General features: G+C 43.2%; 1 protein-coding gene and 1 long non-coding RNA gene across 2 annotated transcripts; both read left to right on the forward strand.

Moving 5' to 3' along the window:
- Nucleotides 1–80,169: 80,169 nt before the first annotated feature.
- EXTL3 (exostosin like glycosyltransferase 3) lies at nt 80,170–237,092 on the forward strand. The gene is made up of 5 exons (XM_030198703.1): nt 80,170–82,610; nt 194,515–194,642; nt 222,904–223,048; nt 224,566–224,694; nt 233,521–237,092. The coding sequence occupies exons 1-5, from the start codon at nt 80,463–80,465 to the stop codon at nt 233,728–233,730; spliced, it is 2,760 nt and encodes a 919-aa protein (XP_030054563.1). The 5' UTR covers nt 80,170–80,462; the 3' UTR covers nt 233,731–237,092.
- Nucleotides 237,093–239,807: 2,715 nt separating this feature from the next.
- LOC115467042 lies at nt 239,808–241,908 on the forward strand. The gene is made up of 3 exons (XR_003941634.1): nt 239,808–240,726; nt 241,287–241,292; nt 241,896–241,908. It is a non-coding gene; the product is annotated as an uncharacterized LOC115467042 (long non-coding RNA).
- The last annotated feature ends 1,885 nt before the right edge of the window (nt 241,909–243,793 follow it).

The raw sequence follows: 243,793 nt of genomic DNA on the forward strand, positions 1-243,793 counted from the left end.
TATTCAGTGCTTCGCCAGCCAACTTAAGCAGCCAAATTGGGCCACTGAAATAGCAGGCCTATGTTTGGCTGCTATAAACTTAACCGGCCAGCACTCAATATTAACTTAGCCAGTTAAGTTATAGCAGCAAAAAAAAAACAACAACAAATATTCAATGTTGGTCACCAGAAATGGCTCGGCATTGAATATCTGGGCTCAGGGCCTCTTAAGTGTTTTTGGAGGGCTAACACAATCCACCACAAGTGTACCAGTTAGAGTTGCATATGAGCCTGGGTCACCTTCTCTACAGTCCACTGCACTGACCAGTAGGCTACTCCCGGGACCTACTTGCTGCTCTAATAGGAAAGGCTATCATATCTGAAGCTGTCATACAGCCTAGTATATACTGTTGCTGTCACATCTTAGGGGCTGTGAGGGAGGATCAATAACCACTGGGGGAGTAAGGGGGATTATGCCTTAATCCCTCTAGTGGTCATTTAAGGCACCTTTTAGTCACTTAGTCATGATTGAAACAAGTCTAGCCAAAACCATCTTAAATTTGGCCCTAGATATTTTTATTTTGTTTCATTATTGCAGAAAAATGTCTTTCTTTTGGTGCCACCCACGTCCCACCCAAAATACACCCCCAACATGCCCCCTTGAAATCTGAACAAACTGTAAAGCAAAAAGTCAGTGGAGGAGTGGCCTAGTGGTTAGGGTGGTGGACTTTGGTTTTAAGGACCTGAGTTCAATTCCCACTTCAGCCACAGGCAGCTCTTTGTGATTCTGGGCAACTCACTTAACCCTCCAGTGCCCCATGTAAGCCTGCCATGAGTGGGAAAGTGCAGGGTACAAATGTAAGTCTAAAATAAGGGTGTCAAAAATCACAACTTGGGCATTTTTGAGAGAAAAGTTCCTTCTGCCACCCTATGACATTTTTTGGACGTTCGGTTTGAAAATGAGCCCCTAAATATACAGCAGCACTTAACTAGACAGTGCTACCGAGTATCAGCTCTGACTTCCACAACATTTGTCAATTAGTGCCGAGATGATCCAGGGGCAGAGTCAGGGAAGAGCTAGTAGTTAAGCAGGTAGCAGCAATGTTCAGGGCCTGTACCCACATAGCTAACTGGAACCACATAAATAGCAGTCTTAACTATGTCTAGTTAGCTATGTGAGGCTGGTACTAAATATCGACTTAACCTGGAATGCTTCCAGAACCAACAAAGACCTGGAAATTCTTTGCTTGTGCCTGGATAGGTCTTAATTTAGTCAGTGGTTTAAAGAAACACTGACCACTGCCAGCTGAATATTGACCCCCGAGACTTTAAAAAGAGTACCAATTTAAAAATAAAGCTCTTTCACATCTATTTTCATCACAGTGTTTTAAAATAATTCTCTCATGTTCCCACTCTGATGACCACATTTACTACTTTGGTTACATACGTAGGGATGGATAGTTTGTTGTGTAATGAGCTTGTTGAGTGAATTCAATATGTTCACCTGTCAATAAAACACTTTTGAGATGTAAACAAAGGGGGGGAGGGAGTTCAGGGATGGGGGGAGTGTTATAAATACTAGCTGATGTTAAGTGAGGAGTTTGACTGTTACAGGATGGTTTGTTTTGTTTGTGACATGTATAAACTGTGCGTTTGTAATGATTTAACATGTGAAAATACCAATAAAAACTGTTTAAACATAAAATAATTCTCCCAATTCTTGTGATACTGGGAACATAACACTTGATGTTACTGATGATTTTCTGATATGTTCATTATACCCTTACCTTTAACACTGGAAGTTATTTTAAAGCACATTAATGTAAACCAAGAGTAATGTAAACCTGCAGCTTGCCATTGAATTTTATGTGGCCTGTGAGACCAAGAGAAGTATACATAGAAAACATCCCACACAAACATTGGGACAAGACTTGTTTGACAGTGTTAGCAACTGTTTGGAAAAACAGAAATAAATGGTAACAGACTATTCTGGTAATAATTTACTGTTCATTCAGTCACCACATTGATTTTTGTTGACAGTGAATTATATGGCTAATGTGTTAATTTTCTGTGCACGGCCTGCTAGGGATAGTACTGATTCATGTGACCCTCTTGTGTATAAGGGATGCCCACCCACAGACTCAGTATAACATAAGAATATGTAACACCCACTTTGAAGTGGTCTAGGTGGCTGCCTAGATTGTGCCCAGGCTAGGTGGACAACAGGGGAACACACTATTTGTTGGGACCAGGGAGGGGCTAGGATATACCTAGGAGGCCAAGCATGCTCTGCTTCAGACTTTCACATGTCACACAATGATGGAGACCACACCAGTTCTTTTGCTGAAAACCAGAACCTCTACTGTCCTTCAACTAATGAGAGTACAGCTTCCAACATTTCAACACAGATGGCCAACTATTTACAATAGCTTTCTCTTCTCCTCCAAAAGCATGAAAAAGTTACAAACAGCTTCTCCTTGTTATACAAACCCACTCACCCATGTGGTGAGGGCTTAACTTGGCTTGCACAGTTCGCTTGCTGGTATACTTAAGCAGATGTTAACTGTGATCAAGATTTAATTAGTTAGTAAACACAGGCTCTTTGGTGGCTAGGTGATAGGCACTATGGCTCTGCAGTGATGAAATTAGCAGATGGTAAATGGTTCTTTCCTCCTCCTGCCTGCTACCTTAGAAGTTACAGGCTGCCTGGATGTCACCAAAGTTATCCTGAATGAATTCCTCTCTGCTTATTCTCTGGACTGCACAGTGGTAGAAAGGTTCCCTTTACTTTCCCACTAAAACAAACCAGCAACTGGGTTTCAGGTCTGCTACTTCTCCCTTGGTCCTTGAATCATTGCTCCTTTAGCAAGTGCCTTGTAGTGTCAACTCGTGGGAGTATGATAGGCTGATGCTGCACTCAGGTTTACTGCATCAGGCGGAACAGGAGAATATTACTTTTATTGCTCCATTAATTCAGAGAAAGGGATTTGAAAGAGTGCTTTCTGTGGTACAACTGAAGTGATTTAAATATTATATAAAAAAAAAAAAGAAAAAAGCACCAAGAGCCTCCAAAATCGGGACAAATTCTTTAATTCCACAACAAAGATCTAAATGGTACATCAATCTCCTACAGTGTAGACCCGTCACGGGCGGTGTTTGAGCGCACAGCGCCTCCTCAGGGGTGGTTGGATATGTGGTTTCTAATGATAAAGAACCAGCTGGAAAGCTTAGGTTCATCAATAAAGAGGAATTTGTCCCAGCGTAACTGAAGCCGAATAGGGCCAAGAATCTGCTGACACATTTAGAGCCTCCGATCCAATCTGTCTAACTCCATCGATGCTCTTCTTGGCGTTTCTTTCGAGAGAATATAGTAAATGCAGTGATGAGGCTGTACTTTCAAAATTCTGAGACTTTAATTTGTGGCAGAAAATTGGGATATTTCCTTACGTAACCAAACAAACACAAGAGCGTAGAATAAGGGCGATTGGCCAGTCCGGGGCCCACAGTCGATGGGGGTGGATTGGGGCGCTGTGAGCAGCTCCTTATCTCTGACAACAGCCTGGGCGGCTGCGGAGGCATCTGGCATAAGACCTCGCTTGCCCATGCTGCTGGAAGAGTTGCGTGTGTCAGGGGTGGGAATGAGGGGAAGCTGAACGAGCAATGGGAAGAAAAATGCTTCTGATTGGAAGCATTTTTTAAAATGGGAACTCTTCTTTAAGCCCCGCGGTAGGACCAGAACAGAGGGTGGCCACCTCAGAGCTGGATCATTCCTGCTCCTCGGAGGCATGCTGATTGCCCACCTTCACACCCTAGAGTCGAAGGCTGGCTAATGTTGCAACTTTGGGGGAAGGGGTACCCAAGCTAGAAGCACCTTCAAAGGAGGCCCTTTGAAGTAGGCCTTAACATTCACTGGGTGGTCAGTGTTAGATCTATGCTCTCAAGTGCAGACCTGGGGGGTTCAGGTTTCTTTATTTGCCCTTGTGGCCAGGCAAGGTATTTTGGCTAATCCATGATTAATGTTTTATTGTTCGGAGAAGATACTGTAACCACCTTTGAAGAGAAGCTGCAGCTTTAAACTCTTCCTCGTCCTTACGATCCCCCAATGTGTTTGTCACACATGAACTTTACCCTACTACGACATCACTCTGTATTTTGTTCATACCGGAATTGGCGATCGCCTTAACGGTACTATGTAACCCACATTGAGCCTGCAAATAGGTGGGAAAATGTGGGATACAAATGTAACAAATAAATATACAGGTACTTTTTGTTTGTCCCTAGTGGGCTCACAATCTAAGTTTTCCTCCATAATTTCTGCTTCCAATCCCCTCCATATTCCTTCCAATCAATTCTCAAAATTGTTCACGGGCAGTTTTGCCCCAGTTAACCTCTTAAGCTTCCTTTACACATTATATATATATATATATATATATATATATATATATATATTAGCCGTTAAGCCTGTAAAAACAGGCGAGTATTGCAGCCCTCCTCTCTCCCCTGGCCTCACCCCTTCCACCGATCCTCCCCCCCCCATATCCAACGACCCTCCTCTTTCCCTTGGCCTCCCCCCTCCCCCCATGTCCAGCAACCCTCCTCTGTGCCCTGCTCTCACCCCAAGTCCAGCAACCATGGCCTCTCCCCCTGCCCTCCCCCCATGTCCAGCTACCCTCATCGCCGCCGCTCCCTCCCCCCTCCGTGCCGGGCCCCCTGCAGTGACCTGACAGAGCCTCTCACCTCCGTGTGAAAGCGCTCTGCTGCTGCCTGCAGCGCTTCCACACGGAGGTGAGAGGCGCTGTCAGGTCAGTGCAGGGGGCCCGATACGGAGGGAGGCGGGAGCGGCGGCGGGGATGGGAGGGGGGTGGAGGTTGTTTTAAGTACATAAGTACATAAGTAGTGCCATACTGGGAAAGACCAAAGGTCCATCTAGCCCAGCATCCTGTCACCGACAGTGGCCAATCCAGGTCAAGGGCACCTGGCACGCTCCCCAAACGTAAAAACATTCCAGACAAGTTATACCTAAAAATGAGGAATTTTTCCAGTCCATTTAATAGCGGTCTATGGACTTGTCCTTTAGGAATCTATCTAACCCCTTTTTAAACTCCGTCAAGCTAACCGCCCGTACCACGTTCTCCGGCAATGAATTCCAGAGTCTAATTACACGTTGGGTGAAGAAAAATTTTCTCCGATTCGTTTTAAATTTACCACACTGTAGCTTCAACTCATGCCCTCTAGTCCTAGTATTTTTGGATAGCGTGAACAGTCGCTTCACATTCACCCGATCCATTCCACTCATTATTTTATACACTTCTATCATATCTCCCCTCAGCCGTCTCTTCTCCAAGCTGAAAAGCCCTAGCCTTCTCAGCCTCTCTTCATAGGAAAGTCGTCCCATCCCCACTATCATTTTCGTCGCCCTTCGCTGTACCTTTTCCAATTCTACTATATCTTTTTTGAGATACGGAGACCAGTACTGAACACAATACTCCAGGTGCGGTCGCACCATGGAGCGATACAACGGCATTATAACATCCGCACACCTGGACTCCATACCCTTCTTAATAACACCCAACATTCTATTCGCTTTCCTAGCCGCAGCAGCACACTGAGCAGAAGGTTTCAGCGTATCATCGACGACGACACCCAGATCCCTTTCTTGATCCGTAACTCCTAACGCGGAACCTTGCAAGACGTAGCTATAATTCGGGTTCCTCTTACCCACATGCATCACTTTGCACTTGTCAACATTGAACTTCATCTGCCACTTGCACGCCCATTCTCCCAGTCTCGCAAGGTCCTCCTGTAATCGTTCACATTCCTCCTGCGACTTGACGACCCTGAATAATTTTGTGTCATCGGCGAATTTAATTACCTCACTAGTTATTCCCATCTCTAGGTCATTTATAAATACATTAAAAAGCAACGGACCCAGCACAGACCCCTGCGGGACCCCACTAACTACCCTCCTCCACTGAGAATACTGGCCACGCAATCCTACTCTCTGCTTCCTATCTTTCAACCAGTTCTTAATCCATAATAATACCCTACCTCCGATTCCATGACTCTGCAATTTCTTCAGGAGTCTTTCGTGCGGCACTTTGTCAAACGCCTTCTGAAAATCCAGATATACAATATCAACCGGCTCCCCATTGTCCACATGTTTGCTTACCCCCTCAAAAAAATGCATTAGATTGGTGAGGCAAGACTTCCCTTCACTAAATCCGTGCTGACTTTGTCTCATCAGTCCATGTTTTTGTATATGCTCTGCAATTTTATTCTTAATAATAGCCTCCACCATCTTGCCCGGCACCGACGTCAGACTCACCGGTCTATAATTTCCCGGATCTCCTCTGGAACCTTTCTTAAAAATCGGAGTAACATTGGCTACCCTCCAGTCTTCCGGTATTACACTCGATTTTAGGGACAGATTGCATATTTCTAACAGTAGCTCCGCAAGTTCATTTTTTAGTTCTATTAATACTCTGGGATGAATACCATCAGGTCCCGGTGATTTACTACTCTTCAGCTTGCTGAACTGACCCATTACATCCTCCAAGGTTACAGAGAATTTGTTTAGTTTCTCCGACTCCCCCGCTTCAAATATTCTTTCCGGCACCGGTGTCCCCCCCAAATCCTCCTCGGTGAAGACCGAAGCAAAGAATTCATTTAATTTCTCCGCTACGGCTTTGTCCTCCTTGATCGCCCCTTTAACACCATTTTCGTCCAGCGGCCCAACCGACTCTTTGGCCGGTTTCCTGCTTTTAATGTATCTAAAAAAGTTTTTACTATGTATTTTTGCTTCCAACGCTAATTTCTTCTCAAAGTCCTTTTTTGCCCTCCTTATCTCCGCTTTGCATTTGGCTTGGCATTCCTTATGATCTATCCTGTTACTTTCAGTTGGTTCTCCACTTTCTGAAGGATTGTTTTTTGGCTCTAATGATTTCCTTTATCTTACTGTTTAGCCACGCCGGCTGACGTTTAGTCTTTTTTCCCTTTTTTCTAATACGTGGAATATATTTGTCCTGAACCTCCAGGATGGTGTTTTTAAACAGCATCCACGCCTGATGCAAGTTTTTTACTCTGCGAGCTGCTCCTTTCAGTCTTTTTTTCACCATTTTTCTCATTTTGTCGTATGCGTAAATTCTAATTATTGCCAATTAGTGCTCATTATAGCTTGTTAAGTGTTGTTATCAACACTAATTAGCTTGTTAAGCCAATTAAGTACGTTGTTAATAGATTTTGGCACAAATCTCTAGGTGCGTTTTATATATATATATATATATATATATATCAAACATATATACGGCAAGTGACCGTACTCACTTGCAAATGCACAGTACAGACTTCCCTCTCTGTCCCGCCCTCACGTCAAGATGTCATGACGTCAGAGGGCGGAACAGAGAGGGAAACGGAGTCGAATTGTCGGACGCTGCTGCTGCCGCCTGGAAAGGAACATCACACATGGAACGCTAATGTATAAACAGCACATCAAGTTAAGTGGTATTTATAGAATAGCACTTAGAGCCAATTCCCATACCCAAAGTTGGGCACCTGTATTTTTGCCAGCTGAATACCAGTGCTGAACATGGAAATGGTGCTATTCTATAACAATTCGCACAGTTTTTTGGAATTCCCCTGCTCCACCTCTGGCTACACCCCTTTTTGAGTTGCATGCTAGGCTATTTGAGCGCCACATTTTACAGAATAACGCAAAGGAAGATGTGCATACAAATTGCAACTAGAGCAAATTAACTGCTGTAATTAATTGTTAACAATTTATTGCAAGTTAATGGTTCATTTGCTAATTTGGGTGCGCATCTTTGATCTGCATACAAATTTCAGCACATTTTTCTGTGCTATATATAGAATCCAGGGGAGGTTATAGAATACTAGTAGTTAGCACCTAAAATTTGCCAATTAAGTTACATGCATAATTGGCACTAACCAATAATCTGCAATATTTGGAGTTAATTGGCGCTAATTTGCAGTTACGCACATAACTTCACATAGTTGATATTCTATAATCTTAGCATTCAAAATCTATATCTTATAACTGCAAGGGGGCTTTTTTTTTTTTTTTTTTTTTACATTTGTACCCCGCGCTTTTCCCACTCATGGCAGGCTCTATGCTTCACATGGGAGGGGCATAGACAGGTAAGGGGTATGCCATACATGCTAAGCTTCTAGAACAGGGCTTTTCAATTCCTATCCTTGAGATCCACAGGCAGGCCAGGTTTTCAGGATGTCCACAATGAATAAGCATGAGAGAAATCTGCATGCACTGCCTCCTCGGTATGCAAATCTCCCTCATGCATATTCATTGTGGATATCCCGAAAATCTGGCCTGTCTGTGGACCTCGAGGAGGTGAACTGAGTAGCTCTGTTCTGGAATAATGTCAGTTACATGCGGTACTGTAACATTTAACCACAGGCATTTACACCAGCCATTGACATGGGGTAACCAGCCGCATCTCAATGTTGGCACATTAATGTCAACTTATGCTAGTATTCTATAATGGCAATTACATGCATAATTGCTGACGTAGAATTTGTGCTTAGCGCATAGCGTCCTATCACCTAACTTTAGGTGATCTGTAGATTTTTATCCCATTGTGTACTATAGTGGACAATCGCAACACAAGCTCCTGCAATGTTCATGCTGTTCTGTTTTCAAATCAAATCAATTTTTGTATACCGCTAATATCCTCTTTCCAGGGTTCAGTGCGGTTTACATTCTAGGTGAGACAAAAGCCGATAATGTTAGTGTGAGGTATGAGAACAATTAGAGACCATTGGTGTAATGTATGAGACCAAAAACATTATAGGAAAGAATAAAGGATGATACTAGGAGGTAGAAGTCAATGGATTGTTATGAAGTCGTCTTTGGGAAGAGAAAGGATTTTAGCCTCTTCCTGAAGCTAAGGTAGCTGTTTTCTGTTCTGATGGCAAAAGGTAGAGGAGTTCCATATTTTAACTCCATGTACAGGGAATAGAGAGCTGAAAATCTTCTGATTTTGAATTGTCTTTTGAAATGGCGACGCTAGAATCAGTTGTTCTTTCAGTCTGTTAGATTGGACCAAATGTAGCGAAGTGGTCTCAGTAGTTCAGAGGTGAAACCCCGTAAGATCTGAAAAACTAAAAAAAAGCAGCTTTGAACCAGAGTCTTTCTCCTATGGGAAGCCAGTGCAGTTTGTTAAGATGAGTGGAAACATTAGTATATCTATTCAATCTGTATATTACAGTCTAGCAGCTTTATTCTGTATGATTTGCAGTTTTTTCTGATATTGACACTTAATACCAAGAAATAGAACGTTACAGTAATCCAAGTGAGGTAGGACTAACATTTGAACTAGTAGTGCAAAGGCTTTTTGGTCGAAGAATGATCTGATAGACGTAGCTGTCTCATTTTGAATAGTGTTTTCTTCCATAGCTGGTTAATATGGGAAGAGAAGGTCCTAGGGGGGCTGACACCCGGGGCGGATCACCGATGCGCCCCGCCCCCGGGTGCAGCGCCCCCCCCCCGGCAAAAGGATACCCCCCGTGAAAGAACCTCCCCGGGTGCACACCGCTGGGGGGGTGCCGCGCGCATCTGTCCTCCGTTCGTTCCATGCTTCTTCTCTGCCCCGGAACAGGAAGTAACCTGTTCCGGGGCAGAGAAGAAGCATGGAACGAACGGAGGACAGGTGCGCGCGGCACCCCCCCCCCCCAGCGGCGTGCACCTGGGGCGGACCGCACCCACCGCCCCCCCCTAGGAACGCCACTGGAGAAGGTGAGTGAAGAATCATGCAATACCCTAGTACTCTGGTTTTAGACTCAGCTATAAAGCTTTCGAAAGAAAGAACACAAAGGAACAGACCTCCACAGTCCAAAGACAGAGCGAACAGAGCAAAGGGGACTCACAAATTAGGCAGACGACGCTCTTAAAATTAAAATATTTAGGGCACAAGACTCGACCAGGGCCGTGTTTCAGCCACTAGGCCTGCATCAGGAGTCTCAAAAGAATGTTCTTGTACAAATATGTACTGTGGTTGCAGAGGAGGAACGAACACCAAATGCATCACTGCACAGTATGCAATAATTCGGCTAGCACCAGCTCCGATACAAATCTCACTCCACAATGCTGACACAACTAAACTCTGAGTTTCTGTGTAATTGATACATGACGTGGGTTTCTTTTTTTTTGTTAAAGCAATACTCATTTTGCACAAATCCACTAAGTGATAGAATCTGAATGAGAGCTCTCACATTATAGCACAGCCAGAGGTTCAACAACATTAAGAACTTTATCTGCTAAGCAGATAAAAGGAAAACATAATTATCCAACACAGTAAATCTGTCACTATTCACATTTTTGTTGAAAAACAGACAACAGAGTAATCCTCCTCCTGCTTCCAAATTATTTGCTCTGAAAACCTTTGCAGAGAGGAACAGCTGGGGCTGTTTGTTTCACCACACCTCAGCACCATGTTCAAACCACAGTGAGGTCACATAATATTGTTCCAGGATGTGTTGCAGCCCACTGATGTTTTGACTGAAGTTGATAAGCCCACACTTTGAGCTATAACAGGATTTTCAGGCTTTTGCCTCTGAGTGTGAATATTGCACTCTAAAAGCCTAGTTAAACAATGTGTTTGGCTCCACAATAATTGTACCTTGTCTGGTAGGCACTGAACATTTTCAACAGGAAAAACATCCTGCCCACTTGCTTCTTCCTTATCCATACTGTGAGGGAGGGGGTCTATTATGAGAAGGAGAGAAAGGGAGTGAGAGTGCCACTTTTAATATCTATAGTAAAAACTGGGACACTGGAAAGGAGAAACTACTACTACTACTTATCATTTCTATAGCGCTACTAGACGTACGCAGCGCTTTATGTTCTGTCCTCCTAAATCTGATTATCTTAAAGTTCAGATTTCACCCTTCAAGATATCCTCTAATTTTCCCATCTTTTGCCCAAATAAATGCCTACTTCTGCAGGCCTATCACAGCTGTATTCTGGTCTGCACCTACGTTAAGATCATTACTTCACTCACTCCTCCTAAGATCTGTAACAGGGGCGTAGCTACTATGGGGCCACGGGGGCCTGGGCCCCTGTAGATTTGGCCCTGGACCCCCCTGCCAATGACTCTCTCAACCTGCCCTCCCGCCGTCTGCTACCTTTGCTAGCGGGGGACTCCAGCCCCCGCCAGCCGAAGTCTTCTTCCTTCGTTTTGTTTCTGAGTCTGACGTCCTGCACGTACAACGTGCAGGACATCAGACTCACAGAAACAGTTTGAAGCCTTGCAGATCAGCCAGCGAGGTCCTCTTCTTCCGGCGCAAGGCAAAGGTAGGCGATGGCGGGCGGGGGTCAAAGTTGTTGGTGGTGGTGCTGGCGGTGGCGGGGGGCTCTAAAATGTTTTACTTGGCATGACTGACCGTGACTAAATTTAGTTGCGTGGACCGGAGCTCAGTGTATTCTATAAACTGCATGGAAATTTTGATTCTATAAAATATGCCTAAATTAAAGCATACTTATAGAATACGCTTTGATTTCCGCATGGAAATTCAGGGGTTCTTTTACTAAAGCTTAGCTCGAGTTATCTGCAGCAGGGCCCATTTTATTCCTATGGGTCCTGCTGCAGATAACTCGAGCTAAGCTTTAGTAAAAGACCCCCTTCAGCATAATATATGGAATCTAGTCCAAAATGTCCAGCTACTTTACTAATAGATCTGGGCTGGAAAAGAATCCAGGAGTAACTTATTGTCTAATTATCTTCATTAAAGTAGGAGTGCTTTGGAAATCTATCATCTGTCTGTAAAACAAATATATAATGGTCAGTTTTTGAAGGACCTCAAAGGGAATGTGCTACAACTTAGGAGAACTCATAAAATGTGACCCTCTACATGACTTTCCACAGTTTTATCTCCTCATGTCTCCATTTACTCAGCAAGGAACTGGATAACAGTATTCAACGTCTCTGATCTCCTTTGGTTTATTTCATGGAGCTCAGATGCTAAATGTGGAAGTCAGGCCCCAGAGATGACTACAAATATTGCATCGCACATGGGGAACCTGTGTGTGAATCAAAGGCTTTGGAATAAAGGAAAATTAGACTGGCAAGGGAATGACCATTGAAATGTTGGCAATACCTTATGGTGCATACAATGAAAATGTAATCTATTGTTTGCCATTTAGTTGCAGGATTGCTGAGAAATAAATCAAAGGAAATTAAAATTATTCCCTCCCACTATATTTGCCTGCATAGATAGAAATCTCAGGAGCATCAGAGGTGTTTAAATTCCTATACAACGTTGCTTGGAATGAAGGAGTAACCTAGTGGATAGAGTAGTGGGCTGAAAATTCTAATCTTGCATCTAGAACTGATGCACCATGTGACTTTGGACAAGCAACGTCACCTCCATTGCCTCAGATACAACCTAAGATCATAAGCCACCTCAGGCAAGGAGCCAGCTAGGGTACCTAAAACCTAAAATGGAGCTTTCTTTGAGCCTTGGTTTGGAACGGGGAGTCATTAAAGCCATTTTTTTATTCACATCTTATATTGCATATTTGAAACTGCTCCCTGTGGTGTCCAAACACATCACAAATCAAACATACAACAACTCAAGAATATGCAATAATACATCTCAGAAAATACAGCCCAAAAACACTAAAAAATGATTAATGCTCTCACATTTCCATCCTTTATTTAACTATAAAGGCACACTGGAACAGATAAGTCTTCAACTCCCTCCTAAACTATATGCAGCTCAACTGGAAGAGCATTCCAAAGCTGTGGTCCCTGAAAAAGCTCTATCTCCATGTTTTGTTACCTTCATCTCTTTAACTCTGGAAAAAATAAGAGCTGTTTCCACTGGAATTGTAAAGAATGACCTGAAACATATGCCTGAAGGTACTAAGGGGCAGGGGTGGACTGAGAGTGGTCTGGGCCCCCCTACTGGATGCTGCCTGATGCCCCCTCCCCGTACCGCCGCCTGCAGCCCCCTACCATCACAGCTGATGCCCCCCGCCATCCCGGTTCTTTCCTGCCCACTGCGCTGCCCCTATTCCCCTGCCCACAGATGCAAATTTCAAAAACTGACATATTTCAATCACTATAAGTTAACAAATACAAATAAAACAAAAAATTGAAAGTATGATGATACCATTTTATTGGACTAAATACATTTTTCAATTAGCTTTCAGAAGCCAAAACCTCTTTCCTCAGGTCAGACAGTATAGTGCTGTTAAGGTATTCTGTTCTGACATGAGAAAGGAGGGTTGGGTCTCCAACATTAGTCAAAAATGTATTAAAATTAGTCCAATAAAGATATCACCTTATTTCCATTTTCTATATTTATTAACACAGCTACCACACTACTTTATCCTAAACTAAAAATAAAATTCATTTTTTCCTACCTTTGTTGTCTGGCCGTTTACTTTTTCTAATTGTGTTGGTCCCAGTCTCTTGTTTCTTCTTTCCTCAATCTCTTCTTAATTCTTGTCAGCGTCTGTCCCTCTCTCTCTCCCCCCCTTTCCATCCAACATCTGCTCCCTCTCTATCTCTCCCCTTTCCATCCAGCGTCTGACCCCTCTCTCACCCCTTTCCGTCTAGCATCTGCCCCTCTCTCTCCCCAGTTCCATCCAACATCTGCATCCTCTCTCTCCCTTCCATCCGGCATCTATCCCCTCTCTCTGCCTCATCCAGTGCCAGTGTCTGTCCCTCCTCTCCCCATTTCCATCTGGCATATGTCCCTTCTCTCCCTCTTATCCAGTGTCTGTCCCTCGTCTCCCCATTTCCATCTGGCATATGTCCCTTCTCTCCCTCTTATCTAGTGTCTGTCCCTCCTCTCCCTTTTTCCATCTGACATCTGTTCCCTCTCTCCTTCTCATCCAGCATCTGTCCTCTCTCTCCCCTCCATCCAGCATCTGTCCCATTTTTCCTCTCTTCCATCCATATGGCTTCTGTTCCCCCTCTCCACGGTTCTCCATCCAGAGTCTGCCCCCCTCCCCCTCCATCCAGAGTCTTTTCTTTCAGCCCTCCAACACCCAACCCCTCTCTCTCCCCCTACCGGACACCCCCACTGCCACTGGTGCACCAGGCTCTCCCCTCTCCCACCCAATATCCCCCTGCCGCAGCCACCACTGCTGCCGCTGCTATTTCAGCAGTGGGGGCAAAAATAGAAAAAAAGATCACGGCCGGGATGTGGGGCTGCCTCTGCCCTGGAACACGAAATTTTGTCAGAGGAAGGCGGGAATGGAAACCGTGAGCAGGAACAGTGTGGCCCCATGCCACAATCTTTTTTTCTGTTTTTGTTGCCACTGCTGTAACAGCAGCACCAGCAGTGGTGGTCGCAGCAGGAGGGTATTGGGTGGGAGTGGAGAGACCGGTGGGCATCCAGGCAGAGCCTCTGGGCCTCCTAGAGCCTCTGGGACCTCGGGCACTGCCCGGTTGCCAGAATGGTCAGTCCGCCCCTGCTAAGGGGCACAATAAGCTCGAGCAATAAAAATCAAGATCAAAACCTTATACTAAATGAGAAAAATGTACAGGCAACCAACATAGAGGAGATATGTTTATACATTGTCAAACCTTCCACCAAATGTGCCATGTTTTGGACTAATTGTAACCACTAACCCTGGGATTCTATATATCTTGCCAAGATTTCTGTGCAGAAATCAAAGCATATTCCATAACAATGTGCATAACTTAATTAGTTAACAAGCTAATCAGATGTTAACCAATTATCAGCATTAATTGGCATTAATTAGAATTTATGTGCGCTACTTGCTAAGCATATTCTGTAATGTGGTACACATAAATATAAGTTATATAGTTGAAAAGTGAGCATGGTTATGCACGTGGAATGGGCAGGTCATGGGCGTTTCTGAAATCTATGCGTGTTGTTATAGAGCACACCTGTTCTGCGCCAATTTGGCATCAAGATTTATACCAGGTGTACTTGGCGTACTTGACCGTGACTAAATTTAGTCGTGTGGACTGGCGCTTAACTTATTCTATAAAGCACGCCTAAATTAAAGCATATTTTATAAAATACTAGTAAAAAAGGCCCGTTCTTGAAGCAAATGAAATGGGCGCTAGCAAGGTTTTCCTCCCCAACCTCCCCTCCCTACCCACCTCTTCGTTGTTGTGAAGGCACTGACGCCATTGCTCCGCACCTCGTCAACGCACGCCACCTTTATCTCCTGAGTCCTTGTTCGTTGTGAAGCCACTGACGCCATTGCTCCCCCCTCGATCTGTGACACCATTGCTCCGCCCTCAACGTCATAACGTTTGATGCGAGAGCGGGGCCCAGAGACAGTGATTTCGGTGGCTTCACCACCACGAACCCTTCGAACCCGAAGGAAGTGCCCGAAGGAAGTGACACTGACGACAGTGTCCTCAGAACGTTGAGGGTGAGTTTTATTATATAGGATGCTTTGATTTCCATGCGGAAATGTCAGCACGATATATATATAGAATCTAGTCCTAAATGTCCCTTTAAGGTAACCTTAATAAAATGTTTCAGTAACACAAGCAAGGTACCAAGGCTTGTATAACTGCCACCAAATTCTCTTCATCCAAAAAAGACCAGAGAACCAAATAAATATTTACGTTAAAAATAGCTGACATATAAAATTAGCCACATCAGGGGCTACTGTGGCCCCCATGGCTGTCCCCTTAATTTGCTTGTTTCAACATCGGAATCTAGTGCTACTATTCCAGAAAATACATTTAATGCTATATTCAGTGTGCTCTCTCTGCCCTGTGTGTCTTGAGTTTCAGGAGTGGCATCATGATGTTTTGAAAGTTGTAAGTAGATTTATTTACTTTTGTTTAACTTTATAAGTTTGAGTCTGTAGTCTCTACAGGTTTTTAGAGTGTGTATGTGTTTTAATGTGTGTTTGTTTTGTCTTTAGTTTAGTTGTGGACACATATAACTACCCTGGAAGTAGGTTCTTTAACCAAAATGCTTGTTTGATGTTAGCATCAGATGTTTGATACAAGTGGCAGTGCTGCATAATGGTTAACAGATAAGTGGTCCCCATTTTTCACACAGATTGGATCTATTAAATAGTATCAAAATTCCATACTACTTATCCCACAGAAAGAAGTGGTTTCTCCCATGTCTATCTCAATAACAGACTGTGGACTTTTTCTCCAGGAACTTGTCCAAACATTTTTTTAAACCAAGATACATTAATTGCTGTAACCACATCGTCTGGCAATGAGTTATAGAACTTAACTATTTGTTGAGTGAAATAATTATTTACCCCTATCCGTTTTAAAAGTATTACCATGTAACTTAATCAAGTGTCCCCTAGTCTTTCTACTTTTTGAACGAGTAAAACCAAAAATTGATTCACTTTTTTTGGTCCATGTTTATTTACTCAAAAATGTAATAAAATATAATGGAACACTTTATTGATTCACTTTTGCCTATTCTACACCACTCAGGATTTTGTAGGCTCTATCATACCCCCTCAGCAGTTTCTTCTCCAAGCTGAAGAGCCCTAACCTCTTTAGCCTTTCCTTATATGACAGGAGTTGCATCCTTTTTATCATTTTGGTCGCCCTTTGAATCTTTTCTACTTCTGCTATATCTTTTTTGAGATGTGGTGACCAGAATTGCACACAATACTCAAGGTGTGGTTGCACCATGGAGTGATACAGAGGCTTATAATGGTCTTTGCCATATTCCCCATCCATTTCCTAATTCCTAGCATCCTGTTTGCTTTTTTGGCCACTGCCACACACTTAGCAGAAGATTTCAGTGTATTGTCTACAATGATACCTAGATCTATTTCTTAGTTGCTGACTCTCACGGTGGACTCTAACATCAGGTAACTATGACTTGGATTATTCTTTCCAATGTACATCACTTTGCATTTGTCCACATTTCATCTGCCGTTTGCATGCTCAGTCTTCCAATTTCCTAAGGAATTCTTGCAGTTTTTCACAGTCTGCATATGTTTTAACAACTCTGAATAGTTTTGTGTCGGATCACACCTATTCATATAGGGATGACGGTATCACAGATTGCATTAATGGAAAAAGCAAGTTTTTTACCACAGCATCTATCTGCGACCTCATGCTCAAGTAGGAATGAAATTCAACACCTAAGATTCTAAAATATTCAGCAGACATTTCCTAGGGTAATATCCAGGCAAGAAAAAGTCATTTGGGATCTATGAACATCATCTCAGTTTTAGTTGCATTCAATTTAAAGTTATTCAGACAACAATGTAGATTACGTACAGCTTTTATTCAACTGTTCTCCAATAGACAATATATCTGAACATAATCATTTTTAACTGAATTAGGTGTACACAAGTGCCTAACGCTGCTTAATAAAAAGGCCCCTATGACAGCCATATTAGAAACATGAATGTCTATTTTTCCTGACGATGTCACAGAGCTCAGTATCCTTTGACAGTTTCACTTACATAGGTGACTTCCATTAATCCCGCCAGTGGAGTGCTGGACATTCAGAGTACTTTTCTGACACCTCTACATCCCAGGTAGCAGGTCTAAATGACAACGCCCATCTTTTTGGACACAGATGTTCATTCCCCTTATGAAATGGGGAATAGACATCTAGATTTTAGGCCTATATTAGTCCCATCCAAAAGACACCCAGGCCATGTCTCCTGCCATGCCTCCTGGCCACATTGACATTCTCAGCTTTGGTTGTTCCCAGCTTTGTAAAATAGGGATATAAACAACCATGCAATATGGATGTCTAAATACTGATTTTTGAACATCTAAAATCTGAACAGCACTTCTAAAATAAGCACCACCGTATATCTGGATTTTCGGCAGGTATCTGATAGAGTCCTTCATGAGAGATTCCTCAGGCAATTAAAAAGTCACAGGATAGGATGTAATGCCTTTTTATAGATTTGAAACTTGCTAAAAGACAGAATAGGACTAATTGGTCAGAATCAATAGTGGAGTGATCCAGGGATCTCTGCTGTTCTGTTTAAGATATTCTTAAATGATCCGGAGAAAGGAGTAGATAGTCAGGTAATCAAATTTGCAAATGACTGTCACTCCCCTAACCTGTTTTCCATGGTCTTCAGCATCATTCCATGCCAGAAGAATCTGTTTAACTTCCTGGGACTTTTGCACTTCCTTTTATAACCCTGCAAGAGGATGGTATATAAGGAAGTTCCTGACCTTCTACCAGTGCCTTTGCAATGGGTCATCTAGCCTGATCTAGTGTATGTTGTAGCTTTGTTCCAGCTTTGTTCTAGCCTGTGTTCCAGCCCTATTCCAACCCTCTTTCAGTCCGTGCCTCCAGCCTCATTCCAGTCCTGTTCCTGTCTGTGCTTTCAGCCTTGTTCCAGCTACTCTCTGGCCATGACTCATTGGGTCAGCCCTCAAAGGGCTCTTTTAAGACTCATTCTCTGATCTGGCCTTTGTTGGGGCGTGACTCACCTGCCACCAGCTGGGGCCTGCCTAGCCTTCGGGTTGGGTAGGCAGTGTAAACCTGACTGCAGTCCAAGGGCTCACTCACCCTGAGCTGTGACAGTCCTGGAGGAAAAAATCCATAAAAACTTATTAACCAGGTAGACAAGGGGGAGCCACTGCTTATCCCTGGAAACGAGCTATGAGAAATTTGATCTACTTTTTCAGATCTGCCAGATACTTGTGATGTGGACTAGCCACTGTCCAAAAACAGATGTTGGGCTCTATGGTCCTTGGTCTGACTCAGCATGGCTTTTTAAAAAATGTTCATTCGTTTGTATGAGAAATCTCCATTTCCTAAAAACATGCTTACAACGCATCAGGATCAGGGTGCACCAGTAGATATTTGATTGGGAATTAGTTATCAATAAAAACCTGTTTTTTTTTCTAAAGAACTAACTTCTGGTGAAAGAGCAGCTGGGTGTTAATATTATTGCTCTGTCAGTGAAGTGCAGATTCTTTATGTCTTTTATTGTCTGTTATTGCTTTATTATACATACTGTTATTTGAAATATTTATCATGCACTGCTTTGGGAGGTCTTTTGGGGACAGGATGGTGGTATATAAATATTTAATATATACATTTTCATATTCTATCTATGCAAAAGTATCATATTTGTGTGGTAAGAGGTGCCAGAATATATCAGTATGTCATCCTGAAAGCAACCGTTAAGAAGAATGACTGTTCTAGGATAGTTGTTAGTGATATCTTCAAAAAAGCTATCTTGCAACTCCATTTCAAACTCAGACCATATGGCATAAAGATAAAATACATCTTGATAGCTGACTCCAAGTGATAACTTTTTGAACATATCTATTATCTCACAACTTCATATAAGGCTGTGTATCGTTATTGATAAGTTGTGTTTTACAGCAGTGTGCTTCCCAGTGATAACTGATAGCAGCAGAATCCTTCAGCCATGACACAAATTCAAGTGATAGGGGATTTGTTTTCTCAAGCACCTCCATCAATATGCGGTGGCTAGGGAAGGCCTGAATCATCATCTCAGTTATAATGCTAGCCATTGATGAGGTTGGTCATTGGTTACAATCATTTCTGCTGAAGTCACTTTCTCTATTTACCATTAAGCAGTAACAACAAACAAAAATGAACAAGTAACTCTCAAATATTTGAGGGACTACATCATCCTGATAATAAACTATGAATTTCATACCACTAACAAAATGAGACACCATGAAGTAAATGATCCAGAAATAGTACAGGACCAAGATTGGATTTCTTGATTTTTATGAAAATGAGCATGAAATCTAACCAAGTATCATCAACTGCCAATATTGCAACTGAGAAAAGCTACATCAGAGGAATAATTATTTATTTTATTTATTACATTTATGACCTGCCTATTAACTAGGCAGGGAACAATAAAACACATAATTATATATATATATATATATATATATATATATATATATATATATATATAACCATATATAAAAAACAGACAAGATAATAACATAATACAGTTCATACACCAAGTATAAGCCTGAATAAGCAGATCCCGGTCAGTTTATTTCATAAAAGCCTAGACGAAAAATTCATTTTCACTCTTTTCTTAAATTCTGAAATGCATGACAGCATCTGAATATTCCCAGGTAGTTTATTCCACAGGAATGGGCCAACAAGGGACAACTCACTTATCACAGGTGTCAATATATCAAACTCGTTTTAATGGAGGTTACACCAAAAGCCGAGCTCCTCTCAATCTCAGGGACAGAGATCTGGTTCATAAAGCTTCAGGTTTCTTAAAGTATTCAGGAGTAATGCTGGTCAAAGTCTTGAAAATAGATAACAACAATTTATTTTTTGTGCTCTAAACTCATTGATCCAGCTCTTTGGGCTTCCCTCAAGCAACTTATCAAGCTCTACCACCAGCATCACCTATTCTAGGTCTATTCCCCCCATAGTCTGGCATTTCTCTCACTCCTGTAATATGGTCTCCTTTCCACTCCCCTCAAGAGTGCTTCCCCTCCCACTGTCTTCCTACCACTCTTCTATTACTGGCAGTGTCAGCAATTAGAACAAGCTGCTTCTAGCTGGTGTCAGAGCTTTCTCTCTGCAGGGTCCCACCTATTCTGATGCAACTTCCTGGAGAAAGTTCTGATGCCAGCTGGAAGCAGCTTGTTTTAATCGCTGCTGAAAATAGGTAGGGAAAACCACAGAGAGGGGGAAGGAAGGGAGAGGGTGAGAGAGCAATGCAGGACTCATGAGGGAAACAGAAGGGAGGAAGAGACCAGATTAAAGGAGTGGAAGTAATGCCAGACAATGGGGAGAAGGAAGGTGAGAGAGAGGGAGTGTTACTGGCCTTGAAAGGGGGGGGTCAATGCTGGAAAAGAGGGAGATGGGGGCCAAGGGGGGGAAGGCAATGCTGGAAAAAAAAAGGAAGGTGGGGCTCCTGAGAGGACAGATGCTGAACATTAGGAGCACCTCTCAGGATCCTGGAATGGGAGTTCTAGCTGCATACCTTCTAAACAAGCGAGGAGGTTCTGGTGGCTTATCACCCCTTTCTTCTTGGTATGAGGCTTAGGTAAGTGGAAAACAACCTCGGAAGAGCAGATAAAGCATTTCTAATACAGCTAGACTTCAAGCTGCCATCCTGGCCAGTCCCCCGGCATTTGGTACTTTTCACCATGGCCTTTTATTTTAACTAATAGGTCTTGAGCTATTTTTTGGGGTGATTCATTATCTAACCCTTGGCCTGTAAACTGTGCTGTACCTGGTTCTATTTAATCTTTACATATCCCCATTTGTCAGAATGATTGAGAATGTCTCTCTTTTTATTTTATTTCTTTTTGCTGACTGTATTCAGCTAGTCATTTATGTTTACCAAAGTCAGCAACTGCTGAGAGGCAGTTGTTTTAGTGATATTCAATTACGTCTTTTCTCCTCCACCTTATAAGGCACTGCCTATCCAACAAAAGCAGTGTTAGACTTGTTAAAGATGGACCAACAATAAAGAACGACAATGTGGATGCAGCAGCTCACAGGTTTGCTTGCTGTGTTTTGAGTGAACGGCAATGAAGGCTGCGCGGGAGAGTAGAAACAGAGATTAATCAAATGTCTTCCTTACTTACAGTGGACTAGATAGGCTCACTTCCACTCCACTCTCTATTTACCTGAAGTCGCAGCAGAGAACCTGTGGGCGGCGGCAGTGAAAGCAGCAAGCAGGCAGGCTCGCCTCCGTCCTTTGCTTCCCTGCCCTCTCAGCGTCCCGCCCTCGTGGAAAGGAAATGACATCAGAGGAAGGCGGGACGCTGAGAGGACAGGGAAGAGAAGGACTGAGGTGAGCCTGCCTGCTTGCTGCTTTTACTGCTGGCAGTTCGCTGCTGCGACTTCGGGTAAATAGATTTCCAGGGGGCAGAACGGAAAGTCAGAAAAAATGTGCCGGTACGCTGTACCGGCGCGTACCGGCACAAAAAAGTACTGGGCATGTCTCTTTTGAACTGCATACATTAGAATTTAGGCTTAGTTCATTACAGAATACACCTAGTGAGTTCTGCGCATAAATTTTAATTATTGCTAACTAGTGCTCATTATTGCTTGTTAAGTGCTATCAACGCTGATTATCTTGTTCAGCCAATCAAGTTATGCGCATTGTGATAGAATACACCTGGATTTCAGCGTGGATCTCTGGGCATATTAAATAGAATCCATCAGTGTGTAATTGCCTGATGCGCCTCAACCCAGCCATGCCCCTCCCATGTTAACACCCCCTTTACAGTTACATGCTACGTTTATAGAATAGCGCCTAAGTGCATTAGCATGCATAACTGCCAACTGTGCCAACTAATGCAACTTAAAGGTCAATATTGACAGTTAAAGCCAATTAGCACCCACTTAAACAATTAAGGGGCTCTTTTACAAAGGCACGGTAGGCTCTACGCTTGCAGCATGCGCCAAAATGAGACTACCGCCAGGCTAAACCCCCTAGCAGTAATTTCAGATTTGGGATGCGCCCATACCACCGGAACAAATTTATTTCCTATCGCATACCACTTTTCCTGCATTAATTGGCAGTTGGCGTGTGCCGAAACTGGTCACCAAGCGTGTAGCACGTGAGCCCTTATCGCTAGATCAATGGGTGGCTTTAAGAGCTCAGGCCGTAAATAGACGCTCAGTGTTTTTTTTTTTTTCACAGGCTCTTTTCCCGGCCCATTGAAAAAAAAGCCTTTTTCTGCAAGATGTGGTAAAAACTGGTCCGGTGCATACCAAAAACACGCGCCTACACCAATGCAGATCACATTTTGCAGCAGCTTAGTAAAAAGACCCCTAAGTTAGATGCTATTCTATAACTTGCATGCACAATTTTGAACACTAGTTGCTAAATTGTGCGCCAAGTTTATAGAATTAGGGGGTTAATAATTTTAATTCAACAATGCACTTTTTTAAAATGAAAGACTTGATTTAAATGTATTTATCGCCATATGTGATATATTTAATATTGACAGGTGTATACCATGAGCACATTGTTCATGTTAGAGGGAATGTTGCCCTATATAAGGACAGTTTGCCATGCCATGTTTTTCAACCCACAAGTAGGCTTGATCCACAGAGGAGCTGAATGTTTGAAAAAAGTGAACTCTTGTTCTATCCTTGAATTTAAATTATGTGTTTTAAATCTTTTTAAGTAGTTGTTTCCTAGTGAATCCAAGTTTCTGACAAACTGACTAAGTGAAGCACTGGGTAAGATCAGATTTAATGCTGAAGTTTTGGAATTTCCCTTATTATTGCATATAATTCATATTAAATGGGTTCTGGTCTTTAAACAAAATGAAATTTATTAGGATTTATTTTCTGCCTTTTTGAAAGAATTCACTCAAGGCAGTGTGCAGCAAGAATAAGTCAAACATAAGGGATAGGAAACTACAGCAATAAAAATATTCAAACAATACATATATTTTCATTTATTTAAGGAACAAAGTTATCTAACACGCATATCACCCATGTGAAAAAGTAACTACCCTCTTAGATAATCAACCAATTGACCAAATTTAATTGATAACTAGATTTAGTTGATTGAACACAACCAGACTTGATTGTCTGCAGCCCTATTGAATCTAAACTTCACTATATATTGAACCTTCTTTGAGAGTAAAGTCAACACCACAAAATTTCTACAAGAACACTATACCATAATTCCAGAAGAAACAAGAAGAAAAATGTTGAAAGGGTTACAAAGGTATATCTAAAATCTGGGATTCCACCGAACCACAGTGAGAGACGTAGAGGGGCATTTTCAATACAACATCTAAGCCCTGAATTAAGACGAACGAGAGAATTTAGCGTAGCGAACTCGCAGCCGACAGGCGCGTGCCGCAGCACCCCCCAGCAGCATGCACCCGGGGCGGACCGCCCCCCCTTGGTACGTCACTGAGTCTGAATTTGGCTGCTAACCGATTAGGTTCCGCCCCCTCCCATGCTCTACCCAAACTCCACCCACAGACTGCCCCAGCACTAACTGGACAGTGCAGGAGCGGTCTGTGGTGATATTCAGCAGCACTGTCTGGTTAAGTACCACTGAATATTGCTACTTAGGTGATCAGAAGCGATTTAACTGGGCAGGAGCCTCTCTTAACCTTATAAAACGCTTTGAACATTGGGCAGTGTGTTGTGTTTACTCAGGTTCCCTTTGTCTAATATTAAATTTTATTTAAAGATCAGAACTATACAGAACTAGCAAGTAACATTTAGGGGCCCTTTTACTAAGCCGTGCAAGCGCCTACATGCACCCAATGCGTGCCAATTCTGAGTTACCACCTGGCTACCATATGGCCCTTGCAGCAATTTCATTTTTGGCACGTGTCTGAAAAATATTTTTTATTTTCTGGCGTGCGTCAGCAACGCATCTCAAGTGGCATTTGACACACATAGGTCATTACTGCCCGATTACCGTGTGAGACTTTACCGCTAGGTCAATGGCTGGCGGTAAGGTCTCAGACCCAAAATGGACACACGGCAATTTTCATTTTGCCGCATGTCCATTTTTGGCAAAAATTTTTAAAAGGCGGTTTTTTACAGGTGCGCTAAAAAAATGATTCTGTGCGCGCCCAAAATACACATCTACACTACCGCAGGTCATTTTCAGCGCACCTTAGTAAAAGGACCCCTTAATTTGCTACAGATAAAATATACAAGAAGGAAAAAGGACTTCAGTGGCTAAGGTCACATCTAAAATGAAACTTGGACTAATGACTTGCCTTTCTTCTTCATTAGTCCTAAAAAAAACCTCCTGTACTTAATTACACAATTTTTTAATTCTTTAATAATTTTTTTTCTTTTTTCAATAGAGTCCAATAATGATCAAATTCTTCCAGGTACTTATCTGAAGCGAACGCTGCTACGCTCTATAGCACGGCTGTTTCATCCCAGAATCATCAGGAGCATTTTTGTCATGCAGCACTTTCAGTACCCTAAAAAACATGTTTAGCAAATTATTCGAAATAATGCCTAGTTGACTGCAAGCTTAAGGTTATAATATTAATCATAACAGTAAAAGAATATAGATAGTTCATGGTGGAGTTTTCTTACCCCACCGTTGACTATGCTCAGTCTTGAGAGTATGCGCTTTCAAAATGGCGCCTCACTTTTAAAAGGACACCTAGAATCCTTGACCAATCGGGAGAAACTATCCCCTATTGGTTTAAGGGAATTAAACACTGAAAAGGTCCTTGTGTGATCCACTTTTAACCCTTAGATCTTCCAGATTGCAGCCTTCTCAATTAACAAAGACAACAATCATCTCAAAAAAAGGCTTTGCACTCAATGTTCATATCTAAACCCTGTGGTTGAAGAGTTTTTAATCTATTTATCCAATACTGTTCAGTGCAACATATATGCAATAATAGGGGAAATCAGGAGGAGGGTGATTTTTTCATAGCACTGTATTAATGCAATAATAGGGGAAATCAGGAGGAGGGTGAACTTTTTCACAGCACTGTATTAAAGTATGCTGGAACATCCAGAATTTTAAGATCTGTGAGTTCTCTAGTTGGAAAAATGTGCCATAAATAAACATTAATGATGTTAAATCTACTTGGCAAAAGGATTCGATGTCTGGTGTCTGACAGCAGTGAAGTCCCCCAAATGTAAATTATTACATTTTAAAGACTAAAACAAATATACCAAGAGCTAAGCACTATAATTCCCTCAATCACTCATTTCATGCCGTGGCCAAAACGAGCACTTTGCAGAACTTTATGCCTGTCTCACAGGAGGTGCACATTATTCCTACAGTACAATGGGAAATACACTTACAAGAGTTAATATTCAGTTGAGCTGACAGTAGTGAGCATTATTTTAAATGCTGCCCACTGACGGCTAAATTAGACCTAAATATTCAATGCTGAGTGGCACTAAATATTGAACTGGTCAGGAGAGGCTCTGCCTGGTTATATCGAGGTGAGTGGATTGCAGAGGAGATATTCAGTTTCACTTAACTGGAAAGTGCCGCTGAATATCCCCTCTAACCACCATGGCACTTGCTAGTTTGTACAAGGGCAGTCTAGGGGCAGTCTATGTGGTACCCAAATAGTTACAAACACTAACAGACAAACTCTGGATGGAATATAAATATCACCTCTGAAAAGAGCAAAGAAAAGGAGGAAACGACCTCTGAAATCGTCTGTGGACGTCAAAAAGTGTTTTTACTTCACAATGCCTCAACAGACAAACATTTCTAATTATCAGTCAAAACGCTTCAACACAATTGTGCAAAAACATTCAATTTTCTTTATATGTGCTTTAATTATCACTTCTGAAAAGTGCAAAAAAAGGAGGAAAAGACCTCAGAAATCATCTGTGGACGTGAGAAAGTTTTTTACTTCACAATGCCTCAACAGACAAACATTTCTAATCATCGGCCAAAAACCTTCAACACAATTGTGCAAAAACAATCAATATTCTTCATATGTGTTTTAATTATCGCTTCTTAAAAGCGTAAAAAAAAAAGGCGGCAAAGACCTCAGAAATTGTCTATGGACGAGTTTTTTTTTAATTCACAATGTCTCAACAGCCAAAAATTTCTAACCATTGGTTAAAAAACTCCAACACAATTATGCAAAAACATCAATATTTTTTATATGTGTTTCAAATACAGTCTCTCTTACAATGTCGCTTAATATCTTCATTTATCTTTCAGTAATATTACAATGTGTTCATGAAAAAGCACTTCCCTTTGTTCAGACCCAAGTGGTCCCATTTCACTAAATGCTTCATCAGGGGATTTGACGTGCTTGAACATGATTCCTTCTTATCACAGCATGCTACTTCTTCCGCTGTCTGACCCAAATAGTTAACCAGACAAAGTTCAGATTGCTATGTATGTGGTCTTTCTTGCCTAGTTAGCTATGTGGGCACCAGCATTGAATATTGTTAATGCCTGCATAATTCCCAGTTCCACTCAGACTCTACTCCTAGACTGCCCTGGTGCTAACTAGCAAGTGCCATGGCTGTCAGAATATTCAGTGGTGCTAATAGCGGTTAGTCTATCTGGGCTTTAAAAAGTTCCTGGAAGAAAAATTCATAATCTGCTATTAAAGCTAGACATGATATTCAGTGGTGCCAATAGCAGTTAGACTATCTGGGTTTTAGAAAGTCCCTGGAAGAAACATCCATAATCTGCTATTACAGATAGACATGGGGAAAGCCACTACTTATACCTGGGGTTGGTAGAATGGAGTCTTGCTACTATTTGGGTTTCTGCCAGTTAGAAGCAGGACACTGGGCTAGATGAACCATTAGCCTGACCCAGTATGGCTATTCTTATGTTCAAATACCCTCCTCCCCCACCCGCTCTGCACGACATAACCAGGCAGTGCCTCTCCTGCCCAGTTAGTTTGTTTTGAATATCAGGCCCACTGTTTTTTGACTGGAGAAATCATTTTGAAGATTGAGCCCATAGTTTAACCTGATGAAACCAATCCAAAACGCACCCCTTTCAACCTGTGTGTTCTTGGTCTTATCCATGTGTAAATAGTGGCACTTGGCGTGTAGACAGTCTATACCTGTAAATACCATTATTTACAAAATAACACGTCAATTTCAAACAGCAATATTATTATAAATATAGGTTCTCATGAAGAAAAGTAAGCATTAGAAAAAGCAAGAAAGGAAAAAGCTTCAAGAAGCTCCCAGCAATTAACAATCAGCTGGTCGAGCAGGACTTCCTCATCATTGGCATTAGAAACCTCCCAATGCAATATAAATTTGTATTCAATTTCAACAGATTTCAAACCTTAGAAATACTTAGCTGCATAATGTCCTTCTCCAAGTCCAACACAGACCGTGAATGAAGATGACCAGCATTTCGATATAGCTGCTTCAAGGTCAAACAGTTGTGGATCTAGAAAACAAAAAATAAAGACACATATAATCACCAAAACAGCTCCATAAAACATTTCCAAAACAATGCTTACTTCACTTAAGCTCTGCTACACCTTGTCAGCCTTTGGAGGATGTTGATGATGCATGTTTATGATATAGCTAGATAATGATTTTTTTTGTTATTTTTGTGTTTATTTTATATTTTGTTATTCAGTTGATTGTCTATGTTTATTGCAAACCACTTAGATTAGTAGATTTTTTAAAATAAATATTATAAATAAGTGTGGGCCCTAGCTATGCCCTGTCCATATTCCACCTATATGTACACCCATCTGTATAATATACACTATAAGAAATGTGTGTATTCACTAGGGATGGGTTGTCATTTGTAACAATATAGGAATATGTCAACGATGTATCCCATATTATTGCATGTCATTAAAAATCAGCAGGAAAAAATACACCCCCCCTCAATTTACTAAGCCGCGCTAGTGGCTGGTGATGCTTAAATGACAACACAGCCCATTTATTAGCGCGGTTTAGTAAACGGGGGTAAACGGGGGGGGGGGGGGGGGGTTGTGTTTTCTTTGTTTGGCAATAATAGTGCACAATGTTTGCAAAGAGGGAATGCTCTTTCCCCAATAGTGCACACATATGCAAACCATCACATATATGTGTGAATTAGTGTGTGATGCACACACTATCAGGAAAGAATATGTTCTATTGCAGATGGCACACTCTTAGTAACATTGCCCCTGAAACAAAAATGAAAAACAAAATAAAACAATGCTGAAAATGACGTGTGAAACAAAATGAAACAAAATTTTTGGGCTGCCAATCCCTAGTATTTACAGAATAGTACTTATGTGGAATTATTGTATATACGTGCATGCATACATATGTATATGCCATCATTCTAAATGTTTAGGCCAATGATCAGTGCTTAAATGCTAGTGTCCACTTTATAGAATCACCCCCTATGTGTTTTGCAGACAACGCAGATGCACTTACCACCTATCTGCTGCATTAACAGGTTATCTGCCGGATTCTATATAGCACGCCTAGAGATCCATGTCGAAACCCAGGCATGTTCTATAGCAACGCACGTAACTTAATTCGCTTATTTATTTAGATTTTTTAGTAGTAGCTCAAGGTGAGTTTATTTCAGGTACTCTGGATATTTCTCTGTCCCAGGAGGGCTCACAATCTAAGTTTGTACCTGAGGCAATGGAGGGTTAAGTGATTTGCCCAAGATCGCAAGGAGTAGCAGTGGGATTTGAACTGGCCACCTCTGGATTGCAAACCTGATGCTCTAACCACTAGGCCACTCCTCCGCCAATCAGCATATTTAACACTTAACAATAATAAGCACTAATTGGCAATAATTAGAATTTATACGCACAACTCACTAAGCGTATTCTGTAATGGACTGTGCCTAAATTCTAATGCATGCAGTTCAAAATGGGCATGGCTATGGGTGGGGAAATGGACATTTCATGGACATTCCAAAATTTACATATGTAGTTATAGAATATGGCTCTCTTTCTTTGCTGTCACTAGGGATGTGGCACCGCCGTTTCAAAGCAAGTGAGCATCACTCATACCTTCCAACCAACAGGTGGTTTGGGAGACTGAGAAGGGAGAGAGATGTTCAGGGCCCACTTGGACAACTAACCAATTTTGGGGTAGAGAGGTTGAGGGAGGCTTCAGAGCCCACTTGTTCCAGCAGGGATCTTTTTTTTATTATTATTATACATCCAAACACCATGGTGCAGGTTCCCCTAAATTAAAACCTTCTGGCTAGATACCACAATCTAGGGAGTCCATCAGCTCTGACCTTGAGCTCCCACTGATTCTCAGGATGGAGGAAAGGGGAACAAAATCCCTCCCATTATAGCAGATTTTGTATCTACCCATGACATCTTCATATCTCCACCCAGCTCCAGATGTGCTCTTGAGAACTGAGACCACCCCCCCCCTGCCCCAATGGTTTACTTGGCACAATAGAGAAGTGGTTTCCATTGCCTTCTGGGAAGTGCAAGACACCACTTTGTAGCTACTGCCTAACATAGGGGACATGAATTGGACTGCAATTGCTGCCAGAACCTTCCCAGCATCAGATCCAATGAATGGAGGGTTCAGTGACTTGCCCAAATCCATAAGAAACTACTGTGGGACTTGAACCTAGGTCATCCAGGTCCTAGCCCACTGCTCTAACCATTAAGCTACTCTTCTATTCTACCTACAACCAAGGCACTCCTAAATAGGAGTACCATTTATGTGTAAGCTCCCACTTGTCACAGTGGCTCTAGTGCAGGGGTAGAAAATTCTGGTCCTTGAGCGCCCCAGACAGGTCAGGTTTTCAGGAGATCCACAATGAATATGCAGGAGATAGATTTGCATACCAAGGAGGCAGTGCATGCAAATCTCTCTGAAGAATATTTATTGTGGGTATCCTGAAAACCTGACTGGCTGGGATGCCTCCAGGACCAGGTTTGGGAACCACTGCCTTAAGAGATGATTTAATCATTGAGGCTGTACACTTGTATATTAGGGAGCAAAATTAGCCACTGCCCTACACATCCGGTATATAGAGAAACAGAGACATAGTGCAGATTTGCAGTGAGAATGCAGCACTACTGTCTCTGGTACTTAAATTAAATCAGTCTGCATTGCTATTTTTAGTTAGACAACACAACAAACATAAAATGGAACTTATAAAGAAATGTAATTCAGGACCAATGAAAATAACGGCTGTGGGGGAAGCTGCATACAAAACGGTTGTCATTGAAAGAAAAAACAAATGTGGCTGGTACCATGGAAGAATGGAGTACAAAGCTGCAGATGCACTTTTATAGAGTGAACAGGCTATCTATAATCCTCTCCAAACATATCTCTTATTGTAGCCTACCAGCTCTGGCAACACAAAGCTACAATAATACTGCGCATTACCAAAGAAATATGAGTGGGTTAAAAAATATATAATTTTAAGAGCAGAAAGCAGAAAATTGACTTGTCAGTGCTGTTGTGTGCTTGTGCTGGAGATTCGTTTATCTCTCTGTTGCCTGTTGTGTATTCTGTTTGTGCCACAGGGACATGAAGCCATCAAAGCTGTAATGGGTAAAGGTAACATTTGCAGTGCAGCACATCTGCCACGTGATATGAAGAGGAAGGAGGAAGCATGTGTACTGTGATCAGCTGGTTGTGTTTCTTGTGGTTTCATGCATTACCAGTATTACCTTTGGACCAGATATTGAGATAGTCTAAATCCCTGGTTACTTACTGCACATGTATTAATTTGCTTCTTGAACTTATTGTAATTTGTGTTATATTCTGTACATTATTATGTTTTATTCACTTTATTGTTTGTTTGTAAGCCACGTTGAACTTGAGTCTATTTCGGGCTAATGTGGGGTATAAATGTCATGAATAAATAAATAAATATTCAAAAGCACAAATGCCACAACAAGGATAAGTCAAATACTCAGTGGCACTGTCCTGATAGTACTGCAGAATATTCTCACAGACTGCCTCAGCGTAATCTGGACAGCACAGGGATGGAGCGAGAATGGAGCATGGCTGTTCTACCCAACTCTGTGGATAGTCAGCAATATTCAGGTCCTGACTAGATAGGTGTGCGGATAAATTTAGGCCATCAAAATGACTGTCCTCATGGACAGTGGCTTAATATCACCACTTCTTTTACAGCCAGCAGCAGTCAGCACTTCTCTACATATATTCAGCGGCGCTGACTATATGGAATGGATTTAAATGCCACAGCTGGCATTTTAAAAACATGCTGTCTGCAATGCTTGACTGTTGACCCATTTAACTGTATCATATATAGTATCATAATAACATAGTAGATGACGGAAGATAAAAGCCTGCATGGTCCATCCAGTCTGCCTAAAACTGTGGTATAAAATAAAATACATATACTTGATCCTCATCTGTCTTTACTATTTTTTACAGATTAACTGGCTGTGCTGCAGCTCTGTCTGTACATTTTAGACTTAGCAGCTCTGTCTCTGAATCTCCCCCACAAATTCAAACTTAGTGGGTGTGACCTGATTCTCTGTTAGAGGGGCAGCCTTCTATACCAGTTTTTCTTGAGAAATCCATCTTTTTTACAGATTAACTGGCTGTGCTGCAGCTCTGTCTGTACATTTTAGACTTAGCAGCTCTGTCTCTGAATCTCCCCCACAAATTCAAACTTAGTGGGTGTGACCTGATTCTCTGTTAGAGGGGCAGCCTTCTATACCAGTTTTTCTTGAGAAATCCATCTTTTTTACAGATTAACTGGCTGTGCTGCAGCTCTGTCTGTACATTTTAGACTTAGATCCCTCCCACCCACCCCTCTACCCACCCACCCCTAGGGTGATAGTTCTTATATACCCTCCCAAGCAACCTAATCTGCCTGCAGATAACTGCTCTGTCTCTGTGTTCAGGCTCTTCACCTCCTTTCCTCCCACATTTTTCAAACATAGTGGGTGTGACTTGTTCTTACTGGGCAGTGCCTACCTGCCTGCTGCCTACCATTCCAATTTTAAGCCTCTAATCCAGCTCTGCCGTTCTATCTATCGCTTAACACCTCAGTCACTACATATATACCCATAACACCTCAGTTACTACTTATGGCCCCTTTACACATTCTCTTCCTTGCCCTGTCCCTTCCTAATCTTTTTCCCCTCCCCCTACCGCTGTCTACCACTGGAACTCACTGCCCACCCATGTCCTCTCCCATCTTGATCACTACTGCAATACCCTACTCACCCCCGTCCCTCACCACCTCACCATCTCTCCTGTCCCCCTCCTCCTTCCTAGCTCTCAACCTTCAACACTTCCTTCCTGCCATTAACCCATCCCCATTCCTCCTAAGCGCATCCCGTCTTCGTCGCCTTCGTCGCCCTACCTCCCCCACCCTCCTCCGCACTCTCTTGCTCCTCCTCCTGCTATCCGCAGGAGACATCAATCCCAATCCAGGTCCCCCACACCTGTCTTCGTCCTATCCATGCAAACGTTTCCGGGATGTCTCCAATCTCATATCTATTCCCCTCCTCCCCCCCTCTTCCCTCCCCTTCTCATGTGCACTGTGGAATGCCCACTCGGTCTGCAACAAACTTCCCTTCACCCACGATCTCTTCATCTCTCATTCCCTTCACCTGCTTGCCCTAACTGAAACCTGGCTCTCCCCTGACGACTCTGCCTCAGTTGCGGCTCTATGCCATGGAGGCTATCTCTTCTCCCATACTCCCCGCCTAGTTGGCCGTGGAGGAGGCGTCGGGTTACTACTCTCGCCCTCCTGTAGCTTCCAACCCCTCCTCCTACCACAGTCTCACTGCTTCTCATCCTTTGAAGTCCACTCCATCCGTCTATTCTACCCGTTGCCACTCAGAGTGGCAGTCATTTACCGCCCCCCTGATAAATCCCTCCCTTCCTTCCTCACCGACTTCGATGCCTGGCTTTCTGTTTTTCTTGAACCCTCATCTCCATCCCTCATTCTCGGAGACTTCAACATACACGTTGATGACCTGTCCAACTCTCACGCTTCTCAGTTCCTCACTCTAACATCCTCCTTCAACCTCCAGCTTTGTTCCACCACCCCTACTCACCGTGATGGCCATTGCCTTGACCTCGTCCTCTCCTCTTCCGGCTCACCCTCCAATTTCCACACCTCAGCTCTTCCTGTCTCTGATCATCACCTGATCACCTTCACACTTCTTCACCCTCCCCCTCAGCCCCGCCCAACATTAACCACTACTTCCAGGAATCTCCAGATTATTGACCCTCCCACCTTATCATCTAGTATTTCTAATCTCCTCCCCTCCATCATGTCCTCCGAGTCTGTTGACGAGGCTGTCTCCGCTTACAATGCCACTCTCTCCTCTGCTCTGGACACCCTTGCACCATCCACCTCCCGTCCCACAAGGCGTACTAATCCCCAGCCCTGGCTGACCCCTTGCATCCGTTACCTTCGCTCCTGCGCCCGATCTGCTGAACGCCTCTGGAGGAAATCTCGCACCCATTCAGATTTCCTTCACTACAAATTCATGCTATCCTCCTTCCAGTCCTCACTATTCCTTGCCAAACAGGACTATTACACCCAATTGACTAATTCTCTCAGCTCTAACCCTCGTCGTCTCTTCGCCACCCTTAACTCCCTCCTCAAAGTGCCCTCCGCTCCCACCCCCCCGTCACTCTCTCCTCAATCACTGGCTGACTACTTCCGCGACAAGGTGCAAAAGATCAACCTTGAGTTCACTACCAAGCCACCTCCTCCTCTTCACCCTTCAACCCTCTCCCTCAACCAACCAACCCAGACCTCCTTCTCCTCCTTTCCTGATATCTCCGAGGAGGAAACCGCCCGCCTTCTTTCCTCCTCAAAATGCACCACTTGTTCCTCTGATCCCATCCCCACCAACTTACTTAACACCATCTCTCCTACTATCACCCCCTCCATCTGTCATATCCTCAACCTCTCTCTCTCCACTGCAACTGTCCCCGACACCTTCAAGCATGCTGTAGTCACGCCACTCCTCAAAAAACCATCACTAGACCCTACCTGTCCCTCCAACTACCGCCCCATCTCCCTCCTACCCTTCCTCTCCAAGACACTTGAGCGCGCAGTCCACAGCCGCTGCCTTGATTTTCTCTCCTCTCATGCCATCCTTGATCCGCTTCAATCCGGTTTTCGCCCTCTTCACTCGACAGAAACAGCACTTTCTAAAGTCTGTAATGACCTGTTCCTTGCCAAATCCAGAGGCCACTACTCTATCCTCATCCTCCTGGATCTATCCGCCGCTTTTGACACTGTCAATCATGACTTACTTCTTGCCACACTGTCCTCATTTGGGTTCCAGGGCTCTGTCCTCTCCTGGTTCTCCTCCTATCTCTCCCACCGCACCTTCAAAGTTCACTCTCATGGATCTTCCTCCACCCCCATCCCCTTATCTGTTGGTGTTCCCCAGGGATCGGTCCTTGGACCCCTTCTCTTCTCAATCTACACCTCTTCCCTGGGCTCCCTGATCTCATCTCATGGTTTCCAGTATCATCTCTATGCTGATGACACCCAACTGTATCTCTCCACACCAGACATCACCGCGGAGACCCAGGCAAAGGTATCGGCCTGCTTATCCGACATTGCTGCCTGGATGTCCAACCGCCACCTGAAACTGAACATGTCCAAGACCGAGCTTATCGTCTTTCCACCAAAACCCACTTCTCCTCTTCCTCCACTTTCTATCTCAGTTGATAACACCCTCATCCTCCCCGTCTCATCTGCCCGCAACCTCGGAGTCATCTTTGACTCCTCTCTTTCCTTCTCTGCGCATATCCAGCAGATAGCCAAGACCTGTCGCTTCTTCCTCTTTAACATCAGCAAAATTCGCCCTTTCCTCTCTGAACACACCACCCGAACTCTCGTCCACGCTCTCATTACCTCTCGCCTGGACTACTGCAACTTACTCCTCACCGGCCTCCCACTTAGCCATCTATCCCCCCTTCAGTCTGTTCAGAACTCTGCTGCACGTCTCATATTCCGCCAGAACCGATATACTCATATCACCCCTCTCCTCAGGTCACTTCACTGGCTTCCGATCAGATACCGCATTCAATTCAAGCTTCTCCTTCTTACCTACAAATGCACTCAGTCTGCTGCCCCTCACTACCTCTCTACCCTCATCTCCCCTTACGTTCCCGCCCGTAACCTCCGTTCACAGGATAAATCCCTCCTCTCAGTACCCTTCTCCACCACCGCCAACTCCAGGCTCCGCTCATTCTGCCTCGCCTCACCCTATGCTTGGAACAACCTTCCTGAACCCTTACGCCAAGCCCCCTCCCTGCCCATCTTCAAGTCTTTGCTTAAAGCCCACCTCTTCAATGCTGCGTTCGGCACCTAACCCTTACCGTTCAGTGAATCCAGACTGCCCCAATTTGACTGCCCCTATCGGACCGACCGTTCACTTGTCTATTAGATTGTAAGCTCTTTGAGCAGGGACTGTCTCTCTTTGTTAAATTGTACAGCGCTGCGTAACCCTAGTAGCGCTCTAGAAATGTTAAGTAGTAGTAGTAGTAGTATTTTTGGGATGAAGACTGTAGAAGTCTACCCGGCATTGGCCTTACTTCCCCACTACTATTTTAGCATAGAGGTGTGGTAGCCGTGTTAGTCCACTCTTAAAGGTTAAATGACACCCAACAAACAGGACTTAATAAGGATCTAGGTTTTCTAACCCGTTATAAACCATAAAGCTGTATTTCTCTGTTTATTTCTCTGTTTATTACCCTCCTCTCACCTACCAACACCCATCCTGTTAGAATATCAATGAAATGCTTTGATGTCCCCATGCATACCCCCACCCTCCCACACTATCAGACTGTCAAAGTAATGCTTTGATGTTTCTCTTATATATACTATCTGCTACCACATTTGCTTATTTCCGATCTGACGAAGAAGGGCAACCTTCAAAAGCTAATCAAGAAATGTATTAAGTTATGTTCAATAAAAAAGGTATCATCTTATTTTCTTTTCCATGTTTTATTTTGTTTGATTTCTATTGATAACCTATTTTAGCATAACATCATAAAAACTGAGTTAGACCAGTCTGTTTGCAACTTGACCAAACCTTTTTTTAAACCATTTTACCACATCCTCCGACAATGAATTCCAGAGCTTAATTATAAGTTGAGGAGAAAAATAATTATCTGACATTTTAAAAATGTGCTACTAATGTTTTGTCTAGATTAATTAGGCAAGTTTTAGTATTATGAAAAACAGAGTTATCAAATAACTTAATGGCACACCCCCTGGTCTTTGTAATTTTTCAGAGGGAAAGAGAAAACAACTTGATTTGCATTTGCATATTCTATTCCATTCAGGTTTGTAAACCTCTATCCTATCTCCTCTCAGTTGTGTCTTCTTCAAATTGAAGAGCCCTAACCTCTTTATCCTGTTCTTCTATGGAAGCCATTCCAGCCCCTTTATCATTCTGGTTGTCCTTCTCAATCAGCTTTGTTTTAAGTAGGGGTCTGGCCCATAATATAATAAGAAGGAAGAACTGCAATGATGTTTTGATTTGACTTTTTTTTTTATTTAGGGGCCCTTTTACTAAGGTGTATAGGCGACTACATGTGTCCAACGCACGTCAATTTGGAAATACCACCCGGCTACTGCGTGCCCTGGGCGGTAATTCCATTTTCTACACACGTCTGATATATGCGGCAGAAAATATTTTTTATTTTCTACCATGTGGTGCTAACTGGGCAGTAATCAGCAGTGTACATGTGCTGACGATTACTGCCTGGTTAACGCGTGAGGCCTTACCACTAAGTCAGGGGCTGGCGGTAAGGTCTCAGGCCCAAAATGAACGCGCACCAATTTTTATTTTGCTGCACGTCCATTTTCGGCTAACAAAAAAAGGCATTTTTTGCAGCTGTGCTGAAAAATGGACCTGCGTGGGTCCAATACACACGCCTACAACAGCGCAGGCCATTTTTCAGCGCACCTTAATAAAAGGAGCCCTTAATGCTTAACTTACACACAGTTAACAGATTAAGCAAGAACTGAAAAACTGATCACTGGTTATGTCTTTTTGAAGTGGCTTCCAGTTGGTGATCTGAGACATGGATTTAGCCATAACTCTGGAATGTTAATTGAAAAAGTGGCATGATGAAGGTTACAAGTAATATGTGTTATTTCCAGTCCCACTGCATATACAGAGAGGGTTATGAATTACAAGCATTACCAGTAGCTCACTAAAGTGCCTTAAGATTACTATCACACATAACTGCTTCTCATGTTAGAGACTTGGCTGTACAGCAGCCCAGACAGTGTGCTTGTGACTCAAATCTGGTGACCCTTAAAAATAATGGGAAGTCAAAATCAGCAGGAGCTGTGTTATATTTGAAAGGTTAATGTAGCCAAAGCTATTAATGGCTCTACTGCAGAATAGATTTGCATTTGATCCATAAACCAGTTTCTGGTTAATCTGGAATAAGATATTCACTGGTGCTGATTTTTATAATCGTGATAGTGCCTTTACATGGCTGAAATACAACCCTTTCATTTCTTCACTATCAGTTTCTGATCATATAAATTGAAGGCACTGACCACTGGCAGCCGGTGGATTACAAACCATGAATGTGACACTCATCTACTCTTCTGTTGCTGTCTATTTTGGCCCCTCAAAAAAACTCCTCTCCTAAACTGATCCTTTGTACCGTCTCTTTTTTTCAATAACTGGCCCATTGCTACATGGAGGAGTAACCTAATGGTTAGTACATTGGCCCAAGAACCAGGGAACTTAGTTTGATTCCCACTGCAGCTCCTTGTGACTCTGGGCAAGTCACTCAAGCCTCTAATATCCCAAGTACAAAATAAGTACCTGCATGTAATACATATACTGCTTTGATTGTAACCACAGGAAGGTGGTATATCAAATCCCTCCCCCTTTCTCATACTGATTCCTTCCACATGCTACCCTCTTTTCCTGTACAGTCCTAGCCCTCTCCTCTTCCTCTATTGCAGAGTGAACCATGGTGCAGGGGTTCTCAACCCAGTCCTTGGGACACACCTAGCCAATCAGCTTTTCAGGTTACCCACAAAGAATGTGCATGAGATATGGACACCCTTGTCAGCTTACCACCTCAAAACTCTCACAGATCAGCTCGCTTGTACTTAAATCTGCATTACCCAATCTATAGTGGCCTCAAGTATAAAACCACCTACGCCTCCACCTTTTCCTATATTAGCGCACAACTGTGGAATGGTCTACCTAAATTTGTGAAACTTACCCCTGATCATCCGACCTTCAAAAAATATCTTAAGACCTTCTTATTTGGAAAAGCTTACGCTCAAGACCTGCCCCACATCTCTTCCTATTGAATTCAATTTCTCTTTCCGCATTTCCCCACCTTTGCTATTACTCTTTAGTCTCTTTCACTTCATTGTCGTTGACTGTTTGTTGTAGAATTGATGTATGATTTCTGTAGATTACTGTAAGCCCCCTTCAGTTTGTCAGTCAGTCACCTCGCCTGGTAGTAAACTCCGGAAGGCTGCTAATGCCTCCCCCAAGAGGGAGGACGCTAAACGAATCACCCACTGCTTCCAAGGCCACCCTGCTGCAGTGGCTACCTTTTCAAAGGCCCTCAGGTAATCTTCAATGTCATCCGTATCTGATAACTTGCCCCAGGAAAGCCAATTAACATTTGGTAGTCCTACCGCAGCTTGGGCTCCCTCGGGTCCTACTGGGGCCACCACTGGATTCAGCCCCTGAGGTCCGCCTCCGCTCCTCAACAGGTCCTGGAATAAATCCAATAGGGGTTGCCGCTGGACCCGGGAGGCGGCCAGAGACTCCTCCATTAGCTTCTGTGCCAGCTCTTGTTTCTGGAACTGATGGGTCATGAATGAGAATAGATCCTTGGGGTCCATACTGTGATCTCCCCTTGATGTTACCTGGAAAAGGAAACAACAGAGAGCACACCAAGTGTGGCCCTTAAATATTTCCCCCGTCCGGATGAGTCACCTACACCCATATCCGCTACTGGAAACAGCAGAGTTGTGGGCTCCTTAGACAAGTTTCCCTCCAATCTCTTCCACATGGAACTCCAACAAAAAATCCCACCACTACCACCACTCTTAAGTCACCAGGTCCCCCTTCTGGTGGTAGGCCCAGACTGCTCCTGCTTAACTTGCCACTCATCTCCTCCAGGATACACACATCCACCACACTCCAGCTCACACATGCCTCCAGTGAGGCAGAGAGAAGAGAGAGACTCCTCCAGCCTGGCCCCGGAGCGCCCTCAAACATGACAAGATAGTATCTTCACACTTGCACTTTCCAGGGTATAAGGACATTTATTGGTGTCCCAAAACACAAAAGTTCACATATGCACAGGTTCAATAGCTTCAATATAAAGAAAAACCAAAAAGAAACGATACATTGCCCCAGTACCTCCTGAGAAGATTTATCTTCCGGTGTGTTCAAAATTCAAACCTTCAGTCCTTCACAGTTTCAACATGACATCAGTCCCCACCTTCCCTTATTGCTTCTCCCCTTGGACTGCTCTGAGCCGTTCCCATATGCTCTTCCAAGGGCCTTTGAGTTGGGGAAAAAAAGGCAGCTACAGCTTGCAATTTACCTCCTCTTGGCGTTCGGGCTAGAGCTGAAGTGTCCATAAGTTCCCCACTATTCTCTCCTCCCTTACTGTGAGGCGCCCACTCCATAAAATCCTCCCCTCCAGATTCTACCAGCTGACTCCCCTCCTCTTGATTAGTATCCATTAGCCAATCACCATCCACCTCCTCTGCACCTGGGGTCTTCCAGTCCTCTTTTCCCTCCTTCTCCGAAAGCCCCTCCCCCTCCGAGATCTCTGGGAGTTGTAGTCCCCTCTCCTCCCTTTCCCAGCAAGCCTTTCTCCCTGCCGAGATCTCTGGGAGTTGGAGTCCCCCTTCCTTCTTTCAGTGTCAGTCAATCCCTGCCCTCCAGGAACTCCACCCCCCAGGGTACTGGGATTTCTAGGACCTATAGTGAAGATTCCCCAGAGGGTGAAGGGCCCTTCTACTGCTTCCCCCAACTCCCGCCTCAAGCGACCCTGGAGGGTTCTCACAGTATTTATTTTTCTTCCACAAGGCTGCACATTACCCATGTTTTATGTTTGGGAGCAGGCGAAGAGCCAGAGCATCAGCATCGGCAACAGCCCTTTTACGTCTCCCCACCCAGTGTGATCCCAGCTTGAAGGCCAGCAGCAGTGCAGTGGCACATCCTCCCCTACGGTTGCCAGGCCCCAGACTATCATATATTATACCATGCAGTTCAAAATGCAACAACAGCCCCAGGCAGGCATGATGTTGGTTGATGCATTGTGTTCTGATGTTCTCCTTTTACAGTCAAACCATGAAGGGAGGGTAAGTAGGAAGAGAGGAGTGGAGAGAGGATAGAATAAGTGAAAGGAAGGGGGGAACAAGAGAGTGAGTAAAAGGGAAGCCAAGTGAGGGAACAGAAGGAAGTATGAAAGGAAGGAGCATGAGTGAGCAGATCAGAGAGGGCATGGCAGGAAACTGAAATTAAGATACTGTGGGGACTGAGTGAGAGGATCAGGAATAGGGGAGTGGGGGGCTATGTGAGGGAATCGGAGGAGAGGTGTGGGGGAAAGGAGGTGTGAAAGAGAAGAGAATGGTGTCAGGAGGAGGGGTACAAGTGGCTCCAAATCCCTTTCCCCAATCCTTGATCCTCTCTCTTCTCCCCCACCCCAAACCCTTTCAAAAATATCAGCCCACACATAAGTAGAAACAATCTTTATATGGGAATCCATTCTTAACAAGAACAAAGGGAATTTTATTGCATAAACGTATCCAGCAAAAAATGTGAAATAGATATGGAGAGAAAAAATCCTCAGGACAAAACTCTGAGGTCTTTTCTTTCCACATTTATTTCACTTTTTTTTTACTGGATATGTTTTATGCCATAAAATCCATTTTGTGCTTGTTAAGAATGGATTCCCATACAAAGATTGTTACTGCTTATGTGTGGGCTGATATTTTTGATGTTTTGAGTTTATAGAGCTCGTCCCTAGTACATTATTGTTATTACAAGGGTCAAATGTATACACATTGCAAATATACCACAATTGTAGCATATAGTTAGAACCTTTGCTCCCAAATTTTTCAGCTTTTGCCACAAAATCTGCCACAGGATATTGGAGTAACTTGGGGTTAATGTGCATTAACACTTGTCATGTACCATGGCAGGGGCACCTCCCTCTGGCCATGGAGTCAAGAGTAATCATGCCTCTCTAGCTGTTCTCTCTCTAGGGCAGTTTAAGAATGACCAAGACTAAAGCTAAACTCTTTCAGGCTTCCAGTTTATTTGAACATGAACTCAAAATAATAAAAATATACTTCTCTTTACACAGGAATCTTCCTTGATAGGATACTGGGGTATAGCTTGGAATTATAAACAAGTCCCCCTTTTATATAAAAAAAAGGCCCACTCATCCCTTGCCAATAGAGGATCCAATCCAGCTTTTTTTTTTCTTACCCTCTTATGGTGCCAGGGTAGTGTACCTCACCTACATTTATCAAAATTAATTGATTTTCACAGGTAACATGCCAACTTCTGGGTTTTCAGCCAGTCAGAAGAGAGTACAAGCCCAAGCCATGCCCACTCCCTGCCCAAGCCACACCCACTTCCCACCCCCCTGGATATCACATATCTTGACTCCATCCAAGCCCTGCCCTTTTTGCATAGCCACACCCATTGCCCCACTTTTTTTGCATAGCTCTGCCCCAAATCCCATCCATTTTGCATAGCCCTGCTCTAAAACCCTACCCCTTTTGGTGATATCACAGAGTGATGTCACAGCCACATCCCTTCTTTCAAGATGGTGGCCACTACTGTATGCATCACATCACTTCCTGTTTCTACTGCTAGCCACCATCTTGGATGGGGTCATGTAATGGGAAGTGATGCCAAAAATAACACCCCGCTACCGCGCCCTACAGCGTTGGCAGAATTTAGTTGCGCATGCTCAGCTTAATCTTTTTTTCTCACAGGGAAAGAAAATAGTAACATAGTAGATGATGGCAGAAAAAGACCTGCACGGTCCATCTAGTCTGCCCAACAAGATAAACTCATATGTGCTACTTCTTGTGTATACCTTACTTGATTTGTATCTGCCATTTTCAGGGCACAGACCGTAGAAGTCTTGCCCAGCACTAGCCCCGCCTCCCAAACACCAGCCCCGCCTCCCAATCTCGGCTAAGCTTCTGAGGATCCATTCCTTATGAACAGGATTCCTTTATGTTTATCCCACACATGCTTGAATTCCGCTACCGTTTTCATCTCCACCCCGTCCCGAGGGAGGGCATTCCAAGTATCTACCACTCTCTCCGTGAAAAAATACTTCCTGACATTTTTCTTGAGTCTGCCCCCCTTCAATCTCATATCATGTCCTCTAGTTCTACTGCTTTCCCATCTCATTTTTGTTTTCTTTCTTTTTTTTTTTTTCAAAAGGATACCTTGTGCTTACTTTTAAAGCTGTTTCTTCACTTTTTTTTCTCACAGGGAAGAAAATAGACATTTTAATATTTTCTTTCAAAAGGATACCTTGTGCTTACTTTTAAAGCTGTTCTTAATGAATGACAGTTGTTTTAGGTTTTAAAACTAAAGAATAGACCGACCATCCTCCTCCTCTTTGCTTTTAGCTTACATAAGAAACCATTGTACTACTACTACTTATCATTTCTATAGCACTACTGGACGTACACAGCGCTTTACACTTGAACATGGAGATACAGTCCCTGCTCGACAGAGCTTACAATCTAATTAGGACAGACAGGACAGGTAAGAGATAAGGGTTAGGACAGACAGGACATATAAGGGATAAGAGTGAGGATGATAAGGTGAGGGTCCTGAACGGGCAAGTGGGGGTTAGGAGTTAAAAGCAGCATCAAAAAGGTGGGTCTTTAGCCTAGATTTGAAGATGGCCAGCGATGAGGCTTGACGTACCGGCTCAGGAAGTCTATTCCAGGCATAAGGTGCGGCAAGATAAAAGGAACGGAGTCTGCAGTTAGCGGTGGAGGAGAAGGGTGCAGATAAGAGAGATTTACCCAGCGAGCAGTCTGACTTGTTAGGCTTTCAATTCCATTCACACAGGGGCAGAAGCCCGTGGGCTGTGCCTGCAAGAGCTGACCCCCCTTCCTGGATCAAGAATTGCTTGAGATGAAAGAAAGTCAAGACAACAGCGGTGAACAGCACGTTGACGTAGCTTGGATAGGAAAGGGAGGTAGATGGGGCAATAATTGGAAGGACAGGTAGGGTCCAATCAAGGTTTATTGAGGAGTGGTGTAACTATGGCATGTTTGAAGGCAACAGGAACAGAGTGGAAAGTGAAAGATTGAATATATGACTAATGGCAGGCTTAAATTCATGAGCATAACTTTTAAGCTTCTAAAGTGAGATGAATTTCTGCTGAAAACATGCTCCTAAGTTTGGCTGAAAATAGGGAATAAATTTAGGAGCCTAATTTAGGTGCACAAATTAAGGAGCTCAGCATTTTCTGAATACAGAGCCCAGCGTTTCCAAAAATACTGTAGACTGCATTTTTAAAGTGACTTCTAATGCCAGAGAGGTTAGCACAATTGGCAATATCCAGATTGTTTAAAGTGTACATATGTCGCTATTGTAAAATCTATTCTGGCCCACCCAAAACCACACCTGCAACATGTCCTTTTGGAAACCATGCATGTTGCATCTCTATGTGTGTAAACAGTAGCTTCTCTAAATTTTACACATTTAAGGCTTTTACAAGTATAATACCACTATTACATATGTGCACGCTGTGCAAGCTTTCTAAAATGACCTCCAATGTCTTCCAAAGTATTTATATTGAAAAGCTTGCCATTTAAAATTAAGTAATGGAGGTGGAGTTCGGTGGTTTGACAGTGCATAGAAGCAAACATAAGTTTGCTGCTTTAATTACTACCCACTGTGTAGGCTTAATAGAAACTGTAAAGTCATGCAGAGGGACTGATTATGTTTCTCGGAGGCTTCATGATATATTTGTCCATTAAAGCTAAGAGTGAAAAGAAGAAATGACACTTCGGAAGCATGCTAATTCCTAGGCACAAAGCTGTTATTAATTTGTTGCCTACAACTTTATGGTCATTTGAACGTTTTTTGCTGAGAATGAAACCCTTTTGGACAATAAGGAGATCTTCATAAGTTCTGTAACAACATTGTAAACACTGCTTCAATATACCATGACAGGACTCATTTTCTGTCCTATAGATTTCAATGATTAATGGAGATTAGGAAGCTTTTTGGAACAGATTGCAGCGTATTAGTTTGGGATTTAGTGAATGAGCACAGATACTTCATCTCCAGGATGATATTGGCTCAACAACAGCTTTCAACATATTGGTGCTTCATCTTCAGCTTGTCAAGAATGTAAATGTGGAGTATAGCTCTCCTTTTGAATCTCACACTTCCCATAAAGTTTTTCTAGTCAAAACAGAACCAAAACAACCAAGGGGTCTTTTACTAAACTGTGGTATAAGGGGGACCGTGTTAGCATCAATGTGTGTTTTTCACATGCACTGAGACCCCCTTTTACTGAAGCGGGTAAAAGGCTGGCCATTTCGGGGGGAGCACTTGCTGTCACCCACTGAGGTGGTAGTAAGGGCTCCTGCACTAACCCAGCGGTAACTGGGTAGTAAGCAGCGCTGCCCAATCACCGTCGGAAATGGTATACACTGGGGGTGGGAACTACTGCTGGGCTCCTGTGATAGCCGAGCGGTAGTTCTGGATTGGCACGTGGCAAGCCTTTTGCCGTACACCAACCCTTTAGTAAAAGGGCCCCTGAGTGCACTCATCACACTGTTGCAAAGGCGATTCAAATGGTTAAAATACGCTGTGTGTCTGAATTTGTATACAGTGGTGGAAATAAGTATTTGATCCCTTGCTGATTTTGTAAGTTTGCCCACTGACAAAGACATGAGCAGCCCATAATTGAAGGGTAGGTTATTGGTAACAGTGAGAGATAGCACATCACAAATTAAATCCGGAAAATCACATTGTGGAAAGTATATGAATTTATTTGCATTCTGCAGAGGGAAATAAGTATTTGATCCCCCACCAACCAGTAAGAGATCTGGCCCCTACAGACCAGGTAGATGCTCCAAATCAACTCGTTACCTGCATGACAGACAGCTGTCGGCAATGGTCACCTATATGAAAGACACCTGTCCACAGACTCAGTGAATCAGTCAGACTCTAACCTCTACAAAATGGCCAAGAGCAAGGAGCTGTCTAAGGATGTCAGGGACAAGATCATACACCTGCACAAGGCTGGAATGGGCTACAAAACCATCAGTAAGACGCTGGGCGAGAAGGAGACAACTGTTGGTGCCATAGTAAGAAAATGGAAGAAGTACAAAATGACTGTCAATCGACAAAGATCTGGGGCTCCACGCAAAATCTCACCTCGTGGGGTATCCTTGATCATGAGGAAGGTTAGAAATCAGCCTACAACTACAAGGGGGGAACTTGTCAATGATCTCAAGGCAGCTGGGACCACTGTCACCACGAAAACCATTGGTAACACATTACGACATAACGGATTGCAATCCTGCAGTGCCCGCAAGGTCCCCCTGCTCCGGAAGGCACATGTGACGGCCCGTCTGAAGTTTGCCAGTGAACACCTGGATGATGCCGAGAGTGATTGGGAGAAGGTGCTGTGGTCAGATGAGACAAAAATTGAGCTCTTTGGCATGAACTCAACTCGCCGTGTTTGGAGGAAGAGAAATGCTGCCTATGACCCAAAGAACACCGTCCCCACTGTCAAGCATGGAGGTGGAAATGTTATGTTTTGGGGGTGTTTCTCTGCTAAGGGCACAGGACTACTTCACCGCATCAATGGGAGAATGGATGGGGCCATGTACCGTACAATTCTGAGTGACAACCTCCTTCCCTCCGCCAGGGCCTTAAAAATGGGTCGTGGCTGGGTCTTCCAGCACGACAATGACCCAAAACATACAGCCAAGGCAACAAAGAAGTGGCTCAGGAAGAAGCACATTAGGGTCATGGAGTGGCCTAGCCAGTCACCAGACCTTAATCCCATTGAAAACTTATGGAGGGAGCTGAAGCTGCGAGTTGCCAAGCGACAGCCCAGAACTCTTAATGATTTAGAGATGATCTGCAAAGAGGAGTGGACCAAAATTCCTCCTGACATGTGTGCAAACCTCATCATCAACTACAGAAGACGTCTGACCGCTGTGCTTGCCAACAAGGTCTTGTTTGCCAGAGGGATTAAATACTTATTTCCCTCTGCAGAATGCAAATAAATTCATATACTTTCCACAATGTGATTTTCCGGATTTAATTTGTGATGTGCTATCTCTCACTGTTACCAATAACCTACCCTTCAATTATGGGCTGCTCATGTCTTTGTCAGTGGGCAAACTTACAAAATCAGCAAGGGATCAAATACTTATTTCCACCACTGTATATGTGTGTTTTGTGGGTCTCAAAAGTTTAAGGTGCATAAAAAGTTAAAAACATTTACGAAGCAGTTACTCTAAAATACTTTCAGCCTAAATAATGTCCCAACTGTGCACTAACATTTAAATGAGCAACACGCAATATTTCCTTGTTTTACAAAAGTTTTACCTGAACCCCATCCCAAGCCCTTCAGCCCAACGTCAATGTCAGACAAGTATTTACACAGTATTCCTATTTCCAAAGTTTACTCCTTTTCCCCAAGGATTAGTCACTTTATGGTAAATTTCTCCCCTTTTCCTGTTTCAGTTTTCTCCCAGACTGGTTAGAGCTGGAAACCATTACCCCAAACCAGATAAGTGCAAATGTCCCAGCTGGAGTACTCAAGCTTTCAAAAGAGTATCCCCCAAAATAGTAAAAATAAAATGTGTGCACACTAAAACAAAATTATCAATAGAAAAGAACTTTTCTGTCTTCACTGGCTTGCTGCGCTCTTGTGTTGGTTAGGCTCCTTAAGGACCAAGAACCTCCTCTCCAGGATCAGAGCTGGAAACAGGATCCCCGGGAACTTGGATGACAGGTAAGTACCTACTCCCTTTCTGAAACAAAACCAAAAGAGGGGCTTCTTCCCTATATGATGCAAGGTCATATGTCCTGGTTCTTTGGCAGGAACCTTATTGAAAGTTTGCTATCCCAGAAAATAAGCATGTTTCCTTAGCTGGTTTCTCAACCCAATTTGTCTGGCAAATTGCTCCTACTGTAGATGCAGTCTGGAAACCAGGAAAGCTTGTCCCTAACCCTTTTCCTAGTACTCAAGCTGACAGGTGCAGGTGTTTTAAACAGGGTAAGTATAGAGAAAAAATATCCGCCAGAAGGCGGAGAACTCTAGACGCCCCACAGACAACAACAAGAAATGAAATAAAAGTGGGAGGGCGACCAAGGATTCCAAAGACTGAAAGGATATATAATAATAAAGATGTTTATTCAGGTATAAAGACTCGACACAACGTCGTGTTTCGGCCGTTAGGCCTGCATCAGGAGTCTTAATGCCGAATGCTTTTGAGAACTATTTGATGAAGGCAAATCCTCAACAAAGGGAGGTCTTTAGAAAGACCGTTGTGAAGGTGAGCGTGCTTCGTTGTCTCCTCTGACACAACGCTTATATAGAATGCTGCCCTCTTATACAGCTCAGCTCTACCAACGCCCCAAAATTCTAAGGTTTCCCCAACAGTCATCAGAAACATTCAGCTGAACCAAAAACCCCCCATCAACAACTAATTCCATTTTACCAGCAAGAAACCCAAAAGAGATATACCGGATAGGAGGAGAGAGATTGGAAAGCTCGGCTTAGGAGGGGGACCGATGGTGTCCGAGGATCAAGGTTTCGAAATAATGTGACAAGGTGGTGGCTGTGGTCAGAAGGATGCTAGGCTGCATAAAGAGGGGTATAACCAGCAGAAGAAAGGCGGTGTTAATGCCCCTCCACATTGTTGGTGAGGCCCCACTTGGAGTATTGTGTTCAGTTTTGGAGGCCGTATCTTGCTAAGGATGTAAAAAGACTTGAACCGGTTCAAAGACAAGCTACAAAAATGGTATGGGATTTGTGTTGCAAGAAGTATGAGGAGAGACTTGCCAACCTGAACATGCATACCCTGGAGGAAAGGAGAAACAGGGGTGATATGATACAGATGTTCAAATATTTGAAAGGTATTAATCTGCAAACAAACCTTTTCCGGAGATGGGAAGGTGGCAGAACTAGAGGACATGAATTGAGGTTGAAGGGGGGCAGACTCAGGAAAAATGTCAGGAAGTATTTTTTCACAGAGAGGGTGGTGGACACTTGGAATGCCCTCCCATGGGAGGTGGTGGAGATGAAAACGGTAACGGAATTCAAAAATGTGTGAGATAAACACAAAGGAATCCTGTTCAGAAAGACTGGACCCACAGAAGCTTAGCAGAGATTGGGTGGCAACACCGGTAATTGGGAAGCAAAGCTAGCGCTGGGCAGACTTCTACAGTCTGTGCCCTGAAAATGGCAAGGTCAGGTGTACATATAAAGTAGCTCATACAATGAGTTTATCTTGTTGGGCAGACTGGATGGACCATACAGGTCTTTATGTGCCGTTATCTACTAAGTTACTATGTTCATTTATTTATTTATTATTACATTTTTGTTCACATCCTGATGTATGTTTCTGTTCATCTTGTTGTCATCTCGCCTTGAATTCCTTTGGGGAGAGTTGGCGGGTTATAAGAACCTGATAACATAACATAACAAACCTGCAGGGCCCCTAGAACCAGTCAGCATCGGGTGCAGCACTGGGGAGGAATGTGGATTCAATGTGTCCTCATCGGCACCAAGGGATGTCGATGCTCGTCATCAAGTGAAGTCCAAGAAGTACAAGAGTCAGTCTTCCTCAATGCATGGTGCTCGGAGCTCCTGGGCATCAAAGACTTCGGCTCCCAAGAAGCATTGGCACCGAGAGGAGCGTTATTGAAGAGGTGCCTTCACGTCAGTCTCCAGGTATCTGGGACCCAGTCTGTCACAGCACCGACAACTCTGCATGCAGGCTGTCTGTTAACCGGTGCCTCAGCCTTTACTGATGTTGGCCCTTGAATGGATCCGGGCCATGCTCCAAGAGCACTTGGCGGGACTCCTTCAGGTGCATAGGCATCGGGGGCACTTGTGCCAGCCTTGGCTCTACCTCTGCCTGCTTTACAAGACCCTCAGCCTGTGGCGTGATCACTGATGCTGGTGCCACATGGGATTCTGAGTCGACACCTATCCATGTTGGTACCTCCTCGATATCTGTATCTCAGCACCATTCCAGGCATGGACATGGTTCCACTCATCCGAGGAAAGTGCAGATTCAGCCCTCCCATGCAGAGTATTTTGCTGATTCCAATTCCGACCATTTATGGAAGTGTGATGATGATGCACAGTACTTCTCGAAGGAGAAGTCTTATGGAATTTCATTAGACCCATCTCCTCCTGAGGAGAAACGCAAATCTGAGAGAGAGAGAGAGAGAGAGAAAGAGTGAGTGAGTGTGTGGTCTTTTGGTGTACATAAAGTACTTTTGACTTTTACCTTCAATCTCTATGTGTGTGCGCCATATTCTTATGAGATCCTGCAGCCAGCTGTGAGCCACACTTCCACATGGGGAAAGATAACTGGGAATAGAGAGTTTGAGCCTGGGATGGGTGCATACACAGTAAAAGAAGTGGAGGTCTTTCTGGGGAGGGGGACAACATGTGTACTTTTAGATGTGACCCAATTTTATAAGAGCCCATATATGTGCATAAAACAGCATTTGTCCCTGGATTGTACATATAGCCCAGGATTCTATATATAGTGCCTCAATTTTTGTGCGGAAATTGAAGTGTATTCTATAACAATGCGCGTAACTTAATTGGTTAACTAGTTAATCAGTGCTGTCAGTTGGAGGTTAATAAGCAATTATCAATACTAATTGACATTAATTAAAATTTACATGCACAACTCGCTAAGTGTATTCTGTAATGTAGTGCGCCTAAATTCTAAGTCGCATAGTTGAAAAGGGGGCATGGTCGGTTTGGGTGTTTCTAAAATCTATGCACATTGTTACAGAATACACCCATTCTGTGCCTAATTTAGCCATTTGGATTTACGCCAAGTAAAACATGCCATAAATGGCAGCAAATACATTTAGCCGCATGGAGAGACGCTCGGCGTTATTCTATATACGATGTACAAATTTAAGTCTTTTCTATAAAATTAAGGCATACTTTACAGAATACACCTAGGCGTATTTTTTTTTCTGCCCGGAATTTTCAGGCACCAGATATAGAATATAGCCCATAGTGCCCAAAATTGTGCATGCATATTTGGGCACATGCCCAACTTGCACCCACAATTTAATTAATGAGCGAATTAGCATCAATAATTGGATGCTAACAATCAATTACTTGCACACAAACCAGGACTAAAAAGCCACCAAATTTATATAAAATACTGATGTCACAGAACTCACCGATATAACTTCACATATATATATATGTCTCGCAATTTTTTGGTCTTAAAGGAAAAAGGGAACTCCTTTGCCTTAACCCTTGTCCCTGAGGAAAGTGACTGAAACCCGCGGAGTCGGGCAGTTCCAGGGAAAGGCGTGTCAGGAACAATGAAAATTTAGCAGTGTTCAGCGAGGCGAGATAAGTGCACAGTTTTTCACCATATACATTTTTTTTAAGTTGGTGTGAGTTTTATAGCACTGTGGTGTTGGGAAGCAAAAGAAAATATTAAAAAAAAAGTTTCCCTAAATAATTTTAGAGTAACCCGATGAAAGAAGTGCTATACCACTTTGTAGCAGCTTCATTGTCTGCAGTAATAGTGGAAAAATATCTGAGGGTACTCTATTTACAAAAAAATATATATATGAAGTTATATTGGTGAGTTCTGTGACATCAGTATTTTATATAAATTTGGTGGCTTTTTAGTCCTGGTTTGTGTGCAATACATTGGATGTTACCTGAGATATTGATATTATTAACAATCAATTACTGGCATTAATTGGCAACAATTTGGATTTGCATGCACAGCTTGCTAAGTGCTATTCTATAAAGATGCATGTGCAAATCTTTTAGAACGTAACTGAAAAGAAGGCATGGCCATGGGATGGGCATGTCAGGGGTATTCACTAAAGATGCGTGCAGAATAACAAAATTCGGGGAATCCACGCCTAATTTACGCATGAGGATTTACACCAAGTTTCAGTCGGTGTAAATCCTCATGCCCAGTTGGGTGCAGATCTCGGTGCTATGCACTATCCTTGAGCAGGGACTGTCCTTCCATGTTAAATTGTACAGCGCTGTGTAAACCTAGTAGCGCTTTAGAAATGTTAAGTAGTAGTAGTAGTATTCTATAAATGGTGCCCAACTTGGAGCGCCATTTATAGAATAGCGCAAAGCGCGCATTTTTTTCAGTGCCCAAATTTGTGCGCCATTTACTGAATCTAGTCCTTCATGTGCAAAGATGCATCCGTAGATGATAACTTGTTCTGGACTGCATCTTTAATTATTACTCCAAAACAGTGATTATATTGTGTTATATGTACAAATGAAGGACTGGGGGCCCTGATTACTATGGCGTGTTAATGTTTCTAACGTGCCTACAATTAGCGTGTGTGCGCTAACTTTGTAGGCGCCTATAGAGATATTGTACGCACATACACAGTTAACCTGCATAAACGGTTAATATGCGTTAAAGACGCTAATGCGCCTATAATGCAGCTTAGTAAACAGGGCCCTAGATTTGCTAAAAAGCAATAGTGCATTAATGCACGTTATTTACCACAGATCCCATTTTAAGCAGTGGACACTATCTACTACAAATGTGTGTTAACGCAGTAGCATACTTTAATAAATCTAGCCCAAAGTATGCAGAATTCTGTTGAATTTTAAAATCTTGAGCATAGAAGGGCCCTACGGCAGCAAAAATGACCTCACACAGGACGCGCTAAAGCGTTCTGTGTTAGTTTTGTCATCTGTGTGCGCTAAAAGTGTGATATTTATTTTTTTGTATTTATTTTTGGAGGAGGCATGTCAGGGGCAGAGAATGGGTGTGGATGTGCAAATCAGTTAGGGCCTCTTCTACAAAGCCGCGTTAGCGATTCCTGCGCAGTAAATGACAGGAAACCCATTCAATTCCTATGGGCTTCCTCTCATTTGATGCGCGAGAATTGTTAGCGTAGCTTTGTAAAGAAGCAGTTAGTACGCTGACATTACCATCAGACTAACAGAAGGTGGTAAGGGCTCCTGTGGTAATTTATTTTAAATGGCTGTGTACTAATGCTAACATTAGTGCATGACCATATATTCTGGAAACTGAAAAAGGCCAAATTTATGGCCCTGCTAGAAATGGGCTTAACACATGGGAAAGTCCTGTATACGCATGCGCTAAGCCCATTTCTCTATTTCTAAGCACAGCTTAGTAAAAATGACACCAGAATTTGTATTTTTTTTTGCACAGAACTCTCTCAGGAGTAAAGAGAACAAACATTATAATCAGTTCCTCAGTTGCAGCAGTGATAAGTGTTTCACATCCACTTCAGACCGAAGGTTGTGCCTCTTCACCAATGGAAATCTAATCACATTTACATCAACATAAATTAAATGAATTGACTTACAATCATTAGATAACAGCTCAGGGCAAACTACATATTTATGCATGTAATAAATACATAAGACACACTAATTTAAAGCATGGAAGGCAATCTAACATGTGATTCAAAGGAATGCAGATTATTCAGTTTGTGTTCACTCACTGTTTCCTTTCATAGAGGAGTCTTGTGTCAGCTCTTCTCCCAAATTGGTCTTGCTATACACATTCAATTCCCAAAATAAAATGTTCAGATATCACTGTTGTATATTGCTTTGGATTAATTCTGCCAGGAAGATGGTTTTAACAATTTTATGAATAAATAAATCTTTATTAAGATGCAGCAAGATATGTAGAACATGCACATATAAAAATAGTGTAGCATGCAATTTTCAAAGCTTGCATCTTTCAAACATTTCTAGCTACTGCTCTCTAAACCCCAGCTCTCTTCCCACAATTTTTTCAGCTGATGTGTCCCCAACTTTGGTTACAAGTTTTTTTTTGACTGTGCTATCATCCTATTTGTTGGTTCTGTATTCAATGTCAATTTAGCTAATCTAGTACTTAATGAAAAAAAAAACATGGAAAATGACAGCAAATAAAGACCATATGGCCTATTCAGTCTACTCATCCATACCATCTTCTAATTTCTATTATCCCTTCCTTTCCTTAGAGATCCTCTGTGCTTGTCCCTTGCTTTCTTGAATTCAGATACAGTCTGGAGGAAGTGATGCCACCAATCGGTATGGCTGCTTGAGTACCTAGCTCTGTGCAAGCACTGCAGTAATTGGCTTTATTGGGCGCGATCCAGTGCCATCGCAGCTGTCCTACCACTGCATCAGCTGTCCTTTTCTACTGGTGGACAGCTAGAGAAGTCCAAACAACAGCAGTCTGTCATCTAGCGCGCTTTGCTTACTATGGCACCTTGGAGGCGAACCGCATGGTGGCCCGGGCCGCGGAGAATGCTCAGGTTGATCAGCTCTATCTTCCCAGCTGGATTAACCCGCATTGGGGGATTTGAGTGGTGACCTAGTTCTGAATCCACTGGGTGAGATTTGATCCTGGCTTCATGAGATTAAGACAGATGTTTAAAGTGCTGCGGATGGAGATCACTACTTTGGGATAAGATCTATGTGGAGAAATAAAAGAGATAGACCACAGATTGGAAGAGGCAGAGTCACATTTGGAGGAGCCGGCAGAGAGTATAGGGGTCTTAGATAAAGATTTAAAAATAACGCAAGCACAAACCCAACAAATATTTGACCAACTAGAAGATCTTGAAAATAGGGGTTGCTGTCACAACTTGTGCTTCCAGGGTATCCCAAGACCCCCACCTATGCTGACAGTGAAATGGTAGTCCAGCGCATACTCTTTGTGCTTCTATCGGATGACCAACAGTCAGTGGACCCATCCACTGTGCAACTTGATACTTGAACGGGTGTATCGAGTGTTAGGAACAGCTACACACAACAAGCCGAAGGATATCATTGCTTGTTTCTTTGACTACAAACTTAAGGAAAGAGTATTGCAGGCAGCTTGCAAAGCTGAGCGTTTTCAATGGGACTCTTATCCTATTATATCAAGACAAGACAGCCGCGGCAACGGGCATCCATCTTTCGTTTTGATAATACGGTCAGGGACGCCCAAATCGAGAAATTTAGGTCGACCTTAGAGATGGTCATCCCCAATTTTCGGCCATAATGGAAACCGAGGACGCCCATCTCAGAAACGACCAAATCCAATCCATTTGGTCGTGGGAGGAGCCAGCATTAATAGTGCACTGGTCCCCCTGACATGCCAGGACACCAACCAGGCACCCTAGGGTCAGTGCAGTGGACTTCACAAATTGCTCCCAGGTGCATAGCTCCCTTACCTTAGGTGCTGAGCCCACCAACCCCCTCCCCCCCCCCAAAACCCACACCTGTACAACACTACCATAGCTCTTACGAGTGAAGGGAGCACCTACATGTGGGTACAGTGGGTTTCTGGTGGGTTTTGAAGGGCTCACATTTACCACAAGTGTAACAGGTAGGGGGGGATGGGCCTGGGTCCGCCTGCCTGAAGTGCACTGCACCAACTAAAACTGCACCAGGGACCTGCATACTGCTGTCAGGGAGCTGGGTATGACATTTGAGGCTGGCAAAAAATATTTTTAAAGTTTTTTTTAGGGTGGGAGGGGGTTAGTGACCACTGGGGGAGTAAGGGGAGGTGATCCCCGATTCTCTCCAGTGGTCATCTGGTCAGTTCGAGCACCTTTTGGAGGCTTGGTCGCAAGAAAAAATGGACCAAGTAAACTCGCCCAAGTGCTCGTCAGGGACGCCCTTCTTTTTCCATTATTGGTCGAGGACGCCAATGTGTTAGGCACGCCCCAGTCCAGCCTTCGATATGCTTCCAACACGCCCCCGTGAACTTTGGTCGTCCCCGCAACGTAAAGCAGTTGAGGACGCCCAAAATTGGCTTTCGATTATGCCGATTTGGGTGACCCTGGGAGAAGGACGCCCACTCCTGATTGGTGTCGAAAGATGGGCGCCCTTCTCTTTCGAAAATAAGCCTGATAGTGACACACCCTCCAGAGCCTCTACTGCACTCCTGGTCTCTCCCTGTTGATACAAGCCACCATAGTGGGGTGGTCTAGTCACCCAGAGAGCCTTCCTGCCAGGCTTGGGAAGAAAAACCTGGAGAGCCAAGTAGATGACTCAGGTCTCTAAGTGACTGATAGGCCACAGTACCTCCCTCAAAGACCACTTGCCCTACACTACCCTCGCAGTGCACTCCCCAGGCTACCAAGCTGGCATCTGTTGTGACCACTATCCCGTGGGGGGGCACCATAGAATTCCCCCCCCCACCATCAAATGAGCTGAATTGTTTCACCACGCCAACACCTCCAGTAAGGTTGGGGAGACCAGCAGGTGGACTTTGAAATCCTGGCTCTTCTCTCCCCTCTTCCTTTCAGTATCTGTCCCAAATTCCTGCACCTGTTCCCTCTTTCCCCACTACCATCCAGCATCTGTCCTTTCTCTCCTCCCCTTCCTTCCAAGGCTTGTTCCTTCTCCCCCACTTCCTTCCAGCACCTCTCCCTTCTCTCTGACCTTTCCTTCCAGCATCTGAACTCACCTCTGTTACTGCAACTGCGCCAAGACCAGCAGTGACAAAACAAAAGACACTGTGGAGCCAATACGCAGATTTGTCTGCTAGCTTTGCCCCAGAACAGGAAGTGATGTCGGAGGGGCAGGGACCGGCAGCCATGAGTCTGCACAGTGCAGCCCTGTGGTGACTGTTCTTTCTTTTGCTGTTAGTCTGTATCAGTAGCAACAGCCAGAGTGGTGGCAGGAGGGAAGTGGGGCAGGTTCCAGTGCAACTGCTGTGCTTCTACATAGATGTGCAGCCGCACAGCTTAGAAGAAACACATCTACACATTTGGCTTTTTGTATTGCGAGCTTTAACGCCCAGTTTTGAGCATCGGCTTCTTAGCTTGGTGAAAGGCAAACCGTAAGTAGACACTTGACAGCTCACACGCAACACCCTCCCCCTCCGTCCCCATTTGGTATTTCTCCCTCTCTTACCTCAAACCCCTGCCCCAATCCAGCATATCTACCTCATTCTCAAACTCCCCACCCTTGTGTCCCACCTTCCAATTAGACAGCTGCACAGGGACAGAAATTTCACCCATTCCCGCAAGTAATCTCCTCCATCTCCACCTGTACCCATAACCTTCAGAAGTAGTTATTTCAATTATGTTATTGAAATACATTACAGCAGTGGCTCCCAAACCTGTCCTGGGTCCCCCCACCAAGCCATTCGCGTTTTCAGGATATCCACAATGAATATTCATCACCTTGCACACACAGGTAAATGTATTCCACTATAGCTGTATTCCCTCTAAAACACACAATACTGCTAACAACTATGCATACGTCAGAATTCCTTTATTAATGTTACAATAACCAAATAAATTAAAATTCTATTAAACTACTAATCTATATGCCCATACCACTCACACTCTTACATACAAACCAACATTCACCTCTCTCATACTGCCACATACCATACATGTATTACAAGCATTAACATTCACATAAATATATAGCGTGGAGGGGCATAATCGAATGGAGTGCCCAAGTTTTCCTGAGGACATCCTTGCAGGACGTCCCCACGAAGGGGCGGGGAAACCCATATTATCGAAACAAGATGGGTGTCCATCTTTCGTTTCGATAATACAGTCAGGGACGCGCAAATCTCAACATTTAGGTCGACCTTAGAAATAGACCATCTCTAGGGACAACTATTTCTAAGGTCGACCTAAATTTTGAGATTTGCGCGTCCCTGACTGTATTATCGAAACGAATAGTTGTCCCTAGAGATGGTCGTCCCCGATTTTCGGCCACAATGGAAACTGAGGACGCCCATCTCAGAAACGACCAAATGCAAGCCATTTGGTCATGGGAGAAGCCAGCATTCGTAGTGCACTGGTCCCCCTGACATGCCAGGACACCAACCGGGCACCCTAGGGGGCAATGCAGTGGAGTTCAGAAAAAGCTCCCAGGTGCATAGCTCCCTTACCTTGTATGCTGAGCCCCCCAAAACCCACTCCCCACAACTGTACAACACTACCATAGCCCTTAGGGATGAAGGGGGGCACCTAGATGTGGGTACAGTGGGTTTGTGGTGGGTTTTGAAGGGCTCACATTTACCACCACAAGTATAACAGGTAGGGGGGGATGGGCCTGGGTCCGCCTGCCTGAAGTGTACTAAAACTGCTCCAGGGACCTGCATAGTGCTGTCATGGAGCTGGGTATGATATTTGAGGCTGGCATAGAGGCTGGAAAAAATATTTAAAAAATTTTTTTTTGAGGGTGGGAGGGGGTTAGTGACCACTGGGGGAGTAAGGGGAGGTCATCCCCGATTCCCTCCGATGGTCATCTTGGTCATTTAGGGCACATTTTTATGTCTTGGTCGTAAGAATAAAAGGACCAAGTAAAATCGGCCAAGTGTTCATCAGGGACGCCCTTCTTTTTTCCATGTGTTAAGCACACCCCAGTCCCGCCTTCGCTATGCTTCCGACATGCCCTGTAAACTTTGGTCATCCCTGTGATGGAAAGCAGTTGAGGACGCCCAAAATCGGCTTTCGATTATGCCGATTTGGGCGACCCTGGGAGAAGGACACCCATCTTCCGATTTGTGTCAAAAGATGGGCGCCCTTCTCTTTCAAATATAAGCCTGATAGTATGCAACATGGGGCCAGGCTGGTACAAATAACATTATAAGTCTGAATGCAATAGTTTACCATTGCTTTTGATACTTGAATTTGATATTTGAAGTGTGAGTAGCTGTTCATAACTGCCCACCCAAGTTCTTAATTAGAAAAATGTCCATCAGGTGGAAAATCCTTCCGGAAGTCAACAAAATAGCATAGTCACCACAACAGCTGCAAATCGCAATGTTCATGAGAAAGATCTGCTTGCACTGCCTCCACTGCATGCAAATTTATCTCACGCATATTCATTGTGCATATCCTGAAAACCCGAATAGCTGAGGGGTCCCCCAGGACAAGTTTGGGAACCACTGCATTAGAGGCTCTGGCAGAGACCCATTTACAAAGTATGCATTCTTCTCAATATTTCTAAAAAGCAAAGGCATTTTAATAATTTGAAAGTATGCATACTTTATAACAGGGCCGGCGGAACACGGTAAGCAAGGTATGCATGGCATAGGGGTACCAACATCCGTGGGGGCCAGAGACTGCCATACTTATCCTCCCCCCACCGCCACAGCAATGCCACCATCCCCCTCCCGCGTACTACTCCCTTGCCGCCTGCCCTGGTGGTGTAGTGGTCTCTGTGGATGCGGGGGCAGGAAAGAATCCCACTCTTCCCTGCCCGCTGCCGCTACTCCATCTCTGGCGCTCTCCACTTTTCTGTGCCACACACAGCCCCGCCGTATTGTAAAAATGGCTGCCATGGCTTCCGGCGGCAGTCTTGGCAGCCATTATGGGAAAACACGGCAGCAGCGCCCTCAGCACAGAAGAGATAAGCGGCGAGCACCGAAGACGGAGTAGCAGCAGCGGGCTGGACAGGGTGGGATTCTTTCCTGCCTCCGTAGCTGCAGAGGCCACTACACCACCTGGGTGGACTCTAGTACGCTGGAGGTAGATGGCGGCATTACTGTGTGGGGCGGGGGGGGGGGGGGGGACAGGTTCTGGCACAGTATAAGTCATCACAAGGACAAAATATAAGGAAACCAATGGATTGCATTAGGTAGGGGCTTAAAGCCAATTTAGTTATGTTAAAACAAATGAGAGATCTGCATGAAAGAAAAATTTTTTAAATTATTTTGACTTATGAAAACCACTTGTCCCTGAAACATTCTCAAAACAGAATAATCCATTTGTACAAAAGAAATGAGATGAAGATGTGATTCCATGTGCCCCAATGAAAGAAGAGTTTAAATTTACTTCCAATCTTTATAACACCAGGCTTCCCAAGGCAGATTACAACAATAGTTAAGATGAACCCATCAGTAAACAGGATATCCTCACTGAAATTTGGCCATATATTACTGTATTTATAGAACAGAGTAGAAAAAGAAGCACAAAATACAGCCTTTATTAGTGCTGTTTCCACCAGCTACAATAATTTTTTAAGCAGTTTTAGTGCTATTCAATTTTATTTCATGATATTTATATCTACATATGGGAAGCTTTCAAATAAACTAAAAAGCTGTCAAGTAAAAAAAAAACAAAAAACCCTTTTGTTCTTCATCTTTTAAGGCACTGGGCTGAAAAAGGGTGCTGGGTGGGAGAAGGGGGGAGGGACATAGAGGCGCCAACTGATAGTTTGCAGGGGGGGGGGGGCACCAGAGACCCAAGCATCGGCCCTGCTTTATAAATGGGTCTCTGCTAGACCCTCTTTGTGTATGTAAGGGTTCAATCTAATTCTTCTTAAAGAATGATGTTACATTACTTAGAACAAATGTAAAAGAGACGGTTCAAAAGTACACCAACGAAACAAAAAAAAAAGGACACAAGGGTCTTGAAGTCTGGAATAATCAAAAGTTCTTTATTAAAGAAGACCCGACACGGGCCTTGTTTCAGCGAGCATCCGCCTGCGTCAGGGGTCAATGAATGTTCAGAATTCCTTAGTGAATAAAACAGACCAATCTCTAAAGAGCAAAACAGAATAATGGCTGCCTTAACTTTACCAATTGTGTGAAGAATGCTGTTGGTAGAGTTCTGAACGTTTAGTGACCCCTGATGCAGGCGGATGGTCACCGAAACACGACTCATGTCAGGTCTTCTTTAATAAAGAACTCTTGATTATTCCAGTCTTGAAGGCCCCTGTGTACTTTTTTTGGTTTGCATTACTTAGAACCACATATTTAATTTGTGTTCACTCTAATTAACTGCATTTTTCACTACATCAAAATATAGAAATCTTTATGCAAGGCCACATCATATATAAAAAGAAAATTCAAAAGAGAAAAGTGGAAGAAAAATGAAATCATTGCATAGCACAACTGCTTAAGAACACATCTGTACCAGAATGACCCACGGCAAAACTAAGAGCTCCTTTTACAAAGCGGCGCTACTGATTAGCGTGAGCTGAATGCGAAGAAGGCCATGGGAACTGGAAGGGCTTCTTTGCATTCAGCACAAGCTAAGCGGTGGACCGCTTTGTAAATGTAGCCCTTAATCCTACAAGAAATTGGAGGAATGAGCTATGGCAATAAAATATGTTGGATCCTGCCAACAGGCCAGAACTATAATCTGAGCAATCACCAACAGAACTTTGCACTGTCTTTGCCTCTATTATTATTTTATAAATTATGTCTTTCTGTATCACTTCTCTTTATCTTTATGCTCATACTCAATGGCTCCATTCATTTAGGGCCCTGTTTACTAAGGCGTGCTAACATTTTTAGAGCATGCTAAAAATTAGCATGTGCTAATGCTACAGACACCCATATATTCCTATGGGCATCTCTAGTGTTAACGCGCGTTAATTTTTAGTGTATTAAAAATGTTAGTACGCCTACAGTGCTGCTTAGTAAACAGGGCCCCTAAATTGCTACACTCAGGGGTGTGCTGGTAAATGTTTAACAACAGGCTCTTTCTCTGGATGTAGCCAGCTCTGCAGTTGGAAGGGCCAGGGGCGGCCGGGGGTGGGGTTGGGGGAGCAACACTTGCCTCTTTCTCCTCCCTCCCTCCCTTCGTGCGGGCACGCTAGGCATACCTTTGCACCACTCCCAATGTCTTGCTCTGAGCAGCATGCTGGAACTTCTTTCACATGCTCGAGAAGTCCCAGCCTGCTGCCCAGAACTGTAAACAAGGAGCGGGGAGCAGCAGTAGTCTATTTACTTGGCTGGCAGGGCTCAGCATCCCCACCAGCAAAGTAAAAGAGAATTCAGCAGGGGGCCCAAGCCCACATTTTGGGAGCCAGTTGTTAAAGTAGCCATGGAGGGCCCTACTTTAACAACCGGCTCCCAAAATTCTTAAAAACTTAACAACTGGCTCTTGCGAGCCTGTGAGAGCCTGCTCCAGCACACCACTGGCTACACTCATTATAAATGGTACTTATTACTCTATTTTCAAGTATGGAAATACATATGAATAACATAAAGCATAAAGTGATACTTTTTTAATTGAACTTAATCCACATAGGTGGCAAATTTGTCACCATTCATGTATGGTAGACGTTTTATTTAGTTGACTTAAGTTATATTCAGAGCAGCTTAATTTCATGCTCCACCTATAACCTATGCTGGCCACCAGTCTGCAATTTACTATAGAACCGGCGCAAATTAAAAACAAACAAACAAAAAAAGAAAATAACTCCCAGTGCATTATTGAATACTTACCACTTTGGTTAAATAACACTGTGCAACAAGTCCTCGCTTCAATAATTCAGCACAGTCCCACCTGCTCTTTGTTTACCGTCATTCTTTGTTTACTGTACAGCGCTGCGTAACCCTAGTAGCGCTCTATAAATGTTAAATAGTAGTAGTAGTAGTGCTCATACTCTCTGATCGGCCTGATGCAGCAAAGCTCACATTGACACAAGAACATACAGCAACATCAGAGGCCACGGCTGCTGCACGTGGAGGTTGAAAAACGGCGCATGCGCCTGTAGATCAAGTGATCTCTGATGTTGCTGGTCCGCGTATCTGTCAGTGTGAGTATCGTTGCATTTGTCTAGGCAGAGAACAAGTGCGCGCTTGCGCTGAATTATTGAAGACAGGAGGAAGCAGTACTTGGACATCTTGGAGAACCCTGGGTGGGTATGTGGTGGTCAGTGTCACCCAAAGTCTCGCTCTCGTACACTCGACCGAGAATCCCGCTAGGAACTACCTCCATCCCCGCGGGATTCCTGCAAACCCCGTTCTCCAGCGTCCCGCCCTCCTGTGACGCTACTTCCTGTTTCCGGCAAGGCGGGACGCCTCAGGGAGAGAGAAGTTGTGTCATAGGGGATGGGGCACGAGAGGAGGCAAGCTGCGGAATTGTTGGTGGGCAATCTCAGGTATGAGTTTGACAGGGAGGGGGAAGAGGTATTGATTCGCGGATAGGGATGAGAGGGGAAGACACGCTAGACCGACGAGAGGGAGAGATGGCAGACCACGGGGAGGGGACTCCGGTCCCTGAATGCGTGTGAATTGGTATCTTTGGATACATCCGTCCAAGTTGGTGGGGGGAGTTGGACTGCCTTGCTCAGAGGGAAGCGAGAGGGTTGTTGGTATGCTTTAACCAGGTTAGGTTTCTGAGCACCTTTGGTATGCTGTGGCCGAGGGGTCGTGGTCCCTTTGCAGCTGCACTACCTGATTTTGGGGATGGAGCAGGAAGAGAGGGATGATAGGTTATGCATCCTTACATATTGTCTATGCCTTTTGAAGTGAAAACACCAACCGATGTGGTCCTTTTTTAAAATTAATTATTGGATGTTACTTTTAGGCTCCAGTCTCCTTGTCAGCTTATATCGTCGTTTCTAAGTAAAGTAATCTTTTTTTTTTTAGAATAAACGGATGAGCAAATGCATTCAGACTTTTTATTGCTAAGAAAATAATATACCAAAAATGTGGCATATTTTTTCTTTGTTTCACTTGTCATTCATTAACTTTTTATTTTTTTAGGGTTATTTTTCACGTATACTTGTAGCAAGAATTCACAGAGCAGGTTCTGGGCTCCTTTTGCAAAGCCGCGCTAGCGATTCCGGCGCGGTAAATTCGACGAAGCCCGTTCAATTCCTATGGGCTTCGTCGCGTTTGCTGCGCCGCTAGCGCAGCTTTGCCAAAGGAGCACTCTGTCTCGTATACCAGTTTCTGCTGGCTCTTATTAATAAGTATGTATGTCTTTATAGTTAATACTTTGTATTTTGTAGAACTTAAAAATAGATGCCACACCAGGGTAATAAATCAAACTGAACACACAAAAAAATCACTATAACAATCCAAAATTCCTTACACTTTTAACTTAAAAAAAATACTGACACGGAACTTCAGCCAAATAACAAATCCACAGAGGGATTCAAACAGATAAGCATAATCATCAGTTACTTATTTGATCAGTTGTTTGTCCATATATGTCTACGATTCAATATTTTTAATCACATTTTTATCTGCCATAAAAACAATTACTGAAGAAATATTTAACCTGGGAGAAGACAACACAGATATGCAGTCCTGACAAAGCACGGGATCATAAGAGGGTCTAGCTATTCTCCTTCTTCCAAAGTCAGACTTGAAACATGTTCTCCAGTATATTCCTCTAAGTTCCTATGTAAAGAAACACACCTGCAGAATACAGGGTCATATCTGCTCTGTTTTGTCCTGGAAAGTAGTTTATTAATGCTTTTTTTTTATATCAGATGAGAATAGTAAATTATGCATATATAAACATACAAATAACTGATCAAACAGGGAACTGAATCATTCTGGCATATGAATGCCTTTTGACATTTACTATACTTTTATCTGAGGTTCCTTATCAACATTTTTCAACAGTTAAGTGTAAGGAATTTTGGTTTGCTACAGTGTTTGTGTTTTTATATCTGGGTTCATGTGAGGTTCTCATAACTAATAGGGTGTGTATCAGTAAAAGTATATATTTTTAGCACATTCTTTTACTTAAGTATGTTTTCTTTTTGAGCTACATTTCTGTTTATCCAGCACATGCTAATGAAGTGTACACAGGCAATAAATGTAAAATTCCTACCTTAACTCTTCTGAATTTGTGTGAGATTTTCAAAGACATATTCACAATCAAGGCTGCAGACAAAGAATACAGTATTTTTTTTAACTAATTTCGGTTTTGGTAGTCATAAAAATGACTAATCAAGTTCTACGATTTTTTTTTTCTTGAATCTTTTCCTTAACAGACTGATAAACACAGTTTTGATAGTTCTGTTTTGGTGTTCCTTTTTCCAATCTGTGATCTTGCCAGTTCACAGACTGTCTGTAGAAGTATTTGTATTCCTGTTTCTTAAACTGCTGTTCTGGAGGTCATTTGATGTTTACTAAGCCGTGTTATAGGCATGTTAACCATGTATGCGCCTACACGGTTAGCATGTGCATGGAGGAGTTGCTTAGTGGTTAGAGCACCGGTCTTGCAATCCAGAACTGGCCGGTTCAAATCCTGCTGCTGCTCCTTGTGATCTTGGGCAAGTCACTTAACCCTCCATTGCCTCAGGTACAAACTTAGATTGTGAGCCCTCCTGGGACAGAGAAATATCCAGTGTACCTGAATATAACTCACCTTACATAGTAACATAGTAGATGACGGCAGAAAAAGACCTGCACAGTCCATCCAGTCTGCCCAACAAGATAAACTCACATGTGCTACTTTTTGTGTATACCTTACCTTGATTTGTACCTGTCCTTTTCAGGGCACAGACCGTATAAGTCTGCCCAGCACTATCCCCGCCTCCCAACCACCAGCCCCGCCTCCCACCACCGGTTCTGGCACAGACCGTATAAGTCTGCCTAGCACTATCCCCGCCTCCCAACCACCAGTCCCGCCTCCCACCACCGGCTCTGGCACAGACCGTATAAGTCTGCCCAGCACCTTCTCCACCTCCCGCCACCGGTTCTGCCACCCAATCTTGGCTAAGTTCCTTAGGATCCATTCCTTCTGAACAGGATTCCTTTGTTTATCCCACACATGTTTGAATTCCGTTACCATTTTCGTTTCCACCACTTCCAGCGGGAGGGCATTCCAAGCATCCACTACTCTCTCCGTGAAAAAATACTTCCTGACATTTTTCTTGAGTCTGCCCCCCTTCAATCTCATTTCATGTCCTCTTGTTCTACTGCCTTCGCATCTCCGGAAAAGTTCGTTTGCAGATTAATACCTTTCAAATATTTGAATGTCTGTATCATATCACCCCTGTTTCTCCTTTCCTCCAGAGTATACATGTTCAGCTACTACTTGAGCTACTACTGAAAAAGGTGTGAGTAAAATCTAAATAAATAAATAAATAATTGTAGGCTCGTTCAAAATGCTAATGCGCCTTAGTAAATAGGGCCCTCAGTTTTTTGGCCAGATATTTCCATCTTTATTACATTTTGAAGATTTTATTTTTGTCCTTGTGTGGTTATAGCTGCTGTTCATTTACAACTGTGATTGTTTTATATTGATACCTACTTCCTTTTTTATTGTCTTTTTAGTAAATCATTTGGCGTCCTTAGAGAATATGATCTCCAAATAAGTGCCTTTAAAAAAAAGAAAACTTTTTAGTGAAACATTTTTCCATATACAGCTACAGTTACACAATACAATTCGAAACAGAGTGTAAAACCATGTTGCAGTATAATGCCCAAACTTTCATAGCTCCCCATCCCTCGCCCTCGCCCTCTTCCCACCAGAAACATCGTTAGTTGTCCAGATCATAGGTAGTTGAATTACCAAGTCAAGAATGGTTGACCCAAATAAGTGCTTTTTTGCTTGAGAGATTAACATTTCTGTGTGTGTTTATGTTTTGACTCAGCAGTTTCTTCTTTGTTCTTTGTGTTCCAAGTTCAGCTGGAGCCAGTATGAGCTTTTATAATTATCTGGGCTTTTCCCCTTATTTTATATCTCCCCTCTCCATCTTCTCCCCAGAATACCTAGTCTGGCTGTTGTAGTTTGTCATGGACCAACATGCATGAGGGCTGCTTCTGAAGCACTGCAATCATGTACCCCTTAATCTGATCTAGGGTATCATGCTTAAGCTGTGTCCATGTTACTCTCTCTACAAGGGCTGTGAATTTTCAGTATCCTTGGTTGACATGAGGAGAAGACCTGACTCGGGGATTAAATTGTGAACTACTCACCACTGATTTTCATTAACTAGTTATGTAATCTTATGATGCTTAATATTAATAGCTCCACTCAAGAAAGCTTGTTTCACTTTGTGCATCATGGTACATGAAGATTATAACTGCTCAGTACAAATTTTTAAATTAAATTCCTTAAATACTAGATTAGAAAACATTTGCATTGCCTGGCCTTTCTTTGATCACAATGTCTGTCATTCCCTGATTTTGTCACTATTTATGACCAGGTTTGACTATTGAAACAGCAATTTCTCGGGAGAGTCTTAACTCGGGCTCAGATGGCATCAGACTCTCCAGAACTGCTATTTGCCGCCTTTGCCATCTCAGTAAGACAGCTCATGTTACGCCTATGCTTCAAAATCATCACTGGTTACTTGTCAAATTTTGTATCCAATTTAAGGTCTGTTATTAGCTTTTCAGGGATTTCAACAGCGTACTCTATCTTACTTATCTGCATTGACTGTCCCATAACTCCCAGCGCGGGTTCTGCGCTCACTAAATGAACATTGTATGATTCCGCCAGGTCTCCGTTCAGCACAGATGAGTCTACCTGACTGACTGCCTTTTTCTTTGTAGCTCCACATCTGTGGAACTCTATGAGTGTTCCTTGAAAAAAGTTGAACAGGCCTATACACTCATATCCCAATGAGTTTTGGCTGGCAAGTGCTCGGTTCCAATTTACCTGAAAGGTGTGCTTTGTTTGACCTGTGTGTGCATGGTTTGTGTTCTTTCCTATTTTATTGTACTTCTCTTCCTTTTATGTTAGTGTGTAAACTTCTCAGCCGTGCCCGCAAGTTCAAGCGATATAGAAAGTCTGGAATAAATACATTTTTGAAGGACTAACATAGAAACATAGGAAAATGTAGGCAGATAAATACCATATGACCTATCCAGTCTGCCCGTCCATGCCATCTACTCTCTGTATCGCTCCCTTAGAGATCCTATATACTTGTCCCGTGCTCTCTTGAATTCAGATACTGTTTTCATCTTCACCACTTCCACCGGGAGACCGTTCCACAAATTCACCACCCTTTCCACGAAGAAGTATTTCCTCAGGTTTCTTTCCACTCTGTTCCCTTTCACCTTCATATGCCCCCTCATTCCAGAGCTTCCTTTCAGTTGAAAGAGACTTGCCTCCTGAGCACTTATGCTGCATAGGTATTTAAGGGTCCTGTTTACTTTAGGTGTTTTTAGTGTTAGCACTCACTAAAAATGCTAGTGCACCTTAGTAAACAGGGCCCAAAATGTCTCCCACCTTTCTTCCAAAGTATACATATTGAGATCTTTGGCTGTCCATATACGCTTGTAACAATTATTTCTATTGGTACTTCAAAAACTCTCTTAGGGTATGAATACCCATTAAAATGAACCATTATTGCACCTTAAAAACTTCAATATGGTGTATTAGTGCTTAGTTCAGTGTCTGTTGCATGTCAGTAAAATCATTAACTGTTAACAAGGTGTTCTACTGGCAATGCACTTTCGTTACTGGCAGTGGTAACATTGGGTCCAATGTCTGTTCCCCCCCATCTGCTTACCCAGTGCAAAGAGCAACATCAAAGGATGGTTACCCTGCCTTGTTCCCCCCATTGCATTGGCTCTTAAGGCCAAAAGAGTGTTGGCTGACACTATTACTACTGATTATTTATATCTACTAGATGTATGCAGCGCTGTACACATTATATGCAGGTACTTACTCTGTCCCTTGAGGGCTCACAAATTTTTTTTTTTTAATATCTAGGTAGTGGAGGGTTCAGTGGCTTGCCCAAGGTCACAAGGAGCTGCAGTGGGAATCAAACTCATGTTACCAGGATCAAAGCCTGCTGCACTAACCATTAGGCCACTCCTCCCATATAACTCTGTGTAACACAACTCTGTTTCTTTACCCCCACATGGTAAACACAAAACAAGTGTATGTTGGATCACCTGGCAATGATTTTGGTCTTCAGAGCAAAGAGTTTTTCCTGCCACCATGTTCTGCTAGGGATCTTTGGATAGAGTAAGTAATGGATTGACATGGGCCTGCTTGGGGGTGGGGGGGTGGTGCATTTCAGGTACTAGTTGCATACTGTGATGCTTCTAAATTTAATTACATCTTAGGAGGCATCACTAAGTAAATCATGTTGCTTAATGTGATTTACATGTTGGCCCACATTTATTCATGGACTGCTTAGTATTTGTGTGCATGCTTAACTCCGTTCACTGGGTAAATCTCTCTGGTCTGCACCATTCTCCTTCACCGCTAACTCCAGACTCTGTTCCTTTTATCTTGCTGCACCATATGCCTGGAATAGACTTCCTGAGCCAGTACGGTACGTCAAGCTCCATCTCTTGGCCTTCATCAAATCTAAGCTAAAAGCCCAAAACGCCTAACCCTTATTCACTTGTTCAGAACCCTTATTTTATCATCCTCACTTTGTTTCAATTATTTTATTGACACCTCAAAATATTGAACATCACAGTAATGTCATTAATACAGATCGTATTAAACTTACAAAATGTAACCATACAACAGTAAAACAGTGTCAAACTTGTATTGGTAATCTCCCTTCCCTCCCCCCTCCCCCAGTGGCTCCGCAGTTACAGGAGTATGTTAAGTGTTCTCAGGATGGGCGGAGACATGGGTCCAGTTTCATCTTTCTTAGTATCTGGAAAGCCACCCGTCTGCTCGTTATCCGGTTCTGACGGAAGAGGCATCCCCTGGTCTCAGAGATATCAGCTCATGTCCAAGACTCTCTACCGCCTTACTGGTACTCTAAATCCAAGTCTCCACCATAGTACGTTACTCCCCACACCCTCTAACCACCTTCCCACCCAACTCCCAAATTCTCCCCTACCCCCTCCCTCCACCTCCCCAGCAAGCAATGTGTATTCCTAACTCAAATTTTAATTCTAGGCAGCCTTCACTTCCTCCCCACTCCCTTCGACTCTATCAGGCATTGATAAGCAGACTACGCCCCCTAGGGCTGAGAATTTGCAAATATGGCGTCCAAATCTGGAGAAATTGTGCTCTGCGTTTAGGTGATTGTTTTGAGTCTCTAGCTTCCCAGGAGGCCAACAAGTGCACTTGGTTACGCCAGTGCCAGTAGGCCGGCTCCTCCGAAGAGGTCCAATATTGCATAATGCACTTCCAGGCTACCAAACTCAGCTTCCTACTTAACATTATGGCAGGGGCACGCAGCGGGGCCCTTGGGTAGTCTAGCAGAAACTGTCTCTCCGTGCCTTGGATTTTATGTCCCAATCGAATCAAAAACCCTCTTACCCGCTGCCAAAACGCACATACCTTGGGGCATTGCCAAAGCGCATGATACAATGAGCCTGGACCCCCCTCCACACTTAGAACAGTCAGAACTGTCCGGCCCCATCACATGAGCCAGTTGTGCCCTAGACATGTAGCCCCGAAGGACCACTCTGTATCCGCATTCCCTCAGCCTTTCATATGTTACTAACGCCCTGATGCCCTTTAGTGTAGCTGTCACATCCCAGGATGCTAACGAGGACCCTAGGTCCTGCTCCCATTTATGTTTGAGGCCTTCATAGTGTCTTTTAGGCTGCCGCCGAACCAGAGCCCCGTATAGATCTGAGACCGAGTGTCTCTCTGCAGTTCCTCAAAAAAGTCTCAAATTGTTTCCCCCATCCGTCCCTTCAGGGCTACCTGGTCCAGCGCTTTCATGTAGTGGTGGATCTGTGCATGAGCGAACCTATTGCCCCAGTCGGCCCCCACCTGGTTCTAAAAAGCCTCGAATGTCATCATTTTCCGATAGCAAATGTTCCAACTTTGTGATGCCCAATCCTTGCCATCTACCAAAAGTCGGATTGTCCAGTCCCGCCTCGAACACTGGATTGCCTACAATCGGTATTTGATCTGTAACATGCAGGTGACCTCCCATCTGCTTCATCCACCATTGCCACACCTCCCGAAGAGGCTGAAGTATCATGCTTTTTTTTAAATTTAGGAGGGAGCTGGCTCCGAGGCAAATGAAAAAGTGCTATTACATCAGAAGGTGCAAACAAAGCTTGTTCAAGAGTAGTAGGTGTGTATTGTTGTGTGGCATTGAACACATCTCCCAAATGGTGTAGCAAGCACGCCTGATTGTTTAGAAACACATCCGGAAGGCCTATACCTCCTTGTTTCCAGCTCCCAACTAACATATTCTGACTAAATTTTGGCTTCTTCCCTGCCCAGCAATACCGGCTAAAGAGACGCATTACCCGTTTTAAATCTTTACGCAATAGGCGGATAGGTAGCGTCTGCAAAACATACAGTCAACGTGGGAACAGCACCATCTGTATTAGGTGTATCCGCCCCATTAAGGACAGTGGGAGGCTCATCCAAGATTCTAATTTGTCTTTAGTGTGCTCAAGTATATCATCCTCACTTTAATATTCCTTTATCTCTTGTTTGTCCTGTTTGTCCTAATTAGATTGTAAGCTCTGTCGAGCAGGGACTGTCTCTTCATGTTCAAGTGTACAGCGCTGCGTATGTCTAGTAGCGCTATAGTAATGATAAGTAGTAGTAGTAAGTTATTCAAATAACTGTTGCATTGGACCATATTCCGCATGAATGCAGGCTGATGCACTAAAATTTGTTAAATGTTTACTTTTGGGTTGGCGCACTTCGAGGATAGACTTCTTAATGTTCTGTGAGAAAATATTACTTTCTTACAAATTTGCAAAATTTCGTTATTGTTCAGCAGAAGAAAATCACTTTCTCCGAGTACAGGCAGGCATGATATTCTCATGTGTGTCATGTCATCCATGGATTCTGGTGCGGATACTTTTATAGTGTACTTAAATCTTTGAGGCAGTGCCCCCACCGTTCATGCGTGGGACCAGCAGTCTAGCATTTTACTCGTAGCAAAGAGGTTGGATTTCTGTTCTCAGTGCGTCAAACTTTTCCTTTGTGATGTCTTCTCTTTTTCAGGATATTTTCTCTCATAATTCTTCTTTTTCTTTATTTCTGTTCTGTTAATTGAATTTTCAAATAACATGTTTTTTTGGACCTTTGAGCCCTTTTGCTTGGGAAGCATCGGCCATTTTCAGGTATGGAACTACTTGAGCTTCCCAGGCCATTGAGTCTTTTGACCTTGCTTTGGCCATTTTTCCCTCCATGTCAGTGAGGGTGCTGAGTAGCTTTAGGAAGTGTACTCAGTGCAATAGGACTACTTCAGGTACAGACTCCCCCCCCCCCCCCCCCCCCCCCCCCCCAATAACTGGTATGTTCAGTGTTTGGGTCTGTAGCACCAGGGCATATGATGTGGCTTCTGCCTGCGCATGCAAGTGAGGACACTTAAATCCTGCAGAGTACAGCATGAAGTACTTTTTGGTTTTGCATTGACTGAGCATTGCGGGACATTTGGCACTCCATGCATAACTTGCATCGACAACCTGTGCACTGATGGCGCATCAACAAAGTCTGGCATCGGACTGTGTACCGTGACCATGTTAGGACTCAACATCCTGTTTGTTGCTGCCACATGCATCGAGGGACCTGTAGCTTAAAAAACCTAAGAAGCATCGTTGTCATTGTTCCTCTAGGTACTCTGCCAACACCTCTCCTGCTTTGATGTCCTTCATGCATGGGAACTGTCTGCTTTTCTTTCCTCCAGCCGTTGAGGTCTTCGAGATATACCTGCACAAGCTGTAACTGAAGCTGCATCCACACTTCTTTTTCAGTCGGTACCGATACCTACTCTACAGGAGGAAATGTGGGCTATGCTAAGAGGAGCTCTATTCACAGTCTATTCAGGCTTACAGGGTGCTTACGCCAGCCTCAGCCCGGCATGTGGATACATCAGAGAGAACAGTCATGGGAGTGGTCCTAGATACCAGCTTGGCATCAGCCGTTGGGGGCACCACAAACTCAAGAGATGCATGCGTCGACATTGGTAGAGGAACTCTCTCCAGCCTCTGAGATGCATCTGCCGCGACATACTTCAACACAGAGCTGATGCTCTGGTGGACACTCTCTTCCATGTACTTCTCAAAGCTAGTGCTTTGAAGAAACAGACTCGGACCTCTCCTGGGAGACAGACCAGGGCCCACAGGACCTCTCAGCTGATGAGACGTATGGCATTCCATCTGATCCTTCTCTGCCACCTGAAAGATATGTCTCCTCTAGAAAGTATATCCGTCCCTGGCTTTGTCCGTGAGATGGCCTCATTCAGAACTCTTTGAAGTTCTAGATCGACACCCTTCCTAGAGAAGGAATCACTGTTCCACATCATACAATAATGAAGAATATGCTAGTTCAAGCTGCTCCAAAGAAAATTGGTACAATGTATAGGATACAAAAATACACTGGGTTTGAAAAAAAAAAATGCAGTTGCCTCACCATTCCTTAGTTGTGCTTTTATTATATGTATTACAATAATTGGCGTGAATGGCTTTGAGTGTAATCTTTCCTATTATATAGTGGCGTTCTTTTCTGAAGTTACTGTTTTGTTAAGACTGGTGGAATATCAAGAAAACTATTGAACTATTTAAAACATACTCATAGTGTGAGATCTTGTGCTTCTACTCTACAAGCAGAGAAGCCAGAAGACTATCATCTTTTGGCAGAAGATGATTTCAGGCCTCAATTATAATTGCATATTAGATTATCAACTTTATTCCACAATTTACTTGACATCTCTCAGAGAGAGTACTCTCTCCTTTGCAGACTTCCTTCCCCCTGAAAAAGCTGACGAGTTTCATAAGCTTCACAGGAAACTTCTAGATTGTTGTAACTATTTGGTAAAGCAAGTCTTCAATGCCTTGATGTTTCTTCACGCATTTCTACCTTAGGAGTAACAATGTGGCGTCTTTCCTGGCTCAGGGTCTCCGACAAATCTGCGGTTGTTCCTTGTGGAGATAACTTATTTGGTAACAATGTCGAGGAAGTGGCCGACCTAATTAAAAAACATACAGGTACAGTAAAAACTCTATCCAAGCCACAGACTTATACATCTTCTAGAACATTTACAGGGAATTTTGGTGCTCAGATTACTATATATCTAAGCATCGTTACACTCCCACTCCTACATAAGTATTGCCATGCTGAGACAGACCAAAGTCCATCAAGCCCAGCATCCTGTTTCCAACAGTGGCCAATCCAGGTCACAAATACCTGGCAAGATCCCCAAAAAATTTCAAAACATTTTATGCTGTTTATCCTAGAAATATTTTCCCCAAGTCCAATTTAATAATGGTCTATGGACTTTTCCTTTGGGAAGTCGTCCAAACCTTTTTTAAACTCTGCTAAGCTAACCACCTTTACCATGTTTTCTGGCAAAGAATTCCAAAGTTGAATTACATGTTGAGTGAAGAAACATTTTCTCCGATTTGTTTTAAATTTACTACTTTGTAGCTTCATTGAATGCCCCCTAGTCCTAGTATTTTTGGACAGCGTAATCAGATGCTTCACGTCGACCTGTTCCACTCCACTCATTATTTTATAGACCTCTATATCATATCTCCCCACAGCCGTCTTCTCCAAGCTGAAGAGCCCCAGCCGCTTTAGCCTTTCCTCATAGGGAAGTCGTCCCATATGATGTAGCCTTCGGAATACGCACCAATACTCATGTTTGAGGCAGCAGTGGGGTCAAAAATCTCAGACTCTGTCTCAGTCAAAACAACAGCCCAGTTTTTGACTCCTCCTTAGAGAGCATTGCCACCGTATAGTTGTCCGTGCCAAGCAATCTACCGGTGGGAGGAAGACTCATCTTCTTTCAATATCCTCCGACCATTGGGTGCTACATACCATACAGCATGGTTGCACTTTGCATTGGGGGAAAAAAAGACCTCCCATCCATTCACCACGATTCTTGTTTCAGCTCCCTCCAGATGACACTACTTTGAGAGGAGCTCTTGACCCTTCTCTATCAGAATGCAATAGAACCAGTTCCTCTGCCAGACAAGGCTTGAGGGGTTTCTACTCCAGATATTTTCTTATTCCATGAGAGATGGGGGGGGGGGAGTGGGAGTATGACTGACTCTCAATTTGTGACTTAAACATGTTTCTGCTCAAAGAGAAATTTTGTATGGTTTCCTTGGGATCACTTTTTCCCATGATGCAATTCAATGACTGGCTTTGCTTTCTAGATCTCAAGGAGACATACACGCACATACATATTCTCCCTGCTCATAAGTTCCTCTGCTTCCACTGTGAGACTCTGCATTATGAATACAAGGTCTTTACCCTTTTTGACTTGGCTTCGGCTGTTTAAGTCTTCATGCCAGTGGTAGCTACAACATTCCAAAAGTGAGGCATACACATCTTCCCCTATCATGATGACTGGTTAATCAAGGCAGCCTCCCTGGAGTTGTCACAGACCTCATTTTGTTCTCCATATGGCTCCTAGAGCTCCTCGGGTTTATGATCAATTACCCCAAATCACATTTTCAACCAGTTCACATAGGGGCTCTCCTCGACATTACTCAGGGTTGAGCCTTACTACCTCAGCTGAGAGTAAACAACATACTGCACCTATGCTCAGGTGTTCAAATCCACCCAATTATTTGCTCATCAGATGTTCTGCCTACTCGGTCACTTGACTTCAATATTCCATGTAACACCATTGGCTCAATTCCACTTCTGAATTCCTCAGTGGATACTTTCCTCAGTGGTCCCAAGCTAAGGGATTGCTCTTGGCCCTTATTCAAGTCGCTCCACAGCTACACTAGTCTACAGTGGTGGATGGTATCCCAGAATTTCACCTGGGGTTTTCCATTTCAGCATCCTCCACATCACAAGGTCCTCACTATGGATGCCTCCATGGTAGGCTCGGGTGCTCACCTCAACGGTCTCCACACACAAAGTTCTTGGTCCCCATGGGAGAAACAATGTCACATCAATCTGCTGGAATTACAAGCAGTCTGGAATGCCCTCAAAGCTTTCCAAGACTACATTCTTGGCCAGCTAATACTTATTTGCACAGACAACCATGTTGCCATGTATTACCTGAACAAAAAAGGAGGAAAAGGTGTCGAAAAGCACTGCAGATATGGACATGGGCAGCTTCTCGAAACATCTTTATGAGAACTGTTTATCTAGCTGGCAAACAGAATTCTGTTGGAGACAAATTAAGCAGAGTCCTTTAACCTCATGAATGGCCCTTCAGCATTTCTATTACGTTGAGACCAAGGGACCATGATTCTAATTGCTTCCTACTGGCTGTGTCACAGCTGGTTCCCTCCTCTCCTAGAGTTATCGTTTACAGAACCATTGAGGTTTATGTCGTTTTTTTCAACCCTAATAACACAGAATGAGGGGTCCCTCCTCCATCCATACTCTTGCTCTCTAGCCTTGATGGCTTGGTTCTTGATGACATAGTCTTGTTCCTTAAACCTTACTGACAGAGCCTCTAGGAATCCTTCTACACAAAAATGCTATCATTTTCAAGTGGAGATAATTTTCCCTTTGGTCTGCAGCTAGAGCACTTGACCCTTTTAGCTGCTCTGTTCCTACTCTTATGGAGTACTTCCTCCATCTTTCAGATTCCGGCCTCAAAACTAACTCGGTCAGGGTACACTTGAGTGCCATTAGCCCATTTCACTTCAGAGTTATTATTATTATTAGCATTAGCATTTGTATAGTGCTACCAGACACACGCAGCGCTGAACACCTGACACAAAGAGACATAGTTGATAAACCAGTTTCTGCTCATCCTTGATGGTGAGATTCATGAAACATTTATTTCATGTCAAACCTCCTATCAAACCACCTCTAGTGGTATGGGATCACAATGTCATCCTCACAAATCTCATGAAAGCTCCATTTGAAACACTCCATTCCTGATCCTTCAAAATTCCTCACCTCTAAGGTATTGTTCTTAATAGCACTTCTGCCAGACGATTGTGAACTTCAAGCCCTTGTGGCAGACCTGCCTTTCACTAAGTTCTACCACGACAAGATTGTTCTCTGAACTCACCCAAAATTCCTTCCTAAAGTGGTATCGGAGATCCACTTCAATCAGTCCATTCCATAGTGCCCCACAGATCAATCCAGAGATTTGTGGGTTATGTCCCTCTACCAGCAGGTGGAGATAGAACTTCAGAGGTTTACTATATGTGGTCATGTGCAGTCACCTTAACTTCAATATTCTCTCTATCTAGCAGGTGGATGGTCATATCTGTGCAGCTCTGGCTCCTGGCCTGGTCCCCTGGGACTAGTCGAACTTCTGGGGTCTGAGGTGTCCCGGTCCTGGGACTTGGGTGCACACCTGGTGGTGCCAGGTCCCTCCCTTCCTCCCTCATCAACCCCTCCTCTCTGCCTAACTGGGGTTTGTGATTCTCACTCTCCTGACTTTAAAAGGAGGCTAAGGTTTCTTTTGCTCCGGCGTCCTCTCCTGCCTTAAAAAAAAAAAAAAATCTGTCTGATTTGTCCAGCACGGCAAGTTCATGCCGGTTTGCAGTACCGGCTGAATGGTGTGAGGACCGACTTGGCATGTGACAGCGATTCCCAAGGGGGTGAGTAGTCATTATCCTATCTGCGCTGGTGGGGCACAGCAAAAGCAGCTCACAGTGTGGGAGCCACTGGGCTGCTGCAGTTTCCCGTGTTGGAGATCCACTGTACAGCCCACCTCCGTGGAGCGGTATGCTCCTTCCCTCCCGGCTCATTTTGGTGGGCGCAGGGCAGTGAGGATTGAGGGCGCCATCTTTCTTGCCACTCCATATGGCAATGCTGAAACCCCAGTGCTCCCCTGGGGCCTGATTTGCTTGCAATTCATGCAGTTTTATATGTAGGCTTTTCAGAAATGTGACTGGGGAACTGGGGTGGATCACTCCCAGTTTCTTCATATTTGATATTTAAGGGCTTCTAAGAAAGGAGGCCTGGGTGGTTTGCAGACTCCTGTGAGAGTCCTCGGGTCTCCTACAGCTTTGAGTCTCCCGCAACTTTCCAGGGGTGAGGTCGGAGACCTGTTAGTCCTCTGCAGCTGTTCTGTGGCAGCGAGAGCCTTAAGCTGCAGCTTGGAAAGTACTGACTATCTGAAAGTCTTCTGGTAGAGATGCCTGTCCTTCACTTGTTGATTTACACTAAGAATATTTCTGGACCCTCCTTGATGAGGTTCAGAGTGTGTGTACATCATTAATGGAGGGGAGAAAGGGATCAGGATTAGGGATCCTACTCTAGGTTTTTCACTCTTTCCCTCTTCCCCTTTCTCAGAGCATGGCAGTATACAGGTTGTTTAGTTAGTCAGGCTTAGGGCTGTTGATGCCATGTTTCCGTGAGAAATGTTACATTTTGAGGCTAGTGCATGCCTCTCAGGTTTCTCTCGGTTTCCATGGTAATCCTGCACCCTCTGTGCTGCCTTGGTGGCATTTGCTCTGCGTGTACTGTTTACATCAAACTAGTTTTATTCGGGAGGGTGGCTGGAACAGTTATCAGAACTCTAGTGTACTAAAGATTGCCCTTCTCTCTCTCTCTTTCCATAGAGACTGGCCACACCTTTGCATACTAGCCTCAGCTACCCCGGTATCTGCAGTGTACCAGGTACCTCTAATTGCTTCTATGGCATTTTTGGCATATTTTCATGGTATGGGGTACCTAAATTTCATGAGGCGAGGTCCAGAAACTACTTCAGTGTAGAGATAGCTTAATAGTTGTTGCAGTCAGCTGAGAGTAAGCACAGAGCTCTAGGGGTGCTGCTTCACGACCCACTGCAGCTTGCTATCTGTAGTGCGCAATGGTGCAACAGCCATATTCTGCTACACTATCTGTCTCTGGTTCTCAGCCACACTTGTAGGCTTGTCGTGGCAGCGCTAGGCATTCCAGATTTGACGTGGCAGCGCATGTAACCACGGCCTGTGTGTCATTGCTCTAGTCTGCTGAGGTTGTAGTACCCCGCCCCAAGAGGACTGCTTTGGTACATCCCACAAGTCTCTGGATTGATCTGTGGGATGCTATGGAAGGTAAAATTCTTACCTGATAAATTTTCTTTCCATTAGTCCCAACAGATCAATCCAGAGGCCCGCCCTTTATTGATCTGGGTTGAGTGTTTTCTTCTAGTTGCCTCAGTTTCATCAGATTCCTTTCAATTGATTTTTGGCTACAAAAAAAAAAAGGCAAATCTAAACATAAAGGAAAACCTTCTGTTACCATCCCGCAGGAGCGGTTGAGGAGCCTACATGGACTTTATGCAGGCAGGAGAGGACTTCCTCTTTCATCTTCCACTGCTTTGGTATCGACAATTCTGAAGTTAAGGTGACTGCACATGACCACATAGAGAGAACTTCAGAGGTTTACTATATCTCCACCTGCTGGTAGAGCGTCATAACCCACAAGTCTCTGGATTGATCTGTTGGGACTAATGGAAAGAAAATTATCAGGTAAGAACTAATTTTACCTTGTACTTCCTGTCGTCTTCCGTAAGCCTCATTCTCATCCTGGAGACACATCACTGCATACCTTTAAGCTAGAGCACACTTGCAGTCTATTATCTGGAGCATACGAAACCTCATAGGTAGTCTTCCTAGCTTTTTGTATCCTTCAATCCTAGCAGTACATTTGGTGATGGGAATCCCTAATCTTTTTCCACTTGGCTGGCTGACTATTTCCTACACGTATGCTTGGTCTGGGTTGATCTTTCATAGTCATGTCACTGCTCGCAATGTAAGAGCCATAGTAGCTTCAGTAGCCCATTCCCACTCTGTCTCCATTGAGGACATTTGCAAGGCGGCAGCGTGGTGTCTTCTATCCATATCTTCAGTGTTCACTACTGTCTGGAGTAGCATTTTAGATGGAATAGCTGGTTTGGACAAGCAGTCGCAAAATGTTTTTACTACATGTCAGCTCCGTCCTTTGGTCCCTTTTTCAGCCAGGCTCTCATTATACATATTTGCCACATTCATTTATTATACTGTGAGCCTGGCAGCTAGTGAGTCCCATATGTGAGAATATCATACTTGCTTGTCCTTGGAGAAAGCTTTTTACTTTTAGCACATGTTCTCAGATGATAGCAGGCATATATTCTTACATCCCTCCCGCCTCCCCTTGGAGTTGTCTTCTTAGCAGTACAGCTGGTCCCATGCATGAGTGTCGGGTGGGAAGGCATCTGCGCATGCGTGGTGGGGACACTGTTTCAAAGATTTAAAATAGTGCACTATGGCAGTGTCCACACTGGGTTCTGTGGATGACATCACCCACATGTGAGACTATATGCTTGCTTGTCCTTGGAGAATACTCACTACAGGTAAGTGTCTTATCTTTATTTTGAGTACTTTTCTGAACCTTTTATGTCTATGGTTGCCAGCCTTCAGGTTTTTTGTACTGAACATTCAGCACTATGTAATCAGTACTATCAGTAGCACATTGTGGGGTGAGACAGATCCATTGATTGTCAAGATATGTAATACCTTATTTGTCTAAGTTTCAGGCAGTGAAATAAGTCAAACAATCTTAATGAATCAAGAAAAATATGCTGTTTTTACTATTTCTTTAAAAATTAAACATTTTTTCCTTATTTAATTACTTTCTACTATTTTATCTTTAGTTATCTAAATAATTGTGACGATCCAATGATTTTATATTTTATTCTGTTGATTTGCTAATCTGAATTAGCATCACATGTTTTACATCTACATTTTATTTTGTATTGCAGGTAGTAAAGGGAATTTAATCACTATAATGCTATGGATATTTATTGATAAAGGATTTTGCATTTTCAATAAAGCTTTTTGCATTTTTTTTTTATAATGCATGTTGTGAAATCTTTTTTTACAATAGGCACAAACAGGGTAGTAGACTCAATGACTGTGACCCCAAATTTGTTTCTGTAATACAGCAAAATTGTACTATTAAATTTCTTATTATGATGGTGTTCTCTTCTAGGAATGAACAAGGACCGACAGTACTGCAATAATAAAGGATGCTGAATGAAGCGAGGCCTCATTTTTTCTTAACTTGTCTTCAACTATGGCTGCTGATTCTCCAGATTTATTGGATGGAAATTAACAATGTCAAGAGTGACACTAGAGCTGCGTCTGATCCCACTGTGTTTCCCTAAGCCAACTTCAGCTTCACGTCACCATGACAGCACTACACCATTGCTAATAGCACTCAGTTTACCGAGATTAAGAGAGCTTCAAATGGTTGGTTTTAATTTTCATGACAGATGTGTTTACAAAAGAAAGGGTTAAAAACCACTGTTACTGTAAAAATAAAAAAATGAAATTTCCTTTCTATTGGCCCTTCATTAATGTACTATAAAGTGCGTAACTAAAAAACTGATGAAGCCATTTTGGTTATGGCTACTGATCCAACGTGATTGGTCGGGCTAACTCTTGGACTCATGACTGGATATACCATGCTGCGGAATGGAGGTGTGGGGAATGGAGGCCAACCCTGGATGTTAAGATGGTCTAGTCGCATTAGGTTAACCTGGCTTAGTTTTACATTGTTTATCATACTAGTTTTCTTCCCTCTGATTGCTCACTATTACCTGACCACAATTGATGATGCTGATGATGCGGGGAAGCGCATTTTTGGACCACGCACAGGGAATGAATTGTGTGAGGTGAAACATGTTCAGGACCTCTGTCGTATTCGGGAGTCTGTTAGTGAGGAGCTACTTCAGCTGGAAGCCAAGAGGCAGGAGCTCAATAGTGAGATTGCTAAGCTGAACTTAAAAATTGAAGCCTGCAAGAAGAGCATAGAGAATGCCAAGCAGGATCTACTGCAGCTTAAGAATGTCATCAGTCAAACTGAACATTCTTATAAAGAACTGATGGCACAAAACCAGCCAAAGCTCTCCTTGCCAATTCGGCTTTTGCCAGAGAAAGATGATTCCAACTTGCCATTGCCAAAATCCAACAGGAACTGCAGGCTGCACAATTGTTTTGATTATTCACGCTGTCCACTTACATCTGGCTTCCCAGTGTATGTCTACAGCAGCAATAAATACTCTTTTGGTAGCTTTCTAGATCCTTTAATTAAGCAAGCCTTTGAATCAACTATCAGAACTAATGTTTATGTAACTGATGATGCAAATATTGCTTGTATATATGTAGTTTTAGTGGGAGAAATTCAAGAGCCCATTATGCCAAAACCTACTGAATTAGAACAGCAATTGCACTCTTTGCCATATTGGAGGACAGATGGACATAACCATCTCATCATAAACTTATCTAGAAAATCTGAAACGCAGAACTTTCTTTATAATATCAGCACGGGGTGTGCCATGATTGCCCAATCCACCTTTTATGATGTACAGTATCGACCAGGGTTTGATATTGTTGTGTCACCTCTGGTCCATGCAATGTCTGAGCCCAGCTTCTTGGAGATACCACCCCAGGTGCCAGTGAAGCGAAAGTACTTATTCAGCTTCCAGGGAGAAAAAATTGAATCCCTCCGATCCAGCTTGCAAGAAGCCCGATCATTTGAAGAAGAAATTGAAGGCAATGCCCCTGCTGATTATGATGACCGAATTATTGCCACCTTGAAGGCTGTACAAGATAGCAAACTGGATTTTGTGTTGGTAGAATTCACCTGCAAGAATCAGCCTAAAGCAAGTCTGCCCACTGAGTGGGCTCTTTGTGGAGAAAGAGAGGACAGGCTAGAGCTACTGAAACTATCGACTTTTGCACTGATAATCACCCCAGGAGACACTCATCTTGTGATCTCTGCAGGGTGTGCCATGAGGCTCTTTGAGGCTCTCGAAGTTGGAGCTATCCCTGTAGTTCTTGGAGAGCAAATCCAATTGCCCTATCATGATATGATACAGTGGAATGAGGCAGTGTTAATTATACCAAAGCCACGTATCACAGAAGTGCATTTTCTTCTGAGAAGCATTTCTGATAACGATCTCCTTGCCATGAGGCGGCAAGGCCATTTTTTGTGGGAAACCTACTTTTCTACATCTGATAGCCTGTTTAATACAGTCTTAGCTACCATAAGGACTCGAATCCAAATTCCAGCTGCTCCTATTCGAGAAGAACCAGCAGTGGAAATTCCTCACCGATCAGGTAAAACTGCTGGTACAGATCCCAACATGGCAGATAATGGTGATTTAGATTTGGGCCCTGTGGAAACAGAACCACCCTATGCCTCTCCTAAATATCTTCGCAATTTTACCCTCACAGCAATGGATATTTACAGAAACTGGAATATGGCTCCAGGCCCATTCCACCTCTTCCCATACACGCCCTTTGATCCTGTTTTGCCTTCTGAGGCAAAATTTTTAGGGTCTGGAACTGGATTTCGACCAATTGGAGGTGGAATTGGTGGGTCTGGAAAAGAATTCCAAGCGGCTTTGGGTGGTAATGTACCCAGGGAACAGTTTACAGTGGTAATGTTGACCTATGAGCGAGAGGAAGTATTAATGAACTCCTTGGAGAGACTCAATGGACTTCCTTATTTAAATAAAGTTGTGGTAGTTTGGAATTCTCCGAAGCTGCCATCAGAAGACCTCTTGTGGCCTGACATTGGTGTTCCCATCATGGTAAGCAATGTGTTTTAAATAATAGCTAACTAGATGATATACTGGAGTCTTCAGATGAAATATCTGGAAAATCTAAATTACTTGTGATTGCACCTCACTGGAATAGAGGAGTAGCCTAATTGGTTCTCATCCAGCTGCTCTCTAACCAAGGAAGCCCAGTTCAAATACCATTGCAGCTTAGATTATAAACTCTCTGGGGGCAGGAAAATATCTACTGTATCTAAAATGTAACTCACCTTGGCTTACAGTTGAAAAAAGCATGAGCTAAATTCAAAATCCCTCCCCTTCTATGAGATCATTTTCTCTGATTAGCTGTTGATATTTAGTAAGGGGTAAGGGTAATTGGATTTGATATACTGCGTTTCTGTGGTACAATCAAAGCAGTTTATTATATGCAGGTACTTTCTCTGTCCCTAGTGAGCTCACATTCTAAATTTTGTACCTGGGGCAATATTTCTGAAAATGTGAGATGAGCACCAATATTCTTTATTGTTTAACCACACTTGCTATACAGCAGTTTCTGACAAGCAGGTCAAAGCAGTTTACATACTAACATTTTGGGAAAATAACATAAAAGAACTCCAGTAAAAAAATAATACATTAATTCCAGAAATTATTAGAAATGAACAATCCAGAAATTAATCAAGCAGGATGAGGAGAGGAAAAGGACAAAAAGTTTCTACCCTGGAAGTGAAATAACTAGCTAAAGAGTTAGCTGAGGGCTGCATGCAAAGATCCTTATCAATGGAGGGTTAAGTTACTTTTATGTAGGACTGCAATTGTAGTACGTGGTTTTGGCTTTCAAATTACTTGAGTTTTCCAAATCTGAGCTCAAGATATTGGTGCTAAAGTGTTCTTTCAGTCTGAGTGTACAAAGACAATGGAAAGTGAAGTAACTTGCCCAGAGTCACAAAACATGTCAGTGGGAGATTTTGGATTTTGAACCCTGGTTCCTTGGTTTGCCACCTGCTTAGATACTGCTCTATTCCTGGTTCTAAATGACATCATGAAGCTTGAATTTTCTTCATTGGCACTAAGTAGGTATGCCTATTATACATGTGTATATAATATATTGCAAGGAGATGTATATACACCATTTTTAAATTTTTTTTTTTTAGGTCTGTATAGTGCAATGCTTGGTGGCACTGTTTTCTCTCTCTGCTATGCATGTGGCTCTTCCTAGTATTTTCAAGCTATGGTTGCAATTCCAATTAACACAAAAAAATTACTTAATCTGTGTTTTTTTCAGCTGATTTCCAGTTAAATATCGCCAAAGCACCATTTTGAGAAGGTGATACTTTAGAATGATTCTGTGTTATGCAAAACTAAGAATGTAAAGAAAAAGGGTGTAGGGCTACAGAGGGACAATTTAAGAAAATGAATAGCAAGTATCTGGTTTGCAGTAAAATTAGAGGAATCTGAAAAGGATGAGAACGTCTCTGAAACACACAGAGAATGGTATATTTCTGCTGCTGTCCTGTTAATGACCATGGTGAAGCATAAGTAGCCCAATATTGTTGTATGCTGCCTTTAAATTCTTTCAGCCTCTAGCCCTTGTGCATGTGGTAGCTCTCAAACCTGACAATTCCTTTGTTGTACAGTAACACCAAACAAATCTTCAGCGGTGATGGGCACACAGCAGTGCCAGCAGAAAAGCTTTTCAATATTATTGAGATGGACATTGTGGAAGCCACTGCTGCCCTGGATAGATAGCATGGAATGTTGCTACTAATTGGGTTTCTGGAAGCAGGATACTGGGCTAGATAGACCATTGATCTGACCCCAGTATAGCTATTCTTGTGTTCTTATGAGCCAGCAGCAATGACCAGTAAATACGGGTTCTTTGATAGTGAGCTCTATGGGCAGTCTGTGTATTTGATATCATTACAAATCTAAGAGCAGTTGTACAGTGGCAGTGGGCTTTCAGAACAGCTGGGGTAACCTGCACAGAGCAGCCATTTATTTTGGTATTTATAACACAGAAATCTGGTCAATGACCATTTGATGCTGTGAGCAATAGTAAATCTTTAATAGTACATGATAACTACTTAAACAATAAAAGCATAACATCATCTATTAAGATCAAAATCAAGGCTGTTTAATAGTTATAACCAAACATTAATTAGCTTACTTGGCATATAGAGAGCAGGGATGGGAACAGTTTTGAAAGGCTAGATAAAACAGGGAGGTGGTGACTTGATTTAAATAAAGAATTTTATATGTTCATCAATCTGAAGTAGTAGAAATCTGGATAAGAAAAATCTCAACTGGGCAGATTGGATAGGTCGATCTGTTATCTGCTTTTATTATGTTAGCATTGTAAAGCATATTAGTTATTGAGCTAATTCTCAGCCAGTTTGGAGATCACATTGAGTTAAATGCTGGTGTTCCCATTTGACTTTAGTTTAGGTCTGCTGAATACCTATACATAATGTATACCTTATCCATATAATGGCAGCATATCACTTACGCTCCATTCCCTTATTTTATACAGATATTTGGCCATTTAAGGGCCATTTTACTAACATTTAGAGGAAGCGGATGTCAGCATGCACTAAGTGCCATGTCCTATAGGTGTAAAATAGAATACACAGCATTTAGTGTGGACCAAGCTTTAGTGAAAGGGCCCCTTAGTGATTTAGGAGTGTAGTTACCAACGTGGGCTACTGGTAGATGTGGTGTTTACCACTGCCTCGTGCTATTTTAGCACAGGTCCTATTGTATGCAATGGGTTCCAGTTAATTATAACTGGACTTAATATTTATCTTCTTCCCCTCCCCCCATGGTCTTTTATATATAGTACTACTACTATGTATTATTTCTAAAGCGCTACTAGACGTACGCAGTGCTGTACACTTGAACATGAAGAGACAGTCCCTGCTCGACAGAGCTTACAATCTAATTAGCACAGACAAACAGGACAAACAAGAGATAAGGGAATATTAAAGTGAGGATGATAAAATAAGGGTTCTGAACAAGTGAATAAGGGTTAGGAGTTAGATATAATTTCTGAAAATACACAGATAAAGCAAGTTAAGGTACACACGTAACTAGCTTTAAATATCTGCTTTATTTTCTTAAATAAATTCTTTAGGACTCGTGTAAATATCAGTGTGTCTCTTAAATGAATACAAACCTGTAAATGTACAGCACTGGTTCTCCTTTTGCTTCATCTAATTAAACATGTCAATAGAATATGGGGAATATTTCCTAATCATCGTGTTAGTCGGTTACCCAGCTGGGCCAGTGTTATTATCTGTGGCGTGCCTAAAAAGAACTACATTAAGCATCTTTTGGGACAGGGGAGTACCCCCCTCTTGGGAGTTGTTTCAATTTAATTTAATACTGATTATAAAGAGTGTGGATAGACACAATGTTCATACAAGGCAAATTGATAACTAAAGAACTGTAGCATTGAGAGCCAGCCATGTTTGAATGGCAAAAGAAAAAAGGAACTGCTTAAATTTGTAACTCTAAATGAAGAGAAACACATTGTTTAGTACAATGGTTCCCCAAGTTGGCCCTGGAGTACCCATTTCCCAGTCATGTTTTCAGGATGACCACAATGAATGTGCATAATGTCTATTTGCATATAAGGGAGGCAATGTATGCAAATCAATTTTATGCATATTTATTATGGCTGTCCTGGAAACCTGACTGGCAGTGGGGTACTCCAGGGCCGACTTGGGGAAACACTGGTTTAGTGCACAAATAGTTTGCTTCCTTTCTAGCGATGAATATAAGAATAGCCAAACTGGGTCAGAGCAACGATCTATCTAGCCCAGTATCCTGCTTCCAATAGTGGTCAAGCCAGGTCAGAAGTACCTGGTAGAAACCCAAAAGTTTGGAAGATTCCATGCTACCTACCTCCAGGAACTAGCTTAAAGGTTTATAGACTTAACCCCAGGAATTTGTCCAAACATTTTTAAAACCAGGCACTTCAGTAGCTCTTAAAGATCACAGGATGCTTTTATTGCATGTAAGAGGTTATTTGACTTCACTTGTCTTGCATCTCCTTAATTTGGAAGATTAATCTATCAACTCCCTTGTTTAGGTAACTTTAAACTCATCTATAAAAGGATTAAATACTTAACACTCATGTGTAAACATACTAGATGAAAATATTTTGTGATGTGTTCCACTTTCAGTTTTGGTATGGATATATATACTAAAAATTTGTTGTTTCCTTTAATAAACATGAACTGTATAGAGTATTAACCATTTCTTGTGTTAGTAGCAGAAATATTAAGAACCAACTTTTACATTATATTAGTGTGTATTGTGTTCTCTCTATTAGACTCTTTGCTGTAAAGCAATTGAATTGTACTGTAACATCACTAAAAAGCCAATTACTTAGTTTCATAACTCAAATTTATTGAGTGAGTCAGAGAGTAGGTGCATGGGATTCCTTCAAAATACCCTAGAATCTTCATAGGAGATCTGTATATTGGTAATTGCACTACAAGTGCTTACTCTTTCATGCCAGTATTCAAACCCTTCGGAGGTGTTTTAGGCCTTTCTCAATGCCTTTGCTCTTCCTTTGATTACTGACTATTGAAAGTCCCATTTACATGGTCAGTACACAATATCAGAGATTGCAAGTGGCATTTGAAATTTCAGATTTGATCATCTTTAGTTATTTATAAGATTTTTCAATATGTACAGCTTTAGTTCTTTAAATTTGTTTGGAGACATCCATGGTAGGGGGAGTTGGCTTGACATTTCCTATAATAAGGGAAGACGAGTCCATCAGCATATGCCTAGAAAAGTAATGCAGATAAAGAAATGGCATGTAAGTGCAGTGTTTCCTAACCTTTTTGAGCCTACAGCGCCCTTAAGTTTCCCCAAATTGTTATGTAGTATGCTAGCCTCGACAGAACAAGTAGTGTGGATCTGGGAGAGGACTTTGATACAAAAGTAAAGTCAGGAAAGCATTGAATGTCGCCAGACACTAGAAGGATTTGAAGGAGAAGGCTTAAAATGAAGAAGAGTGGGAGGTGCTGTGTGCATACCATACAAAGCAGGGCTCTACTACCATGCCCTGAATGCTTCCTGTTAACTCCCACACTCTGGGTCTCATGCCATATCTAGAAGAAAGAGAGGTAATTGTGACTACTCTCGCTGCTCAAGGCAGGAGCTCCTGCATGTTTAAGAGCCATTGCTGTTGTCTTGTTGCTTTGTGGTACTGAGAATAGCTCTCATGTGTAGGTCATGCAGTGGTGACTCATTTCCCATGGCCTTTGTGATCTTCTCTGAATGCAAACCAGTTGGGAAACACTATAGTAGACTGTGTTTGTAATATCTAAGATTAGGAGTGAAAAACTTTACACACTACCCCAGGATTAGCAAGGAGTGAAAAACCTTACATATTACACCAGGGGACATCATGCTTAGGGGCTAGTGTAGTAAACTACACTTGTGCTAAACTTAAGAATTTTTTTTTTTAGTGCAGTGGGTATGCATAATGCATTCAAAACTATCAATGTACAAAATAGGGAATATGTGATATCTTTACCCAGTCAATATTGGGGTAACTGATAACAGGGCATGCTAGGGAGGTAAAATTCCTTGATGAAATCAAGGACTGCCTTATGGAGCAGCTGGTTCAGGAGCCAACAAGAGGAGGAACAATTCTAGACCTAGTCCTTAGTGGAGCGCATGATCTAGAGCAGGAGGTAATGATGCTGGGGCCTTTTGATAACAATGATCATACCATGATCAGATTAGGTATAAGCTCTGCAGTAAGTCCACACAGGAAATCCAATACGTTAGCATTTAACTTTCAAAAGGAAAATGAGACTATAATCAAATAAGAACGGTTGGAAAAAAAACCTCCAAAACTTAGAGGAGCCGTTGTGAAGGTCAAAAATTTTTGTCAGGAATGGATGTTATTAAAAAATACCATCCTGGAAGCCCAGGCCAAGTATATTCAATGTATTAAAAAAGGAGGAAGGAAGACCAAATGAAAGCCGGCATGGTTAAAAAGTGAGTCGAAGGAAGCTAATGAAGCTAAAAGAAAATTCTTCAGAATATCATCCAATCATCCGAACACACCTAAAATACTCGCACACAACCTACCCAACATCCGCCCATCTACCACCTCCTTTACATCAGCTTAGGATCAACTGTATTTAAATCATGTACTGATTTTATCATAACCTTTTACATTAGCCTATGATCTACTGTATTTAAAACATGTATTGATTTTAACATAACCTCACTCTGTAAGCCACATTGAGCCTGCAAAAAGGTGGGATAATGTGGGGTACAAATCCAATAAATATGGAAGAAGGATCCGACTGAAAATAATAGGAAACAGCATAAGGAATGACAAGTCAAATGCAAAGGACTGATAAGGAAGGCAAAGAGAGACTTTGAAAAGAAGATTGTGTTGGAGCAAAAACAAATAATAAAACATTTTTTGGTATATTAAAAGGAAGAAACTGGCAAAAGAATCAGTCGAACTGCTAGATGACCAAGGGATACTCAGGAAAGACAAGGCCATAGTGGAGGAGTAGCCTAGTGGTTAGGGTGGTGGACTCAGTTCCTGAGGAACTGAGTTCGATTCCCACTTCAGGCACAGGCAGCTCCTTGTGACTCTGAGCAAGTCACCTAACCCTCCATTGCCCCATGTAAGCTGCATTGAGCCTGCCATGAGTGGGAAAGCGCGGGGTACAAATGTAAATTAAAAAAAAAATAGTGGAGAGATTAAAAGAATTCTTCACTCTTCAAGGAAGATGTGGAAGAGAATACCGATGCCAGAAATGATATTCAATGTTGACAAGTCAGAGAAACCGAATCAAATCTCTATAAAACTGGCAGATGTAATGGATCAATTTGACAAATTGAAGAACAGCAGATCACCAGGACCCCCAGAGTATTGATAGAATTGAAAAATGAACATAATTTATCTTTAAAATCAAGCATGGTACTGGGTGGCCAACGTAACGCTGATTTTTAAAAAGGGTTCCAGAGGTGATCCAGAAAATTAGACCAGTGAGCCTGTCATTGGTGCCAGGCAAAATAGTAGAGACTAAGAACAAAATTACAGCATGGATTAATGAGACAAAGCCAACATGGATTTAGTGACTGGACATTTTGCCTCACTAATCTACTACATTTCTTTGAAAGGGTAAACAAACGTGGATAAAGGTGAGCCAGTCGATATTGTGTTTCTGGATTTTCAAAAGGCATTTGACAAAGTACCTCAAGAAAACTCCAGAGGAAATAAAAGTCATGGGATATGAGCTGGTAGTCTATTGTGGATTAAAATAATGTTCTCAATGGAGAAGGGTTGATAGTGGGGTCCCCAGGGATCTGTGTTAGGACTGCTGCTTCTTAGCATATTTATCTAGATATGGGAATAACTAATGAGGTAATTAAATTTGCTGACGAGACAGTTCAAAGTTGTTAATCCACAAGAGGATTGTGAGAAATTGCGACCTTACGAGACTGGGAGACTGGGCATCCAAATGGCAGATTATGCTTAATGTGACCAAGTACAAACTGATGCATGTGGGACAGAGGAACCCAAACTATATCTACGTGATCAAGGTTCCACGTTAGGAGTCACTGACCAGGAAAAGGATCTAGGTGTCATTGTTGACAATATGTTGAAACCCACTGGTCAGAGTGCAGTGACGGTGAAGAAAGCAAATAGAATGTTAGGTATTACTAGGAAAGGAATTTAAAATAAAAACAAGGATGTTATAATGCCTTTGTATTGCTCCATGGTGCGACCACACCTTGAATACCGTGTGTAATTCTGGTCAAAAAAGGTATAGTGGCATTAGAAAAGGTACTAGCAAAGGATCAGAGAAGGTAACATAAATGATAAAGGGGATGGGATGACTTCCCTATGAGGAAAGGCTGAAGTGGCTAGGGTTCTTCAGCTTGGAGAAAAGATGGCTGAGGGGAGATATGATAGAGGCATGTGGCTCTGTCCTAAAGCAGCAAGCTGTCACCCTGCAGCATCTGTGCCATTTAGGGATGGTAGAGCCCGTTCTGCCGGCAGAGTACAGCCTGGGGCATTACTCCATTTATTTTGTGGTCCCAAAGAAGGGTGACTTTTTGTCCCATCCTGGACCTCAAAGGGGTGACTGTCTGCGAGTCCAGCACTTCTTTATGGAAACTTTCTGCTCAGCGATTCCCCTGGTGACGTTTCTGACTTGGACCTCTCGGTGGCATACCTGCACATTCCAATCGAAGCCCATCACAAGAAATTTCTGCGATTGTGTGCTGTTTTTGCCTGGCTACGGCACGCCTCACTTTTTTCAGGATGATGATGGTGGTGGTGGGTGCGGCAGCAGTGGTGCTAGGGCATTCGGGTGCATCCCCTACCTGGATGACTTGGCAGGTGATCTCCCTTCTGGACTGAGCCAAGAGCCACTGGGGTCTGCTTCAGCACTGTCCGGGGGATGGTGTTCCTTAAGGAAGTCCAGGTGGAGAAGCTGTGGATTCAGCAGCGCAGGTTATGCAAGCTTCTGGTGTCCATGGTCTGGGACTATTTATGGCTCCTGGGCTGTATGACTGTGACTTTGGAGGTGGTGCCTTGAGAAAGGGCTCATAAATGTGGCCTTTGCAGCAGGCCTTGTTAGTCTGGTGGGCTCTGGCTTTTCTGTCTTTTGGCCAAGGTGAGACTTGGTCTGTCCTTGTGGGCAAGCCCGATTTCACCTGTAGAGAGGGGTTCTGCTGGATCCTCCTCAGTGGGTCTTAGTCACCAGAGATGCGAGTCTCCTCAGCTGGGGGGGGGGGGGGGGGCTCATTGCCTGGGTCATTTGGTGCAGGGGACCTGGACGTGCCAGTAGTCAGCCTGGTCCATCAATCGCCTAGAGACCCGGGTGGTTCATAAGTACATAAGCAACGCCATGCTGAGACAGACCAAGGGTCTATCGAGCCCAGCAACCTGTTACCGACAGCAGCCAAAAGAACAAGCACTTTGTCCCGCCCATCCTAGAAATACTGTATTCCCTCGTCCATTCAATAACATTCTATGGCTTTTTCCTCCAGGAAGCTGTCCAACCCTTTTTTGAAGTCTGCTAAGTTAACCGCCTTAACCACCTTTTCCGGCAGCGAATTCCAGAGTTTAATTACACGTTGAGTGAAGAAAAATTTCCTCCGATTCATTTTAAATTTACGCAGCTTCATCGCATGCCCCCTTGTCCTCTTATTTTTGGAAAGCATAAACAGACGCTCCACATCGACCCGTTCCATTCCACTCATTATCTTATAGACCTCTATCATATCTCCCCTCAGCCGCCTTTTCTCCAAGCTGAAGAGCCCCAGCCTCTTCAGCCTATCCTGATAGGGAAGCCGTCCCATCCCCTGTTTCACCTTGGTCTTCCTTCTCTGCACCTTTTCCAATTCCACTATGTCTTTTTTGAGGTGCGGCGACCAGAATTGAACACAATACTCGAGGTGCAGTCGCACCATGGAGCGATACAATGGCAGAATAATATCCTTATTTTTGTTTTCTATCCCTTTCCTAATGATACCCAACATTCTATTTGCTTTCCTAGCCGCAGCAGCACATTGAGCAGAAGTTTTCAATGTATCATCAACGACGACACCTAGATCCCTTTCTTTGTCCATGACTCCCAACGCTGAACCTTGCATGACGTAGTTATATTTTGGGTTCCTCTTTTCCACATGCGTCACTTTGCACTTGTTCACATTAAATGTCATCTGCCATTTAGACGCCCAGTTCCCAGTCTCGTAAGGTCCTCTTGTAGTTTTTCACAATCTTCCTGCGATTTGACTACTTTGAATAACTTTGTGTCATTGGCAAATTTGATTACCTCACTAGTTACCCCCATTTCTAGGTCATTTATGAATATGTTAAAAAGCAGAGTTCCCAGCATTGATCCCTGAGGGACCCCGCTAACTACCCTTCTCCATTGCGAATATTGACCTTTTAGTCCTACTCTCTGTTTCCTATCTTTCAACCAGTTTTTAATCCACAGTAAGACACTACCTCCGATCCCATGTCCCTCTAATTTCCTCTGTAGTCTTTCATGAGGGACCTTATCAAACGCCTTCTGAAAATCTAGATACACAATATCAACCGGCTCACCTTTGCCCACAGGTTTGTTTATCCCTTCAAAGAAATGCAGCAGATTAGTGAGTCAAGACTTCCCTTCACTAAATCCATGTTGACTTTGTCCCATTAGTCCATTCTTTTGAACATGCTCTGTAATTTTGTTCTTGATTATAGTCTCTACCATTTTGCCCGTCACCAACGTCAGACTCACCAGTCTATAATTTCCCAGGCCTCCGCTGGAACCTTTTTAAAATATCGGCGTTACATTGGCAACCCTCCAATCTTCCGGATTTTAAGGATAAATTACAAATCAATAACAGTAGCTCCGCCAGCTCATTTTTTAGTTCTATCAGTACCCTAGGGTGAATACCATCCGGTCCAGGAGATTTGCTACTCTTCAGTTTACAGAACTGTTCCATTATGTCTTCCAGATTTACAGATATTTCAGTAAGTTTTTCCGACTCTTCAGCTACGAATACCCTGTCCGGCACCGGTATCCCACCCAAATCTTGCTCTGTGAAGACCAAAGCAAAGAACTCATTTAGTTTTTCTGCTATTTCTTTGTCTTCCTTAATCGCCCCTTTTACACTCCAGTCATCCAGCAGGCCAGCCAGTTCTTTTGCTGGTTTCCTGCTTTTAATGTATCTAAAAAACCTTTTACTATCAGTTTTCGCCTCTAACGCTCTTGCCCTGTTAGAGTTTTGGCTGCCCCTAGAAAGGAAAGCTGTCTGAGTGATGCTGGGCAATGCCTCAGCTGTGGCTTACATCAACAAGCAGGGAGGAAACAAGGAGCCTTCAAAGCAGTGGGCAGAGATTTATATCTGCAAGCCTTATCAGTGGCTCTTATTGCGGGCATCAACAATGTGTAGGTGGACTTTCTCAACCACTCCTTCCTGGATCCAGGGGAACAGGAGTTGAGGCAACAGGCCTTTTACAGTTCATTCGGGACCGCATGGGTCCTCCATGGTTTGATTTGATGATGTCCAGAGCCAGTACAAAATTGGAGCATTTCTTTAGTTGACATAAGGAACAGGACTTGCAAGGGATTGATGCCCTACTGTAATCCTGCCTTTAGAGGAACCTCTGTATGTCTTCCCTCAGTGGCCTCTGATGCGCAATTCTGTACAACAGACGGCCTGCCACTCTTATCTGGTACTGCTAGAAGCTCTGGATTGCCTCGTAGGCCAAGGTGTACAGGCCTTGGACGCCTGCTAGACGGTGACCCTCTTCCTTTGCCCAGGTGGCAGGGTCTACTCCAGCCAAGGGCATGTAGAAATGGAAGATCTGAAAATGGTGTCTCCATTGCATGTGAAATCAAGAAGTCTGCCTGCCTGTCTTTGTGGCAGAGGGTTCGGCCCCTGCAGACCAGAGGCTTCACAAACTGGATGTCTGGAGGACTCTGCTCCAGTACCTGAAGTAGACAAATAATTCTCAGTCTTATCACCTCTTTGTTCTTTTTCATGGCTTTCAGAGGGGCCAAGCAGCCTCTTAGGCATCCATTGCAAGGTTGATTAGGGCAGTCATTGAGACCACCTACATCTGCAAGAATCATCTGGTACCTCAGGGACTGAAGGCCCACTCTATTAGGACCCAAGTCGCTTCCTGGGTGAAGGCCTGAGTGGTGACTTCTGAGGAGATTTGCAGAGTGGTAACTTGGGCGGTGCTTCATTTCTTTGCTAAGCACTACACATTGGATGTGTTGGCTAGAGTCCGCTTGGACTTTGGCAGAGCCATCATTCAGGGTCCTTGTCTTCCTCTGCCCAGTAGATCATCTGCAGTACATCCCATTCATGCAGAACAGTGGAGCTGACGCTAAGGAAGGAGAAATTGTCTTATCCGATTATTTTCTTTCCTTTAATCAGATACTGTTCTGCAACCTACCGTTGGAAAACTTTGGCCCAGGTCTATGAGTGTGTGCTGCGCTATCACTTTCAGTTTACAAATTAAAAAGAAAAAATGGACTAATTATCAGAGACAAGTTACAGCAATATGGGTTTCCTTAATATTGCCCTATCCTGGAGTATGCAGAGTAGCGAATGCCACTCTGTGGTGTTATGCTCACTTGTTTATTATTGCAGCTGTAATGCTTGATGGGGCATGGGTGTGCAACAAAAAGGGACCTTCTGCTACTTTGGCAGATGCATACTGGATTTGTTCGAGAGCACCACCAGTTTATATCGGTGAGGTCACTGGTAGAATCCACCTGCTGGTCAGAAGGGCTAACATCCATTCATACAGAACAGCGTAGCTGACTAAAGGAAAAAAATTATTAGGCGCGACATAATTTCTCCATTGAGCTCTGGCTGTTACAGGTTCATATGTCCATCATTGTTCGTGTGAGGTTTTTTCCATTATTATTGTGAGAGATATTACTATCTAATAGTTTTTCACGAATCCCTTAAAATATGCTCAGGACTTCAATATACATTTACTAGAAAGACCATATGTTCAAAGATTACGTATTAAACTATATTGTAGCTGTTTTGAGTCTGCAGCTATATTTTGTGTATTCTAGTTCTACAATCTGCAACCTGCTTGCTGAAAACCTTTGGTCTTTATAGTAAAAAAAAAAAAAAACCCCAAAAAACTGTTCAATGACTATAATTTAATTATTGTAGCCTACTACTGGTGTTAATGAAACATCCAGTTAGATGCCCTCGCATAATGTTGGCAAAACATCTTGAACTCCCCTTTTAAGTTCCTATGTGCCTCTCATGTTCTTTGGAAGCCCTCTTTGCATTGAGAGCCTGATGCTCAGAAGTAAATGTGGGCGCTAGAGACCTTTAGCGCTGCCTAGCGCACACAGTTCTAAGAGCCAACGAGTGTGTGAACCGATGAGTTTGCTGTCTCACAGCGCTATGAACATGCTAATGAGGTCATTTCTTATTCCTCTAGTATGCTGAGAGGACAGCGCACCAAACAAAGACTCCTTTACCATCAGAAACCCTATGCCAGCTCTGGGCTGGCGTTAGAGTATTGTGCCAAGTTGGCGCTAGACTTTGCTGTTCCTGCCTGCCACCGTGGATCAGCAGGTGCTGGTTTACCTCCTTCACCTTAGCAAGAGGAGGAGGATTTGAGTGTGCTTGTGTTTATAATTAGGAGATTGCTCCAGATTTGCAGGGCAGCGGTCCCCCTATTTGTAAACAGGAGGATATTTCCCCCTTCCAAACTGGCCAGCAGCATCCCACTTGTGGTATGCAGCAGCGAGGTCCCCTGGTTGGCTGCTTCCTTGCTTGCTGCTCCCAGCCATGGTTTCACTGTAGGAGAACTTTTGGCAGCTTTCATATATTCTGAACTTGGGTGGGACAGCAGTGGAGCATAGCACTACAGCAAGCTGCTTTGTGAAAGAAAGACTCCTTGCATGGGCTGCGGAAAGGCAAGGAGTATCCAAATAGATGATCTCACAAAAAACGCTGGGACTCAAAAGTCAACACAGGCTCTTCCTCCCCCTGGGGCATGCCCTGGAGGATTGTGCTTGGGCATGCGCTCAAGTCACAATTCTCCCACAGAAGAGTTTGACAGGTGAAGCCCAGACCTGTCAAACCTTAAGCCCTGGTGATCTGGTTGACCACCAGGCCCCCTGCCCCCCCACCAACCATTCTAAAAAACCTGGTGGTGTAGTGGTGGGCTTGCCTGCCCCCCCCCCCCCCCTAAACCCCATACCTCAAAACAGGAGGAGGTACTAGCACTCCCTCCTGCCTCCACTCCTCAAAGTGGCAATTCCCTGCTTGGTGCATCCTTGGATGTGCTGGGCGGGGCTTAACTACCTATAGTAGTCTAGCGACACCCACTGCATCCCAGGATGCAAAGGGAAGGGTGCCACCATTTTGAGGTGGTGCCCACAGGAGGGAGTGCTAGTCCCTTCTCCTGTTTTGAGGTATGGGGAGTTGGGGGGGGGGGGGGGGTGAGCTCACAACCACCACCAGGCTAGCCCTTGGGTAGGTGGGTGATTTATGAAGCACTTTGTGTTCCTATTACAAATTAAAAAGTTTACAAATATAATCCATGGCACTATCCAGCATCAATAACCTAACTTTCATATGTAAACAGACTTTCCATCTCTAAAGTTTGCTTTCTCATGCAGCCTTGACCTTGCATACAGTCAAAGACTGTTGACCAGATTCTCAGTGTACTAGAATAACAAGGATAGAGAAGCCTGATGGATTAGAATTCTATCTAGGGATTTATGTGCGCGTTTACTCTGAGCTATTTCTGTGATGAGATTGGCTCTATATGTGCCATGTACCTTTGTATTAGTGCTCTGTGTGGATGGAGTAGCCTGATGGATTAGAATTCTATCTAGGGATTTATGTGTGTTTGCTCAGAACTATTTCTCTGATTGGCTCTGTCTGCTGCTATTGTAAATAAATAATTGCCCTATAATACTTGTGTGTGGAGTTAGTTTTATTATTTTGGGTGCAGTGAGCTTGGATATAGGGATATTATTATTATTTGTTACATTTGTATCCCACATTTCCCCACCTTTTGCAGGCTCAATGTGGCTTACGTATAACCGTTAACGGTGTTAGCCGATTACAGTTTTAACAAATACATAGTATGAATGAATACAAAGTGATAATGAGGTATATGTATGATAGGAAACAGTTGGGGGGAACTTAGGGAAAAGTCAGGTAATGTCCGTTGCAGTCTTTGGTTTTGTTGTGTTGCAAGTGCCTGGTATTTTTATGTTGGGTCGGTGGGATAGGGTGGGACAGGTTTGCTTCTCACACTTCACTCACTAATGTTAGTCTCTTTTGGAACTCATTTCTTTCATAATTCATACTAAGTGTCAGGTACCCCAATAAGTGTGTTATCTGTATTGCGCCTGTCACAAACAGAAGGCAAAATGCTCCACTCGAGGGAAGGCACCAAGCAAAAAACAGTAGAACAATGGAACCTCTCACAGATGGGGTTCAAAAATGTCTTTATTACAAACAATAAGAGTGACTTACTGATGGGCATCTAGTAAGGGTCTCGCTGGACCACCAGGATTTTTGGTATTGGTGAGGGGGGGGGGCTTATGTGTTCGGGGGTAGGGGACCTGGAAACATGCAAATGCATGCTGGACAGGGTCTCCCCAATGACCTGGTATACGCTAATGCCAGCTTGAGTTAGCATAGGGTTTGTCACGGGAGCAGCACCCTTGTTTGTTGCGCTGCTCGCTGAGCATTGCAGAGGAATACTAATAACCCTGTTTAACATGCTTTGGCGTGCTCGTTGCATTCAGAGCCGGAGAGTTCCTTATTTCATGCCCTTTGCAGTAGCAAATGTGGGCGCTAGTCTGACACTAATGGCCTCTAGTTGCCTGCATTTGCTTCTGAACATTTGGGGGGGGGGGGGCTAAGCCTTGGGGGGGGGGGGGGCTAAGCCTTATTTAATCTTTCTTCTCCACTCCTTTGTAACTAGAATCTTCTGTGCTTATTCCATGCCTTATTGTTTTTATCCCCATGGGGAAGCTAGGGGCCACCCTGGGTGATAAATTCCTATTTTGTCTTAATCTTTTATCACCTCTTTAGTGAATATGTTGTAGTAAAGATGAGAGGTTATAAAGAGAGCACGCTCTTTTTGTTTGGCCCTACCCAACTTTTTTCCTTCTCTTGTCTGTACCTCTTCTGTCCTCCTGTGAATCGCATTCCTGACTTTATAACCCCAGCCAGGTAGATTGGCAAACCACCACCTGCTTCTGTGTTCTGTGGGCTTGATGAAAGGAACAGCAGTTTATGTGGGTGCGATTGGATTTGTACCAGGAATCTGTTTAGATTAGAATATCTTGTACAACCTGTATAATATTACTTGCAGCTTTCAGTGGTTCAGTGAATGCTCAGAACCTTTTTGGTGAAGTTTTTCTGATACAAAAATAGGACTGAAAAGTTCAGAACAGTGTTTTTTTTGTAAACCAAAATCTGAATCAAATTGTGCATATTTATACTTTTGCATAGCAGTGCATCAAATATGTCATAGTATTTCATATATGTATAACTGCTGGATGTGTGACTTTAAAATCTTATAATGCGCTTTGGTCATATAAACAATATATTAAAGATTGTATTTTTTTCCAGTATGTCTTTTTTTGTCACTGATGTGGTGGGAAAGCTCTTCCAGCTATGTAATGAATTATGATTATTTTATATTTTTATTGTATGAACATCCTAATATGTCAATAGTGAAGTTTTATTGTGCTTACAGGTTTTGGGTTAGGTGAGTAACAAACATAGGGGTCCTTTCACAAAGCTGCCAGTTTTCCAAATTAATGGCCATGTGCTAATGTTGCCTTTAACACAAGGCCATTACCAAAAATTAGCATGTGAGTTAATTTGACAGCCCCTAGAGGGAAGGCAAGGGAGAGTCATATTCATTAAGGGTGATACCTGGTATATGGATTTAAAGTCCCTGATATAGGGTTCAGGTGTGATTTATGCTGCTCAAGGAATTTATGCTGTCTTGAGCAGACTAGGAACAGAGGGAAGTGAGGGCTTAATAAAAATAAGGGAGAAAAAAACACTGGGTAGTTTGAGAGTTGAAGGCTTATGGTACCAGAATTCCAGCACTGGTTTCCTACTGAGCTAGAAGAAAAGAACTACTGTACCAGGCTAGAAAAGAAAATCCTGATTACTCCTGTAACCTTGGCTTGTACAAGATATTGTGTTGTTCAAAGGAGCAAACGTCTAAAGACCTTGTGAGTTTAAGGACAACAGAAAACACTGTTTTTATTGTGGAAAGCAATTTAGTGCCAACAGCTATTTCATCCTGCAGGTTCTTCTGTACCAAATAAACTCAGCTTGGTGTATAGGCAATTTACGAGCTTACACTAGGATACTGAGAATAGGTTTAGGAACCAGATTCTTTTTATGATGAACATACAATTAATTGTGTGCTTTCTGCTGAACTCTCAGAAATCATTCTCTAAAAGGGTCACTGAAGTCTGAGGTTTTTTGATTAATTTTGTGGTAATGGTTTTAATATATATTTTTTTATGGGATTACAACATGAACTGAAAAATCAAAAATTTAGGATAAAAGTAAAGTTTGCAATAAGAGCAGAAACTACACTAACCTATGAAAGGTCTAGAGCCAGGCCATCACAGCGGTCTATACTACAATAATATTCAGAAGAAGGAAATAGAAATACAATATACTGGGAAAGAATAGAAGTACTCTAAGCCTGCTGTGCGCCACAGGACCCCATGTTCAGCAGCAGTCCACATACCCCATCAAGAGACAGTACTTTAAATGAAGGAAGGGAGACCTCCTTACGCATTTGTAGGGGAAGGCATTCCCTAGTGTGGGCCCTACAACACTGAATATTTGTTTCAGAAATGTGTTCAGTAAGGAATATTCTGGACTGAAGGGACATGTAGTAAATGTTGGCTGGAACGCAGGGCTGTGTTGGAGTGTATGACAATAAATAAGAAAAAAATTGAGGAGCACCCAATTGTAAAGTCCTAAACACCAACAACTTTATAAACAATACCTCCCCTTTTTTCAAGGACTCCATACAATGGCAGTCATATCTTCAATGTTTAGGGAGCATGTGACCTCTAGAATCAATCAAAGGCCTACGTTGGGAAGGCTCAAAGATATATATATTTAATAGTTTGCAACTTAGACAGAAAAACAGTCTCATCTCCTGGCACATGCCCAGAAACTTCCTTTGTCCTGAGTAAACCAATGCAGGTCTGCAAAAATCTGTATCTTTTGTCCCAAGAAAATTGTTGCCTAGTCTTTAAAATAGTTTAAGAATGTGCTCTTGATCTTAAGAGAACAAGAAAAGTAGCTCTCTCAGATGCCTCCATAACGGACCCTTTGAGGAGTACAGGAAGATCCAAACTATTCTGGGTGATATGGTCAGCTGCAAGACTAAACCTGGCTTTCCATTTTGGGTAGGAAAGAAAAAGCCTTTATTATAGGAGGCAAGATCCTCTCTGGGATTTTTAGTACTTTTCACAAATGTTTTCTAAACCTATCCGTAGATGTTAAGGCAGGGGTTCTTCTTTTTTTTTTTTTCTGTTTAGCTTTTATTAAAGAGTGCAGCAAATCACAACAGTAAATAACCAGTTTGGGCACAACATCAACCACAAACACAGTAAAAAATATTTCAACAGATATCTCCCTACTGGAAAGCTATACAGGTATTCTTTAAACCTCTCTCCCCAACCTACTCCCACTCCCCAAACTTTGCTGTCTCTATAGGACAAGAAGGGAAGAGTCCGGATAGGCAGTCCATTTCACATATGGGTCCCAAACATTATGGTACGATAATAAGCAACCAGTTCGTAAGGCTGTTAACTTAGACATCAGATGGATGTTATCCAACTTGCGTAGTATTTATTTATTATCTCATTTATACCCCACATTTTCCCAACTGCATCAGGCTCAATGTGGCTTACAGCGCACCGCATCACTGAGAGACCAGGTAGTGCTGTGTCTCCAAGCCACGGCAAGCACCAGCTTGCTGGCTACAAACACAAAAGTAATCAAATGATGCACATGAGTCTTCACCCCTATCAACTTAACATGCAGGAGACAGTGGTCCATCTTCATAGGGTATGTAAGCGTATTGAGGCTGTAAACAAACTTCAAAATATTAGACCAATACTTCAGGGCACGGGGACAAGCCCACCATATGTGGTACATCTCACCCTCCATACCACATTGACACCAGCATAAAGCTGACTCCAAATGAAACATTTTATGCAACTGCTTAGGAGTATAGTACCAACTATACAAGATCTTGTACCCATTTTCCATTAAAGCACTAGAAATAGATACTTTAAGCAATGATCGAAAGATCCACTCCCACTGTGAGAATTCATAAGACACACCCAAAGCCCGCTTCCATTTCAGCAAATAATACATGACAGGTTTACTATGTGAGAGGAGAGCCCTATATAATCTGGAGATCCCCCCCCCCCCCCCCCCCCGCACACTCATCATTGCCCTTTCCAAATTCGTTTGTGTTAAACTCAAATCCCCTCTAGCTTTTCTAAAAATAAAATCCCACATTTGGTGATAAAGGCAAGGGTTCTTAACCCAGTCCTCAGGACACACCCAACCAGTCAGTTTTTCAGGATACCCACAATGAATATGCATGAGATAAATTTGCAATCTTGAAAACCAGACTGGGTTGAGAACCCCTTTAAGGGGATTTTTGTAAAATTGAAAATCCAGAAATTGTTTTTTAGCCTTGATTTATTTTTCCCGTTTTCTAGCCTGTGCTGGATCAGTTTTATTTTGTTTTGCTCTGAAATCTGAGAACTAATGTGATTCAGCTTTTCTACTCTCACTATTAATGCAGCAGTGCCCATGACCTGAGCCTACTTGAAAAAGGACCTGAGTGATAATCTGAGTTTCAGTGGTCAGTTTCTGTCTTAGCCAATATTGACCAATTAGATTCAAGGGTAGTATTGTCGAGCTTACCCAAAACAGGTTTAGAAATTAAAATCACCATAGCAGATACTAGTCCACCCTGCTCTGGGTGAGTTCTGATGCTTCCCCAGTGCTCCTTCCAGCAATCTCCCCACAATCCCTGTGCAGTGAGAGCTTCATCCCTTCTTGCAAGTCTTCTGGCAGCTTGTCCACCACAGTTCTCTCCAAGTTGGTTAAAGCCAGCCACAGTGACAGTTTCCAGCCTTCATAAGCCCAAACTAGTGCAAGCAGAATAGTCCCTTGTTGGAGCTTAACATTTGCATTTTGGTTGGGTCCCAGCTTCCAGTGGAGCCCTCTGTCGCACTGATAATGTGGGAAGAAGTTCTGGAAGGAAAGCCTGATGCAGGAGGATTGGCCCTAGTCCTCGCCTTGCATTTCCTCCTTTAATACAGGCAACAACACAAAGAATTTTCAGATTGTGGTTCAGTGTTTACAGAACTAGATTACTGTAACCGTCTTTTATTGGGTATTACAGGGTCTAAAATTCATGCACTGGAGGTAGTTCAGCATGCTGTAGTGCATATGATTTTTGGTTTAGGACGTTTTGAGTCAGTTATGGGTGCAATGAAAGTACTTCACTGGCTGCCTGTTGCCTATAGAGTTCGTTTTAAACTGCTATCATTGGTCTTTAAGACTTTGCATGATTCAGTTTCTGAATATTTTAGGAATGTATTGCCGTACTATAAACCTACGTGAGTATTATGTTCTGAAAATACTCAGCACATGATTGTTCCATCAGTTAAGTGCTTATGTTCTCCTGCTGTAGCAAAGATAGCATTATCTTATGCTGGCCTCAGTGGGTGGAATGAATTATTGCAAAGATTACATCTGCTGCAGAAGTTTAACATTTTAAAGAAACAGCTAAGGCGCTTTTATTTTCACAGGCATGTTTAGGGTTTTAATTCAGTTTCTCTGTATTTTATGAAGATGAAAGAGTTATATGCTGATTATGTTTGTATATAATTTTATTGGAGTATTTGCTTTGTTTGTAACCTGCTTAGTTAATAGGAGAGCTATGAGTATTTTAAATAAATAAATTCTAGGCAAGCACAGACCCACACATTCCTTGTCTGTTCATAAGGACGCTGTTGGGATCCCAACTTTTTAATTTGAAAGATCTTATCTTTTCTCTATAAATGAAGATATATCACGGATTCATATGTTCAATCCTTGAGAGCTAGATAAAGGTCAGGTTTTCAAGATATCCCTAATGAGTATTGTAAAGGGGGGGTCCACTTCCTCCTCTTGGGTGGAGCCAGCAATCCTGCGGGGCTCCCAGGGTTCCAGGACAGAATGCTGCTGATACTGGGACTCAGGGCCAAAGTATTTTATTATCAAGGCAGTTTCATACCAAAAATCATAATATATTATTCAAAACAAAAGGTACAGCCCCCTTAATATAGTCTTCAAAAGAAAAAGGTACAGTCCTCATAAGATAATCTTCAAAAGGAAAAAAGGTACAGTCCAGGTCCCAAAATCCCTCAGCAAACGATCAGCTCCTCAAGACCTCAGGTCTTCTATTAGGGCATTAGCTTTCCCTTCCCCCTCCTTCAGAAGGGTTTAGTAAGAGTTCAGCACACTTCCAATATAGCACAACAGTTCAGAACAAATCTTCATGGACAGTCTTTGCACATCAAACCAATATCACAAATCATCTGCCTTTCCACAGCACAGAGGGAACCCTGTAAGGAGCAGGGTTGGCAGTTTCTCCCACCTCTCAGCACCACGCCCGGTGTGGCCTCTTCCACTGCCTTCAAGTGCGGGGCTGGGCAACCTTTGAATTCTCCCACTCCATGGTAGCTGGCTCCTCTCCCTTAGGCAGCTCTAGTGGCAGGCTACTTTCTTCCTCCACATACTCCATGGAATCTCTCTCTCCATTCGTCTCCCCTCTCTCCTGGTGACTGAGAGCCTCCAGGAAATCTGCTCTCCCCTTCTCACAGCTGGGGGGAATTATATACTGATGGTGAAGCCAGGGAAACTGAGCTTCATCCTTCCCTCTCCCTCTAGTGGGGAAGAGAGTAACAGGCTCACCCTGCCTCGAGCCATTGTTCCCCCTGCTGGGGCTGGGAATCCATTCCTTTTTTTGAGGACTTTTCTCTTCTCTCATTCTTGCAAGGACTTCTGGGACCCATAGTTCTGGGCTCAACTGCTTCACTGGGGAATCTTTGGGGCTTGCCTTGTCACAGTATGCATGAGAAATTAATGCATACTACGTTTGTTGTATGTAAACCTGTCTTATGCATATTCATTAGGGATGTCCTGAAAATCAGAATGAATGTGCATAAGACAGATTGGGAGCTACAGGCTGGTTACTTTGATCTCTGTGGTAAGTAAATAACGGAAATGTTTCTAAAACAGAAGATAGTCTGGTTTATTGAATCCTGGATTGCTGGTGTTATGTCTGGGACTTGCATTGAATATCCCAGTATATGCGGCCATCTATCATTTATCCACTTAGGTGCAATATTCAGCACTTAACCAAACCGGACAAAGATAGGATTGTGTTTTATGTGATCCTATTTGTCCGGTTAATTTATGTGGTTAAGTGTTGCATATCGGCGCTTAAGCACATAGGTGTTGATTGTGCCCCAGACTGCCTACAAAATCACCGGTTTCAAATTTCGTAGTTAGTGGTGATATATAGCTGCGCTATCTGGTAAAGTGCCACTGAATAGCAGCAGATAGCCCTGCACAAGCAATTTAAATGTACAGGAGCCTCTCCTGTCTGGTTATGAATATTAGCCCCTTAGATTTGTGCAGAGCCTTTGACACAGTTCTATACAGGAGAATTGGGTCATTCCATGTCAAGTGGTCTGGTGGTCCCTGCGCGACCATCACGGATTTCAATGAAATTTTCTGTGAACATTCATACATGTCCCCAATGAACATTGGTAAAGTTTTACGTTCGCCAATGCAATACTTGCTGAGATATAGTAATCTGTTTGACCCCATACTGCAGCCTTCGCGCAGGGACCACCAGACCACTTGACGTGGTGTGGAAAGCAACAAAGGGTAATGGTAAATGAAATTCAATCTGTCAAAAAGGGCATTACGTGTGGTCTACCACAAGGACTGGTTTATGATCCAGTTCTTCCCTCCCCCCCCCCCCCCCCCCAAAGCGATTATTGACACAGGGCTGTCTGATAAGTTTGCTTGTTTGTAAATGTTACCAGAATCTGCAGTAGGATAGATACCTTGGATGGTGTGAATAACATGAGGTGGGATCTAACAAAGCATGAAGAATTGGTCTAGAATCTTACAACTAAGATGTAATACTAAAAAATACAGGATGATGCATTAGGGCAGCAAAAAAATATTTTATTTGTCTGTTCCCCCCCCCCCCCCCCCCCCCACCTGTGTTGGTGTGACTGTTAAACTTTTCTGTTTGAAAGTTACGTAAGACCATAAGAGTAGCCATACTGGGTCAGATGGTCCATCTAGCCCAGCATCCTGTTCCCAACAGTGGCCAAGCCAGGTCACAAGTACCTGGCAGAAACCCAAATCGTGGCAACATTCCATGCAACAAATCCCATGACAAGCAGTTGCGTTCCCATGTGTGTCTCAATAGCAGACTACGGACTTTTCCTCCAGGAACTTGTAAAAACCTTTTTTAAACCCATATCTCTTTTTCCCTTCTTTGCTTTTACCCTTTCCCTCTTACACTTCTAAGAAATTGTTTGTTTGCTGACGATGTATGTTTTTACAGACTGTTGTAAGCCACATTGAGCCTGCCCGTGGCTGGGAAATTGTGGGATATAAATGCTATAAATAAATATATGCTAACTGCTGTTACCACATCCTCCGGCAAAGAGTTCCAGAGCTTAACTATTCGTTGAGTGAAAAAATGTTTCCTCCTATTGTTTTAAAAGTATTTCCATGTAAGTTAAGTGTCCCCTAGTCTTTGTACGTTTGGAATGAGTACAAAGGGGGGGTCACGTGATGCCTGCTACCTAGAAGGCAGCAAAGAAGAGAGGCTCCGCAATCCTCCCATCTATATCAGCTAATAGTACCAGACTAACAGGCTGCGATTTGGGGGAGAGTCGTGGCTAGAGAAGAGGACTCACCTTGGCAGTCGATTGAGGGAGTCCCCCGCGAGGTATGCCCACCAGAGCCCCCAAAAAGTTGTCTAAAGCAACGAGTAACCGCATGGACAAAATGGCGGGGGAATCACCTAAGCAGGCAACACTGGTGATTCCAACAACAGACTGGGCGCAGGAGATCTCCCGGTCTGTATCGGCAGCACTGGAGGACAAATTAAACAAATTGCAGTCCGCTGTAGACGAAATAAATGAGAAGTTTGACTCACATACGACCCGCATCGCGGAGGTGGAACACCGGATCTCCGCCAGAGAAGAGGAGGCGCAGGCCGTTGCAGCGCAAGTCGCCACTCTTCAAAAGAATATCACGGAGTTGCAAGAGAAGGTAGAAGAGCATGAAAATCGGGCGCGACGAAATAATCTGCGGGTGATCGGGCTGCCTGAAACCGTGTCCGACAAAGGCCTGTATGACTTCTTTGTAAAATGGCTACCAAACCACTTAGGCCTGGCGGAACAGGAGGGCTATTTCTGCTGTGACAGAGCACACCGTATTGGAGCACGAGGCGAGGGGAACACAAGACCCCGGACGGCAATAGCCCATTTCATAAACTGGCAGGCGAAGGAGAGGATTTTAAAAGCAGCAAGAATGAAGGAAGCGCTCCTCTACGAGGGACATCGCTTGATGCTATTTAATGATTACTCCATGCGCGTGGCCCTAATGAGGAAGGCAATGGCGCCTATATGTACTGCTCTTTACAAAAAGGGGGTCAGATTCGCGCTGCTTTATCCGGCCAAGCTGAGGGTCTGGGTGGATGGGAAGACTCAGCTGATAAACGATGTGGCTGGAGCGAAGGTTTTTTTGGAAAAATGTAACCAGGAGAAGGCTGCAGAACACCCAGAGCCGGAATAGCAGAGAGCTGTGGACAGGGACGGTGAGGCATGATGCAGAGAGTGTTATCGCCATGCTGACAAGGGGACTGCGGACATTCTGCCTGGCTTCGAGAGGCTAAGAAGTGAACAATGTCTACTGATATAGCAGGAAGCCAGAGCACAACCTATACTCAAGACATAACGGAGTGGGGACCAGCGCAGTACCTGAGAGAAAATGCTTATCTGATCATCTCTGTGAATATGTTTCTGTTTTTCCCTTTTGGGGTTTGTTGGGCAGTTATGAGACAGTCACAGTTTTAGAAAGGGGGGAAGCAGAAACAAAAACAAAAAAAAAAAGTATGGTTTGGTATTGTTTTGAATTAAACTAGTTAGGGTGGGGGGAGGGGTTGGATGTCCTTTCTTTAAGCTGTTGTGGGTAGGTGAAGGATGTGGGGAAGTACTTTGGGAGGGAGAGGGGATAGACAGGAGATGGGGGGTAGGAGGGAGCGAGGGAGGGAGGAGGGTGGGGAGAGGAATGAGTGTGTGTGTGATTGGTGTGTGGAAGTGAGTGGAAGAGGGGTGGGCAGGGGGGGAGTAAAGGGAACACAAAATGGAACTAAGATTCAGGCTCTGATCCAAGGAGGAGGGGGACGGAGAGGAGTGTGGGAGAGAAATGGAAGGTCTCTGAAGGGGCGGCGAGAGGGAATTCACTGGCTTAGCTGGGAGGCCAGTGAATGGAATACTAACATAATGATAACAAGGAATCCCAACTATGGTGCCAATGGTTAATCTGAAAGTGGTCACTCTTAATGTAGACGGGCTTCATTCTCCGGTTAAGAGAACGAAAGTGCTCTCCTGGCTGAAAAGGGAGAGATCCGACATAGCTTTCCTCCAGGAGACACACTTGAACATAACAGAACACCAAAAACTCCGGAGGAGTTGGGTAGGAGAGGTAGAATATGCTTCATACAACTCTAGGCAAAGGGGGGTGGCTATTTTGATACATAAGCAACTGCCCTTTAAAACACAGAAAGTGATTGCGGATAAGGAGGGTCGATATGTGCTGGTACTGGGAGACCTCTGGGGACAGAGTATCTTACTGTGTAACATTTATGGACCCAACATTTACTCCCATAGATTCTTCTCAGAGTTAGTGGCTAAAGTGGTGCCCTTCCCGGACTGTCACATAGTGATGGGGGGAGACTTTAACTGTGTAGCGGACCAGACGGTGGATTGTAAACCCAGGAAGCTAAGGGGGGGGAATTGGGGGAGCAGAGGGGTAAATTTTTTATCATCCCAGCTAGGGCTGGTGGATATATGGAGACTTTTGCACCCACACGATAGCGAATTTACCTTCTATTCCCACCCGCATAACACCTACTCCCGGATTGATTATCTGCTTACCACACCATCTCTGCTTTCTAGGTCCTCTGGGGTTCACATAGTGGATTGCGCCCTTAGTGATCACTCAGCAGTTACTATGACAATATCTTTTGCAGGGGGAAGGGAAGAGAGGGTGTGGAAGTTTCATCCTTCACTGTATCATGACAAAGAATTCAGGGAATACATACGAACTAAGTGGATAGATTATCAAACATATAATCAAACAACGGATGTAGATGTTGGCATGTATTGGGAAGCATCGAAAGCGGTGATGAGGGGTCACATAATAGCTTACACCGCGGGGAAAAAGAAGGAAAGAGAGGCAGACCTGCTGAGACTGTCTAGTGAATACCATCAATTGAGAAGAACACATATAGGTACTATGAATGCAAGAGATCGCTCACGCTTATTAGAGGTTAGACACCAGATAGACGACATCTTGAATCAGAGGGCGCAACGGGATATATACTTCCAACGTTTTAAACTATTCAAATGGGGGAATAAAGCTGGGAAACTACTGGCAACACTGGTCAGGCCATATCGTAAAAGGCAAACCATTACAGCTATCAGGGATGAGGCAGGGATAGAACACACCACAGATAAACATATTACACAACAATTCGTCACCTATTACAGCTCCTTATACGGGGCAAGAGGGTTTGACTCCGAAGCATGCGAGGGGTTCTTTCAAGATATTTGCATACCTACACTTACACATGACCAATTACAAACCCTTAATGGTCCTATAGTGGAACAAGAGATCAGACAAGCCATCAAGTCTTTAAAGCTGACCAAGGCGCCAGGACCAGATGGCTATGGCCCAGAATATTATCGAATAATGGTGGACTTGGTGGCGGGCCCCCTGGGAGATTGGTTCAATGGGATTGTGGAGAACAACTTACCTATACAAAACAATATGGCCCATATAGTACTAATACCAAAGCCGGGCAAAGACTTAAATCAGGTGGGCTCATACCGACCCATTTCGCTGCTAAATCAGGATATTAAAATCCTGGCTGCCATAATGGCTCGGCGAATGAACGGGGTGATCTCTTCCTTGGTTCATGAGGACCAGGTGGGATTTGTCCCGGGAAGGCATGCCTCGATGAATATTATGAGAGCCCTCCTGGCTATACAGGAATGTAGGGGCAGAGGGGGCCTGGAAGGGATTGTGGGGTTGGATATGGAAAAAGCGTTCGACAGCATTTCGTGGCAGTATTTGTTTTGGGTCCTGAACCGTTATGGCATATCAGGGGCATACATATCTTGGATTAAAGCGCTTTACACCCTCCCTGTGGCCAGATTGCTGCTCAATGGCACACTTACAGAGAGTTTCCCCTTACAACGGGGAACCCGGCAGGGATGCCCCTTGTCACCGCTTCTTTTCTTGCTAGCTATAGAACCGTTAGCAATAACAATCAGGGAAACAAGGGCCATGAGGGGGATCAGGGTGGGCAGAAGGGAATTTAGAGTAAATCTATTTGCAGATGACATCTTAGTATACCTGGCTAATGGGCCTAGGGATCTCCCCCGGGTGCTGGCAATAATAGGTGATTTCGGGGATATATCGGGGCTGCGGGTCAACTGTTTAAAATCAGAGGTGCTCCCGTTATCAGGAAGCACTACAGACCCGGGCTGGTCGGGATTGCCAATACCCCTAGCACGAGGAGCTATGAGATATCTGGGAATCTTTCTTAGTGTTAATACATTGATATTCTACAAAAAGAATGTGGTCGATATAATAGAAAATATCAGGAAGCTGTGTGACAGATGGAAGCACTTGCCGCTTTCCCTGATGGGCAGAATAGCCCTAGTTAAAATGGTTTTGCTGCCAAAGATCTTATACCCATTACAAGCGGCTCCCATATGGCTGTTAAGGAGAGACGAACGTTTATACCGATCTATCATACGTTCCTTCATTTGGCAGGGGAGGGGAGCACGGATAGGGCACCAGAAGCTCTCTCTGAGTAAGAACGAGGGAGGCCTGGCACTGCCTGAACTACGCCTATATAACGTGGCGGCACTTATGCGAATTATTTTTGAGGGAATGACGGGTACTTATCGGTTTTTGCCGAGCGGAGGACTGGAGGATTGGAGTGCCCCATGGTCATTCATAAATCTTATACATATGAGGCCTAGTAATATATATGACACAGCAGGGAGATTGACCTTTTTGCAACCTCTGCGGAGGGCGTGGGCATGGTGGAGAGGGCATCAGAACCGAGCACCAGAGGCATCTCCCTTCCTGGGGTTGGTGGGCAATGCAGATTTCCCGGCAGGCCTAGGATATTCTATATTTGACAAGTGGAAGGAGAAGGGATGTGTGATGCTGATCCATCTCATGGCACAAGGGCAGGAACAGTTAGAATCCTTTGATCAGCTGAAGGAGAGGTGGGATTTCCCCAATAAGCATTTACTACAATATCTTCAAGCACGGCATTATCACACTTCTTTACAACGGATACACGGAGATCGATGGCTGTGGGGGCCAATGGACAAGATTTTATTGAGTATACCGTACAAGGCGAACAGCCTATCCACATGGTATAAAATATTGCAGATGCATAGGCCTCTGGGAGGGATGGAAAGATTGATGGACCAGTGGAACAGAGAGTTGAATAGAAACTACACGATAAAAGAATTTAGTAAGCTTTTTTCCAATATCTATGATATGGTTAAAGTAGCAAACCTGCAAGAAACCCAATACAGGATATTGCACCGAGCATACATTACAAAGGCTAAGGGGGCAGTCATGGGACTCTGGGGAGAGGGTCAATGCACCAAATGCCAGACAGGGTGGGGGACTTTTATTCATTCCTTTTTAGAATGCCCGTCTCTTTCACTGTGGAATCAGGCATTTCAGGTGATTAAACAAGTCACAAATAGACAAATAGAGTGGGATTATGCAACCTTACTGTTGGGAGACCAAGACCTTCTGATTGCCCAGGGCCTTCCTAAGTCACATAGGAGATTTATATATACATCCCTCTTATTGATCAAAAAGACCATTCTACAATTTTGGATACAACCAGACCACCCCCCGGTAGAAGTGTGGTACAATAAAATGAGAATGGTGGGCGAGAACGAGTGCCGTATCTATGCCACCTCAGCAAAGCTTGCTATCAGGCAATATCGTGGTCTGTGGACAGCCTGTTTAAAAGTGCTACCTTTACAGGGCAATGAGGGAGGGGGGGGGGGGGGAAGGGAATGGGAGGGTATGAGGGGAGCGTTTGGGATAGCTGTTGAGTTCTGGAGTGGGATAAAGTGCTGAGTGTGTAGTATGATTGGGGAAGGGGAATAAAACAGAAAATGCAGTGTGTAGTGCGAACCAGGCCAATGATTTATGGTTAGATGTTTTGTAAGCTTCAAAATGGAGTCTTTATGTGTTACTGTACATACATAACTGGAAGTTTTGGATATGTCTGAGTGAGCACTGCTGTACTGTGTTAATAAAAATAAATATAAAAAAAAAAAAAAGGAATGAGTACAAAATCAATTTATTTCTTCTCATTCTACACCACTCAGGATTTTGTAGACCTCAATCATATCTCCCCTCATCCGTCTCCTTTTCCAAGCTGAAGAGCCCTAACCTCTTTAGCCTTTCCTCATATGAGAGGAGTTCCATCCCCTTTATCATTTTGGTTGCTGTTCTTTGAACCTTTTTTAATTCCGCTATATCTTGAGATACAGCAACCAGAACTGAACACAATACTCTAGGTGTGGTCGCTCCATGGAGCGATACAGAGTCATTATAGTATTTTTGGTCTTATTCGCCATCCCTTTTCTAATAATTCCTAGCATCCTATTTGATTTTTTTTTTTTTTTTGCCTCCACCACACACTGATCTACAACGGCAACTAGATCTTTTTCTTGGTTGCTGACCCCCAAGGTAGACCCTAGCATCAGGTAACTACTCTTTCTCGGAATCTTGGCCTTAGTGATTATTTATTTGCCACAACATTCAGATATATGGATCATTGGGCCTGTAGTCAAAGCCATAATTGAAGTGAAATTTCAGCCAATAGACACGTCATTTTTGTTTTCTTCTACCAACATAAGATAATGCAGGCAAAGAATAAAGGAGAGTTCACTATACATAGTAATGAGCTGCATTTTGTTTGTGGAATATGGCTAACATGCCCTCAGTGACAATGAAATGCGATTGAGAAGCTAAAAAAAGGATTGACAGGTGGCAGAAGTTAAAAAAGGATTGAGACCCAGCAGCTGAAGAAAATTGTGGCAAGTCTCAGTCAGGCATGATGCAGCTGAGACTGCATTAAACTAATTTAGGACTTTAATAACAGCATCACTAAAGTTGAGGAACAAAAGCAATTTTTCCTTTTGGGTTGCATCAGAACACTGGTCAAAGTTTCCAGAAGTGAAAAAGTCATTCTCCATCTTCTATATTCTCACAAGTGGGTGACGCTGATCTGTGTTGCCTGGTCCAGCATTTGCCATAGCTAAAAAGAGAGCTTTGTACCACGCATGCACAAGTGCCTTACCGTTCGTCGCACGAATGCAGTCTCCTCAACTTTTCTTTTTCCATGTGAGGAGAAGGTGTTTTTCTTGCCCACTCCTCATTCACTCGGTTTTACAGAGCTATTTTTTGGGTCTTCCGGCTATTTTTTTGTCTTTACAATTGAGCTCCTCTTGAAGGAGGCTTTATTTTACCTTTCCCTTTTCTTTTTTACCGTGCCTTTCCCCTTTTTCAGGTTCTGGAGAGGAGAGTACCAACTCCGGGAATATATACAGAGTGGAAAATAGAGTAACAGTAGGTGCAAGGAAGCTGATAAGGTTCTGGAAAAGAGAATACAACTCTGGAACAAATTTATAGCATATAGAGAGAAGTAATCCCAATGAGGCTGATAAGTCTCCGGGGATGGGACTACAGCTTCTAGTGAGCAATACAGAGTAGGGTAAGGGTAGAAGTACACTTAAATGTAACTGGAGTGGTAAAATTCGTACAGTTTGAAATTGATGTTATAGCTAAATTGTGAAGGAAATTTTTCTAATATGCAGTCGCTCAAAAAAAAAAAGGGCAGCAGAATGGAAATAGATATGCTTTTAAAATTTAACATATATGTGCATTGAGGGTGTGCATGCAATTTAAAAAATAATCCTAGATGTTATGTAATAGAATTAGTAAAGCATAAATATGAAAACAAGTTACCATATATGTTTTTAGTTGTTTTTAGGTGATTATGGTCCTGCTTCCTGTTTTTAGGTCATATTGGGCATCTTTTACAAAGCCATGCTAGCGATTCCTGTGCGGCAAATGAGAGGAAGTACATAAGTATTGCCACACTGGGACAGACCAAAGGTCCATCGAGCCCAGCATCCTGTTTCCAGCAGTGGCCAATCTAGGTCACAAATACCTGGCAAGATCCCGAAAAAGTTTAATATATTTTATGCTGCTTATCCCTGAAATGAGCAGTGGATTTTCCCCAAGTCAATTTAATAATGGTCTAAGGACTTTTCCTTTAGGAAGCCGTCCAGGGGGGGGGTCACGTGATGCTGCACTGCTGAGCAGACGCAGGTCTCTTAGGCTCCATCCCAACCGCTGTTAAACACAGAGCAAACCCCAGCAAAACAATACCCCCACTCGTCTACTGCAGGGCTTTGAGGCGTGGAGTCCGTCGGCGGTTTTGGTACCTGCAACATATCGGAGGGTGACATATCTCGATGCTGACTAAAGCTCAGAGAGCGGGGAAGGACCGCGTGTCACACACGAGCTCCAAGTTGGCGACGGATCAGGCCGCAGCAGTTACGGCTCCTGTGGTGACGCTACAAGAAGCGGTCAGAGAACTTGCAAAACAACTTACTGTGGTTTTGGACGACAGATTATCTAAACTACAAGCATCAGTAGATGATATCCAAGAAGGTTTGGAAAGACAGGGCTCACGGCTGCAAAGAGCGGAGGAGCGGATCTCCAGTTAAGAAGACCGCGTGGCGGGAGCGGGAGTGGAAGCTCTCCTCACTGCTTTGGAATCTCAATATAAGGCAGTATTACAGCAGGTTGAGGACCAGGAAAACAGAGGGCGAAGGAATAATGTTTGCATCATCGGCCTTCCTGAGTCGGTGAAGGAGCAGGAGTTATGGGATTTTATGGAGCTTTGGTTGCCTCATAAGCTGGGCTTCTTGGCACCTGATCTCTGTATGAAAGTAGAACGCATTCACAGAATCGGGCCGCTAAAGGAGGGAGACAAGAGACCACGACCGGTTATGGCCAGAGTCCTAAACTATGCAGAGAAGGAAAAGCTTATGCAGCTTTTTTGAGCTCAGAGACAAGTAAAATGGGGCTCGGATTCTACTATTTCAAGATTTTTCGCCTAGAGTGGCAGAAATGCGCAAGCGAATGGGTCAACACTGCAAGCATCTGTATAACAAAGGAGTGAGGTTCGCGATTTTGTATCCTGCCAAAGTGTGAGTCGTCCACGACAACAAAACCAATCTGTTTTTCTCAGACCCCGCAGATCTGAAAAGTTCGTAGAGAGTGTGCTGCAAAGTGGCTGAGAGAGGACCATGGCTGGAGGAGGTGTGGAACTCTAGTTAGCTTCAGTTTGCTGTTACTTTTTTTTGCTGAATTATGAGTTCCTGAGTTACAGTGTGGGACTCAGAGGTTCCCAGCTTATCGACGTCAAGTATCTGGGAATTACAGGACCTTGATATCTCTGGATAGACACTCAGTTGGTATATGCCTAAGGGGGTATGTTTACAATATATTTCATGCTGTTATTTTACGGGGTTTGCATTGGAATATCAGTTGGGGGGGTTAAAATTGGACTGGAGGTGAAGTTAGGTAGGTTGAGGTGGATGAGAGGACTATGGTGTGTGTGGAGGGATGTAATGGGGGGAGGTTGGGGGGTGTTTCTATGCCTATCTTTATTTCTATTTTTGTTTTCATTTTTATTTTGTTGTTTTGCGGTTCTGGATTTGGGGGGGGGGGGAGAGCACCAAGGCTGTTTCCTTAGCATCCCTCCGGACCGTACCAGGATTGGACTGATGGGTTGTGCTCGCCTACCAGCAGGTGGAGACTGAGAAAAAACTCTGACTCTAGAAAGCCAATAGGAGCCCTGGCCATGTGACCTTAGCCTCTGTATTTTCTCAGTCTCCCAGCAGGTAGGAAGTGAGCCCATTAGTCTCTCTCCTTTTCTCTTTAGATATTACAGACTAGTAAAAAAGGCCCGTTTCTGAGACAAATGAAACGGGCGCCAGCAAGGTTTTCCTCGGAGTGTGTATGTTTGGGAGAGTGTATGTGAGAGTGACTGTTTGAGAGTCAGAGTGAAAGTGTGAGTGTGTGAGAGAGAGAGTGAGTCTGGGTGTGAGTGTGTGCAAGTGTGTATGTGAGACACAGTGTGATAGAGAGTGTGTGTGTGTGGCCATCCATGCTCCTCTGTCCCCTGCCCCCTCCATTCATCCCTTTCCAGCATTTCCCCTCTTTGCCTGAGGCCTGCCCTGCAATCCATATCCATCCATGCCCATCTGTCCCCTCCATTCATCCCTATCCAGCAATTCCCCTTTCCCTGAGCCCTGCCGTCCCAATCCATGGCCATCCATGTTACTCTGTCACCTGCCCCCTCCATTCATCCCTATCCAGCATTTGCCCTCTCTGCCTGAGGCCTGCCCTGCAATCCATGCTCCTCTGTCCCCTGCCCCCTGCATTCATCCCTTTCCAGCATTTCCCCTCTCTGCCTGAGGCCTGTCCTGCAATCCATATCCATCCATGCCCATCTGTCCCCTTCATTTATCCCTATCCAGCAATTCCCCTTTCCCTGAGCCCTGCCCTCCCAATCCATGGCCATCCATGTTACTCTGTCCCCTGCCCCCTCCATTCATCCCTTTCCAGCATTTCCCCTCTGTGCCTGAGGCCTGCCCTGCAATCCATATCCATCCATGCCCATCTGTCCCCTCCATTCATCCGTATCCAGCAATTTCCCTTTCCCTGAGCCCTGCCGTCCCAATCCATGGCCATCCATGTTACTCTGTCACCTGCCCCCTCCATTCATCCCTATCCAGCATTTGCCCTCTCTGCCTGAGGCCTGCCCTGCAATCCATGCTCCTCTGTCCCCTGCCCCCTGCATTCATCCCTTTCCAGCATTTCCCCTCTCTGCCTGAGGCCTGTCCTGCAATCCATATCCATCCATGCCCATCTGTCCCCTTCATTCATCCCTATCCAGCAATTCCCCTTTCCATGAGCCCTGCCGTCCCAATCCATGGCCATCCATGTTACTCTGTCACCTGCCCCCTCCATTCATCCCTATCCAGCATTTGCCCTCTCTGCCTGAGGCCTGCCCTGCAATCCATGCTCCTCTGTCCCCTGCCCCCTGCATTCATCCCTTTCCAGCATTTCCCCTCTCTGCCTGAGGCCTGTCCTGCAATCCATATCCATCCATGGCCATCTGTTCCCTTCATTCATCCCTATCCAGCAATTCCCCTTTCCCTGAGCCCTGCCCTCCCAATCCATGGCCATCCATGTTACTCTGTCCCCTGCCCCCTCCATTCATCCCTTTCCAGCATTTCCCCTCTCTGCCTGAGGCCTGTCCTGCAATCCATATCCATCCATGCCCATCTGTCCCCTTCATTCATCCCTATCCAGCAATTCCCCTTTCCCTGAGTCCTGCCGTCCCAATCCATGGCCATCCATGTTACTCTGTCACCTGCCCCCTCCATTCATCCCTATCCAGCATTTGCCCTCTCTGCCTGAGGCCTGCCCTGCAATCCATGCTCCTCTGTCCCCTGCCCCCTGCATTCATCCCTTTCCAGCATTTCCCCTCTCTGCCTGAGGCCTGTCCTGCAATCCATATCCATCCATGGCCATCTGTCCCCTTCATTCATCCCTATCCAGCAATTCCCCTTTCCCTGAGCCCTGCCCTCCCAATCCATGGCCATCCATGTTACTCTGTCCCCTGCCCCCTCCATTCATCCCTTTCCAGCATTTCCCCTCTCTGCCTGAGGCCTGCCCTGCAATCCATATCCATCCATGCCCATCTGTCCCCTCCATTCATCCCTATCCAGCAATTCCCCTTTCCCTGAGCCCTGCCGTCCCAATCCATGGCCATCCATGTTACTCTGTCACCTGCCCCCTCCATTCATCCCTATCCAGCATTTGCCCTCTCTGCCTGAGGCCTGTCCTGCAATCCATATCCATCCATGCCCATCTGTCCCCTTCATTCATCCCTATCCAGCAATTCTCCTTTCCCTGAGCCCTGCCGTCCCAATCCATGGCCATCCATGTTACTCTGTCACCTGCCCCCTCCATTCATCCCTATCCAGCATTTGCCCTCTCTGCCTGAGGCCTGCCCTGCAATCCATGCTCCTCTGTCCCCTGCCGCCTCCATTCATCCTTTTCCAGCAAGTCCCCTCTCTCCCTTCCATGACCCCCCTCGCATCCATGCTCCTCTCTCTCCCATGTCCCAGCCTGGCCCGCCCTCTTCTTCTCCCCCCCTTCGCATCCATGCATCCGTTTTTTTTTTTTTTCTTCTTTTAAAATGTACCTCCGTGGCGGTTCCGGCAGCGAAGCGTCAGGGAAGGAGGCGGCGCTCCCGACGTCTAGGTTTCCCTTCGCTGTGTTCCGCCTTCTTTTGACGTCATCCTTGACGTCAGAAGAAGGCGGAACACAGCGAAGGGAAGGCTAGACGTCGAGAGCGCCGCCTCCTTCCCTGACGCTTCGCTGCCGAGCGATGCGATTGGTTGAGTGTCATTGCTCCGCCCTCGACGTCATCACGTTTGACGCGTGGGCGGGGCAGACACAATGCGATCTCACCCCCTTCACTTTTGGCTAAAAGAGGCTTCATAGAACGTTGGAGGTGCGTTTTATATTAGAGAGATATTTGTGATAATTCTTCTGTGCCTGGAATCTTATTTAGAGGCTTGACAGGGTTTCCTTTCTCTTCTTTCTTTGACAGCCTCGGGGGTGTTAAACTCGGGTGTCTCGAGTCCACCCCCCTTCCTCCCCATCTCCCTGGCTTAGCAGGGAAGGGCCGTCCCTTTCTCTGGAAAGGTGGTACCGTCTTTGGAAGAGGCAGCCACTTTTAACAGGCAGCTGCTTTAAAAGAATTAAATCAAATAAAAGGAAATTCAAAGAAGCAGCCTTTCTTTCCCCAGACTTCTAACGAGCAGGCAGCTCCAGTGTTTTATTATGATTGAGGGGTTATAAAAAAAAAAAAAAGAAGAAAATAATTCAGTGTCTGAGACTTTAAACAGCGATTTTTCTCGTCAGATTTAATTTCCTCCATTTTCTTGCGTTTTGGCGGCGGCAGTTTAAACAAATGAAAAAAAAAAAAAAAAAAGGTGCGAACCGCGTAAGCGCGGCCACCTGTTTTTTCCGATATGGCTTAAAAGTTCAAACAGCTGCTGTCGGTCAGCGTCGCGCAGTTCACGCAGCCGGAACGTGTAAATTTTGCTCTCCCTTCTAGGTTTCTTCGGGTCCGGTGCTGCCTCCGGTTTTTTCGGGGCCTTTTTCGCCGGCTGTTTCTTCGCCGTTCCACTGGGCTCCGCTTGTTCGGAGGTGTCGGGCGCGCTGTCGATTGCCACGGGGCCAGTGGCGCGAACGGCGGGCATTTTGTTTCTCCCTCCATCTTATCAGTCGGGGATCTCTCTGCTGAAGGGCTGCAGTTCATAGAGCAGTTCGGCTCCAAGATGTGTACACTTTTGTATGTGCTGAACGGCGTATTCCATATCATCAAGCTGATCAATCCATAGACTGGTGGGTTGTGTCCATCTACCAGCAGGTGGAGATAGAGAGCAAACTTTTGCCTCCCTATATGTGGTCATGTGCTGCCGGAAACTCCTCAGTATGTTCTCTGTCTCAGCAGGTGGTGGTCACACACAGCAGCAGCTCTGGCTAGGCCTCCAAGCCTAATTTTTAGGTTTTGTTGAGTGCCTGGGGTTGAGGGCTCTTCTTGAGCAAGTGCAAACCTGGTGGTGCCAGGTCCCTCCTTTTCTCCCCCCTCCCGCTGGCTCCGTTTAAAAAAAAAAAAAAAAAAAATTTTGAACGTCCTTAAAGGCGTTTATTTCGACGTTTATTTAAACGTTTATTGCAGCTACTCACTGGGACACCAGGTCGTTACAGCTCGGAGCGGAAAGCAGGTAATTTTTACCTTTTTATAGCGGGCAGGGGGTTCCCCGATTGATCTCCACGTGGCCTATGGCGTCGGAGGGCGAGGGCGCAAAGAGTCGCTCCCCGGATCGCTTGGGCGCTTCTAGAGGGGATGCGGGGGTCTTGATGTCTGATTCGCCCTTGTTGGGTGACAGTTTCGTGACCGATGAGTGTCCCGGTCCTTCCTCAGGTGTGGCGGTTTTTCCCGCCATAAACGCCCATCCCCCGCTGCTCGCCTCCGCCATCTTGGCCGGCCACGCGGCTCGGACGGCTTCTTCTTGGGCCGCCCTTGAGGTGGGAGATATTAATGCCATGAACGCCCTTAATTTGGGCGACGGCACAAAAGCGGCTAAAGTTAAGCGCCGTTCTTCCCGCGCGGCTCCTTCGCGGAGTGTCGCGCCGGACGCCATCTTGGATGCGCAGCATGTCTCTCCCCCGCTCTTGCGAGCGCCGGTTGAGGGTGCGTCTAGGGCTGTAGCCCAGGCTGCAGAAGTGCACAGTCTGGGGGGTTTCCCCCGAGTTTGTTTTGCTGCTGCATCAGGCTTTCCTTATGCAAAACGCTGCCCCTGCTCCCTCGTCTGGTAAAGAGGTTGAGGCCCCCGGAGGTAAACGCCCTCGGGTTGATTCCCAGGCCTTGGAGGACTTTGTTTCCTCCGATGTAGATGAGGGCAGCGTATCTGAGTTCTCCCAACGGTCCTTTGTGGATTCCTTGGAGGAGACGGATCCCCGCTCGGATGGAGCGGATGACCCCTCTGCAGCGCGACTCTTTAGCTCAGAGGATTTGCCCAACCTGTTGGTGCAGGCCATGGGCATTTTGAAGATTTCCTCTCCGGAGGACGTCTCTCCCTCAGCCCCTGTTGGCTCTGCCATTATGCTGGGGACGAAGCGCCCGCCTAGAACCTTCCACGTGCATGATGCCATGCACACCTTAATTTCGGCTCAATGGGATGTCCCGGAAGCGAGCCTTAAAGTGGCTAGGGCTATGTCCCGCCTCTATCCTTTGACTGAAAGTGAACGTGAGGCCTATCTGTGGCCTACCGTGGATTCTTTAATCACTGCGGTGACTAAGAAAACGGCGTTGCCGGTGGAAGGTGGCACGGCCCTAAAGGACGCCCAAGACAGAAGATTGGAGGCGGCCTTAAGGTCGTCCTTTGAGGCGGCTGCTTTAAGTTTGCAGGCCTCAGTTTGCGGCTCCTATGTGGCCAGGGCGTGCCTGACTATGGTGCAGCGGGCTTCCCCCTCGGATCATTCCTTGAGGGCTGATTGGCCCTGGAATCGGGCTTAGCCTATTTGGCAGACTTGCTGTATGATGTCTTGAGGGCCTCAGCTAAAGGCATGGCTCAGACAATCTCTGCGCGGCGGTGGCTTTGGCTGAAACATTGGTCTGCGGACCACGCCTCTAAATCCCGCCTGGCTAGATTGCCTTTTAAAGGTCTTTGGGGTCGAGCTGGACAAAATCGTGACCGATCTCGGCACGTCTAAGGGCAAGAAGTTACCAGAGGTCAGGGCTCGGGCTAGTACTCGCCCCGGTACCTCCAGAGGACGGTTTCAGGAAGCCCGTCGGTACCGCCCGGGCAGGTCGGGCTCCTCTGCCCCCCTCTTCCTTCAAGAGGAACTTCTCCCCCAAGCAGCATTCCTTTCGCAGAGACCGCCATCCCGGAGGTGCTCCCTCCGGTCCTCCCCCAGGGTCTCGTACCCAATGACGGGGCCTTGGTCCACGCCCCAGTGCAGATTGGAGGACGGCTGTCCTCGTTTCTGGGCGAGTGGACCACAATAACTTCAGACGCTTGGGTGCTGGAAGTCATCAGAGACGGCTACAAGCTAGAGTTCTGCCGACCCTTAAGAGACGGGTTTGTACTCTCTCCCTGCAAGTCTCCGGTCAAAGCTGTGGCAGTGCAGCAGACCTTGGACAATCTGATCCGCCTGGGTGCGGTCGTTCCGGTGCCAGAAAATCAGCTTGGCAAGGGGCGTTACTCCATTTACTTTGTGGTACCAAAGAAAGGAGGTTCTGTACGGCCTATCCTCGACCTCAAAGGGGTCAATCGGGCCTTGAAAGTTCGGCACTTTTGCATGGAGACTCTCCGCTCTGTTATAGCGGCAGTGAAGGCAGGGGAGTACCTGGCATCCTTGGACATCAAGGAAGCGTACTTGCATATTCCCATCTGGCCTCCTCATCAACGCTTTCTGCGTTTTGCAGTCCTGGGCCGACACTTCCAGTTCAGAGCCCTCCCGTTCGGGTTGGCTACTGCTCCGCGGACCTTCTCCAATGTAATGGTGGTCATCGCGGCCTTCCTGAGGAAGGAAGGAGTACAAGTCCATCCTTATCTGGACGACTGGTTGGTCCGAGCCCCCTCTTATGCAGAGTGCGGCAAAGCTGTGAACCGGGTGGTTGCTCTTTTGAGCTCCCTGGGGTGGATCATCAACTGGGAGAAAAGCCAGCTGCGCCCAACTCAGTCCCTGGAGTATCTGGGAGTTCGATTCGACACCCAAGTGGGCAGAGTGTTCCTGCCAGACAATCGGATTGTCAAGCTTCAGGCTCAGGTGGACCAGTTCCTAGTAGCCTCTCCTCTTCGGGCTTGGGACTATGTGCAGCTGTTGGGCTCTATGACGGCCACGATGGAAGTAGTGCCCTGGGCCAGGGCTCATATGAGACCACTACAACACTCTCTGTTGCAGCGCTGGACTCCGATGTCGGAGGATTATGCTGTGCGCCTTCCCTTGGACCCAGCAGTGCGCAAGGCGCTGAGCTGGTGGACGCAGACAGCCAAATTGTCTGCAAGAATGCCTCTGGTGACCCCGGAGTGGATTGTCGTCACGACGGACGCCTCTTTGTCGGGCTGGGGAGCCCACTGCTTGGGAAGGACAGCGCAGGGGCTCTGGTCTCCTGCAGAGGCAAAGTGGTCTATCAACCTCCTGGAACTCAGAGCCATTCGGTTGGCGCTTTTGGAGTTCATTCCGGTACTGGCGTTGAAGCCTGTACGGGTCCTGTCGGACAATGCCACGGCTGTGGTCTATGTCAACCGCCAGGGAGGTACCAAGAGCGCCCCTCTAGCCAAGGAGGCCATGAATCTATGCCAGTGGGCGGAAGCGAACCTGGAACAGCTGTCAGCGGCTCACATTGCCGGAGTCATGAATGTCAAGGCGGACTTTCTCAGTCGCCATACCTTGGAGCCCGGAGAGTGGCAGGTATCTGCTCAGGCGTTCTTGGATATCACGAAGCGCTGGGGCCAGCCGAGCCTAGATCTGATGGCGTCATCGGCCAATTGCCAAGTGCCGCGCTTTTTCAGCAGAGGACGGGACCCTCGATCCCTGGGAGTAGATGCTCTCCTCCAACAGTGGCCGACACAAGAGTTTCTCTATGTGTTCCCGCCCTGGCCCATGTTGGGCAGGGTGCTAGACCGGGTGGCAAAGCATCCGGGCCGGATAATCCTGGGGGGTCCGGATTGGCCCAGACGTCCCTGGTATGCGGACTTGATCAGGCTCTCAGTCGACGATCCTCTGCGACTGCCAGTGGAGCAGGGCCTGTTACATCAGGGTCCCGTGGTGATGGAGGATCCCTCCCCCTTTGGTCTTACGGCCTGGCTATTGAGCGGCAGCGTCTGAGGAAGAAAAGCTTCTCAGACAAGGTCATCGCCACTATGCTGAGAGCGAGGAAGCGCTCTACTTCTACTGCTTACGCCAGGGTTTGGCGTACCTTTGCAGCGTGGTGTGAAGCAGGCTCATTTTCTCCATTCACTGCTCCAATTTCTTCAGTGTTGGCATTCCTGCAAGAAGGTCTGGAGAAAGGCCTGTCGCTCAGTTCCCTTAAAGTCCAGGTAGCGGCCCTGGCTTGCTTCAGGGGCCGCCTGAAGGGTGCTTCCCTGGCTTCGCAGCCAGATGTGGTGCGTTTTCTCAAGGGAGTTAATCACCTGCGCCCTCCTCTGCACTCAGTGGTGCCTGCGTGGAATCTCAACCTGGTGCTAAGAGCATTACAGAAGCCGCCTTTTGAACCCTTGTCGAGGGCATCTCTGAAAGACCTGACGTTGGAAGCAGTCTTTTTGGTGGCTATCACTTCAGCCAGAAGAGTTTCCGAGCTCCAGGCGCTCTCATGTAGAGAGCCTTTTCTGCAGTTCACTGAGGCAGGAGTGACTATTCGCACAGTGCCTTCCTTCCTGCCCAAGATTGTTTCTCGCTTCCATGTGAATCAGCAGCTCTGTCTCCCTTCCTTTCGTAGGGAGGACTACCCAGAGGAATACTCTGCTCTTAAATATCTGGATGTGAGACGAGTCATCATCATATACTTGGAAGTGACCAATGATTTCCGGAAATCGGATCATCTGTTTGTCCTGTTTGCAGGTCCTCGTAAGGGTCTGCAGGCTGCTAAGCCTACAGTGGCAAGATGGGTCAAGGAAGCCATTGCAGCGGCTTATGTGGCCGCCGGGAAGGTGCCGCCTATCCAGCTGAAGGCTCACTCCACTAGAGCTCAGGCGGCCTCGATGGCAGAGGCCGGGTCCGTCTCCTTGGCAGAGATATGCAAGGCGGCAACTTGGGCATCGGCCCATACATTCTCCAAGCATTACCGCTTGACTGTGGCTGCTCGGGCGGAGGCCCGGTTTGGAGCTTCAGTGTTGCGGTCAGGGATTTCTATGTCCCGCCCTGGGTGAGTACTGCTTCGGTACATCCCACCAGTCTATGGATTGATCAGCTTGATGATATGGAAGGTAAAATTATGTATCATACCTGATAATTTTCTTTCCATTAATCATAGCTGATCAATCCATAGCCCCTCCCAGATATCTGTACTGTTTATATTCTGGTTGAATTTTAGGTTCAAGTTTAGTCTTCAGTTACTTCAGGAGGACTTCGTGTTCAAGTTTTTTCACTTGGATTCTTCAAGAGTTGAGACAAGTTTGTGTTACAGTGAGCTGCTGCATTCCTCTCCCCTCCGTTTTACGGGGCTGGATTGAGACTTAAATTCTGCTGGCACTCCCTCCCGCTTTGTGCGGCTGTAGGGCAGCTTTGTACCCCTCCCGCTTCGGCGGTGTTAGGGTCAGTCAGCTCCTCCTGCGGTTGCGGTTGCAGGATAAGCCAGATCCCCCCGCATCGGCGGGGTGGTGTCCCTCCCCCGCTCCGCGGGGATGAGCTGGACGGATTCCCCTCCCCCACTTGTGTGGGGATGAGCTGGGTTAATTCCCCTCCCCCGTTTCGGCGGTGGTGAGCTGGGCAGAGTGTCCCTTTGTGGGTGTAATTCTCTAAGTGCTGAGTCCTGCGGATGGAGCTTTGATATCGACATACTGAGGAGTTTCCGGCAGCACATGACCACATATAGGGAGGCAAAAGTTTGCTCTCTATCTCCACCTGCTGGTAGATGGACACAACCCACCAGTCTATGGATTGATCAGCTATGATTAATGGAAAGAAAATTATCAGGTATGATACATAATTTTACCTTCTAAAATGCTCTTCACATCAGCAGGCAATATTTGGTTGAAAGGGGGCTCCTTTCATATATGGATATATAACAAGCTTTTCTTCTTTTAAATTTCTATGTATCACAGGGCTGTTAACGCTAGTTTTTTCTGGTGCTCGGTCATTTTTCATTGCCTGGTGGAAAATCTACATTTTATCATAATATAATTAATTTCAAGCATTTTCCTCAATAGCTGTAGTATTATACAGTGTTTTAAGAACTTTAGAAACTTTCTCTATAGGCATAGAGTAAATTTCTGTCTTTCTGATTCCCTGGTGAATAGGACTACATTGTCTAAGAGTCAATTGATTGGTACTTTGCAATTCTGACCATAATATCTTAGTTCCTTTCAAGCATTTTACTCCATGCCTATGATGTTATATAGTGTTTTAAGAACTTAACAGACAATCACTTTCAATGGCTGTAGTGTTATACAGTGTTTTCTTTTTCCGACTTTAAGAAGCCTTCTCTAGAGGCATACAGTATATTGTTCAGATGCCATGGGGATATATCAGCTCTTTCATATTCTCTGAGGGACAGTCCTGTCTACCAAGCTCCCAATCACTCAGCTGCCTTAGCAGGCATGCTTTATTCATGACTTCCCTTCTTTTCCAACTGCCTTGAAGCCTCTCATATTTCATTTTAGCTTTCTCCTGGTTTTTACAGGACATATGGTCACTTAGAGAATAAAGTCATCCTTTCACTTAAAGATAGTGGACGGTCCTCAAACCATCTACTAGTGTTTGTCTCTACTCTATCAGTTCAGCATTGGCAGATTATAAACATCCTGGTTTGGTCCAGTATGCCTATACATACCATCTGCTATCTCTTCCTCTTCCTTAGAGACCTGATGTTATATCAAGCTTTCTTGAATTCAGATACAGTCTTGTCTACACTGCCTTCACCAAGTGGCTGTGGCACAACTTCACTTTTTTCGTTACAGGTAATTTCCAAGTTTGTCCTTTGGAGTGAAGGCGCATAGAATGAAAATGAGTGTTCTTTCAATTGGAAGGGGATTCACTCACTTCCTGTGTATTTATGCCATAGGTACATAAGTATGGTTATGCTGGGTAAGGCCTAAAGTCCATCAAGTCCAGCATTCATATCTAATGGGCATAGGTACATAAGTTTTGCCATTCTGGGGAAGCTCAAATGTCCACCTTTCTACAGCCAGAACAGCATTAGAGAAAAAAAAAAAAAAAAAAAAAACCTCTCACGAGAGTATCGAACAGAAATCTCTGCTCCAAAAGCAAGGCTTTGCAGTAATTCTGCAAACTAACGCATACAATATTTGCCATGGCTGTTCACCACTAGGAACACCGGGGACCCTGGGCCTAGGTTCGGTGTTTTAACCTGAAACAAGCTCAACATTCATATCTATTGGGTGTGAGTCTGGTACTACTACTACTACTACTTAACATTTCTAGAGCGCTACTAGGGTTACGCAGCGCTGTACAAATTAACAAAGAAGGACATTCTCTGCTCAAAGGAGCTTACAATCTACATCTCAGTGAGGGAGGATGCATGACCGTGGTACGTGGATTACTGGTATGTGGATTAAGAAATTACAGGCCGGTGAATCAGACGTTCATACTGGGACAATTTTTTTCTGTCCGGAGCGTACTACCATAGCATCTATATTCAGAACTTACCCAACTATGGAACGCCATAGAGATAGGGTTGGAGTTTGTAGCCCTATTTAACTGGTGTCCTTGGTCACCCTTCCTCTTCTCCTCAGGATCCAGAGAATGGCTAGTTTTTTGCTTATGCATTAACCGGTCATTTTCAGCAGTACTCTCTCTTCCGTTCTTTTATAGATCTAAGAGGATGTTCATTGCGCTCTTAGGGTCATTTCATTCTTACCTAGACGACTACCTAATTGGAGAAAGTCTTATCAGCAGAGTTCTCAGCTCACGCACCGGGTGTTGCATTTCTTACAGTCTCTAGGTTGGGTGGTGATTGTAGCCAGGCCTCTCATTTGATCTCTCATCAGATATCTCTGATTTTCTCTTTGTTTAGTCAGGTTGGCGCACAGTCTTTTGTCTCCTCTGCAAACATCCCAGTTTATATTTTTCTTGGTGACCTTGGGCCTTCGGCCATTTCCTCGCTCTATTCTGCAGAATGCAATTTTACTTTCTAATGCCCAAGAAGGAATTTTCCTTCATCCTATTGCGAATCTCAGGGTCATCAATCGCGCTATTTAAGTGTCATCTAGTTATCTCAAGAACCTTAGTTCTGGCATTGGGATGCTTCGTGCAGTACACTTTTTGGCAGAAGCTTGTTTGTATATATTTTTTTTCTGGGGGACCTCAGCAATTCGTTTTACCTTCGGGTGAATTTTGTTTTCCCTACTGACAAATAAGGCGGAGAGAGCTATGTTGGTCCTTGCCATGGCAATGGGTTAGGTCATCCGCCAAGGAGGAGTTAAGAGTATACTCTTGAGTTTGTACTCATTTTTTCTTAGTTGTGTCACCCTGCATTTAGGTGAATGGACTCTCATTTTTTCAGCCTTACTTCCTCACTACGACACTTCAGGGCTATCTCTTTTTGCCTTCAGGCTCACGAACATTTCTTGCTTCTTTCGTTCAGCAACAGTCTTGACGGAGACAGGGACAGATGCCAACGTCCAGCAGGGGTTTTTCAACCTTCTTTATGCGTTTCTTCCGTCATCTCACTAGGTGTTTACGCAGAACCAAGGCACCCTTCTACATCCGGACCCCCAGTCACTCAAACTTATGGCGTGGTTACTGGGTCCGCAACATCTTTGATATTTTCGCAGGAAGTACTTCAAGTTTTAATTGCTTCCAGACAGAAATCTACATTAAAGTCCTATGAATCAAAGTGGCGACGGTTCAGTCTGTGGTGCTCCTCTCGCCACTTCATTCCACAAACAGTATCCATTTTGCATGTTTTGGAATATCTTCTGCATCTTGCAAAATCTTGTCTGTCTTACTCATCCATTAGAGTTCATTTGGCAGCTCTATCAGTGATGCATGATACTGTTGACAACCGCACGCTTATGCAGCATCCACTGTCAAAGCGGTTTCTTAAAGGAGTCCTGCACCTGTACCCCCCGCTTCGTCCATCAGCTAGGTGAACTAGGTGAACAGACTCTTAAAGTTCTGTTTTCTAGTAGCCATAACTTTTTCTATAAAGTTTTCCTCTTCAAGCAGTGTTTCCTAGTAGCCATTGCAGCAAGTAGATCTATGTGTGGAATACTTCTACGGTTGGTAACTTCTTTTCGGTCTGCTGTAGTTTAAAGTTTTCACCTTTCCCAATTGGTTTTTTCTTATTGGTTTTGTCCTTCTAGCCAGTAGGCGTAAAAGTTTTTCATTGTTTCTAACCCGCTATATCGCGAAGGATCAAGGAAATGAGAATGTCTATTTCTCTTCTCGCTGAGAGGGCAGTTCCACAGCGTATTACAACATATTCCACAACTTCAGAAGCGGGCTCTATTCTTACTACGGCGATTTTTGGTGCTCTCAGTGCACATTGGTAAGTTGGCAACTTAGTCCTAGTTTCATTTTATTTTGCTCATTGGGACACACTACATGTTAGTTGTCGCCAGGTGGACTATGCAGCATGAACATTTCTCTGCAGTTTTCATAGGGTCCCTCCCTTCAGATTACTGCTTTGGTACTTCCCATCAGTCCAATCCTGGTCCGGTCCGGAGGGATGCTAAGGAAGGAGAAATTAGATCTTACCTGCTAATTTGCTTTCCTTTAGTCCCTCCGGACCGGACCAAGCCCCTCCCATGTTCTCTCTACTCTTTAGCTTCTTTTATTAAGTAGGAAGTGTATTCATTCCTTTACGATTCATGGAACAATACTATATATATACAGAACTTTACGTGGTCTATACCACTTCTCTGGTGGTTGCTGGTGAGCTCAATTGTTGGAATCTATCTATAAAACCTTAAATACGCCATACCACTTCTCTGGTGAGAGTTGTGGCTGAGCTCAGTTGCTGGAATATCTATAAAACCTTAAATTTGATTTACCACTTTTCTGGTGAGAGTTGCTGGTAAGCTCAGTTGATGGAATATATATAAAATCTTAAGTGGGCCATACTACTTCTCTGGTGAGAGTTGCTGGTGAGCTATAAGACAAGTGAGCCATACCACTTCTCTGGTGAGAGTTGCGGGTGAGCTATATTATACGTGAGCCATACCACTTCTCTGGGGAGAGTAGCTGGTGAGCTATATTACATGTGAGCCATATCGCTTCTCTGGTGAGAGTTGCGGGTGAGCTATATTATACGTGAGCCATACCACTTCTCTGGGGAGAGTTGCTGGTGAGCTATAGTACAAGTGAGCCATACCACTTCTCTGGTGAGAGTTGCTGGTGAGCTGTAATACATATCGGGCCATACCACTTCTCTGGTGAGAGTTGCTGGTGAGCTCTGATACTTGGCATTGCCGAGTGCTTTGTGGCTGCTAGGATTCCATACGGCACAGAAGGTCTTTCTTTCTTTCCTGCTTTGTTATTCAAATACTGAGGCTAAGGTCACATGGCCAGGGCTCCTATTGGCTCTCTAGAGTCAGAGTTTTTTCTCAGTCTCCACCTGCTGGTAGGCGAGCACAACCCATCAGTCCAATCCTGGTCCGGTCCGGAGGGACTAAAGGAAAGCAAATTAGCAGGTAAGATCTAATTTCTCCTTCTCCTATTTCTCTTTTTCTTTTTCATTTGGGTGGATGTCCCTTCATGTTCCCTACTTGTGCGGGTTCTGGTGTGCCAGATGGTTTGGCAGTGGAACTGTGAAACTGGGGGGAGGGGGGGGGGGGGGGCTCGGCTGGGAGGCCCTGTTGCTGCACACCTGGAGTGTCAATCATTTTTTTTCTCTTTAGAAATTTGGCATAATTATAACTATGTCTAATATGTTGATGGTATTCACTCGCCTGTTAAAAGAACCAGGATCCTGCAAGCACTGAAATGGAAACATGCTGATGTTGCTTTGTTACAGGAGACCCATCTTTCAGTGGCGGAGCATTTGAAATTAAAGCGGGACTGGGTGGGAGACATATATTTTGTGGCGTATAATGGGAGGCAGCGTGGGGTGGCCATACTGGTTAACAGGTCTCTTGCGTTTACCCTACACAAACGCCACCAAGATCAAGAGGGTAGATTTGTTATAGCTGCGGGCGAGCTGCAGGGGGTTAGAGTAGCTCTTTGCAGCATGTATGCCCCTAACATTTATTCACATAGATTTTTTTCCCCTGCTCCTGGCCAAGATGGCCTCTGTGGCTGAGTACTCCCTAGTGATGGGTGGAGATTTTAATATTACGAGTGACCCTACCATTGATTGTAAACCACCTAAGATCCCATCAGGAGATTTTGGTGAGAGAGGAGTTAACTTCTTGTTGAAGGAACGGTCGCTGATTGATATTTGGAGAACACCCCATGGGACTATATTCTGATATCCCAGAGATTGCTTGGGGGGGGGGGGGGGAGGGTGATATCTTCGGCCATTGAGGCGGACACGCTTTCTGATCATTCCTCGGTAACGGTTACCTTACAGTGGGGAGAATGCACACGAGCAAGTAGGTGGAGAATGAACCCAGCATTAGTCCAGGACACTAAATTCCGGACTTTCCTATGCCAAGCTTGGCTTGATTACGAGCGTGATAACTCCATGAATAGGGTGGGCCCTCAGGTTTATTGGGAAGCGGCTAAAGCTGTTCTTCGGGGTAAGATCATCAGATATCAGGCTGGCCTTCGTAGGAAACAGGGGAAGGACCTCTTGGACCTGATATCTCAGTTGCGGGCTCTTTGACAGAACCTTCTCGTGAATCCTTCGGAATAGGTTAGAAAGGAATTCTTAGAGGTTAAGAAGAGCATCCAAAAGTTGCTAGATGAGAGGGCATTGTGTGATATCAGGTTATATAAGTATATATTTAATTATCTTTATTATTTTAACTATAATTAACAAGGTTACCCTTGTATTGGAAATACAGGCAAAGTAATAATACAAAAACATAACCATATCTTCAGAATTATACACACTGAAGTAAACTATTTGAAGAAACAAATATAAAAAGAAGGCTTCAAAATATACAAGAAAAATTAAATATAGCCTTTCTTAGACCCCTATCATTGGCAAGGGAAAAAGAATTGGAGAAGTTATGAGGAATAACTGTTAAGAAGGCAATCAAGGCTGTCTAACCTCCAAGTCTATTTATATATTATCTCAGTTGTTTCTGTTCTAGAAACGATTTCAGATGTTCCGGCAAAAAATAAGTGTATTTTGTTTGACCCAGTTTAACTACACACTTGCACGGGTACGCTAAAAAGAAAGAACCCCCAATATCAATTGTCTTTTGTTTCAGAGCCAGAAAAGCTTTTCTTCTTTGTTGAGTTTGTTTAGTCACGTCTGGATAAATCCAGACTTTAGATCCACAAAATTGGGCTTTAGCATTTCTAAAATATAATCTTAAAATGGTATTATAGTCCTGCTCAAAAACTAGTGATACAATTAATGTAGCTCTATCAATTGTTGTGTCAGTAGATTGTTCCAGTATATCAGATATATTCTGTAAATCAGGAATAGCATTTTCTTACACACCTCTTGCTTCTCCTCTAGGTCTAGGAATATAGTATATCTTGTTAACCGGGGGGATGGCCTCAAGAGGAATTCTCAATATTTCATTCAAATATCTCCGAAGCATATCCATCGGAGTTACCCCGGATAAAATAGGAAAACTTAAAAAGCGGAGATTGAGGCGTCTGTTATAATTTTCAATCTGCTCCATTTTCCTCCTTATGTCTGAATTGTCTTTAATAACTACATTTTTGAAATCTTTAATTGAATCCACTTCTTTTTGGAGTATTGTTACTTGTTTTGTCAAGTCTGCTTTAACAGAGTCTACAGTTAGTTTTAAACCTTCAAATTTAGCGTGAAGGTTTTCTACATCACCTGAAGTCTTCTGAAGTGTTGAGTTAATCCGGATTAACATCCCCCAAACCGTTTCCAGAGTCACCTCCGAGTTCTTCACTGAAGGAGCTCCAGTTCCTTCAGCATTCAGCGCCTTTTGTTGCGTGCCTGGGTCCTCACTGGTCGCCCCTACCGACACACTTCCTGAGTCAGTGGGGTTTCCCTCCAGGGCCGCCCTCGACGCTGGGCACGGAGGTACCGTCGAGAAAGATGGTGGAGACAGGGAGGTTTCCTCTCCCAGCGGGGACGCCGCTTCTCTGGAATTCCCCGCTATGGGATCCTCTCCCCGCAAGTTCCTGGAGGCACCGGGGAAGTATCGTTCCAATGACGACTGGACCGGCGAAGACGCTGAGGTAGGCAGAGGATTCGACCTCAGCGTTCCCTTTCATTTGGAGTGTGGCATTTTGAGGAAATATGTTATCGTAGTCCCGACCGATCAGAGCGTCTGCTAACCAAACCGGTCAGGCAGCCATCTTAGATCCCCATCCCATGTGGTTTTTCAATTTTCCCAGGTTATATAAGTATAAAATGCATGTGTGGGGTAACAAGACAGGGAAGTTATTGGCCTCCGTAGTTCACCAGTGTGCTTCTAAAAGCTATATCAGTAGAATGCATACGTCCCATGGTAAATGTCTTACCCACATTGTAGATGTACAGAGGGAATTTATGCGTTTCTATGAATCGCTATATGAAACAGGCACTTTTTCTTCTGAAGCGTGTTCCAAATTTTTTTAGTCTCTTCACCGCCCTGTGCTGTCTTCAGACTAGCTTGAGAGCCTTAATGCCCCCTTAGATGGACGTGAAATTCAGAGGGTTATTAGGAAAAATGCGAAGGCCCCGGGATTGGATGGGTTAGGTCCCGAGTTCTATAGTTCCTTCAGGATCTCATAGTTCCTTCTTTTCTGCAGATGGCAGATGCAATTCAAGATACCCAGGATATGGGGCTGCCAGTAAATCATGTCTTTATAACAGTCTTGCCCAAACCCGGGAAAGGTACTGAATTAGTGGGATCTTACAGGCCTATTTCTTTACTAAACCAGGATCTCAAAATTATTGCCTCAGTCCTGGCGTCCCGTTTGGGCTGTTTTTTGTCACATTTAATACATCCAGATCAGGTAGGATTTGTGCCAGGGCGATTTGCGTCGGCAAACATCTTAAAAGTGAGTCGTATTCTCTATGAGGGTAGAGGGGCTCCTGGAGACGTGATACTAGCCAGCTTGGATGCTGAAAAAGCATTTTACAGGGTTGTCTGGGAATACCTTTTCTGGGTGCTCCAGTGGTATGGGATCACTGGGAAATTTCACGACTGGGTGAGGGTGCTTTATAGCAACCCTATGGCCCAAATTTTGGTTAATGACACCTTGACGGGTCAGGGGACACGGCAGGGATGCCCTCTTTCTCCACTCTTATTTGTTCTTTCTTTGGAACCTCTAGCTGAAAAAATATGTCAAGATCCTAATATCAAGGGGATAGAGATGGGGGGCTGGGAATACCGCATTAACCTATTTGCGGATGACATGTTGCTGCTGGTTGATGGGGCTGCCTCATCACTCCCAGTTATTATGAGTATCATTCGGGAACTCGGGTCGTTTGCTGGGCTACGAATCAATTTCAGTAAGTCTGAAGTCCTGCCCATCTCGCATCCGTGTATTAGTGCATCTGACACAGTTCCCACTCTCTTGGGCGACTGTGGGTATTAAATACTTGGGGGTCTTCTTGAGCGCAGATTACAAATGGGTTTATCAAAGGAATGTGAGGGACAAACTAGAGCAGGTGCGGAAATTAAGTGTGGTATGGAAGGATCTCCTTAATAATTTTATGGGGAGAGTTGCTCTGTGCAAGATGGTCCTTTTGCCTAAATTACTATACCCACTGCAGATGGTGCCACTCTGGATACAGAAAAAGGAAGAGGCCCTGTATCATAAAATAATTGGCTCATTTATATGGCATTCCAGACGGCCTAGAATAGCTTTTTCCAAATTAACAGCTGACAGAGATCGAGGGGGCTAAGGCTGCCGGACCTGCGAGTATATAATGTTGCTTCTTTATTACGGTGGCTTCATGAATTGCATTCGGGTGCAAATGTGTTTGCTTCCGATGAGTTTTGGAAGAATTGGAGTAAGACGTTTGATGTTTTTTCAGCTGTGGACCAACAGCAGAGTAAGAAGATGGGCATGATAGGCTTGAACCTTTACGTGCGTGCCCTGGGGAAGGCATGGTCGTGGTGGCGTGGAACTATTGGAGGGGCCAGGGGGTATAGCCCTTACCTGTCACTGACAGGAAATCTGGATTTCTTGCCAGGTATGGATTCAGTGGCATTTTGTAGGTGGAAAGCAGGAGGCTGCAGATATTTGGGACAGCTAAAGGAACTGGGTAGCAAGGCATTCCCTTGGTTCGAGCAGTGCAAGCGTGCATGGAACCTCCCAAATAATCATTGGTTTTATTTCATACAAGTTAGACATTATTTCCAGTCCTTTGAGCGACAGCCGTTACAGCCACTACAATGTACCTCTAATGACCAAATTTTTATATCTCTCTTGCCCAGATTGAATAAGTTGTCGCGGTGGTATCAGTTGGTCAGAGATAGTAGGAAGCTGCTTTATTTGGAGACCCTAGCAAAGCAATGGCAGAGGGATTTGGTTGAAGACTTCTCAAGCCCACAGTTGCAGTTGGTATTCCAGGAACTTCCCAGGGTTACCCCAAATACTGCCCTTCAAGATATTCAGTATAAAATAGTGCACAGGGTATATATAACACATAGGAGAGGGTAGCATACGGGCCTCTGGGGAGATGATCTATGTAATAAGTGTGGCACCTCCCAGGGCACATATATACATTCTTTTATGGAGTGCATGACTTTCTCCACTGTGGAAGCATGCTTTGAAGGTTGTTGAACAGACCTTGCAATGCTCTGTTACCTGGACATACCGGTTGTTGCTGCTGGGAGATGGGTCTCCTTTGATTCAGGGAGGTTTTAACGAGGCACAGTGTAGATTCATCTTATTATGCGCCTTACTGGTTAAAAAGTGTATATTACAATCCTGGGCGGAAGTGAAAAGACCTTCTATTAAAGTATGGCACTCGGCCATGAGGCATGGCGGAGTGGGTATCTCGCCAGCATAAAGAGGTGACATCTTTGCACAAGCGACAGTACCGGGACTTATGGCAGTGATATGTTGCCCTTTCTATTCGGGGGGGGGGGGGACTTGGAGGGAAGTGGAGATTCACCTGAGCATATTGAGACATAGGGGTTTTGTTTTTGTTTGTTTTTTTCCTTTACACTTTTATTATTATTTTGGGGAAGGGGAAAAAAGAAAATAAAAATCTCTTCAGATCAAGGTGGAGTAGAGTTAGTTCTGTTTATTAAAATGATTGGGGTGTCAAGGAAGCTTCTATGTGATTGTAAACACATCTGGAATTTTATTGCTGTATTGAGGGTTATGAATCAGATGTTCTGTATCCTTGTTTGTTCACTCTGTTCTGAAATAATAGATATATTTTTAAAAAAGGAAGTCGTCCAGACCTTTATTAAACCCCGCTAAGCTAACCGCCTATGGACTGCTTCCTCTCATTTGCCGTGCGGGAATTGCTAGCGCAACTTTTTAAAGACACCCATTGTTTGGTACTCTGTTCTTGGCTGCATCAACAGTAATGGTACCTTGAAGCTATTAAATTAGTGACTGGAGAGGGAGCGGATATCCTTCGATTTCTGTACTAATGGGGCATGGAACTTCATCTTTTTCCTAATTAAAAGACTGCTAATAAATCAAGAGTGGGTGACTAATATTGGCAGACAAGTGTCCTTGAGGTTATTGGTGTTGTGATAAAATAATTGAATAGTTGGTGTTTCTTCCCTGCTGTGCTTGATTGAACATTTTAATAAATGCCAGTGTTATTTTATTTGTCATCGTGTTCCTCTCAGCTTAGGCTTTACTTTACCAAATGTTATTGAATGACCTCCTGCAGCCCAGTGTCTTGATGCTAGGCTTCATTGTCTCATCACCTTGCTTGCCTTTCTCTTAATTCTAGCTCTAAACAGTCCACATCTAAACAAGAAGACGTGGCATTCCCCAAGCTTTTTATGATTAGGAATACCATAAGTGAAAAGGGACATACGGCTTTATTTTCTCCTATTCAATCTTTGGAATTGCAGTTTGTAGTTTAAGAAATGTCAGTGTCCAGTAGCAGTCACCTTGGCCAGCTTGTCAAAGGTTCTATTGCGCTGTGTTTCGGCTATTCATCAACAACTGTACCATAACTTTAAATATATAGAAAATTTTAATTCTTAAAATTATTCCTTCTCATCCTTAGGGGTCCTTCTACTAAGCCACAGTAAAACATGGCCTGCGGTAGTGTGGGCGCATGTTTTTGGCACACAGTGGGCCATTTTTTATCGTGGTTGAGAAAAAAGGCTTTTTTAAATGGGGGGCAGTAAATGGCCTTGTGCTAAAATTAAGTGATACACAGCTATTTACTGCCTGGACCTTTACCACCACCCATTGATCTAGCGGTAAGGCTCACATGCTACACGTGCGTACTCACGCGGCATGCGCCAATGTGGGTGTGCTGCCGATTACCGCCGGGAACACCCACCGTGGTAGAAAATAGAAAAATATTTTCTACTGCTGGAAACAGCACGTGCCAACTTTGAAATTACCGCCAGGTGGGCAAGCTAACTGGATGATAGTGTAGATTTGGCATGCGCTACACGCATGGTAGCCCTACTGCCACCTAGTAAAAGGGCCCTTAATTTTCTATACTAAATCTGTTTTGCAGACAATTTTATCTATCATTTTGTGTGTGTTTCTGCATATGTGACTTAATTTAGATTTGTATGTCCAGGGCCGGTCTTAGCAAGTGCGGGGCCCTGTGCAGACCAATTTGGTGGGACCCCATCCTAGCCCCGCCCTGCCCTAGCCCTGCCCCCACCCCAGCTCCACCCCATTGATGATGATATTCAATTTTTAGAAAATTTTTTATGTATGAAATTTCAAAGACAAAGGAAGCTAAACTTGTACAGAAAAACTGATTGAAATAATAAGCACAATGCTATCATGAAACCACCCCCCTCCCTAGAAATTATTCAGTTCAAGTCCACTACAATTAGTAGTTCCAATTCTCATAACCCCGGGGGGGGGGGGGGGGGGGGGGGTCAGAGGTGCGGACACACAATCTCTCCACTGCAAAACACTATACACAAACTTGTGCAAAAATACACTCATAACCTTACCAAACCATAACAGCACTAATTCCAAGGACAGGACGAGCACAACCTTATGTGTGGAAAGGCTGAACTGTAATTACACCAGGCTCTAAAACACCAATTCACTACCTCGTGAAAAAAACAAAACAAAAAGGGCTGCAAATGCTACACGCTAGCAGGATACTGCACCTTGATCACACATGAAAAACACATGACACAGCAGATATGAAGGCAAAATACTGAACTGGAAAGTTACCTCAAGAAGTCAGACTCAGCATGCAGCAATAGTAGAAAAATTGAAACTTACATGCAAAATATCACAGATACACATTTCCAAAAGCTGACATATTCCAATTAATAAATTCTGAATAAAATACTTTTTTCTACCTTTGTTGTTTGATCATTTAGTTTTTCTGTTCGCTTTGGTCCCCTTGTCTTCTGTTTTATGCAGTGTCTTCTTTCCATTTGATATTTTTTCTCTCACCATGTCCACCATCCTCCTGTGTCCTTATGTGTCCTGTCTACCATCTGTAGCCCTGTCCCTATCCTTTCTCCAGTTTCAGCATCTGCCTTCAAAGTGTTCCGATCCAGCCCTTAAATTCAGCAATTTCCCTTCTATCCATATCCAGCATTTCTCCTCACTCCCCTCCATCCATGTGCATCTACTTTCCTCCCCTCCCCTACATCCATGTCCAGCATTTCTCCTCTATCCCTTTCCCTCCATCCATGTGCATCTCCTTCCTTTGTCTTTCCTTCCCTCCATTCCTGCCCAACATTTCTCCTCTCTCCCTGAGCCCTGTCCTCCCATCCATGTCCATCCTTGTCCATCGATGCTGCTCTCTCCCCTTCCCTCCTCCATCCATCCATATCCAGCAATTCTCCTCCCTCCCCTCCATGTCCAGCAATTTCTCCTCTCTCCCTGGGCCCTGCCCTCCCATCCATGTCCATCGATGCTCCTCTCTCCCCTGCCTCCCACCATCTATCCATATCCAGCAATTCTCCTCCCTCCCCTCCATGTCCAGCAATTAATCCTCTCTCCCTGGGCCCTGTCCTCCCATCGCTGCTCCTCTCTCCCCTGCCCCCCACCATCTATCCATATCCAGCAATTCTCCTCCCTCCCCTCCATGTCCAGCAATTAATCCTCTCTCCCTGGGCCCTGCCCTCCCGTCCATGTCCATCCATCAGTGCTCTCCTCGCTCTCCATCCCTCCCGCTCCCATGTCCACCTGCCCGCCCTCTCTGGTTCAGATCTTCTACTTTTTAAATTTACCTCCATTGCAGCAGCTGCGCAGCCTCAGTGAAAACGCTGTCTGACATCTGTCCACCAGCCTTCCCTTCGCACTCATTTGTTCCCTCAGTGCCCCGTCTTCTTCTGACATCATTTCCTTGCAAGGAACACAGAGGGAACGAACGAGCGAAGTGAAGGGAAGGCTGGTGGAGAGACGTCAGACAGCACTTTCACTGATGCTGCGCAGCTGAGCTGGTACGATGTCGGACCCTATGCGGTCGCCTCGGCCTAAGACGAGCCCTGTGTACGTCAATACTAACTTGACTGTAAAACCTGCAGATCTTTTCCAGAGATCTATTAGTCTGTTTAAGTAAACATTTGAATTAATCCATCCTTAATTGTTAATACCTATATTAAATTTTTACATAGCTAGATTTCCAAAGAGATTATCTTGCCTTTTTCTTTATATCTTTGCTAATGCTTCTTTTGGACTTTAGTAGGTGCTCTCTCTTCTTTTGTGATAATTAGCCTTAGTGTAATATACAGATGTGTCATATATAGATAGAGATTTTTTTTTTTGTTTCGTTTTGACTGCATTAAGTTTTAGCTTAGAACTTGGGGCCCTGTTTACTAAGCCACACTAGAGGCATGTTTGCGTTTTTAGTGCACGCTAACCGTGTAGATGCCCTTGGATAGGTATCTTAAAAGCAGTCTGTCTACATTTTTCTAGCAGCCTATCCAGTCTACCCGTTCAAGCCAGCTAAGCCCCCAGTTACATCATTCTTGGTTTCAACAATGCAAACCGTTTCTCTTTATTCCGAATTACTTTAGTGACATTGATGAAAAACAAAGTTTATACAGTTTAAAATTACACCTCCTTTTGCCTTCAACACAACTTTACTCAGTATCCCAGACAGGAACTGGATATTAAAGTCCACAATCAAAGTTGCAAGATTCATATTCTTTCTTCTCCACAGTGTTTGTAAGGTTTAATGAATCAAAAAATAACTGTAGAGCTTCAGGGCTCTCATCACCCTCTACCTCTCTCTTTATACAGTGAGAAAAAGTATGCTTTTGATATAAGAGGAAAGATGTTCTCCAGTATTTTCAAACTTTAGAACACGTTTTTATAGAAAACTAGTAAAAAAGGCCGGTTTCTGACACAAATGAAACGGGCGCTAGCAAGGTTTTCCTCGGGAGTGTGTATGTTTGAGAGAGTGTGTTTGAGAGTGACTGTGTGAGAGAGGGAGAGTGAATGTGCGAGTGTGTGTGTGTGAGAGAGAGAGAGTGAGACTGGGTGCGAGTGTGTCTGTGAGAGAGAGAGAGTGTGTGTGTGAGCATGAGAGTGTGTTCCAGGGTCGTCCCCTCCCTGCCTCCCTCAGAGTTTCAGGGTCCCCTTTCTCCCCTGCATTCATCCATATGCAGGCAACGTCCTCTGTGCCCTGCCCCCTCCATCCATCCATGTGCAGCATCTCTCCCCTGCCCCCACCTCCCTCCGTGTTCCAGGCCCCCCTCCCTCTCCCCTCCAAGTTCCAGGGTCCCATGGAACTGGGAGGGAGGGGGACTGGAGAACGTCGGAGGAGTGACGTCAGCAGGTGGTTACAATCCCAGTGACACACATTGGAACGTTGGAGGAGTGATGTCAGCAGGTGGTTACGATCCCAATGAGACACGTTGGAATGTTGGAGGAGCAAATTATTATATTAGATCTAATGGTGGAGACACATGCATTTTAGGAAAACTTTTTAAAAAACTGCATTGTTCGTATTCTCAAAGCATTCTCCTGGTGATCATAGTAAAGCAGATAAATTCTTTCACACATTCATCCTTCTGTGATTTCTTAACCTTAGATTCTAAAATCTCCAAGTTACTGTTTCATACTTGTATTCGCTCTCATATTTCCTATCAAGATGATTCTTGTGATTTTATTTGAAATTCTATAAATAAACATTTTTTTAAAAATCTCCAGTTTACTTGGAAGTCCTTTTACTAAGCTGTGGTAAGCATTAATGTGAGCTTACTGCGGGACGTGCTCAGGCATCCCGTGATAATTTTTGAATGTGTGCGTGCTACCCATTTGCAAAAAAATAGAATTTATGTTTTAGCACTAAGGATGGGTCTGGAGGCAGAGTAGGGATCTGCACTAATTGATTAGCGCAGCTACACTGCTGTGCACTAACCGATTTAGCGCCTAAGCCCTTACTGCCTACAAAATATGTAGCAGTAGGGGCTCACGCGCTAATGGGAAAATTAGCACATGGCCATTAATAGAAAAAATAGAAAATGCTGCCATTTTACATCTGTGGTAAAAATGTTTTTAACATGTGGGAATGACCCATGTAAGAGCACGTTAAGGCAGTTTGTTAAAAGGATCCCTTAACTTCTAGTTCTTTAGTCTTACTAAAGAAAACTAGTAAGACCTGATCGTTTTGATTTTGATATGGATTTAGCCAGGCCAACAATTGCTTCCCATATATCTTCCAAATTAAAACTACTACTAATTTGTATTTTTATAGTGCTACTAGTTGTACACAGCACTGTACACAAAACATGTAAGACAATCCCTGCTTGACAGAGCTTACAATCTATTAAACACAAACAGGACAAATAAGGGATTAGGGAGCTATTTATTGTGGGAATGATTAAAACATTTATTTAAATTTCGATGCACCACTGAAGCTGACAAACACATTTCAGTGGTTTACATATAAAAATAGGAAGCATAGGAAAAGAAATACAATAAATAATAGGAAAGAAAATCACACACACAATAATATTACATAAAACTGTATCTATCTTCAATACATTATTAAATCTACTGTCTTCCAAGTGTCAGCACCCGACGGAGCTGTCTCATTCACTGGCGTATGGCTTTTGAAATAACCAAGTCTTTAGAAACGTTTTAAATTATTTTAAATTACATACACTACAAATAATTAGCTGCATAGAATTCCAGAAATGTGGGGCAACGAAAAAGAATGTATTATGAGTATTGAACAGGTTAATAGGGGTTTAAGAGTTGAAAGTAGCCTCAAAAAGGTGGTCTCTTAGCCTAGATATGAGTAGGGGAAGACCAGAGCAAAATGTTCTGACTCAGGATGTCTATGTTCCAGGCATATAGTTCAGCAAGATAAAAGAAATAGAATTGGCAGTGGAGGAGAAGGATACAGATAAGTAACTTACCAGATGAATGGAGTTCCCCCAGGAAGGGTGTAGGGAGAGATAAGAGAGGAGAAATACCAAGGAGCTGCAGAATGACTGAACTTGTAAGTCAGTAACAGAAATTTGAACTGTATATAGAAACAGATGGAGAGTCAGTGAAGTGACTTGAAGAAAGGAATTATGTGAGTGTAGTGACACTGGCAGAAGGTAAGTCATGCAGCAGAATTTTCAACAGATTGGAAGAGAGAGATGATTTATTGGAAGACCTGTGACAGCTTAAAAACCTTTTGAACTTAAAGCCAGCTGAAACAAATCTACAAATACCTTGTATTTCTGAAGTCTCGGGAAACGATATTTTGGAGAAACCGACCTCAATGACTTTGTATATGTCATGGTGTCCTCTCCCTCCCCACTTTTGGGGACTTCACCATCTACACTCTTGCCAGCGTCTCTCTCCCATCCAGGGGCCAAGTATATCATGTAATCCATCATCGCTGGTCCTGAAGGTATGTTACACTTCAAGATAGGCAGGCCCAGTCAGGAGAGTCCATTGCTCCAAGCTCAAGCTCCACTGGCTTGTGGAGTCTGCCAGCAAACTTTCCCCTGCAGCGCTCTCCTAAGGGCTCTGCTACCCAAGCCGTCTGGGTAGGGCATGGAAGAACACCAGTGGAATCTATTGGACCCTTCACTGGTTAGCTTTGACATCTTTGTCTTTCCTCTTCTCCAAATGTAAGCTAAAAATAGACAAAATAAATTGGGCAACCTACTTGCATCTATCATCTTGGATAAATTAAATACTAATTTCTCTTCATAAATAAAATACAAAATCTTAATTTTTGTCCTTTTTTTGGGTGGTGAGGGTGGGGGAGGAAAAAGTACCAGCAGTACTCTTCCTCTTTTGGACTCCAGGGGAATTGGAATTGACCTTTGGGTTATGGCACCATGAGCATATGTTCAAACTACATTGAGCATTCCACTTTACCGTTTTATGTTGTCATTTGAAAGCGAAAGTGTATGTGCGCTTGATGCGAAACAGAGAAAATTAGAAGTGACGTTTCATATGCTTATTATAAATTTACCAACAGTGTATCAAATTTTATTTTTGTACTTGAGATGTGGGCTTTAGAAAGTTACAACAGTTTGTACTGAAGCATGTTTTATTTCATGCAAAAATTGCACAGATAGGACTAAATTCTATATATGGCACAGATTTAAAAAAAAATTAGCACTAAGCACTATTCTATAAATGGTGCTGTTTATAGAATAGCATGTGGTGCCGGGTTCTGTAGTCAATTTTGAGCATGAGGCTTTATACCTACTGAAATCTCATGCCTAAATTAGGTGTGGATCTGCCTTATTCTGTAACACTGAGGGCAAATTCCAGGAATGCCCCTGATCTGCCCATGCCCCTCCCAAGGTCGTGTCCCCCTTTTCAGATCCAAGCATAAAATTTACACGCAGATTCCAGCGCCTGAGGATGTGTGTGCACATTTAAATTAATGCCAGTTAGCGCGGATTATTATTAGTGCCCCATTATCAGTGTTAACTTGTTTATCAATTAAATGGGACATGCAAGTTGAGTGTGCACCCAAATTTGCGCTTGCAATATTTTGAATGCCATATAGAATTAGGGTGAGAAGACTTTTGCTTTCAGGTGACGATATAGCCCCCCCCCCCCCCCCGTTCACTTAGCTCAGTTATTGAAGCAATAAGTCTCAGCTGGGAGTCATGCACCAGGTTGCCTTCTGGAGTCCTGCAATCGTGTCCTAAATTCAGCCACTAGATAGTGTTGTGCAATGACTGGGATCCCCTTCTCTTACCCCTTCATATTTCCACCCCCTCCTTGAAAGTCAACCTGGAAACTGAACCACACCTATATCCACCATATGACAGAGCACAGTATTGTTACCAGGTGAGCTCCGTTCTTCAGTATATTAACTGAATAAAGTAATGTGGTTTCCAGTGACCCGCAAGACTGCTCTGCTCAGTGGTACCCAAATCTCTGAGATTTAACGGGAGCTGGGCAGACTTCTACGGTCTATGCCCTGATTGTGACTGAATAGATAGGGATGGGCTGGAGTGTAAATTTTAAGGGTCTTCGATGTTAGCTTCAGAACTTAGTACAAGGATAGTACTGGGCAGACTTCTACGGTCTGTGCCCTGAGAAAGGCAAGGACAAATCAAACTCAGGTATACATATAAAGTAACACATACCATGTAAAATGAGTTTATCTTGTTGGGCAGACCGGCTGGATCATTCGGGTTTTTATCTGCCGTCATTTACTATGTTACTATGATTAGAAGACTACAAATAGTACAAAGTATGGCCGTCAAATGATTACAAACTCTAGGAAATCTGATCATGTAACTCGACTGCTTTGTGAGGAGAATTGGTTGCCCATCAATTATAGAATAACATTTAAGATCCTTATGTTCACAAGGTTTATCGGTCTTACGTATTTTACCTTGCAAAAGAGCTTCAGCCTACGTGGAATAGTCTGAAGCCCAGGGCCAGCCCACCCAATAGGCAAGATTAAGCAGTCAATTAGGACAGTGTTTCCCAATTTGGTCCTGGAGTTTACCCCCTTGCCAGTCAGGTTTTCAGGATATCCACAATGACTATGCATGAAAGAGGTTTGCATACAATGGAGGCAGTTATATGCAAATCACTCATTCATATTCATTAAACTATTTTTTGTTGATTAACACCAACTATCGTACAAGTTCCAATACAATTATTAATAAAGCTAATATCACAACAATAAAACCTGGAACAAGATGGTTCTTAGATGAAAATCATAGTACCAACACCTGTAACTATTTTCCAAAAAAAGAAAAGTTTTCACTTTTTAACTGATGATAAATCATTTGCTGTGAGTGCACTTGTTCTTTGAATACACTTGTTCCAGAAAAAATGTCACACCCTTGTGAAAGCACAAAACTCACTGGCTGGTGCGGATTCTTCAAATACCTCAAGAAAAAAGTCACTGTCCATTAAATTCATAAGCGGTAAAAAAAAAAAGCAGTCTGTCTATACAAAATCCTGATGAACCAGTCTCCAAGCTGAAGATTCACCAAAAACTCTTCACTAAATCTTAACAATCTCAAATCCTCTGGATGCTGCTTCCACCACTAGAAGAATTCCAGTCCAGCTCATGCGGGGAATACGCTTGTAAAAACACAACTATAAGTACTGTCACACAGTCTTCAGTGTCACTTCTAGCTGCAATCAAAGGAAAGCATTTGGTCCTAACAGCCACACAAACTCAGGGAACTATCAGCATGCACGTTAACCTTCATATTTGTAGGATTCATGATGAGTTTAATTATCAAAACTTTTTTTTCTCTCTTGAAAGAAAGACAGGTGATCATTATTGTGATGGGGTAATAGATGTGGTACTACAAAGCTGGTTGGTTCACTAGAAGACAAAACAAGAGCTACAGTTCAACATTTTTTTTTTGTCAGATTGATTCAGAAATGAATGATAGCAAATAGATTGCAATTAAATATGGGTAAAGCACAAAGTTTTGTTACTGTCAAGGCTGGGGGTGACAAACTGTCCTTTGAATTTTCAGGTTGATGGCTGTATGATTTCTGTTTTGAAAGAAATTATGTATCTGGGGGGTTGGACACTGCACTGTCCATGAAGAGTCATATTGACTGTAAGGCAGTGTTTTTCAAATTAAGATTATTATGTAGGCTGTGGTTGCTTTTATCTGGGAATTTTCAGTGAGCTTTGCAAGATGTGGTTTTTCCATATTTTGATTTATGGCTTGCCTGGATATATGTTGTGGGTGCTTCAGTTCGCTCAAAATGCAGTGGTGCGGGTGCTTGTAGGTAAATCAATTAGGGAGCATATTACAACTACTTTAGCACCGCACTGGTTACCAATTGTGTTTAGGATTGAATTTAAGGTACTCGCCTTTATTTTTAAAGCATTGAGTAGTGCAGCTTCCCTTTGGCTGCCATCAGATTCTAACAAAGTACAGGCCTACTCGTTCATTAAGGTCTGAGAATAAATGTTTGCTTGATGTTCCACGTTTTCAATCTGTTAACTTAGTAGATCTTCAAGCTCTATGACTTTTCAAATTGTGGGGCCTAAGCTCTGAAATACCTTGCAAATGGAAATGCGCAAAGCTGAAACATTGCTTTAGCTTTTAGAAAGTAGTTAAAAGCATTTTTATTTTCAAAAGCATTTGAGGAGGTGGGAGGTTTCACAGGTTTGTGAGGTGGAAGGGCAAGTACATGGTTATGGGAACAATTTTAGTTATTTATGGTTTGTTTTGTTTTTGATCTGAGGTTTGTGATGTATTTTATTGCTTTATATTTAACTTTGTAATCCTCCAAGAATGCAGGACTATGCGGAATAGAAATTTGAAATAAATAAATTAAACTCTGAAGAATTCCATTTGTTTCCTGAAATCAGGAGGTTGAACATTAAACAATTCTGTTAACTTCTGATCAACTTTAGAGCGAATCTCCATGGCAGATTTGTTAGTGGTGTCAAATCTAAAAAAACTTTTGTTACGGATCTTCCATTGCTCCAAAAATTCCAGATTATCTGTATACAGGCAATTTTCCATAAGGATCCTTACATCTTGATGGGCATATTTAACTCTAAAGTACTCTATCAAGGTAGCTACATGGAGCTCTGTGTGTCTTTAAGATGCTTCTGAAACCAAATAAGGCTTAACCAGTCAAAAGTGTTGATTTTGACTGGCCGGCTGCCAATAACTGTGTGGTAGCTATCTGATTAGAAAAGCTAAAAATATTGCTTTATCAGTCTAAAATCCTAGTTGCCTATAGCAGGGTTCAACAATTCTGGGTCACTATTGTGCCTGAAAACAACGCTGGCACTTGGGTCCAAGGAAAAACACAGGCGATCCACAAGATCAACGATAGGCAACAAAACAGCAGATTGATGAAAATTGGCCAGAAACAAAATTTATTCTCCACAACAGGATTAAAATTACATTCTGAAAACCCGAAACGACCATATTTCTGCACAGAAGACTGCTTTTAACCACAATGGAATTAAAATTACATAACCGAAAGCCCCAAACCAGCCATGTTTCTGCATTGAAGACTGCTTTTAACCAATACATGATATACTGCAAAGGTTAGGACACTAAATTGGGCGTGGACTTTATTCAAAAATACCATCTTGGAAGCCCAGTCCAGATGCATTCTATGTATTTGCAAAAGTGGAAAGAAGAGAAAATGCCAGCCTGCTGCATAGTTAAAAGCCATTTTTGTAGTTGACACTAAGATCTGTAGTAGAGTGAAGGACTCTAATGGAATAGATGGAATGAAGATTGATCTGTGAAAGGTCAAGAAGTAGGTTGTGAGTTTGGCAGTTAAGATAAGTGCCAATACAAGTGCAAGATCATACGTTTTGGGTTGTATAAATCTGAGGAAGCAGTATACAATGGGAGTGAGGTAGCAAAGCATGTGATATGGTAGGAGACAAGGGAATGGTAGGATGCGAAGGAAGAAGCATTACAGTAAAAAACAAAAAAAAGGAAGTCATTATGATTCTATACAGGTTGGTGGTGAGACCTCCTCTGGAATATGGTTTCCAATTCTGAGGGCCCCCTAACTCTTGGTGACATATAGAAAGAGTGGAGGTGGACTGGAGAGGGCTTTAAAGTTATTGGACTAGTGATGTTGGTAGACTGTGTCAGAGAAGATTTAAGTTCAGGTTCAACTTTAAAGTATCGCAAATCAGAAAGAGTTTTAGATTTTGAAGTACACAGAACTTAGTAGTTGGCCTGAATAGACTGACAGGATAGGCCATATAGTGTTTGTTTATGGTCACTTTCTATGTTTTTGTTTCACTGATTTGAATCAGCAAATTGGACAGTAAATATGAAGTGTCTTAAGCTGCTGCTGTTCCTCTAAGCCTATTTCTCTGGGACTTCTGTGATTTATTTTTTTGTCACATTCTTAGGGATGATCAAGACCAGTTTTAATGATTATTTCAAAGAAGGTTAATTGAACTAAGATTATATGACTGTTCCCTTCTGCTCACCTAATTTACAGAGTTGGATGCTTATATGTGCATGCTGGTGGAGTGTTTTGCTAGCAATCCACAGTGAAATGTTGAGCATTCCCTGATGTGGTGTAAATTATCCAAGACTGCCTTCTGATGTGGCAAGCATTTTCTGAAGTATAACCACATTAAATTTCAAGAAAATGTTTCTCTGGCCGTAGGGAAATAACTGTGATATTTCAACTGAGATGTAGTTTCTGACTATATGCTATTCCCACAGGACAGAACAGGTTTGGGATTTTTTTTGTACAGCAAAGTAACATCCTATTATCATTCTGATATATTTCCTCAGCTCATTTACAATCAGTCCGCTATAATTTTAGGCACTCTTTAGTGAGTAGAGACCGACAGTTCTTTTCTTTTCCCATCCCTTTCTCATGTTGAGACTTTGGTTATTTTTGCTTTAAGTGTAAAGAATACCTTTGGAACAGTGTAACCTATAGTTCAAATACCTGAAATGTATTGCTGGTGGCCTGCATGGAGAAATGTGATGTTCATGTTTATCTACTACTACTACTACTTATCATTTCTATAGCTGAAATGATATACAATAATTGAAATGCACACTTAGTTCATTCTTTAATAAAAGCTACACTATTAAGATTCATCAGTAGCTTGTTACATTGTCAATGTCTTTTTTTGTCTTTTTCTATTTTTAAAATATACTCCGTACAGAAGTCACTAACTCTATATTATGGAACGTGAAGTAAATGCATTCCCACACTTGCTATACTGTTCTTCATTGACAGAGTGGTTACCAGTAAAAATTAGGACTGCAAGTTAATCACAGTTAACTCGGTGATTAACGCATTAATTATTAATCACAATTTTTAAAAATTAATCATGTTGCAGTATCTCCTGACTCCTCCAGACATCTCTTCTGCTCTTTTGCACTCTCAACCCTGATCCTTGGCGTGATCCACCATCTTTCTACCTCACCCACACTGGTCTACCTTAATGGTGGTCTGTTGGTTCCTGGCAGCAGCAGCAGCATTACATATGCGCTGCCTGCAGCCTGCTCCAAAGCTTTGTCTCTTGACCATCCTATTCATGCAGAAACAGGAAGTGATTTTGGAGGAGGTAGGACAGGCAGAGGGAAGGTTTTGGAGCAGGCTGCAGGCAGCATATATGCAACACTGCCACTGTCGGGAGCCAACAGAAGACCACCTTCAAGGGTGGATGGGGAGGGTGTTGAGAAGGAAGGACAATGCCGAACCCCGGGGGGTGGGGGTGGAAGGAGTAGAGTGAACTGCAGACCCATAAGCAGAACTGGAAGGTCCACTGATGGAAGTTATGGCCAAGGCAATGAGCTCCAGCAGCCACGAGAAGAGCTTGGTGCTGTTCACCACCAAATTTGTGTTGCTGCTCATGGGGGTGGAGGAGGAGGAACAGAGGTGCTGGACAATGGGAGGGAGGGAGGGCGGAAGGAAGGAAGGAAGGGAAGCGTGAGCAGAGTATAGTGGTCCTCAGGAAAGAAAGAGAGACATTGTACCTTGGTGAAGGAGGAAAGGAAGGTAAAGAGGGAGATGTTGGAGATGGGGTGGGGGGATTCAGTCCTTTAGGGAAGGGGGTGGGATTTGATATACTTCCTTTCTGTGGGTACAATAAAAGCAACTTACATATTATGTACTAAGGGCAACCAAGTGATTTGCCCAGAGTTACAAGGAATTGCAGTGGGGAAATAAAAAATACAATATCTTTAATTGTGCAATTAATTTATTTTATTTTGTTACATTTGTACCCCGCACTTTCCCACTCATGGCAGGCTCAATGTGGCTTACATGGAGCAATGGAGGGTTAAGTGACTTGCCCAAACAAGATTAAAGTTTTTAATTAAAGTGCAGCCCTAATAAAAATAAACAGAAATAGCATATCCTTAGGTTGGTGAACAGTTTTATAGCTCAAACCTGTTAATTTCTTGCGAAATGTACTCTGTCCTTTATCATAAATCATTTAAAATGTTAAAATTAATTTTAGCACATATAGGATATAACTAACTTGGCTGAAATTGGGGACTAGTGACAGCCAATGAGAATTAGTGTATCCAGTACCCAATAGAGTTATAGTAACAATGTGTAGTCCTGCAGTCATAGAATGGAAACCAGGCGCCCAAGCGCTCCAGAGGCCACAATGAAGAGAGAAAGGAAGCTACTAATGGCAACTGCCTCCTATATGGGACCAAGGAACCTGTCAAGTCAGACCTGCTGTCCATTTAGGTCATACAGCCTGTCAGGAAGCCAAATCTGAGACACACTAAAGTAGTGCTTACCAAGCATATTTGAGCCTCAACACCTGCACCCCTCTATGGTGTGTTACTGTAATGACATGTCTGCGTACAACCCACCCAGGTCATGACTCAAATATTGCATGGGATTGTGACTCCCAGTTTTGGAAACACTAGTTAGTGTAAAGGCTACTGAAAAGCTAATCATCACCCTATCTGCATAGGCATCAGTGATAACTACCACTTTTGACATAAAGCAGCTTAACAAAAAATATGGTTAAAAGAGAGAGGAGCACAGATGGTGATCTTGTCTTCCATTTTAGTCTAATGTGTAGCCTGCTATCACAAGGAGATTCTGGTCACATTATAGTATAGAAGCTTTGTAATCTTATGTGTTATGCTGCTTGGGTAAGAGTGGAGACCTGATGATGGTGCTTCTGGACCTTAATGGGTCCTTTTTATGCTATCAACCACAGAGTTGTTAGTGACTTATATGGATGTATAGTGTTAGAGATACTGGTTTTCTTTTAGGTTGTTTCACTAAGAGGCACATCTTCAAAGCACTTAGACTTACAAAGTTATATAGTAACCTATGGAACTTTGTAAGTCTAAGTGCTTTGAAAATCAGCCCTTACGTGATCTTTTCAAGCCAATTTTTTGTGTCCAAGTTCTTCTTGTGGAGTTCCTCAGGACCATTGATCTAGTCTTTTTAGTCTCTCTGTAAGATTGGTTGATGATATTTGTTCCTTGTCATCAAGCAGCAGGGGGAGATAGAGAGCACTCAACTTTTCACAGTGCCTCATGGCCAGCTAGCTCCACTGCCTCTTCAGTATTTGAAGCTTCCAAAGCAGTATGGCAAACCGAAATGGGAATAACATGAACTTTCTTCACAGCGAATGATGGCCCCTTAACAAGGGCATAAACTCAAAAAAGGAGGGAATGAACTCATCCTCCTGGAGGGAATAAACTCGTCCTCCACTTTGTATAAACGGAGGGAAGGAATACTTGCATCCTCCTGGAGGGAATAAACTCGTCCTCCCAAAACATGAACTGGAGGGAATGAACTCATCCTCCTATAACTGTAACAAGAATCCTGAAGATTGTTTTCCGACTCCCCAAGGAAGGAATATAACTTCAGGAAGCAAGAACAGCACCTAAAATCAGAATCACTGCAATACAGACAATCATACAGGGAGGGCTCATGGCTTCATCTGCTATGACTAAAGGAAAGAAAATTATCATGGTAAGAACCTAATTTTCCCTTCCTTGTCATCAAGCAGATGAAGCCATTACGTATGGGATGTAACAAAGCAATCCCTAAACAGGGTGGGAACAAGCCACACCATGCACTAGCACCTGTGCTCCAAAACGCACATCCCTCCTGGCAGCCACATGCAGCCTGTAATGTCAGGCGAAAGAGAGCTTAAAAGCCCATGTTGTAGCACTGCAAATCTCATGAAGAGAGAGTGCTCCAGTTTCCGCCCAGGAAGAGGAAATCGCTCTTGTGGAATGTGCCTTAAAGGCTTCAGGCAGAGCCCGGCCAGACAGCAGATATGCTGAAGAGATAGCTTCTTTGAGCCAACGGGCAATAGTGGCTTTAGACGCTGAAGACCCTCTGCGAGGACCTGCAAACAGCACAAAAAGATGATCAGAGGTCCTGAAAGAATTTGTAATTCGCAGATACTGCAACAGAGTCCTGCGCACATCCAAAAGGTGCAACTGCCCAAATGAATCTGGAAACTCCTCCTCAACAAAGGAGGGAAGAAAAACAGGCTGGTTTAGGTGAAACGCTGAAACCACCTTAGGCATGAAGGAAGGCACGGTCCGAACCGTGACCCCGACTCTGAGAATTGCAGAAAAGGGTCTCTACAGGACAGCGCCTGGAGCTCTGACACCTGTCTCGCCGAGGTAATGGCCACTAAAAAGACGGCCTTCAGTGTCAAATCTTTCTCTGAAGCACGCCGAAGCGGTTCAAAGGGAGCCCTCTGAAGGGCCTTCAATACTAACCCCAGGTTCCAAGCTGGACAAGGTGCCCACACGGGAGGACGGAGCCAAAGCACCCCTCTAAGAAACCGTGCCACATCTGGATGAGCAGCTAAGGACACGCCTTCAACCTTGCCACGCAGGGAGGCCAATGCTGCCACTTGCACCCGCAGGGAATTATAGGCCATGCCTTTGTGTACACCATCCTGCAAAAAGTCCAGAATCGGCGAGACAGGAGCCCGCAACGGAGAAAGCGCTCTTGAAACACACCAGACTTCAAACTGGCACCAAATCCTGGCATAAGCCACAGAAGTGGAGCTCTTACGGGCCTGCAGGAGAGTGGAAATTACCTTATTTGAGTAGCCTTTATCTCTCAATTGCGCCCTCTCAATCGCCATGCCATAAGACCAAAGTGGCAGGCGTCCTCCATGGCCATCGGACCCTGTGACAACAGGTGCGGAACCAGAGGTAACGGAAAGGGAGCCTCCAACAGCATGTCGGAGGTCCGCATACCAAGGCCTCCTGGGCCAATCCGGGGCGATGAGCACCACTTCTCCTGGATGCAGCCGAATCCGCAGGTGCACTCGCCCTATCAAGGGCCACGGAAGGAAGACATACAGCAAGCCCAGGGGCCAGGGTTGAGCCAAGGCATCCAACCCAGCAGAGCGAGGATCCCTCCGTCTGCTGAAGAAGCACGGGACTTTGGCATTGGAACTGGTCGCCATAAGATCCATCACTGGCTTGCCCCATTTGGCACATATCTGCAGGAATACATCGTCTGCCTGTTCCCACTCCGCTGGATCGATCTGATGCCTGCTTAGAAGTCGGCTTGCACGTTGCTCTGATCTGCAATGTGAGCTGCTGACAGGGACTGTAGATGTAGCTCGGCCCAGTGGCAAATTTGTTCGGCCTGCGCGGCTAGAGCACTGCACTGAGTGCCACCTTGTCGATTTATGTAGGCCACTGCTGTCGTGTTGTCCGACATCACTCGGACAGCCAATCCTTCCAGGGTCACTTGAAAGGCCAGAAGAGCCACAAACACCGCTTTCAACTCCAGGCAGTTGATAGACCACTCCGACTCGTCGGGCGTCCACAGACCCTGGGCATGCTTCCCCAGGCTGGCATCTGTCACCACTAGGCATCAATCGGGGAGCGCCAGCGGCATTCCCCGCCGCAACATGCTGTCCGAGAGCCACCACTCCATACTGAGGCGGGCCGCAGGGAGCCAAGAAAGTCTGCACTGATAATCCTGAGATACTGGAGACCATCGTTGAAGTAGAGAATACTGTAGAGGTCTCAGGTGCGCTCTCGCCCATGGCACCACTTCCAAGGTGGCCGTCATCGATCCCAACAGCTGGACAATGTCCCAAGCTCGCGGGCGGGGCATCCTCAGGAGCAGACAGGCCTGATTCTGAGGCTTGCTCCGCCTTTGCTCAGGAAGAAACACATAGCCCGAGGCTGTGTCGAACCTGGCCCCCAAATATTCTAGAGATTGCGAGGGGGTCAGGTAACTTTTGGCCATATTGATGACCCAGCCCAGAGATTGAAGGACTGAAACCACTCTGGCTGTAGCTAGATGACTCTCTTTTTCTGAGTCTGCTCTGATGAGCCAGTCGTCTAGGTATGGGTGAACCCGGATACCCTCTCGCCTGAGAAAGGCAGCTACTACCACCATTACCTTGGAGAAGGTTCGGGGAGCTGTGGCGAGGCCAAAAGGCAAGGCCCGAAACTGGAAATGTTTTCCCAACACTGCAAACCGCAGAAACTTCTGGTGCGGGGGCCAAATTGGTATGTGCAAGTAAGTTTCTTTCAGGTCCAGAGACGTGAGAAACGGAGCGCAGGGTTTCCATGTGAAAATGCCGCACTCTTAAGGACTTGTTTAGCTCTTTTAAGTCCAGGATCGGGCAAAAAGACCCGCCTTTTCGTGGCACCACAAAGTAAATGAAGTAGCGGCCTAGACCTTGTTTGGTGGGAGGCACCGGGGTCACAGCCCCTATCTGGCACAGACTGTGCAAAGTCTCCTCTACCGCCGCCCGTTTGGCGGCAGAACCGCATCGGGACTCCACAAACACGTCTCTCACCGGGGCATCGAATTCTATTCGGTATCTGTCTCTGATCAGGTCCAAGACCCACTGATCTGCGTAGATTTTAGTCCACTCCTCGAAAAAGAGGGAAAGTCTTCCTCCGATGACAGGAAACGAGGAGGGGGCCGGCACACCATCATTGAGAGGGTCGCCCCTGAAATCCAGGCCTTGAACCGGCAGCTGCGGAACGTTTGTCCGAGTGAAAGGAGTTTCTCTGCTGAAAGCGGGCACGAGAAGTGAAGCCAGCAGCACGCCCTGGGCGGTACCTTCTAGCTTCACGGAAGCGAGGTCTGTAAGAGGAGCGGACCGCTTGACCCTTAGAGGAAGGCTTCGGCCTATCTTCGGGCAAGCGCTGAGGTTTGGAATCCCCCAGGCCTTTAACAATGTTTTCCAGCTCCTCACCAAACAGGAGAAGGCCTTGAAAGGGCAACTTCACCAACCTTTGCTTAGAGGTCATGTCCGCCGCCCAATGTCGTAGCCAAAGAGTGCGGCGAGCCGCCACTGCTACAGCCATTTGTTTAGCCAAAGCTCTGACCATATCATAAAGGGCATCAGCCAAAAAGGACAAGGCCGACTCCATCCGCGGAGCCACTTCAGATAAGGTCTCCGCTCCATCACCTGGCTGTTCCACTGCCTGCTGTAACCAAGCCAAGCAGGCTCTAGCAGCATAACAACTGCAAGCAGACGCCCGAACAGTGAGACCTGCCAAATCAGAGGACCGCTTCAGAGCTGAATCAAGCCTGCGGTCTTGAATGTCCTTCAGGGCAACACCTCCTTCAACAGGGAGGGTAGTTCTCTTTGTCACAGCCGTGACCAGGGCATCCACTTGTTGCAAGCGAGCCAAATGTTCCTCACTCAGAGGGTATAATTGCCCCATAGCCCTGGCAACCTTCAAAGGTCCCTCGGGGTCAGCCCATTGAGCCGAAATAAGCTCTTGGATGAAGTCATGCAAAGGAAAGGCTCGAGCAGGCTTTCTGGTACTAGCCATCCTTGGATTAACAGAGGAGGCTGTGCCACTCCCAGGATCTTCAATCGAGAGGGCTTGTAAGGCATCTGAAATAAGCGCTGGCAGCTCCTCGCGGTGGAAAATCCTCACTGCAGACGGATCATCAAGCTCCTGTGGCAATTCTGCACCCGACTCTGGCTCCTCAGCCCAAGAAGTTCTGCCAGACCCCTCAGAATCCTCATAGCCCGACCACGGGGGGGGGGGGGGGGGGGTGTGTGTGCCACACTCAGAAGGGGAATTAGCCCTTCTGCGTTTATCAGGAGGATAAGAAACAGGCAAAGCCAACTCCAAAAGGCCAGGATCCACCGGGGGGAAAGGCAGAGGGTCCGAAGATCCCTGTGGAAGAGCACTTTTAAGTATGTACGCCCTATGCAGCATTAAAACAAAATCAGGGGAGAAAACCGCTCCCTGACCGCCCGGATCCTGCCCAGGGCTATCAGCTCTATTATTAGCCTCACTCACAGGACCCCCCCTCCCGGATTCAGGGCTCTCCGTCGCAACGGAGGCTGCGCCATGTGGAAAATCCAAAATGGCGTCCACTGCCAGCTCAGAGCGAGAAAGATCGCCGCTCGCCATGCTCGGGCTGGCTCTACCGTCTGTACAGCACGAATTACAGAGCCCCGCTGCTGATTTGTGCTTGCCACATTTAGAACAGCGCTTTACAGTCTCCGCAGCCATTGCCGAAAACGGCGATAATATTTAAAAATGGCGGTTCGCGCCAAAAACGTCCCGATCACGGGCCCACCCCGGAGGAGTCAGAAAACACTCTTACCTCACTAGACCGAGTATCACAGCTCCAGTCCTGCAGAAGAATCTCAAGCAAAAAACCTCTTTTCCAAGATCGGTGCGCTAAAGCGCGACTTTAATTATTATTATTATTTTTTTTTTTAACGCTGTGAGAAAAGCAGAGGCAAAAGAGGTAAATAAAATCACTCCGGAGGCTCAGATAAGTGGGAAAGGCATGGAAAGGCGAACCAATGTGCCTGCATCCACTGAGTGGGAAAGGACAGGGAAAAGCAAGCTAATATGTCCACATCCACGGGGGTATGGGTAAGGCAGGGAAAGGGCTGACCTATGTGCCTTCAAAGTGAAGCTGCTATAGCCTCTAACACCTCGGCTAACAACTGGCAAGCCAGGAGCCACCCCCAGGCAGATTTTTTGATGGAGCTCGAAGAAGCTGCAGCCACCCTGCTTGGGGAGATAGAGAATACTGAAGAGGCAGTGGAGCTAGCTGGCCATGAGGCACTGTGAAAAGTTGAGTGCTCTCTATCTCCCCCTGCTGGTTGATGGACACAACCCATATGTAATGGCTTCATCTGCTATGACTAAAGGAAAGAAAATTATCATGGTAAGAACCTAATTTTCCCATCTTAAGGGTTCAGATCCAAATGCATGCTGATAAAACATTTGTTTTCTGAACTGGGCACTAGAGAGAAGGCCTTGAGTAAGATGAATAATTGTATCTCTAAGGCTACGTCCTGAATGGCACAGAGTAAATTGATACTTAATCACAGAAAAGACGTTCTTTTGGAGCAGAAAGTCAAATATCCATCTTTAATTTCTGCAGGAAAGTTTCTTCAACAAACTAAACAGGCTCATATTTTGGGAGTGCTAATGGATTGTGAGCTAGCCATAATTCCTGATTGAGCAGTTGCTACTAAATCTTAGTTTTATTTTCTGTTGCATCATTTGAGATTTATATTTAGAAAAAGTAGATTAGCAACTCTTTCCCCAGTCACTGGTAGACAAAATTGTTGCAGTTTCCTTGTGGCTAATTTGCTGTAAAGCATATGGCAAAATTGCAGGTAATACAGAATGCTGCTGCATGGGTGCTATTAGGTCTTCATCCCTGGGGGTTATATTTATCCTCTATTGTATTTTATACTGGCTCCCTGTTGAGTTTTGAGGTAAATCATGATCCTATATCTGATTTTTAACATTGGACACCTGGATATTTGGACCATCTTCTAAGGTATTAGGCATCTTCCGGACCAAAATTTCCCAGACTGTTATTTCATGGTGACCCATTTTTAACATTAAAGAATTCCATGTGATCCCGCCCCTTACTTCCTTAACTGTCAATGAAATTTTGTGTTGCTTATTTTCTGCTGCCAGGCTAGTCCCTACCTCTTGAGGAGCCTATGCGGTTATAACACCATCAACCTGCATGGGTTGAATGTCACTATCCTGATCTTTCTGCTGTTGCTGGTCGTTATCTGCCTGCGTTTTTCTATGTTTCTATTAAAGATATAAATAGGATGAAGTCGGTCCAGAGGTTGGCTACTAAAATGGTCATAGGTCTTTGTCATAAGTGTATGGGGACAGACTAAAAGATCTTAATGTGTATACTTTGGAAGAAAGGCGGAAGAGGGGAGATAAATGCACAGGAGGTGAGTGTATTTCAATTGAAAAGAAGCTCTGGAATGAGAGGGCATAGAATTTTAAATGGGGCTAGACTCAGAAGTAACCCGAGGAAATACTTCTTCATGGAAAGAGTGGTGAATTTGTGGAACAGTTTCCCGGTGGAAGTAGTAGAGACGAAAACAGTATTTGAATTCAAGAGAGCTTGAAACATGTATATAGGATCTCTAAGGAAGTGATAGGGAGAGTAGATAACATGGATGCGCAGACTGGATAGGCCTTATGATCTTTATCTGCCTGCATTTTTCTATTTTTCTAGAATGGTTGTGACCTCGGATATGAATCTTGTAACCCCCTTTGAGTCATGATCCACAGTTTGGGAACTGCTGGTGTAGTTATGCTCCTTAAATTCTCTGTCTTACTTCAGCAACAGGTAAAATTGGGAATCGGTATGACCACTGTACTTTTAGGAAATTATCAAAGGTGTCCTCTTTGCTTCTACATTCCAAGGGCAGTATTGTTTTGGTCCTTATCCTGATCTTTGACCTGTTTAGTTGGTACCTGCAGACGGGAATTGTGCACCAAATAACCAAAATGATATAAAAGTGCCATAATTACTTGTACATTTTTCAGATTGTGCTGTTCAAAAATTCAATTCTAAATGCATTAAAGTATGAGTTTGTTTCACCAATATAACACATAAGAACATAAGCATTGCCATACTGGGACAAACAAAAAGTCCATCATGTCCAGAATCCTGTAACAGTGGCCAATTCAGGTCATAAGTACACAACAGTATACCAAGAGTAAAACAGATTTCATGCTGCTTATCCTAGAAAAAAAAGCAGTAGATTTTCTCCAGTCCATCTTAATAATGTCGTTTGGACTTTTCTTTTAGAAAATTATCCAAAGCTTCTTTAAACCCTGCTAAACTAACTACTTTTACCACATTCTTTGACAACAAATTCCAGAGTTTAATTACACGTTGAGTGAAGAAATGTTTTCCTCTTTCCCCTTTCTTTTTAGCTTCCATATGCTCAAAGTTCACACTCTTATCCTCCAGTCCTCCATCTCCTTTTAATTTTCACCTATCAACTTTCAATCTCCTTCTCTCATGTACTAGCTCTCCCATTTCCTATATCACTCCTTCCTCAGCCTCCTATTCCCTTCTATTTTAAAAGTGTTCCCCAGTAACATATTTCTATCCTCTGTCCTCATTATCCTTCTCTCACTCATCTCCTTGACAACACCCCCATGGCCTCTCCCACATGGTTCCACTGTTCCCAGCATCTGCCCTCCCTCTCCCTCCCTTCACCCTTGTAGCTCAGCATCTCCTCCCTCTCTCTCTCCTTTTTTCCTCCCACTATCCTTGTAGCCAGACATCTTTCTCTCCCTTTTCTCCTGTCCAGCTCCCCATCCCATGATCCAGTATCTTTTTCTCTTCCTCCTTCCCTCACAGATCCTGGTATCCCTTCCTCTCTCTTTTCACCCAACCCCCTCCCCACACAAATCTTTCCAAACTTGCCATAAGTCAACAGCAGTTCTAAAATCAGGCTACCTTTAGCCAGACTGGGGCCTTCCCTCTGCCACATCTCACCAGGGCGCAAACAGAAAGCTATATCAGAGGCTGTGAGACATGGTAGAAGAAAGGGTCTGGGTTGACTGGAGGCAGCTTTTCATCAATCTTGCTGTTGCCCATAACTTACAGCAACTTTGGAGGGCAGCCGGGGGGGGGGGGGGGGCAGAGAGAGAGAGAGAGATGTCAGACCTTGGGGGCAGGGAATCGAGAGGAGCACACTTCCTAATGTGAACTAGAGAAGGGGGCTAAATGCATGGCAGAAACCTAATGCATGTTACTTGGCATGTCTTCATACCCTAGAAAAGGAAGGGCATGAAAGAGCACTTTTTTTCAAGGAGGGAGTGGTGGATGCTTGGAATGCCCTCCCACGGGAGGTGGTAGAGATGAAAACGGTAACGGAATTCAAACATGCGTGGGATAAACATAAAGGAATCCTGTTCGGAAAGAAGGGATCCTCAGGAGCTTAGCAGAAATTGGATGGCAGAGGCGGGGCTGGTGGTTGGGAGGCGGGGTTAGTGCTGGGCAGACTTATACGGTCTGTGCCCTGAAAAAGACAGATACAAATCAAGGGGCTGGTGGTTGGGAGTCAGGGCTAGTGCTGGGCAGACTTATACGCTCTGTGCCCTGAAAATGACATACAAATCAAGGGGCTGGTAGTTGGGAGGCGGGGCTAGTGCTGGGCAGACTTATACGGTCTGTGCCCTGAAAAAGACAGATACAAATCAAGGTAAGGTATACACAAAAAGTAGCACATATGAGTTATCTTGTTGGGCAATCTGGATGGACCGTGCAGGTCTTTTTCTGCCGTCATCTACTATGTTACTATGTTTTTCTCAAATACTTGGGAGAACCTTAAATGAAATCCTGAAAGCTATTGGCAACCTATAAAGACTTTCCAAAATCAGAATAAGATGACCACAAAGGCTCAGACCCGTGAGAACTCAAGTAATTGTGTTTTGAATATACTTCAGTCCAAATGTTTCCCAACTTTTTAAATCCCAAGGCACACCTACAGGTTCATAAATGTATGGTACACCAACCCCTTGGAGCAGGCAGCGTGGATATGGGAGAGAACTTATGATCAAAGGAAAAGCTAAGGAAACACTGAAAGGGACTGATGGAAAGAGATTGGGGGGGGAGCTGTGTGCAACACAAAACAGGGCTTAGTTTCTGGATTTTACTTAAAATAGGTAGCCATCTAAACACAGAATGGGGAGAACAAACCGTTTATGGTTTCTTCACCCAGAACAATGTGCTTTTCTGTATTTTCAAAATTGGTTCATTTATAGACATCTTGTATTAATGTGAAGAATACAGAAAGCTGCTATATTTTACTATTGTGATCTGTTTATCTGCATATAGTATCCAGGTAATGCAAAGCCATTAATCAAGAATTCTTATAGCTGAACAGATCCGTTTAATAATGGGAACAGAATAAAACTCTGTGGAACACTGTAATCTAGACCCTACACCTTTGAGATTTCTATGATTTCTTTCTACTCCTTTCTGAGTCAGAAGATGCAGAAACTATTCTTGTATTCTGGCTCTGACACCAAAGGTTGACAGGTGATCCATACAAGTACTACAAGCTACACAGTACTGAAGGCAGAGGAGAGATTGAGAAGCATGACAACCAAATTATTATTCTCATCAAGACTCTTTGGCACTTACAGACAAGCTACAGAACAGTAAAGTTTTTGTTCCATGACTGGGAAAGAAACCCGAGTAGGATGAAAATTTATTTTTTTCCTCCAAGTTCTAATTTAACTCCCTGTCCATCACCCACCCCATGAGTTTACCTAAAATCAGCACAGTTGAGTTCAGCCCATTGTTTGCCAAAACTTGAATATCTATTGGTTTCTTTCTCTCTTTTTTTTTTTCCATAAATAACCTGCAAACCTCCTTCAATTTTTGAGACAATCTACTTAGGGGCAATGGTGAAATTATAATACATTTGAAGGTGTGAATCAGGTTTAGGCCAGATCTCAGCCATGCAGGTTATGACATAAAAGCCTCCCTCCCACTGTGCTTTTGACAGTTTTAGGACAGTGTCTATATACTTATTTGGCAAAAGTTCATAATCAGTTAACAGTGACTAATTGATTCTCAGATAATTTCCTGACAAAACTTCCACGTCCCATATTCTCATATGTCTAGACCAGTGATTCTCAACTGGGATGCCATGTTGCAAGGACCTGGGAGATGTGCGATTCTGAAAGAGTGGCAACAGCTGCAGAAAATACAGGTCACCCAGTATTCTGTCTTGATGTCTTGAGAGCGGTGTTCCTTCCCTGAGTCGCAGCTGTGTGTAGAAGTTATTTGGTTTCAGTTCTGGTGCGAGGAGCACATTGGAAGACAAATCATATTAAGCACCGCTTGCAACTACAATCCAGGAAAGAAGCGCTGCTCTCAAGACAGAATGCTATGGACTTATACAACTATGTTTTCTGCCCTTGTACTTCCTGCAGCTGCTGCTGCCCCTCGGAGTTGCTGCCCTGTGACACACAAGACTGCAGGAGCTCATGCAGGCCATTATGTTTATGCTTATTCAGAAAATTTACTATACTGCTGTTTGTTTATTCAGAAAATTTACTATACTTCTAAAACTATGCAGGTTGAAGCAATTTACAAGAAAACAAAAACAAAAAAAACCACAAAAGAAAAGAAATCCTTTAAAAATAGGATAGACTTACAACAATCAAAGAGAGAGCCAAACATACAGTTTCTTGCAGACAGAGCAAAGGGGGAGGGGAGAGAGCTTACATTCTGCACTATAAGGAAGAGGAGAGGGGAGATATGCTACACTGTAGTAAAGAACGTGGTGATTGTGGAAGAAAGCATTGACTCACATTGGGATCCTGGATTCATCTGCCTCTACTAAAGGAAAGAAAATTATCAGCAGGTAAGGCATAATTTACCTTCCTTAGCGTATTCATCTTTCTGATGCTGCTTTCAACTCCTAACCCTTACTTGTTCAGTACCCTTATTTTATCATCCGCACCTTAGTAATTCCCTTATCTCTTATTTGTCCTGTTTGTCCTAATTAGATTGTAAGCTCTCTTGAGCAGGGTCTGTCTCCATGTTCAAGTGTACAGCGCTGTGTACATCTAGTAGCGCTATAGAAATAAGTAGTAGTAGTATTCAGCAGATGAATCCAGGAATTAGTGAGATGTACCAAAGCAATCCCTAATTATGGACAGAACAGCTGCTACAAAGCCAGCATCCGAATAGCAAAAGCACACCTGTTCCGCCCAAGAGGTAGCAACCTCATGGAACGAGCCAGCAGTGCCACCGGCACACAACCTTCCAAAAAATCCATGGAAATAAAATATCTGCAATCCAATGAGAAATAGTCGGATCAGAGGCTGCCATCCCACAGAAAGGATCAGAGAGAAGGACAAAGAGATGACATGCGACATCTGCGAATGCCGGAGAAAAACCTTCCAAACATCCAGAAGACGATGTGCCGTGTACTCCGTGAGAAAATCCCCCTCCGAAAGGAGGGAAGAAAGTGAGGCTGATACAGAAGAAAAGCCAGACCCCATATCTGGAAAGAAAAGGAGGAACCGTACGTAAGGTATCTCCAGACTAAACAAATTGCTAAAAAGCAGGTCAGCACGGCAGCGCTAAAAATTCAGACACTGCGTGCTGAAGAATTGGCAACCAAGAATACCATTCATGAATAAGCTCCTAAGCAAAGCCTTCTGCAAAGGATCAAAAGGAGTCCAAAGCAATGCTCAGTAGACAAGGAGCCCTAAGCTAGGCTTGCAGAACAAGAACGAAGTTTCAGGGCGAACAAGGTCACAGCAGCGGAGGAGCAAAGCACTACGCAAGTAATGCACCACATTCTGGTGGGAAGAGCCAGACACTCTCTCCCAGAAGCAGGTTACCGCCACCTGCACCCGAAGTAAAGTAGAGGCCAGGCCCTTCTGCAACCTGTCCTGCAGAAAGAAACCAATTGCTGAGGAACAGACACCCACAATAGAGTCTAAGCGTGGGCTGAAACCATGCCTCAAAAATCTTCTACACCCTAGAATACGTGGTTGAAGTGGACCACGTACAAGCTCACAACAGAGCAGCAATCACTGTGTCCGAAGAACTCTGTTCCTCAAAGTTGACATCTCAAAAAAACAAGCCGTAAGACCAAAGCGAGAGGGATCCTCCACTCTGTAATGAACCCTGAAGGAAGAGCCTGGAGTGAATTCGAAACAGAGATTGCACCAGGAGCCACACCAGGTCCGCATACCAAGGGCACCATGGCCAATCCAGAGCTACTAGAGTGACACAACCCCAGTGGCAAGCTATTCGAAAAGAACTCAGACAGAGAGGAACTCAGACAGAGAGGAAACACTATCGAAGAACATACTCTAGCAAAAGAAGCAGCAGAACAACCAGCCCTGCCAAATTGCCCTCTTTCCGATGACAGAAGAAAGAAGGAACCTTGGTGTCCAGTCAGGATACCACAGATCTACTTCCAGAGTGCTCTACCTAAGGCCAAACTGGAGAAGCATTGGTGCAGAATAACCGTTCGTCAAGACCAGGAGAAAATGGCAGAAAGAGAGAGCCCAACAGGAAAAGCCCGCAAAGTGGACTGCGGAGAAATGGAACACGAGGTCCTCTGCCCATTCCATAGGACGACACACCCCAGTGGCCAGAGGCTGACTCTGCCACCCTGCTGAAGAAGAAGCCACTGCCATCATGTTCTTCGATGGCACAAGCACCGCCTGGCCTGTGTGTCCCAAAAGGCTAGAAGACTAACAGCACCAAATGCAGGTCCAGGTGGGAGATCGGCCACACTGTCTCCTGGGCCATTCACTGCCCCAGAGGTGGAAGAAGGAAGACAGCACTCTTCAGCCCGAGAGGCTTGCATCCATGTCCACCACCATCCACTGCGGAGGTACCAAGGCATCCCTTCTGAATAAAGGTAAGAAGGAGGAGCTACAGAGTGAATAGCTGAGGCTATGTGCTCAAGTGAAAGCATTGTGATGAAACATACTTTGTTTATAAATATAATAATGAAAAGTGAATCAAGTGAAAGTAAACGACATTGGGACTGATGCTCTATACTGACACGGAAATGACAATTGTGTGAATCTGGAGAAACACCACTGGAGGGCGTATAAGTGCGACTGAATGAAAAATGAAGTAATTTAAGTACCCTGTTTGTGGGAGAAGTGTTCAGCTTAATGTGAAAATGTGCGAGATCGAGACAAATTCAAAAAAATATGATAGGCAGTGAATGCATATTTTAGGAACATGATACTTGTATGCTAATATGAAGAAGAGTAAAGACATAAGAAATCGAATGGAAGAATGTGTCCACTATTTTAAAGGAAAATAAACACAAGAACAATAGTATTCATGAATAGTCTAAGAACATACATAAACTGTATGCAAATACAATACAGAGTAGAATTGAAAAAGTTTTTGGCAGTCAATCGAACACATATTTAAAACATGCATGCCATATACTGGAAACAGTGTGTGAGAAACAGCTAAAGGAAATTAAACACTCTTAATGTATAGTTTGAAAAAAATGTGCATGTCATATACTGGAAACACTGCAATATCTTTTTGACCCATTTATAGGCATCACCAATGCCTAAATCCTCATAGCGTGCCTCAAAGTGGTATTCTATCAAATGAGGAATAGATTGATGCAAGTGATACCACACCATTATGTCTTCCAAGCATCACTGATGCACCATCTGATGTAAACATCACCATTAGAGAATGGCACGGGGACAAAATCTGCCCCCGTGGGATCTGTCCTCATCTACAGAAGCCTTGAACACTTATGATTTTATATTTAAATCTTTTTATTAAAGTATAAAAAGGAACAATATGCTGTGCAACTGTTGTGTATAAATTAGAAATAGAAAATAATAACAACAATGAGCAGCTATAATAACCCTCCTTCCCACCACCACCCTCTACCCTTCCCACTAGAAAATGACAAGGGGACAAAGTTTGTATTTTGCATGTAGTTTCTGTGTAGAGACATGTAGCTCTCCCACTTGTTCTGTTTTTGTTACAATAGGTATATTGATGTTTGAGTGCCCAGTGTAATATTTGTAATGCTTCCTATATTGATAGGGTCTTTGCTGTTTGAATCAGGATAAATGCTAGCGTTGTATGTATGATGTTTTGTACATGTTTGTTGAGTTGGGACTTTTCAGGTTTTGTTTTTGTTTAACATTTTTGATATACCGGTGTCTCTGTTTACAGACCACAGTTGCTAACAATAAAAATAATCAAATTAAAATTGAAAAGAACACCAATATTTGATAGAAAAGGTATAGACCAAGCCAAGAGTTGATCATACAACATAGAGAGTTCAGAGAGCTCAACATGAACTGCTGGTACCAAAGAGACCACCTGACCTCAAAGTTACTCAGGCTGCTTAAAAGCTGTGTCAAACAATAGGTTTTTAATAGGGCTTTAAATTTAATGAAAGAAAGTTCAGATCGAATATAAGATGGGAAACAGTTCCAGGGGGAATGAGCAAGAAAGGAACAAATATAACATAGTAACATAGTAGATGACGGCAGAAAAAGACCTGCACTAGATTCATAGTGAACAGTTCTAGGAATAGGGAGTACCAACCGATAAGAGTCTTGGGAGCATAACGCATGAGAAGGGGTATAAGGAATTACAACAGAAGAAAGATATGCTGGAGTATCAAGGTGAAGGGCTTTGTGAGTTAGGCAAAGAACTTGAAACACATGCCTATACTGGATAGGAAGCCAGTGTAGATGGAAAAAAAACAGGGGTAAAGCGATCATGTTTTCTAGCTTTGCACAGAAAGTGTGCAGCAGAATTATTTAAAGTCTGCAAGTGATGTAGAAGGGAGGAAGAAATGCCACAGAGAATAGAATTCCAATAGTCAAGTCTTGTGATAACAAATGCATGAATAGGTTATGAAGGGATGTGAAGTCAAGGAAATGACTTATGGAACAGAGATGACGTAACCAAGAACCCTTCCTTGACAACTGCAGAAACCTGAAGAGCCAAAAGAAAATTTAGAATCTATAATAACACCAAAGTACTGAAATGAATTTGCAGGTGTGATTGAGACATTGAACAGGGAAAGAGGTGCAGAAGGAGTGGGTAGCATGCCGTAAGCCCAACATGCCACTGTCTTAGCTGGATTAAACACCATTTTGTGAGATGTAAGCCAGGTTGATAAAGAATGTTGGCAAGATTCAGAGCTGATAGGTCAAGATTGTAGGGAGACACTGATTAAATTAAGAGAATATCATCTGCATAGAAAAAGAATTTGATGATGTGATCCTGAATAAGAAGAGCTAGAGGATTTAAGAAAATGTTAAATAGCTTAGGAGAAAGACTAGAACCGTGTGGTACACTGAACTCAAGTGGTAGAGATGTAGACAAAGAAGTAGTAGTACAAACCTGAAAACTCCTATTAGAAAGTAAAGATGTGAACTACTGAAGTACAGTTCCAAAGACACCAGTAGTAGTGGAGAGATTTTGTGTTGCTATTGCTCAAATGGCCTGAGAATCAGAATATTTTTTTTCTATGGTGATTTCTTGGAGAAATGCCCTAGTTCTGATTTGCACTTGGTGGGGGAGGCCGGACTTTTTTGGATGCAGAGCATATTCACATTTAACTCGTAAGAACTGCTATACCGGGTCAAACCAAAGGTCCGTGAGGGTCATGTATGCAGTGTGCATACATCATCTGTCTCAGGTGTGTTCCAACTGAAAAAAGGTTGAGAGTCGCTGTCCAAGTGTCTCAGTAACATTTAGAAAGCAAAACAGTTTCCCCAAATTATATGTCTCAGACCAGACCAATTCTAAGGTAATTTCATCTGCTTTACCAACGTTTAAATAGAGGAAAGATTTTGCCATTCAGAAGAAATTCTAATCTCACTGCCTAAGGTGACAACCCAGTAGATATTGCCTCTTTGCCAACATTCAAGGCAGCCGCTCTTGGATCTGCTACACCTCCCTGCAGCGTTGCTATACATGCTCCCTGGGAGAATCCCAGATCCTCTCTGCCCAATCTCCTCCTAAACCTCCCTAGGCTTTGGGGGGGAGAATGCACCATCTGTATTCCTCAGGGCTCAAGGTGGTATCATAGGCCAAAACGGCTGCTGCTGCACCTCCATCCTGGGACAGGACTGCCAGCAATCTTCTGAGGTTTGAATTGTGGCTGATCCATGTTGCTCAAAGATATTGAAAGGACCTGCAACAGGCAAAGTAGCCAACTTACACTACTGTCTTGTTAAGGATTTCCCTTTTGTTTGTCCATTCTAAAAGGTAATTTTAACAGAGAGAAAAGAAATGTTGCTCGGTGTTCCAGCACAGATGCCATCTTGCTCTGCCCTCCGTCAATTTAAAGGAGTTAATACATAGGTGAATGTACTGTTTGAAAAACGCAAGAGCATTCTGCCCTTTTCACAACGTAGGACAAGTAATTCAATTTCATGTCCTGAAATTGAATATTATGAAAGAAAAACTTTCTAAGCTGGAACTTTGAAATGGCGTGGCCCGAGGCAGGAAGGAGGAGGTGTTGCTCCTGCCCTTTTGCCCAACTTTTTTAAGGTACCAGGCAGGGGAGGGGAGTCCACTAAACCACTAGGGTCATTTCCTGGGGTGCGGGGGGTTTGGTACGGTTCATTGGACCACCAATGGATTGTTGCGTGGAGGAATTAGGGGTCCACCAGACCATCAGGAAATGTCAGGGGGGGGGGGGGGGTTGTGAGGCAGTCTACTGGATCACCAGGGATTTTTGTGCAAGCTGTCAAATGCATTTCACAGCTTCGAGTTGCAAACAGCAACCAATACACAAAGGGGGATCCGTGCATCTCATTTGCATACAATCCCCTTTGTGCTTTGGTCGCTACTCGGTAAATTTAACTGAGGTTGCCATATTTTATAGTTTTCTTTTTGCATCGGGCCCTATGTGGCAGTTACCAGATTCTGTAGCCATTTGCCAGCCACAGAATCAAAGGACAATTGAGTTGGAGTGGGGGGAGCAGCTGATCAGGGAGTAGGCTTTTCATAAAGGACACTACAACAGTGTCTCATTCTCCCATCATATACAAATGAAACTGCAGTGAATGGGTCCTAATTGCATTAATTAAAGGATATAAAGCTGGAAGTTATCCATCTTCCGCAAGAAACCTGAAAAAAAAGGACTGGAAATACCAGTAGATAATCTGAAAACTTCCACTTGAATTCCCATCTGACTTTTGGTGTGCCCACATAGGGAAGCAATAATTTTCAGAACCACTACACCAGATGTGATAGGTATTTCTCTCTGCTGACTTTCTTTGGTTTATAATATATTACAACCCATTTTCAAAGGTATTTTCTGGAAGAGGGGCAGGCAGGGGACACCAGAGCTTCAAAAGCAAGGTTTATTCTGTAGTCACAATAATTTAAGGTCCCCCAGCTGACACAACAGGAAAGGTTCAACCAGTCTGCTACAAAGCATCAGCTTCACAGGAAAGAGGCAACCAAGTCTACAATTCTAACAGGTTTTATTTATTTGTTTTGAGAGGAAGTAGATAAAGGGCTGAAGATTTGTTTTTATTTGAGTTTGTTCCCAGAACCTTTCTGTCTTTTTTTTTTTTTTTTTTTCCCCTCCCCACATGATTATATCCTTTCCAAGTCTTGTTACTGGTACTTTTTTTTTTTTGGGGGGGGGGGGGAGGGGAGAAAAGCTTATAAAACAACTGTTTGTAAAGGATTATATTCACAGATTAATTTTTTTTGGAAAGAATATTACTGTAGGTGAACACTATGATCACCAACACAGGAGGCTCTGATTTTGTAAAATATCTGTCTCAATGATATCTGCTTTTCCGGGAAGTTAGCTTTGGATATTAGTACTAGCATGGAATTCCTGCGGTAAAATTACTGCAGTTCCATTTTTGGAGCTGAATATCCTATAACATTCTGTTGTACTATTGGAATAAAACAAAAAGAGAGAATTGATTTTTAAAATGGATGCCGTTTTCTAAATCAAGGCTTCCTATGCTAAGTAATACAATGCTACAGTGAAATTATTTACAAAAAAAAAAATCCATGGATGTGTTCTTTCATATGAAATGTGCTTTTAGCTTTGGACCTGATCCTGTCCTCCGAATTTAAAGTATTAAAAAGCAACATTGTACATGTTTGGGATTTGGAAGAGAGGAAAGAAGGCAGCAGCCCAGATAGGGTTAAAACATTGTCTTCTCAGATTTTTGCCCTTGTTTATCTCCAGTTGTTAGCTGAATCCTGCTAAGATTTTTCAAAGGTAGATTCAGTGGCAGTGTAACAACTGAACTCCCACTCAAGTCCCTGAGGGCCATAAACCGGCTTTCAGATTAGCCCTAATGAATGTGCATGAGACATTTACATGCAGATGTAACTCATGCATATTCACGAGAGACATCCCAAATGCCAGATGGGTTTATGATGCTGTAGGATTAGAGTTAGACACTTCTGTACTACATCATGCTAGGAAACTTTACTTTGACGGAGTTGCACTTAGCAAATCTGCTTTGGGGAGAAGATGGAACTTTCAGAAGGGCAGGGTGTTCCCCAGGCACACTGCATTTTTAGCTTACTTTCTGAAGGAAGAGAAAGGTAATGAGATCGCTGTGTCTGTATGTGACTTTTTTTTTTTTTTTTGCTTAGGTGTCCTATATATACCATATTTTCTGGACATGTCAGAAGACAGGAGGAGCCTAAAGAGAATGGGGCTTTTTTGGGTGGGAGGGGGTTCAGATCTTTATATATTATGTTGACTGCAGTCCTCAAACACCCACTGTGTGTACTTTCACAGAAAGTAGGCTTTTTAGTTCTAGATATAACTTTTGTTCACAGGGTGTTATTGTATGAGAAACGGGTTATACAGTGATATCTTGTATTATAACTGATTTCTTTTGCTTAAAGCTGTATTATTCTCTGTGTTGTGCTGCATTCTTGTGTCAGCTGGCTGTTAGATGTAGATTATTTTTGCTGCTTTTTATATATGTGTATTTTAAAATATACTTCTCAGGATGGAGATCTCCCTTTTGGAAGAAAAGAAGGGGCTGGAGGAGTACTTGAAAAGCCACTTTAAAGCGTAAAGTTTTCAGCTGGTTAATGGATTTGTTTGCATGCTGCAGGGGGAAGATGATGTGAGGGGCAAAGAATGCCTTTATACAGTGTGGGGGACCATTTCCTGCCCTTCCTAATGGAAAATCACACCACATTTGATTTGGGCATTCCATGTCTCAACGTCATTGGCTTGGGAAATTATTCTTAAATGTATATCACATGTTATATATATGCAACAAATATTGGCAAACAAATATGATACTAGGAACTACAGAAGATTTTAAACCCTTTAAAAAAAAATAAAATAGGCTTTTTAAGCAATTCTGGAGCACCCATATCTGTCTTTTAAAAAAACAAACAAACCAAGATGTCCCACCTAGAACTAAGAGAGCCTATGTGTACATCTGTGGTCTGCAGACGGTGTGAATCTGCAAAAGGAAAAGAGGCATCCCTATCATGTCCAAAAATTTGGTGTAGACAGGGCCCCCACCCATCGTAAACTGCCCTTTCCTTTCAAAAGTTGATTAAAAGGATTGCCACTAGACAGAGACTCATGGTCTAAATAGGAAGGGCTTTCAAAAACTTTAGCCTGTCCTATCACCATAAGTTTTAAGTAGATCCAGGTATAATAGAGTCCTGATTATCCAACGTAAATGGGTCCAACAGGTTGTCTCATAGCAAAACATATTAGAAAAGAAATGCTGTGCAATGCATTTCATTGAGGCACCACTGCCACACTCAGCGCATCCCCTCTGCCCCAAGCAGGATTAGACCTCTCCTCTCCTGGAACTCTCACCCACCCACCCACGGGCGCCCTCCTGGTCCTACCTTTTCATCCTGGTGGTCTACTGGTGTAGTCAGGGCAGGAATGATCCCTAATTTGTTGCTAGAGGTCATGACAACCATTTTGAAAGCAGAGCCAGTGTAGACAACCAGGAATTGTAAGGTAGGTCTTGGGGGGGGGAAGAGGGTGGAGAAGGCATTTGGGGGTTGAGGAGGGGCAGAATCCAAATTACCTGCTGTTGGCAGGGCAGAATCCCAGTTACCAGCCTGTTTGATAAATGGAATGTTGGATAACTAAAGGTCAGGTAATTAGGGCTCTATTGTACTACTCTGTTGACTCATCAGAAATTTATGCAAATACTGCATGAATTTATATGAATCAGGAATTACATTACTAACTGAACAGTGTACTTGGCAATGTCCTACATCTCCTTCCCTATCTTAAAGGTATATAGCATTTTAGTTCCAAAAAGTGTGAAAATATATATATATAAGGATAAAAAGAGACTGCCTAAGAGGAAGACTAAGAGAAGCAGCAGAGACAATGTAATTAATGCAGTTTATTTAACATGGCTCAAATAGAGGCATATCTATTATATTCTATATTTGGCTCTTTGTCCCAACCTTATAACAATGCCCAGCGCAGGGTACAGTGAAACATATACATTAAATAAGTGGAGTATAAAAAGACAGTCAACATATTTTAGTTCTGCAACCCCACATGAACACCTCAATAATACCATATCACCCATCTAAATACTCCTCCAGAATAGCAAATTAAATCTTAAGCCATGTCATAGAGTGGAGGAGTGGCCTAACAGTACAGTAGGCTTTGATCCCAGCATTTTGGGCAGTTCCCACTTCAGCTCCTTGTGACCCTGGGCAAGTCACTTAACCCTCCATTGCCTCGGATAACCAAGATTGTGAGTCCTCTAGGAATAGAGATAGTGCCTGCTTATAATGCGAGATTGTTTCCACTTTGAACTTGATGGTTAAACGGATTGTAAATGCCAGAATTTTAAAAATAATTTAAAATTGAAATCTGGCACACTTCTTTCAGGAAGTCATTCCACCAGAACGGCATATTCAATGAAAATCTATATCTACCTTCCAATGCAGAACAAGCCATTCCCATATCTGGGATCTCTAACAAAGCCATGTCTAGAGAGCATAAATTCCATCCTGGGATGTACATATGCAGTCTTTCCTGTAAATAACTCTGACTGTTCTGCCCCCATTTGCATGGACAAAAGTGGTAGAAATAGACAGTACTGATCCACACGTGTCTCAAATTGGATTTTCAAATCCAAATTGAGACACGTGTGGACCAGTACTCTCTATTTCTACCACTTATTTGTTCAGCAGTGAATAGACCAAGGTTGTGTTACCGTTTGTTTAAGGGACCCCATTTGCATGGAGGCAGGATGCGTGTTTACATGTGTGTTGGACATTGTTTGTATTGTATTGCTGTTATGATTCTGTTTAACTCTGCTAGTCAGACAGGGGAATGCCTGGAACTGTTCCTCATTGGCCCATCTGGGCAGAGCTGACGTCAGTCTGATCTACTTAAGCTTACCCTTCCCTACAACCCTTGCTTTGGCATTGCGCTTTGTTTTTTTGCTGAAGCCTTACCTTGCGCTGTTTGAGCTTTTGCTCTGTCTGTTGTGGAGTTTTTCTCCTTCCTTGCTGTAGCCCTCTGTTGCTCTGTCTCAGTGTGTGCTTGCTGCTTCCAGCATGTGTCTGATTACCCCTCTTCTCTCACCTGTGATTTTCTCTGTTTGACTGTGGTGCTTTGTGGTAAGCTCGTTTATCATTCTGTTCCAGGTTGTTTGTTTTGTTTCCCTTGGAGTTACCCTTTGTGCTATGTTTGTATTTTGTCATGCTTCTTGTCTTTGTGGCAGACTCAGGACCTTTGTTTCTTTCTGTGGGGGTTGTTTGTTCTTCCCTGTGTTTACATTAACCCTTGTCTGGCAGCTGTGTGTTCAGAGCCTGGTTAACCCTTTGCAGTATTTTTGCCTGCCTCTGGCAGCTGAGTGTTTGGAGCAGTCTTTCCCTTGTGACTGTTTTAATTCTTTTTGCTGTCACTACCCTTGCTATTACTGTGTACTGCTCTTTCTGAGCGGGGTGTGTCTCAGGCCCGGCTCTCTATGTTTTACTGGATTTTCCCTCTCCTGTTTGCTGGGGGTCTCTGCTCTCTGTATCCATATTTCTCAGTCCCTGTGTGCTGTGGGGTACAGCCTGACGTGTTTCCTATAGTTACCTCTCTTAGTTCATTTTTCCCTTGTGTCTTTAGCGAGCACTTAGTGTGTTGGTGCTCTAGTCCCCTTGGGGACTCCTCATTTTTTCTTTCTCCCTTCCCTGGGTTCGAGTCTGTTCCGGTTAGGCCGTGAGGCCCATATGACTGTATTCTGAGCAAGTGGGTTCCTGATAGGCCGCATGGCCCGCCTGAATGCCCTATCTTCCCCTTTCTGGTAGTGCAAGTTGGTCGCGTGTGTGTGTGCAGGGCTTGGTAGCTGGGGTAGCATATAGTACCTGTTCGGTCTATCCTAGGCCTTGGCCTAAAAGCTATACTAGGCCTCGGCCTAGGCTCAAGGGCTGACAATTGCATTGCCTGCTTGTGCCCTTAAAGGCAGGAAGTACCTTTGCACTACAAATCTTAGTCTTCCTGCAGTACTCTGATAGGCTCTGCCTGAGCACATGTCCCTGTTCCCTATGCCTTATGCAACATTCCTGTTAGCTGGTCCTTGTCCCTTTGTATACTGGGCTAGTAGCCCACCCCTTCTCTCTCCAGTGGGGTTGAGAGAGTGTCTGCAGCATGCTTTTCTAAGAATTGTAAGTTGACTTGCTGTACTTTCAAGCTACTGTAAAATAACCAAGATTTTACCAGTTTAAAAGTATGTACTGCATCCACTCCCAGCACAGAGCTGGAATTCTCCTAGCCTCTCAATCCATACTAGAGGATGAGGGCTAGTTGAGAAAAGACTCACATCTGCAGGGCAGAGATTCTTGTTCAACATTTCAAAAAGTGTAAGTTATTTCCTTTTGTTTGAATTTGCATTAAAGAAGATTTTGGTTCAAGAGTTCGGAGTCTTTACAGTGATGTTCTATGCTCTGGTTTAAGCTACAGTCTATCACAGCCAATGAAAAGGCAGAACACTGACCCACCCCTATTGTGGACTGAAAGGGCAATTCTGTAACAGAGTGCCTATGATTATGTGCACCTTGCACAAGTAATTGGCAAGAAAATGTTTTGTTTCCTTGATATACCGCCTTTTCAAGAAATGGTCAAAGTAGTTTACAATCAATAAAATACATAAAAGCTTAAGGAAAGAGCGCCACTATAATGAACATTTATGCACTCAAGTGCCCTAAGTGGGAGATGTGATAGAGATGTTTAGCTCTGTGGCATAAATGCACAGCAGTGGAGTCTTTTTCTGTTGAAATGAAGCTCTGGAATGCGAGGACATAGGATGAAGGTGAAAGGGGACAGACTCAGGAGTAATCTAAGGAAATATTTTATGAAAGGACGGTGAATGTGTAAAATAGCCTCCTGGTGGAGGTGAAGACTATGAAAATAAAAGAAAGCTTGGGACAAGTACATAAGATCTCTAAGGGAGAGGAAGAGATAGTAGATGGCATAGGTGGGCAGACAGGATAGGCTATATGGTCTTTATCTACCTTCATTTTTCTCTGTTTTTGTGAGAGCATATAAGGGTCATAGCATGCAAGTGTAAGGGAGGTCTCATAGAGTGCTATAAGTTATACGTGCCCCCTTGTAAATGTGAGGTACGTCTATGATGGCGGCTTACACTTGTATTCTGTAGCATCATCTTGGCGCTTAGATGCCATTATAGAGCAGGCACTGCCCGTACAAAATTGGGACACCTAACAGGAGAGACATCCAGTTATAGAATTGCCCCCTTGATGGGCTTTATTTCAAAGCTGCTCCCTACTAGCCCTTGAAATGGTGCAAGGTGATAAAAAGATAAGCATTCTCTTGTTTGTATCTTTGATTGGGAAGTTTATTTGATGGAAGCATCCAGCAGAGCACTCTGGTTCCAGCTCTTGTTCTTTTCTTGAAGTGGTACGCAGTTTTTTTTTTTTTTAATCTATAGTGTATGGTCTGGCAGAAAGCAGGCTACCACAAGCTGAGCTATTAGATTTTCTCTGAGGGCAAAACACTTTATATTGCCAGCATCAAATTATATGTGACATTTAATTTAAAACTCAAAGCACTGAAGTATAAAATATCTCAGCAAAGAGCAACTAGCCAACTAAATTTTGACTTTGACCCAACTGCTGTAGTGCTGTGAAATTGCCAAAGAATTCCTAGGTTTTCTTTCTATCTTGACTTTCACACAGGTTTTCGCTATGTAACCAGTCAGGTGTGGCATTCGATATGCTTTATTTTGAAAAAAAGGTAGAGTGTTTTTTTTTTTTTTTGTAATAATTCTATAAAAAAAATTGAGTAATCTGTAGGAGTGGAGGAGTAGCCTAGTGGTTAGTGCAGCAGACTTTGATCCTGAGGAACTGGGTTCAATTCCCATTGGCCCAAGTATAAATAAGTACCTGTCTATACTATGTAAACTGCTTTGAATGTAGTTGCAAAAAAAACACAGAAAGGTGCAGTATATTAAGTCTCATTCCCATATATTTACCCCCTGAAATTCAGCTGGCGGTGGTCAGCGTTTCTTTAAACACTGATCATCGCCGGCTGACTTATCCCCTGATATTGAGTGCTGGGCTATGGCCAGCCACTGGCACTGAATATTGGGGATATTTTTGGGCAGGCTGGGTACCTGGCACTTATGTGGGCCTGGCAGATATTCAGCTGCGACCCTGGCTGGCAGGCCCACATCACTTTTTTTTTTTTAAATTTTCTTTTATTTTAAGTAACCCCCCCCCCCCAAGCCCCCTCAAGCCCCACCCCCACCAATGTTTTTTTCCTCTCAGCTCACATCAAGACCCCCGCCCCCCAGCTATGCAGGCAGGCCCTCCCTCTGGGTACCGTAAGCTGCCACGGGGGTTGCGGCAGCCATTTTAGACCAGAGCTACAAGGTGTAGGAGCAAAGGTGCTGTTTTCCTGCCCCCAGCGACCCCGCTGGACCACCAGGGATGCAGGTAGGCCCTGTCCCCAATGACCCTGCTGGACCACCAGGGATACAGGTAGGCCCGGAGAGAGGGCCTGCCTTAACGACTGGGGAGAGGGGAATCTTCCAGGGTCAGGGGGTCTTGATGTGGGCTGGGAGGGAGGAGGGAAAAATGGAACATTGGTGGGGAGCTTGGGGGCTTTAGTTAAAAAAAAGAAAAGAAAAAGAGATTTTAAAAAAAGTTATGCGGATGATGGCCCGATATTCAGAGCCACCACTTTCATAGTTAAGTGGCTTTATTTAGGACAGCTGTTGAGCTGTCCTAAATGAAGCCGCTTAGCTAAGCGGGTGCTGGCACCTGTATAATAATTTGGGTCTCGGGTCTCTTCCCCAGTGCCACCCCTGACCTGTACACTTTTTACTTGAGTGGTCTCAGGGGATGTTCAGCAGCAATGTCCAATCCTGTAAGTAGAATCTTGCCACTGGGAACTGCTTTTCCCATCTGGAGGGTGGTTTCATTTCTCTTCCATCTCCCACCACTTGCAGAAACTTAATTTCTAAAGCGCAGGGCTCACCGTCTCTTTGTGACTAGATGCCTTTGTGCGCTCGCGCTCTCTCTCTCTCGGACTAAGATGATCCTTATATAGGAAGAGGAGTACTTTGTGAGATGTTGAATAGTTGAGTGACAGCAAGATTAGAGAGCTCCCTGATTTTTATTCAGTGTTGCTCCTGCTTACTAGTTACCGCAAGTCCCTGAAGCAGAGAACAAAACGCTGGCCACCGTCAGACTCTAGGAAGATTTATAAGCTAAGTACTGCTATTTTTGAGAGTGATTTGCAGTGAATATTTTTATTTTTGCATTAATAAACAATACAAAGAGGTTTTTTGTGCCTATGATAGACACTGCAACCCTAAAATTGCTATGTTGATATGAACTAGCAGGGGTTGACTGAGGCTTTTTCCCCTTTGTGATTACATTCAATTGTGCTATAATGTACTGCCATTTTGGCGAGAGATATTTCATAGATTGTGGAGTTGATAAGTACTCCACCATCTTCCAGATTTTTGTAAACTGTGAAGTGCCTGAGTTTAATCCTGCTTTCGCTGGAAAGATTTTCTCAGAATGAAATAGGACTTGAAGGCTTCAAGACAAAGTACTGTCTTGCACAGTATTCCATGGTGTTACCAAGCAAATTTCATGGGCTACAAGTGACCAGCAGTTTTTCAAATGTAATGGTGTATAGATGAGACAGTTAGTAATTTGGAGGAAAATAAAAAGTGTGCAGACCAGTGGTATAGCCAGAACACCATTTTGAGGGAGAGGCAGGGGGCTACAGTGGGCAGGGGTGGGCACTACGTACCCCACTTCTCTGCCTCCCTTCTTCTCTTCCCTCCTGCCGCCTTCCCAACCCCCCAAATTAAAATTACCTTAGCAAGTAGAGATCCTCAAGCCCCACCAGCTGAAGAAATCTGAAGCCAGCCCTCATCTCCTAGAGCATGGCTGTCAGCGCTTGCACTTTGAGAAGCTGACAGAAACACTGCATGCATGCTCTATTCTGTCCATGAACTGAACATGCGCAGAATGGAGCATGCACGTGTTGCCAGTGGTAGCACTTTCAGCTACTGACAGCCATGCTTTAGGGGATTAGGGTTGACTCCAGATTTCTACAGCAGACACAGCTTGGGAGATTCCCACCAGCTACAGAAAGGTGTGTCTGGCTGCTGGCTGGGTCTCAGGCAAAAGTGGATGGCCCAGGCTCACAGGTGGCTATGCCCCTGGTGTACACTTCTATCAATAATTAGCTGTTAAAAAATTAAAAACGGCTCTGACTTTCTTCATTTTGTTCATATGGTAGGCAGTTAAAAGCTAATGTTCTTAGCACTCATGCAATCAAATATTTTTAACTAGATAGCTATTTTGGGTGTTTGTTTTAAAGATCTTCCATGTAGAAAGAGAATGTCAACCTGTGTAAGATTTAGAAATTTACTGAAGCATATTTTTTGCGTATTTTGAAATGTAGAAATGTTCTTCTGACCTGTCAAGTGATTCACAAATATGGCACTGCAAATATAATGTTAATATATTCTTTCTCAGCGGGGGATTACATTTTCTTTTATACTGAAAAGGCAAAATTAATGTTTACTTAAAACTCCAAAGCTTTTAAAAGCTCTCATTTTCTGAGTTGTTACCATATTAATGTGAAAGTAAACCCCCAACCACCCCACACCAAGCTGCTTTTCAAAAGCTTGGAATAGTACCTACTTAACTTGTATAAGTTAATGTATCATAAGTCTTTTAAGAAATATGCTATTTGATTGGTCCTCTCTTGTGTGTTATGTCATTAATGGTTATCAATCTGACAGCTTCTCGAAGAAGGGCAAAGCCAGGAGGCATAGCAAGAATGAGGAGGAACAAATAGTAAAGCAAAACTGAGCTTGTTATAATAAAATGAACTTTTTAATTCTGTTGGTGGAATAAATCCATCAATTTATGTATGCACCTGGCCTTTCGTCAAAGCTCAAGGTGAGGTACAAGATAAAACAAAAAAAAAAGCAACCCGCACTAATTATAAAGATAAAAAAAATGTTTCTACTTAGAAATACATACAGACTTACTATAAAATAATAGAACAAGCGTTAAAGAGGTATGATGGGACACATTAAATCAAATAATCTATGATAAAATTGACATTTAAACATGGAAGAGACATGCTTCAGCTGTTTTCCTAAAATGTGAAAAAAAATTAGGGTTAAGTATACTTCTTTAGGATTGAATTCCAAAGGAAACCAGCCAGGCAAGAAAAAACCCTGTCCAAAGTTTGCACTATCCTTAGATACGGAAAGAACAGCTTAAAAGAAAATTCTTTGCCTGAATGTAATATCTGTGCACAGGTAGGGTTAGGCATCCTTTTAAGTAAGGGGACCTAAATCATATAGGACTACATTCTATAAATGGTGCTGAAAAATGTAAATGCTGAGCACTATTCAATAAAGGATTCGCACCCTTTATAGAATAGCAGCTAAACACATAAATGGTGCCTAACTTAAGGCGCCAAAGGGGTAAATTGTGTAACAATGCGTGTAAACTCTGGAAATGCCCTGGCAGTGCCTTCTTGAATTTACGCACTGAGCGTTCTAGAATACGATCCATGTGTAAATCCCAATTAACTCCAATTAGTGCAATTGTTAGCAACCAATTATTGGCACTGATTGGCTCTGATTAAGTTGCGCATGCAAATAGGCAATGCTTGCAGGTTTGCACACACAACTTTAGTCGCCATATTTAGAATCCCCACATAGCACCTTAATGGTTAACATTAGAATTTTGAATTGTAAAGGAAAACTAATTAATTGGTAACCAATACAGATGAGTAGGATTAGTGCTATGATAATATCTAGCAGCAGTTACCACGCTAATGGTAGCATGAATTACTAACTGCGGTTTTCTTTTTTCTTTTTCTGATGGTCAGCATAAAAGGGCATAGAATAGTCATGAGGTAATAGCCACAGGGGATAGAGGAGTAGCCTAAAGGTTAGAAGAGCAATCCGGAGTCAGAGGGCCCAGGTTCAAATCCCACAGCTGCTCCTTTTGTCTTTGGGCAAGCCACCTGATTCTCAATTGCCCTGGGGTGGCTATGGATGACACTGCCAACCTGCCCCACTCAAGGCCTGCCATAGTTGTGGCCACAGTTGTGGCTACCGTCATAAGTCATTTATAGCTTGGTGCTCTATATGCAGGGGGAACTACCACCACCACTAATAGCAACATGAATGACCAGCCAGGGTGGATGGCTCAAGGGAAGATGACTATTGAATGCAACTCAGTTGAAAGTAAGCATTCTTAGGAACTGTAGAAATTTGAGCAGCCATGGTTAGACCTGAATCTACAATAATCCCAGAATTATAAATACCTGATAGCTGAAGTTATAATCCCCGTAGCACATGAAAGCTCCAGTGCACAACATTTTTTTCATGGTGCACCTCTAAGGGAATCCCTCTTGCTTTCTGTATAGTACTTTGGGGTTCCAAGCAAGGAGAATTAATTAAAGGAGACGGCATGAGCCTATCTGGCCCATTATCTGGACTAAAGCCAGTGGGCAGAGCTTGCCACCATATTGATTAGTCCAAAGCAGTAGCTAACGCTATTGAAAAATAGCAAACTTATGAGGTTTATATTGTTTTGCATTCTTTCTGTTAGGTGGGGATCGGGGGGTGGAAGGGAAGTTGGGAAGTTTTCGAGGGATCTGTGAAGGAGGAGAGAATTATATTCAAAATGTTATTGACATTACTCAAAGAACTATTATTTGCAATGCTGTATTGTAGATTTCAGTGCTGTGCTATATACCTTTATTTTTGCTTATTCATGACAAAGATACTTCTACATAAAAAATGCTTATGGCTGTGCGTGATGCCTCAGTCTCGGTTGGGGTGTGTGTGCGGCTCTGGACAAAGCAGAGGAAATGGATTGGGGGGGGGGGGTCTGTGGGCTGCTATGTCCTGAGAACAGGGGAGGGGAAGGGAAAGCAAGCTCTATGCCTTGTTAATTAAAAAAAATGAACTTATGCATGGAGACTGAGCAGTCTCGCAGTCAGCAGGTGACAGTTGGTCCACCCTCTTCTTCCTTTCTCCGCCTCCCATACCTTTCTTTTCCCCATGTCTGCCCTGTACCATGGCTCGGTACATGGAGGTTTAATAACAGTGAACAACATGGATGCAGCAGCTGATTGTTTTGGAAGTACCAAGATAGCGGGGGGGGGGGGGGGGGGGGGAGAGATACTGGCTTCAACTTTTTGATGTCATGCCGTCTCTTGTCTTTAAATCTCCTTGGTTCCAAACTACTTGGAAGTGGGTGGATCTTCTACCACCAAGGATGGAGCACACTGAGAAGAAGCCCCAGTATTATTGTCTGCTGCCTGTGTTGGGGAATCCCCATGCATTCTGTGTTTCGAAGGAGACAAAGTTCCAGCACCAGGGGCAGAGCATGTATGGAGGGAAGTGCCAAAACTATGCAGCCTGGAGACAGAAAGGGAGAAGCCTACAATACTATGTGGCTGCACTGGGGAATGGTGACTTTCAGCACCACAGCTCAAAGCATGTGTGATGTTGGTGAGAAAACTAACAGCTGGTACACTATTTGTAACAGCAAACACTTTTTTCTGGTTCTTTTCCCCAATGATGATGCTTATCAGTTAGGTGAGAGCACGGTTTTTGATACCTTTACTTCAAAGTCTAAATGGGCTGAATCATGTTTCTGACTTGCCTGACTGGTGATTGTCCTAGAGCTTGTGCCTTTTTTTAAATTTTCTGGTCCTTGGCGACACCTGGGCACATTGAACACAATTCTTCACATCATATCACCCAGACAGCGTGCATACAGATAATGTGCATCTGTAAAGATATTTTATTTTTACATGGAAACCAGGCTTCCACACTACAGAAAACTTGTGCTAAGTCAAACTCAATTTTTAAGACTATTAGAAAGTGAACAAGGGAACAACTTGGCTGGCTGCTTTGGCTCATTACATATAAATAGATTACTATATTGCATAATAGTGAGTAGCATTCACAAGGTAATGTAACTGAAAATATTTGCTTGTGAAGAAAGATTTTTGCTCATACCAGCCTGGTCCTTAGAGGGAACATTGGTTGAAGTCTAGCCTCCATCTAGAACTGGATATATCTTCTAATCTTGTACCGAAGATTTACCAACCCACAGCTGGAATTTTAAACAAACACTTGTTTTGGTGTTTATTAATTGGCCTGTATATTTATTCAAATGCCAATAAATATATAGTAAAGCAATACAGACTTCTGGAAAAAGGAGCAGAGTTGGAAAGAAGTTGCTTAAAGTATTTTTTAATCAGCATGCCACATAATAGGGCTGCATCAGAGCAAAGCTTTCGTTTGGCCTTTATGTGCTGTCATGTTTCTATATTTTTCATCAGATTTAGATCTGTTCTAGTAATGTTTTCTTTCCACTGCTTTTGGGAAATGTGACTATAGATACCATTTGGTGGTCTGAACTACTCAGAGGACTAATTGTATAAGTAACACAAATTATAACGAGATTCTTGTTAGATTTCTTTTTAGCATAAAAGCAACACAATCATTTTTGCAAAGTATATATAAAATAGAAAATCTACAGTAATTATTATTTTGTTCTATGAGTAGCAGTAATTTTAATACCCCAGCTCCGTTCTTCAGCAGCTCTTGTTTCCTCTGTTTTCACATTCAGAATTCACACAGAACAACATTTAGTAAGAAATTTAGGAACCCTTTTACTAAAAACTTGGCGCACACTAATAGTCATTGTTTGCTAAATGCCATATATGGCCCAGAGATATAAAATAGGGCACACAACATTTAGCATGCACTAAGCTTTAGTAAAAGGGCCCCCTTCCTTAGTGTCAGATGAATCCAGGAACTGGTGTTGGCTTGTGTCTGTCTACCAGCAGGTGGAGGTACAGATAGCTAAACTGAAGGCATTGGTATGAGACTGCCAACCCCTCCATCATTTAGTATATCTCTATCTCCAGCAAGTGTTTGGACGTTCGCTTTCTAGCTCCTGGATTTATCTAGCTTGGGGGTCTCCTGGGCTTGTAGGCCAATTGAGGCAGAGTGGTTGGCTGAAGGTGCCATCTTTGGAGACATACCTTGGAGGCTCCTTGGTTTCTGTCTCACCCCTCTCTACCCCTTCTCCCAGTTTTTCTACAAGACTTTCTGTGGCTGAACTACCTTCCTCACAACGCTAAAAAAAAATCAGCTAGCACACCCGTATTCTTTAAAAAAAAAAAAAAAAAAAAAAAGAGTGGCATGCCTGAATTACAGCTGCGTTGGAGGAGCCCAGTTCTTGAACAGGCTCTCCTCTGGGAGGTCCACTGCTTCTGGAGCACTGCTTTGGTGAGTGCTGGTTTTATATTCTTACATTGATGGCAACAGAAACGGTAAAGCGCTGTTCCCGCTGCAGGAAGCAGCAGACAGCAACCAGAATCTGCAGCGCAGGGTGCGCCAATATTAGCAAGGGGGAGGGTGAAGGATTCTTTGTCCTCTCCCGATACTGCGGTTTCCCACGCAGAGTTTTCTGGCGAGAGCACCATTTTGAATTGCAGTGTTTGATATTGCAGGCCCAAGTTCTCTTTTGGCAGGATATGAGAGAACGTTGGCTTCTCAGGAGGTTACTGCCTTCCCCTCCTTGGTGGGTGTCTCTCAGCCTGCGTCCGGGGATCTTGTTGGACTGGTCGTTGAGGCTTTGGTGGAGTTTTTTTCCCCCCAGAATTCATTTTATTAATGCATCAGGCCTATGTGGTTAAACGCACTTTTCCTCACGCTCTTCCTGCGACAGGCCAGGTGGCCCCTGGGGGCCCTGTAGTGGGTGTGGGGTAGATCTGGCCTGTTCCGGTTCAGGATCCACTCCTTAAGCGCAGAAGGCTGGCTTCTAGGTCAGAGACTGGGTCCTTGGTGCCTGCGCCTTCTCTGGCAAATGCCAGCTTTGATGACGCGGAAGAGAGCGATCTCCAGGAGGAGCCAGATGATCCCACAGCGGTGCAACTTTTTCATAAGGAGGAGTTGCCTTCCCTGATTACTCAGGCCTTAGAGGCTCTGAACATCTCTGATCCTGCCGCAGCGGAGATGACAGCGGTTAATCCTAAGATGGCAAGCATTTGGAGACTGACCAAGAGCGTTCCTGGTGCATGAGGCCATACAGGAATTGATTTTGGCCCAGTGGTCAAACCCAGATGCAGGCCTTAAGGTTGCAAAGGCTATGGCACAACTTTATCCAGTACGCACAGATAAGGTGGTGCAATTTGCTTTTCCTAAGGTCGATGCTTTGGTGATGGCAGTCACCAAGAAGACTGCTGTCCCTGTGGAGGGTGGTGTGGTGCTAAAAGACATGCAGGATAGCCGCCTTGAGGCTTCCTTGAAGCGGTCCTTTGAGGTAGCTGCTGTGTCTATTCAGGACTCAATTTGCAGTTCATATGCTGCTAGAGCTTATCTTAGTTGACTCCAGCAGTGTATGGAGCAGGAACAGGAGGCGGTTTTTCTTACCTCTGGTTTGTCCCATATGGAGAGTGGCCTTGCTTATTTGGCAGATGCTCTCTCTGATTTGGTGCGTGATTCTGATGGCTTTAGCGGTTTCTTCTCGTTGCCTGTTGTGGCTCCGTCATTGGTTGGTGGATATAGCTTCCAAGCTGCGTCTTAACCAGATTACCCTTTCAGGGTAAATTGCTATTTGGAGAAGATTTGGAGAAGATTGTTAAGGATTTGGGAGATTCTAAATCTCAGCGCCTCCCAGAGGATAAACCTCAGGCTGTGCCACGAGCAGGTTCTTCTTGACCTCAGTTCTGGGAGGCTCGAAGATACAGGCCTGGCCAGTCTGGGGGAGCTTTTCAGCTCTTGAGATTTCAGCAGCGGCCTTCCTTTCAGACTGGCAAAAGAGCCTCAGGCGCTGCTTCCCATCAGGGAGCTCCGGCCCACCCCTCACAATGATGGGGCGCTGGTCCACTCTGTGGTCTAGAAGGTAAGGGGCCGGCTGGCTCTCTATTACTAGGAGTGGGCCAAAGTTACGTTGGATCAATGGATCCTGGAAATTGTTTGGGATGGATACAAACTAGAATTTTGCTCTCTCGTTGCCGACTCTTTCTTGGAGTCTGTGTGCCACGGTTTCCAAATGGATGGCAATAGAGGACACCTTGAGAGATCTTCTGCAATTTGGGTGTGTGGTTTCAGTGCCTCCGGTCAAGGAGCGCACGGGTCCATACTCCATCTATTTTGTGGTGACCAGGAAAAAGGGATGCCTTTCACCCCATTCTAGATATCAGGAAGCTCAATCAGTTTCTCGGAGACCGAGTGGTCCATCATTGCAGCGGTTCAGCTTGGAGAATTTTTAATGACTCTGGACCTCAAAGAAGTGTTTTTGCATATTCCGATCTGGCCTCCGCACCAGCGGTTTCTTTGGTTTGCCATCCTGAGTTGCCATTTTCAGTTTCGGGCATTGCCCTTTGGGTTGGCAACCATTCCCCGCACCATTTCCAATGTTGTGGTGGTGGTGGCGGCCTTCCTCCGCAAAGAGGGCATTTGAGTTCTTCCATATCTCGACGAGCGATGATTTGAGCAAACTCTGAACAGGAGAGCCGGTTGTCCACCAACAATAGTTATCGCCCTTTTGCAGTCTCTGAACTGGGTGCTCAATTTTGTCAAGAGTCACTTGGTGCCTACATAGTCCTTAGTTTACCTGGGATTTCAGTTTGACACGAGGCAGAGATTGGTGTTCCTGCCAGAGGACAGGCAGTTCAAGCTGTGCTCGCTGGTTCGTCAAATTCTCAAGTTGCCCAGTCCTTGAGCCTGGAATTACGTTCAAGTTCTGGGTTCGACGGCGGCCACATTGGAGGTGGTTCCGTGGGCAAGGGTGCATATGTGGCCCTTACACCTTTCTCTTCTCAGCAGATTTAACAGCAGATTTCACCAATCTCCCAGGACTATCAGCGTTTCCTACCGTGGTTGCCTTGAGCAAGACTCAGCTTGTCTTGGTGTCTTCGCTTCCCCAATTTACGGCACAAAATGTCCCTGGGATCACCACAGCGGATGGTAGTAGTAATGGATGCAAGTCTGTCGGGCTGGGGAGCCCATTGTCTCCAACGTTGGACAGCAAAGGAGGCACTGTGGCCCGTCAACTGCCTTGAACTTGGGCGTACTGAATGCAGTCCTGGCATTTCAGGATCTCTTGATTAGCAAAGCGGTTCAAGTGTTGTACGACAACGGTGGCCTATATCAATCGGCAGGGAGGCATGCAGAGTTTGCTGCTGGCTTTCAAAGTTCATTGCCTGTTGGAGTGGGCAGAGTCTCATGTTCTGTACCTCTCGGCAGTACACATTGCGAGGCAGAGCAATGTTCAAGCAGATTTTCTCAGTCAGCATCAACTGGACACAGCGGAATGGGAACTGTTTGTGCAGTCATTTCTCCTAATCTGTTGCACTTGGGCACCGGAGATTAATCTGATGGCAACCCGAGAGAATGCCAGTGGCAAGATTCTTCAGTTGAAAAAGTCAACTCTGGTCTGAAGGCCTGGACGCTCTGCTGCAGCCGTGGCCAAGTCAGCTCTGGTCTGAAGGCCTGGATGCTCTGCTGCAGCCATGGCCGGAGGTGGTCCTGCTCTGTCTTCCCACCTTGGCCCTTGACAGGCCGGGTGCTGCACAGGATTGGAAGGCACAACGGTCCTGTCGTACTGGTAGCTCTGGATTGGCCACAATGACCTTGGTATGCTGATCTGATTCATCTTCTACAGGACTCGCCTCTCCATCTTCCAGTTTTGTGGGATCTGCTCCACCAGAGTCCAGTCCATATGGAGGCTCCCTCCCGCTTTGATCTTAAGGCCTGGCTCTTGAAAGGTCTATGTTGAGGAAGAAAAGTTATTCTGAGGCAGTGATGGCTACCTTACTGCAAGCTCAGAAGTGGTCGACCTCTACGGCTTATGCTCAAGTGTGACGCCATTTTCTGCAACTGTTGTGCAAATGTTGGCCTTCCTCCAGGATGGATTGCAGAAGGGGTTGGCGTATAATTCCCTGCGGGTTCAGGTGGCTGCTCTTGCATGTTATAGGGGACGAATGTTTGGAGCGTCTCTGGCGGCTCACCCAGATGTTTGGTTTCTCTGCGGAGCTCTTCACCTTTGCCCTCATTTTCGCCGACCTTGCCTGGCCTGGAATTTAAATCTTGTGCTTCGGATGATGCAGGCACCTCCATTTGAGCCTTTGTGCCTTGCTTCTCAGGAAGTTCTTACTCTCTATGGCATCAGCTTGTCAAGTCTCTGAGCTTCAAGCATTGTCCTGTCACAATCCTTTTCTTCAGTTTTCGGAGGTGGACTTTACGCTCCATACGGTTCCCTCCTTTCTGCCGAAGGTCATTTCTTCTTTCCATCTAAGTCTCTATTTCAGCCTGCTTTTAGGCAGGAGGACTATCTGGACACCTTCACTAAGCTTCAGCTTTTGGATGTGCATCGAGTTTTGCCAAGTTTTGCTTCATTATTTGCATATGTCCAGTGACTTTTGGCATTTCGATCATCTCTTTGTACTTCTTTCGGGATCTCGCAGGGGAAGTGCAGCTTCTAAGGTGACTATTTCCCGCTGGCTTAAGGAGACCATTGTGTCGGTGTATATTTTAGACGATCGGGTGGTGACAGAAGCTCTTCGAGCGCACGAGGGCTCAGGCTACTTGGTGAGCGGAGACTGAGGTTCTCCCTTTGGACGAGATTTGTCGAGCAGCTACATGGGCTTCTCATCATACTTTACTAAACATTACAGAATAGATGGCGCAACGTGAGCAGATGAATGGTTTGGTACAGTGGTGCTGGCTGGGGGGGGCGTTTCCCTTACTAATTAAAAATAGCTTTGCTACATCCCACCAGTTCCTGGATTCATCTGCTAATGCTAAGGAAGGTAAAATTAGGTCTTATTTCTTTAATCGCAGCAGATAAATCCAGGATCCCACCTTATGCTTGCCACCACAGTTGCTCCTTTTGTTTAGCTGATCCCCCGGTGCCCTTCTTTTCTTGGTGCCATGGGCTCTTTTTCAGGTTCAAAGATAAAAATAATAATAATAAGCAAGAACAGACACAAGAGAATGCATTATTGAAACTTACCCTTTGTGATTTTTCACATTGCAACTTGGTTTATGGTTGATAGTTGTGGAATTGCATTTTTTGTTGTGAGGAAGGTTGTCTCTTTATTTTCCTACTGCTTTGGATAGAGCATATACTAACTGATGGAGGGGCTGGCAGTCTCATACCATTGCCTTCAGTTTGGCTATCTCTATCTCCACCTGCTGGTAGAAGGATACAACCCACCAGCAGTTCCTAAATTCATCTGCTGCGACTAAAGGAAAGAAAATTATCAGGTGAGACCTACCGTATTTTTCGGACTGTAAGACGCACTTTTTTCCCCCAAAATTTGGGAGGAAAATGGGGGGTGCGTCTTATAGTCCGAAGGTAGCGATTCCGGATCGCCCTCCCCCCGAGTTCCGGATCGCCCTCCCCTACTCACGTCAGCGATGTTCCCTGGTGGTCTAGTGACGTCGGGACAGGAAAGAGCCCCCTCTTTCCTGCCCAGCGCGCTGCTCTCCGTCCTCCTCCGTCCTCCTGTATGCTGCCTGACGGTCTCAGCGATATTCAAAATGGCTGCCGAGAGTCTCGGCGGCCATTTTGAATATCGCCGAGACCGTCAGGCAGCATACAGGAGGACGGAGGAGGACGGAGAGCAGCGCGATGGCCAGGAAAGAGGGGGCTCTTTCCTGCCCCGACGTCACTAGACCACCAGGGAACATCGCTGACGTGAGTAGGGGTGGGCGATCCCGAACTCGGACAAGACGCACCGGAGCACCTAGGTTTTAGAGGAGGGAAAAAGGAAAAAAAAATGTTTTCCTATTTCCCTCCTCTAAAACCTAGGTGCGTCTTATGGTCCGGTGCGTCTTATAGTCCGAAAAATACGGTAATTTTACCTTAGTTTGTAGAAGGTGATGTCGTACTAAGGGGCTCTTTTGCAAAGCAGCAGTAGAGCTACTGCTGCTTTGTTGCACGCCAGTCTGGCACTACCACTGGCTCACCACACTGCACGCCTTATCCGGTGCACTAGAAATTATTTTGAATTTTTTCTGCCAGAGGCTTACCCACGATAACCACTGCTCGATTGCCTCCAGGTTAGTGCAGGAGCCCCTACCACCTCCTAAATAGGAAGTGGTAAGGGCTCCTCCAGGAAATGGCTGCACAGCAAGTATATACTTACTGCATGCCTCTTCCTTTTTTTCACAAAAACACCCTGCTGTGGTAAGAGGGGCCTCGGCGCACGGCAAATCCACTCACCAAGGACACCTAAGGGCCCCTTTTACTGCTGCGTAGTAAAAGGGCCCCTAAATTATAAGTAAGAGAACTGAAAGAGGAATGGTAGATTCAGATTTTCTCTAACACATCTAATTTACTTTTTTTTATTATTATTATTTTTTTTTTTTGTGCTGGGCACATTTGTAGCCCTAGTAATGTATTCCAAATGCGCATTGCAGCTTTAAGAAGTAGCAGCAGCAGGACATCAGGTGTTCCATACTCTGTTTCCCAACACTCACATGGGTCTGGCTCTCTTCTGTCCAGGAAATATGCTGAGACTCTGTGTTCTACTTTTTGTTATGAGCCCAGGTTGCACTTCTGAACAGGCAAGAATCTATTTAAAAGCTGTAATGGCTGAAACTTCTGTACTATGTGAGTTCAGTCATGTCTTATAATTTGCTCGATTTCCTGTTTAATGCTCAATTTAGCAATTGCACTGTAGGCTAAAAAATCTGACTCCATTTCAATGGGGTTTGTCTTTAGTGCTAATGTTAGTAACAAGCACAAGGGTCCATCAAAATTGCTGGAAAAGGAAGATTATGTATGTAAATTTGTTACCAAACCAAGACCCTTTTTCTGAGCAGTTGGATATACACATACGTTCCAGCAGATACATATCTATATAAATAATTCTCACCTACAACATTCTGAAGCTCACTCTGTGGGAGGGAAATACTCAGGGGTGTGCTGGTAAATTTTTAACAGGCTCTTTCTCCGGACGTAGCCAGCTCTGCAGTTGGAAGGGCCAGGGGTGGGGGGGGGGGGGGGGGAGGTGAGCAACACTTGCCTCTCTCTCCTCCCTCCCTTCGTGCGGGCACGCTAGGCATACCTCTTACTGGCAGCCACCACTCCCAACGTCGTGCTCTGAGCAGCATGCTGGAACTTCTCTCACATGCTCAAGTCCCAGCCTGCTGCTCAGAGCTGGAAACAAGGAGCGGGGAGCAGCAGCAGTCTATTTACTTGGCTGGCAGGGCTCAGCATCCCCACCAGCAAAGTAAAAGAGAATTCAGCAGGGGGCCCAAGCGCCCACATTTTGGGAGCCAGTTGTTAAAGTAGCCATGGAAGGCCCTACTTTAACAACCGGCTCCCAAAATTCTCAAAAAATTAACAACCGGCTCTTGCGAGCCTGTGAGAGCCTGCTCCAGCACACCACTGGAAACACTGCTCACTCTCACTCATAGACCCGCCCTCAGCCACGCCCCTTCCAGACATAATTTGCAACCCCAACATTCTAAATGAAGCCTCCAACCGGAAGTTGAGGCGTCAAGACCGCTTTTTACCCATTACTGTGTGCCCCGCCCTTGCGTTGCAACGTGATGACGAGGGCGGACCACTGACACTCGACGACGGCGCAGCGCTGACCCTCCCTCTCTCCCCTCCAACTTCCAGCCCCGCCCTTGGACCCGCAGCACGCTCTCTCACTCCCCCCGGGCCCCCTCCTGTCACAACTCAACCGGCGCCGCTGCACATCACCCCACCCTCAGCCCTCCCTCACTCACCCTCCTCCCCGATGTTTCTATTACCTCGGACTGCCTCCTGCCGCTCCCTGGCCCGCCCTCCCTCTCTCCCCTCCAACTTCCAGCCCTGCCCTTGGACCCGCACCACGCTCTCTCCCTCCCCCCGGGCCCCCTCTTGACGTCGCCGCTTCCCCTTCACCCCCCCCAAAAAGGTTGCCTCTTCCATTCTCCACCCCCGAGTTCGCTGCTTCCCCTCTCAAACCCACCCCCCGAGGTCGCCGCTTCCCATCTCCTCCAACCTGACCCCTCACAGTGAGCGCCAACGCAAACACGGAGACAGCGACTGAAGAATGGAGCAGCTCCTCCTGTAGCCGATCGACGACTTGGAGGCAGATCCCGGTGCCACCCTCGCTGCGACCTACAGCTGCCGCTGCTTCCCCCGTGTAAGCGACATCCCGGCAAACAACCTCCCCTCCAAGCACGAACACGGAGGGGGGAACAAGAACAATGGGTGGGAGGGAGTGAGGGCCGACGCAAAGACGGACACAGCCACTGAAGGAACAATACTGACACAGGGAAACGGAAAACTTACGATCTTAATGAACAACAGCCCACCATTGCAGGACACTGCCTGTAGGTCCGCAATCATATACTCTTCACTGTAAAAAGGACTGATTCACCACATCACGGGGAAGGGAGGTCCTAAGACCACAGACGGGGGTACTCAGAGCACAGAGTGGGGGGGGGGGGGTCCTCACACCACATACAGGGGGCCTTGAGGGCTCCTCACACCACACTGTCTCACACACACACTCATTCTCACATAAACACACTGTCTCACAGACACACTTGCACCCACTCTCACTGTCTCACACCCACACGCTTGCACATTCACTCTCTCTCACACAGTGACTGTCACAGACGCTCTCAAACATACACACTACACCAACAACCTTGCTAGCGCCCGTTTCATTTCAGCCAGAAACGGGCCTTTTTTACTAGTACATACATAAATGAAGCAGTGCGCATGCTTCTAGCAGGTAAAAGTACATGCCTGGTTACACAGCATGCATATTTTTATGTGTATAGAGGCTACGCAGTGTTCTACATATGTGAAATACAAAGAAAATTGACATCTTTTTTACTGAGAGAATGATTTTTGTTTCCTTTCTATTCAGTTAAAATGGTTAAGGAACCCTTTTAGTAAGGAATTAAAATAATTGGTAAATAACCTAAAATGTCAGTGCAAATACAGTTTTTGGAGTGTGACTGAAATATAGGAAGTAATTAGGCCTTTCCATTACGTTCTGTCCCACTTTTCCAGGATAAGTGGGTAGCTATGTCCATCGACCAGCAGGTGGAGATAGAAAATCCAGAACTGAGCACTACTACCTAGCCACGTGCTAGCCACCCAGTTCCTCAGTATCTTCTATCTCCAGCAGGTAGATGGACGTACTTCGTTTCTCTCTGTGTTCCAGTTGGTGTCTCCTGGTCTGGTTGGTGACTGGTTCCCAGTTGAGTCACACCTGAGGAAATTTAGGCATACCTGGTGGTGCTGGGTCCCTGTCTTGCTCCCGCCTGGAGGCTTTCTTCCCTTTATTTCCCTCCTGAGCCTCTCTTGTGGCAGTGTCTGTGCAGCAACCAACAAAGAAAAAAAAAAAAGAGCCACATTTCTTCTGGCCGTTTCAGAACGGCTCCAATCCGGCGGTATCGGTTCTGGCTGGGGAGGTGAGGAGGTTGGAGAGTTCGAAGGGGAGGGGGTGTTCACCCTGATTCTGGATCCAGGTGATGAGTTGGGGATCTGTTAGTGGGCTGTGGTAACGGTCGCATGGTTCCCGCGATGCGCCTTTTTTATGTTAAACACTAGCGCCAAAAGTAAAAAAAAAAAAAAAAAAAAGAAGGGGCAAGTTAGCGTCCTTGCAGTGCACTCTTGCGAGTCAGGCCTCTGACCGGGTGTTTTTTGGCGTGGCGGCATGTCGGTCCCCGCTGAGGTGGTGAAGCGCTGCTCCTGTGGGGGTAGATGCTCCTCCTTGGGCCGCTGCACGGTGTGCAGACCGGTGTCCCCGGTGGAGGAGGATGTCCTGGTGGCCTTTCTCTGGGGCTAACGGGCCTGGATCAGTGCTCTGGGTCCCCGATTTGGGCGACCCTGTGAGAAGGACACCCATCTTGCGATTTGTGTGGAAAGATGGGCGTCCTCGTTCGAAAATAAGCTTGAAGGCATTCCTCATCAGAGGCCCTGCTCAAGCCATTGTCACAGCATAATGCACAGTTCTTACTAAATGCAAAGCTAGCCCATTGCAAAATCAGACCTTAAGCCCCTACCAGAAGAAAAAAAACATTAATAACAGATTGAAAATACCATGATACCTGAACATACACAGACTGATGAATAATGGACAAAATTTTATATTGTACCCTAGATTTTACAGGCAACCAATGAAGTTGTTTCAATTCTGGAGTAATATGGTCAACTTTGAAAACTCCTGCAACCATACTTTAATCTGGCGACTAGATACACCCAAATATAGGGCATTACAATTATCCAGTTTAGATACCATCATACTCTGTACTTCACTCCTAAAATCACCTGAACTCAACATAGGCTTCACCCGATATGACAAATGCAAATACAGAAAAGATGATTGGATCACATTCACAATTTGTGGTGCATTGTAAGTTGGGTATCCAAAACTACCCCCAGGTACATCCATTTCCCCCACCCGTATACTTGGAGGCCAGCTATCATCTACCACTCTCCCCAGAATCATAATTTCTGTTTTCTCCATGTTCAGTGCAAGTTTATTCACAGTCATCTATTTGCCTATTTCCCTCATATATTCTGTGTCTTGATAAGAAAGCTCAGATCCCCAAGATGACACTGGGAGGGAATAGAAAACTGAACATCATCAGCATATAAATGATAATTCACTCCCAAATACTCAGGAAATATAACAAATTAAAAACAAAACCCTGAACAAAATGAAAAAATAAAACATACATACCCCTACAATTTATAACTGAACTCTGTACCAAAGCAGCGGGTCATAATTAAACCAGTGGGCCTAATATTTTTTAAAAAGCTGGGCTCCAAAGTTAGGCTTTTGAATTTGTGCTGTATTTCAGGCAAACTTAGGAGCCTGAGGGCCCTATTTACTAAGGTGCGTTAGCGTTTTTAACGCACACATTAACCGTGTAGGTGCCTATAGGGTTATTGTAGGCGCATGCATGGTTAATGCGTGTTAAAAACGCTAACGTGGCTTAGTAAACAGGGCCCTAAGTTTTACAGCTGAAAATTCATCTTTAATTTAGGACTGCTATTCTATTGCCTAGTGATTCACTTTTATTTTCCTGTCCCAGATCCATTCCTGTAGCCATCCTACTTTTTATGCTCCTAATTTTAGATGCTTAGTATAAATTTAGACTTTCATACTTCACGTGTCTAACTCTTTAAGATCTAAACCATTCAAGGGCAAACAATTCTTCTCATCTCAACAGTATTTCACGAGTATTCATTTGACCTCAGTGATGTTCATTGCCACCTAAAGTTTGGACAAAGCTGGCGCTGCTAGAACTGCTCAGGGGGACTGTCCTTGAGGCAGCTCAGATTAGAGCGAAACATATGTCGGACAACTGTAACCCCTGGGTCCGATGTTAAACGGAGAATAAGATAAGTGAAAACTTTAAAAGTTGGTAAAATAAGATATATGAAAGCTTTAAATATATATATAAAAAAAGCTGACCTATGAAGATGATGGATGTTGCGAACATTGCCATTGAAAAAATTTTTAGGTGGCAATGAACATCACTGAGGTCAAATGAATACTCGTGAAATACTGTTGAGATGAGAAGAATTGTTTGCCCTTGAATGGTTTAGATCTTAGAGTTAGACAAGTGAGGTATGAAAGTCTAATTGATCAGGAGTGTTTATAAGAGTTTATGCCATTGATTTAAAGTACTATAAATTTAGGCATTAAGTGGAAGTAGATTTTCAAACAGACCAACTTAAAGGCATAATTCTGACGTATAAATCCTTTGACTATAAGGCCTAATATTATTAAAATACTTCCTCTGGTTTTTATTTATTTTTGAAGAGAAATTATTTCTGGCTTATTTGGTGGTGGGTTTTTTTTTGGTTTTTTTTTAGTAAGTCTATTCTACTAAGTTGCTCCCACCTTTACTAATGTAAATTGATGGTGTTGTACTTGGATCAGAACCTCCTATGGAAACGTATTTTCAAAACAGGGGAATGAAACTTTGTGGCTGAAATATTAAAAAATAAGTGTTAAAGATAAAGAGAGGACAGTCAACAATTCATAGAATGTGACAAGATAGCTAAGTACCAAAATAAATATAATATTTTTGAAATCTTGGTTGCACTGTAGCTGTAAGCAGAAAATGTGATTTTTCTCAATGGCAAAAGCAACGTTCATCATTGGGAATTTATATACTTGGACCCTTCTTATTTATATTTTCATGAGCAGACTTACCTTAAAATTCTCCTTCATAATTGTCCCTTTCTTATTTTCTTACTCAATAAGGTTGTCCGAACAGAAAAGAACAGCTTAAATAACCGCTTCCTGCCCTGGGCAGAAATTGAAACGGAAGCCATTCTCTCTATAGATGACGATGCCCACCTTCGACACGATGAAATCATGTTTGGCTTTCGGTGAGTGACTTGCTTCAATATGTGTGCATGGGAGAGTTCAGTAGCATGGTTATCAGTGCTAATTTCATGTATGTTTTCCTGTATGAATCTAGGCCAAAACTACAAAAGGGCTTGGGGGGGGTGGGGGGGGGGAAGTTTAAAATAAGGACATAAGCAAAAAGAGTATGGACCACTTAGAAAATGAAAAATACTAAATTGTAGGGGTGTATATGTTTTATTTTCTTTTTGTTCAGGGTTTTGTTTTTAATTTGTTCTATTTCCTAATAGTCGTTTTTAATTAATATTCTGTTTGCAAATAATGCACATTCTATTTCAAAGAATGACATTTTGAGGGATATCTTTCATTTGAAAAATGAAATGACATGAAAGATACTGTTTATTTGTTTCAGATGTACATTCCTACTGATAGATTTTATTTTAATAGGATCATCCTGATTAGAATGAAGAAAAATGTTATATTTAAAGTTTGTTTTCAGTAGTTTGCACATAGCTTGAAGAAAAGTAACACAAAACGGTAATGGAAAGAAACATTCAACCCCTGGGCTAGAGGAGTTTTATCATAACATAAGTGAGTTTATTTCTTTAATGAGAATATGTTTGATAAAATGGGAACTCTGAATAATTAATGTTTTCATTACCAAGTTGTGTTGAATTTTCATTAATTTAATTAGTATCTACAATGAAGCAGCCCTGTTTTAATCATATAGTAAGTTTTCTTTAATTAATGCCCAGGGGGACTTCATACTTTCTCTTTGGGTAAGTCTTAACACTGTTTACTCTGTAACCTTCTACTGTGAAACATACGGCCAGAGAAGAATGTATTTATTTATTTGTGGAACAGGTGGATGTGAAGCGTCTGTTCACGCTTTCCAAAAATACTAGGACTAGGGGGCATGCAATGAAACTACAGTGTAGTAAATTTAAAACAAATCGGAGAAAATATTTCTTCACCCAACGCGTAATTAAACTCTGGAATTCGTTGCCGGAGAACGTGGTGAAGGCGGTTAGCTTGGCAGAGTTTAAAAAGGGGTTAGATGGTTTCCTAAAGGACAAGTCCATAAACCACTACTAAATGGACTTGGGAAAAATCCACAATTCCGGGAATAACATGTATAGAATGTTTGTACGTTTGGGAAGCTTGCCAGGTGCCCTTGGCCTGGATTGGCCACTATCGTGGACAGGATGCTGGGCTTGATGGACTCTTTGTCTTTTCCCAGTGTGGCATTACTTATGTACTTATGTATCCCACATTTTCCCACCTATTTGCAGGATGTTGGCAGATAAATGCAATTTCGGTGGAGTACCAACTTTGCAATAGGTTGTTTAGAGACATGCTAAAGAACTACTAAAACCAGTAAATCAAAGAATGTTAGTAACTGTGAGAGCATAATTGCTTGAATCTCATGTAAAAAGAATAAAGCTTGTGGTCACTGTGTTAGTCACAATTTTGCTCTAAGGGAACTAAAGTGATCAATTCTTCCCCATCCTAAATTGGTGTGAACTAAATATCACACTCGTACTCTAATTTGGTAAGTCAGTGTAATCCTAGTGCTCGCAACATAGATTTGTAGGGAAAAAATGTAAGCAACCCAGATGCAAATCCTATTTCCACAATTCCTGAAGCAAGCGTGCTCATTACTTGGCCTCTTCATGATGAAGCTTAGGTTGATAATCTTTTTGTATAAAGAAACCTTGGAAATCTGTTTAGTGTGCAATGCTATTCATTAAAAAAAAAAAAAAAAAAAAGCACAGTCTAAATACATTATCAAGTTGATGAAAAAATTATCTTAACTTAATGTATATTTCTAATATTTATACTGCCTTTTTCCCTAAAGAGGGCCCAAAGTGGTCTACATCATTCATTAAGTCACATCAGCATAATATAAAATGACAAATGCCATAACCAGTACAGTAATTCAGTATCCCTGGTTCTGACCTATCCTATCCTCTAATCTGAAATTTGTACGAGGACCTTTTTCAAATGGTAACAGGCAGGTTTGTTTGGTATTTTGTTTAGCGTAACAGTTTTGGACATCAAGGCACTGGCAGATCTTTAGTCTTTGAATTTAAGTAAGTCTTTCAGTAAAGCAGTTATTAAAACTTAGGATTGCAGAACCTGTGTAAGATGGCATCAAAGGTGTAATTCTGAATATTTTGGTCATGATTTCCTTGAGAGCCATCTTCTATTTGATCATTTTTAGTAAGATAGAAAGTAGCTTTGAAATTGCTCTGTTAATCTGTACCCATTAAGCTATAGTGCCACCTTTTGGCTCTGCATACCAATAGCAGTTTTCTTATTTATTTAATTTAATTTAATACATTTATACCCCACATTTTCCCGCTAGTTGCAGGCTCAATGTGGCTTACACAAATCTGTAGGAAGGCTACAGAACAGAAAAGTACAATTAAACAGTGTAAAGGTAAGATCTTAAACATCATTTAAACAACAATATGTAAAAGATAATAAAGATAATTAGTGTCCATGAATCTTGTTGAACTGGGAGTTACTCAGAATTATGTTGAACCTGGAGAATAAGCCTTCTTGAACAGGAAGGACTTCAATAATTTTCTGAAATTAAAGTAGTTATACCTTTAAGCGGAGGAAATACCTTTTGTCTGTGTTCAATTCTTACATCCTAGAGCTCAGAGGTTTGTGTTAAATGGATTACATTTGATGTGATTGATGGGATATCACTGTTTTTCTTTATAATGTACATGTGTATGATCAGGAGATACAACAGCAAAATCTCCTACCGATACTTTGCGGGTTGTTTCGGGGGGGGGGGGGGGGGGGGGGAGTTTTATTTTCTTAAGCTAATCAGGTATATATAGATATAGTGGAATTAGAAAAGGTTCAAAGAAGGGGGACCAAAATTTTAAAGGGGATGGAACTCTTCTCGTATGAGGAAAGGCTAAAGAGGTTAGGGCTCTTCAGCTTGGAAGAGAAACGGATGAGGGGAGATATAATTTAGGTCTACAAAATCCTGAGTGGTATTGAACGAGTAGAAGTAAATCAATTTTTCACTCGTTCCAAAAGTACAAGACTAGGGGACATTAAAGGAAGTTATATAGAAATAATTTTAAAACATATAGGAGGAAATATTTTTTCACTCAATGGATAGTTAAGCTCTGGAACTCTTTGCCAGAGGATGACAGCAGTTAGCATATCTGGGTTTAAAAAAGGTTTGGACAAATTCCTGGAGGTCAAGTCCATAGTCCGCTATTGAGACAGACATGGAAAGTTCATCTGATTTTTTTTTTATTGATTGATTTGATTGGAATTTATTAACTGCCTTTATGAAGAGATTCACGCAAGGCGGTGTACAGCAGGTACAGTTTAACATAAAACTTACTATTTTGTTAACAGCATAACAGTAACAATGGCCAAATATAAACATGACTACTATAAAAGAGGTAAACGTAAGAACAGCAAATTAAAATCTAACAATTGGATTATCATGAAACAGTATCAACAATAATGTAACAAAAGTGAGGGAACAAAGTACAAACTAAAGTCCAAACAAAAAAAACAGCACCACGGGCCTTTAAAAATGGAACACAGTTCTTTAATGAATGAGCCTTGACAAAAAGACCCGACACGGGCCGAGTTTCGGTGACTAGCACCTGCGTCAGGGGTCACAGTGATGACGTGGAAAACTTGGGGAATAACTCGAATATATTCCTCTACAATATATTATTCCTTACCCCACGTCTCATGTAGTAAAAGCTACAAAGCACCAAGGCACTTTCACTTTCTGTCAAGGCTCATTCATTAAAGAACTGTGTTCCATTTTTAAAGGCCCGTGGTGCTGTTTTTTTTGTTTGGACAGTATCAACAATATACATATTTAACAACACTGAAATTCAAACAACAGAGATATACCAGTAATTTGATATCACCTCCCTGTGAGGATGCCTTTCTAGTCGACCACTTCTCCTAATCTAGATGTAATATTTGTCTGCTGGCATGCAGAAGCAGGCATTTTTCTGCATGAGGGCCAGCTGGTGGTTTCTGTAGTACAACAAAAGTCTGTCTGAAGAGCAGCAATGATCACACAAGAAGCTTTTCTGACGAGGACTGCATGGGAGATTGAAGGTAGCTGTGGGACCGTGGTCCTGAGCTCAAAATGAGGCTGCGTTTACCTTCATGTATAGAACTTCCAAAATGGTAGGAATGCTAGAAAACATGCTGGCTGAGGCTCTGGGCCTTGAGTAACAGCCACTGACTAGCCGAGTCATCTTTGCTATTCTTTTGAGAGATGCAGAGACTTGTGGATTATGCCTATCTACTAGCAGATGGAGAGAGAGAGAGAACATCAGAGGTCTGCTATACATGGATCTTGTGCAGCAGCCTTTACCTCAATATTCTCACTTTCTAGCAGGTGGATGGTCATACCTGTGCAGCTCTGGATTGAGGGGGCTCCTGGCTTGTCCCACAGGCCAAGTTGAGCTCTTTGGGTTCAGGTGTCCCTGGCCTGGGACTTACATCTGGTGGTGCCAGGTCCCTCCCTTTTCCCCCTGCCAGCTTCTTCTTTCTGCCCAGGACACTTTTGTCCATGGCTGCGTTTAGTTCCAGCTTCAATCTCCTGCCTCTCAAAAAAAAAAAAAAAAAAAAAATGAATAAAACTGTTGGAGCATCTAAGTTTTACTTGACAAAAAAAAAGTCCACAGCATACCTGCAGCAGTGTGCAGGAGTTGGAGGTTTGGTGCTGCAGTGGAGGATTCCCTTAGCTCTTCTTTATGGTGCTGCTGGCTGAATCAGTGAAGCACTGCTCCTGGTGTGGGAATTGGAGAGCAGCGTCGGGGATCTGTGTTGAGTGCGGCTGCGCAGGGCCCACAATAGCCCATCATTACCATTTGGCCCAGTTTCGGGGAGCATGTTGAGGCATCAGGGAAGTTTTGTTGGACTCCTCGGGGCTATTTTCCTCCTGCAGGTGCCATTTTTCCCTGGCGCCATGTGGTGAGGCTGAGGTGCCAGCGGCTGGAAATCAACTGGTGACTGGTTTGGATTAGCTGTCAGGTTTGCAGGATAGTGAACTGGCTAAAGGGTATAGCAAGGGCTCTGGTGTTAAGAACACCTCGTTTTCACCCAAATTTATGCTATTAATGGACAAGGTATTTTGAAGAGGCCTGTTGGGTCTCAGGCTCCCTTTTTTCAGCAAGGGCCAGGAGGGATCTGGGGACCCTTTAAACACTCCTGCCTAGGAGGGCATGGCTGGATGTCCCGCGGGACCTCAGTATTTCCATGGGGTTGTTTTTCGGTTCAGAGGAACCATTATCAGGTGACTCTGTGCAGGCCCTCTTGGATCCCTTGGAGGAGGGAGAGCTGCCACCGGATGAGGGTGATGACCCCATGGTGGCTGGGCTCTTTCATAAGGAGGAACTCTCAGCATATTTTTATCCATGCGCTGTACATTTCCTCATTGGACTCCCTGCCTGTTAAGCCTGCTGCTCCTTCTATAATGTTGGGGATGATGAGGCTGCCTAGATTCTTTCAAATTCATGAGGCCATGAAGGTCCTCATTTCAGCACAGTAGGATACTCCAAATGCCAAACTGAGGGTTGTATGGGCCATGGTACAGCTGTACCCACTGCCGGTGCGGGAGTTGGAGTCCTTGGAGATTGCTTGCTAGTGCATTAATATCTTTAAGACCTCTGAATGTCGCTATTGTATTACCCTGACCCCTCTTTCCTTGATCCTACATATTTAAATCCTCATTTCATGGGGACCATTTTGGTGGCCCTTCTCTGAACTGCATATACTCTATCGATATTCTTTTGGTTACATGGCCTCCAGAACTGGGTACAGCGTTTCAGATTGTCTATGCAATCTGTATAGAAAGATATTACCACCGTCTTTTTTTTTTTTCTCTGTTGATTGTATCTCTCCCTATGCACAGCATTCTTCTTTCCGTTACCACTTCCCTGTTACACTCTTCTGCTTTAGATTGTCATCTTTTCTTATTCTAAAATCAGTTTCCACATTATTGCTTATCAGTATCTCGTCCTCCATTATCCTGAATGCATAATTTACACTCGTATGTATTAAATTGTCACCAAATTCTTTGTCACGTCTCTTCCCCTCCCCCCCCCCATTCCATCTGGAGCATTCACCTAATTACGGATACTCGTATCGTCAACAAATAAACAACCCATGGAGCAAGATGGCCACCGAGCGAACTTGCTAACCGCCAGCATTTCCACAGTTCTCAGCTTCTTACCTATTGTGATGCCGAAGCGACGGGGCAGGTCCGCCCCCCATGCTCCGCAGTGGTTGGATCCTCTCTCGCAAGATATTCAGACCTTTATGCAGACAACTGTGGGTCCATCTGCGGCAGTGTTGGAAGCGTCGGGAGGCAGCCCGCTGATACGCCAGTGCGGATGGAGGCATGGCAGCGTCTCCTGGGCTAGAGCTTACGCTCAGCCCCGATACAAGGGATCCACCCCCTCAGCCGTTGGGCTATAGCACCCCATCAGAAACGACCCTGAACGGATCCCCCAGAAGTGGTGAGACCGAACAAAGTCGGGAGGCAGAACAGCGGTCTTTTGGAGTGCAGGAAGCCTTGATGGAAACGCTGATAACAACAGCGACTTCGGCAGGAAACGCTGTTGGTTTGAATCCGGATGTTTTGCTGCAGAAAGAGGTAACACCACCACTTTTTTCTTTTGAAGTGCACAAGCCAGTTGAAGTGACTTTAGACTCTTTATGGACTCTGATAGCAGATCTTGGGAAGTCTCTTACGCCTCAGATAAATATATTAAATCAGGAAATGATAAAACAAGAAGAAAAAATAAAGACTATAGATGCAAGAATAGGGAAACTTGAACAGGCAGAAGAAAAGAAAGATCTTGATATGAAGAGAATCCAGTCCCAACAGGAGGTTATGATTAAAGACCTGACTTCATTAAGAAGAAAGACTGAGTCTCTTGAGAATACTGTTAGAAGTAACAATTTACGATTGTTGAATTTTCCTAGACAGATTACTAAACCTCCTCGGGAAATGTTGAAAAAAATATATAATAGAGATTTTAGGAGTAAAAGAGGAATTAATTCCTCCTTTTACCCAAGTGTACTACCTTCCGGTTAAGGAGAGAAGCGAACAAAAAATTGAAGTACAGGAACAACCACTGAATATTACTGAATTGCTTGAATCAACAGATTCTGAAGATGTGATTCCTACAACTTTGATAGTAACATTGGCACTGGCACCAGATAAACAATGGTTAATGTCCATGTACTTCAAGAATAAAGAGAAAACATTTCTTGGTCAGAAAATTCAAATCTTTCCTGATATCTCAAGAGATACGCAAAAGCGTCGGAAATCATTCCTTTTAATGAAACCAGCTGTAACTCAACTGGGTGCAACGTTTTACTTGCGATACCCATGCAAGTGTGTGGTGAGATACCAGTCAAACAAATATGTATTTTTTGACCCGGCTCAATTAACAGCATTTCTCACCTCAAGGCAAAATAGGGGATCTTAGAACATCCTTACCCTTGAATTATAGTTAACACTGTACAATGCTGGCTGTTACCATTTGTTGCTTTATCATTGATAATCTTTGTTATAATATATATTCTATTTCTTAACATCTTGCCCCAAAAAATGTGGACTTGAGCAAGAAATTTCAGTATTTTTCCTGTTTTTCTTTTTCTTTTCCTCAAATATGTTGAAATGTATTGCTTTACAAACAAGTGTATTGCTTGATTTAAATGTTAAAATCTTAAAAAATAAAAAAAATAAAAAAAAACTACCCATGCCTACTAGTCTTTCTATAATATACCTTCTAAAAATATTGAACAGAACTGGTCCAAGGACTGATCCTGAGGCACTCCACTGATACTTCTACCACCTCATACCCCCTTTTCCTTAGAATGAACTCCATTTTCCAGAATTCTAAGGATCTCCAGTGCTTTATTTATTTTTATGTATTTTTTGTTACATTTGTACCCCGCGCTTTCCCACTCATGGCAGGCTCAATGCGGCTTACATGGGGCAATGGAGGGTTAAGTGACTTGCCCAGAGTCACAAGGAGCTGCCTGTGCCTGAAGTGGGAATCGAACTCAGTTCCTCAGTTCCATGCTTTCATCAATTCTTGTACTGTTTTGTCTTTAATCTCTATAGGACGTCTATTCTTTGTTTTCAGTACCTTTTCTGTGTTGGGAATGATAAACAGGGGTTTTAGTTTGATTATTTTATGCTCTTATTCTCTACTACTAATCATTTACGTAGTCCTATTAGATATACACATTGCTGTACACAAAATATAAAACCACCAAAAACAAACTGGGGGAAACTTTTTTTTTTTTTTTTTTTTTCAATAGTTGAGAAAGATGACAAAGCTATACAGTTCTTATTCCCATCTGATGTAAAGGCGTCTGATTTTCAGTTAGAAGTCCTGCATGTGAGGGATGCTTTTCACACTTAAAGGTTTAAATATTGAAACCTTGAAACGGCTCCGGTGAAACATGGACCGTGTTGAGACCCATTTTATTCTTTTCACCTGGCAAGTTAAAAAATATTTTTGCACAAAATATGTTATTGGGCACTTGGGGGCATTAATTTAAAAGAAGAGGCGTGCTATGATTATATGCCTGGACATCTTTGAAGACCAGTGTGTCTGTGTTTGTCCCTTGGAAACATACGAGCATGTCCCTATAAATATGATATAAAATAATTTTATGGAATGTTTTATGAAAGGTCATTGTTAGTATTGTGTGTTACACCTTTGCATCAGATGGGAATATGAGCTGTACAGCACAAAATATAAAAGACAGTCCCTGCCTCATAAAGCTTAGCCTATTCAAGACAGACCAATGAGACAAGATAATTGGAGACTTTTATTTATTAGGGGAAGGTGATTAAAAACAATGTAGGTGTGAGCAGGATATTAAGATTATTATTTAAAAGCAGCTTCAAAAAGGTGTGATTTTAGGCTGGACTTGAGTAAAGACAGAGATAACAAAGCATTGAATTAGGAAGTCTGTCCTAGGTTTGTAGCATAGCAGGAGAGAATGCTCTAGAACTGGCAGTGGAGGATATAGATAATGACTTACCTATGGATAAGGAGGAATGTAGGGAAAGATAAGAGAGATGATGGAGAGCTGTAGAATGGATGCTCTTGTATGTGAATAAAGAAGCATGAATTGAGCCAACAAAGTGACTTGAGTGATTATGGGAGTATAGGACACTGGGCAGAAAATAAGTTGTGCAGCTGCATGGATTGAAATGGAAAGAGAAGGTTCAGTGGGAGACCTGTGAGAGCAGTATATTGCAGACGCAAGTGGCAGGCGATAAGAGTGTAGATATATGAATAGATATAGTGGTGTAATCATATATCTATTTCAGGGTTCAGTCCATGTTCCTGCCCTGAAAGGCAGCCAGATGTTCAGTATTAGGGGAGCCATAAATCAACTACCAAATCATTCCTGGTGCTTTCTCAGAACAGCCAGTCTTTGAAGTCGGGTCAACTCCTGGCCTTGGCTACACTTGGCACACAGAAACACAGTTCACAGATGTTCTAGCAATCCAGTCTCTCTCAGAGAGATGTGCACACCATCAGGTTCTCTTCTCTTCTCTGTCCTTTCTTTTCCTTTTTCCAACATTGGCACAGCCCTCCGGGGCCACAGGTGACAATCGGGGACCAATCACCAACCGCATACCCCTGCCCCGCAGGTTACATATGGACATAACAATGAGAGGCCTTGTGGGCTTCCAGTAAGAACATCTTATCAGTGGTAATCTCGCAGTGCCAAATTCCCCTCCATGGTTCACAGATGTTACCAAAGACACTGTCTCTGAAGCCTTCTCCTCCGCACCTTCCCAGGAGATAAACTGGAAAGCAAGACACAATTTCCTTGAATGAAGTCACTAGCACATTTGTTTCAGTTAAGAAATGCAGAGTCAATGTTGTTTTACTTGCAGACAAGATGGTTCAGGCTGAAGAATCCATATTGGTTCAGAAAAGATGGTTCATGTTGTATTCAGGCCTCAGGCTTACCAAGGGTGAGATCCAAAGAGAGAACTGTACAGCTTCCCCTCCCCCACCCCCCTGGCCGGAGGTGGAATAACTAAAAAAAAAAAAAAAAAAAAAAAGGAGGAGTCTGTTCCATCTCCAATACAACTAACAATACAACTAGACAGGTTAGAACCGGGACTCATGGTTGACCAAAGGGATGCATTAAAAAAATGGAGTATATAGAAAAAGCATACTCAAAACTAACAATCTTCAAAAATGAAAACTAGAAGCAAACACTTCAGTCAATTACAGTGGGGGAAATAAGTATTTGATCCCTTGCTGATTTTGTAAGTTTGCCCACTGACAAAGACATGAGCAGCCCATAATTGAAGGGTAGGTTATTGGTAACAGTGAGAGATAGCACATCACAAATTAAATCCGGAAAATCACATTGTGGAAAGTATATGAATTTATTTGCATTCTGCAGAGGGAAATAAGTATTTGATCCCCCACCAACCAGTAAGAGATCTGGCCCCTACAGACCAGGTAGATGCTCCAAATCAACTCGTTACCTGCATGACAGACAGCTGTCGGCAATGGTCACCTGTATGAAAGACACCTGTCCACAGACTCAGTGAATCAGTCAGACTCTAACCTCTACAAAATGGCCAAGAGCAAGGAGCTGTCTAAGGATGTCAGGGACAAGATCATACACCTGCACAAGGCTGGAATGGGCTACAAAACCATCAGTAAGACGCTGGGCGAGAAGGAGACAACTGTTGGTGCCATAGTAAGAAAATGGAAGAAGTACAAAATGACTGTCAATCGACAAAGATCTGGGGCTCCACGCAAAATCTCACCTCGTGGGGTATCCTTGATCATGAGGAAGGTTAGAAATCAGCCTACAACTACAAGGGGGGAACTTGTCAATGATCTCAAGGCAGCTGGGACCACTGTCACCACGAAAACCATTGGTAACACATTACGACATAACGGATTGCAATCCTGCAGTGCCCGCAAGGTCCCCCTGCTCCGGAAGGCACATGTGACGGCCCGTCTGAAGTTTGCCAGTGAACACCTGGATGATGCCGAGAGTGATTGGGAGAAGGTGCTGTGGTCAGATGAGACAAAAATTGAGCTCTTTGGCATGAACTCAACTCGCCGTGTTTGGAGGAAGAGAAATGCTGCCTATGACCCAAAGAACACCGTCCCCACTGTCAAGCATGGAGGTGGAAATGTTATGTTTTGGGGGTGTTTCTCTGCTAAGGGCACAGGACTACTTCACCGCATCAATGGGAGAATGGATGGGGCCATGTACCGTACAATTCTGAGTGCCAACCTCCTTCCCTCCGCCAGGGCCTTAAAAATGGGTCGTGGCTGGGTCTTCCAGCACGACAATGACCCAAAACATACAGCCAAGGCAACAAAGGAGTGGCTCAGGAAGAAGCACATTAGGGTCATGGAGTGGCCTAGCCAGTCACCAGACCTTAATCCCATTGAAAACTTATGGAGGGAGCTGAAGCTGCGAGTTGCCAAGCGACAGCCCAGAACTCTTAATGATTTAGAGATGATCTGCAAAGAGGAGTGGACCAAAATTCCTCCTGACGTGTGCAAACCTCATCATCAACTACAGAAGACGTCTGACCGCTGTGCTTGCCAACAAGGGTTTTGCCACCAAGTATTAGGTCTTGTTTGCCAGAGGGATTAAATACTTATTTCCCTCTGCAGAATGCAAATAAATTCATATACTTTCCACAATGTGATTTTCCGGATTTAATTTGTGATGTGCTATCTCTCACTGTTACCAATAACCTACCCTTCAATTATGGGCTGCTCATGTCTTTGTCAGTGGGCAAACTTACAAAATCAGCAAGGGATCAAATACTTATTTCCCCCACTGTATATAGCAATGTTCAAAAGTAACTTCATAAATGAGCTAATACAGCAGGTAAATGAATACAAGAATAAAGAATATGGTGTTCATAAAATGTCTTAACTCATGAAACATAATCAAAATCAAATATGGTACTATGTAATGCATGGAGACGACATAGTTGAGAATTACGCAGGGGCATTCTTCACAAAATCTTGCAATCTCATGGACAGCAGAGTGGAACCCTGTCGAATGAGGTGATGGAGATTGTGAACTTCGCGCACCAAGAAGACAACAAGCAGGAACACAATGGTCCACAAAACGGTGAAAATTGGGATGATAAAATGGGTGGTAAAATTGCCAACAGCATGTTGTAGTCAGCAACTTGAATGTCATCTTTTTCAACAACAAGGTCAATAGTGAGAGTCTTTACACATTAAAAGTGACTTGAGTTCTTGATCAAAGTCAATAGTTTGGCCACAAAACATATCCAGAACTTCAATCTCAGTAACAACTGGATCTGTGTCAAGGTAAAACAGAGAAACTCCACCAAGATTAACAAGAGAATTCTTGGAAACAGCAATCAAACTGGACTGGATGAAGGAAAACAGAAGGGATCAAGGGAAAAACTTTCTGAGTAACAATGAAGGAGTGGGTAATCGGGAAGTCGGGAACATCTTGAAGAATGTGACACCAGGTATGGGACCAGAGTCAGTCAATTTGGCAACGGCTCCAATCAGCAGGAAAACCAGAAACAGAATCTTCAAAACTCATTTCTTCATCTGAAAGACAAAAGGAAGAAGCTATTCTGCTTCATGGTTCATTTGGTTCATCTCAATAATGCGCACATCCAGGCAAATTGACTGTAGTGACATGGTCTCAACTAATTTAGGTGGACCCATTTAAGGGAATCTTCACCTTGAGTAATTTTCTGTATCTAATTAAATGTATTTCCCAGTTCCCAAAGGGTTTACAATCTAAGTTAGCATCTTAGGCAATAGAAAAAGATTACGTGACTAAAGGTCAAATGACTGTCAAGCAGGATATAAACTCTGAAGCTGATGGTTCTCAGTCTGATGCTCTAACTGCCAGGTTAATTTTCACTCTACTTTTAATGTATGCTCTGGTTGATTCTTCTTCTCCACAGCTATAACATTATCAATCTATGTACCTCAGAGTTCTAGTTTGGAACCTCTTCTCTTTATACTTGTTTTTTTGGTATTCCTATCACCTCTTGTGGCTTTCAGAACTATCTTGATGCAGATCTCTCTCTACACCAAAACATTAATCAGTAATCCAGTTTAGAATTAACCTGTTCATCTGCCACTATCACCTGGACCCCCCCCCCCACCCAGCATGTGAAACTTACCTTTCCCCCTAAACCCACCTCTCTCTTTGTCTATTTCTGTGGATAATGCTGCCATCCTCTTTATCCCCTCAGTCCATAACCTTGGCTCATCTTTGACCCCTCTCTCCCTCTCTATAAAACTGCTTTCCTGAATCAAAATATGCCAAAGCAGTTTACAAAAGCGAACATTCATAAAACAAATATAGTAAAATAAAACAATCACAGATAACAGCAACAGATACTCCCTTCCCTTCTACTCCTTCACTCACCTACTGGCATCCCCACAAGGAAACAGCCATGCTTTCAACTGTTTACTAAAAGGTCCTATAATATCTCTCATTTTTTTAGATTTTCAGGTAAGCTATTCCTTGCCCTCAGTTCTGCTACTGAGAAGGCTCTCACTTACCACAACACTCACCAGTAAAGGCTTTGGCTTGAACACAGCTTTCTCTTTGGATGAACCACTGCATTCACCCTCTCAAATAGAGCAGACGATTTTCCTTTGTTACTCTAAACCAGATATAAAGTAACCCACCAGTGAATTTTATGAGATTCCTGAGTTCATGGGAAGTTTACACAGAAAAAAGACACTAACCAGAGTTTTGGCGATTTTAAATACTATATTTTACAAATATTTTCATAATAGCCACACTAGCAGTTTGTTTCTTTCATTTTTAGTTAAATTGTTACTTATTTATGACCAAAGGTCTATAAAGAATTGTGCATTTCTGATCCCAACATTATGTGGCAGCCCTCTAGGGGTAGTACTGACATTCATATGGCCCTCTGTGTATAAAGTTTGCTCACTCCTGCTCTAAACAAAGACAGCAACTTAAAGCTCACTTGTACCTTAAATGATATCCAACATTACTGATTTAAGCAACTGTGATGCTGGAATCCACCTAGGTAACCAACAATTGTCCTGGCTGTTGCATTTTATACAGCTCATAGGTATGCTAGCTGTTGGGTTTTTGTTTTTTTTACAACAGCCCCACATAGATACAATTACAACAACCTAATATGGAACAACTGAAACCTGTGCCACTAATATAAAAATGTTTTTAGCAGACCTTTTCAGTTTAAAGAACACCCCTCTAATGACTAGCAATTTGCATTAACAAAGTCATATCATAGTCTAACAGGAGTCCAAGATTTACAAGTGCAACTGAGGGGTGCCACTGTTTCAAATTCCATAACTACTGGAGTAATTGGTAGAGGAAAGTCTGTTCCTCCACAGAGCAACATTTAAGGTTTTTTTGTGAGTTAAAAGTAGATTATTAGCCAACAACCAGTCCAACACAGCAAAAACTCACAGTAACAATTTCTTCAGGTACATCAGAAACAGAAAGCCTGTGAGGGAATCCATGGGTCCGTTACATCATGAAGGAGAAAAAGGAGCACTCAAGAAGGACAAGGTCATAGCAGAGAAATTGAATGAATGATTTGATTCACTCTTTATGGAAGAAGTGAGGGATTTTCCTGTACCAGAAATGGTTTTCAAGGATGACGATACAGAGGAACTGAAAGAAATCTCAGTGAACCTGGAAGATGTACTGTGCCAAATCGACAAATTAAAGAGTAATAAATCACCTGGACTGGATGGCATGTACCCTAGGGTACTGAAAGAACTCAAACATGAAATCGCTGGTCTCCTGTTAGTGTTCTGTAACTGGTCCCTGAAATCATCCATAATACCTGAAGATAGGAGGGTAATGCTGATTTTTAAAAAGGGTTCCAGGGGTGATCTGGGAAGTAAGAGACCAGTAAGTATGAGTTCAGTGCCGGGCAAAATAGTGGAAACTATCAAAGAATAAAAATACAGAACACACAGACCAGAGTCAGCATGGATCAGCCAAAGGAAGTCTTGCCTCATCAATTTGCTTCATTTCTTTGAAGGTATGAATAAACATGTGGATAAAGGTGAGCTGGTTGATGCAGTGTATCTAGATTTTCATGAGAGACTCCTGAGAAAATTAAAGAGTCATGGGATAGCAGGCAATGTTCTGTTGTGGAATAGGAATCACTGGTCTACCAAAAAAAAACATTTTTTCTGTAACAAGAACAAAACATACATTTTCTGGAAGATAATTCTTCCCTGAATCCAGATCTCATTTCAGAATTTCTGTATCAGCCTCAGTTTTCATGTGGTAATGTTTTTTGTAAATGCTTGTGTCGGCGTATGTAACTGTTATATGTATCTGGCAAAATGACACGCTTCTGCTACAAGAGTTCCAAAAAAACTGTGTCAGTTCACAAAGAAATCAAAGATATAAGCAACATAAGAGTAAAGAGAAGTGAAGAAACATACCTAAAAAGATTTCCTTCCTGATTTTCTGTGGTACTTTGCCTCGGGAACGTCTCTCCGTAAGGTCCAGCAGTAGTCGGACAACATTGCGGCATTCCATTTGCCTTGATAACGCATTTCCATTTGAGAAATGTCCTGGTGGAACCATTCTAATGGATTCGATATCATTACAAAAGACCATGTCACCTTCCTTGGAGAAATATTCAGAAAAAATAGCATGTCGGTCACGAAAAACACTCGCTTTCGTATCGCAAGAAAGAAAGAAGATTCCATCCTTTTAATCAAAAACCTAAAAGCTCAGCCTGTTGCTTCGACAAATTTAAATCACGAACAAGATCGTTGAGATCCCCTTGTGTCAAAAAGTGGGGCACATTTGATTCACAGAGGTCCTGAAATGATGGGTCGGTATGCATATCCCCTTCTCTGTCTTCTGCATGTTTGTCACTGTATTCATCTTCACTCACTATCAAATTCTCAGGAGGCACTGGTACTGGCAGTTCTTCACTGTGACATACAAGTCTTATAGCAGATGGTAAGTTAGGATATTGCACAGTTTTCCTTGTTTTCGAGGTGATTCCTGCTATTTTTGTCAGACAGAAATAACAGTCTGTTGTGTGATCTGTTGGTTCCCTCCAAATCATGGGAACAGCAAAGGACATGCGAAGTTTTCCTTTTAACCAGCCTGTCAGGAGTGTAACACACATCAAACAGCAAATGTGGGGAGCCCATTTGCGGTCCTGTTCACCAACCTTACACCCGAAATATAGTTCGTAGCACTTTTTTACAAGAGGATTAAGTTTTCATTTTTGCGATTTCAGAGTAAACTCTCCACAGATATAACAAAAAGAATTTGGGCTATTTGCACAGGTACGAGGCATTTCTTCTGAAATGACACAAACCTTCACAAACGTAGAACTACAAGCAGTCACTTCCAACAGCAATTGTTGACTGAACTCTCAATGCTGAGATACAGGTGGCACCTGACGCAACAGAACGTGTTTGAACATGTTCGAGCATGACTCATGGGCAATGTTGCCAAACCTCCCTTATTTCCTGGTGGTGGCTTTCTAAACTAAGGGTTTTGTATTGTAATTCCTAGTATATTTCAATTGTTGTTCCAATAATTACAACTGCTGAATTAAATTAATCAACAGCAGCAAGGCCGCCGAGAAACATGGCCGGGCCCGGGACAAGGCCGCCTCGCCCCCGCCGCAGCCCCGCCCCCGAGGTCGCCGCTCCCCTCCCCCCTCTGAGGTTGCTGCTGCTGCTCCCCCGAGGGCGGGATACAGGGAGGGAAGGAGACCCGAAGGGAGGAGTTCCGCCTCACAGGGAGGTGAGAGGGAGAGTCGCACCGCGTGGTGATTTAAATACAGGGGGCCGGCCCGGTGGCAGACGGTCAGAGGGCGGGTGGGACTGGCACTGGGCCCCCCTTGAAGGCCCGGGCCCTGGGGATTTTGTCCCCCCGCCCCCCCCCCTCTCTCGGCAGCCCTGCACAGCAGGGTACCAAAATGCAGTGTTTTCAAGGATTTTTATAAAAAGGGTAGCGTGTCACAAGAAAACTGAGCCCGATAGGCAAAAACTGATTTCATTTTCGAATTCAGCACCCAGGACTTAGCTAAGAACACCATTCACATTCTTTGTAACAAAAATGCCGTTTACCACTGTACAGAAAACACAGGGTAGGATTAAATGGCCATTTTGTTTTAATGGAGGAAGGTGAATAGTGGAGTGCTGCAGGGATCTGTACTAGGACCGGTGCTATTTAACATATTTAAAAATGATCTGGAAATCGGAACAACAAGTGAGGTGATTAAATCTGCAGATAGCACAAAACTATTCAAAGTTGTTAAAACACATGTGGATTGTGAAAAATTGCAGGAAGACCTTAGGAAACTGGAAGACTGGGCATCCAAATGGCAAATGAAATTTAAAGTGGACAAGTGCAGTGATGCACATTGGGAAGAATAATCCGAATCATAATTACCTAATGCGAAGCTCCACCTTAGGAGTCAACATCCAAGAAAAAGATCTACGTGTCATTGTAGACAACACACTGAAATCTTATGACTAGTGTGCGGCGGTGTCCAAAAAAGCAGACAGGATGCTAGGAATTATTAGGAAAGGGATGGTAAATAAAACCAAGAATACTATAATGCCTGTGTATCGCTCCATGGTGTGACTTCACCATGAGTACTGCATTCAATTCTGGTTGCCGTATCTCATAAAAGATACAGCAAAATTAGGAAAGGTTCAAAGAGCAACCAAAATGATAAAAGGAAATGGGACTTGATATACCGCATTTCTGAGGTTTTTGCAACTACATTCAAAGCGGTTTACATATTGTAATAAGGAAGAGGCTGTCTTACCCTGGTTAGGCCCCTAGAGGGCGGTGTTGCCCTAAAATGTCCAGGGAGAAGGGCTGGGTGAGTTGCTGAAGGGAGCCAGAAAGGGGAGGTATAGCTGGAGGTCGCTAGGACCGGGGAGAGTCCTGGAGATGGAAACAGGTGCAGCAGGTTATGGGCTGGGTCCTGTTTGGCCATTAACCACTTAGTATCCCGCCTGAGGGAGAGGGGGAAAGGAGGAGGGCTGAGTCCTGTTTAGCCCTTAACCACTTAGTACCCCGCCTGAGGGAGAAGGGGGAAAGGAGAGCTGGCAGCTGAAAAAGGGGCTGGTAGCTGAAGCCAGGGAATCCCCATGAGAAGTACTGGCTGTGTCCTTTGGCCTGGTAGTAGAACGGTGTGTCCCCAGAAGGAAGCTGGCTGGGGTAAGAAGGCCCTGGAGTAGCCAGGTATAAGAACTATGTGTTCAAAGAGGTACTAGGTGTCCCAGCTGAAAAGACTGTGTGTCTAAAACAGTGAAGAGGTACTGTGTGTCCGGGGACTGAGTTAGTACTGAGCCCAAAGGCCTGTGGGAGACAGCTCAGTGAGAAGAGTCCAAGGACTGAGTTAAGACTGAGCCCAAATGGCTGTGTGAGAGGGCTCAGGGGGAAGAAATCTAAGGATAATGAACTGTGCAAGAAGAAATGTTTAAAATGGAAGATTGCACTGAGTAGGAAGAAATGGTTAAGCTGGAAGAACTGTTAAAGCTTGTGAAAGTGTTTTAAGCTAAAAGAAGTGTGCCCCAGAGGCTGAAATAAAGATGTGTTTGCAAATAACCTGATTGGTGAGACCTGACTATGCTGACTATGTTTGCCTTGTGAGAAGCAGGTCACCCTGAGCAGAAAAGGGTAGTAGATTAATTTGCATAAAATCTGCATACTGAGAACCAGCTCACCCTGAGTGAAAGAGGGACCTGGGATCCTGAGGTGGGAGCTTCATTATCACACAAGCCTCATCATTTTCACAAATGGTGGCAGCGGTGGGATATTCACTGAACATCCACGTGGGAGCAGTGGAGTCCAGATCAGACCAGATGAGGGGTCGGCGTGAGATGGAGGTGTCCCTGGAGGTTCCAGAGGCGGTGGTTCCAGAAGCCTGTCGAGGGGGCCAACACTAGCAAAAGCGCTTTGCTCACCTACCCCAGGTAAAGGGTATCTAGGGGGGAGGTGAGAGTGGATACGTAAGTGAGAACTGGAGGCTTGGGAGTGGCTGTAGGGGATGGAGGAGGCCACAAACTCCTTCCTAGGAGGGGGAGGCGGACACACAGGGAGGTGCAGCACAAGTGAGGGGGCCAGGAGAGAAAACAGGCCACACTTGGATTTTGTTTTGTGTGATTGCAGGCTGCACCCCATCGGATGGCCAGGAAGGATGGAGGCCTGAGAAGCCGGGGAAAAGTTCAAGCCGGAGAGGAGAAGGCCAGAGCACTCACCGGAGTCAACTACCGCTGGAGAGGATTTATTAAAGCTGGACATTAAGAACCAGGTTTTGGGACTTGCAGGGGGAGGGTCAAAAGGGACCTACTGCAGGGGTCCCAGCCTGGGGGAGCATGGTAGCGGCGGGCACCCTAGTGAGAGGGAAGGGCCCGGGCCATGGGTGGTGCTAAGAGAAGAGTCGTCAGGTGACCCCTTTCTCGGAGGGATCGTGGTGAGGTCGGAAGCCCCAGGAGGTAGGAGGTGCGGTTAGGTACCTCAGGTCCCCGGGAATGGGGGGATGGGCCAAGCCATGTGAGGTGCTAAGAGAAAGTTAAAGGGACCTAGGCAAGCTAGGTGACCCCTCCCTCGGAGGGCTCATGGCTGGGGGACCCCAGGAGGCGGGAGGGGGCTGCAGGAGAAGAGGGTCAGGTAGAGCCCGCTGCAGTGGGAACCCCTCAAGGCCTGGTGAATGGGGAGGCCCGGGGCCATGGGATGTGCTAAGAGGGGGATGAGGAGCCTAGGTGAGGGGGTTGGTGAGGCCCAGGGTTAGAACAGGGAGGTGCCTTGAGATGCCCTCTTGGAAGATTGCACTGAGTAGGAAGAAATGGTTAAGCTGGAAGAACTGTTAAAGCTTGTGAAAGTGTTTTAAGTTAAAAGAAGTGTGCCCCAGAGGCTGAAATAAAGATGTGTTTGCAAATAACCTGATTGGTGAGACCTGACTATGCTGACTATGTTTGCCTTGTGAGAAGCAGGTCACCCTGAGCAGAAAAGGGTAGTAGATTAATTTGCATAAAATCTGCATACTGAGAACCAGCTCACCCTGAGTGAAAGAGGGACCTGGGATCCTGAGGTGGGAGCTTCATTATCACACAAGCCTCATCATTTTCACAATATATTCAGGTACTTATTTTGTACCAGGGGCAATGGAGGATTAAGTGACTTGCCCAGAGTCACAAGGAGCTGCAGTGGGAATCGAACTCGGTTCCCCAGGATCAAAGTCCACTGCACTAACCACTAAGGCTACGCCTCTCATGAGGAAAGGCTGAAGAGTAACACAATAAATGATGGCAGATAAAGACCTGAACAGTCCATCCAGTTTGCCCTAAGTGACAGGGATCTGGGGTTCCTAGCCCATTATAAACCATAAAGCTGTATGTCTCTGTTGATCACCCTCCCCTCACCTATCCACACCCACCCTGTTAGAATATCAATGATATGCTTTGATGTCCCCATGCATACCTCCTACCCACCCCCATCCTCCCACCCTGTCAGACTGTCATAGTAATGCTTGAATGTTTTCACTTATATACACTGTCAGCTAGCACATTTGCTTATTTCCGATCTGACGAAGAAGGGCAGCCTTCGAAAGCTAATCAAGAAATGTATTAAGTTATGTCCAATAAAAAGGTATCATCTTATTTTCTTTTCCATGTTTTATTTTGTTTGATTTCTATTGATATTTTAAGTGTAAATTTCACTTAATTCAGCAAAAAATGGACATTTATGTGATAAAAGATTTTGGCATCGGATACCACAGTATAGCTAGTATGGCAGCAGCAGAAGTAGAGCTGCCTTACTTTTTATTTTTGTTTTTAAAGGATCAAAATTCAAACTATGGCCCCCAAAAATAAATGTTATTAAAACTTGGCATTTTATAAATGTATAGATACCACTTATCAACACAAACTATTCTAATGCTGAATTTTGTTTTGCAAGTCCCTTATTTATGAATCATTTTATTATCCACATCATCTCGGCTTCTGTTGTATTTGAGATAAGCTGTATCCTCCTGTGGACTGTGCAGTTGTGCACAGCTCTGTCACAGGAATGCAGTTCCTATTAAAATGGAACTGATCTTTTCACATTATGATTTATGATGGAGGTGATTGCTTCTTCCTGCTGCAGATAAAGTAAACTGCTTCTGTTTTAATGGAAAAGACAGATAAATCTTATCTGTTTCAAACTGCTTGATAACTAGCATTTTGTCGAGTGTCACAAACACTTGGCTTTGAGTTTGTTTTGCATGTTTCATTCAAATAGGATCCAGAAAGAAAAGGGGACTTTGGAAAAGAGGAAGGGAGAGTTAAAAGTAAGGTATTTCTGATGTTTTTGCTGTTCTGGCTTTTTCCTTGCGCCGTCACATGACTTTGTTTTTCACAGAGTTGCGTCTTTGCTGCCGTTGCTACCTTGAATGGTTTATCTGCTTCAAAAGAGTGGGCTTTTATCCTCGATTTGAATAGGACTGGAGATAGAGCATAGCATACCAACTCTATATTCCAGGTGTATAGGCAGCAAGGTAGAAGGAATGGAGTCTGCCGTTTGTGGTGGTGGAGAAGGGCAAAGATAAGTAAGTGACTTATCTAATGGGCCAAGTTCTTGAGTGATAGCAGTAGGGAGAAGAGAGAAGAGATACTGAATGAATGCACTTCAAACTTCTCGTATACCGAACTATAAGTGCATTCATATACTTCAGTATATGAGAAGTTTGAACTGTATGCAGAAAGGGATAGAGAGTCAATAAAGTGAATTGAGAAGAGGGATTATGAGAATTTATTGACACTGGCAGAAGATGTGCAGCAGAATTGTGAATAGATTTAAAGACAGAGAGAGCTATGGTTCATTAGGAGACCTATGAGAAGCAGGTTGCAGTAGTCTAAATGGGAGGTGATGAAAAGTGTGGGTAAAGGTTTGGTAGAGTATTGAGAAAGGAAGGGACAAATTATGGTGGCGATATAGAGGACGATATGGTAGCCATATGACCTGTAGAAGTGGTTTATGTTCGGAAATACTTTTATTCTTGATATAGTGCCATCGTTCCTTGCATTGTTCTTTTCACATGCTCAAGTGTTAAACAGATTATCTTGGTCCAGAAATGCAAATCGTTGTGTAAACCATTCTCTTCAACTGCAAAATCTATATCTATTACAGTCTGATATTTCTGTAAATAACACAATTACTAGAGAAAGGGATATGGAATGTTCTGGCAGGGTGAGGGAGAGGGCTGCCAAGATGTAATTGTCTGGCCAGTCTCCACATTCATTGTCATCATAATGTAACCAGAGTACAGTATTAATCAGTTATTTCTAAAATTATCCAGATGTGTTATTGCTAAATTTATGTTGAAGTGATTGGTTATCTATAAAGCACTGTTGTGAATAGCAAGGCATTGGGGGCCATTGCGAGGACATTTATTTGATATTGTTACAAGTGAGTGAGAAAAGTTACTTGTGATTTTTGTGTCATTGATAATGGAAACAAAGTATAGTGGCATGCATCCACAGCACTGCTGATTTGATGTTTATTAGCTTAGGTCTTCACTGAAGCATTTAACTTTTTAATGTTTGGTTTCTAGGCCAGTATTAATGGTGTAGCGATGTAGTGGTCATTGGTCTCATACATATAACATTCTATATTGTTTGATTTTATGTCACGCTCTCTGATTCAAAATATAGAGAACTGTCCATCTAAATAGGCCCACTTCACTGACATTTGTTGTACATACTATCTGTCCTCTGATAATGATTTTATAATTTTGATGCATCTCCTCTCAACAGTATTGTTAACTGGTATAATACTTATTTTCTGATTTTCATTGTTGATCAGTGAGCTTTTTGCCTAGTGTCTTGCCAATAATGCTGTACATTCAGTCTAACTAGAACTGTTTGCTGTGGCCTGTTTTTATTCCTTGAGGAAGCTGAAATACCTCATTTAAAATACATCAGAGGTGTTCAGCTATCTGATTGGCAGACCCTCCAGTAATAATTCACTTAGTAAAACAAAGATTGCATCTTCAGGCTTCTGCATGCATGTATGTATGTATGTATGTATTTATTGTTTCTTGTATCCCACGTTATCCAAATTCCATTATTCAGTTTTGTTTTTTTTAACCTTTTATTTATCATTTTCATATTTTACAAGCATTAACTACTTGATAGGAAAACCACTTAGGAAATATTTCATTACTCTTAACAATACAAAAGAGAGAAAAATTTTTCAACTTATATTAGACCACCAAAAGTGGGGGGTTTATAACGGATATAAACTCAGGAGAGAGATTCTTTCAAGACAATATCTAGATGAAATAAAGCAATAGCAGATTATTTAAATCCCCTGATTTTAACAAATCCCAACATCAAATCTTAAAGCAAAACATATCGATTTGGATTCAACAAGTTTATAATATTTTCTTCTGAGAAATAACATGTTTTAAATGTTCAGGAGAAAAAAAAGTATATTTGACCCCCAAATATTTAACGTTGCATCTACATGGATAATTCAAATTAAATGAGGCTCCCAAAGACAAAGTTTCAGAACGAAGAGCTAAGAAGTCCTTTCTCTTAAGTTGAGTTTGTTTAGTAACGTCTGGGAACACCCAGATTTTTCCCCCATAAAATGAGGTTTGTAGGTTCTTCAAAGCTATCTTCCTAACAGATTCCAAGTCTTGATGAAATATAAATGATACCAATAACGTTTGCCGCTCAATTACATCAGACAGAGAGGATTCCAAGAGTTCTGATACATTTAAATCTGGTTGCTCCACAGCTTTTAGATCCTTCTTTGTAGGGAGAAAATAAATTTTGTTCACAGGAGGTATATTTTCAGGGGTAAATTTTAAATTTTCCACTAAATATCTTTTAAAAGTCTCTAAAGGAGAATATATGGAAGTCCGTGGAAAATTCAAAAATCGTAAATTTAACCTCCTGTTATAATTTTCAAAATATTCCAACCTATTATGTATCAGCAAGTTGTCTTGTATCAATTTAACTGAGGTTTCCTTTAGTTTGGAATTTTCACTTGTCAAATTATTAATCTTTTTGGTTACCTCGTTTTTCATAGAAGTTGTGACATCAGAGTACGGACCCAGCAGTAGCTCTCCTCTTCCGTCGTCACGGTTTGGGGCTACTCCTCTCTTCAGTCTCAGCTGGTTGCGGTGGAGGTTGGCGCGCCGGGGGGGACAAAGAAACGTCCTGGTCCTGGAGCTCTGCCTCTTCTTGGGCTATGAGCTCAGCGGGGCCACCCGGCGTCAAGACAGGGGTTCTCACGAGAAAACCCTTGATAGTTGGCTGCGATGGTGTCGAAGTTAGAACCTGCGGGGCTCCGGTTCTCACAACCGCCTTCCTCTTGGTATGTGGCATTGCAAGAGAAAAAAGTTCAATTAGGTAAGAGATTCAACCTTGAGGAATCGGTTTAACGCTGCTCTATCAAAAGGGTTACCCGTGACGCATTGTTGCTGCCGCCATCTTGCTCCGCCCCCCCTCTCAGCTATTTTCACTCTGTAACGGGAAGCTAGTCTCCATTATTCAGTTTTAAGTGGCTTACAAAAGAGAGAAAGGTAGGGATTACATTATATATTTCTAAGTGTATAACAGTAAAAGGTAGCAACAAAAGTATACAGTAATGTTTACAGTAAGATAGCTTGAAGATACAGAAGCAAATGCACAATTTATAGTGCTAAATAACAATGAGGCAACTAAGAAGTTTACAGTAAAGCCAATTCACACAATTATTGTACCTAAATGTTACAATGTAGAACAGTGATTCTCAAGTCCAGTCCTGGCGTACCCCTTGCCAGTCAGGTTTCAGGATATCCACAATGAATATTCATGAAAGAGATTTGCATATAATGGAGGCCGTGTATGGAAATCAAATTCATGCATATTCATTGTGGATATCCTGAAAACCTGACTGGCAAGGGGTACTCCAGGAGTGGACTTGGGAAACACTGATGTAGAGCATCTGAAGTTTATACATTGGTAATTGGGCAAAGATGTCAATTAGAAGAACCATAACAGTTCTGAAATGGTGATATATTACAATCATTGTGGAAGTTTGTTGAAGAGGAATGCCTTTAGGAATTTGCAGAAAGTTAAAAAACTGGAGATATGTTTTAATTCATTTGGAATGGAATTCCACCATTTGACTCCTGAATGTGAAAAATCCCTGTTTCCTTAGTGTCCCTCCGGACCCGCCCAGAATGACTGATGGGTTGTGCATGCCTTCCAGCAGGTGGAGACTGAGAAGACTGATTTTGAGGCAGCCAGTAAGAGCCATGCTCAGCTCCTTGGAAACCTCAGTATTCCCAGTCTCCAGCAGGTGGTAAATGTGGTGAGCCCCTTGGTCTCAAAATGTCTATTCTGTTTCTGCTTTCTAATTTCTGTTAGCTCAGGTACATGTACCTATTTCTTTCTTAGTCTAATAAGTTTGAAGGTTTCTTTTGTCTTATACATCTGTGTGCCATTTTGGTTATCTGCTGGCAGAGGCTGAGGCCTGTGAGGGTTCTTTAATGCTTTGGGGGGGTGGCTGGGTCCCTCCTATCCCCGGACTGTGGTCCATTGCTGGCCTCAACCCCTTCAAGGAAAGGGAGTTTGCAGAGCTGTGGGGAACAGCCACTATGATATTAAAAAAAACAAAAACCCAAAACCTAAACAAAAAGCAAGCAAGTGCAATGGCTTTAACCTGCTGTCATGGCTGTCTCCCTGCAGGGTCTTGGGCTCGGGAGCGTGTTATAGTTCCTCTTCCTCTGTTCTGGTTTGGGTTCAAGAGCCAGGTGGTTGTTCTGGACAGGTGTTAATTCAGATTTAATAAAAAAACAAAAACAAAGTGGCGGTATGAGGACTTCTCAGTTTAGCGAAGAGGTTCAGGTTTTTAGTATGGTGTCAGCGGCTTCCTACACCACTTGGGTTTTAGGCGGGAAACTCCACCATTTTGTTTGTAGCTGTGGAGGAGCGGCACAGAACATTCTGACAGTGGTCTGCTATTGTTCCAGCGGCCTCTTCAGCAGTGCTACGAGGTCTCCTCTATAAGGGGAAGATTTCCTCTGCCTTTTGCACTGTTAATTTGAAGGACAAACAGCCATTGCAGAATGAGGTTTGAGTGTGCGGGGGCAGGTTCTCTCTTTATTTTTTTTTTTCTTTCAGCTGCTTTATGGTGAAGTGATCTGTTGTGCAGACTGCCATGTTTTGTGTTTATCTGGAGTGGGAGGCTCCGATACTCTGCCCTGTGGTTTCCCTTTCCTTGCTTCGAAGCTGCCAGAATCTGATACTGTAAGAGTGTAAATAAAACTATCTCTGGTAGGGATTCTTTTCTGATGACCAGATTCTGTATAATGCAGGATAAAATAATTAATTTCTCTACATTCTGGGTGTTGAAAGGACACAATATGCTATTTTCTCCAGCATCTAAATGGGGCACAGAAACTGTCTGTGCTTCTTTACAGTTTGTATGGTGCACGGACAATATTTTTTTCTAGAATTAGAAAGCTGCAAGGACATAATCTATTGGTTTTATACTAGTACAGTTTACTTGTTGACGGTGTCTCATTTACCTGCTGAAAGTTGACTAATGCAGACACAAGTTATTTAGTATTTCTCAGGTCTCTGTATAATGCCAGGGCATGATCTATTGTTTCTCTACATGGTTCAGGTTTCTTTCCCTTTTGTATTCTCCTGGAATTTACACCTTTATTTATTTATTTATTGAAGGTCTGTTTTTACAGTCTGTTTTATCTGATGTGCTATGCTCTCTCTGGTATTCTAGGGTTCTAGAGGTGTTCCAGCCCTGATAATCTCTTGGACTGTGTTACCTTTCGCCCATCTGTTCTGCTACTTGCTCATGCCTTTCAGGTTTGCGGTGTGTAGCTGCTCTGGTACTGCCTGGCGGTTCAGCACATTATTCTAGCCTTGCTCAAGCAAGGTTCTTTTCCGGAGGGCTGTCTGACTGGTTTGGTATGGCTAGTGAGTTATGCTGTTTTAGTTAGAGCAACTGTTTTGGCAGCTGTCTTTGTGGGTTCAGCTGCCACTATTATGTATTATGGTGTGCTCTCTTGGAAGATCCTTACTGTTGGTGCTGATGTCTTCTCATCCCTGAGATGGTAGTGAAGCACTATTGTTGAACTGTTACATTCCCCGTAGCCCAGTGGACAGTTTGGGGATGATTCTCCTATTCTGTCACATTCTTTAAAAAAAAAAAAAAAAAGACTTTTACACTTTAGAAAAGGCACAATGTATGTCCATTGGAGATTGTGACAGCATGTCAGTTTCTTGTATTTTTCTCTTTCTGTGGGTCTGTTCTCAGAGGGGACTCTCTTTTAGCCTTGGGGAACCATGTGGTTTTTTTTTCTTCTTCTTCAGTATTCTGGACATCGAGGAATTTTTGTAATGTTTGTTACTTGCTGTTGTGTATTTTGCATTGACGGTTTTCTATCTAAACGATCATAGTTTGTAGTTTCTCTACATACCTGGTATATCAGTGGTCTTTCCTCAGCCTTTCACAGGGAATTTATAACTGTCATTTTGAGCCAAAGCATTTTATTTTTTGTGGGCTCATGATTTCCATTTTGTTTCTGTCCAGTGGCTTCCCCTTTGTCCATCTCAGTAGCAGACTATGGACGTTTCCTCCAGGAACTTGTCCAAACCTTTTTAAAATCCAGATATGCTAACCACTGTTACCACATCCTCCAATCTCGTGTTCCAAAGGTTAACTATTCTATGAGTGAAAAAATATTTTCTTTAGACAAACACATGAAGGGAACTCTTTCAAAATTAGAATGATCAAACACTTGAAAACTGAAACATAACTCAATAAAAGCACTAGCTTTCTCATCCCTTATCAGGTATAAGGCCCTCTGAACTGTTGATTGTCATTGCCTTATCACTGCTGTCTATCCACCAATCTCCTTTCACTGACCTGTACTAATATATGCACACATCCTAAAACCTAGATGAGATTATACTATTTAAGCCCAGTGTATCTGCATTGTGTCTCCACTGATCTGATGAAGAGAGAGGATGACTTTCAAAAGTTTGCGACAGATAACACATTTAGTCCAATAAAAAGATATAACCTGCAACTTGGTTGTTGACCTTTATTTCCACAATTTCTTGTTACAAACTGTCTAGCAGCAAATTTTTGTCTTAAAAAAAGATATATCTCTTAAAAGATGAGCATTTTCTGCCCATCAATAAGCTGTAAACGTTTTTGTTTCAGTGTTTGGAGAGAAGCAAGAGATCGCATTGTGGGGTTCCCTGGACGGTACCACGCCTGGGATATTTCTCATCAGTCTTGGCTGTATAACTCCAACTATTCTTGTGAGCTGTCTATGGTGCTGACAGGTGCTGCCTTCTTTCATAAAGTAAGCATATAGAGCATGCTAAGGAACTTGTCGTGCTTGTCTTTATCCATTTTAAACTCTGCTTTTTTTATTCATCATTTTGTTTCTGGTGTTCTGTATTATCAGTATATAAAATATATTTAAATCAAGATAAAATATGGACAGTGCACAACATATCTAAAACAATCTGTAAATCTCTATAAACTGTATGGAAATATTTTTTTCTCTAAAATTATATATGGAACAACAGTAATGAATTCCAAAAAAAGCAGCTAAATGCAAATAAGCTCAGGCATAATTTCTTTTAGACACCAAGAGCAGCTTTTACCAAACTGCGCTAGCGATTCCCACGCAACAATGCTGATGAAGCCCATTCAGAATGAATGGGCTTTGTTGGCATTGTCCTGCTGAGAATCGCTAGTGAGGTTTTGGAAAAAAGTCCCCAAATGTTGTACTGAAAGATAAAGAATATTATTACTTTTAAATTTGAATGTTAATTGAGAAAAAGAACAAAAAAGCAAATCATACAAATTGATTGATGTTAAACCATGTAGTGATTTGAATACCAGACAAGAAATCTTATAAATCTAGCTTTTACTGATAACCAATGTAGATTGATCAATAAAGGGGTAGACCTATCATATCTATTACTATAAAAAAAATCATTTTAGCAACAGTATTTTGAAGTAACTGCAATCAATCCAGTTGTTTCTTTGGTAACCCAATATAAACTAAACCAAATTGCAATAGTCCAAATGTGACAATATAAAAGATTGCACCAAAAGTACAAAATGGTTATCATGAAAATAAGATTGAATGAATCTTAGCTGTCTTAGTTTTAAAAAATACCCTTTGCATTAAATTGTTAATATGAGTTCAAAAGTCAAAGTAGAGTCAAACAGGATAGGACATATACTGGTAAATATGTTCCCAGGGCTCCAGTCTTCAGTTTAGCAGTCTTCCAAGGTTCAGCTTTTTGGTGACTTCTGGTAGAGCAGGAACTGGTAAATGTGCTACCTGGGTTCACTTTTTGGCACAGAAACAGGTGCAAAAAGTACTCACATGAAAGCACGCAAAGAGACTTGAAAATGAAATCATGGACTTCTGCTTCCCTGATTTAACTCTGAACAAAATAAGCATGTGTCTAAAAATGTGTGCTATCTCACATCACATATTTATTCGCAAATGGTGTGGAAAGGGGTAGCCTAACCCACCCTTGTTTTACAGAGGTAAGTACTCAAGTTACCTTTGTTAAACGTTTTTGATTGATGTCCCCAAAGTTAATTCAGGTACCCTGAGTCTGTAGCTGGATAAAACAAGATATAGAGTGGTATGTATACTTAAATAAAAGTATGTTTATACTTTGACTAGTGAAAGCAATTAATGTAAGAGAATTTGTTTGTAAAATAATTTTTTAAGATATTGGACATGTATGTGAGAATTGTAGCTCTGTTCTGTTGCAGTATTGGGCAGTCCAATTCTGAAACAATAGTTAAATTGCACATTTGATTTTTTTGTTGTTTTTCTTTTCTTTTTAGTATTACGCCTACCTGTATTCCTATGTGATGCCACAGGCAATACGAGACATGGTAGATGAATATATAAACTGTGAGGATATTGCCATGAACTTCCTTGTTTCTCATATTACAAGGAAACCACCCATCAAGGTGAGATGCAACAAGAGACTCAGCTACTTTATTTCTTATTTAAATATTTATGTTATTTAGCAATGCAGTGATTGAAATATCGTAGAGTTTTCATACATGTATAGAATAGCTTAAAGCACTTTAAAGGTAAATCTGAGTTAACATTATTGGCCCATGTGATGTTTCTTGAGATAGCAAAGTAATATAGCTATTTTCTAGTTGTCTATAACTTGAATCCAAAAACATAGCACCTTACTCTATCCACATAATATGAGGTTATAAAATGGTTAGGCTGGCCTATCACTGAGCTGTTTTCCTGTGTTAAGATGTGAAAAGAACTGGGGAACTAATTGACCCTCTGGCAAATCAGTAACACAGTACAAGTGATGGTTGATTATCCATATCATTTGCTCATATGTTTGCCTAGTTGGTGTTCTGCTGGTTCATGAATACGATTGAGTGTGTATGGTATTTTGAAGTATCATTTGGAGGTAGCACAAAACTAGGATTTCCATGCTTTCTTCATTCATTATTGGCTTGTATATTGTTCTTAGAAGCATCATGTAGGTTGTGTAACCCATCTGTTGTGGTGGTCAGAGAGGATTGAGATCTATCATCAAAGACTCTCTTGTTACCCTAGTTCCTTCATGTTTAGCTTGTACACTCTTTGCCCTTTGCTATTCAGTAACAGATTAAACATATCCATCTCCTCCTTAAAACTTCCTTTCCTCAAGTTAGAGATTGCAGCTTGGTTGTATATACCTTCTCTCAAACTTAGATTTCACAAAGATAGCTCTGTCTGTTGGTGATAGAAGTAGTAGACATTTGTGGTAGGTCCTGTCTTGGTTGGTGACAGCTAATCTTTATGGCAGGCAAACTCAACATAGATATTACTCTAAACTGGCAAAAGACTTCAAGGGAAGAAAAATCTAAGGCATACAGAAAAGCCAGCAGAGATGAGAAATCATAAGGACATAGTGCCGAGATGATGATAGCTGCATTGCTCAGTGAGGTCCAAGGGAAACTTGAATTCAGGTCAAGTAGCTTTGGCCATTTCTTGGGACCTCTCTGTAGCATTCGACTTGGTCAACCATTCTGTACTCTTGGCAATGGTTTCCAGTATCTATTTTAACAGGGCCTGTTTTTTCAGTGGTTTGTTTCCTTCCTATCCAATCATTTCTTCACTGTTTCCTCTGGCCCACAGTCTCCTCAGCATGTCTCCTTTCTCGTGGGATTCCACAGGGCTCAGTATTTGCTCCACAATTCAGTATCTATCTTAGTCCTTTGGCCACCCTTATTAAAGACCTTGGCATAAATTTCTTTATTTACACCAGTGATATTCTGCTTTTTGCTTATACTGATCTGGACTGTCTGGATTTTATGCTGATGCAGCTTGGCTCCAGTTTCAGCATCTCATGTTGAACCCCCTCCAAGACCATAGCCTCCTAGATTAATGGGCATCAAACCCACCCATTACCCACTCCCACCTTGTTAGGCACCTCTGTCATCTTGGTCAATTCCTTTAGGTACTTTGGAGTAACTATTGACTACCAGTTATTATTCTCACTCCACATTTCATCTATGGTTAAGATTTGTATCTTCAGTCTCTGGCAACTGTGTTCTCTACAGCAATATCTTAATGGACCTTCACAACATACATTTGTCAGCATGTTTGTCATGTCCAGACTTGATTATCAGTGGGAAAATGTGGGATACAAATGTGATAAATAAATTATTGTAACAGTTATTATTATTAGCATTAGCATTTGTATAGCGCTACCAGACGCACGCAGCACTGAACATCTGTTACAAAGAGACAGTCCCTGCTCAAAAGAGCTTACAATCTAAATAATACAGACAGACAAGACAGTTACGGGTGAGGGAAGTAATGGGTGAGAAGGAAGGAAGGGACAAGGGGAGGGCAATTGAGTAGTGATATACCAGTTATAGTTATACCAGGTATATGCTTATGAGATAAAATGATTGCAATTGGTAAGCCATTTGCTTACTTTTTAATGCAAAGTGATTTGACCACTTTATGCAATTCCTTTATGCCCACCAATGGCTCCCTGGGCGGTATTGTATTCAGTTCAAGACCTTCGTCCTTACTGGTATTCCTCCTCATCTTCCTCTGCAGAACTCCCATCACCATCCGAGGTCCCTAGGCCCATTACCTGACTATCATCTTATCCTCCCACCTATATCACGAGCCCGTCTTGAGTCGACAGGGCACTGTACCTTTTTTTTTTCCCACTGCTTCACACTTGTACAATTCACTGCCATTACCATTGAGATCAGAGTTGTCTATAAAAAGTTCAGATCTGCCCTGAAAACTCATCTATTCACCCTAGCATTCCCAGGTTCTCAGGATCTGGCCCCTGGCTAACTTTTTGTACAGCTTCCATGCCTTCTTTTTATTATTAGCATTTTCCTGTGTGCCTTATTCTCTGCTCAGTGTCTCTCTTCTGTTTATTAGTTGATGATGGAGTTTCTTTCCCCATTCATTTTATACATGTTTTGTATACTGCTTTGATAAAGCTGTTGAAATGTATATCAAGCATAATAAATATAATCTGGTCTGAAAAAGTGCTTCCCTATAGTTTTCGCCTTCTCTTGGTCATCTCTGTGGTGTGTGATGTCTGAGAATGGATTCTTGTCTTATTTTGTACATTGAATACTATACACTATGTTAGAGGAGAAGTCTATATGTTATGTTGAAAGTTTTTCCCATGTGTTTTTGTGAGGTTCTGTTATAACTGCATGCCTCATTTGCAACATGGTATATTGTAGGGATTTGTTCTGTTCTCTTCTAGAGTTTGTTAGAAGCTTGTTTTTTCAGCAATGTTTTTCTTCCTATCAAGTGGTTCTCAGAAAGCTGTAACTGTTGAATTAGGGAATATTTCTTTCAGTCATTCATCCTTGCAAGAGTAGTCAGCTGTAAATCTGTTTAAATTTTTCTGTTTTTTTCTAGCTCTAGATTATATATGTACTTGCTCCCTTTCTTTGTACTACAGGTTTGTCCTAGATACATAATGTGAAGAAGCAATTTTCTTGGAAAAGATTTTGATAATATAGCTTTTTCATATGTGAAATCTGACTTGGAAAGTAGCTGCATCTGTCAGTTTGTTTCCTCTATATAAATGTTAGTAGATGGTCACTGTTGATAAGCTGTGGTGTCTAAAATATTAATGCTTTATATGATGTAGTCCATCTTAAATCTGATTAAAAGATGGAATGCATTGAGTAGTGAAACTGTCCTTCAGTCCAGATTTATAAAAATGTTTATTAATTTAATAGTAAAACTTGACTAGTTTAGATGTCAGTTCTACTACTATATGAAGGTTGACATCCTGTGATGCGACTAGTTAATCACAGCATGACATCTCGGTACTTTCATTTTGCCTTTCTAGTATACTAAGAGAAATTTAACTATTCCAGATAACAGGAGAATTTATTTTAAGAAACTGCCTGAAAGAACATTTCCACAAGAGATATTTCCAACATGCTGGATTACAAAAAATAGATACTTATTTTACCACACCGAGTGGCAAAACAGTAAATTAGAGTACTACATTGGGAGTTTGTCAGGTTGAAATCACAGCTTTCCAGCTTTCCACTAAGTAGAAGATAATGCTATACAACCTTTCTTCACTAGAAAGAATTGTTGTGAAAAACTTAGAAAGCAAACAAAACATCCTTCCAGCTAGCAGAGAAAGGAGGCTTTGTGGTAATTGTTTTTGTTTTGCTTTTCAATTTTTATTTATACAATTAAAGTTTACAAAGATAGAAAAACATCTTTGAAAGAAATTTGCCAGGGTATATCCTTAAACAATACAAGGAAATTAAAAGAAAAATGAAATAAAATTACAGGTATACACCTAACTAAAGTAGTCCACAAGATCGGGATCCAAGATATCTATCTATCTATCTGGTCTCCGTATCTCAAAAAAGATATAGTAGAATTGGAAAAGGTACAGCGAAGGGCGACGAAAATGATAGTGGGGATGGGACGACTTTCCTATGAAGAGAGGCTGAGAAGGCTAGGGCTTTTCAGCTTGGAGAAGAGACGGCTGAGGGGAGATATGATAGAAGTGTATAAAATAATGAGTGGAATGGATCGGGTGGATGTGAAGCGACTGTTCACGCTATCCAAAAATAATAGGACTAGAGGGCATGAGTTGAAGCTACAGTGTGGTAAATTTAAAACGAATCGGAGAAAATTTTTCTTCACCCAACGTGTAATTAGACTCTGGAATTCGTTGCTGGAGAACGTGGTACGGGCGGTTAGCTTGACGGAGTTTAAAAAGGGGTTAGATAGATTCCTAAAGGACAAGTCCATAGACCGCTATTAAATGGACTTGGAAAAATTCCGCATTTTTAGGTATAACTTGTCTGGAATGTTTTTACGTTTGGGGAGCGTGCCAGGTGCCCTTGACCTGGATTGGCCACTGTCGGTGACAGGATGCTGGGCTAGATGGACCTTTGGTCTTTCCCAGTATGGCACTACTTATGTACTTATGATATACCCTGGCAAATTTCTTTCAAAGATGTTTTTCTATCTTTGTAAACTTTAATTGTACTACTTTAGTTAGGTGTATACCTGTATATATATATTTTTTTCGCTCACACTTTTTTTCTGTAGTAGCTCAAGGTGAGTTACATTCGGGTACACTGGGTATTTCTCTGTCTCAGGACGTCTCACAATCTAAGGGCCCTGTTTACTAAGCCTTGTTATAGGCACGTTAATGTTTTTTAACATACGTTAACCATGTAGTCCATTAACCGTGTACGTGCCTATAATATCCCTATAGGCACCTATACAGTTAGTGTGCACACGCTAATTGTAGGTGCATTAAAAAATACTACCAATAATCTCTTGCCCAGCTAAATAACTGGAATAGAGCCCGAGCTACCCTGTAAATTCAAAAAGCTGTGCAATTTGAGAGGTTGAAAAAATGCGTATTTCATATCCCAAAAAAGAAAAACATATTTACAAGGAAAAAAGGAGATGGAAACGGGCTCCCAAAGATAACACTTCTTACCTCATCCCCAGGAACTTCTTCCTCCTTTCTTGAGTCCATTTTGAAACAACAGGAAAAATGTTTCCACCTAAAAAGGTGGGTTGAATTTCCTGAAGATATAGTCTCAACAAAGCATCTTTATCTTGTAAAATGACAAACAAAACAAGCAATGTAGTTCTCATTTTAATTTTTTCCACCATCTGTTTAATCCATGTTGAAGGTCCATCAAGCCCAGCATCCTGTTTCCAACAGTGGCTAATCCAGGTCACAAATACCTGGCAAGATCCCAAAACAGTATAATACATTTTATGCTGCTTATTCTAAAAATAAGAATTGGATTTTCCCCAAGTCAATTTTAATAATGGTCTGTGGACTTTTCCTTTAGGAAGCCATCCAAACCTTTTTAAAACCCCGCTAAGCTAACTTCTTTTACTACATTCTCCATCAATGAATTCCAGAGTTTAATTACACATTGAGTGAAGAAATATTTTCTCCGATTTGTTTTATGTTTCAATCATTTTTATTCAATCGATTACAGAAACCATTCCAGCATGTTGATAACATTTCAACAATGTACCTCCTATATTCCTATCCCTCTCCCCACCCCTCCACCCCCCCGATAATTCAATAACTATGTTCCTCTAACATTTACAGAACTCACTTCTTGAACCAAAAACGTTAATGCTCTCTCTGATTTGTTTTAAATTTACTACTTTGTATCTTAATTGCATGCCCCCTAGTCTTAGTATTTTTGGAAAGCGTAAACAAGCGATTCACGTCTACCCGTTCCACTCCACTCATTATTTTATAGACCTCTATCCTATCTCCCTTCAGCCATCTTTTCTCCAAGCTGAAGAGCCCTAGCCACTTTAGCCTTTCCTCATAGGGAAGTTGTCCCATCCCCTTTATCATTTTCGGTGCCCTTCTCTGTACTTTTCTAATTCCACTATTGGGCTCATTTTCAAAAGAGAAAAACGTCCAAATAGTGGCATAAATCTGCATTTGGAGTTTTTTGTGTGCTCAGGCGGGGCTTCTAGGAGCACCAAACTGAAGTTTGTTGGGCATGCCAGCCACAACAAAAATTGAGGCAGGTGTTGCAGCCTATGGTGGCACTGAAGAAACTGACAAAAGCTCACAGAACACCACCGTTAACCTGAGCTACCCCAGGCCTGACAAGTAACTAAGGAAAAGAATCTCTCTAGCCTCCAAAAAAAAAATATCTTCAGTATTCACAAACCCTTGTAGTAAAATTGGGGTGGGGGGGAGGAAGAATAGGGAATGAGAAACTCCGACTCCTCTGAGATGTCTGCAGGCTCCAGAAAAATAAAATTCCAACTTCTCTTTTTGTTTTTTTTTTATTTTTTTTTTGTAGAAAGAAGCACCACTTCATCTGGTTACCAGTTCTCAGACTGGACCAGGAGGTTCCCTTAGGGGGCTCATTTTCGGAAGAGAAAAAAAAACGTCTAAAAAGTGGCATAAAGCACTGTTTGGACGTTTATTTATGCAATTCCTCTGCAGTGCATCCAAATCACAAGAAGGCATGTCGGGGGGGGGGGGGGGTGGTAGTGGTGCTCTCCTGGGATGTCTGGGGGATAGTCTACTAAAAATGCTGGCTCCTCCTACATCCCAATGGCATGAATCTGTATGTTTTGCACTCTCCCCCCCCCCCCCCCCCCCAAAAAAAAAAATGACCAAAAAGCAAAACAAGCAAAGCACAAAAAACCAAAACAGTATTTTCGGGGGGGGAAAGGTGTTTTTCTTTTTTTGAAAATGACCTTATTTCCTATTTGGATTTTGGATGTTTTTTTTGCAAAACGTCCAAAGTTGGACTTAGACTTTGTATCGAAAATGGCCCTCCACGAGACTAGTCCAGGAGCTGCATGGTCTGCCTGCCACTATGTGCTGGAGACTGAGAAATACTGAAGACCTCAGGCTGCAGGGTACCCTAATAGAATAGAGTCCAGATTTCTAGAATCTGTCTCCACACATCTGCTGATTGATGAGCTCAACCTACAAGTTCTGGACTGGTCTGGTAAGGATTGCAAGGAATTTGTATTAAAAAAAAAAAACACATTTATTACCCAAGGGACTTAGTGAGTATCTGACATGATTTTATGATTACTAGGTCAATTTTAAGCTCTGTGACACATCTCTTAAGTATATGACTTTATTATTCTCTTCACCTTCTTGTGAATCATGATTTATGTACCATATCTGGTAAGACATATTGCTAAAAGGTACTTTGGACAAATGTATTGTACCTAGAAACAGAAAAAAACATGACAAACAGCATAACGTCCAGTATAGAATTTATCAGATGGGAACAATGTGATGCACAAGAAGCTAAAAGGCTGGATTGCTGATGCAAGCAGAATATAAAAGTGCTTTATACAGTAGTCATAATAGAAAAATGAGTTTGCAGAACAGTGCTCTGTTTACAACTTCTGTGTGATATTTACTATGTGATAACGAGAACACTGTGGGATGCTATATATGGCGCTTAAAATTGCATGCAGAAATTAATTGGTTAATGAGCCAGTTAGCACTAATAATTGGGGTAATAACCAATTATTGGCATTAATTATTAAAAAATTGGATTTATGCATGTATCTTACAAAGCGCTATTCTATAAGGACGCGTGCGTAAATCCTACAGCGCATAACTGAAGAGGGGGGGCATTGGCGGGTCAGGGGCATTCACTAGAGATGTGTGCAATATTATGAAATGTGAGGGAATCCAGGCCTAACTTACATGCCAGGATTTACACCAGCTTTTAGTTGGTGTAAATGCCTAAAAGTTGGGCGCAGGTCTTGGAGGTACGCGCTATTCTAGAAATGTCACCTAACTCAGAGCATCATTTATAGAATAGCACTGAGCACGATTTTTGTTTGGGCGCCATTTATAGAATTCCCCACGTATGGTTTACCTGCTTGCAAATTTATTTAACATTTTTGATTATAATTTTGCATGAATTGTCGAAAGAAAACCTATGGCTTCATGGTTTAATTGCAGAAATAGCAAAATATAGTATTGATTTAGGTTAAGTTTCCTCAGTTGAAGATGTGCATGTGAAATTTGATACAGCATCTGTAGGAACACTAGGAAGGTCTAATTTTTTGATTAGACCTGACCCTTGTTTGAACCTTGTACACGGTGTCTGAAAAAAATAACCCAAAAACAAATGTACTACTATTAAAAAATTATCACTGTTATTGACAGGTGTTAACTGCAAGATGCTGTAAAAACTGGATGATTCCTGTTTTCAAAATGTCATCATTCAGGAAGTAGCCATTAAGATCCGTTTTAGCAAAATGGCATTTAGTGAAGAAAAAGTTCTGATTAAATATTTGCAATAAAATAAGATATATGGCACAAAGAATTTACTAAGGGAGTTTCCTAGTAAAGGTCATACTTTGCAAAGTATTTTGAAACTATGTAAGGGATCCCATTTTTTTCTGAACACTGTGTAGATTCTTACATGTTAAAGTACCATAAACATTACTACTTTATAAGAGAAATTGTAGAGCAAAAAAGCAGACCCTTTGTTTTCTAATATATTTGTATTATGCTGAAGTAGTTTAATACTGAGAGAGAATTGCATCTTCTGTTGAGAGCTAAAGCAGGGCACACTAACATTTTCAAGAGGTCCGTTATATTCCTTTCATATTGACTTTTTGATGAATGACTTCTGTATAGATTTCTTAGTGCAGGATGATTATGGGTAACAGATCTGAATGGATGACAGAGTGAAGGAGCGTATAATAGCAGAGAGCCTATGGAGAAGGTATATCTTGTAATCCATTTAAATTTCTCTCTCTGATTCCAGGTAACGTCACGGTGGACTTTTCGCTGTCCTGGCTGCCCTCAGGCTCTTTCACACGATGACTCTCATTTTCATGAACGCCACAAATGCATCAACTTCTTTGTAAAGGTTTATGGGTATATGCCACTTCTGTATACCCAGTTCCGTGTGGACTCCGTTCTTTTCAAGACTCGTCTACCCCATGACAAGACAAAATGTTTCAAATTTATCTAGAACCACTGCTCTGAAAGGTGGTGAGAATAAACTTTTAAAATACATGGAGAGGTTTTTAATGTTACAGTCTTGCCAGGTTAAAGAACAAAGAAAAATATTTCCCTCAGACGACTTCTGAACTGAGAAAAATGGCATCAGAAAAGACCCTTAATTGTAGATATGGAAAAAAAATGAAAACCTGGCCAGTGACATCCAAACTGTTAATTCTTTCTAGTTTAACTTGCAAGTATTTTAGATTAGTCTGACATAATTTGTTACCTGCCTATCAGCCTCTTGTGTGTTGAGCAAAAGAAAATCAGGGAAGAGAGACAGATGTTTTTATGGTAAGGCAGGAGTTACCCACCAGACTACAGCCTAAGAGCTCAGAAGGATATATCCAATTGCTGCTGATGAAATGTAAGTTTGTTTCCCTTCTCCTGTTTCTGTGATCCATGGTGTGACCAACATGGCTTCAGGATCTGCACACGACAGCAGACAGTTCTACTTTCAGTTGCTTTCCCCATTATCATGTTATGTGGTTGGTGAAGATGTTTTGTACATTAAAGAAGCCCATAATCTTTAACTGGTCCATGAATAAGACCCTACCCTTCATCCCTGATGATAAATACTTAGCAGAACTGCAAAGTGAGCTCCAGGGACTGGATGTTTTTCAGGAATTATACTGATGTTACATTGCCTGTTCAAGCTTATCTAGCCCAAATATAAAAGTCAAAGCACAGAAATGTGCACTAGACTGATTTCTTCCTAATACTACTCATATAATTTCATTCAGTTTGCTATTTCAACCTTGCTAATAGACATCTTGTTTGGGAGACTTTGAATATGTTAGGAGACTCAGATTATTAATATAAGATTGTTGAATAACATGAGTAGTTTTAATTTAATGCGATATCTAACATGATAATCTGCAGTTGATTTTGATATTGGCTATCTTTAGCTTTTTTTCAAAATCTTTTTTTTTTTTTACATTATGTTCTCATCCCTATGACTTTCTATGAACATTAGCTTATGTAAACGTGAAGTTCTGTGGATAATTGTCCATTTTAACCATTCATTACCATAAAAACTTATTTAGCCACAACCAGTTTTATCAGTAGATGGACATGTGATCGCAAAGTCTTAAAGGCCTTATACTGAGATCTCGTGGGAAACCTTAATTAGGATATCATTTTTCAGCAGGTGAATAAAATGACCACCACTCGTTAGAGGAATTTCTGTTCTTCTGGTGATTAACATCAAAATTGATTGGCTCATTGCTTTATGTTCTCCCATGCAGGCCTGTCATTTTGCAGGTTTTTTTTTCTTTGTTTTATTTAATTCCAGCAGAGTATCAAACAGTGTGAAATATGAATTACTTGAGAAAATATCTGTAACATAAGAGAAACAGAAAATATTTAACACACTTTAGAGAACAAACTACAGTACTGCTTAAATCACTCTACAAGACACTTATTTTCCTATTAATTTTATCTGGCTTTAATTTGCTTCTCATTCAGTTGATCAAATTATCTCTTAGCAGTAATGAATTATAGCTTAAGAAATCTCTGAAAGTGTTTGAGATTGTGTCTTTTAACTGTGAGTCCAAGGACTGGATATGCAGGTCCTAGAAGACTGAAGAATTTCATTGTTTCTGGTTCTTATGACTGTTATGCATGACCTGTAGCCTTTTCTCTTTTCCTACATATACACCAAATCCCCATGACTACCTGTGACTGAAAGAGCAGGGTGCACTCTTATACAACTATTTCTGTTGCCGTTTTTTAAAAAAATAACTACTATTAGTTACTGTCTTAATAGCAATAACTGTCCCAGCCTGCTCCAGGAGTTATGAATGTCACTCCAGGAACATACTTAATTCCACCCAATGTATAGGAGCCTTTAACATGATTACTGAATAATTTGAGATATAAGGAGAAATTAAACAACTGGCAGAACCTTTTGAGAAAGGAAGCAAGGCAGTAGTGCCTGTGTTATATCGCATTACCTGTTTGCAAAGTAGACCCAAAGATGCAGCTAAATAAATATTAGGTTCAATGGCAGTGTTTATGGGAGAAGCAAGCTAAGCTTCATGTTCTCATTATCCCGTGAGTGTTGAAATTTTCTCATATGGAAAAAATGAATGTAAGCAGCCTCCTGTCAGTTGAGCTACCATACGGGGGTGCAAGATGAACTAGACATGGTTTGGAGTTAATTAAGAGCAAGTCTCCTTTTCTTACTAGTTCCTGTTTAAAAAAACAAAAGTAATGTGTATATATAGGATTTTTATAAGAAGCAACAATAAAGATAGTCAAATGTCTTATCCATTCTGCCTCAGAAAAATAAACAAATTCCACTGATAAGCAGGACTAGTAAAAGAACTGCCAGTAGTAGTGTGTTGGAAGTTATTCCACACAATTAGGGAGATATAATACAAAACCTGCCTTGGCTTATGCTTTATTTACTGAATAATATCTCTTGAAAAAATCGGAATCTTTATTGTTGTGCACATCTGTTATCCTCTCAGAAGTCAATCTGTCTTAATGTGTGGACCACCCCATGCTGTCAGTTTTACTGCCTTTTCTCTCTGCACTTTGTGTGCTGCTGCTTCATCTTCCCTTGGCAGAAGTTGACTTTGTTGGCTTTTCTCTCCTTTTTGGCTTGGGTGTTATAAGCAATACTGATACAAAAAGAGTATAATTTAAGCTTCTTTTATAAAAACATGTGAGCTTCCACACTTTTTAAATCTGAATGCTATATGCATTTAATAGACAGTTTTTAGTGTCTCTGGACTGTAAATTGAGTCTTATGATAAATACATGTAAAATAAGTGGATTTTTTTTTTTATTATAGAAAGCCAAAATGAAAGGTGGCACAAGCAGGGAAATCTTCTTCATTTCCATTTATTAAGGTTACAGAAAGATGAATTGTCCAATAAGTGCCCAAGATCTCTGCTTTCGTATCTTTTAAATATTCCACTATTGCAGTGGGTAATAAAATAAAGAATGGACACATTCATTTTAGCCCTTCTCCCCTCACATATTTTTAAGTTTGTGCCTTGAAAGAATAATAAAGTGCAGACCATCTCATGTAATACATACCTGAACAGATCATCTTCCCCTTTCTTCTTGGTAAAAAGGTGTGTGCCTATGTATTACCACTTCCATAAGTTGTTGGAAAGACTGTCAGTTTAGTTAGAACAAAGAAACTGTACCATGTTTTTTTTTCCTTAGAAGGAATTCAGATACACCTTAATGTTGTCACAGACCAATTGGGTTGACAATATATTTCATTGGTATTCACTCCCAGTCTCTGATGGCTGCCAGTGGGTCAGATTTTCAGGATGTTCCTGATGAATATGCATGAGAGACTTACAAATCTTTCTCATGCATATTTATTGCAGGACTGCAAATTTTTCTCATGCATATTCATTAGGGATATCCTAAAAACCTGACCTCTTGGTGGCCCTTGAGAACCTAGGAGTGAACACCAAGTATGTATTTCTGACTTTTTAAATTCTATTTTAACAATGATCATCTTAAGAGCAAACACAGTTGCCCTGAGATTCTATATATGGCGCCTTGATTTTCACATGGAAACTGAAACGTATTCTATAACAATGCGCGTAACTTAATTGGTAAACTAGCTAATCAGAGCTGTTAATTGCATGTTACGCACTAAGACTTATGCGCACAGCTCGCTAAGCATATTCTATGACGTGCGCTTAAATTATAAGTTGCATAATTGAAAATGGGCGAGACATGGGTGCTCCTAAAATCTATGCACATTGGTATAGAATACATCTGTTAGGCATTGGGATTTACGCCAAGTAAAACATGGCGTAAATAGCTGCAACTAAATTTGGTTGCATGGAAAGGCGCTTGGTGTACTTTATATACTGCGTGGAAATGTAAGCCTGTTTTATAAAATATAGATGTCTTTTTCCATGCAGAATTTTTAGGCGCCATGTATAGAATCTAGCCCTTGGAGTCTGCCAACTTCATTGCAAGCACTGATGAACTTTCTCTAGCAGTTTTGTCACTTCCTCTGTAGCCAGTTTATTCAAGTATCCAAAATGGAGCCCACAGGGGGAGACTCTATATATGGTGCCTAAAAATACCTGCGTGGAAAACATTTCCACCTAAGCATAAGCGGCACTTAGATTTAGATGCGGTATATGGAATACAATTAGCTGATATCCTAGCGCCTAAAACTATGCGTGGCCATTTACACCAACGAAAACATGGTGTAGATTTAGGTGCTCTGAACCATATTCTATAACTACACATGTAAATTTTAGTACACCCACGAAATGCCAATTTCACTGCCCATAACCACGACCCTTTTTTGCCTGCACACATTAAAATTTAGGCAGAATATGCCTAGCAATTTGTGTATGTAAATTCTAATTGTCAATTAGTGCTCATTATTGCTTGTTAAGTGCTGTTAACAAAGGTGGTTTGTTTGTTAACCCAGTTAAATTATGCACACTGTTATAGAATCCACTTCGGTTTCAGCGCAGAGCGCTAGGTGCACTATATAGAATCCAGGGGAAAGCATGACTCACCACCCATGTAGGAAATTTAGCAGCGCCAAAGAAAAAATGCCTTACACAATGTTAATTTTAGGGCCTGAAGAAAAAGAACCAAGTTTAGTTTATTTAGAAAACCAGCAATACAAAGACTTAATTAATGTGTTGAACCTTTAAAATATATATTGCAGAGAAGAAAGTTTCAGATGTATTTGAGCCTGATAAATATTTTAATGGTAGAAGATTTGCTGACTTCATTTGAAAACATCTGGATAACCAAAATAGTTTTCAGCATTAGAGCATTGTGCATGCATATGATCATAAATTGTGTCATACTGGTTTAGAGCAAAGGTTCATTGATCCTAGCATCTTATCTCCAGCACTGGCCAGTATTGGTCATAGATATACAACACAACTCCAAAATGTAGATCCATTCTTTGATGTTTGCACCCAGAAATAAGCTGTGACTTTCCAAAGTCTACCTGACTAATGGTGGTTTATAGATGTTTCCCGAAACTTGCTGAACCTTTTTTAAAGCCAGCTATTCTAATAATACCATGAAGTTCTATGCAGATTCCAAAATTGAGAGCCACGTAATCCCTGGGAAGAACACATGACAAGATTATTTCTTGGTTTTTTTTTTATTATTTATTTAATATTTAAACATAATTCAAAATATTAAATGTAGCGCAATCAAGCAATACATGCAAAGAAAATGTACCATCCGTTACATTCTCATGGATTTTCAGCAAATTTCTTATATACTTAGTCCACTAATAAACATGATCAAGATACAAAGAAATAAATCAGTGGAAATTATAAGATTGTTCTTATATTAACATTAGAAGGAAGGGAACACAATCTTTACCAACGGTTTTAGCTACCTACTGGTGTCATCGAGGGTTGAACTTCCCTACTTTCCTTACTAATTAACAGGAGCTTCAGTTTTCCTGGGTCGAAAAATACATAATGAACATTTTCAAGAGAAATGAGGCATCTACATGGGAATTTTAATTTAAGTGTTCCTCCTAAAGAGAGGATTCGCGATCTAAGTCCCAAAAACTCTCGACGTTTTTTCTGTGTAGATTTACTGACATCTGGAAATATCTGTATCCTCGAGCCATAGAACTGAGCCGCCATAGCTTTGAAGTAAAGCCTTAAAATATTATTTTGATCAGTCTCGAATGCAAAAGACACTAGGAGAATAGTGTGTTCAGTAATAGTCTCTAGTGATGTTTCAAGAAATTGAGTTAAATTTACCTCTGGAGCCTCCTCCAAACTCGCTCTAATTCCGGTAATATAGTAGGCCTTAATAACCGGTGGAAAAGTTTCTTTTGGGATCCTAAGAACTTCCAGGAAATATTCCTGTAACATCTCAGTAGGAGGTATTAAAGGGCTTTTAGTAAAGTTTAAAAAACGTAAGTTATTTCGTCTTATCTGATTATCAAGAAATTCTACTTTCCTTTGTTCCCTTTCTTTCTCCATAAAGACATTCTCCACTAGAGTTTGTAATTTTTTAATTGCAAGAGAGTTTGACTCACTTTTCTCCTCTTGTTTTGCTGTTCTTGACTCAATTGACTGTGAATTTTGAATTGCCTTTACTTCAGCAGTCAATGTAGATGATATCTTTTGTAGGGAAACGTTCATTGCCTGCATGACATCCCAGAGGGATTCTAACGTTACAGTTGCAGGTCGTTTTAATTCGCCGATTCCCGCTAGTGGAGGCATCTGGCTGGAAGGGGGCACAGTCTCCACTCCCTCCATTCTATGCTCAGACGCTGTTGCGTCTGGCGTCGAAAAGCCCACAGGACCGCTTTGAACCTCAAAACTTTCCAAAAGAAGTTCACCTGCGGGATCCATCTCTCCTCCCGGTCTCGGCAGCGCAGCTCTACAAGGCGGACTCAACGATGCCACCTCCTCGCCAAGATCCCCGGTAAGATGTTGTTCCGGGGGTCCAACCTTGGTAAAAGATTGTGGTCCCAGCGTTTGAAGCCCGAAGGCTTCTAAAGTAGGCTGTCGTTGCGATACGATATTCCCGGTGCTAGAAGCAGCTTTAGCACTGATCTTTCCCTTCCTCTTGACCATAATGTGGGCAAGGTAGGGTGAGAGACACTAGGAGAGCCCACTCGTATCTCAGAGCATCAATTCGCTGCTCCTTCCACGGATGCCATCTTAATCTCAGCAGTCAAGATTATTTCTTGTTTAACCTTTTCTGTATCACAAACAAAAATGTTTACAGGGTGTATTTTCTGTTCTGCCTAACTTCCATTTCCCACTTGTATGTGATTTTAAAAAGGGTAATTATGTACATGTAAGTGTTCCATGCTGGGCCCTTGTTTCTTCCTTTCTGCTTCTGATAGACTGGCTTTGGCTCTACCATTTAAGTATAAAGTTCTCTTTCAGGTCATTACTGGCTCTGTTCTTTTCAGTTGTGTAAAACTCTTGACTTTACTACTGGAAAACATCTGAAATGTTTTTGTTAGTAACAGGTAATTGCTTGGTATTAAACCTATTTCCTGGATTCATCCTGTTCAACAGACAGAATGGCTTGAATCTTTGAAGTGTTAGCAATGCTGAGCTGCTGCTGCTGCTGCCTGCTATTGAATGAAGCTACTTTCAGCTTCTTGTCAAGTCACATATAGCTCAGATTTTGAAATGATCGTATTACTTTCATTTACCACTAAGATCTATGGTGCAAAAACACCACACACTTAGGGTTAGATTCTATATATGGCACTTGAAAAATCTGTGTGGTATGCTTAAATTTTCGCCTGGTATATTGAATACGCTGAGCACCTCTCCACGCAACCAAATTTGGTCGTGTCCATTTAGGCCATGTTTTACTTGGCGTAAATCCCGATGCCTAAATTAGGTGCATAGTGGATGTATTGTATAATAATTTAGCACATAGATTTTAGAAACACCCATCACCACCCCCCATTTCAACTATGCAACTTAGGATTTAGACGCACCATGTTATAGGATACACTTAGCGAGTTGTGAATGTAAATCTTAATGCCAGTTAGTGCTGATAATTGTTAACATCCAGTTAACAGTGCTGATTAGCTAGTTAAACAATTATGTTATGTGCACTGTTATAGAATATGCTTTGATTTCTATGCAGAAATTGAGGCGCGATATTAGAATTTGGGGAGTTAATGCTGATGAAATGTTGGTTACACTGCTGTTTTCAAGCTACATCCATAATATTGACCATGCTAGAACTTAGATCCCAGCTCTTCGTTGGATTTTTCATTTATTACAGCATATATGTAGCAGTATACAATGCCTTCTAAAAGACTTTACATCCTCATGCTTTTTTCACATTCTGCTATCTTCAAAGCAATTGAAAATGTATTGCAGTAGGAGTTCCTTTCAGTGATCTGCAGAACATATTCTGTACTTTCAACATGAACAATTATAGAAATTATTTACAGGTCCAGCACTACTGTAAGGCATTATAAGGTGATTGTGTCTGATGACCTTATAGTTTCCAAACAGGTAGAAAAAGCGACGGTCAAAGCCAGAAGGATGCTAGGGTGCATAAAGAAAGGCATGACCAGCAGGAAAAAGGAGGTGATAGTGCCGTTGTATAAGTCTGTAGTGAGGCCCTATTTGGAGTACTGCGTGCATTTCTGGAGACCGCACCAACGGAAAGATATAAACAGGATGGAGTCGGTCCAGAGGGCGGCTACAAAATTAGTAAGCGGTCTTGAACGCAAAAATTTATAGGGACAGGCTTATGAACCTCAACATGTATACACTAGAAGAGAGGAGGGAGACGTGATAGAGACGTTTAAATATCTCAAGAGCATTTATGTACAGGACTAGAGCCTTTTTGAAATGAAGAGCTCTGGAATGAGGGGGCATTTGACAGAGTTAAGGGAATAGGCTTAGGAGTAATCTAAGGAAGTACTATTTCACAGAAAGGGTGGTGGAGGTTGTGGAGTCGAGGACTATTCCCGAATTTAAAAAGGCATGGGCTAAGCATGTGGGATCGCTTAGGAACAGGAAGAATTAGGGGTTACAGAGGATGGGCAGACTGGATGGGTCATATGGCCTTTTTCTGCCATTATGTCTCTAGTTTACAGATGGGCATGATGGATGAGGACTTGAGTCCTTGCCATGTACATTTAATAAGCTATCAGTCTGGTATTCTGATGGCTAACTAGGGAAAGAGGAATAGCATTTGCACACTTTGGCACAGTTGTGGTCTAGACAGTTATGTATGACTAAGGGAGGAAGATTTACTTCCAGAATGGAAGAGAGAATGAAAGTAGTTGTTGAGTGCTGAGTTGCAGAGACGACATTTAAAATTATATGCAGTGTATCTGCCACTAAGGCTAAGGGGTATTCCATGCATCTGTGTGAAGATGACCTATGCAATAAATGCAGAATTGGTAGGACCACTTGGCTGCATTCTTTTTTTGAATGTCCTAATTTTCACGTATTTTGGGCCAAGGTTTTAATGGTACTAGAAGCTGTAGTAAATGGAAAGATCAGTTATAGGCTGATGATGCTGGGATTGTGGGAGGATCAAGTGATGCACAAATGTTGCCCAGAGAAATTAGGGGTTATTATGGATAATATGATGAAAGTTTCTGCTCAGCATGCAGCATTAGCCAAAAAGGAAAGGAAAGGAATACCGAATAGAACAGAGACCATGCCTTTGAGTATTCTGTGTAATTCTGATTGCTACATCTCTATAAAAAGATATAGTAGAACTGGAAAAAGTAAAGAGAGGGGCAACCAAAATGATTAAGGATGGAAGGGCTCTTATATGAGGAAGGCTAAAGAAGATTAGGGCTTTTTAGGTTGGAGAAGAGAGGGCTGAGGGGGGATATGATTGAGGTGTATAAAATTGAGTGGAATGGATAAATGTGAATTGATTGTTTACTCTTTCAAAAATTCCAAAGACTGGGGGACATTTCATTGTTTCATAATGACACATTTAAAAACAAATAAGAGAATATTTTTTTCCACTAAGGACCAAATTCTATAAATGGCACCAAAAAATCAAACCACCTAAAATTAGGTGTATTAAGATTTGAACAAATCCTGGAGGAAAAGTCCATAAACCATTTTAAGGTAGACCTGGGGAAAGCCACTGCTTATCCTTGGGATTAAGTAGTATGGAATTTTGCTACTTTTTGGAACTCTGCCAGATGCTTGCAACCTGACTGGCCACTGTTGGAAACAGGATACTGGGCTAGATGGACCCTTGGTATGATCCAGTAGGGTAACTTTTATGTTCTTATGAGTTAAAAAGATTTGTGGTCATGGGTATTTGTGGGGTACATAGGTCTATTTTGAGATGGTAGACAAGTTCTGAAGCTCTGCCATTTGGCCACTAGTTCAGTAAGATGAAGGATGCAGTTGGAACTTTGGAGTTGTAAGTGGGCTAGGAATGATCTTTTTTTTTTTTTTTTTTTTTTGGGGGGGGGGGGATGTTTGAAATGGGTGAATGGCAGTGGGTCATAAAAGATTCCTGACCTTTCAGCCTGGGGCGCATGCACTGGTGTAAGTGTCCCAGTGGTAGGAAATTTGGAGCCTGGG

Source organism: Microcaecilia unicolor, chromosome 3 (genome assembly GCF_901765095.1).
Source record: "Microcaecilia unicolor chromosome 3, aMicUni1.1, whole genome shotgun sequence".
In the NCBI taxonomy this organism is placed as follows: domain Eukaryota; kingdom Metazoa; phylum Chordata; class Amphibia; order Gymnophiona; family Siphonopidae; genus Microcaecilia; species Microcaecilia unicolor.

Bases quoted from the DNA above. Each gene is read 5' to 3' on its own strand.
- EXTL3 (XM_030198703.1), top strand. From the start codon at position 80,463: ATGACTGGATATACCATGCTGCGGAATGGAGGTGTGGGGAATGGAGGC. The intron at 194,643-222,903 runs GTGAGTGACTTG...TTTTTGTTTCAG, and splicing joins GAAATCATGTTTGGCTTTCG to TGTTTGGAGAGAAGCAAGAG. The intron at 224,695-233,520 runs GTGAGATGCAAC...CTCTGATTCCAG, and splicing joins CAAGGAAACCACCCATCAAG to GTAACGTCACGGTGGACTTT.